Genomic DNA, 225,749 nt, shown 5'->3' with positions numbered 1-225,749 from the left:
ACAGTACGCAGCTGTAATGCCCCCGGAGTCAGCCGAAGGAACGACTCCTGGCAAGACAAGGACTGCAGCTCAGAAATCTGACGCACAGAACATATAGCCACCAGGAACACAGTCTTCAAAGTCAACAACCGTAAGGAAAGGCTATGCAGTGGTCAGAACATAAGGCCCGCCAAAAGCCAAGGAAGTGGAGAACATGCGAGCACGGAGTAAAGTGGCAATCACTGCAGAGGAATAACCACGTTTAACAGGCAAGCCCTCTCAAGGGCCAAAACATAAGACAGAATTGAGTCAGATCCTCTTGAAGAACCGGTCCTTGCTGAAGCAGATGCATGTGCAGTGGAAGACGAAAGGGGACCTTCACCAGGAGTCATTGCAAATCTGCATATCACAGACACCTGGGCCAGTCTGGCACCACCAGGAGTACTAGCCCCCTGTGGCCTTCAATCTTGTGAATTATCCTGCCCAGCAAGGGCCACGAAGGAAAGGCATAAAGCAATCTGTCTTCCAGGCCAGACCTGTATAAGAGCGTCGATTCTCAGGAACCATAGATCTCTCCTGCAACTGTAGAAGTGAGGAACTTTCACATTTTGAGAAGTCGCCAGCAGGTCTAGGAATGGAAGGCCCCAGCGATCCACAATCAGCTGAAACACCTCAGCTGACAACACCCACTCTCCTGGGTCCAGACTCTCCCTGATGAGAAAGTCCGCTCTTATTATTGCCTTTTCTGCAATGTGAGAGGCCGAGATCATCTGCAGATGACCTTCCACTGATTCCATTAGCTGGTCTATTTCTTGTGACACTTGCTGGCTCTTGGTTCCTCGCTGGTGATTGATATAGGCCACCATAGTCACGTTGACCGACATCGCGAACCGCTTGATTCTACAAGCATGCCACCCATACCTCCAGACAATTGATGTTCCTGCGGGACTCTTCGGCATTCCAGCATCCCTGGTCTATTAACTCCAGACAGTGATCCCCCCCCAAACCATGGAGACTCACATCTGTCGTGAGTACCAGCCAGGCTGGAGAGGACAAGGGAACTCCGTTTCTCATATGATCCTCCTGCAATCACCACTGGAGGCAGAAGCAGATTTCCATCAGCAAGTGGAGCCACACTGCATAATCCTGAGACTGCAGGTTCCAATGAGGTAGAAAAGAGTGCTGAAGAGGACGCATATGTGCCCTTGTGCCAATGTTAGGTTCCATATTGTGTGTTCCACTATGACGCCTAGATCTCTTTCTTGGGTTGTAGCACCTAATATGGAACCTAACATTGTGTAACTATAGCATGGGTTATTTTTCCCTATATGCATCACCTTGCACTTATCCACATTAAATTTCATCTGCCATTTCGATGCCCAATTTTCCAGTCTCACAAGGTCTTCCTGCAATTTATCACAATCTGCTTGTGATTTAACTACTCTGAACAATTTTGTATCATCTGCAAATTTGATTACCTCACTCGTCGTATTTCTTTCCAGATCATTTATAAATATATTGAAAAGGGTCCCATAGAAATATTACCATCGACACTCTTATCTGCCACTCCTCTTGGAATTCTTACTCCCATTTCCCCCCTTCTGCAGCATTTCAAGTCTGTCTCATCCCTTGCCTCAGGCAGCAGATTGCATTAAGCTGCCCATGTTTATAGATTTTTCATGCCACCTAAACATTGCTCTTCAATAGCAGGGTGTGAGCCACTCTTCCCGTCATCATTAATCAAGAGAGTAGCTTCAAAGAGTACAGCAAAATAGCAAATGCACAGTCTCTTCCATATAAAGCTCAGGCCGAATATAGGTCATCATGGTAAATGTTGCTATCTTCTGGCTCTGTGTTTTCAGCCCCTTTGCTCTCTATTTCATTGGTCTCTTCCTCCTCTTTCAGCTCTTGTGCTCTCTGCATTTGGCCTAAGTCCCTTTGTGCAGCTTCCGCCTGTCCATGCTCTGCATTTTGCCAGTCTCCCGTTTTCATAGACAGCCCTGCGCTCTGCATTTCATCAGTCTCTCCTGTTTTCATTCTCTGCAATCTCTATGGTGCACTGTAGTCTCCTGCCTTTAGCCCCTGTGCTCTCTGTATATTACTGAGTCACCTTTTATTTTTTGTAATGTAATGTTTATTGATTCCATTTTAACGTAATAGTATTATACATTTGTATGCAGGAAATAAAGCATCTTGACAATCAGCAATACATTAATGTAGGCAATAATGTAAACAGGTTAACAACAGCTAAATACGACTTATGTTGATGCACATAAAAAAAAATTATGTGTCATCATTTCCAGTCTCCTAATAAGGTTGTCATATCTGAGTCACTGACGTGGTGAGAGGTAGACTACTCCTTCAATGTATGTATGGGTGCCATACCTGGTGAAATCTAGGTAGAGTATGATGTTTCTGGGCAGTGATCCTGTACAGGGTACTCATTGTGTCCAATTTTTGAAGCAAAATGTTCATTGCTGGTACTTGCACCTATTTCCATGTTGCCGCCAGTATGCACCTCGCCCCCAGGCAGAATTGATTAATCAACAAATTCTCACTCTGAGGTCCATCAATTGGAACATTTAAAAGTCCCTGTTCCGGAGTCAGCAAGATGGAGTGTCGCAGTACTTGTATAATATCTTACACGTCTTTCCATAACCTCCCCACATTAGGACATTCCCACCACATATGCATAAAAGTCCCGGTTTGACCACACCCTTTCCAACATAAATCATCTGGGGTAAGTTTAGCCCTGTGTAATCTACGTGGAGTAAAATGCCAGCAAAATAATACTTTATATCCATTTTCTGTAAGTGATGCGGAAACAGAGCACCTTTTAGTATGCCGAAATATCTGGTCCCACTCCTCATCAGATAGAGACTTGCCTACGTCTTTCTCCCAAGCTTTAACATATTTAGAACTACCTGGCGAAGCCGTCTGTAAGAGGTTATATATCTTGGAAAGGACTCCCTTAATCCGGTCCGCTATATCACAGCATCACTCAAATTGCGATTTCCCCTGCCTGAGCTCCCCCACTATACCTTCCCTCTTTACAAATTGGCGAGTTTTTTGGTATGGATAATCAGCTGAGGGTGGTAACTGATAGACTTCTTGGAGGCGATCAAAAGGCATCAGTGCAGCCTATCCCCAAATCTGCCCTAAGGTTGATATTCCCTTAATCTTCCATTCCCAAAAAAGAGAAGATTCCCAGCCTGGGGAAAAGTTTTCATTAAAAAACAAATAAGTGTTATGAAAGTATTTCCTCGAACCTATTATTAAGTGTTTCCACTGGGGCATTTAAAATCCGCCCGTCTGTGTATAGGTTTTTTCTGAATCCATATTGAGTTGGAGGTAAGATGTTGTTTGTTTCAAGATAGTCGTCAAGTTGGGTGTGTATGACTTTTTCGATGGTTTTGGCTATGAACGATAGGTTTGAAATGGGGCGATAGTTAGCGAGGATTTCAGGATCTAAATTGTTCTTTTTTAGAATTGGTTTGATAACAGCAGATTTGAAGCATTTGGGGTAATTCAGGGATAAATTCAGTCAGGGATAAATTGACAATTTTGGTGATAGTTCTAGATATGGTGGGTTCAATTGTTTTAAGGGTTGTTATGGGGATGTTGTCTATTGGATGGCTGGAGGGGTTCATTTTATTTATAATAGATTGAATTTCGAGAGTGGAGGCGGTATCAAAGTTTGACCATGATGAAGTTATCTTAGTATTCAGTTTGATGTTTTGGTTGTTGTTGGTTATGTTGGTTTGGATTAGATGAGATATTTTGTTGTTGAAGAAGTCAGCAAAGTCATCGCTTCCATGTTTGGTACATGTCGAATCTTGGGTGGTTTTAGTAAGTTTCTGAACTATTGAGAATAACATTCGGGTTATGATGAAATTTGGAGATTTTGTTGGAAAATAATTCCTTCTTTGAATTGATGATATTTTTATATTGTGCCAAGTGGCTCCGATAAATATTTAGTGTGGTTGTATTTTTGTTTTTTCTCCATTCTCTTTCTTTTTTCCTGAGTATACGTTTGGCAATTCTGATGTTATCATTATACCATTGGTTGTTGTGTTTGGATTGTTGTTTTGTCTTTGTAATAATGGGATTGATGCTGTCTGCAACTTTTTTAGTGATATTTAGCCATGATGTTGTAGCAGCCTCGGAGTTAGATAGATTTATGCTGATTAATTCGGTTTGAAGAGTGTTTTGAAGAAGTTCAGTGTTGAATGGAGGACAGTAAGATATTTTGTTTGGAATGATTTGAGGTGCTTTAAGGTTGACGTTGATAGATAAATTGGCTTGGATTAGGTGGTGGTCAGACCAAGGTATCTCTGTGGTTTGAGTAGTATTTGATTGCCAGACTTCAGTGTTGATAAAGATGAGGTCGATGGTGTGACCTGCTTTATGAGTTGGAGATTGGATTATTTGCTGTAGATTTAGTGTGATAGTGCATCGATGATAGTTTGGCAGGTTTTTGAGTGGATGGGTAAGTTGAAGTCTATGTTGAAGTCACCAAGGATGATGATGGGTTTGTTGAGAGATATGTTATTCATGATATATTCAATTAGTGGGGAGCAGTTTTTTTCGAGAGCTCCTGGAGGACAATAAACGAGGCAGATCTGTAGTTTTGGTGAATCAAATAAAGCAATTTTGAATGGTGGAGATATGTTTGAAGGACAAAATGTCAGTTGAAGGTTTTTTTTTTAGAGATAAGCATTAAACCACCTCCTTTTTTATTTTTTCTGGGAATTGAGGAGGTGTTGTCTTCCTGGTTGGACAGTTGGTTAATTAGTACTGAATCTGTGTTTTTGAGCCAGGTTTCCATTATTGCGATGAAATCTGGTTTGGAGTCAATTAGGAGGTCATTGAATAGAGGAATTTTTTTTATTATTGAACGGGCGTTGACAAGTATGAATGAGAGTAGCATATAGCTTGAGAATTGGATATGTGTGTTGTTTTTGTTGTTTATTGGTTGTTTCAGTTTGTAGAGAGGTTTAGAGGATGTGTGCTTCTTTTGTGCTGAATGGTTATTAGAGAGCGTGGGTTGTTTGTTTGGAGGTGGGATTTTGTTGGTCATATTCTTATCTTCGGTTTGAGCTTCCTTTAGTTTGTAAGGTGATTACCAGTGATATTTGTGAGTAGAGTTGGTAGAGGACAGTAATTGGTTGTATATACTGAGGGTTGATTTCTTTAGCACTGGGAGAGGTAGGGAGAGAAAAATAAAATTAGGAAGGAGGAAACAAACTGGGCTGCGCGAAGGGCAGCCCATTCGGCTGCGCGAAGGGGCCTGCTCCTTTGGACGCGCTCCTTCGGCGCACGGCGCCTGGGGTGAGTGTGTATTTGAAAATCACTCACCCGGCCCCTCCTCTGACGTCAGGTGGCTGTGCAAGCTTCGGATCAGGTGGTTTTCAGCTTGAGAGGCCTTTCCAAGGCCTAGACTTGGGTCCTGTTGCGCCGGGTGCAGGCTTGATGGGGGGGGGGGGGAGGGGGTTCGCCTCATTTGGGCTCCCCGGTTGTCGATGGAGGCAGTCAGCCGGTCGGGTCTTCCTCGGGGCAGGCCCCTGCGGAGTCGGATGTCGTCGGGTGAGAGAAAGGCTCCCGGCAGCGCTGCTGAAGTCCCTGAGATGGTGAGTGAGGGACTTTTGCTTAACGGTTTTCTGCTGTTAGGGGGGGGGGCCACACCTGGGGTGAGGGTGTACTTGAAAATCACTCACCCGGCCCCTCCTCTGACGTCAGGTGGCTGTGCAAGCTTCGGATCAGGTGGATCTGCAAATAGGGTTTCTGCCAGCATTTCAACATTGCCGTGAGAATATGTATCGGCAGTGATTGAAATAGATAATTAAATTTGGGGAGGACATTCATTTTTATTGTTGCTATTCTCCCCCTCCAGACAATGGAGTAATTTGTCCACTCATCCAGATCTCGGAATATATTAGCCACCAGGGGAATAAAATTTAGCTTAAATAAATCTTCCAGTTGGTTGCCTATCAGAACTCCCAGGTACTTTAGTTTTGTCCTAGCCCATTTAAATGGAAATTGATTTTTTAACTGAGTAGTCTGCTCAGAAGGTAGTGAGATGTTTAGTACTTCTGATTTATCAAGATTAAGGCGAAATCCCGACACTGAACTAAATTCCATCAGCTTGTCCACTACTCCCGCCAGGGATTGTTTTGGCTCTGACAGAGTAAATAACACATTGTCCGCAAATAAGGACATTTTATAATCTATGCCCTACCTGTATCCCGATATCGATTCTTCCCCCCTAATTCTGGTGGTAAATGGCTCCAAAAATAGCACAAATAGTAATGGGGATAAGGGGCAGCCCTGCCTCATCCCCCTATGTATAAGGAATGGGTCAGAATAAACCCCGTTCACTTTAACTCTAGCCTTCGGGTTTTCGTATAATTTGATCAACCAATTTAGAAATTTAGAGCTAAAATTCATTTTTCCAAAGTTTTGAACAAGAATGGCCAATGGACCATGTCGAAGGCTTTCTCTGCATCAACAGCTAACAGCACTGCCGGGGTATGACTTTGTTTAGCCCACCACAATAGATCTATGATTTTCCGGACATTGTCCGCAGCCTTCCTCCCTGGTATAAAACCCGCTTGATCAGGATGAGTCAGCTTTGCCATGACCCTATTAAGGAGGTTAGCCAAAATTTTCGCCAGAATTTTCAAGTCGATATTTATCAAAGATATAGGCCGGTAGGGCCCACACTCCAAGGGATCCCGGACTGGCTTAGCCAGTATGGTGATACCGGCCACATTCGCTTCAGAGGGTAACGAGTCCCCCTCCCGAAGAGCATTATACATCTCAATTAAATGGGGGGGATAGTTGTTCTCTGAATTTTTTGTAAAAAAAGACCCATATATCCATCTAGACCCAGGGCCTTATTAACCTTAAGGTCTTTTATATCTTGATGGATTTCCATTGGGGTTATATTATTTTCGAAAAACTGCTTTTCAATCTCTGTTAACTGGGGTAAGTCTATTTTATCAAGATAGGACTCAATCCCGTCCGCCTGGATATTGGGATCAGCTGCATACAGCGTACCATAAAATTGTTGTAATCTCTGCTATATCGCCTCCTGCCCATCCAGTATGGAGCCATTATCAGCCTTAATTCTGGTGATTTGATGCTGGGCTATTTGACATTTTAGTTTACGGGATAACAACCTGCCGGCATTATTGCCCCACTCAAAATGATCTTGTTTCACCATCTGTAGCTGAAAGGCAATATCATTCGCCTGTAATGCTTTTAGAGCATTTCTAGCTTTCTGTAATTTGGCAAAAACATGTGTTGATAATGAGACTTTATGCTCCTCTCTAATAGGGATATTTCAGAGAGCAATGCAGCAAAGTTTGCCTGTTTCACTTTTTTTTGAGAAGAGGCTTGAGAGATGAAGCTCCTCCTAAACACTTTTAAACAGTCCCAAAATATCGATTTAGATTTTGTTGTTTCCCCATTATATTGTTGATATTCCTCTATCGCTGTTCACCCTTTCTGGCAGAAGGAACCGTCCTCCAGCAAAGAATCGTTTAATTTCCAGAACCTTATCCCTGCCATTGATATTGTCAATTGGATTGTTATCCATATAGGGGCATGGTCTGACCATGTGATAGAGCCCATATCCGCCTCTCCAACGCTTAGGCATATTATTTTATCCACCAGAAAGAAATCAATCCTAGAATAGGAATTATGAGGGTGGGAAAAAATGGGTAATCCCGTGTTGTGGGGTTTCTATGCTGCCAAACATCCTGCAAATCCTTCTCTCATAAGCGCCTTAAGGCGGGAGCACCCCAGCTTAGCCCCCAAACCTCCCCCTGAGGAGTTATCAACACGGGGTTGGATGGTAATATTGAAGTCCCCAGCTATAATCAAGTGCCCCTCTTCTATGCTATCCAGCAGGCTCCCCAGACAGTACAGGAATCCCTGTTGGTCAGTATTTGGAGCATGTCATACCTATAAGGGAGCTCTGACTGACGTGCCACGAATGCTCAGTAGAGAGCGGCTCTGACGGACTCTACCGCGCAGGCGAGCATGTCAGTCACAGCTCAATGCGCAGTACAGAGCAGCTCTGACCGATGTGCCGCGCATGCGCGGGCAAGAGAGCACATCAGTCAGAGCTCAAAGATAAATATGTTCCTGGTGGAATAGGAAAACCTCGCCCGTTTTAACAGGCACAACGGCTTGTACATTTAATAAAGTGTATTTCTCTCTGTCTATTTCCAATTGTAATAAGAGGTAACGCCCCATTGGGTCTGCTAGGGATTTTATAACTTGACACTGTAAATCTTTATGTATGAGTATACTCACCCCAGAATAACGCGTCTTCTTAGAAGCCGCAGCATGGTATTGGCGGGGGGAAAGAGTCCAGCTAAGCAATCGTTCATACCTTCTTTTTAAGTGGGTTTCCTGAAGAATCAGGATATCTGCCCTGGAGTTTTGGGCCTCAGTTCTGAGTAATTGTCGCTTCTGTGGGCTATTTAGACCCTTCACATTGAGGGATAATAATTTAATAGACATCATACTGTTGGAAAGAATGCTCTCATTAATCCATCCCCAACCGGAAGCTCCATGCTACAACCTCTATGGCATAGAGTGTGGCCTCCCAAATTATCCATTTTATACCTGTTGCCCTCTGGCGATGACACTTTACATGAGAATTATGATTATTGTTATCCTGCTAACTATATAACATGTTAAACCAACATTTATACCCCACCCTTTCTCCCTTGTTCCCTAAAAGCCCCACAGCCTTGTGCCCATGGCGTATCTGTGCAAGCAAAAGGAGGCGAGATCATTCACGAAGCCTAACCCCCCCGAACCTAACATGCTTTTAAACAGGTAATTTATATAACAAGAAATAAACCTCTGATGAACTTTGAAATGTATCTGTGTCAAGTCCACTCCTTAACGTATACCCTCCAGTTCTTATACTAAGATATTCAGAACATTTTCTGTGCCGTGGGCTTTCAACCCTTTCCTTTATCTTGTTCTGGAATACTATCCCCGAAGTTTCTATGTAGTCTCTTGCCCCCATTGCGAATTCTCTGCCATCTTGGGGTATCCACCGGTGCCGCACTTTTCACTGCATGGCCTGCCTCTTTCAAAATGGCTGCTGCTTTGTCTAGAGTCTTGGCCTTTGTTGTCATGCCTTGGATGGTCATTGCAATACCAAAGGGGAACAGCCAACAGTAGTGAAACCCCTCTCTTCGCAAGACTGTAGTGATATCTTTGAAGTCCAGTCTCCTCCTCAAAGTTAAAGGAGAAATATCTGCAAAAATCTGAATGTTGTGGGACTCCCATTCCCAGGTTGGTAGTTTTCTGGCTGCTAGGTATATTTTTTCTTTCACTGAGTATCTGGAGAAGCATACAATATCCCTAGGTTTGCCATAGATTTTGGGACCCAGTGACCTGTGTGCTCGCTCCAGTTCTCTATCTGATTCAACCACAGGATCAGAAATGTTATTATGCTGCTGCAGAAAAAAAGTGCAAAGTTTTTGGATAGTCGCTCTGCAATCTGCATATGCCTCCGTTTCAGGTATCCCTCGAAAGCGCAAATTATTGGACCTACTGCGATTTTCTAAGTCCTCTAATTTCACCATTATATCATCTGAATAGTTTGTTATTTGGGAGACTGATTTCTGCAGGGTCTCTATTTTTATGGATTGTGCGTCTAAACGCATATCGCAGTCATCCACTCTCCTCCCAATGTCTGCCATTTCCTCTTTTATAGTGTCCATGGATGTGAGAAGTTCCAGTTTATGATCTTTCATTTCTTTCCTCAGGTCGCTTAACCAGCGACGAAATTCGTCCCGCGTGGGAAGGTCTGTAAGGTGCGCCGCGGCTCCCCCCCGATTCGCTCTCTCCCGCACCTGCAAAATCATTCGAGTTCGAGGCTTCACCGTCTCCATCAGGCCCGTCATCGGGGCTGGAGTGTTTCGTATACGAAAACTGTTTGAAGTAGAGTCCTTTCTTTTTCTGGGCCATCTTAAGTGGTTTACTTACTTAGCGTTCGAGGTTGTAGTGCTTTAAAAGGTTTTTGAAGCGCAATATCGCCTTGCTTTTGGTTTGGGGAAGGCAGGAGCTCGCAGTCAAGCAGCCATCTTGCTCCGCAGCGAGAGCGACCCCCTGAGTCACCTCCTTTGTGTCACCCTCCTCTCTCTATCTCACTGGAGTCTCCTGTGCTTTCAGTCCCTGCACAGTCTGCATTTCATCAGTCTCCTTCAGCATCTTTAGCTTTACCTTGTCTGTTGAATTGTTTTTAGTTTTTCAAAACAAGTGCTAAAATGATCATACAGATTTCTAAGGTCAGTCAACTCCTCAACCTCCCACTTGTATAGAGCATGTGACATGCATCAATAGAAAAACAAGGAAACAATATAAAAATGTTAAATCAACTTTTTCCCCTTTTTGCTTAATAACAAACACAGAGATCTGCAAGAACACAGAGACGTGACATAATTCATAGAAGAAAGCGTCAGCATAGAATGGCCCACAAAAGCAAAATTATTGAAAAGGGAGCCTCAGTTTATTCAGCTGTTGCTGGGATCCTACCACCGAAAGCCAATGCTGGGTCCTGACTTCTGCAGTCCAGGGTACTGATACGCAGATATTAGGGAAGAAGCACAGGACTGCTTCTACGGCCAAGTCCGAAAGCAAAGCGTGTTCAAGCAGCATTGTCTGAATTATCAGGCAGGTTGCTCACCACGTAAAAATATTGCTAGTAGTAATTTTGTTATGGGTTTGATAGCTGCTTGGTTTTTATCGTAAATATAACTACCCTCAACAGATGTCTTGGGTGTAGTCTGCACGGAGCGGCAATTACTATCGTAAGATACTTGCTGGTAGACTGGAAAGCCCATTTGGTCTTTTTCTGCCGTTATTACTATGTTACTGTGCTATTTCCCCCTTCCTCGGAGAACAGGGACATGGGGGGTAGCACTACTTTCCTTAATTTTGTCAGCATTTCTGAGCTAAGAACGAGCTTCCCCTTCTGACACTAAACTGTGAGAGTTCCATGCTTACAGAGCCCTTCTTTCCACTATCAGTTTCCTAATTAGACTCCCTAAGTGTGACAGCTCTCTTCTTTTGTTGCTGGGATCCTACCACTGACATCAGGTGCAAGGGTCTTATCCTAAGTGCTCCAGCCACTACCCTGATCCCACTATAACCTCCGCTTCTATGGGTTCCACAGTCACCAGGAAGTTCGATTATTACTGAATCCCAGAGAATGGAATCCTATGAACAGGGGTTTGTATTTTCCTAAGAATGGCCACACTGATGACCCTGTCCAGAGCTTCCTTCCTGGTTTTCAAAGATTATGCCAAAATGCTGCAAAGATTCTTTCAGCTGTCACCAGACAAAATGTCACTTAAATGTTAAAAGAGAGCAAACATAAGGGCCTGAAATATATTCATCATGTCCTCCACCCACCCAGGTACAAACTCAACCTTTTTATTTCATGCACAGTCAGATTCCTCCCATCCCATTCTTCTACCAATATCACTGTCTGGTGCTTGTGACATTATGTATGATTACTATAGGAAAGGCCATGATGTCACAAACACAGCAGAGCGATGGCACTGGAGGAATCAGACTGGTTAGAAACGACAGCAATGTCATAAACCAGGCACTGCAACATCAGCAGTAGACCCCAGAAGTCAGATTACACACAGAAAGTGATTCTGGCCATATCTCTGAAAGCCAAAAATGCTGCTAAAGTTGACAAAAGACCAGAAGAGGTAAAAGGTAGCTTAATAAAACACTTTGTGATGCCAGCCTGACTCCACAAGCCCAATTCAGGATTGATTTCTGTGTATTTCATTTTAACACTTAAAATTAAACAGGTTTTAACTTTTTACTTCTGAAACTTGAAGAGGAAAATGATCTCTAGTAGAGTTACCCTTGGAATGATATTTTCTCTAGCCATATACTTCTGCCCTCGGTTGAGCTGATTCTTTGTTCTGCTTGCTTTTAATTTAATCACTTCTAAATCTCCTTTACAAACAGTCTACTTTTTTCCAAAGGGGTGGATATGTGTACTAATCAGCTCTATCCTGCTACTGCTGTCTCCTTCCCTGAGTTGTCTCCTATTGTCAGTGTCACAGGGTGCTGCTGTCTCTTCCTGAGATATCTCTTCAGCTGTCTGTGCTGCATTCATATTCTGAACGTTTCCCAGGGGCTGCCAATGGGGAGATCTGTTAATAGCACAGTAACACCCCGATTCACCAGTGATACAGTGGGAAATATCTTTAAGACATGCTCCTTTAGGAACAAAACAGAAATGACAGGAAGAATGTAAGGCTGCTTAATTTCTAACTACAAAGTTTATTTTTAAAAAAAACCCTAAATCTGCTGCTTTCCACTGGCAAAACAAGCTCTACATAAAATGTTCCCAGTTTCATTCTCTCGTTTATGCCCTGATTTAACTCCTTCCCCCTTTCCAACACACCTTATTCATTTGTATCCATCTCTTTTAAATTTAAAAACTCAAAACATTTCAATTTTCCAGAACCAGATCAGCATTTGTGGCTCTCTGGTACCTTTCACAATGAGTTCCACCAATCATAGCCCAGAATGAGCTGATGCTAGGAGCTTGGTTCTATCTCTCTCTACAGCCATACCTGGGAATTCTGCATTTGGTCCAGAGACTCTGAATGTTCTAAAGGAATTGCTGGGTCTCTAGGCCAACACCAGAAAACTCTGGATGCTGTGGTAGAAGCAGGCCCGCATAGGTATGAAGAAGGAGGAGCATGTCATGCCGGAAGAAAGAAAAGTGTGCAGCCTGTGCAGCCAAAGAAGCAACTGAAGGAGGTGCACTGGACCTCTAGGGTGAAAGGTGCAGCATCGGTTCTCCCAGGAGGTGCAGGAGGTAAGCAGTCGGCTGCATCAGCATAAAGGAGGAGGCTGCTGCTGGTGGGTTGGGGGAGGGAAAGAGAGAATGGGTACGAGTATGTGTGGATGGGCAGGAGAGAGAAGTGAGCAAGGGGGTGAGAGTGAGTGGGCATGTATGTGTGGGCAGCACAGAAGTGAATGAGCTCATTCACGACACTGTATGTGGGAGAATGAGAGGCGTGAAAGTGAGAATGAGCATGTGAGCGTCAGTGTGTGTGTGTGAGCGTCAGTGTATGTGTGTGTGTGTGTGTGTGTGTGTGTGTGTGTGTGTGTGTGTATGAGAGTAAGTCTGTGTGCCTCTGGTCTTGCTCTGAAGATGATAAGAAATCAAAGTTCCCACATATGTCTACAAATATCTCTCTGATTTTGAGAAAGTCCTGTTGTAGGAGGTGCACTGTTTCTCGCAGAAGAGAGACTGGTTTGGTTGGTCATTTGCAGGTTTTTGAGAGGATGGAGGCAGGAGGTAAGACCCGAATCCTCATCTCCTATCGCACAGTTACCCCCAGCTTCTCCAGGATTCGCACCCCCTTTTCCTGGTATTCTTGCCGGGTCATCCAGAAACTCTCCTTGTCCTTCATGATGTCCGCCAGGACTGCGCCCCCCAGGAATACCATGTGCTTCCGGCGTGGGGGGTCCTCAATGCGAATTTTGAATTTCTGAAAGGGGAAGGAAGAGTGCAAAGCGCCACATCAAAAAACGAGGACGACAGAGAGAGCGGTACTATATAACACAGGGAGGAAAGAGTGAAACTCCTTCGCAGTGCACAAGGTCAATGGTGAAACGCGACTTTGTTGCGGCGCACAAAGTCGATGAACCCAGAAAGGTAGGTGAACATCTATGCTGGTATCATAAATGCCTGCAAATTGACACTTAACATGGCTGCGAGCTTTAAAGCAATTGAAAATACAGGACCCAATCTAATCATCTACCAGCGTAAGTGAAAATTTTTTTTTTAATTTTAATTGTACAATTAAAACCAGAACAGTCTTAAATCCTGACCAGATAAACCCAGAGAGGTAGATTTTAAAAACATACGCGCGTGCGTACTTTTGTTCGTGCCACCGTCGCGAACAAAAGTACACTGGATTTTATAAGATACGCGCGTAGCCATGCGTATCTTATAAAATCCGGGGTCGGCGCACGCAAGGGGGCGCTGAGCTCTGCGCGTGCTGCCCGTTCCCTCCAAGGCCGCTCTGAAATCGGAGCAGCCTCGAAGGGAACTTTCTACCCCCCCGCACATTCCCTTCCCTTACCTAACCCACCCCCCAGCCCTATCTAGAACCCCCCCTACCTTTATCGGAAAAGTTACTACTGCCTCCGGGCAGTAGTAACTTAAGCACGCCGGCGCAGCAGGCCACGCCCCGGACACGCCTCCGCGCCCCCGGCCACGCCCCCGACCACCCCTTTTTGCAAGCCCCGGGACTTACGCACGTCCCGGGGCTTGTGCGTGCCGCCGAGCCTATGCAAAATAGGCTCGGCGCGCGCAGGGGGGGTTTGGGGTAGGTTTTCGGGGGGTACACATGTATCTTACGCGCGTACCCCTTTGAAAATCTACCCCAGAGCATTTATCAGCTTCAGTGAATTAAATACTTAGCTTATCGCCAGTGTGCCCACTGCGCCATGCACATTTGGGTGAGGAGATTAGACAGTGCTTTGTGGAGTCCTGGAAACAGACTGTTCTCTAAGATATTGGATCTGTTTGCAATCCGTTTTCCTTCCGTACCGAAGACTCCACAAGAACTGATGCACTGGCAATAAACTAAGAATTTAATTTACAACAAAGTTGACAAATGGTCAGGATTTAAGATAGTTCTGTTTTTTAATTGCACAATTAAAATTCTAAAAAATTTTCAGACTTAAGCTGCTAGTTGATTAGATCGGGTCCTCGCTTTTCACTTGTTTTGAGGCTCAAAGCCCTTTTTTGAGTGTCAGTTTGCAGGCATTTATGATACCAACATAGTTTTCTTCACCTACCTTTTTGGGGTCCATCACCATTTGTTGGTACGGTGGTTCTGGATATCCATGGGTTTTGTTTTTTTTAGCGGTGCACAAAGCAGACAGTATAAAGACTCACAGAAAGTTTCTCCACATCTCCCTTCAGCACACGCTCCAAGTACAGCTGCTTAATCTCACGCTCCAGGCGGGAAGGCAGCCCTGGATACATGGTGGAGCCTCCGGACAAGACGATGTGCTTGTAGAACTCAGGCCTAAGTAGGGCAAAAAGCAAGGATTAATCTCTATGCAGAAAGAAGGCTCATAATACTGGGGAGAAGAGGGCACCTCCTCTGGGAAGGGCAGCCGTTCCTGAGGGAGGGGTATTTCCTTTAGGTAGATGAGGTCACTTTTTGTGGGGCATTATTTCTTTTTCACAGGTGAACTCCCCATTTTTTGTAAGGGGTGGGAGTGTGTGGGGTGAATTTCCTGTTATTAAGTGTAGTCATTTGCACTGGGAGAGGTAAATACTTCTTTTTCCGTGAACGAGGCCCCTGACAGGTCTCAAACATCACCTGAGGGAGGCATGAGAGATAAAGGGAAGAGCCAGTGAGTGGCTGCCATCCAGCATAGTGTGTGGTGGGCAAAAGCCAACGACAGCATCCACCGTGCTCCAGCCCTGACAGCCTTGTTTTGAACCTAATTCAGTCGTTACCCTTCCCTGTGCTTATCAGCTTATAAGAGCAAAAGCACACCCAAATTCGTTTTCTAAATGCCTCTGTGGGAAAGAGTTATTTCCTATGGGTAGGTGTATTATTTTCTGGGGAGGGGCTACATCATCCTGCATTTTTCCAGCGGGGGCAGGGCTCCCTCATTTCTCCCCCTTGCCCATCTCACCTGGTGTCAATGTCAGCAGCCTGGATGGTGTTAAAGAGCAGCTCTGCCACCCCTACTCCCTCCACGTTGATAAGGTGTGGCTGAAACAGCGCCTCAGGGGCCTCGAAGCGCTCACCCCCCACTTTAATCACCCGGCCATCTGGGAGCTGTGGAGAAAAGGCAGGTGGCTCAGCACCTCTCAAACTGGATGAAGTGAAAAGCAGAAGGGGAGAAGCAGGATCTTGTTCACCATGTGGGGGCACTCTGAGGACAATCACAAAAAAGAGAGATGAAATATGGGGGAATGGAGAGAGAGACGATATGCAGGGCGGAGGAGAGGTATGGGGGTGTGTAAGTAACAGGGATACCATTGACAACATAAGATTTGGGCCTGAGCAAGAAAAAAATATATCAAAGATGTATGTCTGTTCAGGATAGAATCACTGCACAAAATAATAAAAGAGAGGTTACTTCCAATAAGAAAGGTATATCTTCTGTGGAAAGAGTGCAACTTCCTTTGCAAGACACAGTCACTTCCTGCAGTGAAAGGGATGAAGTACAGGGTGGGAGTATGGCTGGTGTTGGATACAGTGGGCCCAGTCAGTACCAGGCTCCCAGCACTGCCTCAGTGACATCACTCAGCTTTGCCAAAGAGGCCCCTTGTGGTGCTGGAGCTATGGGCAATTACTCTCCTCGTACCCCCCCTAAAACCAGCCCTGGGTGGGAGTAGTGAGGAGATACAGGAGGTTAGGAACAGATATTGTTGGAGGGGGTGGTGGATCTCACTGACCATGTAAGACCACCAGATCAATCAGAGGAAAGGAAAGAGATGCTGATGGAAGTGAAGCAGGGGGTTCACTGACCACGTAGGACTCCACCAGCACAGCTGGGGGGGGGGGGGGGGGGGATGAGGAAAGAGATATGGATGGCTGAGGAGTGGAGCGGGGAGAAATCTCACTAACTGTATAAGACTCCACCAGCACAGCAGAGGAAAAAGAAGCAACGCGGATGGTAGTGAGGAGGGGGGTGCTCGTTGATGATATAGGACTCCACCAGCCCAGGCAGACAGAGAGGGAAGAGATGTGGATGGTTGGGGTGGGGAAGGGATCTCACTGACCGTGTAGGACTCCACCAGTACTGTGGTCTCCTGGGCAAGCCTCTGCTCTTGTTCAATGTTGTAACCCACATAGCACAACTTCTCCTTCATCATCCTCACTGTCTCAAAGTCCGCAGAGTGGTTAAAGGCATAGCCCCGTAGTAAGAGGAGCTGGGGAGCAGCCAGGAGGAGAGGGAAACACACACATAGACAAAGAGAGCGGGAGATTAAGAAAAATCAGTTCATAGGCCAAATCCTCAGACGCTACCTCTGTCTTACCCAATAGGGTAGTATTGCATCATTACTGTCGGCCAATTACATTACTCAGAAGCCAATCTTCTTTGCTTATAAGAGGGTCTACAAAGAGGTAGGTCAGCTTACCAGAAAGCAGCTGATTCATTAAATACGCTATTGGAAGCATGAAAGCATTTACCCTCTGTGATATTCCCCTGATGTCTGCCCACAGACCAACAGCCCCTACCCTCCCCATCACCTCTTATAGCCTCTCATACCTTGATGAGGTACCGTGTTATGTCCCGGCCAGCAATGTCCAATCTCCGGGTGAGGTGGGGCAGGGAGAATCCCTCATACACTGGACAGATATGGGTCACCCCATCCCCGGAGTCCACCACAACCCCCGTCAGCAGGCCTGCAGAGGGGAAGGAGATGCAGAAATGTGGTCACAATACCAAGCAAGTGCCAAGTCAATGAGTTAACATGGCCAAAGGATAACGTTCAATGTTTCGTCCAAACCGCAGAGCGACACACGTTGAAGGGCTTTGGAAATGTGAACGCAGTCACCATCAAGGCAGAAGGACTAGCTAAATGTCTTGAGTGACAGGCATTCGATTACAAATTCAATTGCATAGTGTTAATATGCATTTATCTAAAATAGACATTAATAACTTAGGAGGCAATATTCAGCCGCTGATATTTGGAGTTAGTCGGTTAATTTATGCGGTTAACTCTGCTGCCCCCTGAAATGCCTCCCTCCCGCCCTCGAAACACTCCTGATTTATCCAGCTAAATTCTAGCCGAAAAACTCATTATCTGGCTAGAATTTAGCTGGATAAGTCTTTAAATATGCCAGTTTAGCCATTTAGACAGATAACCTTTCAGTTATCTGTCAAAATGGTTTTTAAATATCGACCTCTTAAAATTTAGTAAAAATGTTATGCACTTTTGCAATGTCAAGGTGCACATAACCCAGATTACATGTCGCCATTTCACTATTTGTATCCCGCCTTATGTGAATTTCTTATTTATAAAAGGTGGGTAATGAATCCAACTAATAAATAAAAGGCATAAATAACGCAAAAGATGCAAACTATTTTCAATGAAAAGGAAAAGCTTGAACAAGGGGTCATGGGACAAGGCAGGGGGAGAGTGAATGAGGAGAAAGGGTGATGGCGGGGGCGAAAACAGTAAGAGAATTAAAGAAATCCTGGAATAAGCACAGAAGATACCTCAGCAAGGAGTAAAGACTGAGACAGGCATGATGGGGGATGGAGGGGTAAAGCCTGGCATAAGCTCCGAGGTTCCTCAGCAGTGGGAGAGTGAGGCATAAAGCCTGGGATGGGTACAGAGGATCCTCCACAGTAGGGGGAATGGGGAATAAAGCAAGTTTACTTCCTGTAAACAGTGTTTTACATTGCTAACAGGATGAATTAGCCATTATATGTAGGAGTCATCATCCAGCGGCACCACACTGACTCGTCTCTAAGTTCGTAGAGCTTTGAGTTCTACTGAGCATATGCAGGAGCTGTCTCCTCAGTCAATATCAGGGTTAAATCTAGCTATGTAGTTGACTCTTTAGGAAGGCAGGCAGGCATTGCATGGCTAATTCATCCTGCTGTCTACCGAAAACACTATTTATAGTAAGCAAACTTGTTTTTTTACATCGATAAGCAGGTTCAATTAGACATAACATGTGGGGAGTCCCAAGCTGAGGGGTGCAGCGGAACATTTACTTAACAAGCAGCCCAGCCCCCACTGTGGAGAACAAATTTTGCAAAACTGCTTGCCCAAATCTACTGTCTGTCCTTGAGAGGTTATCAAGATGGTAGTGGGACGTAAAGGCATGAACTAAAGACCAAGTTTCAGCTTTGCAGATATCCTCAATGGATATTTCTCGAAGGTGGGCAATGGAAGTAGCCATGGCTCTCATCTGATTAGTTTTCACAGAGTCTGTGACTTCCAGTCTTGCTAAGGTGAAGCAGTGGTGAATGCACTCAGCCAGCCAGTTAGACAACCTATGCTTGGCAACTGCTACTTCTAGCCTGTTGGGGTTGTATGAGGCGAACAGCTGAGAGGTTTTACAATGTGGCTAAGTTTGTTTCTTGTAATACACCAAGGCCCTTTTGCAGTCCAGAGTATGTAGGGCTTTTTCACTCTAGGAAAGATGGTAGGCAATATGATGAATTGATTAATATGGAAAACAGAGACTAACTTTGGCAGAAATTTTGGATGAGTAAGGAGAACCACCCTGTTGTGGAAGAATTGCATCTACGGAGGATAGTGGACAAGAGCTTGAAGTTCGCTGACTCTTCTAGCTGAAGTCACTGAGACAAGGAACACCACTTTCCATATCAACTACTTTAGAGATGCTGACTCCACTGGCTCAAAGAGAGCCTTCATTAGTTGAAAAAGGATCACACTCACGTCCCACAAACCGATGGTTTTTGTACCAGTTTGACCTGCCATAGGCGTTTCATGAAAACAGATATCAGCCAATGAGTAGATATCTGTTTGTCATCCAGTTATAAATGGTAAGCAGCTATAGTGCTGAGGTGCACTTGTACTGAAGAGGTGGCGAGACCTGAGTGAGGAAGTTGGAGTCAGAATTTCAGCAGATGCTTAGATTCGCAAGAAAATGAATCCAAAGCATTTTGTTGGCACCATTTGGAGTACCTATTCCATTTAAAAGCATAATTTCTTCTTGTTGAAGGCTTCCTAGGTGAGACTAGTATATCTACAATCTCTGTAGGTAAGTCGAGATCCGCAGTCACTGAGCACTCAACATCCATGCTGTGAGGTTCAGGGCTGAAAGGCTGCAATGATACAATATCTCATGTTCCTGAATTAACAATGCAGGATCTGTTCCCAGATATATGGGAGAACTGCTGGAAAGTTGTATGAAATATGAATACCAGATCTGCCTGGGCCATGGAGAAGCTAAAAGGATCAACCAAGCATGGTCCTGAAGAACCTTTTGAACTGTTCTGGCAATAAGCTGTAAAGGTGGAAAAGCACTCATGAGGCTTTGTCCCCAGTTGTGGAGGAAAGTGTCCTGAGCTAGTCTGTGATCGCTTGGCAGAACTCAGCAAAACTGATTTAATTTTGTGTTCTGTTGTTATGCGAATGAGTCCACCAACAGTGGCCCCCATAAGCCGAATAGTTTGTCTGCTACTGATTGCTGTAGAGACCACTCGAGTGATTGAAATATACTGCTCAGTCAATCTGCCAGAGTGTTGGAGATGCCCAGCAGATATGTAGCCTATAGAACAGCTTTATTTCTTTCCTCCCAATTCCAGATTTGTAGGGCATCCTGGCACTGGCCATGTTCCTGCTCCTCCTCCTCCTTGTGTGTTGATGTAAAACATGGCAACTTGGTTGTCTTTTTGAATCAGCATGCTCGTTCCCTGAAGGAGATGTGCGAACACTGCTAGAGCATGCCTGACTGCTCTCAGCTACAGTAGGTTGATCTGACAATGGCTCTCTTGAAGAGATCAGATGCCCTGGGTTCAAATGGTTCAAGCATGTGCTTTCCCAGCCTTCGGTGGAGGTATCCATCACCAGTACTACTTGAAAGAAGAGCGAGCAAAGAGGGGATCCTTTCTGAAGAACTCAGGGGCGAATCCACCACTCTAACTCTGATTTCACTGTTGCTATTATTTTCATCTGAGATTAAAGTGATTGAGTTAGTTGATCTCACTGAATACAGAGAACCCATTGGAGGTAGCAGATATGAAGACAGGTCAGCGGAACCAGATGGTTGGCCACTGCCATATGACCAAGGACAACAAGGAGCCTTCTGACCATCCAGCATGGTAAGGACAGTAGCTTGAACAATGTAATGGTGTATGCCCAGTTGGGAGGCAGTAATGCTCTCTCCTGCAGTGAGTCTATCCAAGCCCCGATGCACTTGAGTCTCTGAATAGGCTCTAGGCTCGACTTCTTGAACTTCACCAGAAAACCTAGCTGTGCAGAAGATATATCTTTGTGCACAGGAAGCAGAGCACTTCTTCCCATGATTTTGCTGTGTGTGAGCCAATTATCCAGATACGAGAAAACTTGTATGCCCTAGTGACACAGATGAGCCACTACTACCTCAAGGCATTTTGTAATTGGATAACATCAAAGTCTGGTGAGTGCTGAACTCTGTATTTAATGGCCATCTTTCTAGTCATAGGAGTGCCCAAAATGGGAGTTTCTTATGTTGTGAACTGGAAGGACAGCCAGTTCAGCTGGAGTATCCGGTATCTCAAAAAGGCCAAGTAGGTCAGAACAGGGGTCTTTGTCTTTGCACATATGAATACCCAGTGCTGTACCCAACTTTTCCACAAATTTAGAATAAGCTAGATCCTCTGAGGGCGAGTATGGTCCGGAGGATATGCTGGCAGAATCTTCATCTGAACCTAAGGGCACTGGCTCACTTATCCAGGACTCGTGGTTCCAGTTAACTTCGAGGAGCAGCGACCTGGTCTTACACCTCTGACCTACTAGACTCTGCTGCTAGACTCTGCTGCAACAGACAATGAAGAACTCCTGATTATGAGTTCTGATGGTGAATTGACCCTTATATGCAAAATCAGGTCTGTGGTATCGCCGTGGTGATGGTGGAAAGGAGAGGCTAGAATGTTCCTTCTGTCTCCTTGGTCAGAGAGGTAGAGAGACTCTTCACCAAATCAGTGATTTGGTTAATTGACTGGTGTGTCCACATTGATGGTGCCGGTGCCAATGCACCACACTTAAGAGTTTTTGTGCTTCTTCCATGCAGGCTGCAATGGCTCTAGCAATTGATGTCGCTTTGTCTTCAATGCAGGGTGGCTAGTCGAATTCAATCCCGCTGTTTCGGCCTGAGCGGACAGGGGAGTTTTTGATGCACTCCTGCTCAACTCTTTTCCTGGGGAAGCAGACGACACTGCACTATGGGATGAGAACCTACTGCAACTCCAGACAGATTTACAGAGTTCCTCGATGTGAAGCACTCTAGAGTGCTGTCAGCGCAGGGACATCCTTTACAGGCATAGCAGTACTTTTGGTCGTGTTTCAGTCTGAGGCAATGATAACACAGCTAATGGCCATGAGTGAGGAACATAATCTTGCCACAGATACAACTTTAGACCTGCTCACCATTATTGACTTTTTCTTCTGGCCAGACATGGAAGGTAGGTCTTTGTTTGTTTGTTTATATCCTTTTTGGGGTTTTTTTGGTGCCACTAAAAGAGTGCTGTTGTGGGGCTGCCAAGGAAGAAAAGCAATAGAGAAAATATTTTGTGGGGTAAATAGCAAAACTGAAAGAATTTTGAGAAAAAATTATGAGAAACAGAGTATGTATCAGTTCTGTGCTCGGACAAAAAATAACTGAGGATGCTCCCATACAAGCTCAGTAGAGCTCAAAGCTCTACCAACTTGGAGAGAAGAGTCCGTTTGGTGCAGCCGGATGACGTCACCCACATGTAATGGCTAATTCAGCATGCTTATCAATGTAAAAAAGCCTGGGACAGGCATGGATCTTCGATGGTGTGAAAGCAAGGGATAAAACTTGGTGTGGACAAAGAGGATCCTTCCATGGTGGGATTGAAAGAGTGGTAAAGCCTGCTATGGGCACAGAAGATCCTCAGCAGTGGAGACGCAAGTAGCCAGGCCAGTGTCTGAGCAAGATCTGCAGTTTGCAGCAGGGAGGGAACGGTCTTGCAACTTTCATCTGCCATCACAATTTGCATTTCTGGCATGCAATGGCCTTTCTTTCAACTTGGCCGAAGGGAAGGCGTTCTTACCCTGCGCATACAACGTCAGCACCGCTTGGATAGCGATGTACACCCCATTGAACTGATAGGTCTCAAACATCATCTGCAGGAGACAGGAGAGATAAAGGAAAGAGCCAGTGAATGACTGCCATCCAACTTGGTGTGGTCGGCAAAAGCCAACGACAGCATCCACTGTGTTCCAGCCCTGACAGCCTTGGTTTGTACATAATTTAGTCTTTACCTTTCCCTGTACTTATCAGCTTTTCCTAAGAGCAAAAGCACACCCAAATTCATTTTCTAAATGCCTGTATGGATGACCATTTTCTCCCTCAAATCCGATGACTGACTACAACACACTTTCTGCCATTTTGCAACAAATTGGTCCTGGATCCATTTATATGTGCTCTTTCCATCAGGTAGTTCTCCACATAAATCTATGCATTCATATGAAAACCAACACCTCCTCTTCACAACCCCCCCAAAAAAAATCTTTTGTTTTTCTATTAAATTAGTAGTTTCTCCTATACAGTTGGTCAAGCTTTGGCCTACAGTTTTCCTAGGTTACCAGAGAATGCAGAAAACAGCATTCACAATTTTTAGACCAAATTTAAGCACCATCTGCATTTCAAATGCTTCTTAAATAGTATAGTAGAAAAATGATGGAAAATATATATAAATACATATATAACACAAGGGAGAAAAGCAGGGTTATCTGTGTTGCTTTAGCAGCAGAAACCTAAATAACCACATCCTGGAAAGTTGGGCTGAAGTCAGACCTTTAAAAAATAAAATATGAGCAAGAGTGAGAGGTGGGGGGAGTGAGATTTGTGGATCATCAGAATACACATTTTATAAATACATATAAAGAGACAAAGTTTCCACTTCCTTCATCCAACTTCCTCATCTCCACAGTCCTCCTTCCCCATGTTTCTGGTTGCCTTCACCTGCACGGTCCCCTCTTCCCTGTGTCACTGTGCCTTCACCTCTATAGTCCTCTGCCCCCCTCCCCCATTGGGTTCTTCACTTCCATCATTCAATGTCCCCTGGGTCCCTCACCTCTATGATCTTCTCCCTGTTCTTGGTGGGGTTCATAGGTGGCTCAGTCAACAGGATCTTGCAGTTGCGAGGGTCTATGTTGAGCTTCTCTGGACCAAAGGTGTAGTCCCACAGATATTTCATATCATCCCAGTTACGCACAATCCCATTCTCCATGGGGTAGTTTACCTCCAGCATGGAACGCAGCTCACTGGCTTCATCCCCAACCATCAGATCCTACAAAATGCACAGCAGCTCATGAGGTCCTCAGGTCTTACCATATAAAACCAGCAGCAGCCAATCAGAACTTTAGATCTCAGAGCAGAAAAAAATGACAGGTTATACAATGCCAGGCACCATTAGCCAATCAGATCCTCAGGTCTCACAAAGCAAAATCCTCAGCAGAAAATGAGAACTTCAGGTGAAACACAAACACACAGCATCCAATCATAGCATCAGATCTCATGGCACAAGAGATACACAGCATCCAATCACAGCCTCAGATCTCACACTGTAAGGGGTAAATCATCCAATGAGAAAACATTATACCACTTATTTTTAATGTATTGATTCTTTTATATATACTGCCACATCAAATTATTGCTCGGGTTGGTGAACAGTAAGTTCCATATACATACAGTATTGATCAATATAGTAATAGTGGTAACATAAAACTACAATAAAGTCAATATAAATAGCAGCATGGATCAATACAATAATGGTAATACAAATAAAAATGTAGAGGGGTTATACTGAGGGTTAGATGGGTGAAGGAGGCTTCTAGGTAGTTTCAATGTTCAAAGCGATTAGATGGGTGGGGGGAAGGGGGCATTTTATGTAATTTCAGTAGATTCTGGGTAGAGACTTTTCAGCTGATTAGCATGAAGGCAAGTTGCTGGAAATTGTGGCATATCCCAGAAAGATGGAACTAAATAGACATGCTTTGAGGTGTTTCAGAAACATTTCTGAGCTGAGCCTAACATCCTGCAGGCTGCAATCATCAGTAACCCACTGGGCTGATTCTGAGGTCCTGCAGGCATCAGTCACCTGCTGGGCTGAGCAGAGCCTGAACTGCAGCAGGCTGTGAGGGTCAATAACTTGCTGGGCTGAGTCTCTCTGATACCAATGCCCAAAACTACTGGCCCTGAGAACACTGATAACTGACTGAGCCCTCAGCACTGAAGGCCACAAACATAGGTCGCTTGTTGGGCTGAGCCCGATGGTGCTGAAGCATAGCAGCACCAGTGACTTGCTGGACTGAACTCAAGACACTGTAGGCTGAATGCTGGGGCTGAGCCTGTCACCAAAGACTAAATTACTGTTGAAAAAGAAAATAAAAGGTCTCAGTTGTAGCTCTGGTTGTTTTCCATTTGGGAAAAAAGGCTCAGTTTGATATCAGATATTTAAAGACCTCTGAATCAGCTCTGACAAAATAACCTGGCACATTGGGACAGACACTCATCCCACCTGTTACTTTGTGTGGACAAAGTGCAGCTCCCAGACTGTGACAGTCCCTTCTTGTTGCCATGGAGATGCCCAAGATGCCATAAGAAAAAAGGGCCTCCCACATCAGCAACTTCTATAGCGTCAGGAGAGAGAGCAATAAAAAACAGAGAGTCTGGCAAAATGCAGAGAGCACAAGGGCTAAAAATACCAAGCAGACGGCTTAATTCACTAAAGCTTTTCTCACATTCTGTGTCTATGGTGAAAGACCTTGATGAATCAGGCCCAGAGACTGGCAAAATGCAGACCTGGCAGGGGCTGAAAATACCAGGCAGAGACCCCAGTGCATTTTGCAAAGCATGCAGGGGGCTGAAAACACATGAAACACTGAAGGCACCGACACAGAGATAATGATGAGACTTGGAATTAGGAAACAATGCCAAGAGCTGAGATACTTCCTCTTTCGCAGATGCAAGCAACACGCTTACATTTCTCCATATAAAGCCTGCATAAGACCATCTTGAATGTTTCACTTCCTGCCCTGAGCCGCAAGAGTCCTCTCAGAGGTCCCAAGTTACAACACAGAGGCTTCTCCCTCAGCTCAGACTCTCAGAGCACGCCGGAATCTCCAGTCAGGTATGTCTGAACACCCAGCCTACTGCAGAGTGAACTGGAAACCAAAGCTCAGGCTGTGTTTGTTCTGTAACCGAGGCCATCGGGAGGCTTTTGGCTGAGGACATCATCAGTGACAGAAAACATTGAGCCTTGTAGGCCTTTATCCCTCTGAGGTATCCAGGCATGCAAACGCAAGCTCGATTTGCCCTATCTAGTCAGAGGTCGGTCACAGGAATCCTAATCCTTCCCTCCCAGTAGGAGACCAGTCGTGATAAAGAAAGCATACCTTGATCTCAATGTTGCCCACTTTGGCTGTGGAGCGAATGATTGGGCGACCCACCAGGGCAGGAAAGATGTGCTCTGGGAAATTGGAGCCAGCATAGCCACATTTCACGAACTGTGAGGGAAAAAAAGACAAAAATAAAAGAAAATCAATTGATTCTACCCTCCACAATGTATTTCTATAGTGGTACTAAATGTACGCAGCACTGTGCAAATGCACAGAAGAGACAGTCCCTTCTCCTTAGAGCCTATGATCTAGTCAAGCTAAAAATACAAAACAAATAAGAGCCTTTGGGAGTTTCATTTATTATGGAAAATAGTTAAAATAACAAGGGTATGAGAATCAGGAGTAAGATTTAAAAAGTCTTTAAAAAAGTGGGTTTTTAGGCTGTCTCTCCTGCAAATACTCCCCAGCCCCTAAATTCACACAGGCATTTACCCTGGGTCCCGTATCTTCCTCTACGCGTGCCAGGGACACCAGTAACTAAAAGTACTAGGGCCATGAGGGGGTTTAAGACTTCCAGTGAGTAACGTTCTCATCTGATCCAGGATTCTCCTGGAGTCTGATGGGCAGCGCAGCCAGAGCCAGGGTTGACAACACAAGAAATAACTTTTTTTTTTTTAACTGACACATTTTACCTTCAGTACAAAAGGTTACAATGGTAAAAATGGCGAATAATAAAGAATTAATGAATAAATAATAAAACGATAAAGGTACCTTCATTATTTAATATTTATATGTTTGCTTTTATTGTGAAGTTTATATATTTTCGCCTTTGAATCCAATTCATCAATAAACGCTTGGGTTTACTAACCCTGATCTCCTCTGTCTATGATCTTATATAATATACCATTTATCTTTTTATTGTTAATTATTATTCATTTGCCATTTTTAACTCTGCTCCCTTTTGTTATGGTTTACAGTTTGCGGTAGGGAACCTCCATTTTTGTTGTCACACATTTTACCTTCACCAGTTGGCCTTACTCTGCTGGGATTTACTCCTTGGTGCACTCAGACACTGAGTCCTGCTGCCTCCCGAGCCTGAGCCCATGAGACATAGGCCTGTCGCTCACCATGTTTCTCACAAACAGGAAATTATTTCTATGGAATGCTTTTTTTGGTTTCTGTTTATGGGTTTGTTTGTTTTTTTGTTTGTTTGTTTTTTTTACAGACAGCAACACTGACCTGGCTGGAAGGAGGAATCCAGATCTGGAGCAGCTTCCACACGCATGGAAATTAATGGTTAAGAACTCCTCAAGCATCAGCAGACAAATGTCAGCCATGGCCCAGCGTGCTCTCCAAACAGAACAAAAACTAGTAGTAAAAGCCCTTCCAAGGAGGGAGAAATATTGTGAAGTGTAGGAAGTGTGTAATTGGGATGTGTGGCAGTAAAATCATAACCATATCACCTCTTTCCCTTACCCTCCCTTCCAAAAGACCCTTTGATCATCTTACTCTCCTTCTTTCACTTCCTCCCTCCACCCAATCCTCTCACTGATCCTGGTTCCTTCCTTCCTCCCACCCCTACAAACCTCTCACTCACCCCAGTTCCCCACGAACCCCTCACTCACTTTGTTCCCTTTCCTCCCCATTCCCCGGTTCATTTGCTTACTCCCCCTGGTTCATTCACTGTCCCCCCATCCCCAGGTAATTTGTTCTTTCCCCAACCCTATGATCACCGGTTCACTCTCTCCCTGTACCCCCGACTCCTGTGTAATTGAAATGTGTGGTAACTCATCCACACCTTGCTCACCTGGCTAAACAGGAGGATCCCCTCACTCACCCTGGTTCCCTCTCCCCCCAAATGTACCCATCACTCACCCTATACTCACAAACCCTTTACTCCCCGACTTCCCCTAGTTCACTCACTGCCACCCCTGCCGTTCATTCTCTTCCGCCACCCCATAATCTCCCGTTCACTCTTTCACCAATGCCTCCACGCCAACCTGGATCCCCTCACTCACTGGCTCCTATTGGCCAAACAGGAGGAGGAGAACATCAGCCTTGCAGTGTCTCCCTTCTCCCCTGCCATGGCCTGATCTTGGCGCTATGAACCAAGTAGTTCAAAGCACAACATTTAGGCCCCAGCAGGACATGCTGGAGGCACTGCAAGGCCACCGTCCTTCTCTTCCTGCTTGACCGATAGCAGTCAGTGAGTAAGGGGGGAGGGGGTTAGATTGCATTGTCACAATGTGTCTCCTCCAGGGTAGGTGGGCGGCAGAAGGAAGAGGGTTAATGTGCCATTCATTTCCACCAATGTTTCTCTTCCAGGGTGATCTCAAGTTCCATACAAAGAAAGATGGGCGGAGTCAGAGAATTCAGGGAGGAGGTAAAACTAAATCTGCATACCAGCGATGCAGGCGCAGGGCAATTCTTCTCTGTTATGTTAGAAAGATGTGCATAGCATCCTGTCCCCCAGAGAAATCCAACAGGAGATTTTTAATGGCATGTCTACTTAACTTCAGCGAGACTTAAGGGTTTACTCAAAACTCCAGCTCTGGAGAGCAGCTTACCAATCTGGTTCACAAACTTCTGAAAACACGTAAATTAGAGCCAATAAAGGTCACGAATAGTCATAGGGGCCAATGCAATATCAGGCGCTCAGGCCAGCGCACCAGTTAACTCTCTATTGGACCCGCGTTTTGGATGCACTAACCTAATGCCCGAAGCATAACTGGATTAACGCGTCCAAAATGCGCATCCAATCGAGTGCGAAACTAATAGCGCTCATCTGTAAATTCGTGTAGATGAAGCTATTAGCCATTACTCCGGGACGCAAAAAAATGACCACGCACCCAACTTGCCCTGTTTAACGTGGAAAATTTAACACCAGCCCCAGAGCTGGCGTTATGTCATTCCACACTTAAGAGCGCAACAAAAAAACCCAAAAAACATGCTTTCTGTGGTTCCTCCTACAAAGTATCATCACGATACTAAGTAGGAGGAACCACAAAAAGGTGCAGGAAGAGCAAAAAAAAAAGGCTCGACTAGGGAAAAACAATTTTCAGGGCGCACAATATACACGGTCCAGGCCGTGTATATTGTGTTGGTAGCGGGAGAAAACGGACGCTCGTATTGAGCATCCCATTTCCGAACCCGAACTTATAGCCACACCTCCTGGGCGCCCATTGCTGAAGCGGTGCTAGGGCTGCACAATTATCCCTAGCACATCCCGGCGGCAGCTCATTTCCCTATTGCATCGCATGCCCAGGAGAGGTGAGCGCCCGTTTTTAGCGTGTCCATATTGCATCAGCCCCATAGAGGGGAATCTGAACCAGACCTTTCAGGGGAACCTTGAGGAATGTCCGTTGAACACCACTAGTGTAAAGTATAAAGATGACCTGCCCTTTCCTTTGGCTGGAATCAGAGGATGTAATATATAAAGAAGAACTTCCGTTATCACCTCCCTTCACTGATAAGACTGACATATAGGTTGCGTTTTTCATGGTTTTAAAAGCACTTTGATGTAAATTCAAATTGTGGTTTGCTGAATAATAAATTACATTACATTCAAAGGAACATTATTTTTTTTTTACTTTCCTACTTTAGTTACTTGCTGCAAGTGGTGGGGAGACCTAAATTCCAGGCATGACTTCTCCCCAGTACATTGAAGGTTTTCTGCCACCACTCAGCAAAGGACTGTTTTTGTGGTCTTGCAATGTTGCCTCAAAGCCTGCAACACTGGCATTCTGATATGACCAGAGTCTGCTAAAATAAAAAAAAACAAAACCATTCATGCAAACACCATCTATGCCTTTTACTAACAATGCACCTCAATCCAGCCCTGGATTAGGACTTTTTCTATTTAGTAACTTGCCTTTTCAAATCTGTGCTCAAGGAAAATTGTTTACCTGCCCCAGAGGGCTTGCAATCTAAGGGCCTTATTTATTAAGGTTTTCTCCCATAGGCACACAATGGGAGAAAACAGTTAGTAAATACGCCCCTAAGTTTGTAACTGAGGCAATGGAAGGAGAAGTGAGGAGCAGCATTGCAAGACGTGGGATTTGAACCCTGCTTGCCCTAGTTCACAGTCTTCTGATTGGCCATCTTGGCCTTTAGTAAAAATTTTGATTAAATTATATTAGCAGAAAAAAATTAGCTGCAGCTAACCAGGGGGGAACACCTATTTTGTACATTTCTAGTCCTTGGGAGCAAGTGCTAATTTGGAGCCCACCCCCCTCCCAGGAACATTAGCCAAGTGAGCACCTGCAGTATGGGCAAGATAGGAAGCACCAGGACCACCAGGTGGGAGTGTGGATAAATCCCATGGTTATAGTGTCCCTGCCCCAGGGAGCATACAGTCAAAGGAAAAGCTTCCTCCCTTTTCAATGTCGCCTGGAAACACCTCCACCCATGCATCAAGCCTGACATTTGATTTCACTGGCTCTAAATTTCATCCATATCCCTTTGTGAAGAGCAGCTCAGAATCATGACTAGGGTCAGACAGAAACAGCGATGCTAGTAGGTACTTTTTCTTACCAGAAATTGCACCGGAAAGGCAAAAAAGGAATGTGTGGGCAGTTGAACTGAATTAGTTCATAGAATAAATTTATTTCCTCATTTTTGCATCCACTAAAATAAATATACAGAATTTCATAATTTTGTTGGAGGGGATGAGGAGGAAGGATAAAGTTAACAAAGTGCATTTCTACTTTGGCCAACAGAAAATTGACCAAACACTGTCCACCCACTCAATTTGCCCAAAAACATCTGGCAGCTAGAGTAGGCAAGGTGTACTTCTATTAGCTGGACACAGACTTGGCCATAGCATTCTTTACTAATGCTAATTTTTTTCCACAGAAATAGCTGAAAAGTATGATTCTCAACTCCTATATGTACAGAACTGGCAACTATAAAAGTTTATCAAAATCCGTTTGGTGGTTTCTCCACTGATAGGCCACAAATAGATGAATACCACTTGCCCGTGTTCTTATGTGTAAAGAATGCTTAAAAATTGAATTCTGCACAACTCCCCTCCCCCACAAAAAAAACTAAAACAACAAAAAAAACCCTTCCCTAATCTGACTGTGACCTGATAACACCCCCCCCCCAATTGTACATATTACTCCATTTTTATTTGTATTTTTAATAGGTATTCAGAGAAAAAATAATCAAGTTAGGGCTGTTTTGGACCACTCCTTGGAAATCAAGATTTCCTACAGGTATTCTGATAGGCTCGCCTGTTGGCTGCAAAAAAACCCAAAACAACAAAAACCCCCCAACAACTGCTGTTTCCTTGCCAGCCAGCAAATAAAATACTGCTCTTCTACACATGCATGCATATACCTAGAAGAGCGCGAGAGTATGCTACACACTACAGCAAACGGGAAGCCGATTTCACTGCAAGCTCTTCAGAGCTTCCCACGCCCAATGCAGCGCTCTTTACTTCCTGATTTTAAGCTGGGAGCGGGGTTTCCTTCACAGGAGCTGGAAGGTCTCACTCAGCTAGACCCCCAGAGATCGGATCAGTTTTCTGTCAGGCTGAATAAAATGAAGCGCATGTGAAGAACAAAGACGGGGCGTCTTGGGAGAGGAAGGAAAGAAAGCGCCGGTTCAGACACCAAAAAAAAAAAAAAAATTTTTTTTTTCAAAGCCACACCAGGAAGGCATCGCGCCGCTTACTAAAATCATCGGATGCTGTGAACCAACGACAAAGAGGAGGCACAGCAGGGCCACTGCCTCGCCGTCTACCAGAGCAGTTGCACAATCCGAGCCCCTCCATCCTTTTACAAATTTGCCCACCAGCACCGTTGGGCAACCTGCCGTTCGCCCATATGTTTGGGCGGCATCGCCCCCTTCCTATTCCGTACTGAACAGATGGGGGGAGCGGATCTCTCCCCCTCTGAGCGGTGAGAAGGCAGAAAAGGTGCCTCCCCCTGTCCACCTACCCCGGTGCCATTGTCGCACACGACCACTGTCCTGCCCTGGCTGTCCATTTTCGGGTCTTTTTCTCTTCTGGCCCTTTACTTCCCCCTCCCTTCCCACCCCTTAATCGTCCCCGTCCTGCCTCTGAGCCTGCCCCCTTCTTACACCAAGGCAAAAAAAAAAAAAAACCTCAGCTCCTGCGAGGCGGAAACGATTCGGGGCTGCAAGCTCGAAAAAGGAGAGAAGCCTGCCCCCGGCCTGGGAGAAACTGGGGCGGGAGGTAACCAGAAACCGCCCCCTGGCTTTATAAAAGTACCACCCGAGGAGGAGACTGTGCGGTTAATGCAGCACCGGGGAAGATTCACAGGACGGACGGGAGGGCAAAGTTTTCAAAGGTGGAATATATTCACGTGGAGAGATTAGGGAAGAGCAAGAAATTCTTTTTTTGCCCTGTGATTCTGATTGTTGATTTTGGAGCAAGGGGATTTTTCAGTGTGGTAGGATGACAAGACTGGTAAAATAATCCTTTATATTAGCAGATATAGCATTCTACAATAACCCCTCTTCCTCTCTCATATTACATAGCAGTGATAAGGAGCATACACTATTGCTGTAATCCTCAACCCGTCCACAAAATAATCCTGTCTCCTTTTTTCTCATATTACATAGCATGCAGGGGAGCACATAAGGCTGAGAATCCTCAGTTTAAAAACAGTAATTCCTCCTTTGCTCTCACATCATACAGCAGCGAAAAGAAGCAAATAGCATTGAGGATCCAGGGTAAGTCCTCCTCCTCCTCCTCTCTCAAATTATATCATTGATTCACCCTGAGCATGGACAGGTAAGACAGGGGCAAGTGGAAGGAAGTGATAAAGAAGGTGGTGAAATGGAGGGAAGATTGAGAGGAAGGAGGAAGGCAGAGGAAGGAGGAGAGACAGTGAGAGAAAAAAGGTGAGAAGAAGTTGAGGCAGGCAGAGGGGGAGGCAAGGCGGTAATGAGACTGGAAGAGAAAAAGGACAGAAGAGAAGGAAATAGGCAGGCAGAAGATAGGAAAAGAGGAAAGGATGAGAGGGAGAGAAGCAGACACAGGACTGGGAAAGAGGAAAGGATGAGAGAGAGAGAATGCAGGCACAGGACAGGAACAGACACAAATCAGAAAAAGCCAAAACATCTCCAACACAAACTCACATTTAACCTAAATACCCAAGAAGAAGAGCAAACCCTAGACTCTGCATATTCTGGCCTGACACATATAAGTGTATCTGGGCACTTTAAATTGGCTATCAAGTCACTATAAGAAAAAGTTCTAAGAGCTCTATATGTACTAAAGAAACCCTTGGCCAGTTTCAATCCTACAGTAAAACTTAAAATTATTGATAGCATAAGAACGACCAAGCTGAATTGGAACTATGGTCCAACTAGTCAAGCGGCCTCTCTCTGACAGTGGCACCAGAGCTGCTAGTAATACCCAACAGACCTAAACCAGAGCTCATCTGTGTGCTTCTTGTAAATATGTAACGATCTGTGCTATCTGGCATGGGGAAGTGAACTTTGATCTATTATTAATTCAAAACTATACAGAATGGGACAGAACCCCAGTAGAATCCCTGGACCTCAAGCTCTGCAACTTTGCAGTCACAGAAATTGCCCCAGCAATGGGCACAGAACAAAACTAGGGAGTTTTTTCAAGCTACTGAAGATTCAAAAATCAACATTCACATTCTGGTGTCATTTCAGTAACAGCAACACAAACTTACTCCACTACCAGGCATTTTATGACATAACACAAAACTCTAAAAAAAACAAAAAACCAACCACACTTGGCATCTATGTAGCAAACCTGCCACACCAAAACAGTGCTAAAGGTATGGGAATAGGGTGAACCACCCAGGCCCTGGCCAATCCAACCTTTCAGCTGAGTGGTCCAGAAATGCACGGTGCTCTGCATCCTCACACATGCTTTATGAGACATTTAGATCAACACAAGAATACAGGCACTCTCATGGCTTAAACTTGCAGAGAGCTGCAGAGGTGCCGGTATTTTCATTCTGATCTGCATATCTCAGAAGACCAGAGCAAGAATGCAGAGAGCCCTGCGGTGCCAGCAGCAGCACTTTCAGAATAGTGAAGGAGAGACTGCAGGATAAGGGACTGATTTGCTGGGGTGATCCGAGGCTGGAGGCAGGCTGGCTGGGGTCTGAGGCTGGAAGCTGGCTGGAGTGGTGGGGTCTGAAGCCGGAAGCTAGCTAGAGTGGTGAGGACTAAGGCTAGAGGGTGTCTGGGGTCTGAGACTGACTGTGGGAAGGGGTTCAAAGCTGGCTTGGGAGGCCCCCAAGGCTTGAGGCTGGCTGGAGAGGTCTGAAGCTGGAGGCTGATTGCGGGTTGAGAGTTTGAAGCTGGGGGTGATCTGAGGCTGACTGAGAGGTTTCTGAAGCTGGCTGGGAGGGCAGGGGGCTGAGGCTGGAGGCTGCTGGCTGGGAGAGAGGCTTGCTGTGGGAGTGGGGTGAAGGCTGGAAAGAGGGTGTGAGGCTGAAGGCTGGCAAGGCGGGGTTGAGGTTGAAAGCTGTCTGGGGCTGGTTGAATCTGACTGGTGATGGTGCTATGCACTGGTTCTGGGCAAAGATGCTGGGCTGGTGGAACCAAATTACCACAAAAGGGGGAACAGTTATTTTTATGGGTGATGGGTGTGAGTTTTATGTAAAAAAAAAAAAAAGACCCTCTATTTTCCATAAAAACAATGATGGAAGCTCGTCAGCTCCAACTTAAGAACATAAGAAATTGCCATGCTGGGTCAGACCAAGGGTCCATCAAGCCCAGCATTCTGTTTCCAACAGAGGCCAAACCAGGCCACAAGAACCTGGCAATTACCCAAACACTAAGAAGATCCCATGTTACTAATGCAATTAATAACAGTGGCTATTCCCTAAGTAAACTTGATTAATAGCCGTTAATGGACTTCTCCTCCAAGAACTTATCCAAACCTTTTTTGAACCCAGCTACACTAACTGCACTAACCACATCCTCTGGCAACAAATTCCAGAGCTTTATTGTGCGTTGAGTGAAAAAGAATTTTCTCCGATTAGTCTTAAATGTGCTACTTACTAACTTCATGGAATGCCCCCCTAGTCCTTCTATTATTCGAAAATGTAAATAACCGATTCACATCTATTCTTTCAAGACCTCTCATGATCCTAGAGACCTCTATCATATCCCCCCTCAGCTGTCTCTTCTCCAAGCTGAACAGCCCTAACCTCTTCAGCCTTTCCTCATAGGGGAGCTGTTCCATCCCCTTTATCATTTTGGTCGCCCTTCTCTGTACCTTCTCCATCGCAATTATATCTTTTTTGAGATGCGGCGACCAGAATTGTACACAGTATTCAAGGTGCGGTCTCACCATGTAGTGATACAGAGGCATTATGACATTTTCCGTTCTATTAACCATTCCCTTCCTAATAATTCCTAACATTCTATTTGCTTTTTTGACTGCTGCAGCACACTGAGCCGACAATTTTAAAGTATTATCCACTATGATGCCTAGATCTTTTTCCTGGGTGTTGGCTCCTAATATAGAACCTAACATTGTGTAACTACAGCAAGGGTTATTTTTCCCTATATGCATCACCTTGCACTTGCACAACGATAATCCTAGGAGATTTCAACCTGCACGTTGATAACCCCACACTCTCAACCAGCTGCGAAACCATTCTTACAGCCATGTCTGCAATGGGATTCAAACAAATAATCAATGAACCCACCCACAAAGCTGGTCACACACTGGACCTAATCTTTGTGAACCCAGGTATTACACATACAGTACAACCCACATGCCAAAAAGTTCCCTGGTCAGACCATTCTTTAATCTCCACCACCTTCTCAATGACCCAAACGAACAATAAACACTCCCCTCAACACTCATTTCTTTACAGAAAAGTATGCCCCTCGGATGAACTCAGCAATCATCTAATCACGGAACTCTCACACATAGATGTCACATCACCTAATACAGCCGTAAATTCCTGGTCCAACATAACAGAATCTGTGGCAAACAAACTGTGTCCATGGATAACAAAAAAAGTCAAACAAGGTGCATCAAAAAGGCAGCCATGGTTTTCTAACGAACTCAAAAGCCTTAAACTTAACCTACGTCAAAAAGAAAGTAAATGGCGGAAAGCTCCTTCTCCCACTACACTTTCTACATACAAACTCGCCCTCCATTCATACAAGAGCTCCACTCTAAAAACAAAAAGGGACTTCTACGCTCAAAAGATTCATAACATTATATTCGACTCTAAAGCGCTATTCACATTTGTCTCCAATCTAACTCATGAAAACCCTTCTGACATACCACCTAACCAAGCTCAAACAAAAGCTGATGAGCTGGCACTCTTCTTCAGTAAGAAAATCACGAACCTGCTATCACAATTAAAGCCTAATACAGGCTCACCAGCTAGCAATTACGTACTCCATAATAAAGACATTTCCCTCCAATCTCTTGAACTCACCACTTCCTCAGAGATCCAAACACTTCTTAAAAAAATGAAACCCTCATCGCATCCATTAGACCAGATCCCGTCAAAATTACTACTGCTAATCCCGGACACCATAACCAAAACCCTAGCAGACATCATAAACTGCTCATTCACCCAGGGTTTCTATCCAGACAACCTCAAACTAGCATCCATCAAACCGCTCCTTAAGAAGCCTAACTTGGACCCCAATGATCCCAACAGCTTCCGTCCAATCTCAAATCTGCCTTTCATTGCCAAGGTGATGGAGAAACTAGTCAACACACAACTATCGGATTACATAGAGGAACACGGAATTCTATTCCCTACTCAATTTGGTTTCAGAAAGGCATCAAGCACCGAATCCCTTCTCATTTCACTGACTGACTACATTATATTGGGCCTAGACAAAGGACAGGCCTTCCTTCTGATTCTATTGGACCTATCTGCAGCGTTCGATACTGTCAACCACGCCATATTACTAAAACAACTGGCGAACATCGGTATTGCAGGATCAGCACTAACATGGTTCAAGACATTCTTAGAAAACAGAGGTTTCAAGGTTAAAATTCACAACAAAGAATCCCCCAGATACCCATCTTCGCAAGGAGTTCCGCAGGGTTCCTCCCTTTCACCGACACTTTTCAACTTATACCTTCTCCCGCTTTGCCAATTGCTAAACAAATTGAACCTTAAACACTTCATATTTGCCGACGATGTCCAGATTCTGATCCCCATTAAAGAATCCATCACTAAAGCTCTAGAACTTTGGGAAAATTGTTCTCATGAAATCAACGATCTCTTATCCAGCTTAAATTTAATTCTAAACCAATCAAAAAGCGAATTCATTCTAATCTCTCCAGACAATTGCAAAATCACTACAAACCCTCCAGCCAACTTGCAAACCTCAAAAGTAAGAGATTTAGGAGTTTCCATAGACAACCGATTAAATTTTAAATCATTTATCAACCAAACAACCAAAGACTGCTTCCACAAACTGCACGTATTAAAAAGGATAAAACCCCTATTTCACTTCCATGACTATAGAACAGTGCTCCAAGCAATAATATTTGCTAAAATTGATTACTGCAACTCGATTCTTCTAGGCCTCCCATCAGCACATACTAAACCTCTCCAATTGATACAGAACACGGCAGCAAGAATACTAACAAACAAAAGGAGAAGAGATCACATTACACCAGTCCTCAAAGACCTTCACTGGTTACCAATCCATTATAGAATAATTCATAAGTCCCTCACCACAATCTACAAGAATATCCATGGGCTGGCTCCACTCGATCTACAAATAGCTCTCAAAAAACACTCCTCCAATAGACCCATCAGAGAAGCTTATAGAGAATATCTACAGGTACCACACAACAATACCACCCAACATATAACATTGAGAGATCGGGCCTTCTCCACAGCAGGTCCCCCACTATGGAACTCAATCCCCTTAGAATTAAGACAGGAACCATGTCTCCTAACCTTCAGAAAGAGACTGAAAACATGGCTGTTCATGAAAGCATTTCCAGACCCTTAAGGATTCACTTCCAGCAATTGCAGCAAAATTTAATACAGCAATACTGAACATTTTCTATCAAATAAAATATTTATTTAAAAGAACAATTACTTAATTGAACATTCCCTTCTAAACGGAATCAATCACTACAAACCAATCACTACAATGTTTTAATTCTTATTAAACTTGTTTATCTTTCCTTTAACTCTAATCCCAGTTAGAATAACCCCTGTTTATTGTAACTTTCTCTTCCGTGCACTTGTTTTATACTACTGTAATGTATACTCTTATGTTTTAGTTATGTATGTTATAATGTATTGATCACCCCTTGTTTTATGTAAACCGACATGATACGTACTCCCGTGAATGCCGGTATAGAAAAACACAAATAAATAAATAAATAAATAAACTTGTCCACATTAAATTTCATCTGCCATTTGGATGCCCGATCTTCCAGTCTTGCAAGGTCCTCCTATAATGTATCACAGTCTGCTTATGATTTAACTACTCTGAATAATTTTGTATCATCTGCAAATTTGATTATCTCACTCGTCGTATTCCTTTCCAGAAAATTTATATATATATTGAAAAGCATTGGTCCACTCCTCCCACTCCCCATAAGAATTATGATGGGAGCTTTGTTTAAGCATAGGAGGAAATGTTTTTCTATTTCTAGTTTTCCAGTTTTGTACTGCACATAGAGTCTGGCTTACTGAAAATTCCATTTCAGTTTCTGTCTGCACATTTGTAATTTATGGTTAACTATTCTTTTTTTCATGAAGGTCTGTCTGAATTCTGCAAGTGTGACCTGGGCAGGTGGAAGCACTAGGAGAACTAGGCAGTGGCCTAGAACACCACCATTCTGAGGGTGGCACAATGACATCTCCTTCTTCCCACCCCCGTGGTCTGGAAGAGGAAGTGATGTATTGTTGGTGGGAAGGAGACATCATTGCCACCACTGCTTTCAGGCGCAGGAGCATGCTGCAGCAATGGCTGTGCAGCAGTGAAGTGCAGTATCAGGTTCCTGCAGCATGAGGTGCAGTATAGGACAGGAGGATGAGTAGTAGGGTCCACATGCCCTCAGAAGCAGGAGGCAGAGCTGTGTGTGCCCCTGTGGCTGGAAGAAAGAGGAAGATTCCCTCAGGCATGGAGACTGAAGGAGGAGGCTTCTCCACTTGCTTGTGTTTCCAGAGGGAGGAACTTTAAGTGAATGAAAGATAATGTATATATGTGTGTGTGTGTGAATGAGTGAGAGTGTGTGTGCAAGTATGTCTGTGAATGAGAGCATGTGTGTGAAAAAAGTGCATGTGTGTGTGCGCACGTGAGTGAAAGTGTGTGAGAGTGTGTGTAAGAGTTTGTGTGTGAGTGAATGTGAGTGTGTGTAAGTGAAAGATTGTGTGATTGAGAGGGCATGGTGAATAAAAAATGTGTGTGTGAGTGAAAAAGTGTAAAAGAGCATGCGTGTGTCCTTATGACACTTGGTCAACTCCTCCAATTCATAATGAATGCGGCTGCCCGCCTGGTAATGAATGCAAGAAAATCTGACCACATAGCATCGAGTCTGAAAACACTACACTGACTCATCACCCTCTACCTCACCAAATTCAAACTTCTAACATTTGCCTACAAAACTCTCAAATATCAAGCATCAGCTTTATCTTTCTCATATCAGCTCTAGCCCTTTACACGCCAACCTGCTCCCTGTGTTCCTCAGCTTGGGCTTGCCTGTCTATTCCTGCCCCCACAATGATGAAACTCACCAAAATAAAAAGAGAAGAGAATCTTCATAGGGTCAGTCATAATACTATAAAACCCCAACCCCAAACATCAGACTGGTCCCAAACCTCTTATCCTTTAGAAGACTGGTGAAACCTGGCTGTTTCTGACTGCTTTCGGCACAAGCCAAGGGACCTGAATCCTACTGAACTTTGAACAAAACTATTGCATACAGTATGAACTATGTATAAAACTTCACTGTACTAACTTAACCAATTTATCTACCCCCTTATTACAACTACCTGCTAAGATGTGCTATGTTAATTCTGGTACCATATTAATGAATTGTTTTCTGGCTCTCACTGTATGCCATATCCAATACGCACCTATTTTTACCCAAACATCCCTGCACACATTGGTACAAAAACCTGTTGTAACATGCTTTGAACTCTCTGTTTGGAAAAGCGTAATATAAATAAATGATGATGAGAAGCAACCGCTCCTTGCTGATCAACTCTTCTATACGTTTAGAGTAGAAATTGGTAATCTATCCTTTTTCTACATACAGCCATGTTTGATTTACCTGTTTTAATGTAACTTTTCGCTTCCCATGTTAACTGGTTTCCCCCTTGTTTATTGTAAACCGGTACGATAAGACCTAGTCTTGAGCATCGATATATTAAAAGAACTTAAATAAATATAAATAAATAAATAAATGATCATGATGAGTGAAAGAGCTTGTGTGTGTGTGAGTGTGTACGAGAGGATAAAGTTTGGGCGCAACAATCCCCACCTTTTCCCCTGCTAATCCAAGACAATTTCTGGGCACCTGGAAATTAAAAGTTCCCAGGTATGGAGCATGGGGAATTTCTTTTATCCTTATTCATTTTATGTTTATTAGTAATATTATTAGGCAGAATACAAATCACAAAACTAGAAGTCAGTTCGGCTGCTGTTGCTCTGAGAATAGCAAGCTTATGAAAATACAAAATGTCCAACAGAGAACAAAACCCAAAAATCCAGAAACCCCACTCCCCAGAATAATATAACTTAAAAGTCCATCAGTTGGCTGCTAAATCATCCCTCTAAGAGTAGTTTCAATACGTATTCAGAACTGTACTTCAAGCACATGGTGGTAAAGACAATGGGGTACATTTTATAAAAAAGCGCGAGCGCGTACTTTTGTTCGCGCACCAGGCGCAAACAAAAGTACGCCGGATTTTATAAGATACGCATGTAGCCGTGCATATCTTATAAAATCCGGGGTCGGCGCACGCAAGGGGGTGCGGCTTCAATTACCATGTATTCGTCTGGAGTCTGCTCCGCACTCAAGTATGGTCCGCGACCAGTCCATGGGCTGTGGGCTGTGTAGGGCGTGCTGTGTTGCAGCCTCAAACCAGTACTTGTTCCTAAAACCTTGATCCTGAGTCTTCATGCTCAAGCTTCTCGTCTGAGTCTTCACATCTCAAGCTTCTCGTCTGAGTCTTCACGCCTCAAGTCTCCTGTCTCAGCCTTCATGTTCCAGAGCCTTCGTCTGCTCTCGTCTCCTGTCCGGCCTGCTGCCATTGCCATTCCCAGCGGCAGGTCCGAAAGGGCTTGGAGTAGTCGGAGGACCACTCAGAGACCAACCAAGGGTGGTTGGTCTCACTGAGGTATGCAGGTCGGCAGGGGCCTGGACTTGGTCTCGACCCAGACACGGATTTGTCTCACCAGCCTCGGTGTTTCCCCGGAGCTCCTGTCTGGGTTTACCGAGGTCCAAGGGCACACATCTCCTATTCTCGCGCAGCAGCTGCTCATGGCATCTCTTGCTACATCTAGCCAAAGCCTGCATGCGCATAACAGAGGGCTAAGTTCTCTCATGGCCCCCTTTTCTATAACAGCACGCCCACAAACTGTGATACAGTGTAGCATCTGTGATCAAACATTTAAAACATTCTGATATATTGGCGATCTTCAACTGATAAGCTTTAACAGGAGACACCACAATCCTATGCAATATTCGATCTGTTTATCTCTCATTGTGGCAGACATTACCGTCTTATTGATAAATACAACACTTGCACTTACATCCTCTTCCTCAAGTTTCTCCTGACAATCGTTCCCCCATTTTTCTACTATGACCGGTAGTAAAGTATAACTGATGTGAATTTGTCCTTGATATTTTACCTGCCCCTCCACATGGAGGCAAATTTTCTAAAGCATTGATCTGCATGGAAAAGAAATGGATTTTTACTCTTAAAACATCAGCTCCAAGTGGTCTAAACTCTGAAATTGAATGGATATCTTTTCTTGATCGATTATATTTAATGAGCATTCACATTTCCTTATTGACATTTGTTGCTGGTAGTCAAACTCCCGGTTTTGTTTCAGTTAAGTTTTAAGTTTGCTGAATTTTTCATATTTGCAGAATGACCAGTGTGATTGGTTTATTCAATTTGTTATATAGGAAGACTGTACCCACATATTGTTTTAAATCTTTGTGTTTTCCAGTATAGACTGTAAGACATTACATGGTATCCGTGTTGCTTGTGAAATAGTCCTCTATGTGGTCAGCACAGTTAAATGCTTTGATATTGATTACAGCATGCTTGACACCTAAAGTTCCCTTTGTGGTCGGAACAATCAAAGAGTTTCTATTCAAATTGACCTCTGTAGTTTTCTTTGTGGTTGTAACCATAGCAGTAAGTTTTTTATGTGCAACCGCGGTATGGATGATCTTTAAAGGTTCCCTTATGCCATCGGAAAATATAAGTCCCCCACCTATACCATAAATTCTTTATTTATTTTGCGATCGGAACAATAATAAAAGTTTTATTCACAAACATGGTACAAGTAAAATTCTCACGTCTTTACACAGTGACGTCAAACCACCTCTTGATTGGCCGACACTGTTTTCCAGTGGTTTTTCCTGATTGGCTGCCTTTTTTTGGCACCATTTCTTTGTGTCTTTAAATGTTCTAAAATATGGTATCGCTGAACAAACTCCCCAATAAATTAAGAAATTGAACGCGCAGTCAAAAGGTATGTTTCTATTTTTCATTGAGCTGTTTTCACCCATATTTTTCTTTATAGTCCTTATATGTTGTTATATATTTCTTTTTAGCTTTCTAAGTTGTGGTCTACTGTCCCTCCTGATGCAGCCTGTGGGGTGAAACATAGTGACCGTGTCGAGGGACATTAACCTGTTATGAGTTGACCAATTTTATTCAAGACCTGTGGAGTTTCTACCATCTAATAAAGATGACAGGAACAGAACAGGCTGGGCAAGAGTAAGGCATGGTAGGAATTCAGGAACAAGGCTGGAGACAAAGGCAGAAGACAAAGAAAGGACTGGAAAGCAGGAACACCAGAACACAAGACAAGCAGGAACACGCAACATGTTCTGACGAGTAAGGTATATCAGGAGATCTGTTGCTGAGGTGAGGAACTACAGCAGGGCCTGCTTATAAATATGCCAGGAGGCAGACATGATCAGGAGGCACCATCCGAGCTCTTTCCGCCACTGTGTGCATATTATGTATGCACATGTGTGCATCTATGGGGAGGCCAGGCGTGGCAGCTTGGTGGCTGGATCAGGTGGCGTTCCTGCCACATTAAGGCCAGGCAGTGCTGCAAATTCTAACAGACATATGATAGACCTGTCCTTATTTCTAGCAAGAAAGCATATTTTTCTTAAGTGGACTGATGAAGAGATACCCACAAAGGGTCTGTGGTTACAATTAATGATTTAAATCTTTCAAATTGAGAAGACAGGGATGTGGTGGAGCACGTCCAAAGATTCCCAGAACTTAATGCACCACTGACAGCCTTTCCTGATGGAAATATAGATGGGAGAATCAGTAACTGTTATATAAAGTATGCTTAACAATGAGAACATAATAGGCTATGTTCTGTTATAAAATGACAAATAATGCATAAGGAAATGTATTCTGATCTTTTTGGTTAGGCTCTGTTACTAGAAAGGAATGAATGAGAATGAGGGAATGGGAGAATGACTGGGGGAAAAAAAAGGAAATGTCACAGGGGGACATTATGTTTGAAATGCTGTTATAATGGAAGCATTGATATGTATTTGCTGTAAGATGTAGATTATATGTATTTGCACTGCTATGAGTACTGTTGTATAAGTGTTAGCCCTGTGTAAATAAAAAAGTATTTTGAAACAAATAAGGTCTGTTTGGGTATTTGCCAGAATAATGTGAATGAACTGGAAGTTACTAACAGCCACTAATATGCAGGGCTGGAGGAACGGGATTGGGCGCCCTAGGCACCTTCAGCCTTGCACCGCCCCCAGCTGCAACCCCGAATCCTCCTCCCTCCCCCCCCCAAAAGAAAACTTACAAAATACCTGGTGGTCCAGGTGGGGGCCCGGGAGTGATCTGCCGCTCCCGGGGCCTCGGCTTCCACTAAGCAAAATGGCGCCGGTGGGCCTTTAGCCCCTACCATGTGGCAGGGGCTACCGGTGCCATTGGTTGGCCCCTGTCACATGGTAGGGGCTAAAGGCCATCGGCGCCATTTTGCTTAGTGGAAGCCGAGGCCCCGGGAGCGGCAGATCGCTCCCAGGCCCTCCGCTGGACCACAAGGGGGGCGTCGGGAGGGTGGCACGGTGAGGCGGGGGCTGGCAGAATTTTGAAAGGGCACTTTTTGCCCTTTCAAATTTTGCCGCCTGCTGCGGCGCCCCCTAAATCGCAGCGCCCAAGGCACAGGCCTAGCTCACCTAGTGGTTCCTCCGGCCCTGCTAATATGGATTTTCTGTGGAAATTTTTTCCTGAGTTTTACAGAACTTTAAGTCCAAGATCCTGCCGGGTGAACAGGAGGAAGAAGTTCAGGCTGTGATTTGAAGAGGGGTACTAACCAGAAAGTGAGGACTTCACTCTGTGGTTAGGACAATTTGAACTGTAAAGATGTGGAAGGGCAAACCTTTGGCCAGACTGGAATTGTCCTGCCACCAGGACAGGGAGTACTTGAGCAATTGTGTGATATGGATGCTGTCTCAGAGATCCTGGGTGGCTTGCAGCCACTGACATCTGAGGGCCTATTGGGCTCCTGATGTAACCACAGTATTTGTCACTCCCTTGGCACATCTCTAGTCATTGTGCCCTTCATTCCAAAGCTGTTCTCCAAGGCCTGCTGGCTCTTCTTGTCCATCTCCTCCTCGAAAATAGCTGATACCCAACACCGATTAGGCGGCAGGGAGGGTGGTCATGTCATGCTCTGAACTGAGAGGTTTAACCGGGGTGAAACTAGGACCTGTGAAGGCAGATGTGAATTCCAGATCTTTTGAGAGGATGAGCACTCCTCTCCATGGGACCTCTGAGAGGGGTTCTCAGCAGCCACCGGACTGTTCCCGCCCCTGGCATTGCGCATCGATGGAAAACGATGCCGTAGCTTCTTCAGCCTCCCTCGATGTGTTAGAATTCCTTAATGCTGATATGGAAAAGGTGAATTTTTCAAACGGGAAGAGTCCCTAGCTTCCCTATTGGCCTTCCGCACAGTAGGAACTGATGGCTTGCTTAATGCTGTTGCCATTTTCCTCACCTCCGAGGCCTTCAATGTTGATGCCATTGCTGGTGGATCGAACTTCTAGTGCCCTACTTGCTTCTCCATCAGTTCCATTAGAGACTGTCACCCTTTTAGGATCATGGTGAGTCACTTGTCACCCCTCTGGACATCATGCAATGCCCACAGGCACAGGACAAATGTAACATGAGGATCAGTGAGTCATGACCTTGGTGCACCAAGGGCATTGGCTGAATCCGCTAGACATATTTGATTGAAAAATAAGGGAAGCAAAATCAAACTTGTTGGAGGTAACGATTGATGCCCATCTGACAGCACAAGAAAAACTTATGAAAGTTCAAAAAACCTACCCAAGGAAACTTGGGTTAGAAGACAGGAACAATACAGGCCTAAAGCAGAAATGAGGCAAACTGCGACCAGAGGCTACTCAGAAAATGAAAGACTGAACGGGTCCCCATGTGATATAATAGCATGCATGGGCATGCTCAGTGAGGCACAAAGTTCTAGAAACTGATATAAAAGTTCAATGTCAGGCTCCATCTGCTGTTGTCACCTATGTGTGAGCACAGCCATCCTGCTTTCCCTTGAAGAAAATAGGGAACTGTTATTTTCCCTTTCAAATAGTACTAGGACTAGAGGACACTGCATGAAAGTAACTGGTAGTGGATTTAAAACAAATCGAAAAAAAGTATCGTTTCCCTCAAGGTACAATCAAGCTGTGGAATATGTTGGTGGTAGATGTGTTGCTGGATTTAAAAAGGGTTTGGACATGTTCTGGGAGGAAACATCCAAATTCTTGGAGGAAATATCAGGTGGACTTGGTGAAGGCCATCACTTATTCCTGGGAATGAGCTAAAAAGAACTGGATCTGCTTTGTAGGATTTTCCACATACTTCCTAGAGCTATCTATATTGCCCACTGAGAGGATGCTGGGCTCAATGGACCCTTATTATGTTCTAACACCAGTATACACTGGCGTGTCACTACTAAAGTCTACTGAATCTGATAGAGTGAAAGGACAAATGCCTGTCACAGGTTTCTCCTGCACACACTTAGGGACAAGTCTCAGAAGAAAGACAGGGCGAGAGGCGAGACAGCAAAAGAAATGGCCAGCGAAGGAAGAAAAAAGACACAACGAGACCACTTTGAACAATATTGCTTCTTTGGTCTCTGTCTAGCGCTCCTAGTCCACGTGTCTTCCATCCCTCAAGCCCTGCATCCTACAAGCAGGGCGCGCTTTCTTCTAGCTTTTTCCATGTGCTACCGCACCTGCATAGCAATAAAAACACATACGAAGGCGTCCTAGCTCCCCGTCTATCCAGCAGATGGAGGAAGGGAGGGAGGGAGAAGCAGTCTGGCAGACCCCTCCTCCGCCCACCGCGCGCAGAACTGACGGTGCCCCCAGCCAATCCCTCCCTGGCCGAGCGCTGCGGAGGACCACTAGGCTGGAGGTGGGGGCGGGCAGAGACGGAGGCGGCGGGCATGCCGTCTGACAGCCCCTGGGGAGCGTACCCCCTTTAGCGCTGACGGATGACACGCACGCGAAGCGAAGAGGTACTGCAGCTCGCCCGCCGCGCGCCCGCTCCGAACCCGGCCGGGAAGGAGGGGGGGCACGCGCCCCCGGGCTGAGCGGCGCAGGGTAAGGAGAGCTGTGGCGGCCCGCTCGCTCATTCTGACATGATTGGCGGAGGAGCAGCGGTCCGGCAGTCAGTGAGGGGGGGAATGGGATCAGATGCTGCGGGTATGGAGATTGGGGGAGGGGGGGGGTGTATGTATGCATATCTGTGCTTGGAGGGGAGCTGGGTATTTGTGTGAAGGAGGCAGCTGATGTGTGTCTGTGAGTGGATGTGGGTTGGGGAAGGGCTGCGTGTATATTTGTGTGTGTGTACGAGGGAGGGGGCTGCATGTATGGTGGGAAGGAGGTTCTCTGTATGTGTCGGAGAAGACGGAATGTGGGTGAATATGGGCTCTGTGTGTTTGTGGGAATATACGTATGTCATGGAAGCGATCGCGTGTGTAAATGTATGGGGAAGGATTGTGTGTTTGTGTATATATGGGGGAGGGATTGTGGGAGAGTGGGGAAGGGGATTATGTGTGTATGTATATGTGTGTATATATATATATAATGTGTGTGTATAAATGTTGTTTATATCTGTATGCATCTTTGTGAAGGGGAGAGGTTATATATGTATGTGTGAGGACAGAAGCCTGTATGTATGTATGTATATGGGGAACAGGTTGTGAGTGTGTATGTATTTCTGTCTCAGTGTATATGTGTATCTATGTCTGTGTATGTTGTGTGTGTTTCTGTTTGTGTCTTATGTCTGTGTGGGTGTATATATATGTGTGTGTATATATAGTTAGTGCTTCTGATCCTAGGGGATTTATGAATTGCAAATGTGAGGGTTTATTTTTCAAACAATTCAATGTATTTCATTGGTACTAAAAATAGGGGTTTATTGGGGTTTTTGCCAGGTGAGTTAAAATTGTTGGCACTTTAGGTGGATTCAATTTATTATGGTGCATCTCAATTTATCTTAAAACATTTACATGCTGTGTGGAGGTGGCTGGGGGTGTGTATGTGGCTAAGAGGAATGGGGGAAAAAGGGGGTGGCTATAGGGAGTGAAAGGGTGTATGTAGATGGAGAAGATAAAGGTGGGGGTGCCAAGGATGTGTGAGGTAGCCAATGGCAGGCTCTTTGTGGGGCTGGTGGCAAGCTGTTAAAGTGTGTGTGTGTGGCTGGCTTCAAGGCAAGTGGTAAGCTGTGTATCTTCTCTCACTGAGAGAAGATACACAGCTTCCTCTCCCGTAGACACACCCATGGTCTCTCACATACTCCCTCTATTTACATACACAGGCTCCTTCTTCCTCCTCATACATGCACACAAGCTCTTACACTCTTTCAAGGTCTTCACCTCTGTTTGGGCTGCATTGGGATGGGGTCCGCTGCGGCTCTGCCAATGCTCACTTTGGGCCACGACAGGATGGGGTCTGCCGTGGCCATGGTGGGGCCCCTTCTTGCCATAGATGGATGGAGTCTGCTGTAGACTTGCCGGGCCTCTTCTTGGGTCCACTCGAGTGACATCATTCGGCCACTGCAGTCATGAAGAGGCATCCTGCAGCAAATGGTTAACGTCAGAGCACTGCCATGGCAGCCTATATTTTGGGTTTTTCTGGTTAAACCCAAAAACCCCAATTTCCCTATTGGAGTGTTTTATCTGGATTTTTCATTTACCCAAAAATCAGAAGCCCATATATATAGATACCTATACATATATATATATATATATATATATATATATATATATGTGTGTGTGTATGTATATAATAACATAAAGAACAAATCTATGTGTGTTTGTATGTGTACATATGTGTCTGTATGTGTGTATATAATAACAAAAAGAACATATCTATATATGTGTTGGTATGTGTACATATGTATGTGTATGTATCTAAGAACATAAAACGTTGCCACTGTTGGAAACTGTATACAAATGGTCCATAAAGCCCAGTTTTCAACTGTGGTCGATCCAGGTCACAAATATCTGTCAGGATCCCAAAAGGTTAATAGTTCCATTTTACTTATCCCAGGGATTATCAGTGGATTTACCCACATCCACCTTAATGATTTATGGACTCTTCTTCCAGGAACTTGTCCAAACCATTTTTAAACCCAGCTACGCTAACAGCTTGTACCACATTTGCTGGCGACTAATTCAGGAGTTGAATTAAATATTGAGTAAAAAAAAAATGTTCTCCTATTTGTCTTAAATATATTATATTAAAACTTCATTGCGTGTCCCCCAGTCTTTGTACTTCTTGAAAGAGTAAAAAACAGATTCTCATTTACCAGTTCCACTCCACTCATTATTTTATAGACTCCTCTTAGCTGTCCCTTCAAGCTGAAGAGCTCTAACCACTTTAGTCTTATCGTTCCATCCACTATATCATTTTGGTCGCCCTTCTCTGTACTCTTCTAATTCTGCTATATTTTTATTGAGATGTGGTGACCAGAATTGCACATTATAATTCAAGGTGTGATTGCACCTTAGAGTGATACAGAGGCATTATGATGATCTCTGTCTTATTCTCCATTCCTTTCCTAATAATTCTTAGCATTCTATTTGCTTTCTTGGCTGCTGCCGCACTCTGAGCGGAGGATTTCAACATATTATCCATGATGATGCCTCAGTCTTTTTCCTGAGTGGTAACTCTCAAGGTGGAACCTTGCATCCTGTAGCTATAATTTGAGTTGCTCTTCCCTACGTGCCTCACTTTGCATTTGGCCCCATTAAATATCATCTGCCATTTGGATGCCCAGCCTCCCAGTCTTGCAAGATCCTCTTGAAATTTCTCACAATCCTTTGGTGATTTAACAACTTTGAATAATTTTGTATCGTCAGCAAATCTATTCACCTCACTCATTGTTTCCATTTCTAGGTCATTTATAAATGTTAAAAAGCACCAGGCCCAGAACAGATCAGATCCCTGGGGCACTCCATTATTCACCTTTTTTTCCATTGAGAAACTTGACCATTTAGCCCTACTCTCTATTTTCTATCTTTTAACCAATTTCTTATTCCAGAATAGAACATTGCCTCCTATACCATGACTTTTTAATTTCTCAAAAGTCTCTCTTGAGGTACTTTGCCAAACATTTTCTGAAAATCCAGATACACTGTGTCAGCTGGCTTACCTTTATCCCTATTTTTATTCATGCCTTTGAAAAAATATAGCAGATTGGTGAAGCTAGTCTTCCCTTAAATCTGTTGGCTTTGTCCCATTAAACCATCATTATCTATGTATTCAGTAATTTTGTTCTTTATAATAGTTTCAACCATTGTTCCTAGCAGTAATGTCTGGCTTACTGTTCTGTAGTTTCCTGGATCACTCCTGGAACCCTTTAAAAAAAACAAACCCCACAAAAAAAACCTGTTGTTATGTTGGCTACCCTCTAGGTACTGTTGTTGATTTTAATGATAGTTTACAGATTACTAATAATATGTCAGCAATTTCATTTTTCAGTTCTTTCAACACTCTGGAATATATATTATCTGGTCCAGGTGATTTGCTACTCTTTTTAGTTTCTCAAGTTGTCCTAGGACATCTTCCAGGTTCACTGAGATTTGTTTTAGTTCCTGTGAATCATCGCCTTTGAATCACTTCTGGCATGGGTTTCTGCCTTTCATCTTCCTCAGTAGAGACGGAAGCAAATAATTGCTATGGCTTTGTCCTTTAGTTCCTTTTTTATCCCTTGATTATTTAATGGTCCAACTAACTCCCTCACAGACTTTTTGCTTCAAATGTACCTGAAAAGGTTTTTTAAATTAATTTTTGCTTTCACAGCAAGCTTCTTTTCAGATTCTGTTTGTCTTCCTTATCAGTGCTTTGCATCTAACTTGCTTATCAGTTGACGGAGATAATTTTGAATCTTTCTGCTCTGTCTGCTCTTTACTTAAAGGCACCTGGACTACTTGAGCATTTATTGCAGCCTCTCTATCAGAATGCCTTAACTTCCCAGGTTTTGTTAGTATCTGTTAAAGATATGTCATTCTGAACCATGTACTTCTGAGTGACTGCGTGTGTGTGTGTGTGTGTGTGTGTGTGCATGTATATGTATATATGTGTGTGTAATATACACATAACCAAAAACAGAAAACACTCAAGTACTGTGAATATATGAAAAACAATCTTTTTTATTAATCCAAAAATCTTAATGTGGATGAAAAGGCACCGGGTCATACCACTACCACTATAGCCATCTTGCAGTCATATCATGTTTTAGCACTGCTATATGTGCAAACTGAGATATTATAATCATCACTGACAAAAAAAAATCCATATAAAACTCTATATGTAAGACAAAAAAACTGATAAAGATGGCATCTGACAACTACTATATGATGTGAGCTTGCTCAAAAATACATAATTTCTGCTGGCTAAAAAAGCTTACATCATTTAACAGATACTGTCTATCAAACTGAAATGAAATCAAAACCTGTTAATATATGAAATCAATAGTAATTTGGAAAAGTAAGGCATATATTTAAAGAAGATGTAAGTTTTAACACGCGCAAACACACACAGCCTTACAGTTCCCATCACTCTCTGAGATCCCATGCTTTCTTGAATTCAGATTGAAGAAAGCATGGGATCTCATGCTTTCTTCCATTGGGAGGCATCTCTGCCACTTCCACTGGGAGGCAGTTCCATACATCTACTATCCTCTCTCTAAAGAAATATTTCCTATGATTACTCCTGAATCTGCCCCCTTTCACCCTCATCCCATGAGCCTCCTTTCCGTTGAAAGAGGTTAGCTTCCTGTGCACGGAAACCTTTAAGATATTTAATTGTCTGTATCAAATTTCCCCTCTCTTGTCTTTCCTCTAGGGTATACATGTTTAGATCTTTAAGTCTATCCCCATATGCTTTAGAGCAAAGACCACTGACCATTTTAGTAGCCACCTTCTGGACAGACTCCATCCTGTTTATATCCTTATGAAGGTTTGGTCTCCAGAATTGTACACAGTATTTCAAATGAGGCTTCACTAGAAACCTATACAGGGGCAATATCACCTCCCTTTTTCTTCTGACTATTCCTCTCCCTATGCAGCCAAACATCATTCTGTCTTTTGCTGTCACTTTATCCCCCTGTTTGGCCACCTTAAGATCATCAGATACAATCATCCCCTTATCTCACTCCTCTTTTGAGCTTAGAAGAATTTCTCCTCCAATACTGTACCTTTTCTTTGGGTTTTTGCAGCCTGAATGCATTACTCTGCATATTTTTTTTTTAGAATTAAATCATATCTGCCAGTCTCTAGACTATTTCTCGAACTTCGCTAGATCCTTCCTCATGTTTTCCACACGTTCCTGGCTGTCTAACCCTCTCTTGGAGCCACACCTAACCAGTCAGCTTTTCAGGATATCCATAAGGAATAGCATGAGATAGATATGCATATATTGGAGACCCAAGGTATCCAAATCTATAGCATGCATAGTGATTGTGGAAATCCTGAAAACCCAACTGGCCAGGTGTGCCTCCAGGAGAGGGTTGGGAATCACAAGTCTGCCCTATTGCAGATTTTGGTATCATTGGCAAAAAGACAAATCTTTCCCAAAAAGCCTTTGTTATGGCACCTATGAAAATGTTAAAAAGAACCGGTCCCAGGACTGATCCCTGAGGCACATCGCTAGTAGTACCTCCTCCTCAGTGTAAACTTGGCCAGTTTCTAACCCAGTCAGTTACTCTAGGTTCCATACCAAGGGGGCTCAAGTTATTTATAAGTCTCTAATGTGGATCTGTCAAAGGCCTTAACTGAAATCCAAGTACACTGGGGCTGGCTGATGTTAAAAAAAAACTGAGCTCATAAATTTAGGTCTCTAAATTAGTTGCTTAAGTTTTCAGCTGAAAATTTGCATAAAGTTAGGGCCTAAATTTAGGACAACTATTTATTTGCCTAGATTTAGGACCCTAAATTAGGTGCCTAGTTTTAAAAATCCATGCTAAATCCCTAACTTTGTTTCCCCCAACCTAATGCTGTCCCTGTAGCCACCCACTTTTTTGGATCCTAAATTTAGGACCCTAATGAAACTGAGAGCCTAAATTTGGGTACTCATCTCTAGTAAATATTCAAAAGGGCCAATTTAGGGGCCTAACTCCAAAGGTTAGGATCCTAAACCCTTTGAAAATTGACCTCACTATGCCCAGCATTCTCCCTTGATCCAACTCTTTTTGGTGATCAAATCAAAGAAATTGATCAGATTAATCTGACAAGATTTACCTTTAGTAAAACCATGCTGCCTCGGACCATGCAATCTATTGGGTTCCAGAAACTGCACCATTCTCTGTTTTAGCAGCGATTCCATTAGTTTGCTCACCACAGGACACAGACTAACAGGCCTGTAGTTGCCAGCCTCTTTCTTACTTCCCTTTTTATGAACAGGAACCACATCTACCTCTCCAGTCCTCCGGAGCTACTCCTGACTCTAAATAAGCACTCTTTATCTCTGGTGCAGTAAACCTTATGGGGAACTAGAAGGAGAATTTAACAGAAAGGGTTCAGAGGAGAATAAGGGTACAAAGAAGGATAGGAGCAAGGGAGGTATAGGCAGGGGAGAGGAAAGGGGATGAAGTTAGAAGAGTTTTTAACTTTTGTTTTTACTATTATTATTTACATTTGAAAGGTTTTTAACTTCTATGTGGAAGTAATATGTATTTTAGTCTATTATTTTTAGCTGAAAAAAATGTAAAATGTTTTAGGGAGAAGTTTGTTATATGGGTATGTTTTTTGAATTTTGCTACTGCAAATTCTATGATTGTTAACCGCCTTGATATTAAATTGAAAGTCGGTATATAAAGTAGAATAAATAAATAAATAAATAAAAGGTCAGCCAGCAGAGCTGCCAGGACATCTCTAAGTTCCTTCAATACCCTATCACCTTATCTACTTTAAAGTTAGTTAGCTCCTCACAAACACACTGTTCTGAAAATCAATTGAGTTTTACCTCACTTCCAATTTTATTTATGTTTTGTTTTATATGGTCCTGCTTCAGGTCCTTCCACAGTGAACACCAAACAGAAATATTTGTTAAGTAAGTTGGCTTTTTCCTCTCATTCACCTCTGAGTCTCACAATACCACTTTTGCACTTCCTTTTATCACTAAGTTATCTCCAAAGAAAGTTTTCTCCCCCTGTTTTACCATATTTGCTATTTCTTCTTTCATGGAATATTTGCATTTCTGACTACTTTCCCAGCTTCTCTTAGCCTTTTCAGATATTGTTGCTGGTCTTTCACTTTCTGTGATCTCTTGTAGTTTATGAACGCTAACTTTTTCTCCTTTATCTTTTCAGCTACTTTAGAAAACCATAGCTGCTTCTTTTCCCTCTTTCCTTTGCTTTCATAACAAAAAGGTTAGCTGCCCTTATAATCTCTCTTTAATTTTGCCCACTGCTCTTCCACTTCCCTTAGATTTTCCCAGCCAGCTAATGATTGCTTGAGGTACTCTCCTATTTTAACATTTAGTTTTCCTGAAGTCTAGGACTCTTGCTTTTGAATGAATCTTCAGCTCCTGTGTTCTAATACTGAACCACACCATCCAGTTGTTAAGCCCGTCGGTCGCAGATGGCTGCGACCGCTGTTGCTCACCTCTTGCTTGGCTACACTGATTCCTCTGGGTCAACTCGCAGCCTCTGCCAGCTATCGCCGGCCTACACGCCCTGGTTCCCAGGCCCCCCTGGACGGCGTGGACGCTGCCAACCGCCATCTTGCCCTCGGAGTCCCTTAGGCACCTGCGCGCGCTACCTGGCCAGTCTTATGCACGTCATGGCGGGAACCTCGGGAGCGTCCCCCTCGGATGACGCCATTGTTCAAGGACTCTTAAGCCGGCTGGCCCTGCCTACCTACGACTTGGCAACGAGTTCCCTCATTGCTGAATCCGCTTCGCTCGATACAAACTCTTGTTCCAGCTCCTGCTTCCGTGGTGTGACACATACTGGGTACCCGCTCCTCGGGGGCCCTTCCTGTCTCTGGCTATCCGCTCCTTAGTGGGCCTTCTGCCTAGGACTTCTGTCTGCTTCGTTCCCCGGGGCCTTCTCTGGAACTTCCACTCTGCTACAGTGAGTATCCCGCTCTGCGGACCATTGCTGTACCATTACTACTGAGGACCCCTCATCGGTGTACCCCGCTCTGCGGACCATTGCTGTACCATTACTACTGAGGACCCCTCATCGGTGTACCCCGCTCTGCGGACCATTGCTGTACCATTATACTGAGGAACCCTCACCGGTGTACCCTGTTCTGCGGACCATTGCCGTACCATTACTACTGAGGAACCCTCATCGGTGTACCCCGCTCTGCGGACCATTGCCGTACCAATACTACTGAGGAACCCTCACCGGTGTATCCCGCTCTGCGGACCATTGCCGTACCATTATACTGAGGAACCCTCACCGGTGTATCCCGCTCTGCGGACCATTGCCGTACCATTATACTGAGGAACCCTCATCGGTGTATCCTGCTGTGCGGACCATTGCCGTACCATTACTACTGAGGAACCCTCATCGGTGTATCCCGCTCTGCGGACCATTGCCGTACCATTATACTGAGGAACCCTCATCGGTGTATCCTGCTGTGCGGACCATTGCCGTACCATTACTACTGAGGAACCCTCATCGGTGTATCCCGCTCTGCGGACCATTGCCGTACCAATACTACTGAGGAACCCTCATCGGTGTACCCCGCTCTGTGGACCATTGCCGTACCAATACTACTGAGGAACCCTCATCGGTGTACCCCGCTCTGCGGACCATTGCCATACCATTACTACTGAGGAACCCTCACCGGTGTACCCCGCCCTGCGGACCATTGCCGTACCAATACTACTGAGGAACCCTCATCGGTGTACCCTGCCCTGCGGACCATTGCCGTATCATCACTACTGAGGAACCCTCACCGGTGTATCCTGCTGTGCGGACCATTGCCGTACCATTACTACTGAGGAACCCTCATCGGTGTACCCCGCTCTGCGGACCATTGCCGTATCATTACTACTGAGGAACCCTCATCGGTGTACCCCGCTCTGCGGACCATTGCCGTACCATTACTACTGAGGAACCCTCATCGGTGTACCCCGCTCTGCGGACCATTGCCGTATCATTACTACACAGGTGTTCTCCGTGGGTATACCCCACTTCACAGACCCTGGGGCTCCCCAGCGCCTTTGTGTTTTTCTGCCACACTCCCCGTTCCGCGGGCAGTGTCACTCTACTTCTCTAATAAAGTTTCAAGGACTCTCAAGCTAGTACTGATGTCAGCTCCCTGCTGAGACCTCGCCTCCCGACGATGAGGCTCACGGGCTCCTCCCCGTGGGCGGTACCATCTCTCAGCTCGGCCCAGGGCCCACACACCCACAAATCCTAATACCAGTGATCACTGGATCCCAGATGGTCATCAGCTATAACATCAGATACAATCCCCATTGGTAAACACTAGGTCCAGAATTGCCCCCTCCATGTGTGTTCTATTGACTTATTTCACAAATTTATATGCCGCCTAACTCCACAGCTCTAGATGAAATACAGAATAAAAGCAATCATACAAACGATATACAAATACTGTACATAACATAGATAATATTTGCAAACCAAACACGACGTCGGATCTCAGTACTGCAAACATAAGTCTACATGATTAGGCTTTATCCTAATTAGGCAGTTACTCATTGGTAGAAGAGTTCTCCTTGCAGAGACCCCAGGATCTCCCTGCTTCTAGAAGACACTGCAGTTGGGATGCCCCAATCAACTTCTGGCAGACTGAAATCCCCTAGCACTAGCACCCCCCCTCCCCTCATAGTAATTTGGTGAATATCCTCCACTAAATAGCTATCCGTTTCTTATGTCAGTGAAGGAGGTCTGTAAAATACACAAATATAAATAGATTTTCCATTCCCTATTTCCAGATTAACCCACGGTGCCTCTACCTTACTTCATAAAGCCTGCAGTTCTGTTGCTTTTAATATTTTTTATATATAATACCACGCCTCCTCCCTTTCTTCCTACAGAGTGTAGCCTGGTATAACTATATCCCAGGCATGGTTTTCTGTGGAGCAAGTCTCCCCGACAGCCGCTACATCTAAATCAGCCTCTAGATCTGGGACTTTATTTCCCATACATTTGGGCCGATGCAGTATTGGCACGCGTAAAACAGGCGCTCATGACTGAGCTGCCCGCTCTTAACGCGGGCCGATCCACCTCTCCCGGGCGCCCGATTCCATATCCAAACGAGCTGTTGCGGTAAAAAAAGTTGGCGCTAGGAGAAATTGTGCGTCCCTGGCGCCTCCTCGGCATTGGGCACCCGGGAAAGGTGGCTGGCACTGCGGGTTAGGAAACGGACGCTCAATAAGAGCTACCGGCACAGTATACACGGCCTGGACCGTGTATTTTGTGGGTGTATATCGGGCACCCAGAGTTGTGTGTTTTGGTTTGGGTTTTTTTCCCCACAAATGTATTTTTTTAAATGATTCCGCTTTCTGTGGTCCCTCCTACATAGTATGTTGATAGTACTAGTAGGAGGAATCGCAGAAAGCCGTAATTTCGTTTTTTTTACAGTGAGCCCTTGAGTGTGGCAGACCTTTACGCCCGCCTTGGGCTGGCATAAAATGTGATGAACGCTATTAGCTACGCACTCGATTGGACGAGCATTTTGGACTCTAATCCTCGTATTGCAGCGGGGGTCATGGACGCACGTCCAAAATGCACATCCACATGCGTTTGAAGTCATATTGCATCGGCCTGTATGTGCATTAGTGCACCTAGCTTTCTCATTCCTGTACAAGTATTTAATGTCCTTACTTACCTTTAGAGTTTTGTTCACCCATCCCCCTACGTTTCTAGTTTAAAGTCCTCCTCATTAGGTTTGCCAGTCTGTGTTTGAAGACGCTGCACCCCTTCTTCAAGAGGTTGACCCCCTCTCTCTGCTCAGCAGTCCTTGAAACATCATCCCATGGTCCAGGAAGCCAAAATGCTCTGATACCATCTAAGCAGCCTTTCATTTATGTCCAGAATGCGAGCTTCCCTGCCTACTTCTGATTCTAGGAGCTTAGAATTGTAAATTTAGGGGGGTTTTTTTCAGGCAAATAGGTTTATTTGGAAGGTATAAAAATAGGTGTTTATCAGGGTTAACATTTTTGGCACATTTTTTAAGTGGATTTAGTTCATTAAGATGCCTATCAATTTACATGCTGTGTTGCATGGTGTGTGTATGTGGCTAGGGTGGGGATAGCAGGGTGTGTGTTTGTTTGTGGCTGAAGGGAATGGGGGTAAGGATATGAGGGTGGCAGGGTATGAGTATGTGTTTAAGCTAGAAGGAGCTGCATGGTGGGTGTGGCTGGAGGGGATGAAGGTGCAGGTGGTAAGGTAGTGTGAGGTAGGGAATGGCAGGCCCTTTGTGGCTAGTGGCAGGCTCTCTGTATGTGTGGCTTCAAGGCTGATGGTAGACTGTGTACTGAATCTCTCTTTCTCACACACACACTTACATATGTTTCTCACACACACACTTACACTCTCTCATAGGCACAGCCATGCTTTCATACACACACACACACTCCCTCTGGCTTTCATACACAGGCTCTCTCTCACTTTCACACACACACAGCCACACATACACACACACACACACCCAGGCTCTCACTGTCTTACACACTCACGTTCTCAGGGCCTCCTCCTCTGTTCGAGATGCAGCAGGATGGGGTCTGCCGCATCTAGTGCAGCTGGGCCTCTCTTGGTCCGCGTCAGGATGGGGTCTGCCATGCCCCGCTGGGCATGCCTTTGTGCCTTGGCAGAATGGAGCCTGCTGTAGCCCCACCCCTTCATGCTTCGGTGGGCTAGGGCCCTTTGCATCCCCCCAGGCCTCTCTTCAGGCCCCTTCCTATGATGTCATCTGGCTGCTGAAGAGGCATCTGGCAGCAGTTGGATGACATCAGAGCATCTCCATGATAGGTCTGTCTTTTGGGTTTGTCCAGCTTCGGTCTCATCACTCCAAATTATTTTGTTCCAGGAGTTTTAAGGCTTCTCTAAGTGCTGTTTGGCATATTGTAAGTGGGCTGTTTGTGGCATTGGTGCAGCAATGGCTTTTTTTTCTGGCAACTGTACTATGCAGCCCATTTTTATTCAAGTATCTCCTTATTATGCATGCTGAAACACCCACACCGCTTTGTTTCAGAGAAATCTGTATTTCAGTAGAAGTTGCTTGTGGGTTTTTCTTTGCATCCTGACAAATTTTCCTGGCAGTTGTCTGAAGTCTTTCTTGGTCTACCTGACCATGGCTTGGCATTAACAGAACCCATAATTTTCCACTTCTTGCTCAGAGTTTGAACAGCACTGATTGGCATTTTCAAATCTTTGGATATCTTTTTGTATCCTGTTCCTGATTTATAAAGTTGAACTACTTTTGCTCACAAATTCTTTTACAGTTCTTTTGCTTTCCCCATGCTTCAGTAACTACCAAAGTCGAGTGCAGCCCTGGATGAAATGCACAAGGGTTTCTCAAGAGCTAAGCAACTCATTGACTATTTATGCAAGACACCAATTACAATCAAACAGGGGACAGGGGGTGGTTACCTCCCCTTCATTGCCATCTCAACCTCTGTGTGTGTCAGCTTGAATGTATATTATCAGCCCAAACACTCAAGAGTATGCAAACTTTTGAACAAGACCATTTTATTATTTTCTTTTATTGCTATGGTTTTGTTTAATGATTGTGCAATTCTGTGATGCATAATAATTTAATTTGAAGCACATTAAAAATAATAGACATGTTTTGGCTGATCACTCATGTTTTCTTAAAATGTTAACAAAAGACACAAAAGGTATCGCCAGATACAATCATTTTATAATTAACACAGTTTGTCTAATCAATAATATTTTTCACAAACGAAAAAAATGAAAAAATATTTTTGAAAAAAGTTTTTTAGGGGAAGACAGGACTGCATCAGCAAGCCATCGTCGACGTGCTCAATGTAACCACATTGAGCCGTCCGGTCTTATCAATCATTTGCAGCCTGTGTGTTGAAATCGCACTCTCTAATGTTGTTTGAATTTATATGTTGATATATGTAACTTGTATGTTCACAGTTTGTTTTTTCAAGAAGCACTAATCTCTAGCAAGATGGATCGTCAAAAACCTTGTAATATCGCAAACTATAGTCCATTTGATATAAATGCCTTAGATGCATACAACTTGTATTCAGTATATATTAGATGCTGACTCGACAGCGGCCGTGTTTCACAGCCTAAGGCTGCTTCTTCAGGATCCATCTTGCTAGAGATTAGTGGTTACATTGAGCATGTCGATGATGTTGTGTCTTTTGTTGACTTTCGACAGGTTCGCAATTTTTTGCTCTTTGCTTTTTTGTTGTTGTTGTTCTTAAAATGTTATACATCTTATAGATTCTGCCAGGGGTGTGAAAACTTATGATCACAACTATAAGCTGCCATGCACAGTTGTTTAAAAGTTATCCTCGTAGGGCGCAGCTGTGACTTTTTTCAGTCAGTCCTGAATTAATGAAACTAGTGCAGGAGAGAGAGATGGAGGGGGAAAGGGTCAATAATGAAGGGGAAGAGAGGAGCAGATGTGGCCTGGGATCAGGTATGACCTGTTATAGTATAATATTAATAGCACTGTGATGGGTGAAAGGAGCAACAGCCGCTGCTCAAGCCCTCACTATGCAGGTTCCCAGTCTCGGCCCCTTCCCATCCTGCAAGGGCAGGGATTCCAAGGGCAGCAACTGGGGAGGAGGCATCTGGCCAAAAGTGTGCGTGAGCGGGAGGGGGCAGCACTGAGGAGTTGGGGGCACTGACCAGAGTGTTGATGTAGTGTATCTGGATCTCCAAAAACATTTGACAAAGTCCCTCATGAGAGACTTCTTAGGAAATTAAAAAGTCCTGGGATAGGGGACAGTGTCCTATTGTGGATTGGGAAATGGTTTCAAGATAGAAAACAGAGAGTAGGGCTAAATGGTAAATTTTCCCAATGGAGAAAGGTGAATAGTGGAGTCCCCCAGGGATCTGTACTGGGACCAATGCTTTTTAATATATTTATAAATGACTTGGAAAGGGGTACAACAAATGAGGTGATCAAATTTGCTAATGACATAAAATTATTCAACGTTGTTAAATCGCAAGAGAATTGTGAGGAATTGCAAGAGGACCTTGCAAAACTGGGAGACTGGGCATGCAAATGGCAAATGAAATTTAATGTGGACAAGTGCAAAGTGATGCATTTAGGGAAGAGTAACCCAAATTATAGCTACAAAATTAGGAGTCACCACTCAGGAAAAAGATCTAGGCACTGTCATGCATAATATGTTGAAATCCTCTGCTCAGTGTGCAGCGGCGGCCAAGAAAGCAAATAGAATGCTAGGGATTATTAGGAAAGAAATGGAGAATAAAATGGAGAATAAGCCTTCACCAGGCAGGGTCCCAGTCCAGTCGCAGTCCCTGCCCTTTACATATACTATGTGTGTGTTGTCACCTGTCGCTGGAGACCCAGGAAGCAGATAGGCTGAATATTTGGCATGTGGGTACAGGGGTACAAGAGGAGGGGGCAAGGGGGAATTTCAGATTCATTCATTAAGGGTGCTCCCTGCCACTCATAGGAACTGCATGGATTCTCTGTATAAATAAAAATAAACACAGTGTAATTATATATATAGTTATTTTAAATTATTATCTCACCTCAACAATGTATGGGAATATCAAAATTTAACTGAACATATGAATGACCATCCTATAGCACTGGGTGGACACAATGAATATGTGCTTCAAACACCCATCTTTATGCTAAACTTTTTTAATCATCAGTCATTCATAGTGGGCAGTGTGTGCTTACATACTTTTTTGAGAATTTTTACTGCATTCAAAAAAATATATTTTAAAGAACTGCATTTATCTGAGTGCCTTGTTGAGCCGGGAAATGTCCAAGATGTTTGTGACCCACCTTATGCTTTGCCCAGTGTGTCTAATCTCCAAGCTGTTTATAGTAACCTTCTGTTTTGTCCGACATTGCAACGTTTCAGAAGGAAACTTCCTTCCTTCCTTCAGGGGTGATTCAAATACATCCCAGTAATTTTAGTAGCGATCCCGGTTTCTAAAATAATAAAAATGCATGAGAACACAATATGATATGCACAACGGTGAATATCCCAACATCATGAGAAAGCACACCGGATCGATAATGAGATTGCTAAGAATGTTGCATCACCAGAGCTAGGAGACTGAAACTAGAGGTAGCATAACTCACTGTTTTGAAGATATTTTTCAGTATTGGCGCTGCAGTGCTACTGTCATCTCAAAAGCGCTGCTCGAATGTCTTGAATTCAGTCGGTGGCTTCAAACCACCATTTTAAAAGCAAAAGGGCGCCAAATGCTGGCTGTCAATCAAAAGTGAAGTTGCTGAAAACTCACATTTTATAAAGCATGCCAATCTATTTTGTCATTTAAACCACATGGAGCCACCGGGTTAAGTTTAAATATCCAAAAGTTCTCTGGGCAAGTACCCCCTCACCTCCCTGTGGTGAGCAAGCAGGTACTTGCTCTAACACAGTCCAAAAGAGATCTTGAAAAGAGTGACCAAACTCCATGCACTGTAATACCATAGCAGCCCATTCATCCCTCATGGAGATGCACCGTCTATGTTCAATTAGGCGAACCCTAAATGAGTGTGTTATTCTACTCTTGTATATTTTGAAACAAGGCCATTACAGAGTATAGACTACGTTTTGCACGGGAAATTAGTGTTACTCTAGCTGTTAACCACTATACCTGAATCAGCAGCAATCCATTGTGTACCCAAAACGGTGGTATCACGTAAATCACAGTTATTACATGGGGTATGTCCTATGATAATATCGGAAGTGACTTGCTGTGCAGGAATGTGTGCTCTGACCAGACACTGTTTAATGTTAAGCCCTCTTGGGTATGAAAATAAAGGAGGTTTGTTGAAAATTTGATGCAGGCTTAAAATGTGCAAATATCCATTAGTAATCGTCTTCATTTTATTAACCATGTTCGAATATCTTAACACACAAACTGCTTCTTCAAAAGCAGGTTTTGCCTTATATTGAAGTACTCGTTTTCTCTCAGAAAACTGTGCTCATGAATGAGCTCTTTTCACAGCCTTGCTGGGATATCCATGCATATGAAATAGATGTTAACTCAGTCGACTGCTCTTGACCCAGGCAGAGACGCTGCCGCCAAATCAGGCCAGGACATTCCTACTACTTTACATCGCAAGAAGACTGACAGAAACAATTTCCTTCGCTTTGAAAGCTTCCACCGGCACTCCTTCAAGTGTGGATTGCCTGTTGGACGGTTCTTCTGCTTGCGGCACCCCTGCTCAGATCAAGAGTAGTTTGAAAAACAGGGAAGGGGGTCAGAGGAGGATGGGGATTCCCTAGAGGACGAATCTAGACCAGAGGAAACCACCTCAGCTGAGTTTGTGCTTCTCATGCACCAGGCCTTTTTTTTGCTGGGAAGGAGGCAGCAGTGAAAAGGCCGGGGCCAAGAGGGCTTCTAGGTTTCCTAAGGTGGCCCCTTTTTTGGGGCGGGGGGGGGGGGGGGGAGGGTGCGCTGGGAACTTGATTCGCACTGTTAAGAGGCAGAGGAGGAGAGCTCCGAGAGATAAGGGGAGGACATAGGTGACTCGTGCAGGACCTTCCAACTGATGAGGATGGGGATGAGAACCTCCTTGAGGTGGGGGAAATCCCAGTGGCGGAAGGTGATGGCCATCTTTTTCACAAGGAGGAATTGTGTCCGATGATTTCACAAGTTCTAAAGGAACTTGAAATTAAAAGAATCTGCAGTGGAGTTGGACCATGGGGAAAAGGAGCCCATTATCGAGGGGCGAGGGGCTCCATGAGGGCTTTTCTTTTCATCATATTATAAAGAAGACTAGCTTAAAAATTGGCAGAGAAATGGCAAAATTGTATCCATTACCCGAAGAGGCCCAGGAACTGCTGAAGTTACCCAAGGTGGATATCTTTGATTCGGCGGTAACCAAGAAAACCACCATCCTGGTGGCACGATGTGCGGCACTGCGTGAGGTGCAGGATCGAAAAATGGAGCTACACCTCAAAAGGATGTTTGAAGTCTCAGCCCTGGGAATTCGGGCGGCTGTGTGCAGTGGTCTTATGGCATAAGCATGTTTATGTTTGCACCAAAGCTGCCAGTAGAAGGGCAGGGCGATGCTCTGTCACTCAAAGATGGAAGCTTATCTGCATATTCCCATTTGGGAAGAGCAACAAAGGTTTCTCAGATTCTCAGTGCTGGGAAAGCATTATAAATTCTGGGCTTCTCCGTTTTTGGAATCGCCACGGCATCTCACACGTTTACCAAGGTGATGGTCATGGCAGTAAACCTCCACAGGAAGGGTATTCTGGTTTACTCTTATCTGGATGACTGGCTCATCCGAGCAAAGTCCAGGGACGTTTTCCAATAGTCGATATAGTGGGTGTAGCAAGTGTTACAATCCCTTGGGTGGATTAGGAATATGACAAAGTCACCTGATTCCATCTGGAATACCTAGGAGCATGTTTTGAGACCAGGGAGGGCAGAGTGTTTCTGTCTTCACAATGGATAGTAAAATTGCAAGCCCAAGTGTGACAATTACTTTTGCATTGGTAGTCCCAGGGTGTGGGACTTCTTGCAGGTCCTTGGCTCCATGGAGTCTGTGCTGGATCTGGTGCCTGGGTGTTCACGCATATGCGCCCATTGCAGAGAACACTGCTGTTGCACTGGAATCCCCAAATCGGAGACTTTCGGACTTTGGTTGCCTCTCCTGGAAAGGCCAGGTTGAGTCTGGTAACTTTCGCAAGACAATTTGGAGAGGGGAGTGGGGCTGGAAATTCCAGATTGGGTATAGTAACAATGGATGCCAGTCTGAAGGGCTGGGGAGCCATTGAAGGAAGCAGCCTGGTCCATCAACCATCTGGAAGCTAGGGCCATCTGGTTAGCCCATTAGTTCGAGGCCACACAGTAAGGGTTCTTTCCGACAACACAACAGCAGTGGCCTACATCAATCAGCAGGGAGATACCAGGGTCGAGGTTTCCTTGGAAGCAAGGTTGCTGTTCCAGTGGGTGGAGCGGCATCTCCTGCTTCTGTCAGCATCTCGTGGTCGGGGTGGAGAGTGTGCAGGTGGATTTCCCTCAGCAGGCACACTCTGGATCCCGAAGAGTGGAAGTTGTCAAGCAAGGTGGGGGGTGCCTCAGCTGGACTGGTGTTGAAGGCAAATGCTAAAGCTTGGCGATTTTTCAGTTGCAGATGAGAAGCAGGAGCGGAGGGGCTCAATGCTCTTTCACAGCCTTGGGAGGGGGGGGGTTCTGCTGTATTGATTTCCCCCTTAGCTGTTGATAGAGTCCTCAGACAAATAGAGGCGCACCCAGGGAAGGTAATTCTGGTGACTCTGGTGTAGCTTCAGACACTGTGGTTTGCAGTTCTAGTAAACTTACTGGTAGATGATCTGTTAAGGTTGGGCCATCTGCCCAAGTTGCTGTATCAAGGTGCTACCTGCCCTGTCCTCCACCTGGCTTTGGACTTTTGTTCTTGCCACTGCTCTAGGGACCCAACTAAGACCTGCCGGCCACCAGAACCCAAGGGCTCAACCTGTGGGCAATGCAGTTGATATAGGCAGAGTTGCAGTCCCTAGAGCAGTGGCAAGAACAAAAGTCCAAAGCCAGGTGAAAGACAGGGCAGGTAGCAGACCAGGGGAGCCAGTAGACAGACCAGAGGTCAGGGCAGGCAGCGGACTAGAGGTCGGGGCAGGCAGGAGACAAGGTGAGGGCAGAGCCAAAGCAAGGATCAGGTCTGGGTAGGAAACGGGAATGGTCAGAATACAGGAAATCAGGCCAGGGAAGGACAAGACAAGGCAAGAAAAGGGCAAGGCTGGGACATTGGAACAAAGCAGGAGAAAGAAATAGGACTGGAATGAGGAACACAGAGCAAGACAATGTAGGAACAAGGTAACACACACACTGATGAGCAAAGCACAACAAGAGACCTATTGCTGAGGCAAGGAAGTACTGCGGGGCCTATGCCAGGAGGCTGACATCATCAAAAGGCGCCACTTGGGGTCTTCCCACCAATGTGTGCATATTACATGCACATGTGCACGCCTATAGGGAGGCCAGTCGCTGCAGCATGGTGTCTCTGTCTGGTGTAGTTCCTTTCATGTTGAGAGTGGGTGAGTGCCGTGAATCCTAACTGTGCTTTCACTATTCTTTCTTTAAAATGTTCTTTAGCAGGCTGTAGTTCTGTCCTGCCACAAGACATTTTCTCTTTTCCATCTGCTTCATTGCCAACAATTTTCTCCATCTTTTTCTCAGTCTTTATCACCTCCTCATCAAGCCTCTTCACAGTGTCTCTGACCAGCTTCTCTGTGCTGCTTCCACCAGGCTTCTCTAAACTGCTTTCCTCAGGCCAGTCTGAAAGGTTCCACCATGAGCTCCCTTACCCTGGATTTTCTGCCCCTGTTCTGTACACCTGCAGTCAAATATCTTACAGAGTTGTTGCACCTCCTCTATTCCCAGGGGATCCAAGCCCATCTCTGGCCTTGCTTCTAAGCTGGAAATCAGGATAAAACACTCTATTCCCATCTTCTTTCTGGTATACGTCTGGGCACCCCGTGACTTCTGTATGTTAGCTTCAGCATCTGTATAGCAAGCCTTTTCAGCTGGGTTCCTCTCTGCAGTGCTGGTTCTGATGCTACCTGGGTCTTCCTCCTTCACAGGCCTGTTTTTTACATTCATCTGCCTCAGAATATCCTGTGTCCTTTCCTGGACTTGCCTCTGATGTTACTGGAGTCCAAGGGATACCCCAGATTCCAGTAGCTTGCATGGCTTCCATACACTGTACCCAGGAAGCTTGTTGCTTTTTCAGGTTTTCTTGCAGAAGTTGCTGCTTGGCTAACCAGTACTGTAGAGTAAATCCAAGCAGCTGCTGACCAGGCTGCTTCTCTCCAGGGACCACACCCACACCCTGCTCAGCTTTGATTTTTATTATTAATTTTTTTTTTTTTAATTGGGGGAAAATCCCTGTTTGCTTAGATGTGCAAGGAGAAATGTTTTTTCCACAAACCAAAATAAAATCCTGCTTGTTTTGGCTTTAACTTATTCACTGGTCAACAGACAGCCTAAGGCAAGGCTAGCCCCTTTGGTCCAATATAAATTTAAATTCTTCAACTTTTTACTGCACCCAAGCCAGGGGAAAGTTCTCTTCTATACACGCATATCAATACCGCCTCTGCACCAGACTGCTTCCCTCTGCAGGAACCATATAATAAAACTTACTTTTTTTTTTCCCTTCTGGGCTCTCCTTGAAGCCAGTCTGCTTTACTCTTTCCAATTCTCTCTGCCCAAGCAGCACTGCTTCTGCACCGGACTGCTTCTCTGTGTAGGAACCACCGAAAAAAAAAAGTTTTCTCTTTTTTTAGTTTGAGCACTGCTCTGTGCTGCTTCACTGCCTATCTGGCCCTGTGCCTTGCTTAGGTCCAGACTCTTGCAAAAAAAAAATTTAACACATTTCCAATCGCTTCTTTTCTCCCTGAGGTGTAGATTTCTGGCTGTGCACCGCTTAGCACAGAAAATCCCACGTCTTACATCATATGTGAGATAGCACAAGCAGTCTGTAACTTCCCAGAGGACAGGCACACGCTCAACTCTGCTTCTTCTTTCGTAAAGCTTTAGTTTCCACAAGAAAACTGTCCAACATATATGGCTTACCTTCAGCCACAGTCACATTCAACACTTATCTTCAGTTTTCACATTCTTGCAGGAGCTGCCTTCTCCTGGAGACCCCAGGATTGTATGTTCCCTGTTAGGCCCAAACTCTGAATCAGAGCCTACCTGTGTGTCTAGTTTTTAAGGTGGACCAGGCTGTTGCCCCTTTTACCCATCACTGTGCTGTCAATATAATACTATACCACGGCATACCTGATCCCAGCCCTCATCTGCTCTTCTCTTCCCCTTCATTACTGACCCCTTCCCCCTCCCTCTCCCTGTGCCTCTTAAGAGGATAATGTTCAAACTGCACGCAGCAGCCTATATGCATGTGTGTGGGCATGTGTAGTTTTACCATAGTTTAATAACATGCCTGTATCGCACACGCACATATTATAAAATACACATATATATAGGCTAATATTTACGTTTTTTACATTTTATTAAATTTCCGAATTGCCCGACACAATAAAGGCCTGGGTGATGAACAAAAGGATACATACATAATCATGTAAATATAAAACCAAAACAAGGACGATCACATAAAATTATAATAGCCAACAAAATTTCACCGTAGAATAAATATTGCAGTAAAAATATAAATGAAAGAAAATGTGCAGACATGCATTGCATTGAACGTCCACACGTTACCCTTCTGTTTTAAAAATATACACTGATGCATTTTACAAGTGAAAGTGAACCAGGACCTGCATGAGTAAATCGGGACGTGCGCAAGTAAATCAGCCAATTTTAAAACCTACGCGCATTGAGGAAGTTAACCCCTTTTACCAATTAGTCCACCATTTCTCCCAGTCCTTCTCTGGGTCCCCAAGACCTTCGTGGTTCTTCAGTCTGAACCCCTCCCCCCCCAGTCTTCCCAGTCAGTACTTCCCAACAGATAAGTTTAATATCCTTTACGGCAGATGATTAGCAGGCATATAAATACGCGAGGAAGTTGGAAAATGGCATGTGTGTCTTTTAAACTAGCAGCCTACATACATGTTGGTCCTGCCCTGGAATACCCCTAGACTGCCCCTTTTTACATGCGTGGACGTGCACGGGAAATTGAAAATACATGCATATTTTCCACATTTGTTAAATACGGACTATGTAAGTTGAGGCTCATTAACGTGCGTATGTGCTAATTTTTACGTGTGTAATGTTTTGAAAATTCACCTTTAATAATCTCTTACTACCCATTACAGGAATTCCTAATTCTTATTTCACTCTTCTGAATTTTCTTGGGGAAGAGGGGGAAAAGAGGAGAGGTAGCTGAAGCCTTGTTTCATCTTTTAAGTTGCACTTTCTTGTTCTTGGAAGAATGAGACTAAGCTGCTCCACATGAGCAAACCTCTGAAGGCTGGACCTGTCTTTTTCACTAGTGTGAAAAAACTTAGATGGGACTATTTAAGAAAACCTTCATGACAGGATGTGTTAAAGGGGCCCGCAGTCTGACAGAATCTCTGTTTCATGGTATATAAGTTACAGCACCTAGACTCCTCCTAATTTCCCTCAAGATTCAATATTCAGTCTCTTTAGATAAGCTAAACTTGTATTTCTTACTTCAAATCATGACTTCGCTCACAAATTTAAATGGAATGAAATGCTGTTGGTCAGTTGCGATTTTTTTTCTATGTGTAGTAAACAATGTCCTGCCTGGGAGATGTCTCAGCTAAGTGGGGAGGAGGAAAGCTGTCCAGAGATATTTAAAACATTCCCCATTCTCCCACCCCCAAAACATTCTATCGTTTTGTTGGTTTGGGTTTTTTTTTTTGCTTGAAAGTGTATTACCAAGGATCTGTCTCTCTGGAGTAAGCACATCTTAGTGTCTCTGAGGTTTCTGCATCTTGTCGGGGGTGATGTAGTGCTTGCTAAAGCAGACTACTGGACATCGGTTCTCTTTCAGTCTGCTGAAAAAAAACACCTGTTCACTTCTAACTGAGGGCTGGAGGTTTAGAACACAATGCTGGAAAGCTTAGAGCCCCCAAATTCCAATCCTACTACTGCCAGCAACATTTCATGATGTGACCCTGTGGTGAGAGCGCAGAGCCCTGGCATAAGCAGACGTTTGAATATTGTGTTGATGCAGCCATTTTGTGCTCATTTCAGGATGCTGCTGGAAGGGAGCACTGCTAATGCAGTGGGGTCCCAGACATTGGATCTACATCGGACCTGTACTAAGGCCTCTCAGATCTTCTCTTCCCCGGGAGAAAACTTCATACAGAATAAGGACACCGTGAAGTATGGTGAACTCATCGTGCTGGGGTAAGGAGCTGCTATGCTTCTGGCTGCAGTTACAGAATTTTGAGGAGCGGGGACTGTCGTAGGAGTGCAGAGCCCCTCAGCTTTTGGGACAGGAGGGCTCAAAGGATGGGTGTAGGGACCCAGAGCTCATTACTTCTAGGAATGACACGTGCAGTAACACATGGTCTGTTGCCTCTAGTTTCCCACTATATGTCGAGCAATATTTGCTTTATTTATACCTCAAATTAATTGTGCGAAAAATGATTTCGGTTCTGAGCGCTGCACAATTGAGATGCAACAAACACAGCAGCAACCTTGAATGGATGTGCTGCCTAGCACAGGCAAACCAGTCAGGAGGCAGTGACAGGCAGCAGGGCAGTAAGAAAAGCCCATGGAGTTTGGAGTGTGAAACTTGGGGGAAAATGAGAACCGCCAATCCCACTCCCAAGAAAAACTTGAATCAGCAGAGCAGGAAGCATTATGTGAGCCAAGGCTGATGCCCAGTGCTGCAGGACAGGGATAGTCCACTAAGGAAGCGTAGACCTGCTTCTCTCTCTCTCTCTTTGTCTCTTGCTCATATCCAGGTACAATGGTTCACTGGCCAATGGGGACAAGGGGAGACGCCGCAGTCGCCTGGCACTGACCAAACGCCTGAAAGCAAATGGTGTGAAGCCAGATGTGATCCACCACATATCAACTCCACTGGTGTCAAAGGCAAGTATTTCTCCCAGAGTCAACTTTTATCATATGCAAGGCCTCTTCCTTTACTCTTTCCAGTCCAACTCTCATCAGGAATTCTCCTCCCCAGGAGACCTCTCTCCTGACTTCTTCCCACTCAGCCCTCAACAAGGATCATCTCCATGAGAGCTCCAGCTCTCATCAGGAATCCTTCTCCTCCCAACTCCAGCACCCAACTCTTTCCTGATTCTTTCCCATGGCTATCATCACTGATTCTTCCTTTAACTGAATCTGAATAACTAAAGACAGCCTTCCTCTTGGAACAGTATGGCTCACTACTGAGGATTTCAGGTTGGCTTCATGTCATTAACCCTGCCTCTTTCTCTTCACGCTCCTCCCGGTAGGCGCTGAGTAACAAAGGACACCACAGTATCTCCTATACCCTGTCCCGTAGTCACTCTGTCATTGTGGAGTACACGCATGATGCCAGCACAGACATGTTCCAGGTACTGATATCTTTGCCTTGTAACTTTGCCTCCTACGTTTGACACCTCCTTTCCTTTTCCTGCAAAATACATGCTGCGAGGTGGGCAAATTTTTTTTTTTTTTTTTTTTTAAATTTAGAAAGAGACTCATCTTCATGCAGCACTGTGCTACAAGAGAGATGGGTTTGAAACCCCCATCTGTCAGGGCTAGGGTTGACACCTCACTCCAAGTCAATTGAAGAGGCTTATCTAGTCCTTGTTTTGCTCCATTGCATGCACGGATTTGTAGTTCTGATTTTCTTAAGGAAGTCAATGGGAAAAATTGGAACTATAAATTGGTGCATGCAGTAGGGCAAAACCAGAACTTGGATTTCTGTTTGGTTAACCTGTGGTCAGGTGGTAACCCTAATCGGCTTTGATCTAGATGGTAATGAGAGGGGGAGGTGACAGCTGCTACTGCATTGATTTCTGTCGGTCACCAAGTGGCACTGAGGGCTCTACTGCAACCTTTGGCCTGGCATAGGTTCCTAGATATGACCCTCAGAGGGAAGTGAAAATGGAGGCTGACCAAGGCAGAGGAAAATTTTATAATATATATTTAAAAGATTATGGGATTAATGGGCCCGTTCCTTCCTCATTCAGCCAGCAATGTTAACACATGTTGTCTGTTGGATCAGAAGCTGGCTGCATTGCTCCCTGCAAAATTATTAGATCATTGTCATCCATCAGACTAGTCCAGATGGATGAGTTTTTCTCCCCTACCAGGAGATGGAGATAGAAAAAAGAAAGCTTTATTGTACTGTTGGTACTTAAGTCACTGTGCCACTTGCAATGTCTCAGTATTCTCTGTCTCCAGCAGATGGTAGGTGTGACCAGTCAGACAATTTGGTGAAGATATTGCTTCCAGTGGTGTTAGATCCTTTTGGGCTATCCTTCTGATAGAATAGGGTTGAGCAGCGGGTAGTGGCCTATAGTTAGCTTGTATCCTTGCATTGAGGAATGTCTGATAGCTCCCTCATTCCCTGCCCTCTTCTTCCCCTCTGACGCAAACTCCAAAGAGAAGAATTGCCTTTTTGTTTCCCCCAAGGGCTGATTGCTTCTGGAGGCCATGTTTCTTTAAAAAAAAAAAAAGAAAGACTTTAACAACGCTCCAATCAAAAGGTGCATTGATGTTTAGTGCGTCGAAAGACCCAAAGCATGGCACATAGGAGCACCCGATGCATGTTACTAAGGAGTGCTCGATGCACAGCTCAACACACATCCCATTGAAGCATGTGTCCAAGTCTACCCCGTCTACGCCAGATCCATTGACACACTTGATAGAATGCCTAGTACTCTAGAAAATCTCAAGGCCCGGTCACCACTATCAGTGTGCTGAGGTGCATCTTCCGCTCACTCCAAGCACACCAAAACTGGAATGCCTTGGGAAGTGCCAGCTCTGTAAGTCCATGTGCATGAGCACTCTGCCCAGATCATTCTGAGGGCCACCTTACCCATCCAGTTGTACACTTATCTCAGATGTGCTGTTAAGGAACATTTACTCTGATTCTTTCCCCCCCCCCCCCCCCCCCCCAATCACCAGGGCTCTCCTGGCTTCCCAACTCCTTTCTCAGGGCTTATGATTGGAATCTCCTGATCCAGTCTACTCCATCATCCCATTGTCAACCAACCAGCTACCATCTTGGTTTCAGAAGAAGATGCCAGCGCAGAAACTATAGCCTTCCATGGAGCAGATTATGGATTTTTTTGCTTCCTTTTCCCATTATTACACACACAACCCATTGCAACATCATCACCATAGAAAGTCATGCCCGCTGCTCCACCTATGCCTACACCCTCTTTAGGAGTGCTAGGATCTCCTGCCTTAGCAGCGACCACCTGTTGATTCCAGATCAGCCGCAGTATCCATCTGTCTCACCACTGACATCTTGCCATTCTGGATCGAGTGCCTTCTCATCAGGGGAGTCCTCAAGCAGCTGCAGGGACACATCTGCTGTGCTGCCCAAGCATATGTCTCCACCGGACAACCTGACATATTCCAAGTTTATAGAGAAAATGGGTCAAGCGCTGAAGTTTGAGATTCACAAGGACCTGGAGTTGCTAAAAATCCTTGATCTCTCCTCGGAACTGTAGCACTAGTGACTCACATCATCTTAGTGCAATTGAAGATGTGGGCAACACCCAGCTTGTGCATCACAGCAGCTTAGAAATTTGACCTGAAATACAAGATGAAGTTGTCTCCAGTGTGTGGGGTATGCAGCTTCTGCACCAGTCTGTAGTCATGAAGTTGGCCCTTATAAAGGCCAAAAAGACACAGCTCCATTCAAACTTTCTCCCTAGGAAGGATCATCAGATCCTGGATATCTTAGGAAAGTATTCTAGGGTACTATGTTGATGCAAGAATTACGCAACATCAAGTTTACAAGGTTTCAGAAGAAGATGCCAGCGCTTGGTCCCATGGCAGGAACCAAAACCTAAGACCATTCATACGTTCTGACTCTGGTGAACCGATCTCTCTAGCCCCTCTGGTTGACTTGGAAGAAGCGATTCATCTCCTTTCTTCACTCAGTTTATGAATTGCTTAACACCACTGTATGAATATCCTCAGCCTCCACTGGGGTGTGGCACTTGGCATGGCTTCGAGCTAGCAGTATCTGAGAAGATATGCATGAAAAACTGGCTGATATGCCTTGCTTGGGAGATAATCTCTTTGGAGAAAAACTACAGAAGACCATATCTCAAAAAAAGGAGCAAAATATGGTGGTCCTGATGCCATTAGCCACAGAGGGGCCACACTGTTCTACCAAGCAGCCATTCTTCTTATACAAGCATCTCTACTATGCATGTTTCTATCAATCTTATCAGTACCAGCTATCTCAGCTGCCCTCTGTGACACCCACACCACATGCTTCTGCAGCACAACTGTCAGAGGGACTGGTACCTGCAATAAGTGCCTCAGCAAATGCAGCCGAAGCCAGGACGGAGTTTTTGATCCAATCGATCTCAACAAATCTTGAGCCAGTGGGGGGCAGAATCCAAGCTTTCCTTTTGACGTGACACCTGATATCAAATGATCTGTGGGTCCTAAAGGTCAAGTATGGATACAGATTACATTTATCCCATCCTCCTATTCTCCCACATTGCTATGTGCTACCATCAGATCCAGCTATCTCAACTCCTTCTGGAGATGCAGAATATGCTTTAGCAGCATGCGATAGAAGTTCTATTTCTGATATTTTTATCTCAAAAACTTCTGGGGGACTCTGGCCAGTTCTGGGCCTAAGGGATCTGAACTAAATCCTTCATTAAGAGAAATTCAGAATAAACTCACTGGTACAATGCTACCTTTCATTCAAAAAGGGGATTGGATGTGCTCTGTGGATCTCAAGGACGCCTATGCAAACATCTCTATTCACCCTTTTTTTTTAATGTTTCCTTTGCTTTCAAGTGGATATGCATTACCAGTATAAGTTTATTCCTTTGGACTCTCAGCAATTCCCCTCTTCCCCTCCCCCCTGAGTTTTCATGAAGTGTCTTGCAGTGGTGGCAGCCCACTTGCGACACCTGGGAATTCGAGTCTTTCCTTTCTCAGATAATTGACTTATAGCAGCTCCCTTGAGACAAGGTGTGAAAAAGGCCCTAGCGACCTTAGTCAACATCCTTCAATAATTAGGATTCCTCATCAACTTTGAGAAGTCCATTCTAGTCCCTGTTCAGCGTCTCCAGTTCATTGGCAGATATGCTCTCTCCTCCAAGGAGAGAACATGTCTGCCCTCTGACATGGCTTTATGACTGATTGTCTAACTCAAAACCTTTTGGAGACCAGATCTTCTACTGCCCACCAGATTCTGGTGCTCCTGGGTCACACAGCAGCAGCAATCCATGTACTCCTGCTAACGCAACTTCATATCCACTGTCTGAGGTGGGAATTGCGTGTTCAATGGAATCAACTTATACAACTACTGACCACATCCCTGTGAATGATGGCAGAAACAAAATAAAGCACCATGGCCTCAGCCTCAGGTGCTTTATGTTCCACCACAAACCTTATTGGGTCATCTTGGTGACTGACCCATACTAGCTGATATCAGACTCAAGGCACATGGTCCCCTCGAGCATCTCCTGCAGATCAATCATCTCGAGTTATGGGCCATAAAGAATGCTCTTTGGACATTTACACTGCCATGATCCTTATTTACCCCAGCATGGCCAAGACAGCATAGTATGCATATCTCATACAACTGTCGTCGCACTCCTCCAATATATCTGGGTGCAGCTCTATGCCTCTTATCTCAGGAGCAAGGCCTGCTTCATCCAGCCCTTCAGTTTCTCAGCCTCATGGCATGCATGTTGAATGTGCAATTGTAGCCAGCCTATCTCTACCTAAACTAATGAAAGATATAGTCCTTTCTGCAGGAAAACAGATTGTTTGTTTGTTTGGCTGGCTGTGCTCTCCTCAGCCGCTGCCACTGGCCTATCTTCGCTGCACAGATGCTGATACTTCCAGTCCGCTTCTCTCCCTTAGGTGAGCGCAGGCCACACCTGTATTTTAAAAGCCCCGTGGCAGGAAAGTACTGGATGGTGCCTAAAGATGACATCTGAGCAGCTGGATACTTAGGCCTTGCCACAATCCCGATCACTGCCTTCGCAACAGTCACCTGCTTTCACAGTATGTGTTACTCTGCTTTCTTGCCTCATCCAGTCTTACTCATCTGACCTTGTCCTCTCCTTGGCCTGATCTCCTGGTATTGACCTCCTAATTTGGACTTGGACCTGACTATGCTTGCCTGTCGCCTAGATCTAACCTTAGCATTGGACCTGACTACGCTTGCCTTTGCCTCAGACCTTACTACATATGCTTGCTGCCTGTCCGACCCTTGGCCTGATCCTGGTATCACCTGTCTGCTCTCTTCTCTGACCTTGGCTTGTTGTTGGACTCCTGCTTACTCATCCACCCTAGGGACCCACCTAATTCCAGCCGGCAGCCAGAACCCAAGGGCTAAACCTGCGGGGGAGGCAGCTGTAATAGGTGAAGCTCCAGTCTGTCCCGCACCAGGGCATGTTTGCCAGCTGTTGGCATAGTTTCACCTACGAGACTATGTCAACTAAGCCAAGCTCTAAGGGCCCACAGTCACTCCACCCATCACACAGACTATGACATGTACTTATTTCTTCACTTGGAAAAGGTTCTTGGCATGGAGTACAGAACATCAGTTGGACCCAGTTTCTGTGAACCCAGACATTTATTGTCCTACCAGCACCACTTTTCAGAATTGGGCCTCCCTTCATCCGCAGTCTGAGTCCACCTTAGCTCCATTGCAGCTTACCATATACCAGTTGACAACAGACCTGTAACAATACACCCACTGGTATCCAAGTTCCAAAAAGGTTTACTAAATGAAACCTTTTGGTCCGAAAACCTCTGGAGCCATAGGATCTCAGTCTTGTCCTCGCTTACTTAACAAAACAGTTTGAGTCTCTGGATATAGTGTATCTGAAACACCTCACCTGGAAAGTGGTATTTCTTGTTGCTGTCACCTTGGCCCATTGAACGAGTGAACTACAAGTATAATTTCATCACCCTTCGTACCTGCAGCTCTTCCATGATAAAGCAGTCTTTGCACTCATCCTAAATTCTTACCAAAAATGGTATCTGCATTTTCACATTAATCAGTCTATTGTTCTTCCAGCTTTCTTTCCTCATGCTTATAATAGTGAGAAGACCCTTCACACCTTGGACTGCAAAAGAGCACTTGCATACTACAAACGTAGGACCCTCTCATAGACAATAGTCACAACTTTTTGTTTTGTACGACCCCAATAGACTGAGAGTGGCAGTTTTCAAAAGAATGTTATCTAACTGGATAATAAACAAACTGCATTCAATACTGCCACACTGCAGCAAGTCTTGAACTTCCGAACACAGGGCTCACCAGGTGTGAGCCATGGCCTCATCCATCACTCATCTTTGTGAAGTACCTCTGGAAGAAATCTATAAAGCTGCCATGTGGTCTCTCTCACTACTATTTAAACAGCTTTGCATCCTCAAACAGTGCAATAGATCGGGCAGAACTGCATCATATAGCATTGTGATTGTCTACTCTCCACAGTAGAGGCCTGGTTGCTTACACAGTAAATACTCTGCTTTATCCCTCAGCTCGGGACTCGCCTAAAATCTTGGCTAATTCAGCCTGCTTATCAATGGAAAAAGCAAGCTTTCTTATCATAAATGGTGTTTTCCATAGAAAGCAGGGTGAATTAGCATTGAGCTGCCTGCCCTCTTCCCTGGAGAGTCAGCCATTCCACTGCTTAGCTTTGACATGGACTGAGGGGATGCCTGAGGCGACACCTGTGTGAGAACTCCTGCATGTGCTCAGTAGATCTCAAAGCTCTACTAGCTTGGAGAGACAAGTCAGGTGCCGCTGGGTGACCTCACCAACAAATCATGGCTAATTCATCCTACTGTCTATGGAAAACACTGATTACGGTAAGCAAACCTTTTTGCCGCGTGATGTTTGCAGTATGGCCTCTCCCATGGAGTGTGAGAAGCAGTATTCAGCATGTGGGGACTGCCATTCTAAAGTTCTTCCCTCTAGATTGTGCAGAGCATGTGTGGGCGGTGGGGAAGGCTGTTCAGGGGACTTTCTTTTTTTTTTTTCTTTACTCATGAAGGCAAAAGAGCTTCCATGAAGAAGCAGTGGCTGGGTACAGATTTAGGTTCTGTTGGGGGGGGGGGATGGGGGGGACTCATAGTAGGAACAGTAGCCATTTTAGCTGCTTCTCCTGCAATTCAGGGAGGCTCTGGAGAGACCTTACCAGACCCACCAATTCTAGCTCCTGTGGTTGGGGGAGCAAGTGCTCGGTGCGAGAAGCAGGGGAAGCCTCTGTTTTGCAAGATTTTGTGGGTGAGGGATTCTGTGGAGTCCTTTTCTCCTGAATTTGCAGTGCTTATGCACAAGGCATTTTTATTAAAGGTGCTGCTTCCAACCATTCTTTCCTGAAGGGGGATTTCTCTGGGGGTCCTGTGGTTCTTTCCCATCCCAAGAGGAGAAGACGAGAGGCCGATCCTGACTTTGAATGAAGAGTTTCAGGAGGAACCTTCTGAGGAACTTCCTGGGGATTGTGACAGAATAAGGATACTCTAAAGGAGGGTAAAATCCCTGTGACTGAGGGGATCATCTGAAGGTGGTCCATCTCTTTAAGAGAGACAAATTGGCTACCATAATAATTCAGGCTGTGGTGGAGCTAGGGATTAAGGAAAGCAGAGCTGAGCTGGGGCAGGAAGGGGATGATCCTGTTTTAGAAGGTTTTAGGGATCCTGCTAAGGGTTTCCCATTTCATATGTCTGTCAAAGCTTTAGTCTTTGTGGAGTGGGATACTCAGAAGTTGGTTTGAAAGAAGACAGAGCCATGACAAAGTTGTATCCCCTTCCGAAAGAAGCCTTGGATCTATTGATACCCAAGGTGGATGTCTTTGTTTTGGAAGTCATTAAGAAGACCACAATCCTGGTAGAAGGCTATGTGGCTCTTAAGAATTTATTGATTTATTCATTTAAGAGAATTTATTTTCTGCACTCATTCATAGTATGTTCGAGGTGGATTACAGAAGGAACATACAAAGAAAAATAATATACCTAACAATAAAAAACCCCCCACTTTTTTATAAAGTTAATAAAATACAATTAATCAGACAGATAAAAAGCCTGCTCTTATATTGTCTATTCACATTGTACTTCAGTTGGTTACTTCATCACAAAAACCCTAAGGGGCGGATTTTAAAAGGCGCGCGAATAGCCTACTTTTGTTTGCGCTCCAGGCGCAAACAAAAGTACGCTGGATTTTAGTAGATACGCGCGGAGCCGCGCGTATCTGCTAAAAACCTGGATCGGCGCGCGCAAGGCTATGGATTTTGTATAGCCGGCGCGCGCCAAGCCACGCAGCCTACCCCCGTTCCCTCCAAGGCCGCTCCGAAATCGGAGCGGCCTCGGAGGGAACTTTCCTTTGCCCTCCCCTCACCTTCCCCTCCCTTCCCCTACCTAACCCACCCGCCCGGCCCTATCTAAACCCCCCCCTTACCTTTGTCGGGGGATTTACGCCTCCCGGAGGGAGGCGTAAATCCCCGCGCGCCAGCGGGCCTCCTGCGTGCCGGGCCGCGACCTGGGGGCGGGTACGGAGGGCGCGGCCACGCCCCCGGACCGCCCCGGGCCATAGCCACGCCCCATACCCGCCCCCAAAACGCTGCCGACACGCCCCCGAAACGCCGCGACGACCGGGCCCGCCCCCGACACGCCCCCCTCGGAGAACCCCGGGACTTACGCGAGTCCCGGGGCTCTGCGCGCGCCGGGAGGCCTATGTAAAATAGGCTTCCCGGCGCGCAGGGCCCTGCTCGCGTAAATCCGCCCGGTTTTGGGCGGATTTACGCGAGCAGGGCTCTGAAAATCCGCCCCTAAGTATATAAATAGGACTTTAGGGCTTTCTCAAAAGATTCTAAACAAGTTGCAGACCACAAATGCTCAGGGAGCATGTTCCAGAGACTTGGACCAGCCACTGAAAAAGCCCTTTCCTTGCTGCATCCAAGTGCGCCAGTTTTGGAGAAGGAGTCTCCAGCAAGCTTCTATGATATGACCTCAGTGTGTTCATGGGCTTAAGTGTGTAATACTGCATTAAACCATGGTATAGACTCATTGTGGAGTAACTTTATATATGTGTCAATATTTTGAATTGAATTTGCCACTGGATTGACAACCAGTGCAAGTATGACAGGATAGAAGTACTGGTTGCTCATCCTAGCACCAGTTAGTGATGGAGTGGCAGAATTCTAAACAGTCTGCATTGCATGGAGAGAATTTAGTTGGAAGACCCATATAAAGAGAGTTAAGAACATAAGAAATGCCATGCTGGGATCTGTTGCATCCTCTCTAGATCTGGTTCCTTGGCTGGCTGCTCATAGGAGACCATTGCAGAAGGCTCTTCTCTTGAGGTGATATCCTCAGTCACAGGATTTCAGAGGGAGGCCAGGGTGAGTCTTTCCTGGTGGCTTTCGCAAGACATTTTATCTAAAGCGTGGAATTGGAGATTCCAGATAGTGTAACAGTAACCACAGATGCCAGTCTTGAGTGGCTGGGGAGCCCTCTGTCGAGGGGCAGCGACAAAGGTGATCAGGAGAGCCTTGCTGTCCTTTTGGTCAGAGGTGAGTCCGTGAGAGTGCTGTTGGTCAATGTGACAGCAATGGCACATGTAAATAAGCAAGGAAGAATCAAAAGCCCAAGAGTTTCCTTGGAAGTGGGAATGTTAATCCGTTAGGTGGGGCAGCATTTAAGAGCTCTTTTGGCTTCACATCGCTGTGCTGGAGAATGTGCAGGCAGATTTGTTTGAACAGGCACAGGCTACAAATAGGGGAAACCTCTGTTGGATTTGATGGTGATAAGACTGAATGCCAAGGCATTGAGGTTCTTCAATTGGAGATGACACAGGGTCAGAGGGCCTGGATGCCTTGTCTCAGATGTGGCCTCAAGATGTTCTTTAGGTGTTCATAATTGTTTAAAATTCCAAAGCAAAATTGCGAATCTAATCGTTGTACCCCTTCTGCTTGAAATCTTTGTAAAAATCTAAATTACCACCCCACACACTGAAACCCCACATGAATGCTGTGAGCAGGAAGCATTTCTCTTGATGCAGGATAATTTCCAAAATGCAGTCTGTGTGTGGGATGATTGCTGTGTAACAAAGAACTGGGACCTCCTGTGTTTTGAAAGATAAGTGTTCTTCCTTTTAAAATGCCTTTATAGTTGACCGTGATACTGTTTTAGATGCATAAAAAATGGATAGAGAAGGACTGATAATAGATTATTTATGTATTTATTTATTTAGTGCCATAATGATATTTAGGTACATAGTGATTTGCATACTTGAGACACCTTGGCCACTTGGATGAAGGTCCTAAAAATTACTTCTTTGTTTCCATCTTGGTCACTGATAGGAAGTGGGTGTAAGGCACATGGGCTTCAAGGCCTAGTGATTCGAGTGGCCAGACAACTGTGGTTTATAGATTTGATAAGTCTCAGCGTAGAAGGACCTCTGCAGCTCAGTTATGTTCTCGGTCTTCTGTATCAAAGTCCGACCTTCTAGTAACAGGAAGATCGATTTTTGTCTCATGGCTTGGCTCTTGACAGGAGATGGTTGAGAGTTAAAGGATGTTTGGAGGTGATTCAGACCTTGCTTCAAGCGTGAAGATTTCCTTGGCATATGTTCAAATCTGGAAGGTGTTTGAGAACTGGTGTTAGGAGTGAGGGTTGTCTCCACTTTAGGCTTTGATTCCTGTGATCCTCTCCTTCTTGCAGGAGGGTTTAACCTTGAATTCTGTTAAGGTACAAAAGATGGCATTGTCCTGTTGCGAATGTGATGAGGGTCTTAAAGGAGTAAAGCATTTGTGACCTCCTGGTTCTGCAATGGAATTTTAATTTAGTCTTGAAAGCCTCCTGCAAGCCTCCTTTTGAGCCTTTAGGAGAGCGTCCTTGAAGGATCTAAATCTGAAAGAGATGTTCTTGGTGGCTGAGTCATATTTCTGAGTTGCAGGCTTTGTCGTGCAGAGATCATTTCCTGCAGTTTTCGCAGTCTGGGGTTTCTTTTCATTCATTTCCATCCTTTTTACCAAATGTGGTTTCTTCCTTTCATCTAACTCGATTGATAGAATAGCCTGCATTGAGGAGATCAGGCTCCTGCTACCGAGCAATTTCAGGAGCTGCATGCTTTGGATATAAGTAGGGCTCTTCTGAAATATTTGAAGGTTGCTAATGAATTTTGGAGGTCACACCATCGTTTTGTTTTATTCAGTGGTCGCAACAATTCAAAAGAGGTTAATTTACCTTTGTTACAGGTTTACTGAGAGACTGCTTGTGGCACAGTAACTTAAGTACCAAGAATACAGTAAACCTTTTGTTTCTGTCTCCATCTGCTGGTAGGAGAGAAAAACCCATCCATTTGTAGTAGTCTGATAGGACTCAAAGAAAGAAAATTAGAATGTAAGAACCAATTTTCCCTTATCATATTGAGTTGTATCATAGATATAGTTTTCTATTAGCACATTTAATTGATAAATAGCATTATATTAGTTCATTTTTAAGTATGGACACAAGAACCTAAGATGTCATACTGAATCAGACCAAAGGTCCATCAAGCCCATTATCCTGTTTCTAACAGTGGCCAATCCAGGTTACAAGTACCTGGTAGGATCCCAAAAGGTTGATAGATTCCATGCTGCTTATCTCTCCTTATCCCTCACCTTCCTATGGTTGTTTATTGATACCTGTTTATTGTTTGTTTTTACGTGACTTTTATTATGTATATTTATTTGTAAACCATTTTGCCTGACTTTTTAGTTGTAAAAGCAGTATATAAACCCTTTTTAAATACATGAATTACTAGTAGATTGAGCTATTGTTTAATTCTTTGCTATTAATGTGTAATCACTTAAAAATTATTTAGCCATCTCATTACTAAGTTAACTGTTTCCTCTGCTTCCCTTGCTCTCCTCATCCCCTAGGGTATGCCTATTACTCCAAATAGCATAGCAATATATAGTGAATAAAGTGAACTAGTTCTGAAGAGGGAGGAGAATAAGGGGCAAGACCCAAAGTGGTACCAGAGAAGCGGTGTAACGGGTGAGTCGATGTAAAGAGGGGTTTAAAGTAAAGCTGTAATCCATGACATACTCCCCTTCTCATTTCTGGCAAGATTGGGCGGTCGACGGAGAGCATGATCGACTTTGTGGTGACAGACACGGCACCTAGTGGTGGAGGCAGCGGCGGGTCCGCACAAAGCACCATCTCTCGCTATGCCTGCAGAGTCATCTGCCAGCGCAGTCCACCCTATACCGCCAGGATCTATGCAGCAGGCTTTGACTCTTCTCGCAACATCTTTCTTGGGGTGAGTGAGGGCATTTGGCCACTACAGTCACCTGCTGTGATGACATAGCTGGGACTGTGGTGTCACGGAGGAGGCAGAGATACAAATCTGTCTTGGGTAAGCCGTAACCAAATAAAAAATGTCTGTTTTGCTCCCTTATCTGACTCTCATCAGGAACCTTCTGCTGTCTGTAAGACATCTCTCCTTACTCTTGTCCAACCAGCTCTCATCAGGGATCCTTCTTCCCACAAGCAGGGATGGACTTACAGATAGGCAGATTATGCAACTGGCAGCTACTATGCCACCAGAAATACATATTATTATATAGCAGGGGTAGGAAACTCTGGTCCTCGAATGCCATAAACAGGTCTGGTTTTCAGGATACCCACAATGAATATACATGATATAATATCTGCATACAATGGAGACCTTGCATGCAAATATATATCATGCATTTTCATTGTGAATATTCTGAAAATCAGACCTGTTTGTGGCACTCGAGGACCAGAGTTGCCTTCTCCTGTTATATAGGAATGGCTGGCTGATTTTTTGTTTAGTTAAAATAATTTGTAACTCATTCTCAGCAGTGTACAAAAACAAAATATAAATAGGAAAACACACAAAAAAGCTTCATTCCGTTTCATCCTTCTACACCAGTACAGATGCATGGGTTTCCTCCCTTTATTAGCAGATGGAAACAGAGGACACACCTTTTTCCGTGACATCATCATTGGTAGTTACTATGATGCAGCTCCAGCAGAAAGCCAGTTTTCTCTTCATCCAGTCAGACCAGTGCATTATATGCTCACCGACCATCAGATGGAGAAAAAGATCAACAGACTCAATGATGTCACTCCTTATATGCATATGTACTACCACCAACCTGCCAGTATTCTGTCACTAGCAGATGGTAGGTAAGCATGCTGTGCTTTGGACTGCAGCCTAGTAGGCTGAAAAGCAAAGACTGGAGGAGCTCTCTGGTTGAGAGACTACCACTCCCTCAGTTGAGTGGGGTCCTTGGTATAGATTTAAAAAAAAAAATTAAAAAATGCTTCAGAGATGAAAGCCTTGCACTGCATCTCCACTGTTGAGCAATTCAGGACCAGGGGGGCTTTTGGATGGGATCTCTCTATTTTTCACACCTCCCCTTCCCCTCCTTATTTCTTCCTGGGTTGAGCCTCCTCTTTCTAGGCTGTCCTATAGTATATGGAATTGTGCCTTTAAATCTTTATGCTGGTTAGGCAGCCCAGCGATTTAAAAAGGAAGATTGGCCTGTGTTGCTTCAGTGGTGTTAGACTTCAGCAGCAGGACAGCAGCTTGTTTGAGCTTTAGGGAGCCTGTCTAAGCTGCAATTTCTATGAGTTCCTGAAATTGGCATTTTTCTGTTGGGACCGCGTGTTTCCTCATGTAGCATGAGTAAGATGAGCCAGCGGCTGAGCCTGGGAGAAAGACCATGCCGGGCATAGCCTGTAATCTTAGGAAGAGACAGGCAGGAAGTGCTTCCAAATTCTGCAAGGAGCGTGCTGCGGCTCAGGGGGAGCTCTGCAGCCGCGATTTTATGTGGGGGTTGTGGAGTTGGTAGCTCTGTAAATCAGAAGTTACCTGCAGGATTTCAGAAGCGCCGGCGGCCATGTTACGGCGAAAGAGGATTGTGGCCCTTAGCCCTGTATGTCCTGCTGTGAGTGCAGTGGCCCCTAGAGCAGCAGCCATTCCTGGTGCAGCTGTTCCTGCTTCTCCTGCGGTGGAGATTTCTTCTTTGCCCTGAGCTTTTATTTCCCAGGTGTTCTTTAAGGGCTTGCAGGCTATGTATGGGGCAGCCTCCACTTCTCCTTTGCCCTTGGGCTCTTCCGCCTCTGGGGGCAGAAAAAGGATGGGGGAACGAGAGGAAAGGAGACTGGAAGAAGATGATTTGTCTGCATCAGGGGACTCCCTTGACGGCATTAATAGGTTGCTTGGAAGAGAGGGAAGGTCCCCCTGAAAGTGAAGATGATGCCTCCGTGCTGAGTCTCTTTTATAAAGAGGAATTGGCAACGTTTGATTTCTCGGTCTCTGTGTATGTTACATATTGCGGAGATAAGAAAGAAGAGAACTTCCCTCTTTCAAGGAAGATTCAACTATGGTCAGCATGATGAACTCTCCTCTCTCTTTGTCAAGAAGCACAAGATTGTAATTGATTTGGAGTAGATGGCTCCTGAGGCTAATTTTAAGGGTGGCCACTCGCTAGCCAAGCTATATCCTTTGGATCCTCTGGTTAAGGAGAAGTTTCTTTTTTCCAGATTTTAATGCCTTAGTTTGCTCGGTAACTAAGAGAACCACTGGTCCTGTTGAAGGTGGAAATTCAGGCCTAGTTTTCCTCATTTCTTTCATTTCACCTCTCAAAGCTAAGAGTTTGCTTCTTTTAACAATAACTCTCTGGGGAGGCAGACGTCACTTTATGTTTATTGAAGCAGGTTCTCCCTCTCTGACACTTTTCCAGAAGCACGAATCCTTGACTCAGTTCCAGCTGCTGACTGCCTTCAGACTGCAGTTTTTCCTACCTTTCTGGAGATTACTCGGGTCAGGTTCCTTGGGTAGGATTCCTTTTTCTCAACCAGGCTTTCTTCCTCATGGCTTGGGTGTAGCAAGGACCTTGCTGGTTTCTTAGCATTTGCTTCAGGAGTACTAGGCTTCTTTTCTTCACCTGCTAGTCATCCAGCTTGTTTTAACCTGCAGGAAAGAAGGCCTGCCTAGTGAGTCAGCAAGTTTGTTTTGTTTTTAAATAGACGCGCCTATTTCCTTGAGTTTGGTTTTTTTTCATAGGCGAGGGTGCCTTTCCTTCCCCTCACATATCCTCCCCCTCAGTTCCACGTTTCATGGGGGAGTACTTGCCTCTCTGGCCCTTTCCCCTTGAGATAGGAATGAGATAGGAACTCTGCACTGGCCTTCTCCCATCCTGGTCAGTTTTCCGACCTGAAAGAGAGAGGTTGTAGGTCTAGAAACCACCTCAAAAAGCATGAGCTGACAATATTTAAGCAGATTACCTCAGTCCACAATGTTTTGATCTAGGAGAATGATCTCTGTCTCAAGCGGCTTTCGATCAGATTATTGCCAGGTGTGGATTTCTGGTGTTGGATCTTTTGGCAAAGTTGCAAAGATTCGCAAGTTTTTCAGAAAGAAGAGGGACCCTCTTTCCTCTGGAATTGACACCTTGGTTCAGGTTTGTCCCACAGGAGGGATCCTGTTTCCTCCTTGGCCTATAGTGGACAGAGTTCTTCAAAAGATTGCGGGTCATCTGGGTGTCGTGACACACAAGGAATTACTACCAAAGATCCTGATTAATTTTTTTATTTATTGCCTATGTATGCTGCCAGTGCGAGTGCCCTAGGCGGTGAACAAAAAAAATACATAGTAACTGCTTCATACAACATCTAAAACCAATAGAAACAAAGAAACGAATGAACAAAACCATCTCTTGCTCTGCCTATCACCCTTCACAACACACAGCAATCAGCTGCTTTCGGCATTAAAAAGGGCTATCCTGATTCAAAACAAAATAAAACAGTGCCCTTAACAGTCCAGGAGAGAACAGAAATTTCCAGGATAGACCACTTATTCAAATGCCAACCTGAAAAGATATGTTTGTCTTGGCCCTTAAGAGGGCTAGTTTAGTTAAGAGAGGATATTCTTCAGCTGTGATGACCACTTTCTTGGCTTAGAGTATATGAGAGGCTGGAGAATGTTTTGAGGATTGGTGCTCAGAACATCACTATTCTGGATTGGACTTCAGTTCCGATGATCCTGGATTTTTTTTGCAGGAAGGAGAGACTATTAGTTTGGCACTTAATACCTTTGTTAGGAGAGCAGCCCTTTCTGATGTCAAGGGCCACTCCATAAGCCCTTTTGGACTGACTATAGGTGGTGTGGACCCCTGTGTGGTACGGTAGCCAAAGGGCCACATGGGAAGACCCTAGGGTCTACCTTGACCATGGGCAGAGAGACTCCAGGTCCATGTACTGAATTCTGCCTGCTTGCTGCCCGCCTCAACCCCGGACTGTGTTGGATCTCGCCTGCCGCCTGTCTGGACCCTGTATCTTCTGTTGGACTCTGCTGCTTGTTGCCTGTTCCAAAGATCCAGGGTCCGGACAGGCAGCAGGCGAGATCCAACACAGTCCGGGGTTGAGGCAGGCAGCAAGCTGGTGGAATCCAGAATGATCCAAGGCCAAGGTGGGCAGCAAGCAGGCAGAATCCAGAACCGTCCAAGGTTGAGGCGGGCAGCAAGTAGGCAGAGGCAGTGTCTAGAACCAGGCACACAGCGAGCAAGGCAGGGGCACCTGTTGCTAAGGCAAGGAGTCCAGGTCCAGGCAGGCTAAGTAGTCTTGAGCGTGTGACATCATCGGGGCGACTACCCGACTTTACCGCCAGAGTGCGAAGAATTGCGCACACAGATGCGCATGCACGCCCTATACTTCCCTTCGCCAGTCCTAGTAATATATGCCTCAGAGCTTGAAATGGCAGCTCCCTGCCATGCTGTGAGTGAACAAAGCAGAGGAATCTGGGAAGGCAGCTGAATTCTTACAACCTTAAAGGTACAAGTTGCCGTTCACACTCACTAGAGGATCAAGATCTCCTAAATCAGGGTCTGATTCTCATGGAGGGCCCAGCTCCATTTATCTTATGACCTGGTTCTTCAAAGGTCACGATTACATAATAAGGGATTATTTCCTCTAGGTGACATCTATCCTGTTGAAGGCCTGGAAGAATGTTTGTTTGAGTCTAGTATCTGTCTGAAGCATTCAACAAAGAGTAGTCTTTATTGTGATCAGATACTTTGTGTTCTGGCCTTCTTTCATGGCGGGTTGCATTCAGTTTCAAGTAACAGATAATTCCACTTTGTTGTGACCGTCGGTCTTCGACGGCTTTGCCCCGCCTACCTCTCACTACTTGCGGCTCCTCCCGCTCACCTCGGACTACTGGCTGCCGCGGCGTCTGTTTGCCGTCCTCTCCGGTATCCCCGGACTGGCTTTGGTGCTGCTTCCCGCCACGCTCCTCCAAGGTACCTTAGGGCACGCGCACGCACACCGCCCTCATCTTTATTTCCACCCACGACCACCGCAATATCTTGGTCCGACCACAACCTCATCCAAACCAAGTTCCAACTTCAACTCCCCCTCATGAAGCCAGACAATCACACCATCAAATTCATCAAACCCTGCTCCAGCGACGACCTCGCTGATCTACCACCCGAAGCATTAAAGACCCTCAACAAGAATGACGCCAACTCTGCCACCAACCCTTGGATATCCATCAACTCTGATATAGCCAAGTCAAAATGCCCCACCATAAGAAAAATAATCAAAACCTCAACAAAGCACAAAACCCCATGGTACACCCCCAAACTAAAAAGCACAAAGCGAACCCTGAGACAAACAGAAAAAAAATGGAGAAGAACCCCAACACCAGAACTGAAAGACAAATACAGAACATTACTTCACATTTACTCAACAGAGCTTAACACAGCAAAATGAAACTTCTATACAAAAAAGATCCACGAATATCAACTCAACCCTAGGACACTTTTCTCCTACGTCACAGACCTAACCAACCCAAACCAGAATGATACAACCCACGACATCCCCACCATCTCCATCGAAAACCTAGCACACGTCTTCAGAGACAGTCACCAACATCATCGCCAAGATCCCCCCAGTCAACCATGACATACCAGAACTACCCTCACACAGCAACACGTGGTCACAATTTGAACCCGTCGCATCCACAGAAATTGAAACCATCATTCAAAAGACTAAACCCGCCTCCCATCCACTAGACCCCATTCCGATCAAAACCTTAAAACTTGTCATCAAGCTCATATCCAAACCCATAACAGATATCATCAACCTATCACTCGAGCAAGGAATCTTCCCCGACAAACTCAAAAATGCAGTAGTCAAACCCATTCTCAAAAAAACCTCACCTCGACAAATCTGATCCAGCAAACTACAGACCAGTCTCCAACCTCCCTTTCATAGCCAAGATCCTCGAAAAAACAGTCAACAATCAACTCACGGATCACCTTGAAAACCAAAACATCCTACTACCTGCACAACATGGTTTCAGGAAACTATTCAGCACTGAAACTCTCCTTCTCACCCTCTCTGACACCATCCTTAGAGGTCTTGACCATGGCCAGTCCTACCTCTTGATACTCCTCGACATATCCACTGCCTTCGACATCATCAATCACAAAACACTTCTAATCAGACTCAAAGAAATTGGACTGCGAGACACTACAATCAAATGGTTTGAATCATATCTCACAAACAGAACATTCAACATAAAGATAAATACTTCAGAATCATCCCAGATACCCCTTACACATGGCATCCTACAGGGATCATCCCTGGCCTCCACCTTATTTAACATATACCTCCTCCCACTTTGCAAATTCCTCTCAGAATCAGACCTCACATACTTTATATACGCCGATGACATACAAATTTTACTCCCCATAAACAAAACCATCTGGAACCAACTCAGCATGAAAATAACTCAACTTCTCTCACAACTATCACTCTGCCTCAACCAAAACAAGACAGACATCCTACATATATCTAACAACCACTCCTCACCCCTCCCCAACAACTATACCCCTAAACACATGGGGTCTCAACTTACACATACTACAAAAAGCCTTGGAGTGACTATTGACAACGAACTCAACTTCAAACATCACATCTCCAACATGATCAAGGACGTATTCTTTAAACTACAAACCCTGAAAAAACTCAAACCCCTTATTCATGTCCAAGACTATCAAACAGTCCTCCAAACAATAATCTTTTCCAAACTCGACTACTGCAATACTATACTCCTTGGCCTCCCCGAAACCACCATCAGACCTCTTCAGGTACTACAAAACGCCGCCGCTAGATCCATCACAAACATCAAAAAATGCGACTACATTGGCTACCAATCAGCCAAAGAATCCAATATAGAATCCATAAAAAAATAAACAATAAGATGAACTGGTTAAACTCTGCCATACTCCCATACACCCCACACAGAAACCTCAGATCTTTGGATTCTGGGCTCCTCACCGTCCCCAACTCCAAAACAGCGCACCTCACCTCTACCCGAAAACGAGCCATATCTGTAGTCGACCCCATGCTATGGAACTCCCTCCCGCCCCTCCTTAGAAATGAACCTTCTACTCAAATCTTCAAAAAACACCTCAAAACCTGGCTCTTCCTAAAAGCCTTCCCGCCAGAAACGTAGCCCCCTCCCCTGCTCTGAAATGAATCTTCCCCAGTCCGCCATCAACCACCCTGTGGTTCTCTTTTTAAAATAACTCTACATATCTAATCCTCTGCTACCCCAGCCCTCCTCTATCTCCTCCAAGTCACATGTTAAATGTTATTTCTCAAAGTTACTATGTTAATTAACCTTCTAAGTTGCTATGTAAATCTATCTTTCTAAATTATTATTTAAGTTACAATGTTACAATGTAAAATAAGCAGCTTCTGCCTTATTTATGTTCAGTTACATTTATTTATTTATTTTTATTTATTTAAATTCTTTTAATATACCGATGCTCAAGACCAGGTCTTATCGTACCGGTTTACAATGAACTAGGGGGAAAAAACCAGTTAACAATAGAAGCAGGAAATTACATTATAACAGGGAATGTGGAACTTGGTAGTTAGAGGAAAGGATAGGTTAAACAATTTCTAACAGGAGAACAAAGCAAATAAACATGTAAACCGATGTGATATTTCAATCGAATGTCGGTATATAAAAACAAACAAATAAATAAATAAATAATAAATTTCCGCGTTGGTGCGAACCGCAGGGGCATGCCCCTGATATGACGTCACGCTGCCCGGATATTTAAGCCTACAGTATTTGCTAGCTCATCGAGTTAGCAACGGAAACTCTACGGATGGGATTCGCTCTCCGTACCGAAGCTGCTCTGCCACTCCAGCGTTATCTGGAACTCTTACACCCTTCGGGGTTGTTAATGGGGTACCCGCTCCTTGGGGGCCTCTTCTGCTTCTTTCAGGTGCTATCAGGAAACCGGTACGCGCTCCTCGAGGGCTCATGTTCCTTGAGTCACTGCCTGCATCTTCAAACCTTGGAAGACTTCACTAACAGTTTCCATCTGTGAGTACAACTACCATCTTTTCCACAGTACTGCTTCACTGGAACCAGGTACTCGCTCCTCGAGGGCCTGCCCTCTGTTCCAGTGCCAGATCTCTTGTCTAGTGGAATCTCTGGTACTGCTACGTGAGTACAATACTACTGAGTCTCTCTGCTCTAAGGGATCAGGTACTCGCTCCTCGAGGGCCTGCTCTCCCTGTCTCGGAGCTTCTCCTAATTCTACCTGGGACTCTGAATGCTTCTTATTGTGTACTCATAACTCTGTCTCTTTCCACTACAGCACAGCCTAGCAGAGGATTCGCTGTTCCAGCGTTCTGGGGGAGACCTGCCCAGCCGGGCTCAACATCCACTACTCACTACTGCCACCTCTGCTGGTTTCCAAAACTGTTTAATAAAAGATTCTGATCTGTGTTTGTGTGTCCAGAGTCTAGCCTGACACTGTGGTCCCTCATGGGACTGCCCCCCATGGGCGTGGTTAGCTGCCACAGTGTCAAAGGATCCACCCAAACATCAATAACCATAATCACTTGTAGAGGAGGATTTCATTGGTTTTTCACCAAGATGTTTTGTCTATTTCCTCCAAGGGGTTTAACATCTTTGACCCTTTAGATCCTTGAATCCTAGGGTGGGATCTTAAATTGGATCCTAGAACTTTAGGGGACTCACCATACAAGCCTCTTAATGTTTTTCTGTAAGTTTTTTTGTTTTTGTTTTGTTTTTTTATCGCTGAAGATGATTTTTTTGGTGTTTTTTTTGTTCAGCTAGAGGCATTTCTGAATTACACCTTGTCTTGCAGAAATCCTTTTCTGGTCTTCTAATCCTTTTCACTGTCTTGTAGATCAGCCCTTTTTATCTGATCCGACTTAAATCAGACACCATCACTACTGGCTATCACGAGAGGGGAGTGTCACTTCAGTACGTAGATACCCGTTGGATTCTTAAGCCTTTCTTCGGAAATTTGATTAATTTTAGAGCTTTGTAAAGGCAACGAACCTTCCAAAGTCCTTAAAGGAAAAAAAAAAGCAATTGATTCAGCTTATTTACTGAAAGCTCAGCAGCTTCTAGAGGTCCTTCAGGGAAACTCGGCGAAAGCTCAAATTTATTCTTGGGTGGTACTGCCGATCTTTCCCTAGAGGATATTTATAAGGCAGTCACTTGGTCTTCCTTTCATTCTCTCACTAAACATTTTAGTCTGGATGTTCATGTAAAGGAGAATGCTGCTTTTGGAGCTGGGATTCTCAGGGAAGTCCTAACTTCCCCTCTCTGAAATTAATTAATTGGGCTTGGAGACTTCCCATATGTCTAGTTTGGTGTAGCAGGATGAAAAAGAAAGAGAAACTTTTAGCCTTGCCTGACAATTTCCTTTTCTTGAATCTTGCTACACCAGCACAAGACCCTCCCAGAAAATTGGGCCTGCGCAGTCTTTGAAGCAATGTACCTCAGTTTACACAAATTGAGGTTACTTTTAGCTTTTCCTTTTACTGCTTCATTTAACCTAGAAAGGTTTTGAAAGAGGATCTTCTAAAGAAATGATCCTTCCAAGTGTTTTAAATTATGTACATATTATTTAAGAATTTGAATTTGTTTTTATTTCCATAACTTTGATTATAATACTGGCTTTTTGCTGGAGCTGCACCATCGTAAGTACCAGTGATGTCCTGGAAAAAGATGTGTCCTCTGTCTCCATCTGCTGGTAGGGGAAGAAAACTCATACTTCTAGACTAGTGTAGCAGTATTCAGAGAGGAAATTATCAGATAAGCCTAAATTTCTCCTTTATGCGTCATTGCTAGAGACCCCACCTTATATCAGCCACAACTTTGGAGAGAGACCATACTGCTCCCCCCAAGCCTAGATATTGGAGGGGGCAGAAAACTGTGCAAATGCCTATGGGCAGCTGAGGGGTTAAAGCTGCTGCTCCTGCTGTCCTGCCCCAGGACAGGAGTAAGGTCCAGTCCTGGGTGGACAGGACCTTACTCCTGTCCACCCAGTTCTTATCAAGGATCCTCACTTCTTCATTACTCCTCCCTATCTCTCTTTCAGCAGGGATCATCCGTTTGTGAATGCTTCACTGTCTACACCTATCCCTGAATATCTAGTGTTTCCCCTGCATATGGTGACTCTTACCTTTGCTTTCCAGGAGCGGGCAGCTAAGTGGCGGACTCCGGATGGACTGATGGATGGGCTGACCACCAATGGAGTCTTGGTCATGCACCCCACAGGAGGGTTCTCTGAAGACTCATCCCCAGGAGTATGGCGGGAGATCTCAGTCTGTGGCAATGTGTATGCACTGCGGGAGTCCCGCTCAGCACAACAGCGGGGCAAGCTGGTAGGTGGGAAGGTTCCACTCCCTTACACTGGCTTCATTCTCCACTCTGGGAAATTTAGATAGAGTTCAACCCTGTCTTTGTGTAGTATTAATCTGCCTGTCTTAGAATCCCATAGATGCAATGGGGGGTCAAAACCAGGACAAGCTTAGCTCAGTCCTTGATGTCGTAGAGCCAGAGCTTTTCCTCTGGGTTGGGGGGGGGGAGAGGAAGGGGGCAGTATTATGCTTTTGGACAGAGAGCGAGCATTGAAGAAGACATCCCAGAATTCCCTAGCAGTAGACATTTCATCTGCTCCTTTCACAAAAGTCCAAAAAAAAAGAAACTGAGGAGTGGGAATGGGGAGGCAAGGTATGGTATAAGGTGCAGGGTACACTCTTATAAACCTTCTGATGACTTTAGGTAACAGCTGAGCCTGCCTGGTGGCAAACAGATGTGAAATCTTTCCTCAGCCACAGTTCTTCTGTTCACCATTAGGTCTGGCATTGTGACTGCAGAGAAGAGAGATTCCACTGCTTCTCATGTGCCTTTCTGTCTCTTTGCAGGTTGAGAATGAGACTAATGTTCTGCAGGATGGCTCACTTATTGACCTGTGCGGTGCCACCCTCTTGTGGCGGACCACAGAGGGCCTGCGGCGCACCCCAACACTGAAACAGCTGGAGGCACTGCGGCAGGAGATCAATGCAGCTCGTCCCCAGTGCCCTGTGGGCTTCAACACTCTGGCCTTCCCCAGCCTGGCCCAGCGGGAGGTGGTTGAGAAGAAGCAGCCCTGGGTCTACTCCAATTGCGGCCATGTCCATGGCTACCATGACTGGGGCTTTCGCAAGGAGAAGGGGGGCGTAGAGCGGGAGTGCCCCATGTGCCGGCGTGTGGGGCCCTATGTACCACTCTGGCTGGGATGCGAGGCTGGCTTGTATCTGGATGCGGGGCGACCCACTCATGCCTTCTGTCCCTGCGGCCACGTTTGCTCAGAGAGGACTGTGAGGTACTGGTCACAGATTCTGCTGCCCCACGGGACCCATGCCTTCCATGCCGCTTGTCCCTTTTGTGGGACATGGCTGACAGGGGGCCATGAACAGATCAAACTCATCTTTCAGGGGCCTGTTGACTGAAAGACATTAAAAAAAAAAAAAAAAAAGAAATGGATGCAAAGAATAAAAAAAAAATAGAAAAAAGAAGGGAAGCAGTTCTGTGTTTATTATAGAGACAAATATGTGGGGTAAAAGCTTCCTTCTCCCCTTTACCCCATCTATCCATCCCATCCATATCAGCTAAATTCAAGATTCTTGAGCAGTGTTGCCTCCTCTATGCTTTTATTGCGTGGTCTCCTTCCTTATTTGCCCTACTATGTTTTGTTACTTTTATTTTCTATCTCCCTCTGGGGCTGATGCAATACAGTGTGCGGAGCCGCGTGTACCCTTTAACCCGCAGTCGAATGCAGTTTGGCGCTCATAAATTAACGCATGCTCTAGGCAGGCATTAATTTCTGAGCACTCACACAAGTTGTACAGAAAAGCAAAAACTACTGCTTTTCTGTACATATGAAATAGGAGAAGGAAAACTTTAAAAAAGTTTAAAAGAAAAAAAAAAAGTTTAAAAAATAATCCCGGCCGCCAGGTTCGTGAAATGGATACTCAGTTAAGAAGCGTCAGTTTCCCCAACCTGTGGCTGTGCACTGATTTAGGAAACCAGATGCTGATAAATTCAGCATGTGTTTTCCTAACTAGCGGGTGGCCACAGACAGCAAACTGGCAGTGCTTGCTGATTAAAATACTCAGTGCGCGCTTTCAGCGGGTTTTTTTGTTTTGTTTTTTTTGCATCTGCCCCTCTGTGTCTTATGCATCTCAATGCAACACCTGAATGGAGCTATGAAGATCTGCTGGTGCTGTATTCATTTTATATTTATCAATGCAATGTCTCAATGGGGGTGGGAGGGAAAGTTCTGATGAGCGCAGTGGAATCCTGATTTAGTTATATTCATAGCAGTAGAAGTGACAAGGCAGGAGGATATTTGAAATTTTTAATAAACACAATTTACAGACAAAAATAATCAGAAGTATGAAAGATCTGGGTGATAGTAGTTGGTCCTATACATTGTATTATCAATATGTTAGTAGTAAAGGTGAGTTAAACTGTGCTGTTACTCATATTGCACGCTGGACTGGCTAGGGGTTTGAGGTTCTAAAATTCTTGTTCTTTCTTTAAAAAACACAACAAAACGTGAAAGCTGATGCCCTATCACATAACTATCCTACCCTACTGCAGCGTGCCTGCATAAGAGTTGTGGAATTTTACACAGCTATAGCATAGAAGGGTGTCTTGAAGTCTACGAAGATGAATGAGAAAGGCAAGAGCTATTTAAGAAGTGGGCCCCAGTATGCTCCATCTACTTGAATGTTCTGTTACAGAGCTGCCAAGGGACCTAAGGAGGAAGATATTAGGCTAGTGCTGAATGTTTGACAATGCTATCCAGATCTATGCTGTTACCTGCAGTGATGCTTTCAAATAGTAAAGAAACAGGGACTACCAATACTATAACAGGTTGTAAATTAAAACAGGACTGGTCAAGTATCTTCTTCCTTGAACTGAGTCACTTTTGGCAGCTCTGATCGCCATAGAATTAAGACACTCCCCTTCCTAGATAAATCAATGTAGCCACAAGCGAGCAAAGCGAAAGCCAGCCTACTGCTGTTTTTTCTAAAAAAAAAAAAAAAAAAAAATCGAATTACAAATCCATAGGACAAATTCAAGAGTGGATCAATCTGGTTGGGTATTCTAGGGTAAGGAAGCAAACGTACTAGCTAGCCCAAGGTATAGCCGTGGTCTTGCTAATGTTGCTACCTGCCCCAGATTAAGCCTGAAAGACTACTGGTTCTAATTCCTCCACCATCATTATCGCATGTTCGTATGAGAAATCTAAACTATATGTCCCATGGGAGGGGTGTGAGGGCACAATGAAATGAAAGTCAGTACTATAAATCCTAGAATGCAATATAGAAGCAGGCCTGAAATCAGTGTCAGACATCCTCTGCCTTCAGTCTGGTTTGTGCTACTTTGCATTTCTCTGCCCTGTTTTCGCCTTATTTTTTTTTTTGGGGGGGGGGGGCGGGGGAGATGAGGGACCAAGTTTTTGGCACACCTCGCGGCTGGCCAAATTTGAAGAAAGGGATACCCCCACTGATTCCCCCTCCCCGGAAGAGGATTAGCAGTGCTTGCGAGCGATTTCGATTCCGACTGCTGGGAGGGATGAGCGTCAATCTCCCAGCGAGAATCCGCGATTGGCTGGTGGGCGTGTCAGACAGGAAGCAGGAAACAGAAAACGATAGAAGCGGCAGGTGAGGAGTGGGTGGGAGAACATGTGAGATTTGGAGTGGGGAAGGGGGCGTTGGCGACTTCAGGAATGAATTAAAATTTTTCTCTTTGGCTACGGGAAGGCTTGGGGTATTGATATTGGTTTTAGTTGGGGGACAGCAAAAGCCAGCAGGGAAGAGAGTTGCTTTGTAGCGAAATCAGAATTTACGGTGTTCGAGGGAGGAAACGGAACTACAAGTCCCAACATGCAAATAGGAGGAAATCCTGAACTGGATCCTCCCATAATTAGCGATCTGGAGGCTTCGGTGGAACGATGTGGAAGTAGCACCTGCTTAGGACGGGGCTTCCCAGACTTATTTTAGAGACCCCTTAATCAGTCCATTTTTTAAGATATCCCGTAATGAATATGCATAAAACCTAGTATACGTAAGCTGGCATATACTAGGTCTTATGCCTTTTCGCTGTCGATATCTTAAAATTCCAACTGGCTGTAGGGTCACAGGAGAGGTTTGGGTTCAAAGGAGCATACGATATGCCAATGAATTTTCGGATAAAAACATAAAATGTGCCAATCTGGGTGAGTCCAGATGTCCATCAAAGCCAACGTTCTAGAGATCCGGATTGGCAGTAGCCAATCCGGATCTCTAGAATATTCCTGGCGGATCCATTTTTTGTTGCTCACTCCCAGGGATAAGTTGGTGACTTTCCGAGACCATCTGGCTAATAATTATTTATAAATTGTAACTTGTCCATACCCCTTTTAAACTCGGCTATGCTAGGTTACTAATTGAACAGATCCTTTGGCAGCAAATTCCACAACTAGAGTGTGGCTTGAGTGAATAATTCGTTTTAAATCTGCCGCCCTTGGTTTCAAGGGGTTCCTTCTAGTCTTTGTACTATCTGCAAAAGTAAATAACTATTCCCTATTTACCTGTTTCCCCTTTCCCCCCATGATTTTATAAACCTCTGTCATATACCCTCTCATCTGTCTCTTCAAGCTGAAGATCCCTCACCTGTTTTTGTCTTTCTTCATAAGGGAGCATTTCAATTTTTCTTGCCCTTCTCTGTACCTTTTTAGTTCCACTGTGTCTTTTTTTGAGATAGGGTGACCAGAATTGCACATCAAAACTACAGAGTGTGGTTGCTCCATAGATCTCTATAGAGATATAATATTGATTGTTTTGTTCCCCATTCTTTTCAGAACAATGCCTAACATAGTATTTGATTTTTTGACTGCCACCACATATTATGATGAGGATTGCAACATTGTCCACAAGACCTCCAGGATCATTTTCCTGGTTGGTTACTCCTAATATAGACCCCAATATTGCATACCTGTAAGATAATTTTGCCATATGTGCAAGGTCCTTCTGCAGTCCCTCAGTCTGTTTGTGTTTTAACTACTTGGAACATTTTTGTGCCATCTGCAGATTTGATCCTTTAACTCAATTTTCCAGATCATTAATGAATGAATGTTATATAACATTGGTCCCAGTACAGATCCCTGGCCCGTATTACCTATCCCTTCTGGGGAAACTGACCATATTCTTTGTCTCCTCTATCCTTTAACCCAGAGCTTTCCAAAGTGTGTGTCGCGACACTTTGGTGTGTCGCCTGAGGTGTGCCGGTGTGTCGCGCAAGCCCGGTGCACGTGACACACCGGCAAGTGGGAGCCAATGCGGCCGCCGGTGGAGCTCATCCCACTGGCGGCTGAGCAGCGAAGAATCGCAGCCGGAAGATCGGTAAGGCTGTGGTGAGTTCACGTCACCACGGCCCGAAGAAAAAGGGCACGTCTAAATGTGCAGGTGCTCCGCCTCCTTCCTGCCCACGCGGCCCCGGAAGAAAAATGTTGCCGGAGCCGCTCGGGCAGGAAGGAGATGAAGCAGCCGCGTGCAGAAGAGGAGCCGCGTTGTTGCAGCGGGCGAGAAGAGGCCCGGTAGCAGGGCCCCCACCGCGGATCGGATCGGCCCGAGAAGATCAGGGCCGCTGCAGAGCCGATCCTGCAGCGACCCGTGAAGAGGAGGCTGAGGGCCCGTAGAGTGCGTGTATTAGCTGAGTTGAGAGATTGGGTGCCTGTATGAGCTGAGCTGAGTTGAGTTGAGAGATTGGGTGCCTGTATGAGCTGAATTGAGAGATTGTGTGCGTGTATGAGATGAGTTGAAAGATTGGGTGCCTGTGTGAGTTGAGAGATTGGGTGTGGGAGTGAGGATCTCAATGTTTGCAGAGACAGCATGTGAGAGCCTGTGTGTGTGTGAGAGAGAGACAGCATGTGACAGTGAGAGCCTGTGCATGAGCAAGACAGCATGTGGGAGTGAGAGAGAGCCTGGGTGTGTGAGAGTCAGACAGCATGTGCAAGAGAGAGACTGTGTATGAATGATTGTATGAGAGAGAGAGCATGTGAGAGTGAGAGCCTGTGTGTGTGTGTGTGAGAGAGAGAGAAAGCATGTGAGAATGAGAACCTGACTGTATGTTTGAGGGAAGAAGATAGATGGAGAGAAAAGAAATAGAAAAAAAGACAATATGAAATGAATTGGCAAAAAAATAAGAAAGGGGTGGTGGAACAAAAAAGCCTGGGAACAACCAATTATAAAACTAAGATCAGACAGCAAAGGTAAAAAAAAAAAGAAATAAATTACTTTTTACTGATTGGCACATGTAATCTTTGTTAATGTCAAGAGTAGCACTTTCTCTATGCGGATCTCACAATGTACGAGATCAACATGGAGGAACTGGAAACCCACAGGGCCTGCACAGAGGAGGCAGCAGAATGGGCTTCAGTGCCAATAGCAGCAATCAGCGCCTCCCCAATAACCATGCGGCATCAGTGGCAGCAGAGGAATGAGAGAGGCTCCGAGGTTGCTGGCAAAAGAAAGAGAGGGGGTCTGCCTTTAGTGTGTGCATGTGTATGAATGGGTGCCTGCCTGGGGGTGTATGTGTGTGAATGGATGGGTGCCTGCCTGGGGGATGGTGAGGGAGTGGTGTGAAAATGAATGGGAGCCTGCCTGGGGGTCAGTTTTAGTGTGTGAGAATGACTGGGAGCTTGTCTGGGTGTATGTGTTTGTGTGTATGTGAGGGAGCCAGAGAGAGTGTGTATGAGAAAATCCAGGGGAGTAAGAGTTTGTGTGTGGGGTGTGTGTGGAGGGGGAGAGAGTGTCTTAGAGCCTGAGAGTGTGTCAGTGTCTGTGAGAGCGAGAGGTTATGGTGGGTATAAGAGCATGAATGTGTATGTATGTGACAGTGTATGTGTGAGAGAGAATGGACATGTGAGTCTGTGTGAGAGAGGATAACCTCTGGGAAATTGTAAAAAAGTATATGATTTTAATTAATAGAAATTCTATTTATCAGTAGTTTTAAAATATTCTTTTATTAGTATGGTTTTACTATTATAACTGATGCTTTATGTTTCTTGATTTTGTTTGTTTTATGAGGAATGGTGGTTCTGTTTTTCCATTGTTAATACACAGAGTCTGGCTTCTTGGAGTTTCCATTTCAGTTTTTGTCTAATTTGTGCTCCTTTATTTTGTATTCTGTATTTGGTGAGGGTCTGCCTCTGCTCTGTGTGTGTGACCATGATGAGAGATTCTGCTAGCATAGGGATCTATAGCAATCAGGTTTGTTTTGTTTCCTCAATAGGTGGTGTATTGGTATTCTAGGACCCAGTGTAATATTTACCCATGCTTTTTCACAGGTAGGGTTATTGTTGTTTGAGTCCTTGGTGTTATTACTGTTATGTTACAATGGGATTGCAGTATAGATTTTGAGTGTCTTTTTTGCGAGGTTTTATTTTAGTTCACAATGTGCCTGGCAGTGGAAGGTGTTTGTGCTGCTGTTACTGTGAGGTGACACCAGCATTTGAAAATATCTTTTAGTATGATGAGCTGTAAGGGAAACATCCAAGCTCCATTGTTTGGGGGGAATTTCAGTGGATGCACAGAGTTACAGAACTGGAGGTGCAGGATTTATATTGACATTCTGTCCCTTCCTATAAATTCCAGATTTCACTCTCATAGCCATATAGAATTAGTTGAATGAGGCTATCAAATAATTATATAGTGTGAAACTGGCCAGCTTTTTAAAATTATGCAGAAGACCCTTTGGACTTTTTTATTAACACCAAATATTCAAAAGCTGTGTTCATCCCATCAAGCTCATATATCTCATTAAAGAGGTAAATTGAATAACACAATAACTTTGTTTTATTATTGTTACTCATAAATTATAACAATAACATTAATCTTGGAATATTATATATTTTTAATATAAACGAAAGGTTTTCACAAGATATGTTGTGTCGTCAAACATTTTATTATGTATATATTTAAGGAAACATACATAAATTGTCGAAATACATTTCGTTCATTTAACCTTTAACCTCCGGTTTGCTTGTAGACTAATTACTGTGTCCCGAAATTATGTTTGTCTAAAAAGTGTGTCACCAACATGAAAAGTTTGGAAAGCTCTGCTTTAACCAGTTGCCAGTCCACAATAGGACTTCTCCTATCCCATGATTTTTTTTCAATTTCTTGAATTGTCTTTCATGTGGGACTTTATTGATTGACTCACCTTTATCCACGTGTTTAATCACATCTTCAGCCTATTCTAATAAGCAGGACCTCCATTTGCTAAATCCATGCTGGCTTTTCCCCATTAAGCCATGTTTATCCATGTGCCCAGTAATATTTGTTCTTAGCAATAGCTTCCAACATTTTACCTAGTACCAAATTCAGGATCAGCTTCCTGTCTCCAACAGTGGCCAATCTAGGTCACTTGGAAATGGCCAGCATATGTTAATGGGGCAATTCAGTCTCTATTGCTCATTCCTAGAAATAAGAGGTGGTAAGTGAATAAGTAACACAGCAGGTCAGAGCAGCAAGCTGAGAAACAGGGAAGTCAGGGTTCAAATCCTTTAACTTTGAGCAAGTCCCTTCACTCTGCATCACTTCGGGTACAAACTTCGAGCCTCCTTTATTAAGCATTTTTCCCATAGAGGCAGAATGGCAGAAAAGCCGTAATAAATTAGGCCCTTATAATGTAAGCCATCTGCAGACAGAGAAATACTTTCTGTACTTGAATGTAACTTGCCTTGAGTTACCAATGAAGAAGTGCAAGCTAAATCTAAAAAAAAAAAGTCTGAATGTAGTTGTTAAACATACATAGAAACATAGAAATGATGGCAGAAGAAGACCAAATGGCTCATCCAGTTTGCCCAGCAAGCTTTCACATTTTTTTTTCTCTTACTTATCTGTTACTCTTGCGAGCCATATTTCTTGAGGGTCTTAACCCACGCATTAAAGACAAGTTGACAGCACGCAAGCTCCCTGAGGCCCTGGACTTGCTTATTGATCTCGCCAGTCGCATAGCCTCAGTTCCTCAATTACCAGAGGATAAGAAACAGGCGCCGCAATCCTTCAGCACAAGAGGTCGTATTAGGGGGGTTCAGATATTTTGGACCCTACAGAGAAGTGGCTTTTCAGAGGATTCGACCTTTGGGTAGATCTCAGTCCTTTCGTCTCAGGCAGCCCAGACAGGGCGCAGGCTCAGGTAGTGGAGCACCCTGAGCTGCCCAATGAAAGTGTGCCGACGCACCTCCGGGATCAGGAGATAAGAGGTCACCTCTCTCTTTTTTTAATCGGAGGTGGGTCGAGATCATGACACACCAGTAGGTGCTGGATGTGATAAGTGATGGCTATGTGCTGGAGTTTCGTAGTGTTCCTTGGGACATGTTCATGGTGTCTTCCTGCAACACGTCACAGAAAAGACAGGCAGTGGTGGTTATGTTGTCAAGACTCCTCAGCCTGTGGGCTGTGGTTCCAGTGCCTACGTCTCAAGTAAATACAGGCTGATTTTCCATTTATTTTGTGGTGCCCAAGAAGGAGGTCTCTTTTTGTCCCATCCTAGATCTCAAAGGAATCAACTGTCATTTGTGTATGACTTGTTTTCACATGGAAACCTTGTGATCAGTGATAATGGCAGTACAGTCGGGGGAGTTCCTAACATCTCTGGATCTGCCTAGGTGTATCTGCATATTCCCATCTGACTACAGCATCAATGATTTCTGCGTTTCATGGTTTTGGGATGTCATTATCAGATTTGAGCACTACCTTTTGATTTGGCCACCGCCCCCAGCAATTTTTCCAAGGTTATGGTGGTGGTAGGTTGGGTCATGAACCTGGCCAAAAGCAATCTTCAACATTCACAGTCGCTAGAGTATCTTGGTGTTCAGTTCAACATGAAACAGGGCAAGGTGTTCCTGCCAGAGGGCCATATTCAGAAGTTGATGTTGCAGGTGCATCTATTGAAGAACACAGTACGCCCGACAGTGTGGTCCTATCTTCAGGTGCTCGGATTGATGGCAGTGACCCTGGAGGTGGTGCTGTGGGTGAGGGCGCATATGCATCCTCTTCAGTGCATTCTGCTGCCTCGGAGTCCACAATCTCAAGACTATTAGATTCGGTTCCACCTGCCTATGGAGGTCTTCTCTCAACTACAGAGGTGGTTAAAAGTGGATAAGCTAAGAACAGGGGGTTTCCCTAAAATCACTAGAGTCGCTAATACAACAGATGTGAGCCTCCAGGATTGGGGAGCTCACTGTCAGGAGCTGATAGTGCAAGAGCGCTGGAGTGCAGAAGAGTCTCTCTGGAACATCAATCTGCTGGAAGCTTGTGCAGTCCGGTTGGCATGCTTGCGATTTGGCGACAGATTGCAGGGTCAAGCGGTCCGGATAATGTCAGACAATACAGCAACAGTGTCTTACATCAATCGGCAAGGAGGAACCAAGAGCCAGCAAGTATCGCAGGAAATAACCCAACTTATGGAATGGGCAGAAGGGCATCTTCAGGAGATCTTAGCCTTGCACATTGCAGGAAATGACAATGTAAGAACAGACTTTCTCAGAAAACAGAGTCTGGATCCAGGAGAATGGGAATTGTCAAACGAGGCATTTCAGCTAATAGTGGATCACTGGGGCCTTCCGTTTCTGGACCTGCTGTCGACTTCTTGCAATGCCAGGGTTCCTCAATTCTTCAGTCACAGGAGAGATCCAAAGTCCTTGGGCATCAGTGCCCTCATGCGGAAGTGGCCAGAGGGCAAACTGCTGCATGCTTTTCCCCTATGGCCCATTTTGGGCAGAATGGTTCAGTGGGTCAAGAGTCACAGGGAAATGGTGCGTCTGGTGGCACCAATTGGTCCAAGAGACCGTGGTATGCAGATCTGCGAAATCTTCTGGTGGATTCTCTCCTCTGGTTTCCAGCACACAGGAATTTGCTATGGTAGGGACCTGTTCTTCACGAAGATCCAAATCTATTTTGTCTTGAGAGGACTCGGTTGCTGAAGTGTGGATATTCTACTGCAGTGATCGCTACCTTGCTAAGAGCGAGAAAATTCTCCACTTCCATAGCCTATGTGCGGGTCTGGTGAGTGTTTGAGGCTTGGTTTGAAGATTGAAGGGTTCTTCCTCATTCAGTTAAGATTCCGCTCATTTTGGAATTTTTGCAGGATGGATTGAGTAAAGGGTTGGCCCTTAATTCCTTAGAGGTACAGGTGGCGGCTCTTGCCTGTTTCTGAGGTCAGGTGCATGGAGGGCCTTGTCGGCTCATCCAGAAGTGGCCCGTTTTTTGAAAGAAGTGAATCATCTTCGTCCTCCCTTGTGGTTACTGGTGCCCTTGTGGAGTCTTAATCTAGTTTTGGATTTTGTGGGCCCTACTTTTCGACCGATATGTAACATTTCCTTGAGGTTACTGACCTTAAAAAAGGTGTTTCTTGTGGCAATTTGTTCTGCGTGTCGATTATCCGAACTACAGGCGTTGTCTTGCCAGGAGCCGTTTCTACTAGTGACTCCAGGGGCAATACAGCTGTTTTACTGTTCCTTCTTTTTTGCCAAAAGTGGTCTCGGATTTTCACTTGAATCACTCTATTTCCCTGCTGTCTCTGGATAGGGCAAGAGATGCAGAGGAATATCGCCTGCTACGGCCCTTGGATGTCAAAAGGCATATCTTGATGTATTTAGAGGTTTCTGAACCTCTCAGAAAAATGGACCAGCTGTTTATTCTCCATGGTGGGAGTAAACAGGATGAGCTGGTGTCGCGGGCTACAATAGCCCACTGGATTAAGGAGGTAGTCACGGCCACATATGTGGATGCTGAGCAGCCGTTGCCTAGTCAGGTTAGGGCTCATTCCACTAGGGCTCAGGCAGTGTCATGGGCGAATGTTAGATTGTTGTCTCCTGTCGACATGTGCCGAGCTGCGACTTGGTCCTCCTTACGCACCTTTTCCAGGCATTATCGCCTGGATGTGCAGGCCCAGGAAGATACAGCCTTTACACGTGCAGTTTTGACTGGACCATGGGTAGTGTCCCGTCATGTTTGAGAGTAGCTTTGGTACATTCCACTGGTTTGAATTCACCTGTCTCTACATTGAGAGAAATTACTATTTACCTGATAATTTCCTTTTCCTTAGTACAGACAGGTGAATCCAACTTCCCACCCTTGGCTGCTGAATGGTTGTGCTATGGTGCTCCTGCATGGCATTGTGTTCCAAGGAGTACTGGTAAATGTCAATCCAGTCCCTAGATTAGTATTATTATACTCTTTGTCTGAACTCAGTGTTTTCCTGTTGGCTAAGAGCTGGGATGGTTATCTGTTAATAGTCATGTTTTGTTAGTTTGTCCAAAGTTGGCTTTTGCAGAAAATACTGGCAGGCTGATATCATTGTAGGGGTGTGTGTGGAGTCGTAGCCCAGTGGTCAGAGCAATGGGCCTTGAACCAGGGAAGTCAAGGTTCAGTTCCCACTCAGGGATTGCTAAGGCAAATTACCTCTCTCTCCAACAACAATACTCTTCCAGGAGGAGGAATAGCCTAGTGGTTAGAGCAGTGGACTATAAATCAGGAGACCAGGGTTCGAGTCCTGCTTTCGCTCCTTGTGACCTTGGGCAAGTCACTTTACCCTCCATTGCCTCAGGTACAAACTTAGATTGTAAGCCCTCTGGGATAGGGAAATACCTACAGTACCTGAATGGTAAACCGATGTGATATCTCAGATTGAATGTCGGTATATAATAAATAAATAATAAATAAATAAACAAAATACTGTGATGTCAGCTTTGCTGTCTGCTGGTAGAGGTGCATAACCCACTGGTTTTGGATTCACCTGTCTGTACTAAGGAAAATGAAATTATCAGGTAAGGAATAATTTCTCCTTTCAAACTCTAGTTGCTTGACTGCACATTCTCCCATTGTTTCACTGACTGTCAAAACACAAGGCACCTATGTACTGATCTTTGAAGATGGGCTTGTATGGCTGTGCCAACCGTTAATGCCATCTGAAAAAATGGTACAAAGCATATGCAGAAGCCTACCTGTAAACAATTTTAACATTACCTATATGCAATAGTTTTCAACCATACCTCCTCAACACCCCCTGCACTTTACATATCTCTTTTCTCTTCAGCTCATTGTCGAAATACACATATACTTTCAGCCAGCGAAAAAGCTACTTAGCTGAGGAGTCACATGATGTGGTGAACTTGGAAAAACGTGCCTCAGAGCTCTGCATACCATCCCCCCCCAAATTTTGTTTTCTCTACTTTTGACTGCACCAAGCTGTAAGGGGCTGACTGTGAGAGGCAAATTGAAAGATATATTCAAAGGTCTCCTGAGGTTACGTCTATGAAAACGGCAAAAAATGAGAAATAATAACTCACAGATACTAAGATGTCTGCCGCAAAGGAAACGCAGCGCTGAGCTTGCTGACAGATTGTCGTTGCAGAGTTAACCATTGTGGTACTAACTTTGAACATATCTCAAAGCACATTGCAGATGTAAAAACTATGATTTCTGATTCTGGTACTTGATGGAAGTGATTAAGGGCTGCGTAAGTGGCTCAGAAGAGGACATTAAAACATTAAAAGAAAGATTTGCCCGTGTTGGAAAAACAAAGCACTGAGTAGGTAGAGAAGTTGGACAACCTAGAAAACAGGTCACGATGAAACAATTTGCATCTTGTAGGTTTACTGGAGTTGATTACAGATCAAAACCTTGTGAACTTACTTGACTTATAGTGACTTACTAGGCCTTGGTGAGTTCCAAGAGAAAATCCCTATTGAGCAGGCACATCAGCTGAGAAGCAAAATGGTGGGCCAAAAAAATCCACAAATAATGATTGTGAAATTGCTTAACTATACTCACAAAATGATGATACTACAAGCCTATAACAAGAAAAGAGAGCTTTCTTATCAAAATCAATGAGTGCTTTTATTTCAAGATTATTCCAACAAGGTTTCAGTTAAGCAATGAGAATTCTTGTCCATTTGCAATTCCCTGGCATAAAAACAAATTAAATTTGCATCACAGTATTCTGCAAAATTGCAGGAGTAGCACAATGGCTGGATGTGTATGTTCGAGTCTCCCAATATGGTGAAAAGGTTTATTGGCAACTTAACAGGAAGGTGGTGTTAGACTGGGCAATAGACCCTCAAGATTGAGCTCGTACACTTTTAATCATGGTATATTTGGAGCAGGACTCTACGTAACACTTTGTCAGTCTTCACCTGTAGTGTTGGAAGATTAATTCCACGGTTGAGGTAATACCTGGGCGACTTGCCAAGCTGAAGAGCGTTTTGTTGTAGATGCTAGAGAATCATGGTCTTCCCAGGAGAGACTGTGAATGCAGCAGCAATTACATTCTTCACAGGGGGGATGATATGCTGTGGAGACTCCAGAGAGCTCTCAGTATCAAAGGAGCGTGATAGGACATAACATAAGAAATTGCCATACCTGGTCAGACCAAGGGTCCATCAAGCCCAGCATCCTGTTTCCAACAGAGGGCAAACCAGGCCACAAGAACCTGACAAGTACCCAAACACTAAGAAGATCCCATGCTACTGATGACAGTAATAGCAGAGGCCATTCCCTAAGTCAACTTGATTAATAGCAGTTAATGGACTACTCCAAGAACTTATCCAAACCTTTTTTGAACCCAGCTACACTAACTGCACTAACCACATCCCCTGGCAACAAATTCCAGAGCTTAATTGTGTGTTGAGTGAAAAAGAATTTTCTATGATTAGTCTTAAATGTGCTATTTGCTAACTTCATGGAGTGCCCCCTAGTCCTTCTATTATCCGAAAGTGTAAATAACCGATTCACATCTATTCATTCAAGACCTCTCATTATTTTAAAGACCTCTATCATATCCCTCCTCAGCCGTCACTTATTTAAGCTGAACAGCCCTAACCTCTTCAGCCTTTCCTCATAGGGCAGCTGTTCCATCCCCTTTATCATTTGGTCGCCCTTCTCTGTACCTTCTCCATTGCAACTATATCTTTTTTGAGATGCGGCGACCAGAATTGTACACAGTATTCAAGATGTGGTCTCACCATGGAGTGATACAGAGGCATTATGACATTTTCCATTTTATTCACCATTCCCTTCCTAATAATTCCTAACATTCTGTTTGCTTTTTTGATTGCTGGAGCATACTAAGCTGACAATTTCAAAGTATTATCCACTATGATGCCTAGATCTTTTTCCTGGGTGGTAGCTCCTAATATGGAACCTAACATTGTGTAACTACAGAAAGGGTTATTTTTCTTTATGTGCAACACCTTGCACTTGTCCACATTAAATTTCATCTGCCATTTGGATGCCCAATCTTCCAGTCTTGCAAGGTCATCCTGCAATGTATCACAATCCGCTTGTGATTTAACTACTCTGAATAATTTTGTATCATCCGCAAATTTGATAACCTCACTCGTCGTATTCCTTTCCAGATCATTTATAAATATATTGAAAAGCACCGCCGGTTCTTCTCTACGGGATGGTTGAAGTCAAACCGATTAAAAAAACAACAGGCAGTGGGCTTGCCGAGGTTAAGCCTCTGTGCTTGTGCTAGATATAATAGATATAATAGGTTATTTGTGATCTGAATAGATGGTTACTGGGTTCTTAGCTCCCTCCAACAAGTGTTACCATTCCTCTAAGGCTAGCTTGAACACTAGCAGCTCACAATTACCAAAGGTTTAGTTCTTCTCTGCCAGAGAGAATTTTTTTGAGAAATAGGAGTAGTTACAAGAGTACCATTATGGTTATGCTGCAGGAGGATAGTTTCAAGGGTAGATGCATCTACCTAAAAAGAAGGCTTGGACAGATCTGGGTGGTGTAGACGTGAATCAAGGGTGAACGCCTCCTTGAGACGCTCAAAAGCTTGGATGGTATCCTTGTTCCAGTTTTTAGTGTCTACACCCTTCTTGGTTAGGGCTGTGAGTGGAGGCACCAAGAAGTAGTAATCATGAATAAATTGTGAACCCCAGGAAGTGCTGCAGCACCTTGAGGCCCATGGACCAGGGTCACTTCAGTATGGCCTTTAATTTGTCTGGGTTCATATGTAGGCCTTGGGAGGAGATAATATTTACCAAGAAGTGAAGTTTTTCCTGTTCAAAGGTACACTTCTCTAATTGGCATAGAGGAGGTGCTCACAGAGTCTCTGAAGGACCTGTTGTACATTATGTTGATACTCTGGCAAAGACTTAGAGAAGACTAGGATATCATCCAAGTAAACTACTACATGGGAGTAAAGAAGGTCTCGAAAGATCTTGTTGACTATAAATTGGAAGACTATGGGGGCATTGTACAACCCGAAGAGTATCACTAGGTATTCATAGTATTCATTACGGGTGTTAAGGGCAGTCTTCCATTCTTTGCCTTCTTGGGTCCTGATCAAGTTGTATGCCCCCCCCCCCCCCCCGCCTCCCATCATCACCAGGGAGGAGAAGATGCCCGGCAGTGCAAGGAAAGACTTATCTACATGCAGTAGTAGGGGAAGGGGGGGAGAAACAGCAACCACACCAGGCTAGCTACGGGCTCCAGGCAGCCAGCATGGGCCCATGTTATACTAACACAGTAGCATATCTTAAAAACTAAAGCCAATCAACAATTTTAAGCATCATTTTTGTTCTTGGTGACCTAGATTTTGACTACATTTATTTTGGAAACATTTTGGCTCTAGACCAGTGTTACTTGTAATTAGTTAGTTACAAAATTGCCTTACTTGTGTATTCTTTCTGTATTGTTTATCTTGAATATTTTTCACTAAAAAATACTGAGAAGGAACCTGAGGCACAAGGAGATAAAATAAGGAAGTCCTTTGAGACAGGGATGTTGTCAGCCTGTGCCTGATTTGATCCCACATTGCGGTGGGCTATAAATAATCTGATATTTGCATGTCTGTTATATTTTAGTTGTGATCGTCTACGGCTTGGGCTGCTTCCCTCTCCTATTCCTCGCCATGGCCAATTCTCAATATATTCTGCCCAACGACATTGGAATCGCTCCATTGGACTGCCGGGAAGCCTTCCAGCTACTCTCCAAGTCTGAGCAGCTGTACGCTCACTACCTCTCACGGGCCTCCTGGTACGGGGGGCTGATTGTGCTGCTTCAGACCTCCCCTGAATCTCCTGCCATTTATGTGCTCCTGACCAAGCTCTTCCGGGCACAGGGGCCCGAGGAACTGAAGAAGGTGGCCATCTCCCTGGGTCTGACAGAGGATGAGTATCAGGTATTCTGAGGTTTTGAGTGTGCCTGCCTGTTTGTGAGCGTGTCTGCTCGCATGTACGTCTGCATACATGTCACCAGCATTTACACATGTTTGAAGGACGAGTATATCTGAGAGTCTAAGTAAAAGCATGATATACATTCTTCTGGTGCTCTTGTACTAGGCACATGTGAGAAGATTAAAACTAGACAAGGAAAAAACTCCCTAACATTTGTGACCCTTTCTTCTTTCCTCAGGCTCTCCTAGTCTACACTGCTGGAATCTTTGCCAACATGGGCAACTATAAATCTTTTGGGGATACCAAATTCATCCCAAATCTGCCCAAGGTAAGTTATCTGCACCATGATGGTATGAGATGGAAAGGATAGGAACTCTGGGGATGATCTTTATTCTCTGCACCATGTGATATGGTGAGGCAGAGGGGATATCTGGAAAAGCTGAGAGAAGCAGGGAAGTAGTCAATGGAAAAGGCGCAAGAAGGAAAGAAAGCCAATGTGGTTAAGCAAGGTAACAATTTTTAAGGTATGTCAGTGAGAGGAGGAAATGCAGAGATGGCCAGATTGTGTCTAAGTCTGAGAGGAGTAAAGGAGAAGTGTGTAGATGTAAACTGTGAGGTTTGGGTGGACCCTTGGACACTGTGGCAGCTGACCACGCCCGTGAGGGGCCACAGGTCAGGCTTAGCTCAGGACATACAAACACAGAGTCTGATCTTTTAATAGACTGTGTAAGGAAGCCAGCAGAGGTGGCAGTAGTGAGCAGCTGGAATAGCCTGGCAGCAGACCCTCGAGGAGTGAGAATCTGAACCCTGAGAGCTGGAAGGCTTGTAGATGATGTACTCACTCAGCGGTTCCACGGAGATGGCACTGGGGCTGGAACAGAGGCAGGCCCTCGAGGAGCGAGTGCCTGGTTCCAGGGAATAGCTCTGAGATGAAGATAGTAGTACTCACTGATGTTGAACATAAGAACATAAGAACATGCCATACTGGGTCAGACCAAGGGTCCATCAAGCCCAGCATCCTGTTTCCAACAGTGGCCAATCCAGGCCATAAGAACCTGGCAAGTACCCAAAAACTAAGTCTATTCCATGTTACCGTTGCTAGTAATAGCAGTGGCTGTTTTCTAAATCAACTTAATTAATAGCAGGTAATGGACTTCTCCTCCAAGAACTTATCCAATCCTTTTTTAAACACAGCTATATTAACTGCACGAACCACATTCTCTGGCAACAAATTCCAGAGTTTAATTGTTCGTTGAGTAAAAAAGAACTTTCTCCGATTAGTTTTAAATGTGCCCCATGCTAACTTCATGGAGTGCCCCCTAGTCTTTCTACTATCCGAAAGAGTAAATAACCGATTCACATCTACCCATTCTAGACCTCTCATGATTTTAAACACCTCTATCATATCCCCCCTCAGTCGTCTCTTCTCCAAGCTGAAAAGTCCTAACCTCTTTAGTCTTTCCTCATAGGGGAGTTGTTCCATTCCCCTTATCATTTTGGTAGCCCTTCTCTGTACCTTCTCCATCGCAATTATATCTTTTTTGAGATGCGGCGACCAGAATTGTACACAGTATTCAAGGTGCGGTCTCACCATGGAGCGATACAGAGGCATTATGACATTTTCCGTTTTATTCATCATTCCTTTTCTAATAATTCCCAACATTCTGTTTGCTTTTTTGACTGCCGCAGCACACTGCACCGACGATTTCAATGTGTTATCCACTATGACACCTAGATCTCTTTCTTGGGTTGTAGCACCTAATATGGAACCCAACATTGTGTAATTATAGCATGGGTTATTTTTCCCTATATGCATCACCTTGCACTTATCCACATTAAATTTCATCTGCCATTTGGATGCCCAAAGATTAGCGAATCCTTCCAGGCAGAAGAGAAGGTAGGAGTAGGCAGCGAGTCAGGGAACATGGGCCCTCGAGGAGCGAGTACCGGTTTCCTGATAGCGACCTGAAAAGTAAGTGAGGCCCCTGAGGAGTGGGTACCCCATTAGCGTTAGAGAGTCCAATAGAGATTGGAGAGGCAGAGCAGCTGGGTACGGAGAGCGAATCCCATCCGTAGGATTCCCGTAGGATTACCCCCTTGCTAACTCAAAGGCTAGCAAACATTGTAGGCTTTAAATATCCGGGCATCATGACGTCATCCCGCGGGATGCCCCTGAGGTTCGTGCCAAGTAGGAAATAAGAAGGGCTGCACGGTGCGCGTGCCCTATGGTACAAGCGGAGCATGGTGGGAGGCAGCACCCAAGCCGGTCTGGGGACGCCGGAGAGGACAGCAGGCAGTGCCGCGGTAGCCAGGCGTCCATCCGCAGCATGAGGAGGAGCAAACAAAGAGGTAGGCAGAGTGAAGCCGTCGGAAAGGGATGGTTGCAACAGTAGAGGATGATAAGGAAAAGGTAGAGGCACTAAAACAAACTTTTGTTTAGTGTTCCCTGAAGAAGGAAGGTGAAGGATTGCAAAGAGAAGGAACGGATACTCATGGTAGTTGTGTAGATGCCACTCCGTTTACAAGCACTTTTAGTTTTGCTTCAGGCTTGGATGGGAGCACAGAGAAGTTCTGGCAGGTCTGCTAATGGATCTGTCCAATCTTTGAGGAAGGGAGTGCTTCCATGGTACTGGAAGAGCGATGTTGACCCTCTTTATGGGCCTGATTTTCAGAAGGATTTATGTGCACAAATCTCTGGTTTCTGTGTGTAAATCGCCATTTGAAAATCAGTGTGGGGCCTATGCTCATAAAAGATGTGCGTGGAACACAAACTCTGAGGTAACTTTATGCGCACAGTAAGTAGCTGTTCCAGGAGAGGAGCTGAGTAGAGGAAAGGATTTACATGCATACTCGATTTTCCAAAGGATCAGGCCAATGCAATATCATCGCATAAAAAATGTGTATCCAAACTGGGCGCACGTTTTGGGAACATGCGCACATCCACCTCTCCTGGGCACTCGATTCAATAGACAAATGAGCTGCAGTGTTAAAAGGGACGCGCAATGGGTAATTTGTGCATCCCTAGCGCTCTGCATCGGGTGCCTGGGAGATGTGGCTGTGCGCCCACAACAGCCTGGCCAGAGCTCCCTCCCCACCCCGGTGAAGGGACCAATCCCCTTTCAGGACAGCCTCTTGAGCAGCTGTAACTTTGTGTGTGTATGCTGTGCCAGGTTCCGCGCACACCTATACATTTTCAAAGCAGATTTATGTGCATAAATTTGATTTGACAATTGAGGATAAAGTATATGGGTAAAAGTACCTGCAGACTTTAGCCCTATGCAGACCGTTGAAAATTACCCTCTGTGAGAGTATTACTAGTAAAGAGATGGGCAATTGTAGACTAGTTTGACTCATGTTAGTGAAGGATCACTTAATGGAGACTCTTCTAAAAGAAAACAAACTTGAATCCAACAGCATGCATATTCTGAGGCAGCATGGTTTTACCAAAGAGAGATTGTGTCAGACAAATCCAGCCAAATTCTTTGATTGAGTGACCAGAGAATTAGATCGGGGGCAGGCATTAGATGTGATATACTTGGATTTCAGCAAAACCTTTGTTAGTATCCAGCATCAGAGGCTTATAGATAATTGAACAGTCTAAGGATGGCACCTAAGGTGGTGGTAAACTGAATTTAGAAACTGGTTGAGTGATAGATAGCAGAAGGCAGTAGTAAATGGAGTTCATATCAAGAAAAGAAGGATGATGAGTGGAGTATCTCAGAGAGCTGGTTCTGTTCAATATCTTTGTGAGTGATATTGAGTGGAGTTAGAAAAGTTTTGCCTTTTTGTAAATGACACTAAGATCTGCAACAGAATGGATACCTGAGAGTGAGTAGACAGAATAAGAAGTGATCTAAGAAAGCACAAACGCTTGGCAGTTAAAATTCAGTGCAAAAAATGCAGAATTATGCATTTGGCGTGCAGAAATCTGAGGGAGTGGTATAAAGTGGGGGGTGAGAATCTGATAAGCACAATCAGAAGAAACCTCAGGGTGATCATGCTTGATGATTTCAAAGTAGTAAAACAGTGAGATAAGGTGGTGATTGGTTTCATAGAGATGCTAGGGTGCAAAGGGAGAGGCATAACTAGTAGAAGAAGGGAAGTGATAATGCTTCTGTACTAGTAATTCTGAGACCTCACCTGGAATATTGTGTCCGGTTCTGGAGGCCATACCTCTAAAAGATTACAGACTGGCCAGAAAAAAGTCACAAAAATGGTATAGGGTCTGTACCAAAAGCTATATTAAATGAAAGGGCTTAATTATGTATACCCTGGGGAAGAGGAGAGCCTGGGCAATAAAATTGCAGATCTACAGGCCCTAATGATGGACGTGGACTTGGATATTGTTGCTATTACAGAAGCTTGGATCACTGAGTCTCATGAATAGGTTATGGCCATATCCAGCTATAAAAATCAACTAGTTGGAAATCTTATTTTGCACCTTGATGAATCTGAATTGTAATTGTTGCTATTTATAATAAAAAAAATTTTATTGCTATTCCACTTTAAAATATTTTTAATTATTTATATAAACAATTTTTTGATAAACAATTTTTTCTAGGTAGGGATAGATCTCAGCACCGGCTCAATGACTCTGTTCATTAACAGAAATACATCCTTATAAGCCGTGTTGGTACAATCACAGATCTATCAACCTATCCAATTTAAATTTATTATTAAAAAGGCTCACTCTCTAGAAAATAATTATACATTGAAGGTTTCAATACTCTAAATTTGTATCAATTATCGAAACATCTTAATTGGTCATGCAGTGTTTCAACAACAAGTACTAAGTTCTTAATTATACTAGTATAGAAAGACTAGGTGATGTACCAATACTATATTGTTATTGATTGACTCAATTTCAAAAAACACCATTACTATATTGGTTTAATTTTTGAAATTGAGTCAATCAACAATATAGTATTGGTACATCACCTAGTCTTTCTATACTAGTATAATTAAGGAGGGGTTCCCCCGGTGTAGTCTCCTTATTAGGTGACTGGCGTCATCAGGTTAGGTAGATGCTGATTGGGTAGGGTGTGTGGCCAGCCTCGGTGCAGATGTTTTCGCGCCTAAACACAGCGTTTAAAGTCCGTAGGTTTTAGACAGCTCGGGTGCACTCCTTTGAAAAAGTTTGCTGTTTTTGACACAGGTATGTTGATAAAATCTATATTCACCTTTGGATAGCATGTGCACTAGCTGCAGTTTGTCTGTATTTTACCCTATGGTTCCTGGTTGTATATTTGTTTTTGTGTATTACAGATTGCCGTTGTTAAAACTATCCCCCCCCCCCAAAGCAGCCGTTCCCTGTACGTACCTGGATCAGTCCAGACAGTGGGTTATGTCCCCAATCCAGCAGATGGAGTCAGCACAAGCTTTGAGGGGGCGTATCCATATATACTACTACCCCCTCTGCAGGAGTTCAGTATCTTCTGACTCCAGCAGATGCGAGTAGGGGAATCAGGCTTCCCCTCCTTTTCCTTCACTTTCTTGCTTGATTATGGCTTGTTGTTGTCTTTTTCTGTGGATCAAGTTTGTATCAAGTTTGTATTAAGTTTAAAAAAAAAAAAAAGGCAGAGTTCTTTCAACTTTTGGGGAGTGGCTTATCTTCCTTGTCTCTTCTCTGCGGCCTTGCTGTTTATTTCTCGTTGCAGCCAGGGGTAAGTTTGTTTTTCCTTTGTAGTTTTTTCCTTTACAGCTCAGCCCCCGGTGCCCGCGAAAGCCGGTGGAGCCGGCCTCTTCGCTCTTTACTCCCTCACCCGCGGCCATTTTACAGCTCCTCATGGGCTGCTGAGCCATTTAGGGAAAGATGTCTGGGGCGGGTCGTGTGGCCAGGAAGGCCCCCCCGCGGCACCCTCCTCTATTTTCAGACAGCGGGCAGTGCGGGCCGACCGGGCCCCCCCGCAGCGGCGCCTTTGTGCGCGTGGCCCCCCCGTGGCTTTTTCTTTTCTCCTGCAGCGATCCCGATGCCGCGGCCGTCCCGCTGTGCGGCCTGCGGAGACCCGGGGTCCCGGATTTCCCGGGAGGGCATCTGTGCACGATGCCTTCCCGGGGGGGAAGGTACCTCACAGTCCCTGACTGATTTCTCTTTTTTGCCCGGGCGGTGCGGGCCGGCCACTCCGCCATTTTTGGCGGGAACGGCGGCCATTTTACATTCTGAGCGCCCTGAGGCGCAGGCCACGAGGGGGAACGGATCCCTGGAGGCCACGAGGGAGAACGGATCCCTGGAGGACTCTACCAGCGGGGGTGTTCCCCCGATTTTGGTGCAGGAACCAAGCACCCAGAGCCAGGGAGCAGGAACCACGCCGCCCCCGAAGCGCACCCGAGCAGGCCGGGGTTCTCTCCGGAGTTTATCCTGCTCATGCATACCGCTTATCTGCAGGGGCTGGAAGCACCTGTGGGACACCCCCCCCCCCCTCCTAAGATCCCTCGGATGTCGCCCACGACGCCGGCCCCCCCCGACCCTCCGGGAGTGGGGGCCTCCCGCCTTCCTACCCGGGTCCGATCCACGCCCGCGGCAGTGGGGGCGGTGCCAGACCCAGCGGGACATGGACTTGACCTCCCGGACGGGGGACAAGGGGACGGCACACAGGAGGGGGATGATCCGCGTACCCTACGCCTCTTCCAGAGGGAAGAGCTGGACGACCTCATCCCGCAGATCATCCAAGAATTAGATTTGGATCCTCCACCAGACCCGCCTGCCCCAGTAGCTCCCGCTGTCATCACTTCTTCAAGGAAGGGAGATCCTGTCCTGGCGGCACTCCGGCCGAGGGCTCGGGCTTTTCCCATTCATGACTCGTTTTTACAACTTCTCACCAGGGAATGGGACACCCCGGAGGCCTCCCTGAAGAGCAGCCGGGCTATGGAAAAGCTGTACCCGCTCCCCGAAGATTTTCTGGACCTCATCAAGGTCCCAAAGGTGGACTCCGCAGTGTCGGCGGTCACGAAGAGGACGACTATCCCAGTGACGGGAGGTGCGGCGTTGCGGGACACACAGGATCGTAAGTTGGAAGTTTTCCTTAAGCGGGTTTTCGAGGTCTCCGCTCTGGGTATGCGGGCGGTGATGTGCAGTTCGCTTGCCCAGCGGGCTAGTCTCCTTTGGGTGCAACAACTCCTCACGTCTCAGAACCTGCCGTCCGATGAGGCTGCCCAGGCAGATCGGCTAGAAGCCGCAGTGGCGTATGGGGCGGACGCCTCGTACGACCTTTTTCGGGTCCTCACAAGATCCATGGTTTCGGTAGTGGCAGCACGACGACTACTGTGGCTACGCAATTGGGCGTCTGATACGTCCTCTAAGTCCAGTCTGGGCTCTCTTCCCTTCAGGGGCAAGTTCCTCTTCGGGGAGGATTTGGACCAGATCATCAAGTCCCTGGGGGAGAACGCTGTTCATCGGCTGCCGGAGGATAGGTTTCGACCATCCAGAGCGTTTTCTTCTTCTCGGACCAGAGCCAGAGCGCAACGGCGCTACAGGGGCTACAGACAGACGGGCTCCCGGCCATCCGCCCCCAGGTCTCAGCCCTGGTTGCGCGCCTTCCGCGGGCATCGGCCCGCACGCACTACTCCCGGAACCGGGAACCCCTATACCAAGTCTTCACAATGATGCCAGTCTCGCCCACTCCCCTGTCCCCAGGATTGGGGACCGACTAACGTATTTCTAAGCGGAGTGGGCACGGATCACCTCGGACCAGTGGGTCCTGGATACCATAAAACACGGCTACGCATTGGAATTTGTCCGCCCCCCGCAGGGAAGGTTCATCTTTTCCCCCTGTGGCTCGGACCTCAAGAGAGGAGCGGTGCAGCTGACTCTGGACAGACTCCGGGAGATAGGCGCTACTGCGCCCGTGCCCTTCGGAGAGGTGGGCTCGGGCCACTATTCCATCTATTTCGTCATACCAAAGAAGGACGGTTCCTTCCGGCCTATCCTAGTCCTCAAGGAAGTCAACAAATCCCTTCGAGTCGTTCGGTTCCGCATGGAAACGCTCCGGTCAGTGATTGCGGCGGTGCATCGGGGGGAGTTCCTCGCCTCCCTGGACTTAACGGAGGCCTACCTGCACATTCCCATCCGCCCGGACCACCACAGTTTCCTTCGTTTCAAAATTCTGGACCAGCATTTTCAGTTCACGGCTCTCGCGTTTGGATTGGCGCCGGCGCTGCACACCTTCACCAAGATCATGGTAGTTGTGGCGGCAGCTCTCCGGAAGGAGGGCATCCTGGTTCATCCTTATCTGGACGATTGGCTCCTCCGGGCGAAGTCATTCAATCATGGACGCTCAGCGGTGACTCGAGTAGTACGGTTTCTACATTCCCTGGGATGGGTAGTGAACTTCTCCAAGAGCTCCCTCATGCCCTCGCAACGCTTGGGTTTTTTTTGGGGGCAACTTTCGACACCCTACTGGGCAAAGTTTTTCTGCGCCAGGACAAAGCTCAATCCTTGCGGGATCACACGACGGTTCTCTGCGTTACCAGAGCCCACCTCCTGGGACTACCTGCAACTCCTGGGAGTGATGGGGTCCACCATCGACCTTGTACCTTGGGCTTTCGCGCACCTCAGGACCTTACAGTGGGCGCTCTTCTCCCGTTGGAAACCAGTATTGCAGGACTATCAGATGATTCTCCCGCTCCCACAGAATGCTAGGGACAGTCTGGGCTGGTGGTTGGATCCGCCGAACCTGGCCCGTGGCATGTCCCTCGATCTGCCAAATTGGGTGGTGGTGACCACCTATGCCAGTCTAGCAGGCTGGGGTGCAGTCTGCGATCGAAGCGCCACGCAGGGGACGTGGTCCACGGTGGAGGCGAAGTGGTCAATCAACCGTCTGGAAACCAGAGCGGTCCGGCTAGCTCTGCGACATTTCCTCCCGCTTCTTCGGAACCGAGAAGTCAGAATCCTATCGGACAACGCTACCACCGTGGTCTACATCAACCGACAAGGAGGCACGCGCAGCCCGCAGGTCGCGCTCGAGGCGGCGCTGCTGATGCAATGGGCGGAGCGTCATCTCGTCCGGCTAGCGGCCTCGCACGTCGCCGGTGTGGACAACGTCCAGGCGGACTTCCTCAGTCGTCAACTGCTGGACCAGGAGAGTGGTCTCTCTCCGACAAAGCAATGCAACTTCTCGTCCATCGGTGGGGGGCCCCCCACTTGGATCTGATGGCGTCCGCTCTCAACGCCAAGGCTCCACGCTTCTTCAGTCGCCGGAGAGAGCGCGGAGGGAGTGGATGCCCTGGTCCTCCCGTGGCCGCCATATCTTTCTTTTCCACCATGGCCCCTGGTGGGCAGGATGCTCCGCAGAATAGAAAGCCATCAGGGGACCGTGGTTTTCGTCACCCCAGAATGGCCCAGGCGACCCTGGTTTGCGGACCTGCTACAGCTGGTGATCGACAGGCCAATCAGGCTGGGGCACCTCCCCCAGCTCCTACATCAGGGCCCGGTATTTTTCGAGCAGGCAGAATTCTTCTGTCTTGCAGCCTGGCTTTTGAGAGGCGCCGCCTCCGGCGTCGGGGCTACCTGGAGGCGGTAGTATCCACGCTATTGCGGGCACGAAAGACATCGGCCTATGTTCGAGTCTGGAAGGTGTTCGAGCTGTGGTGTACCAGCCAGGCCATGAGACCCGCTAAGGCTTCTGTACCTCAGATCCTTCAGTTTCTACAGGCGGGGGTGGAAAAAGGGCTCACCTATAATTCACTACGGGTTCAGGTGGCCGCCCTTGGTTCGCTGTTGAGCGATGGGGGCTCTCTTCTACAGCATCCTGACATTGCTCGTTTTCTCAAGGGTGTCAAGCATATGCGTCCTCCGTTACGGGACCCTTGTCCCTCCTGGAGTCTTAACCTTGTGCTTTGCTCCCTGTCGGGACCACCGTTCGAGCCGCTGCGCAGCGCAACGATAAAGGATCTCACTCTCAAGACTGTATTTCTTGTGACCATCTGTTCCGCTCGACGCATCTCGGAGATGCAGGCTCTGTTGTGTAGAGAGCCCTATCTCCGTTTCTCCGACTCTGGAGTTTCGCTTCGCACCGTTCCCTCCTTCCTTCCGAAGGTGGTTTCTGCATTCCATGTGAACCAGACGGTGGAGTTGCTGTCCTTCTCTTCCTCAGAGCCGAAGTCTCTCCGTCTCTTGAATGTCAAGCGCACTCTGCGCCTCTATCTGGAGGCTACAAATGAGTTCCGAACCTCTGACCATCTCTTTGTACTCTGGGCCGGTCCTAAGAAGGGGTCTCAGGCCTCGAAGACTACCATTGCCAGATGGCTGAAGGCCGGCATTGCTGCTTCTTACATTGGGGCGGGTCGGACTCCCCCACCCGGAATCGTAGCGCATTCTACACGTTCTCAGGCGGCTTCCTGGGCGGAGGTTCGCTCGGTATCCTCGCAGGAAATTTGTAGGGCAGCCACCTGGAAATCGTTACACACGTTCTCGAGGCACTATCGTCTGCACCTCGCCTCTTCGGTCTCTGGACACTTTGGCGAGCAGGTTCTCCGAGCAGGCCTCGCAGGACCCCACCCGATTTAGGGAAGCTTGGGTACATCCCACTGTCTGGACTGATCCAGGTACGTACAGGGAAAAGAAAATTATTATTTACCTGCTAATTTTCGTTCCTGTAGTACCATGGATCAGTCCAGACGCCCACCGCGTTTGGGTTCTTGATCCTGCTCAGCTCTGCGCTGCTTCTTGCTCGCAGTGTTCTGTGTCTTCACAGTTGTTTCTTTTCGCTGTTTTTCACAGCTCCCTACAAGTTGGTAGGATGTTTGCAGTTACTTGTTGCGGTTACAATTGTTTTCATTATCTGTTTCCACAAACTTGATCCTTCGGGGGTTTCTACTCGGGCTTTGATATACTCAATACTGAACTCCTGCAGAGGGGGTAGTAGTATATATGGATACGCCCCCTCAAAGCTTGTGCTGACTCCATCTGCTGGATTGGGGACATAACCCACTGTCTGGACTGATCCATGGTACTACAGGAACGAAAATTAGCAGGTAAATAATAATTTTCTTATTTATACTACATTCAAAATTGGATAGGTGGAGTGACTGCAGAACAGGTGTAATATGGTCATGTATGCTTTAACCAGTGAGGAGCCATGCACTGGAGCTCTGCACTAACTGCCAGGATCTGAGGGTATATTGGAAGCCCTGTGTATAAGGAGTTGCAGAAGTTGAGGGTTAGTTAAGATTAGTGCCTGTAAGACTATCTGCAGTTCAATAGGTTACAAGATCCGAGGCAATATGGGTTTACCAGAGGAAGGTCCTGTCAAACAAATCTGACTGATTTTTTTTGATTGGGTGGCTAGAGAATTGGACCAAGGAAGCATGCTTGATGTGGCTTACTTGGATTTCAGCATCCACGACAAGTGCAAGAATAATTTCAGTTCCTGGTCAGGTTTTCTACTGTAACCATTATGCTTTTATTCTGGCAACTCCTCAATTTTAGTACAGTATTTTACAAGCAGACCCCCAACACGGACCTGTGTTTCGCCAGTCTGGCTGCTTCGGGTGGGGGGGGGGGGAATAGTTTTAACAACGGCAATCTGTAATACACAAAAACAAATATACAACCAGGAACCATAGGGTAAAATACAGACAAATTGCAGCTAGTGCACATGCTATCCAAAGGTGAATATAGATTTTATCAACATACCTGTGTCAAAAACAGCAAACTTTTTCAAAGGAGTGCACCCGAGCTGTCTAAACCTACGGACTTTAAACGCTGTGTTTAGGCGCGAAAACATCCGCACCGAGGCTGGCCACACACCCTACCCAATCAGCATCTACCTAACCTGATGACGCCAGTCACCTAATAAGGAGACTACACCGGGGGAACCCCTCCTCGCGTCTAAAAGATTTCAAACACGCTACAATCACACGATTTACACATCCCAGTACCAAACGCATATACACATTACATGGAACCTCTGACTGTGACTCATCTGGGGTCATATATGTTATCATTTGCCCCTGCAATAAGCTATACATGGGTAAAACATTGCGCAACATTAAAACCAGAATCATTGAACACAGATCCAGTATTAATACTGGGAGAGAGAGTGCACCACTAGTTTCACACTGGTTGGAAATGTCTCATTCTGTGGCCTACCTTTATTTCTTTGTGATGGATGTTATTGACCCCCCAACAAGAGGAGGGGATTTTCCCTCGCTCCTCTTGAGGCGGGAGCAAAAATGGATTTTTCGTTTAAACGCTGTTTCCCCGCATGGGCTCAATACTGAGCTCGAGTAGAGTCATTTTTTGTAATCGATACAGTGATCTAGTCCCTGGTGGTTTACTGATGTCGGTTTTCAGCCCCCCTTGCGGGTCTTTTACCAGCAATAGACAGGAATTTGTTATGCATTATAGCGTGTTGGAGGCGAGTTGGGGTTCCCCCAGTGGTGTCTCCGTATTGGGTCTTTGACGTCATCATTGACAGAATGATGCTGTCAATGATCGGGCGTTTAGCCAGTCAGTGGTTCGAAACTCCACGCCATATCACAGTTACAGTGGAGTAGTCCTCACTGGTTACCTGATGAGGTTCCCTACCTCTCCTGTGGATCTGAAAATAGTTAGATAGATAGGAGTCAGTTATGGGTTGTAGCGCATTTGAAATCTTTTAGACGCGAGGAGGGGTTCCCCCGGTGTAGTCTCCTTATTAGGTGACTGGCGTCATCAGGTTAGGTTGATGCTGATTGGGTAGGGTGTGTGGCCAGCCTCGGTGCGGATGTTTTCGTGCCTAAACACAGTGTTTAAAGTCCGTAGGTTTAGACAGCCCGGGTGCACTCCTTTGAAAAAGTTTGCTGTTTTTGACACAGGTATGTTGATAAAATCTATATTCACCTTTGGATAGCATGTGCACTAGCTGCAGTTTGTCTGTATTTTACCCTATGGTTCCTGGTTGTATATTTGTTTTTGTGTATTACAGATTGCAGTTGTTAAAACTATCCCCCCTGAAGCAGCTGGACTGGCGAAACACGGGTCCGTGTTGGGGGTCTGCTTGTAAAATACTGTACTAAAATTGAGGAGTTGCTGGAATAAAAGCATAATTGTTACAGTAGAAAACCTGACCAGGAACTGAAATTATTCTTGCACTTGTCGTGGATGCTGGATATATTTTGAGTGCAAGCAGAGCTCCTAGTGTTTTTACTTGGATTTCTGCAAGGTTTTTGATATGGTCCTGCATAGGAGGCTCATAAATAAAATGAGAAGCCTGGGAGTGGATCCCAAGGTGGTGGAATGAATTACAAACTGACTGACAGACATCAGTGAATAGTGGTAAATGGAACCTATTCTGAAGAAAGAAGCGTTATAAGTGACTTTGCTCAGGGATCAGTTCTAGGACCAGTTCTGTTCAATATCTTTGTGAGCGATATTGAAGAGAGATTCGAAGGTAGAATATGTCTTTTTGCAGATCACACTAAGATCTGCAACTGAGTGCACATACCTGAATGAGTGGAGTGAATGAAAAGTGACTTAGAAAAACTGGAGGCATGGTAAAAAATTTGGCAGTTTGGATTCAGTGCCAACAAGTACAGAGTCATGCATTTGGGGTATGGCAATCCAAAGGAGTTATAACTAGATTAGAGCAATTATGGGATGGTCAGGGTTTAATGTCTTTTGAGAAAATGCAACAGATCTAACAGCTGTCACAGAATGACTGCTTTTCCTACAATCAGCTAGCCCAATATTTTTGTGCAGAAAAGAGAGGTTCTGAACTTAAGAAGGATAAAACACTTTTTGTAGGTTTTTGTGACCAAGCGGGCAGGATTAAACGGCCTATCTCTCGGATTTATGCGATTTTGAATGGGAAACCTATCCTGAAACTATATTTTCAATGAGCTTGGGAGTCAGATTTGGGAGAAACCTTGGGGGATTGGGACTGGGATCAATGTTTTCTGGCTACAAGTAAGAGTTCAGTTCAGCTCTAATAAAAGAAAATGGATATAAGTTGCTATATAGGTGGTATCTGACACCAGTTAGACTGAGCAAGATGTTCCTTACTATAAATGACAAGTGCTGGAAGGGATGTGGCTTAGGGGGTTCATTCTTCCATATATAGTGGGAGTGTGCGGAGGTGAGTAAAATGTGGGATGGGGTTTTATGGTTGGTGCAAGATGTGATTGGGATCTATATTCCTAAAGACCCCAAAGTGTGCCTGTTGAACATTCCAGTTGAGGTCGGGAATGATACTCAACAGCGTCTGATGATGCAAATCTTTAATGCAACCAGGTGTGAAATTGCTTATGGGTGGCGTAAGCATACAATGCCAACTATAGTAGAAGTTTCCACTAGGTTTGAGAGGGGTATATTATATGAGAAAACTTACGGCCATACAAAGTGACATGCTACACAACTTTAAGAAGATTTGGAAACCATACATACAGTGGAAGGGTAGCTAGTAGGTGCTCAGCTTGGGGGGGTGGAAAGGGGGAGTTTGAATCATACCAGGAGTTTTAGGAAGAGTTTTATGCTGGGGGTTTGGTTGGGGGTTGGGTTGAAAGATTTCTTCTTTTTTTTTTTAATTCTTTATTTTCAATTTTCAAATCTTTAGCTCACTGTCTCAGGTCGCCATGAAGTACTACTCATAACAACTTTTTTCTTAAACATCTGTATTATTTACTCTCCACCAGGATGTTTACAATCTGATTTATCAAGTTTCATTGAGCTTATAGCCTCTCTTCCAGTCGATTTAAGCAAAACCATTATAGTAGGCGATTTTAATTTACATATTACACGCCCTTCTCTCATAGTAAATGCTTTTCTGGACGCCATGTCAGGCCTGGGCTGGGAACAACTTATCCAATCCTCTACACATACAAAAGGTCAAACCTTAGACCTGGTTTTTATCAATTCCAGTTTTTTCTCCAATATCCCGGAAAAAACCAAGATTACTGCAATACCATGGTCAGACCATTATTTAATCAATTTTTCCCTTAATATCACTCATACAAAAACATTAAACAAGAAGGATTCACAATCCATAGTCAAACGAAAGTTCACTACCATAGACACCTTCCTCGATACAGTAGTACCCAATTTACCAACTACACTTGCTCCTAACATTCAGGAAACCATTGATAAATGGAATTCTGCTATTTCTTCTTCATTAAACTCAATTGCTCCTTTAAAAACAATAAAAATACAAGCAAACAAAAAAAAACAAAACAAATGCTCCCTGGTATACAAAAGCTTTGCATTCATTAAAAACTTCACTTAGAAAACTAGAACGCAAATGGAGGAAGAATAAAACCCCTGAAACAAAAAATGCATATTATTCCTTACTACGTCAATATAATAAAAACATTAATTTAGCAAAAAAATCTTACTATGCAAATCAAATTGCCAAAGCTAATGGAAACCCTAACATACTATTCAATATAGTAAAAACTCTAACAACCACCCAAAAAGAATGTTCTACCTTTTTTGACACGGCTCTATGTAATAAAATTGCTAATCATTTCAAATCAAAAGTCACAGACATTTCAAATCAACTCTCCAAGCTACCATTTCCCTCTTACAATAACCTTGAATCTACTTATACATGGTCTGAATTTACACCAGTTTCTGAAAACACTATTCAAACCATTATCAGAAAACAAAACCCCTCTAACTCACCCAAAAATCCGTGTTCTTGTACCTTTTTCAAAGCCTTAGGTCCTCACGCTAGCAATTTTTTAGCACTATTAGTAAATCAATCTCTGGAAAATGGTTTCTTTCCATCTTCCCTCAAAAAAACCTCCATACTTCAAATTTTAAAAAATAAATCAAAGGATGATTTTGATCTTAACAATTTCAGACCCATTGCTACATTAACATCCCTAGCTAAGCTGATTGAATCAGTAGTGTTATCTCAATTATCAAATTATCTGTCAGAAAATGACATACTACACACAAACCAACATGGATTTCGCAAGGGTCACTCCACTGAAACTCTTCTGTTGACTTCATTTGACACTATATTTCGGGCTTTTGATTCTTACACAGATCACATCATTGTTTTCTTAGATATTTCCGCGGCTTTTGATACTGTTAATCACCAAATTCTCATCTCCATTCTCAAATCTATAGGTATTTCGGGTGCTGTATTACAATGGTTTATTTCATTTTTGTCTGATCGCATTCAGCAAGTCAATATAAACAATCACTCTTCTGAACCATACTCTATTGCATCGGGTGTTCCACAAGGTTCTTCTCTATCCCCTATTCTCTTCAACATCTATCTACTGCCTCTTTGCCGCATCTTAGCCTCACTAAACATACAATTCAAAATCTACGCCGATGACATACAGTTTATGGTACCATACAACACCTCTTGGACTCACACATTATCCTTAGTATCTTTATACCTCACGACTATTGACACATGGCTCTCTCACAATAGACTAAAACTAAATCCAAAAAAACCAGAAATAGTCCACCTCTCATCAATTACAGATTCATCCATAGGTCCCCCCCCTCAATTAGTATTTAACGGTATCACTATCCCCATTTCCAAATCTGCAAAAAATTTAGGTATAACCATTAATTCAGATCTTTTATTAAAACAACACATATCCATAATTACCAGAAATTCATTTTATAAGCTTCAACTCTTGAAACGGCTTCGTCCTCTACTTTTCTTTCACGATTTTCGGACTATACTTCAATCACTCATCTTTTCGGGGCTTGACTACTGTAATTCTCTTTATATAGGTCTCCCAGATAACACACTTCACTCACTTCAACTGATCCAAAATGCAGCAGCACGTATCTTAACAAACTCTTCCATAAAAAATCACATCACTCCGATACTTCAATCATTACATTGGTTACCAATTAAATACAGAATACAATTCAAGATCCTGTCCATTATACACTCTCTCATCTACACTCCTAATTCAATTACCTTATGTTCCATTCTCCGGATTTACAAACCCACCAAACATCTAAGATCACTGGACAAAAACCTCTTAGACATCCCATCACTACGACAGGCCCGTCTTGACATCACCAGAAAAAGATCATTCTCTGTCATTGGACCAATCTTATGGAACGCATTACCAGACTCTTTAAGATCCATATCCAACTCCAAACACTTCAAAAAATCCCTAAAAACACATTTATTTCAATCTGCTTTCCATATATCACACACTAAATAACATAACTACTTCTCCATCACACAGGGCACAACATTATTATATATCGATTTATTTTTTATGTAAACTATACATTGTTTTAGATTTTTATTTTTATTATATATTTTTGTAATTTTGAGCTTTTATAATTTTATAATCTTTATGTTCTTTTAAATTTAAATCTTTATTTACATTTGTTTTTTTTTTTTATTTAGTTATGTAAACCGTTTTGATTAAACACTGTTTGTAAAGACGGTATACAAACACTTTTAAATAAATAAAATAAATAAATAAACAAAAATTTGACATTCATGCAATATTGAACATATTTTCTTCTTCTCAACATAATGGAGCAATATATGAGATGTAACTGGCATGTTACCAGCTAATATTGCTAATTCTTGACTGGCTGATCTATGTTATTGTGGTGTACACACCATAAAGGATTTGATTGTTATGTTTGAGCTTTTCAGTACACACAATCCAGAGCAAAAAGTGCACTTTACTTCGTAAATTATACAGTCAACAAAGCGCACATCAACTTGATTTGGTCGTTGTTAAACAATAACTTCATTTATTTCATGAAGTTATTGTTTAACAACGACCAAATCAAGTTGATGTGCGCTTTGTTGACTGTATAATATGTTTGAGCATTTGCCATGTTTCTGATTACATATTCTAAACTTTTGATGTCACTACTTTACTGCTAATAAAGATTTAATTGTATAAAAAAAAAAAAGGATAAAGACAGAACAGAAGCAGTCCAGAGAAAGGTGACCAAAATGATGAGGGATCTGTATGGAAAGCCAGATGAGATGAGGCTGAAAGACCTTAATATTTATACCCTGGAAGAGAAAAGAGACAGGGGAGATATGATACAGAGCTTCAAATACCCGAAAGGAATTTATCTGCAAAAAACAAATCTTTTCCGCTAGAAAGGAAGCTGCAAAACTAGGGGTCATGATGTGAAACTCCAAGGAGGAAGGCTCAAGAATGATGTCAGGAAATAGTTCTTCATGGAAAGGGTGGTGGATGCATAGAATGCCCTCCCAGAAGAAGTCATGAAGAGGAGAACAGTAGTGGAATTCAAAAGGGCATGAGACAAACATAGATGATCCCTGCTGGCTAGAGAATGGAAATGGTCAAATAGGGTAACTTTACTGTTACCCATAATATTTACATTTCTGTTTGGGGCGGCCTGCATGGAGCAACAATTGCTACTACTATTAACAGAAGGCTTGGAGGTAGCATGCACGGAGTAGTAGTTGCTATTATCCTTAAAAAAAAAAAAAAAATAATAATAATAATAAATAAAAATTTTCTGGGCAGCCTAGATGGGCCATTTTGGTCTTTATCTTCTATCATTCACTATGTTACTATGTTAATGCATAAGAAGCAAACCTTTATCAGAGAGATATTTGCATGCACACTGCCTCAGCTGCATGCAGATCTATTTCATGCATATTCATTAGGGTTATCCTAAGAACCAGATAGGTCTGTGACCCTCGAAACATAGAAACATGATGGCAAAAAAAGACCATATGCCCATCCAGTCTGCCCACCCCTGCTCTAAAACAAGATATCATGGTTTAAGACTCCAAAGGGGTAGACTCAGGAGCAAATCAGAAAATATTTTTTCACGGATACATGGAACAGCATTCCAGAACAGAGATGGTGGAAAGAAAAACGGTAACAGAATTCAAAAAAGCATAGGAAAGCACAGAGGATACCTATTTGCAATGAAACAAGGAAAGACCAAAAAAAGCAATTGTGATCTATGGCAGTACAGCAAGAATTAAATTGCAGCTTAGATGAGCTTAATGGTTATTATTTGCTGTCAGATTCTGTGTTTCTATGGGGATGGTCTTTATTCTGTGCAGTATGATATAATACTTATTAATCTTTGCTTGATCTCTTTTCCATGTAGGAGAAGCTGAAGACCCTGCTGTGGAAGAGTGAAGCATTTCGGCAGCACCCAGAGGAGATGGAGTCTCTTTGGAAAAACTGTGGAGAGCTCATGTACTCTCTGATTCCTAGGCAGAAGCAGCTGGGAATTGGAGACAAGGTGAGGTTGTTGGTCTCTGAGTTATACAAAATATCATAATCTACATCACCTCCTTTTATTACAGTACTGAGACCCCCACACACAGTCCTGCCAATGCATCTCCTTCCTGTCCTACAGATTCTCCTGGTAGTACAGTACTGAAATTCTCCATACACGGCTCTGCCAAGGCACTTCACTCTTGCCCTGCAGCCGATTATAACACTGAAACACACACACACACACACACACACACACACACACACACACACATATAGCTCTGCCAGTGCATCTCATGCCTGTCTTGCAGCACCCTCAGTTAGCACAGTACTGAGATGTCCCCATGCACAAGTGACCACAGTCCACACAGGAGACTGTAAACTCATTCCCTTTGAAAGGTTCATAGGAATTGACCACCAAGAGAGCTTCTCCCTTATGGCTATTGGAACGGGCAGATAAATTTCATAGTCCTGTAACTGCGGGGGTCTAATGAGACAGAAGCCAAGTCTGCAAGGGCCACATATAAGCCTGGCCCACAGAACAAAGTCCAAAGTGGCTGCCAGGAGTTCAGAAGCTGGAGATAATCCTATGCTCTAGATGCTCTCAGAGAGAGAAAAACCTATACCTGAGTCACAGTTTTGCTCATCTTTTCCAGTGTCAAACAAACTCAAATGAAACTGGCATTGAAGTGAGCTCCCAGATATTCCAGAGACTGGAAAGGAACCAACTTCCTCTTTGCAAAATTCACTACCGAGCCCAAGTCTTCTAAAACCTGCACTATAGTGGATGCAGACTGGCATTTCTTTAAAAATGTGGCTCTTATCAGCCAGCCATCTAGGTATGGATGTACCATGATACCCTCTTTTTGCAAGAACGCTGTGACTACTTCGTTGCCTTGGTAAAGGTCCTCGGAGCAGTGGTGAGGCCGAAGGGGAAAAGCTCTGAACTAGAAATGGCTTCCCAGAATGCAAAAGCAAAGAAACCTCTGGTGTTCTTTCCTGATAGGAATGTGAAAATAAGCCTCTGAAATATCTAGAGGAACTTTCCCTGTCTCACCGTCACAATCACGGAACAAAGGGTCTCTATACAAAAAGGTGGAATATGAAGGCATTTGTTGACTACTTTCAGATTGAGGATGGGCCTGAAATTCCCTTCAGTCATCTTAAGGGCTGGCCACAGCTATCTAGCCCAGTCCTCAAGGATCAGCCCCACAAGGGATTGTGGGTGAAGGGAGGCTCCCTTCAGCATACTATAAGCACTCAGAAGGTTTAGATGGGGAAAAGGCAGGAACCCAGTTTATGCGAAGACCTGCTATGTGTAATGTCCGAGTGCTACCAATTCTGTAAGGAAAGCTACATTTGTTTTCAGTTTTGTTTTCTCACTGTAAATTAATTTGTTCCTAAGGAAACAGCCAAAGTCTGTCTCCTTATTCCTCTGGTTTGTTTCCTAAGCCTCAACTAGCCATGTTACCACATATGGTGGAAGCAGTGGGATCTTATTGCCTAAACGAGAAGCACAGGCAGAAGCCCACAGCCGCAGTAGAAGAAAAAAGAAACCCTGCAAAATGTTTCCTTCTTTTTTCCCAGATCCTCACGGTTCCACTTGCCTAGCCTAGTAACAACAGGGCAAGGGGGCTAGCCCCACCTGTGCAGTCAGGGTTCAAACAGTAAGTAAGAGTCAGAAAGGCCAGAGGGATATTTTTGTTTTGGATTTTTCTCTCCTTCCCGTAGAGATACACTGTTTGGAGTGCACTTGGAAAGCATGGAAGATGGAGCAACTGATACAGGTAGCACGGTCGTACATACCATTATGACCAATCCACCTCCCTTGTTACCAGTCGAACTTGGGATGGCCTCGGGAAAAGACCTGGATTGTTTCCAGAGGGACTTTTAACGGACTGCTTGTTTGGCAGGATGGCCAGAAGATAGATGGCCTACGTATCTGGGGAACCTCCTTACAGGGAACAGTCAAGCTGCCTTCCAAAATGTAAACCCTGTGGAAAGGGCTACATATTCCGAAGTCAAAACAGCCTTCCTAAAGAGGGGGGAACTTACCTCGATTCCTACAGACAGCTATTTCTGCAAGGACTTCTTCAGCCAGAGGAAAAGGATGTGGCTGCGCCCGGAAGAGAAGAGTGGGGTGGAGCTAGCCAATGCAGTTTTGATGAAACAGTTCCTAGATAGCCTAGAATGCCCTATGCCGCAATGGGTGTGCCGACATCCGAACCTTATGCTAGATATGGTGTTGGAGATGGTGGAGGCCTATTACCAAGCTCAATCCATTCCTGAATCACCACAAACTCAGGGGAGACCTCCCAACCCGGGTAGAGGACACCAGAGTCCTAAGGACAGGAGACCCCGACAGTAGGTGGAGCCAAACAGGCTGGATTTTTCAACTCAGCCACAAAAACCCGCAGGACTACTATGTTTTAGCTGCAGTGAGAGGGGCCATTTTACATGAGACTTTCCCCACAGGAAAGTGAACCAATGGACATAAATGACGTGGCCTTCACTAGCTGGGTTTGTGATTGTTGTTGAGCTAGATGGCATTATGGCAGTGTGGATTCTGAAAGTGTGAAAACACTCATCTGAAGATTGATAGTAAAGCAAGTCTAGATTGACTGTGGCATAAATCCCCAGGGACCAACAGTAGTATCCAGCAAGCCCGATACAACTGAACACCCCAGTCATCCAATACAAAATAAAGGTGGGAGTTCTTCCTTGGCTACCCTATCCCGTGATGATTGAGCGGGACTATCTAAACTTTGAGAGTCTATGGAACTAGCTCACAATGGGTTCGTCTAGCCACAATGAAGAATTGGAGTGGGTTTAGTGTAGCTGTGTTTAAAAAAGGATTGGATAAGTTCTTTGAGGAGAAGCCCATTAACTGCTATTAATCAAGCTGACTTAGGGAATAGCCACTGCTATTACTGGCATCAGTAGCATGGGAGCTACTTAGTGTTTGGATACTTGCCAGGTACCTGTAGCCTGGATTGGACACTGTTGGAAACAGGATGCTGGGCTTGACGGACCCTTGGTCTGACCCAGAATGGCAAGTTCTTATGGAGTTTCCAGAATTCTTTCACTAAGAAGACCCAGACCTGTATCATAAAGACTCTAAAGGGTCCTTATTCAGCTGCTGAGCAGCTAGATAAGTTAGCCAGATACATCTATCTGACTAACTTAACTGGGACATTCAGTGGCATGGCTGCACCGCTGAATATACCTGGGTATCTTAAAAGTTAGACAGATAGGTATACCCGGCTGACTTTAGACCTGCATGCAGCACGGCCAGAGTTAAACAGCTAACTCTGCTTCTCCCCGGAATGCCTACTGCCAGCCCCAGGGATGCACCTGACATATCCGGCTAAATTTTAGCCAGATATAGAGTTACATGCTAGAATTTAGCCAGATAAGTCACCGAATATTGTGGCTAAGCCATTTAAATGGAAGACGTTTTAGTTATCTGTCTAAATGGCTTTTGATATCGTCTCCTAAGTCGCGGAGGCAACACCAACAGGACAAATATAGCTATGCTGTGAATTTAGAGGCAACCAAGGAGGAAGAGTCAGCGTCAGGGGAAGAGCACCAACTCACTCAGAATGTCATACCTAGCCCCTTCGAATGGGAAAAAGGGAGTAACTCGGTAGGCTTAAGGGGAGGATGAGTCCTTTAAATGGGCCTGGGAGCATGTATAGAGGGTGGATGGAAATTGAGTCCCTGCAGGGCAGGTTACAGACCCTAGCCTTTCTTATTTTGTAATGAAACAAGACCTAACTTACCGAGTCACAAAGGGAAGTGTGGAAGAGGAATTAAGAGAACAACTCCTAGTTCACAAACCATATTGTCAGAGGGTCATAAAACTAGTGCACAGTCACCTTCTAGGGGGTCACCTGGGGGAGGAAAAGACCTGAAAGAAAATATTCGCATAGTTCTATTAGCTGGGCCTACATAAACAGGTCCATTTATATTGCTGGTCCTGCCCTATCTGCCAACTCACAAAGCCTGCCGGAGTCCTGGCAGCACCTCTGATACCAGTGCCCATAATTGAGACCCCTTTTGAAATGGTGGTCATGGACCTGGTGGGGCCACTTGAGAGATCTACTGAAGGATATAATTACATCCTCGTCATTCTGGATTATGCCACAAGAGATCCAGAGGCAGTACTGCTATGGAACATAAAGACCCCGATGGTGGTGTCCGCCGTATTGGAAGTTTGTTCACTACTTAGGCTGCCCAAGGAGATCCTGCTGGATCAGGGAATCCCATTCGTATCTAAGGTAATAAAATAACTCTGCACCTTGCTTAAGGTAAAGACTCTACGTACATCGGTGTATCACCCGCAGACCAATATCTTAGCTGAGTGCGTCAACCAGACACTCAAACAAATGTTGAGGAAATTTATGGATGAAGATGGCAAGAACTGGGACTGCTTGCTGCCCTTTGTGCTGTTTGCAATCTGCGAAGTGCCCCAGAGCTTTTCCCCTTTTGAATTACTGTATGGGAGGAGGCTGAATAGAATCTTGGACATAGCTTGGGAAACTTGGGAAGATGAAGGGAACCCCGGGTAGAACCTCATGGATTATGTTCTGCAAGTGCAGGATTGCCTAAATAAAGCTGGGGAGATAGCCCACCTATGCCTAGAGAAGGTTCAGGCTACCCAAGCCTGAGCTCACAATCATCCCATGGTTCAAAAAGTATTCCAGCCGGGGGACTGTGTCCTTGTCCTCCTCCCCTTTCCAGAAAGCAAGCTGTTAGCCCGTTGCCAAGGACTCTATGAATTTTTGGAGAATACAGGACCCCTGGATTAGAAAATAGCCCAGCCAGATAAACAAAAGAAAACTCAAATCTGCTATGTAAACCTCCTGAAGAAGTGGGTTCCACAGGTGTGTGGCGTGGTACAAGAAGAAGAGTTTGGTTCAGAGGTTGGACCTGAAATGGACTAAATCCTGATTCCTTTCAGAGAGCAGCTCCTCACTGTACAGACAGCTGACTTAAAGCAGCTGGTGAAGCAAAACAAGGAGATCTTTATTTATTTATTTATTTATTTATTTTATTTATTTATTTATTTATTTATTTAAAAGGTTTTATATACCGACATTCATCAAAGATATCACATCGGTTCACAGCGTCACATCGGTCACAGAGATCTTTTTGAACCTACCAGGATGTACCCACCTGGAATAGCATGGCATCATTATGCCTCCTGGAGTTTTTGTGCGGTAATGACCTAATCGGATTCCCAAGGCCAGACACCTCGTCATTGAGACCGAAGTGAAGGAGATGTTCTAGTTTGGAGTTATAGAGGAGTCTAACTGTGATTGGTCCTCACCTGTAGTGTTGGTGCCAAAGCCAGATGGGAGCATAAGTTTTTGCATTGCCTTTAAAAAGGTCAACAAAGTCTCAAAGCTTGATGCATACCCGATGCCTTGAGTGAATGTGTTGATTGAGCATCTGGGATCAACCCAGTTCATCTCTACCCTGGACCTTTCAAAAGGCTATTGGCAGGTGACTTTCATGCCAGTAGCAAAGGAGAAGACTGTGTTGTCGATGCCACAGGGACTTTACATTTCACTGTCTTTTGGATTTCATGGTGCTCCCCGCAACATTTCAGCACTTGGTCAACTGCCTGCTCTGCCTACATCAAAGGTACATAGCTGCCTACATGGATGATATCGTGATGTACAACCTAGATTAGAAGGTCCCAAAAAACAACACAGAAGATGGTCTGTTAAAGCCAGGAAGGAAATGACACAAAACGTAGACCAGTCATCTTAGTTGCAAAGATTGTTAGGGGAACAGAAGTATTTGTGTATTTGTTTTAATACAATTTTATTATATTTCTTTCTTGTAGCCCCTGATGCAGCCCTAATCTTTGGCGAAACTCAGCCAGAGTCGGGCTTTTTGGGCATTTTATGCCTTACTCTGTGCTACTTCTTTTCTCCTAATAATAAAGACATCTTTGCATCTAAGACAACTGTTCTACATTTTGTTTCATCTGCAATCCAGATTGGAAGACACATCTAAGCCAACTCTAGGTTATGCTAATTAGTCTGAGGAAAGTAAGACCGATGGCCAACCATAAGAAGTGCTTGCTGGGTGGGCAAGAAATCCAGTATCTTGGTTATACCCTGGGAAAGGACAAGGTTCATCCGCAGACCCGGAAGATTGAGATGATCACCCGGATGGCAGTCCCACAAACAAAAGTGAAAGTAAGAGCATTCCTAGGACTCACGGGGTATTACAAAAGATTTATCCCCAATTACTCAGAGAAGGTGGAGCCTTTCAGAAGGCTGTTGTTGAAAAAAACATCAGAGAAGGTCCAGTGGTCAGCTGAAGCAGAGGAGGTCTTCCAAGCTCTGAAAGAATCATTATGCTCTGAACCAGTCCTGATAAGTCTGGACTTCACCAAACCCTTCACTATGCAGACCGATGCTTCAGAAGCAGGCTTAGGAGCAGACTTAGTCCAAGAGAAACACAGCCAAGAACATTCTGTGGCATACATTAGCTGGATGCTGATGCCACCGGAAAGATGTTACCCAGCAGTTCAGAAGGAGGCCTTGGTAGTCAAGTGGACCTTAGAAACCTTGTGGTACTACCTGCTGGGACGGAGTTCACACTTGTAACAAATCACCAACCGCTCCTATGTATAAATAGAAATAAGAAGTTCAACGTGAGGGTGATGAGATGGTTCCTGGCCCTACAGCTTTTCATCTATAAAATATGATGTAGGGAAGGCAGGGAAAACACCAGGGTCTGCCTTAAGGATCAGTCCCACAAGAGATTCTGGGTGAAGGGAGGCTCCCTTCACCATTCTATAAGGAACCAGGGCCCAGAAGAGTTAGACAAGCTCTGGGGAGCAGGCAGGAACACTGTATATGTGAAGACCTGCTATGTGTAATTTCTAAGTGGTATCAAATCTGCAAGGTGAACTGCATTTGTTTTCTATTTTGTTTTCTCAATGTAATAAATTTGCATTTAAGAAAACAGCCAGAGTCTGCCTCCTTATTCCTCTGGGCTGTTTCCTAAGCCACGACTGGCCATGTTACACATTATCACAAAGTAGATGGAGTACCAGCTTTGACCCTGAATTTTGTGCAGCACCAGAACTATAACCTGCAAAATCTGGAGTCATTTTCTTGAGTGGACTTCACTGCAAGTCTTTTGACATGGGTCCCGCATGGAGAAACTATAAATACATTGTTAATGAGAGTGATGAATTCTAGGAAATAACCATTCTGCACCACATCCAGAACCCACAGGATCAAAGTGATGTGGGACCACTTCTAGTAGTATAGCTGAAGACGACCACCTATGGGAACTACTATGGTGGGAACCTGCCGCTTCTCATTGGATGGAACAAGCAAGTTCTGAGGAACTGACATTTTCATTCCATGGCTTTCTGGCTCCACAGGAAAACTGCTTTCTTCCTCTAAACGTACTTGATTGGGAGTAGGACTACGGTACTTTCCCGGTCTACATCTCCTCAACTCACTGAAATGTCCATGGCTCCTATTGACTTGGTATGTAGAATGAGCCCTGTCTTTTGGGAGCTTCTGAGATTTAGCCTCCTATAGATCTTTGACCATTTTCTCCAGTTCCTCTTCAAACAACTTCCCCCTAAAGCTTGCTAAGACAGCCCTTGGATTCTGTATTTGCTGCCCCATAAAGCAGCCATAGTAGAATGCTGTTTGCAACAGCAGAATCTAGAAAAAAATCCTAACAACGTTATGCAAAGCATCTGCTAAAAAGGTGGCCCTCGACTCTAGCTTCCCAGTTCAACATGACTCTACAAATGAAGATTTGAACTGCCAAGGCTGTTTCAAGAGAGACTCAGTTGTAATAATCTGAGGATCCTTGAGTACCATGCCTCTTTCCACGAGAATAGTAGTCTTGTGAGTGACAACCATGACAAAGGACATCAACCCTCAGGATTCGAAAAAGACACTCTATGACCTCATCTGGTAGTGGATACAGCTTGTTCATCATCTTGAAGGCTATGAGCCTCCCTTCACAGGATTCCCATTCTGCCAGGACCATGTTCTATAGACCTTATGGAGAGGGAAAGCCCTTGAAAGTCTGTGGACTCCCTGGAGGATGGTATCTCCTACAGGTGCCTTCGTTACCTTGGAATCCAACCTTCAGAGAAATGAAACTATATGGGAAAGGAGAAAACCACCTCCTCTTTGTGGAATAAACAGATGATGGATGAATTTTCTTTCTTGGAGGACAATTATCCTTCCTCCAAGGAACCTGAAGGACTGTATCCTTCCAGCACCTCCTCTGCGCTTGAAGCGAAGCAAGGGAGACCTCTGAAAGAAGCACTTCCCCAAATGTAATGCATCCCTTGTGAGCTTAGGACGCTTGCCTGATGAGGCTCCACAGGAAGGAATAACAGGGAATGCCCCTTGGGCCTCAGTTCCTGGGATCCCTCCCCCAATAGGCCTCTGCATAGCAGAGAAGACCTGGTGCAGAAGCATAAAGAATTTGAGAGAAAAGATCCCTTGAGGGAGGGCAGGCACCCCATCTCAACTCTCCCTTTAGGGACAATACCAGGGGCCCCAGAAGACCAATGTCAGCACCAACAGAAAGCCTCGCTGGTGAGAATGGACTGTAAGGAGAATTCAAAATGCGACCATCCACCCTAGCAGAGGGACAGGAAGCTGAAGTGCTTGTTCCCACTTGTGCATCAGAAGCTGCCAACTTGTCAGCTGTGGGGGAGCCGGTTGCTCCCTTCGATACCTCCCCTGCCAAAGCCTTGGATCCTCCCTAGCATGCGGGGGCAGTAGGAGCTGGCCGTGCTGCAGTCATGCCAGCTCCCACTGCCCCTGCACCAGTTGCCCATGTCCACGAGCCTGCTGGATTTGAGGGAAAACTGCCAAAAAAAAAAAAAAAAAAATACTATCGCCGAGAATCCTGCACACCTGCTGGGCAAGGCCTCGCACACAATCATTCGAGAAACGTGAGACCAGTGGCCCAAAAAAGACATTTTAAGTAAGGCGCCAAACAGCCAGATTCAGACTCCTGCGCCTGGCCAACTGCCGCTTCTCCCCTCCTACCTGCTGCCTCTCCAGTTGCAGCCATCTCTTGCACTTAAACTGTCTCAGTACTTTTTTTTTTTTTTTTTTAACAGTAATTTTACCTGAGCCTAGAAGAGAAAGAGACCACTGTGAATGACAGTAGGGGGGAAACCTCTCGGAAGAGGTTTTCTTGCTCAAAAGATCCACTCCTAAACTAGCCCACTACCCCCCTGAACTCACCAGGTCCTGCAGGGACTTAGGAACTGGCTAAGAGGCTTGCTCCATCAGGCACTAAGGACCTAAGAGCCTGGATATTCCTGCACTGATACCTCCACCCCAGTCTCTCACAGCTCTGCCAATACATTTCAGTCCTGCCTTGCAGCAACCTCTGCTATTTCTGTATTGATGCCTTCCTTGCACAGCTGTACCAGTGCACCTCGCTCCTGCCCTGCAGTACCCACTGTTATTCCTGTGCCGATACCCACACCCCTCTCTCATTAAAGCTCTGCCAGTGCACATCACTCCTGCCTTCAGGCCCCCTCCTGTTTCTGTACTAATTCCCCACAAGACACACACAGCTCTGCCAATGAATCTCACCCCTGCTATTCCATTGCTCACGTGCATGGAGACGCTTCTGATACTGTTGTTCTGTGATTTATTGGAGTCCCAGTATGTTCACAGTTTATTTCCGACCTTTAATTTTATTCTTCCGTCTGTCTCTGGTAGGGCACAAGCACCTACTTCTCTGAGAACTGTACAATAGAAGATGCAGAACTTGCTCAGAAGTTCCTGGACTCTAAGGTACCAAAGATTTCTTTTCCAGTCTGCTCACTCTTCCATCCGACCTCCATCCTTAATTCTGTGAGGCTTCCCTCCTTACTCCCTCCTGTCTGGCTCTCATTAAAGATCTTTCCCTTATGAGGTCTTTCTCCTCCCTCCCTCCCTCCTATCCAACTCTAATCACAAATCCCTCCCCTGCAAGGCCTCTTTCCTTATTCCTGCCTATCTGGTTCTCATTAGAGATTCTCTCCTGTGAGGTCTCTTCCTTACTCTCTTCTCTCTAGCTTTCATCACAAATCTCTCCCACGCAAGGCCTCTCTCCTCTCTATCTGGCTCTCATCAGGGATGTACCCCTTCAAGGCCTCTCTTCTTACTCCCTCCTGTCTGGCTGACATTAGGATTCCTCCCCTGCAAGGCCTATCACCTTACTTTCTCCTCTCTGGCTCTCATTGGGGATCTTCCTCTGCAAGGCCTCTCTTCTTACTCCCTCCTGTCCGGCTGTCATTAGGATTCCTCCCCTGCAAGGCCTCTCTCCATACTTCTTCCTGTCTGCTTCCTCTTAAGGATCCTTGAATGTTGGACCTTCAATTAGAGACCTCTGACAGAGGCCCCCCCCCTCCCCCTTCTCTTTCAGACCATTAGTGCCTACAATACACGTCTCTTTAAGAACAAGGCCAGGGATGGGCCTTTCTGCTTTGAGGTCCGGCTTGCCTCAGCAGCTTCAAACGGTGAGTATTATTATTATTTAATTATAATTAATAAACCACAAATCAGCATGTTATCCCTAAAGTGGTTCACAATGAAAATAAAATGGAGCAAAACTTAGTTCATAATATTGGAGGGGGGGAGCTCAAGGAGCACATCGATGCTGTAGACCCGAGAATAGATGAGCTGGAAAATCGGGTCTGAGCAATAGGGGATTGGGAATCCTCAGTGGCAAACTCACTGCTGGTGCTCAAGGAGCAAGTGAAAAACCTAGAAGAAAAGATAACCAATTTAGAAGACCGGTCTCGCCGAGCTAATGTAAGGATTGTGGGAGTGCCAGAGAAAATGGAGGGACAGAGGGTGAGACAATTCATAGAGCAGCTCCTGCGAGAAGTGCTGCAACCAGAAGCGGGGGACCCCCAAAATTGACATTGATCGGGGGCATCAGGTTGCGGGGTATCAGAGATCTGGAAACAACAACTCTCTGGCATTCATTGTAAAATCTCATCGCTATCAGACTAAGGCATAGGTTACTGAGGAACGCGTGGAAGCTCGACTCCTTCTCTTTCCGGCAAAGTCACGTGGCTGTCTACCCTGACTACAGGCGCCGCAACTCAGAAGACAAGGTCAGAATGTGCACGAGTCAAAAAAAAACTCCTGCATGAGAAAAAAAATGAAATTCAGGCTCATGCACCCCTGTTAAGCTAATGCTACTTGTCAATGGAGCCTGGAAGGGGTTCGACACGCCACATGAATCAATGGCATTTGTAATGGCATATAATAAAGAAAACATCTAGCAGGGCGATTGGAGGCACAGCCTGGTGAAAGAAGATGGTGAGAAGGGGGGGTTTAAGCCCTCGGGTCAACAGCCGAGTCAGTCTAGGTAGGCAAATCCCTCACCTGCAAGACACCAGTGAGTGGCAGTGCATGCAGCACATGGATCAGGGGATTCGGAGCAAGGGCGAGAACAGGACCAGACAGGATCACCAAGGCCAGACTGATTGATGCGCCATGTGAGGCCAGAATAGCCGCTGTGAGACAGAGTAATGGTGGAGTCATCCTCACCAGCTTAGGAGATGCCTGATATTCTTTCTAATTATTTTCACTGTACACATAAACATATCTTAGGACCTCCTGCGGGAGTACTAGCGAGAGGATGGGGGATGGGGAGTTAAGAGGTTTATCATAAGGATTAGGATGTTGAAGGGGAATGACTCTGGGAGGGGTTAGAGAAGGAGAAAACAGGAAGAAGTGGATTAGTTCTCGGGGGGAGAAGGGGGGGCTGCCAGTAATCAAAATGGCGTCGATGGCCCTTTGCCCTTACTATGTCACAGGGGCTACCGCCGCCATTGGTCGACCCCAGTGACATAGTGAGGGCAAAGGGCCGTCGGTGCCATTTTGACTACTGGCAGCCGACAGCCCAAGTCCAGGAGATCGCTCCCGGACCCCCGCTGGACCACCAGGACTTTTGGCAGGTCTTTTGGCAGGTCTTGGGGGGGTCAGGAGGGTGGGGGGGTTGTAGTAAATTAATTTTTGAGGTCTTGGGGGGGCGTCAGGAGGGTGGGGGGTTTTGTTAGATTTTAACTTTTTTATTAAAGATTTGTCTGCGAGCCCTGGACCCCCGCTGGATCACCAGGGACTTTTGGCAGGTCTTTGGGGGGGGGGGGTTAGGAGGATGGGGGGTTGTAGTAAATTAATTTGGCAGGTCTTGGGGGCGTCAGGAGAGTAGGGGGTTGTAGTAAATTAATTTGGTAGATCTTGGGGGAGTCAGGAGGATGGGGGGTTGTAGTTAATATGGCTCTCACGGAATTACATTTTAAAATATGTGGCGATCATGGCTCTCTCAGCCAAAAAGGTTCCTGACCCCTGCATTAGAGTAACGAAGTAGGACATTGGAAATTCAGCATAAGGCAAGTTGCTCCCACCGAGTTTATAAGCTCTTGCAGAAGGCAAGAGATGAACTCCAGCAGCTTCAAATTGAGGATATAGAGAGGGTGTTAAAATTCTTCCAGCTAAAGGTTTCCAAACACAGGAATAAGACTGGAGCATTGCTGGCTAGAATGATAAGAAAGAGGAGAGCTCAGTCATCAATTATTGCAGTAGCACAAAATTGGGTGAGATTGCCCATGATATTAAGGGGATTAATGATATTTTGTAAGATACTATGAAGAGCTGTATACAAATCAAGGTGCAGGCCAGCAACCGTATATGGAGGCATATTTACATGAGGCAAAAATGCCTCAGGTGATGGAGAGACAGGCGGCCAGGCTACCTACATCTGTGACAGTGCAAGAAATCTGCAAGGTGATAATGGGTTTCCTGTTGGGCAAGAAGACCAGGGCCCAATGGATACGATATAGATTTTTATAAACTATTTCTCCACAGATTGATGCCACTTTTCAGGAAGGTGTATGAGCACCTTAGAGAATTCCTAAGCAAACTATGATTGATGTGATAATAGCAGTATTGCATAAGCCGGATAGGAACAGCTTGGAACCAAGCTCATATAGACCGATTTCTCTCCTGAATGTGGACATCAAAATGCTAAAGTCCTACAATTGTGGTTAGAGACAATAATACCTTATCTGGTAGAAGAACAAACAGGATTTATTAAGGGGCGTTCATCGGCCACTAATACCAGGAGGCTGATGGATATTACAGCATTAGCCAGGCAAGAGAAGAGGGAGGGTCTAGTAATGGTCCTAGACGTCGAAAAGGTTTTTGATAGACTTAGTTGGCCTTTTTTCTTTAAAGTGCTCATAAAGGTGGAACTCCCATAGGAGTCCTGGAAGGGGGCCCTTTATTTGCACCCTAGAACATGAATATGAACTACAAGGGTGTACGAGAGTCCCAGTTACAGTGTATCAGACAGGGATGCCCCTAGCCTCTGTTGCTTTCTGATCTGGCCATCGAAGTTTTAGCAGACAAGATAAGATCATGCCCAGCTATTGCTGGATTTAAGGTGGGAGGAGCAGAGCACATCATTTCTTTGTATGTGGATGGTGTTCTGTTTTTGACAAACACAAAAAGAACAGGCCCACAGTTGTTGGCAGTCTCTAACAGCTTACAGTAAAATCTCCGGATATAAGATTAATTATACAAAATCTGAAGTGTTTCCTACTGGGGCCTTAACTGCAGAGGATAATCCCCCCCATGCTTTTCAAATTTGTAGATGGCGAGAGATGGGATTAAGTATCTGGGAATTTGGGTACCTAAGAAACCCATGGACTTGTATAAGTACAACTATGCAGCAGTGATCCGTTGCATACAAAGAGATTTACAGACATGGGATGATAAATTCCTCTCGTGGTCAGGGATAATAAACGTCTTTCAAATGAATATACTTCCCAGATTAATATACTTGTTTCAGGACATTCTCTGTTACTTACCGGAGGGTTTTTTCACTTCTCAGCAAGGGACACTTGTGAAATTTATAGCAAGAATTGAGTTCAGAACTCTCTTCCATGAAAAGGAGTTGGCTCACCTTAAAGCTGAATTAATACAATAAAAAAAGTATTAACAACCATCAAGGAATCCCCACCCACTTTACAGTATTGAGGAATCATTTCTCCATTCCCTGTACGTACCCGGATCAGTCCAGACCTTGGGTTGAGCCTCCTTTCCAGCAGGTGGAGACAGACTAAAACTGCAGAGGTGCCCTATATGAGGACAGGGCCCATCCTGTAACCCTTCAGTATTTGTCTGTCTCCCAGCAGGTGTTATCAGCTCACCCTTCGGTCTTCTGATCTCGGCTTCTCAGTCGGCTATTTTTATTTCCTTGGATCAAGCAAGTACTTAGCTCCTAGCTATTTTTCTTTTCCTTTCTGGAAATAATACATTTTAATCTGTTAGGATTCTCTTTTTTCATACAGCCATACGAGCCATACTTTTTTGCCATGACTTTTTTGCCATGACTTTTGTGTCATGGTTGTGGTTGTCAGTGTGATCTGGCCAGGAAAAGGATCTCCATAAATTGACAGGATGATCAAGAGCGATGTCCTGTGGATGGTGGGAATTCGTAGTTGGTCCATGAGTTCCTTCATAATGAAATTCCCTCCAGATCCTGAGTCCACAAGAGCTTGGGTAGGAGAGCTTGGGGAGCCCATCTTTTAGATCACCGGGAGCAGTAGTTGAGAAGCTGGTATAGTGAAGCCTAGGATCTCACTGAATCTTAGTCTGTGGGGTTTATCAGTTTCAGCAGGTATTGGGCCAGTAAATGAACCTTGCCTGCACAGTATAGGCACAAGCCTAATTGCCTGCGGTAGAATCTCTCCTCGGGTGCTAAGCGACTGTGACCCAGCTGCATAGGTTCTTTGGATGAACAGATGGTGGCAGGAGGCTGAGGTGAAAGTGAACACTGGAACTGGAACACTGGAACCTTTGGCCATTGCTGAAGGTGGCAGTCAATCTTGCCCATCATATCAATAAGTCCTTCCAAGGTCGTAGGAAGATCTCTAACTGCTAGTTCAGTTTTAATCCTGGGGGACACACCCTCACAGAAAATAGTGTGAAGACAGTCCTTCCCCCCAGTTAAGCTCCATCGCCAGGGTCTGGAACTCAGTGGCATATTCTGCTAGGGTTCCAGTGCCCTGGCACAGGTGAAGAAGCTCTGATCCCATGGTAGCCAACCGGCCTGGTTCTTCAAAGACCGTATTGAAAATGGCAATAAACTGCTGCAGGTTGTGTAGCAAAGGATCTGAACACTCCTAAAGGGGAGACGCCCAAACCAGGGCCTTGCTGTCCAGCACGCGAGCGCGGGCTGCACATTCTGGCTCGCGGGTCCTGTGCTAACTTATATTACTAATGCTGCTGCCAGTTGCACTTGTTACCTCAGCTGAAGGTTTTGTCACCCTATTTGGGGGTCTGACTCTCGGTTTGGGAAGCCCTGAGTTAAATCAAGTAAGAACTACAATAAAATCCTGTGGAATACCAAATAAAGGTTTAAAAGAAGATTCAGTTTGATTCCAAAGACCTTAAAATACGGTTAGTTAAATAAAAATGAAACCTTGAGTATCCTCTGAACAGGACACAGTAGATATATGTAGCTGCTCCAACAATACCCATACCTTCTAACCTTGTTAAAATTTCTCTGGCTTTCACAATGCCGAAGGTGTAGCACAAAGCTGTTAACAGCAAGGGACAAGATAGTATTTCAATTAATAAGAACATAAGAAATTGCCATACTGGGTCAGACCAAGGGTTCATCAAGCACAACATCCTGTTTCCAACAGTGGCCAATCCAGGCTACAAGTACCTGGCAAGTACCCAAAAACTAAGTAGATCCCATGCTACTGATGTTAGTAATAGCAGTGGCTATTCCCTAAGTCCACTTGATTAATAGCAGTTAATGGTCTTCTTCTCCAAGAACTTATCCAAACCTTTTTTAAACCCAGCTACACTAACTGCAGTAATCACATCCTCTGGTAACAAATTCCAGAGCTTAATTGTGCGGTGAGTGAAAAAGAATTTTCTCCGATTAGTTTTAAATGTGCTACTTGCTAACTTCATGGAGTGCTGAAACTCTATATGTAATCAGGTACCTTATTGAGCCTACTGATGATTTCCTCTATTAATTACTTCCTCCTGCTCCTATCCCTCTTTCCCCATCCCTGATGTATATTTATCTCACTTTTACAGACTCTGACCTGGACACAGATTTGTCGGAGAAGCTGAAGTGTTTCGAATTCAGTGGAGCTCGGTTTGAGGTGACCCGGGGTGACTATGCCCCCCTCATGAGAAAAGTAGTGGAAAACTTACAGAAGGCCAGGGTAAAGACCCATCACTGCCCCTTTTCGGCCCATGGGTTGGGGATGGAAGGAGGTCATGCTTGTCGCTACATGGATGATGATTTGCGGGACCATGGTTTCCCTGCTCTTAAGAATTTATACTGGAGTGTGGGGAGGTTAAGCAATATTTGGAAGGTCACACCCTAAGTGTGAGGGTTTGGAATTGAGAGAGTAAGGACAGGGGTCAAAGTTAAGCATTGGGACTATGTTTGGCCCTTCTCCTCAGAGAGATATATTCAAATGCTGCTTAATCGGTTAAGTAGAACTAAGTGGCTGCTGAATATTCCATGTAAGTTAGCCACATAAGCCTTATCTGGCTAACTGACTTACAGGCCGATACAGTAAGGAGCGGTAGGAAGAGCTGCGTTAGTGCCCGGCGCACCCGCGTTTGCCACACGCACAGTCCGCTCGATACTGTATTAAAATCGCATGCAAATGCAAGCCGCGTCCAAGAAGCGTCCGTGAAGCGTTAGGCCCGCACAACCCATTTTACTTTATAGGTGCTTTATACAGCGCCTATACAGTATCCTGGGTGCGCTGGTGCCTGTCATTTCAAATGACAGGCACCAGGAAGTGGATCCCAACTTTAACCAAAGAAAACCTAAAACCCCCTCCTCCCGAAGCGACTCGACATGTAAAATATGTGAATAAGTGTAACCAACTTACTTTTTGTTTCTTTTTCAGCCCTTTCAGCCTTCTCTGCCGTCCTCGCCAGCGGGGGCCGCTGGAAGCCGCTTTCGCCGCCGGCTGCCCCCGCCGGCGAAGACGGACGAACACATGCCCGTAGTGCACGGGCGCTCAAGCCAATGAAAGCACATGAACGTGCGTGCGTGACGTACGCCGTGATGTCACGCACGCGCGTTCATGTGCTTTCATTGGCTTGAGCGCCCGTCAATTTGGGCGCTCTAGCCAGCGAAGCGCATGACGTCACGGCGTATGCTTCACTGACTAGAGCCAGCCCTTTCAGCCTTCTCTGCCATCCTCCGGCGGGGGCAGCCAGCGGCGAAAGCAGCTTCCAGCGGCCCCCGCCGGCGAAGACGGACGAACGCACGCGTGATGTCACGGCGTACGTCACGCACGCCCGTCCATGTGCTTTCATTGGCTTGAGCGCCCGTGCACTACGGGCGTTCGTTCGTCCGTCTTCGCCGGCGGGGGCCATTGGAAGCCGCTTTCGCCGCCGGCTGCCCCCTCTGGAGGACGGCAGAGAAGGCTGAAAGGGCTGAAAAAGAAACAAAAAGTAAGTTGGTTACACTTATTCACATATTTTACATGTCGAGTCGCTTCGGGAGGAGGGGATTTTAGGTTTTACATATTTTACATGTCGAGTCGCTTCGGGAGGAGGGGATTTTAGGATTTTAAGTTTTCTTTTGGGGGAAAGTTTGCCGTCTACCCTTATCCCTGCCTCTAACGCAGGGGTAGGGGTAGGCAGTAAATTAGCAGGTTAAATGTGCGGCTAAACTGCAGGTTAAAAAGGAGAGAGTCGGGGCGCGTGCTACTGAATGGGGGGGAATAGCTAATCCGATCGTTTACATCTCATATACATGCCGCGGGCGGAAGGGGTTACCCGTTGATTTAAAGAGGCGGTAAGGATGGGTTAAAGGGGATAGTGAATCGCGAGTTGGACTAACGCGGCCAAATTGTGAGTAGAAGGCAGGTTAGAAGCAGGGTAACGCGGCCGCACTTTACTGTATTGACCTGTTAGCCAGCTATGTCTGAATATTGTCCTCAGTTTGTCTTTCTGTTGAGTGAAGTTCTTCTCTTTCATTCTTTTCTGTCATTTTTAGCCTCGGCTCAATAAATCAGAGAAATTTATTAGATGGTAAAATGTCTGTAGGTGTTGCAATATATGTGTTGCAATATATGTTTTTATGAGTCCGTGTCCCCCTAATAACTTTAGAACGACTAGACCTAGCAGCATCAAACTTTGTGTGAAAGTATGTCCTTAGGGGAACATCTGACTTTTCCACTTTTTAAAGTTGGATAGTGATTCGGAAGGCACAGAATGGGAGCAAAAGAAATGCATAGGGAGTTGAACCGAGGCTATATAGAATGTCATATTTTCTGTTTAATTGTCTCATCTCCCTCCCTTCCTTTCTCTTCCCATGTCTTTTCTTCCTCACTTTCCTCTCGTGATTCCTCCCCTTCCCATTCCTCTCCTCCCTGACTCTCCTTTCCACTTTCTCCCTTCACCAACTCTCTTCTTTACCCTCCTTATCACGTGTTCTCTCTCTCTCCGTCTGTCTTGTGTCTCCTGTCCTCTTCTCTACTCCCCATCTCCTCTCTCTTCTGTCTGCTTTCTCCCACTGGCTCCTTCCCTCCTCCCCCTCGCTCCTACAGGCTTACACCGTTAACACCCATCAGGACCAGATGCTGGAATTTTACATAAAAAGTTTCTTCTCTGGATCCATCGAGGCTCACAAAGAAGGATCACGTCACTGGATTCGGGACAAGGGGCCAATTGTAGAGAGGTGCCCGGCACTGGCTTATTTTTCTATAGCACTGACAGCATGTGCAGTACTGGATTTTATCATGTGTTTATATATTGCTGAGCATGTGATGTTTCTGTCTCCTGTAGCTACATTGGATTCATTGAGAGCTATCGAGACCCTTATGGATCCCGTGGCGAGTTTGAAGGTAATTCAGTTTTGGTCTACCATAGTAACATTAATAGGCTTCAGCACATAAGGACCAAGTGTCCCATCTAGCGTGCCCAGTTGTCCCATGCCTACTTTTCTCTAGCTAAGGATATCTCTCAGCTGTCAGCTGTACAAACCTGACCACCTGCAGGGGATCAGTCTTTATCCAAGTTGGTTTTGTCCCTTTCACCTCTTGACTCTCTGACCTTCCAGCTAGTTAGTTTCTGTCCCTCAACCAAATATCTTGGTCCTGAATCTGTGGGAGCTTCAGAAATCACCTCAATCATTTCTTGGCTCAATACCTGCCGATACTGGTCTATTTATCCCGCAACTATATGCTACTTCTTATGCCCTTTTGCTTTTTTTTAAAATAAAATGTATTAACATAGTTAATAACAGAAGAAATAGATCTACTGGCCCACCCAGCCTGACCAGTTATTCCTGTCCACACTGCTAAGGATTTTTCGGCAGCTGCCAGCTATAGAGCATGACCATAGTAAGATCTTTCGCCTTATCCAGGACAGTTATTGCCATCTTCTCATTTGTATGTTGCCATCATAGGCAGATGAGCATACAAGAGCTCCCATTTTTTTGTTCACGTTCAGCATCTCTCCCTTCCCATATCTATCCACACAGCCTTGTAATGATATAAATAGCTACCAATACCAGCATAGCCACTACATGAACATTTATTTATTTATTTATTTATTTAACGGTTTTATATACCGACATTCATCAATGATATCACATCCATCCATCCGCCTAGGTCCCTTGTGTAACCTGCCAGACAGAGCAGGCTGCATGAACACCTACATGTCTGCTAGGGCTTTTAGTCATTACTGTACTTGCAGCCTGCAGAGAGACCCAGTTGTATGGTTCCCTAATCTAAATAGCTACCAATACCAGTGTGGTTGTTGTTTGAATCTAGTAGATGACCAGGGAATCTGAAATTCTTCCAGGATGTTCTCACTAGGGACAAAATGTACTCGCCTTTTACGCTCACCTTCTGTGCCTTTCCCCCTCCCCAAAATAACAGTTCTCTCACGTTCTTAGTAACATAATAAATGAAGGCAGATAAAAACCAAAAGATCCATCTAGTCTGCCAAGCAGTGATTTTATGTGCATTTACCAAAGTAGATCAAATTCCCACATGGAACATAACCCCCAATCCTGTTGTGTCCCCTATAAAGTTACAACTGCCGCTCCATGCAGGTTTCCTAATGCCACCCAGGAGGCACAGTGAAGCCATATCACAACTGCCCTGGGCTCCAACCGTCGCTCAGTGAAGTCTGTGAAGTCTGTGAAGTCCTTTCATTACCATTCTTTTGCCACCAGGGATCCTCTGTGTTTATCCATTGTCTTCTTGAAATCTGCTACTGTCCTTGTGATTTCTACATCCTCCAGGTGGGCATTCCAGGCATTGATCACCCTCATCATGGAAAAATACCTCCTGACATTGTTCCAGAATTTATCCACTTGGAGTTTCATATTGTGACCCCTACTTCTACAGCTTCCTTTCCATTGAAAGGCCTTGACTTTTGTGCACTAATACCTTTCAGATATCTAAAAGTCTGTATCATATCCCCTTGACTCGGGTCTCTTAGAGCATACATATTAAGTTCTTTCAGTTTCCTGTCATAGAGCTTCCCATATAAACCCTGCACCATTTTGGTTGCCCTACTCTGGACTGTCTCCGGCCTTTCTATATCCTTTCTGAGATATGGCCTCCAGACCTAAACACAGTAGTCTATGTTCGGCCTCACCAAAGATCTGTAAAGAGGTATAATTACTTCTTTTCTTCTGCTGTTTGTAAGTATTCTCCCGGCTTTGGCCACCAACTTCAGGGGTGGATTGTGGGAAAATAGTGGCCCGGGGGATTTTTCTCCATACTGGCCCATGGGTACCCAATTACATATACAATTTGGTGAGTCACCAAATACAGAATAAAGGGACCATAAAATATGCACAGACAAACTGAACTGGAAATCACAACAAGTTAGACTGTATATAATGCAGCAATGGAAAAAAAGAAAATACCATCATTCTTCATAAAACATCAAACAAAATCAAGAACTATAAAATATCACAATAGGAAAATCATACTAAAAATATATATTTCAAAACTGCTGATGAATAGAACCTCTAGTAATTTAACTCGGGGAAATTTTCAAAAATTTGTATATAACACCAATAAAATATTTCAAAAAGAGCAGACATCAAATAATATTCAATAATTAAAACTAATAAGGATTTTAAAAAGCCCCTGCTGTCCCCTTCTGTGGGAGCTCTTGATTTCCAGACAGCCTGATATAGTCGAGGATTAGGAGGTTATCCTTTCTCTTTCACACATACTCACATGTCCATTCTCTCTCACACATACACTGTCACATACATACACATTCATGCTCTTATACCCACCATAACCTCTCGCTCTCACAGACACTGACACACTCTCAAGCTCTAAGACACTCTCTCTCCCTCCACACACACCCCACACACAAACTCTTACCCCCCTGGATTTTCTCATACACACTCATGTTCTCACACTCACTGGCTCCCTCACATACACACACACCCAGGCAAACTCCCAGTCATTCTCTCACACACACACTGACCCCCAGGCAGGCTCCCATTCATTTTCACACCACTCCTTCCCCATCCCCCAGGCATGCACACATTCATTCTCACACACACAGACCCCCAGGCAGGCACCCATGCATTCACACACATATACCCCCAGCAGAGTCCCATTCATACACATGCACACACTAAAGGCAGACCCCCCTCTCTTTTGCCAGCAACCTCGGAACCTCTCTCATTCCTCTGCTGCCACTGTCACTGCTGCCACATGGCTATTGGGGAGGTGCCGATTGCTGCTACTGACACTGAAACCCATTCTGCTGCCTCCTTTGTGCAAGCCCTGTGGGCTTCCACTTTCTCCATGCTGATCTCGTATATTGTGAGATCCGCATAGAGAAAGTGCTATTTTTGCACATTCCCAAAGATTACATGTGCCAATCACTAAAAAGTAATTTATTTTTTTTTAACTTTGCTGTCTGATCTTAGTTTTCTAATTGGTTGGTCACAGGCTTTTTTTTTTCCAACTTCCCTTTCTTATTTTTTTTGCCAATTCCTTTTATATTGTCTTTTTTTCTGTTTCTTTTCTCTCCATCTTCTTCCCTCAAACACACAGTCAGGTTCTCATTCTCACATGCTTTCTCTCTCTCTCTCTCTCACACACACACACAGGCTCTCATTGTCACATGCTCTCTCATATAAAATCATTCATACACACAGTCTCTCACTGACACATGCTGTCTGACTCTCACACACACAGGCTCTCTCTCACTCCCACATGCTGTCTTGCTCAAGCACAGGCTCTCACTGTCACATGCTGTCTCTCATACAATCATTCATACACACACACAGGCTCTCACTGTCACATGCTGTCTCTCTCACACACACAGGCTCTCACATGCTGTCTCTGCAAACATTCAGGTCCTCACTCTCACACACAATCTCTCAACTCATCTCATACACGCACGCACACTCTACAGACCCTCAGCCTCTCTCTCACCTCTGGGCCTCCTCTTCGCGGGTCGCCGCAGGATGGGCTCTGCAGCGGCCCTGCTACTGGGCCTCTTCCTCTTCTCGGGCCGTTGCGGCGGCCCGTAAGCGCTGCTCCTCTTCTGCACACGCTGATGCCCCTCCTCCTTCCTGCCCCCGCGGCTCTGGCAACGTTTATTTCTGGGGCCGCACAGGCAGGAAGGAGGAGGAGCATCAGCGCGTTTAAACGCGATCTTTTTCTTCGGTCCGTGGTGACGTGAGCCTCACCACGGCCCTGCCCATCTGCCTGTCGCAGCACCGCATGAGCCTCCCTGCGTCCGGGGCATTGGCTCCCCTCGGGATACCACTGCTCGCGGCGCCCCAGGCCCAGGCCTAGTGCTTCCACTGGCCCTGCCCGCAGGTTTCTCTTCGGGCCGCAGCGCCCGCAGACCCTCTTCTTGTCTTTGGCCGGGAAGTTTAAAAAAAAAAAAAAAAAAATCACGTGATGGGAGCGACCGGCCCACCGGGGGAAGCCCGATCCCCCGATAGGCCAATCCGCCTCTGACCAACTTATCACACTGTTTCACTACCTTAAGATCATCTGACACTAACACACCAAGGGCCCTTTCCTGGTCAATGCATATCAGCTCCTCACCACCTATCATATAACACTCCCATTGATTCCTGCGCCCCAAGTGCACGACTCTGCAATTTTTGGCATTTAATCTTAACTGCCAAGTATTAGACCGCTCCTCAAGCTTTCTTAGATCACTTTTCATTCTGTCTACTTCAGGCAAACTTTTTCCTCTAACTCCTTCACAATATCACTAACAAAGATATAGAACAAAATTGGCCCTAGACCTTCCACTCCACATTGCTTACCTCCCCCCATTCTAGTTAGGAGTCCTCTCTTTCCTCCTCCAGTCCCCCCTGCACCTGCCACCCATTCTCTCCCTTTTCCCTCACTCTTTTTTCTTCTCCCCCTCTTTATGCCCCATCTTTGCCCTTCAGTTTTCCTTCTCTTATCCCTTCCTTCTCACTCTTCTCTTTTCCCTCCTCCCAGAAGTCCTTTTGTTCTCTCTTTTCCTCTCTTCCCCATCCCCACATCCCTCTCTCCACTCTTCCCCCTTCTCTCTCACTTTCTGTCATCCTCTTCTTTCTGTCCATTCCTGAAAGATACTTCAGCTACTTTCTTCTACACCTGGAAACCACTTCTGCTGCTTCCTCCCTCTCAGGGCTCCCAGGGCAGAAACTAAGGCATGAGCCAGATACCTTGAAGGCATGCCTCAGTGACATCACTCATCTTTGTTGAGGAAGCCCAGGCAATTGCCTGTTTGATCCTCCCCCCCTGCCAAAACTGGCCTTGTTTATGCATCGTTTGCCTGGGACCCAAATGGGGCAAAAGTTGCCCCCATCAGCAACCCCAGCTCTCAGGCCTGCTAGTATTTAATATTTGGTATTTCCCTGTGTACGTACCTGGATCAGTCCAGACAGTGGGTTGTGTCCCTCTTCCAGCAGATGGAGTCAGAGCAAAAACTGAAAAGACGGCCCTTTACAGGTTGGAGCGCCCTCTGTGTCCCTTCAGTATTTTCTCTGACTCCAGCAGATGGCATGGGACACCTACGGCTCCCCAGCATTCTTTACTACATTCTATATTTCTTACTTTTATGGTATGGACAACTTTAAAAAAAAAATATATATATATATATATTTAAATTACAAGACTAAATTTCTCACTTCTCCCAATCATTCCTGGATTTGCAGGCAGAACTTGATAGGGACAGTTTCTTATGGCTCCTTCCCTGTCTGTTTTGGGGGTGAGTGTTGTTTTCTGTACTTTCCTTTTTTCAGCGTCTTGCACAGCTGTTTTCTGGGTGAATGTTGGTGGCTCCAACCTCTTCCCCCCTCAGCAGCCCACCCTGAGACGTCGCTTCCTCGGGCCGTGTAGACAGGCGCCATTCCTCTGTTCAGCTCTTGTACATATTGCTGCTGAAAGCCTCCAGGAGAGCTATTTTTCACTCTCCCATGCCGCGTTCGATGCGATGTACAGCCTTCGGGGAGTCTGGGCGACTCTCCTGCGAGGGCCTCTGCTCGAGCTGCCTCCCCGGCGAGGAGGGATCGTCTAGATCGGGGGGCTGTCCGATTTCGCATGCTTCTGCGCACCCGTCCTCGGGGAGGCCGGCTCCGTCCCGTTCTGAAGAAGGAACGACGGCCATTTTGATTTCGGAGCTGCCTGCTCCTGCGTCTCCCGATTTACTTGATGACTCTGGTTCCTCGCCCCCCCCCCCCCCCAGCAATTCTGACGCCAACGAGCCCTGCTCCTCATAATTCCATCGTGGGACAGGTTAATAGGGTCCCTCCCGCTGCCCCCCCGGGGCCGTTTTGAACAGAATTTATTTTGCTCATGCATAGTGCATACTTGGCAAGGCTCTCCCAGGATTCAGCAGCTCCCCCTCCCCCAAAAATTCCTAGATTCCAAGGGAATGGGGATGTACCAGATCTTGCTCAGATACCTAATCCTCCGGCTCCCCCAGGGACAGGCACCACAGGGGGCTCACAACCTCCGAGAATTCCTTGCCCTTCTTGGGTGCGAGTGGCCCCCCAACCGGCTAACCCCGACCCCCTCCTCCCCCAACATCCGGACCCAGACTTGGATGACCCGGTACCGCTACTGGAAGGGGATGACCCACGAGTTTTAAGACTCTTTCAGAGGGATGAATTGGACCCGCTCATTCCGCAAGTCCTTGAAGAACTAGACATTGAAGCCCCACAGGAGCCTGCGGGGCCCAGTGAGACTGGGAGAAAGGGGGACCCTCTCTTGGTGGGCCTTCGGCCCCCCGCGAAAACTTTTCTTTTTTATCACAGGCTACTTCAGTTGTTGTCAAGAGAATGGGAATTTCCTGATGGCTCCCTCCGGGTCGGTAGGGCAATGGACAAACTTTACCCATTTCCCTAGGACTCTTTGGATCTCCTCAAGGTGCCCAGCGTTGATGCTTCAGTGTCCGCAGTCACAAAAAGGACAACTATCCCGGTCACAGGTGGCACCGCGCTAAAAGACACCCAAGATCACAAGCTTGAGATATATTTGAAGAGGATCTTCGAAGTTTCGGCTCTGGGGGTCCGTGTGGCAGTCTGCAGCTCTCTCATGCAACGAGCAGGGCTCTGTTGGATGCAACAATTACTTGGTGCTCAAGAGCTTCCTCCTGAAGAAGCAAGACAAGCGGACCGCCTGGAGGCAGTAGTGGCATATGGGGCAGGTGCTATGATCTCCGAGTCCTGGCCAGAACTATGGCCTCTGCCGTCTCCGCTCGACACCTGCTTTGGCTCCGCAATTGGGCAGCGGATTCTTCTTCCAAAGCTAGACTGGGCTCTTTGCCTTTTAAAGGAAAATTGCTTTTTGGGGACGAGCTGGAACAACTCATAAGGTCCCTTGGGGAGAATAAGGTGCATAAGTTACCTGAAGACCGGCCTCGGGGCTTCAGCTCCTTCGGCTCCACGCGTTACCGTTTCAGAGGTCAGCGTCGTTTTCGTCAGTCCAGACCAGCTCCACAGAGAAATGCCTCATCCCGGTCACAGTCCTGGTCTTATTCCTTTTGTGGCCGCAGACAGTCCAGGGACAGCCCTTCCCAAGGGGCTGCCAAGTCCACACAATGAAATCTTGCTGGCCCACTCCTCCACCCCCAGGATAGGCGGACGGCTGTCCCATTTCTACAAGGAGTGGGTCAAGGTCACCTCACACCAGTGGGTCCTGGATATCTTCAAACATGGCTACACGTTAGAATTTGCTCAATGCCTAAGAGACCGATTTGTCTTCTCCCCCTGTGGTCCGGTGAAAAAGCAAGATATAGTGAGGCGCACACTGGTCCGGCTCCTGGGCTTTGGGGCCATCATCCAGGTAGACCTGTCGGAACAAGGGTCAGGCCACTATTCCATCTACTTTGTGGTTCCCAAGAAAGAAGGAGACTTCCGTCCTATCCTCGACCTCAAGATGGTCAACAGGGCCCTCAAAATTCCACACTTCAGGATGGAAACCTTATGCTCCGTGATCTCGGCGGTTCACAAAGGAGAGTTTCTAGCTTCCCTAGACTTAAGGGAAGCTTATCTACATATTCCTATCCTCCAGTCACATCAGCGCTTCCTTCGCTTCAAGATTCTGAGACAGCATTTCCAATTCCAGGATCTGCCGTTCGGACTAGCAACAGCTCCACGGACGTTGAACAAGGTGATGGTGGTGGTAGCTGTTGCTCTCCGAAAGGAAGGGATCCTAGTTCATCCTTACCTAGACGACTGGCTCATCCGGGCGAAGTCCCGGAGTCTGTGCCAACAAGCCATCCAGCGGGTGCTACATCTCCTATGCTCCCTAGGCTGGGTCATCAACCTTCCCAAGAGTCACCTCACCCCTTCACAAACAATAGATTTCCTAGGCGCACACTTCAACACCAGACAGGGGAAAGTCTTCCTCCATCAGGATCGAGCGGACTCCCTCATTTCTCAACTGCAACGCTTCAGGGTTCTCTCTCCACCCACTGCCTGGGACTACCTCCAACTGCTGGGCTCTATGGCGTCAACCATAGACTTAGTGCTATGGGCTTTTGCCCACATGCGTCTGCTCCAGCAGGCGTTACTCTCTCATTGAAAACCTGTGTCACGGGAGTTCCATACCCCTCTTCCACTTGCGGAGTCAACCAGACACAGCCTGCTCTAGTGGCTCAGCCTGGATCACCTATTACAAGGAGTGGACCTGGAAATCCCTCAGTGGATAATAGTCACCACGGACGCCAGCCTCTCCGGCTGGGGAGCAGTATGTGGGTCACAGTCGATACAGGGGCAATCGTCACCCACCCAGGCGACCTGGCCTATCAATCGTCTGGAGACCAGGGTGGTCTGTCTGGCACTCAAACATTTCCTTCCCTTACTCCAAGGGCGTGCGGTGCGAATTCTCTCAGACAACGCGATGACGGTGGTATACATCAACCGCCAAGGCGGCATGAGAAGTCGGCACGTCTCCCAAGAGACTGACAAGTTGATGGTATGGGTGGAGTCTCATCTCTCCTGACTGGTGGCCTCTCACATCACAGGGGTGGACAATGTTCAAGCAGACTTCTTAAGTCAACAGCGCTTAGATCCGGGAGAGTGGGAACTCTCTGAAGAAGCAATGCAACTTCTGGTGCAAAGATGGGGAATGCCCCACCTAGATCTGATGGCAACACAATGGAATACGAAGGCCGCGCGCTTCTTCAGTCACAGGAGAGAGCACGGCGCAGAAGGCATAGATGCCCTGGTCTTTCCATGGCCTCGGAATCTCTTGCTCTACGTGTTCCCACCATGGCCTCTGGTGGGAAAGATCCTCCGGAGGATAGAACTCCATCAGGGTCCAGTAATCCTGGTAGCTCCGGAATGGGCTCGCAGGCCGTGGTTCGCGGATCATATCAACTTGGAAGTGGATGGCCCTCTACGGCTGGGACATCTTCCGAACCTCCTCCGTCAAGGACCAGTATTTTTTAAACGGGTAGATCGCTTTTGTCTTGCGGCATGGCTTTTGAACGGCGCCGGTTGAGACGGCGGGGATACTCGGACGAGGTTATTTCCACCCTACTTCAGGCTCGAAAACCATCTACGTCCATTGCTTATGCTCGTGAATGGAAAGTGTTTGAAACGTGGTGTTTCACCCTGCATGTTTCTCCACACCATGCTTCCATCTCCAACATTCTCGCCTTCCTGTAGCAAGGTTTGGAGAAGGGGCTGGCCTACAACTCCTTAAAGGTCCAGGTAGCGGCTCTTGGGGTCCTCGTGTCTCAATCTCATGGACTTCGTCTCTCGGCACACCCTGACATTGTCCAGTTTTTGCAAGGGGTGAAACATGTCCGGCCTCCGCTTCACTTGTCATGTCTGTCCTGGAATCTCAATTTGGTCCTCCAGATCCTGGATGGCCCGCCGTTTGAACCTCTTCGCAGCGCCACCCTCAAGGACCTCACTCTCAAGTCGGTGTTCCTCGTGGCCATCTGTTCCGCTCGCCGCATATCGGAATTACAGGCCTTGTCATGTAGGGAGCCCTCCCTCCGTTTCACAGATTCGGGGGTTTCTTTACGCACGGTCCCAGCTTTCTTACCCAAGGTGGTTTCTGCTTTTCATCTGAATCAGTCGGTAGAGCTCCCATCCTTCCCAGCTGATTGTCCTCAAGAGCTCAAGCGCCTTGACGTGAAAAGGGTCCTCATGCGCTATATGGATGTGACTAATCTGTTTCGCTTTACTGACCATCTCTTTGTGCTATGGAGCGGACCCAAGAAAGGATATAAGGCTTCCAAGACCACCATTGCACGGTGGTTAAAAGATGCAATTTCTTCCGCCTACATCGGGGCTGGGTGTCCGCCTCCGGAAGGCATTAAGGCTCATTCTCTTCGCTCCCAATCTACCTCCTGGGCGGAGAGCTATTCTGTTTCTGCTCAGGAGATCTGTAGAGCAGCTACCTGGAAATCTTTGCACACCTTCGCGCGCCACTATCGCCTACATGTTCCCTCTTCGCAGTTTGGATCATTTGGTGCGCAAGTTCTTCATGCTGGGCTATCCAGGGCCCACCCTACTTAGGGAAGCTTTGGTATATCCCACTGTCTGGACTGATCCGGGTACGTAGAGGGAAAAGAAAATTATTCCTCACCTGCTAATTTTCGTTCCTGTAGTACCACGGATCAGTCCAGACGCCCTCCCTTTTTCTTTCTGGATTGAGCCCAGCTCCACTTCTTCTCTATCAGTCTGTATGTCAGTTCTTTTTGCAAGTTCTAAGCGTTACAGGTTCACGTTTCAAGTTCATGTTTTCTGTTTACGTTTTCAAGTTGATCCATACCATGGGCTTTCTGGCTCTGATATTCTAGATACTGAAGGGACACAGAGGGAGCTCCAACCTGTAAGGGGCCGTCCTTTCAGTTTTTGCTCTGACTCCATCTGCTGGAAGGGGGACACAACCCACACTCTGGACTGATCCGTGGTACTACAGGAACGAAAATTAGCAGGTGAGGAATAATTTTCTTTTATTAAAATTTATTATCAGCCAGATCAGCTGCTTTCGACACGGTAAACCACAACACTCTTATTACCCGTCTATCTGAAATAGGTATCTCGGGATCAGCTTTACTATGGTTTCAGTCATTCCTGAGCAATAGAACATACAGCGTTAGATGTGGACGAAGTGAATCCAAGCCAAGAAACCTCTCTCAAGGAGTCCCCCAAGGATCTTCTCTCTCCTCCACATTGTTCAATGTTTACCTTACACCGCTATGCCGGTTACTCTCTAAATTGGGTCTTCAACACTTCATCTACGCAGATGATGTTCAAATACTCATACCTATAACCAGCACAATCACAAATGCACTGAGTACCTGGAAGGTAGCTTTATTAGAAATTAAAACAATCCTCACAGACAACCAATTGGCTATAAATACCAATAAAACTGAACTTATAATTTCACCTCCAAAAAATACAATACTGATCAACTCTGATATTGCTCAAAACAACTCCACTATTTCACAACAAGTACGCAGCCTTGGTATCATCATTGACAGCAATCTCACGTTTAAAAAATTCATCGCGGATACGGTAAAAAATGGTTTCTTTAAGCTATTCACGCTTAAACGTATTAAATCTCTATTATACCAATATGATTTCCGCACAGTTTTACAAGCAACTATTTTATCAAAGATTGATTACTGCAATGCTCTGTTACTGGGTCTACCCAAAGCCACCATTCAACCTTTGCAAATGCTGCAAAATGCAGCTGCCCGCATTATCACCGACACAAGCCGCCATGATCACATCACTCCAGCTCTTCAGTCTTTGCACTGGCTACCTGTGGCTTACAGGATAATTTATAAATCTATGTCGCTAATACACAAAGCCATTCAAAACAGAGAAATGCTCTGGTTTACAGATCAACTACAATTCAGAACATCTTCTCGCCCAACGAGATTCCAGAATTTAGCCAAACTAAATATTCCAGCACCCAATCTGACTAAACTCTCTAGTACAAAAGAACGATCTTTCATCATTGCTGGATCAACAATATGGAACACCATGCCCTCTGAATTACGCCAGGAACTCTGTCACAAAAAATTTAAACAAAACCTTAAAACCTGGCTATTTAAAAAAGCCTACTATCAATGATCTGAATCCTCAACTACTCTTCCTAACTGCCACAATCTCTCATATATTGCTTATATTCTATTAATACAAAGTTATATACTGTATTGTTTTTGTTTAGTTACCTTGTTATATTGTAAAGCGCAATGCTGAATTACTGTTTGAATGTAAACCGAGGTGATGTTATTTACGTACCCCGGTATAGAAAAATCTATAAATAAATAAATAATAAATAAAATCACATATAATAGATCGTGGTAGATTACAGAAGGAGTCATATACATAATAAAAATACAAACAGCATTAAATAGAAACATAGACTAACAATAAAAAAACAATCAACTAAAAAGATAATACTGACATTTGAGTACTTTATAGCACGGAGTACTGAATAGATGTCTTTCCCTGTATGTACCAGGATAAGTCCAGACTGCTGAGTTATGCCTCCCTTCCAGCAGATGGAGTCAGAGAAAAGCTGAAAAGCACCCCTTGGATAACCTGGTGTACTACCTACGATCCTTCAGTATATCTCTGACTCCAGCAGATGAAAGAGAGCATAACCTATGGTCCTGATCCTTGTGAAATTATTCGCTACCTGGGTTAACAGGTTTGATTTTTGGGATATTCCTTTGGCTAGATCAATCTGATTTCAAAAAGAAAAAAAAAGTTAAAAAGGTTAAAAAGTTAAAAAATCCTGTCAGCAACTTGTGAGCGACCTAAAGGGCAGGCAAGGCAGGGCAGTGCCTTAATGCCATTCTTTCCCAGAGATAGTGTTACTGCCCGGTGAGTTGGGGGGAGTATTAATCGGTGGGCCGGTCACTCTCCCCCCCTTCATCCCAGAGACGATACCTTTCCTCTGGAGGGTGCTGTTTTCATTCAGGGAAATTTTTTTCTTTGCCCCTGTTGGCTGGCGTGTTTAAAAAAACAAAAAAAACCCAGATAGCAACGATAAATAAACCAGCCCTTACTTTTACAAGCTGTTCTTCAGCACTAGCCTGCCATCTCTCCCGGGCCTCCGGTCACCAAGCTGCCTTCTCTTATTTCGCACGCTCGAAATGCCGCATGGTTTGTGCTGCGGGGATTGTGGGGAGCCGGTGTCTCGGCTCTCATGCGAAGGTCTGTGCTCCCGGTGTATTCCCGGGGGCGAGGGACCTTCGCGGAGGCCAATTTCAGAGAGGGAGGCTCCCTGCCGCGATCGTGCAGCTCGGGGAGCGATTCGGCGGCTCGCAGGCAGAGGCCTGCCTCCTCCCCGCGCAGCTCGGGAGCGGTGGCCATCTTGCCTGCTCCGATTTCAGATGCTGTGCCAGGCTCAGAGGGAGAAGATCTCCCTCCTCTATTCCCGCCGGCTTTGAGCCCTCAACGGCCCCGCGATCGGCAGCCAGACACAGACCCTCCCTCCACTTTACCTCCGGGGGAGCCTTAAAGCAACAGCACCCATTTTCATCCCAATTTGTGTTACTCCTCCATAGGGTGTATCTGGAAGCGGAGGTTGACTGGGACATGCAGTATCCGGCCCCAGCAAAGAAATTTAAACCGGCTGCGGACCCAGGGGGTGCTGGACCTCGGCTTCCTCCCTCAGTTCTGTTTGGGGGGTTTCCTGGACCCTCCATTCCATTAAATCCAGCGCTGCAGGACCCCCTCCATGTTAGACTTAGGCAATGTTGTGGATAGTGCCGCCCCGCTGAAGGGAGATGATCCACAGGTGCTCCGCCTGTTCCGTAAGGAGGAACTGGATCAGTTAATCCCACGTGTTCTTCAGGAGCTGGAGAACCCGGCTCCGCAGGCAGTATCTGATTCTTCTCCGGGGGATTCAGTGTTATTGGGACTTCACGATCCACCTCAAACTTTTCCTTTTCATTCAAAGCTTTTCCAAATTCTGTCCTGGGAATGGGATGCGCCTTAAGCCACCTTGCGAGTCAGCAGGGCCATGGAAAAGCTTTATCTGCTACCAGGTGAGACCTTGGATCTTCTTAAGGTTCCGAAGGTGGACTCGGTTGTCACGGCCATAGCTAAGCATACCATGAATTCCCGTCACGGGAGGAGCGGCTCTTAAGGATCTTCAAGATCGAAAGCTGGAAATTTTGCTCAAGCGGATTTTTGAGGTGTCCGCACTAGGGGTGCGGGCCGCCGTCTGTAGCAGCCTTATACAGAGGGCTACCCTCCGCTGGATTCAGCAGCTGCTCACATCCCAGGAACTCCTTCCAGGGGAGACGGAGCAGACGAACTGCATGGAATCAGTGGTTGCCTATATGGCGGATGCGTTATACGATCTTCTCCATACCTCTGCACTTACCGTGTCTTCGGCGGTTTCCGCGAGGAGGCTGCTGTGGCTCCATAATTGGTCGACTGATGCCTCGTCTAAGTCTCAGTTAGGTTCCTTTCCTTTCAAGGGGAACAACAAGGTTTACAAACTACCTGAGGACAAGCCCAGATCGTCTCGGCCCTTCGGCGCCTCTCGAGGTCATTTCCGAGGTCAACGTCGCTTCTGTTCTGGCAGGGGTGCTTCCTTTGCCCCTCGGCAAACATCAGTACGGTCGCAGGCATGGGCGCATTCCTTTCGTGGCAGGCAGCCTCCATGTAGTGGTTCCTCTCAAGGTTTCGCCACTAACAAAGCTCCCCAATGAAGGTGCGCTGGCCTGTTCCTCTGTGCTGAGGATAGGGGGACATCTCTCCCTGTTTCGCGAGGAATGGATCAAAATCACGTCGGACCAATGGGTACTAGATGTTAAAAATCGAGGTTACGCTTTGGATTTTGCTCGGCTTCTTCGGGATCTGTTTCTTGTGTCTCCCGGTGGGGCGCCAGCAAAACGTCAGGTGATTCTTCAAACCCTGTCTCAGTTGAAGGACTTGGGAGCGATTGTCCCAGTTCCGCCAGACGAATGTCGGACTGGTCGGTACTCCATTTACTTCGTAGTCCCCAAAAAGGAGGGCTTATTCTGTCCTATCTTGGATTTAAAGAAGGTCAACAAAGTGTTGCGAGTCCCTTGGTTTCGAATGGAGACGTTGAGATCCGTCATTGCGGCCGTGCGAATTTTTGGCCTCTTTGGATCTGACGGAAGCTTACCTTCACATAGGTATTCAAACGTACCATCAGAGGTTCCTGAGGTTCATGGTTCTGGGGGAGCACTACCAGTTTTGCGCTCTTCCGTTCGGACTGGTGACGGCTCCCGGAGTCTTCACCAAGGTGATGGTAGTAGTCGCAGCCTGCCGTTGCCGCGAGGGGATACTAGTGCATCCATATCTGGATGACTGGCTCATTCGAGCAAAATCAGCGGAGCTTTGCAAGGTGGCGGTTCAGTCTGTCTTACACCATCTGCATTCACTAGGCTGGGTAGTCAATTGCGCCAAGAGCCAGCTAGTCCCATCTCAAATATTGGAGTTTCTGGGAGCTCGTTTCGACACATCTGCGGGCAAGGTTTCCCTGCCTCTGTTGAGGATGGAGAAGCTCATGGCTCAAGTTCGCCGTCTATTGGCCCTTCCTTTGCCCACGGCGTGGGATTATTTACAAGTTCTTGGTTCTATGGCATCTACCCTAGAGATGATTCTTTGGGCCTTTGCTCATATGAGACCATTGCAGAGGGCATTGCTTTCCCGTTGGGATCCCAAGTCGGAGGAGTTCCACCTACCCTTGCCGTTACAGGAGCCCGCCCAGGCCAGCCTGGATTGGTGGTTGGTATCGGATCACTTGCTTCGGGGAGTGGACCTGGAAAATCCACAGTTGCTAATCGTGACAACGGATGCCACCTCTCCGGGTGGGGGGCAGTCTGTCAATCGCGAGCGGCACAGGGTCAGTGGACACCTCTGCAGACCAAGTGGTCCATCAACCAGTTGGAAACCAGAGCAATTCGTTTAGCGCTACGCCAGTTTCTTCCGATAGTTCGGCAGCGGACGGTACAGATCCTCTCCGACAACGTGACCACTGTGGCTTACATAAACCGGCAAGGAGGAACAAGGAGTCGGCCGGTAGCCTCCGAGGCAGACAAGCTAATGTCCTGGGCGGAACGTCACCTGGCCCGCATAGCAGCATCTCACATAGCCAAAGTGGACAACGTCCAGGCGGATTTTCTCAGTTGTCAACGACTAGATCCCGGCAAATGGGAACTGTCCGAGGAGGCGATGCAGCTAGTGATGCGCCATTGGGGGACTCCTCGGTTGGATTTGATGGCGACTCGTCTGAACACAAAAGTGGCTCATTTTTTCAGCTGCAGATGGGAGCACAGGTCGGAAGGGATGGATGCCCTGGTCCTTCCTTGGCCCCCCGACATTCTCTTATATGTGTTCCCTCCTTGGCCGTTGGTGGGAAAGATTTTAAGGTGAATAGAGTCCCACCGGGGGCCGGTCATCCTTGCGGCTCTGAAGTGGCCACGGAGGCCATGGTTCGCAGACCTGATCAACCTCGCGATCGAGGGCCCCTTACGTCTGGGTCATCTACCAAATTTACTGAGACAGGGTCCCGTATTTTTCGATCAGGCAGCTCGCTTTTGTCTCGCTGCTTGGCTTATGAGAGGAAGCAATTGAGAAAGAAAGGCTATCCGGAGGCAGTGATTACCACTCTACTTTGTGCGCAAAAGACTTCTACTTCCATTACCTATGTTCGGGTTTGGAAAGTGTTTGATTCTTGGTGCAGCGGGTTGAAGGCGTCCCCGCGGCAGGCCTCTATCGTCCACATTCTTGCCTTTTTGCAGGAAGGCTTAAAGAAAGGTTTGGCGTACAGCTCGCTCCGGGTCCAGGTGTCAGCGTTAGGCTGTTTGAGAGGTAAGATTGATGGTTCTTCTATAGGAGGATATCCGGATGTAGTCCATTTTTTGAAGGGGGCCAAACACTCTCACCCGCCAGTATGCGTGAAATGTCCCTCATGGAGTTTGAATTTGGTTCTCCCTGGGCTTTGCGGTTCTCCGTTTAGCCTCTCAAATGGGCTACATTGAAAGATTTAACACTCAAGGTGGTTTTTCTCATGGCTATTTGTTCGGCTAGACGAGTTTCCGAACTTCAAGCGTTGTCATATAGAGAGCCGTTCTTGCGAATTTCAGACTCGGGGGTTTCGCTTCGGATGGTACCCTCCTTTTTGCCAAAGGTGGTTTCGACCTTTCATGTCAACCAGACAGTTGAGTTGCCGGCCTTTCCAGATATGGATCGGAATTCTCCTCAGGCCTGGGATCTGAGGAGATTGGATGTTTGCCGGATTCTTTTGAGGTACTTGGAGGTGACTAATCCTTTTCGATTATTCGACCATCTGTTTGTCTTATGGAGCGGTCCTAAGAAGGGATGTAAGGCTTCTAAGGCTACTATTGCCCGCTGGTTGAAAGAGGCTATTGCCTCGGCTTACATATGTCACGGGCGGCAAGTACCAGATGGTCTTAAAACGTATTCCATCAGGTCGCAAGCAGCTTCCTGGGCAGAAAGCCAATGTGTGTCACCTCAAGAGATTTGCAGGGCAGCCACTTGGAAATCTTTGCACACCTTTGCTAAGCATTACCATTTGGATGTCCGGGATCCACAAGTGGATACTTTTGGCAGCAGTGAATTCGAGCGGGCCTCTCCGGGTCCCACCCCTCTTAGAGCAGCTTGGGTACATCCCATCAGTCTGGACTGATCCTGGTACGTACAAGGAAAGGAAAATTGGTTCTTACCTGCTAATTTTCGTTCCTGTAGTACCAAGGATCAGTCCAGATGCCCACCCATGGGTATGTATGGAGAGTCCGCTCAGCTAATTGTATTTTTCTCTTTGCAGAATTTTTCGAAGATGGTGCACCTATACTACGACACGACGATGTGGTTGGTTTTTTTCACATGTTCTGGTTTTTTAGAGGTTAAGGTTTGCATTGATCTAGTCATTGGTTGTTAAATTTACTTCATTCTGCTTTAATAGTGATTATACTGAAGGATCGTAGGTAGCACACCAGGTTATCTAGGGCTTTTCAGCTTTTCTCTGACTCCATCTGCTGGAAGGGAGGCATAACCCAGCAGTCTGGACTGATACTTGGAACTACAGGAACGAAAATTAGCAGGTAAGAACCAATTTTCCTATTATAATGATGGCCCAGATACCTCCTGACTATAAACCTGCCTAAAATATAGGTTTTCGAGGCCTTTCTGTAGGATATATGAGTTTCTGCCATCCTAACCTGGTAGTTGAGAATGTGTTCTTGTCCCATGTGAGTAAGCAAGTGTGTTTTTGAAACCCTGTATATGACAGAATGTGCGAGGTGGCCGTGGGAGGTGTATTATGTTATCGAACACACATTAACAAATATTGCAAAACCAAAACCTAGTTTACTAAATGTTGTAAATATATGGATAATCAGCTAAGATAAGTAATATCAAAAACGAATACAGTATCATAGTAAACCATACATAAATCAATATAGGTAAATAGGAAACAGCAGAAATATTATACAAAGAACACTTCCCTTATATGTCTTCCTTGTATAAGTGTCCTTGAAAAACCTGGAAAACTGCGAGCTTGGGGACCCCAAATAGAACCATCTGTTTCGCTCTTTGCTCGAGAATGGGCAAATTCAATTCCTTATATAACCCTTTGCAAGTTAGGTGTTTCAATTTGCACTTTAACAAAAGATTTACAACTAGGAAGGTATTTCAGTACTAGTCTTTGATCTTCCCATTTGTTAAGAGACACCAGATGTCTTTTGAGGTTTTCTTAACTCATTATCAGCTCATTGGTATCAGTACTAGTCTTTAGTCTTTGATCTTCCCAAGTATTGAGAGACACAAGATGTTTTTTGGGGTTATCTTAACTCTTTATCAGCTCATTGTTGCCAGGAAATCTTCAGGAGTGAGGGGAACAAAGACGGCAATAGTGTTATGCCTTTATACAATCCTTGTACTTAAATTAAATGCAATATATCGATCCACAATCATCAATCATTAGAGCCTGTTCTGATCCATAGTTCTCTCTTTGCGATACAAAGTCTTCCCGGGATCTAGCTAGCTTCTTAAAATTATCTTCTTACACAGCAGAGAAAGACCAATTGATCTATCCAGTCAGTCCTGTTATTTTCAGTTGACAGCCTTAGAGTGTGACTGGTTATAAGATCTTTCTCCTTATCCAATTTTAGTTACCTTGCTCATTTGCATTCTACCATCTTTGGAAGCTGAGCGTATCAGAGCTCCCACTTAGTTCATACTCAGCACCCCTCCCTTTCCATGTCTTACCACAGACCCAGCTGCAGGATTGCCTGTGTTTTTTTTCAATGGCTTTTAATGTTTCATAATACATGCTTTACTCTTCACTCTGGCAACCCCAAAACTACTTGTTGAATTGTTCTAGTAGAGCATGTTAAACACTTAAGGGCCAATAAGCAAACTTTATACACAGATAAACTTGTGTTTACCTGGGTAAAACCATAGTTTTATTATTTTTCCCCTTTTACTGTTGCTGAAAGTGGGCAGGGTTAAATCAGTAAGAGAAAGTATGTGTGATTGATTGCATTTTCAAATCAGTGTACATACTTTCTGGTCTTGCTCTAGTATGTGCTTGCAGTAGTATGTGCTTTATATCCATGGTGTGAGCACAGGCCCTCATTTTCAGAGGGAAACGCCACAAAGTTTGGAAATGAGCCTACAGGCCCCCAGGTACAAAGTACGCACAGTTTTGTGAACTCTGTGTGGACTCTGAAAATTGCCCTCCCCAAAAGATGCGCACTGTTTATTATTTTCTCACCTCATTATTAAAACACTCCTGTCCTGGGTTTGGGGGGAGGAGGGGAAATTGCGCTTCATATGGTTAGAAAGATCCATGGCTGTTATGAGGATAACTGTTCTAGCTGCATGCTGCCGGCCCTACTACCTTCTTCTGCTGTTCACTTGTCCACATCCTCATGCCCTCTCTGTCTTGTCTCCTTCCAGGGTTCGTGGCCATCGTAAATAAAGCCATGAGTGCCAAGTTTGCTCATCTGGTGGCCTCAGCTGAGGAGCTGCTGCAGGAGCTGCCCTGGCCCAAGGCCTTCGAGAAGGATTCCTTCCTGAAGCCAGACTTTACCTCCCTGGACGTCCTGACCTTCGCTGGCAGCGGCATCCCTGCTGGGATCAACATCCCCAACTGTAAGGGAAGGTTTAAAACCCGCTGCAGCTTCCTTTCATTCTCTGAGGTTCCACAAGTTGAATACTGAAGCTTTCCCACTTCCCTTTTCCATCAATGCTTTCTAGTACCCGATTCCATATAGAGAGGGGTCCGATGCTGAAAGCGAGCTAGATAGTGGGCAGATCAGGGTGGCGATACTTAGCTGGATAACTTATCCAGCTACGTAGCAATATTTAGCCTTAGCCAGATAAGTTGTGCGGGTAAGTTATACCTGCCAACAAGCAGGTTTAACTTAGACAGATATAACTTATCCGGCTAAGTAGCAGCCTTTAGGCGGATATTCAGCGGCATGGCTTGTAACGTAGCTGGATAAGTCATATCTGGTTAAGTAACTTAAATGGCCAGCTTTCAGTTTGGAGTCCAAGATGATTATATTTGCAGATGACACAAAAATATTCCAAGTGGTTAAAACATAGCAGACTAAGGAACTCCAGAAAGACTTTGCCAGACTGAAGACCTGGGCATCTGAACGGCAGATGAAATGTAATGCGGACAAGTGCAGAGTGATGCACATAGGGAAAATAATCCTCTAAGTACACAATGCTGGCTTCCATATTAGGAGTCACTACCCATAGAGTTATTGTGGACAATACTTTTAAATCCTTGACCCGGTGTGTGGCAATGGGCAAAAAAGCAAATACTATAAAAGGTGAGGAATTAATTGGAACTGTATATCCTATTGCCTCTGTATCAATCCATGGTGCGACTGCATCTTTAGTATTGTGTGCAGTTCTGGACATCCCATCTCAAGAAAGACATAGTGGAACTAAAAAAGATGTACATATCAAATATTTGTAAATAAATAATACATAACAAAAATGATAAAGGGGCTGGAATGGCTCCCTTGTGAAGAAAGGCTAAACAGGTTAGAGCTTTTCAGCTTGGAAAAGAGGCAACTGAGAGGTGACATGCTAAAGGTTTATAAAATCATAAGTGGGGTGGAAGAGGTAAATAGAGAATGGTTATTAACCCTTTCAAATGATACTAAGACTAGTGGACACTCCATGAAACTAATTGATAGAGTATTTCAAATAAATTGGAGAAAGTATTTTTTCACTCAACGCACAATTGAGCTGTGATCATAGCTGAGTTGAAAAAGGAGTTGGATACGTTTCTGGAAGAAAAGTCCAAAACAATTATTAACCACTACTTATCCCTGGGTATGAGGAATGAGGAATAAGGAATGGATCTACTCTTTCAGATCTGCCGGGAACTTCCTAGAGATCTGGATTGGTCACTGTGGGAGACAGGATGCTGGCACATCTTATTTATGTATGTGTGTATTTAAAATTCTTATATTCTGTCTTATTCACCACTCTTTCAAGGCAGATTATAATGATGCATAAATACACACAACAAACATACAAAAATTCAAAATAAAATACTTATTCTAAAAAATGTGTTATCAAAACCTATCAAAGATGCCTTAGCTCATGTTATGTCCTTAGGTCACAGCCTGGCCTGGGGCCTCTGTCCTGAAACATTTTTTAAGAAATTGCTATTGCTAGATTTTGTTTTTGCTGGTATTGTTGTTGCTCCTGCTGCTGCTTTTGTTTCTAATTATTTCCCTGGGGGGGTGGTTGCCTTCTGCAGATGATGATATCCGGCAAACAGAGGGCTTTAAGAATGTTTCACTTGGGAACATACTGGCTGTGGCATATTCAACTCAGAAGGAGAAGCTCACTTTTCTTCTCGAGGAGGACAAGGTTAGTGACAAGAAGCCAAGGTCGGAGAGGGGAGAAACAGAGCAGGGACAGGGAGGAATAGAGCAAGTGCACAGAGGAGCAGGGTTTGGAATAGGGAAGTAGCACAGAGGGGCAGTGAAGAAAAGAACTGGGAAAGGGAGGAACAAGGCAGTGGCACAGAAGAGCAGGAAGGAATAGTATGGTGGCATGGAGAACAGAGCAGGGTATAGAGGAGCAGAACTGGGACATGGAGGAACAAGGCAGGGACACACAACTGGGTTACAGCTATGAAGGGGAGTCTGTGTGTCTCTTTTGGGACTCAACAAAGAGGATGCGTGAGATGTGCCTGTGGCTCGAAGTGGAAGGGCCTGGAATAATGGGAGCCAAACCCTTTTCTCTGAGGGCAAGCAGGATGGCAGTCTTCACATGTGGTGACATTATCTGATGGAGCCTGGCCTAGAAAACATATGTCAAAGTTTCTAGAATGTTGATTGTGCCTCACTGAGCATGCCTACGCGTGCCATTATGCCATGTGTCCACATGCAGGCCCCTCAGTCTTTCTTTTTCCACAAAGCCCTCAGGTCATGTTTTTTTTGCCTATCTCCTTCTACTCCTAGGCCTTCGGGGGTTTTTCTGGCAGCTGAATCATTCATCACAGGGCCTCTCAAGTTCTTACCTGATAGTTTCCTAGGTAGTTTTTTTGCGCATTTCTGTAAGTTTTCATTCTTTTCTCAATTATACAGTGGAGCGCTGTTGATGCCTAGTAAGTATCATTCCGCCACCGCCATTGAGTTTGATTTTGCTTCAATTCTTTTTTGGTCAAATATGACTACTGAGCTCTAGCAATACCCCCAGTGTGGCAGGACTCTTGACTATCATGGTTTCCCATGATAGATGTATCCTGTGGCTGAGGGCATCACATAATGTCCATGAGTGTTGCAAATGTGCGACCATGACCCAGAGGGGCAACCGGTCTCAACTGGAATTGATGGAGAAACACTTTGGGCACCGGAAGACCGATCCACTGGCATTGGCATTGGCATTGGAATCATCGGCATCGAGGGATCTCAGAGCTGCAGCAATAGAAGTAGCATCAGTGGCATCGGAGGGACTGTCAGTTCCCTCGGTGCTGATGGCCATCAGGGAACCCAGAGCCAGGCCATTTTCTGGCTCCTCCCACTTGAAGAAAGCAAGGTGTTCTACCTCTTCAACACCGGCATCGAGGGAAGCCAAAGAAACATCTGTCTCCATCGATGCCTGATGCTGGGACGGTCTGGCACATGCCGAGAACCCCTCCCCCCAAGCAGCAATGTGGCAAGGAGAGCTCAGCTTTTCTAAAGTCCTGTGGTTTGTAACAGTCTCTTGTGGTCCTGCTATCAATCTCTGGTACCTCTCTCGGTGCCAAGGAAGGCTTGGCCACCCCTTCTTCCTCCCAGTCGATGTTGGCATCAGCTATCTTTGAGAATGAGTTGGATAAGAAGATCCATCAGGCCTTGGAGAAAGTGCTGCAGGGCCTCAGAGCCTAAGCACCAACTCTTTTCTAGCTGCTGCTCAATTCCCTTTGGTTGCCCAGTAGTGAGGTACCAGTATTGGTACTGGTGCTGGGGCCAATGTTGATTCCCAAAGAGGAATCTGAGTCAGAGAATGCTGCCCTGCTGTTGATCTCCAGCTCCGTGGGGGAGGAAGCTTTCATGGGCCATCAAGAATACATTCCCAAACAGCCAAAAGCATTTCCCTCAGAACTTTGGCTGAGAATCAGGAACCTCAAGAATCCTCGCCTCTGGAAGACCAGAGAGAATCAGACTCTGAGTACTCATGGAGATACAGCTGTGACTCCGGTAACCCCTCTGAAATAGAGGAGCCAACGGGTCTCTCCTCTGACCCCCCCCCCCCCCCCTCCTCCACCAGAGAGAAGGAAGTCCCCTTCTGAGGATCTCTCTTTCACAGGTTTTGTCAAAATGGCAGAGTCCATTCCATTTACTTTACAGACTGAGGATGTGACCAGAAACAAGATGCTGGACAACCTTTAGTTCATGGAACCCCGTAAGGAGGTTGTGGCAGTCCCAGTCCACAAAGTCCTTCAGGTTATACAAATGAATGTGGGAGAACTCCCTCTCTGTGGCTCCCATCAACAAGAAGGCCAAACCGATTTATCTTGTCCAGAAGACTCTCGGATTTGAGAAGAGACAGCTGCTGTACCAATCTGTGGTGGTTGAATCTGCTCTCAAGAATGCCAAGAGGGCACACTCTTCAGTGCCCCAGGGGAAGGAGTCCAGGACCCTGCAGACTCTTGGTAGGAAGATATTCAAAGAGCAATTCTCAATGCCTGCATAGCCTCCTACCAGCTCTTCATGGACTAATACATACAAGAATGTTGAAGCAAATGCATGGGGTGGAAGAGCAGCTTCCTCAAAAGCAGCAAGATACCCTCTAGTTACTGGTAGCAAGGGTCTGAAGTGTGGAAAACATATCGGACGTTTGACATTCAATTTTTTCGAGACAGCTTCAAAAATCTCTGCTGTGGGGATTGGTGCCTGTAGACTAGGCCTGCCTGCAGGGCCCATATTTCCAGAGGTCCAGGAATGACTCAGTAACATGCCGTATATAGGAAAGAGTCTTGTCAGAGACAGAGTTAAGGAGGCGGTCGCACAGATCCATGAACATTGTGCAACAATGCAACAGCTCTCTGCTGGCACTCCAGACCCAGCCTCCTCATCCAAGAGGTACCCAATAGTTCAGGAGAAGAGACAGCAGCATGCCCCATATGCCCGTCCACAGCAACAGTGGACCCCTAAGTCCCAGACAGCAACCCACTCAACACCTGGGATGGGATTTTGACTGTATCGCAGAGAGCATAGGCAAGATCCCAGTAGCAGTGCCGAGGACCTTCCTGAGGGAGGCAGACTGCGGCTGTACATGAACTGGTGGTCCAATGTAACTTTGGAAGCATGGGTCCTCAGCATTGTCAGAAGAGGATACGGATTAAATCTGTTGAAAATTTTTGCCACATCAACTTACCAGACCTCAGTTGAGGTCACTCATCTCATCAGGAACTGCTGCGAAAGGAGCTCTCCTCCCTCTTACAGCTGCATCCATTCCACCAGGGGAAAAATGGTGGGGATTCTACTCCCAAGTACTTCCTTGTTCTGAAAAAAAGCAGGGAGACTCCATTCCATTCTAGACCTAAAGGCCTTGAACATGTTTATCAAGAGAGAAAAGTTCAGGATGGTTTCCTTGGGCCCTTATTCCCCTTTCTAAAAAAAACGGGACTGGCTATGCTCTCGATATAAAGGATGCTTACACCCACATCACTGTTCCTTTTAAGCTGCATGCACAAAGGCGTGAACCCTGCACACTTAGCAAAACATAGCGCACACAAGAATATCAATAGTTCCATTATACTGGCTCACAGCACACAAATTTGAACTTGGTTTACAAAAAGTTGCACAAAAAGAACATTTTTGTGCACATAGTCTTTCAAAATTTTAAGGGAAAATTGACCACATAGAGATATTCCATTGTCACAGGAAATATCTCAGTTTTGTCGTGGGAGGGCTTCACCTCCAAAAATGTGTGCTGTCGTTTGGCCAAAATCAGCCCCCCCATGTCTTCACCAAATGCCTTGCCATAGTGGCAGTATACGACCCTATTCTGCAAGGAATTCCTCTTTATTCAGAAATGCAGGGTTTGCTCCTAATGGAGTAGGAATCCCCAGAGAATAGTTCACAGGTGTCTAGGTTTCACCAAGCTGTATTCTTTTGCCACCAGATGCCAAACAGTGCCTTTTTTCAGATACTGCTGGGGGATTCCCTGGTTTTGGTGGATGGTAATAGATAGCACACCTCTTAAAAATCATTAGGTTATAAAGATTTAGGTTCTATTGAAACATGCTGTTGCGGCCTTGGTCGCGAGTCTCGTGACCGAGCCTTTACCTGCGCCGCCAAGGCTTCGTCTGCGGGGTCCAGGGTTCGAGCGTGCCTTTCCTATTCCGGCGCACCGGCAAGCACCGCTGCTGTTTGGGCCTGCTCGGCCTGCCTCGCGGCGGTATCTCCAAGAGGGAGACGCCGCCGAGCCTCGAGACTTGGTCCCTCCCCTCCTAGACGCACGAGCGTAAGGAGGGGTAGTTTTAACTGCTTTTCTCGCTGGACTACGGCCCGCCCCCGGGAGTGACATCAGACGTCGGTAGATATTTAAACCTGGCATCTGACTGTTTCAAGTTGCTTGGCAACAAGGTTTCTGCTTGGCGCTTGTTGCTGTGTTTAGACTCTGCTTAGCCAGGATCTTCTGTAGGTACATTTTACTGAATTTGTTCAGCTCCAGCTTCAGATCTTCAGTCTCAGTTCCAGTTCTGGATTTCCAGCTTGTTTTCCTGGTTCCTGTCTACGGTCTGTTTCTGATTCTTCACACTTGTCACCAGTCTCGACCAAGGTTAGTCTCATCCATCTTTCTCTCTCTGATCTCCTATGTCCCAGCGGTCCGGGACCTCACGGGCTCCTCCCGGAGGGTCTTCGGGCTTCCAGGGTGAAGACGTCTCTTCAATTCTTTCTGATCACCTAAGTCCCAGCGGTCCGAGACCTCAAGGGCTCCTCCCGGGGGGTTTTAGGGCTTCCAGGGTGAAGACTTCAGCTCTACGTTAAGCTTGGCACGACCTCCCGGCCTACGTCTTCACAACGGAGTGTTCTTCCTCTCTCACCATCTCACTCCGTTAGGCTGGCCCAAGGGTCCACCGCTTCGCTTGCAACACATGTCTTTTCATCCATGACTTTATTGGTGAAGATCACTATCTGTGAAGTCTGTGTAGCTCAGGCACTTGCACTGGATATAGCAGCTCACTGAAAGGCAGGAGATGGCTTGGTTTCTGGTAATGCTTTCCTGAAAGACGCCTTAAATGACCTTACTAGGATCTCTTCTAGATCTGTATTCTCGTCGGTTGCAGCATGAAGGCTATTGTGGCAACAGCATTGGGTGGCAGATATTTCCTCCAAAGCCCATCTAAGGAAGCTTATTTTCAAGTGAGATACTGTTTTTTGGTGAGGACTCATACAAACTCATAAAGGACCTAGGGGAAGCAAAATCGCAGAGAAGTGGTCAACTTCCCAGTTATTCAGTTTCAGAAGAAGAAATTGGTCCTTTCAAGTGGCCATAAGGCCAAGAGAAGAATCATCTGGCTCCACTGTGTCCAGCTGTTCCACCTAATGAAGGTCGGTGATTCTTCTCCTTGGGAGTGCTTATAGACATTTGCCTTCAGCAGTTTTACCAGGATTAGTTTCAAATATCTTCACGGTTACACCCTAGTTTTTCCACTTCAGTTACCAATGCCTATATAATCTCTCCATACATTTCACCCACCAGAAGGAAGGCTGTTCTTAATTGAGTATATTCTGCATTTGCAAGCAGCAATTCCAGTTCTATGTGAAGTGCAGGGGCATGATCTATTTATTTTGTAGTCCTAAAGAAGGATGGTTCCTACAAGACCCATCCTTGATTTGAAAGGAGTAAATGGCAGTCTTCGCATTTCCCATTTCAGTATGAAAACCCTCCGGTCTGTCTTAGTGACTGTGCGGCAGAGCGAGTTTCTCTCCCCTTGTAATCTTTCCATGGCTTACTTCCATATTCCCATCTGGGAAGATTATTATAGCTTCTTCCATTTTTGTAACCTGAAAAAGCATTTCAGTTCAGGGCACTCCCATTTTGATCTTGCCATGGCTCCAAGAGCCTTTCCAAAGTAATGGTAGTGGTGGCAGCTTTCTTACAAAAAGAATGGATTGTGGTTCATCCACACTTCAGTGATTTCTTAAAAGACAGATCCTAGGTATTACGGAGACTGGGAAGAAGCAGCAAAGTTGATTCCCCAGCCCAAGCAACCTAATCTTGTACATCTCTGTTGGACACCATAAGGTTTTCCTGTTGGGACTTAGCCCTACCTTATGGTGTTCAACAGAGTTGTGCAAGATTAGGAAGCCTAGGCTGGGGAATCAACTTTTCTGTTTCTTCCCAGTCTCCGTAATACCTGGAATCTGTCTTTTTATGCAAAAGCAGGCCAAACCTATCTGACTCAAGAAAGAGTGGTTCCATTTGTGAGTCAGGTAGAGAAATTTCTTGCTCAGAGGGCTCCTATCTGTAGCCGTGGGCTTCATGGCAACCTCTTTAATGTCCAGATATGTCCTCTTCAATTTTTTCATCTGTCTCACTGATCTCCTCAATCTCAGGGCTATCCCTCCCAGGGTCAGAAGGGAAAACTTCTTTTCTTGAACAACGCCACTAAACGTGCTGAGGAGAATGAGTCTAGAACTCCTCAGTGGGTGCTCCTCAAAACAGATGCAAGATTGTTGGGGTGAAGAGCCCACTCCTAGGACCAGATTGCTCAGGGGGGGTTCATGGCCCATCAACAGGCTAGAAACTTGGGCCTTCAGATTTATTTTTCTGCATTTCCTCCTCTGCTTCTCTTGTCCTTGGTGAAGAAAACAGCTGTCCTCTTTCTCTCTGACAGTGCCACAGTATTAGCTTATGTGAACAAACAGACACCTAGAGTCTATTTATTTATTATATTTTTATATACCAACATTCGATCTGAGATATCACATTGGTACTGTAGGTATTTCCCTATCCCCAGAGGGGCTTACAATCTAAGTTTGTACCTGAGGCAATGGAGGGTAAAGTGACTTGCCCAAGGTCACAAGGAGCGACAGCGGGACTCAAACCCTGGTCTCCTGGTTCATAGCCCACTGCTCTAACCACTAGGCTATTCCTCCTCCCTAGTCTAGGGAACAAACTTTCTATTTTTCAATGGGCAGAGCAAAATCTTCCTCAATTTCTATGGCATATATTGCAGGGCTGCAGAATGTCCAGTCTATCTCTCTCTCCAGAGATGTGTTGGTTCCCAGAAAGTAGGAGCTCAGTTTGGAGACTTTTAAGAAAATAGTGGATCAATGGTATCCTCCATACATGGGCCTAACATCTACTCATAAGAATGCCAAGGCCCTCTGGTTCTTCAGTTATCACTGGAAATATGGCTCCAAAAGGATAGACATTCTGGTCCAGCCATGGTTAGAGAGATACAGCTGTTGTGTGGGTTTCTTCCCTGACTTTTGAGAATGAGGATCTTAGAAAGATAATGAAACAATCTTTGAGGGTTATTCTAATCGCTCTGGGTTAGCTAAGTTGTTCTTGGCATGCAGATCTTGTGAGACTACATGTTGATGCTCTGATATGATTCCTAGGTAATCAAGGTCTAAATAAAGGGTCTGATTTTCATGGCGGGTCCAGCTCCATTTATCTTACAGCCTGGTTCTCATAATAAGGGATATTTCCTTTCTGTATCACTTGCCCTGTTGAAGCCCGTAAGAATACCATTTCGCTTGCTTATGTTTGAGTCTAATTCTGTTTGAAGCATGATGCAGAAAGTGATCTGTATCACTGTGGCGATCAAATACTTTCAACATTTTGGCCTTTTTTCAGAGAGGGTTGTATTCAGGTTTGATCCCAAATTTCTCTGAAGTTTTAAGTGGCTGCTTTCTCCTGTTATAGAGAGTTTCATCATTTTCACCCAAATTCTTTTCTCATTTTTTTCCAAGGGTGTAAAATCTTTGACCTAGGTCCTTGGTTTTTCAGTGGGATCTTAATTTTGGTTCATCTGTCTTTAGTGGGCTTATGCATAAGCCTCTTAGCAGTGTTTTTCTTTTTTTGTAAATGATGTTTTATTGAAACAAATATTAGCATGATAACATTACAGCATGTAAACATGAATATAACTCCACAATTGCAAGATAATCGATCATGTATACAGTCTAATAAAAACAGTCTCTCATTTAATACCCAGATGAATGTCCTTGTGTGTTCCTTTCGAGGTCTCAGGTGAGTAGCCCATTGACAAGATTTAACAGGAAACCGTCCTGTCCCCGAACTAGGGCTCTGAAAACTGAGCGTCCATTGAATGTAGTCTATGTTCATTCACTTAGGTTACAGGGAGCGAGGTAGCCCTCCATTGTAGATATGGGTTCCATATCTGTTTCTATGTATACCTGCTTAAACCTGGGAAGTGCATGATGCTTACGAGCAGTTATCCGATACAACGCACTCATCTTATCTAACTTCAATAGTACCATCTCCAAGAAGGGCACCACGGGCTGCTTCCACGCAGCAGCTAATATGCATCTAGCTCCCAAACAAATTTGATGCACCAACAGCCCCTCACTCCTTGAACAATCAACAGAGGCATTCAATAACACCCTTTCAGGTGTGAGCTGTATAGGTTGTTGCATGATTTGTTGAATAAGATCAGATACTTCATTCCACAGCCGGCTCACATTGAGGCATTCCCACCACATATGTATAAAAGTCCCCCGTTGGCCACATCCCTTCCAACATAGATCATCTTTACAGAGACGAGCCCTATAAAGCCTATAGGGAGTGTAGTGCCAACGAAATAATACTTTATAACTATTTTCCGTTAGCAATGCTGAGCTGAGCTCCGTTTAGTAAACATGAATATTTGATCCCATTCATCCTCCGATAAGATCCTGCCTAAATCCTTTTCCCAGGCCAGGATGTATGCAGGTTTATGATCAGGATCCCTCTGAAGAAGACCATGAATCTTGGAGAGTCCCCCTCTGACACGATCTGCCAGCTCACACCAACCTGCAAACTGCGATTTCCCCAGCGCAAGGTCCCCCCTATTGCTTCCCGTTTGATAAAGTGATGTAATTGTAAATAGGGGTATATGGCAATGGGCCCAAGACGAAACATGGCGTTAAGTTGATCAGATGGCAGTAGACTCTCCGGACCCCATACTTTTCCCAGGGAAATTATCCCCTTAGATTTCCATTCCTCGAAAAGGGACGAGTCCCATCCTGGACTGAACCTCATATTATGAAACAAAAGGGTATTGGCAAAGTACCTTCGCTGACCCACTAAGAGATGTCTCCACTGTTTCCATATGAGGAGTGTGGTTTGGAAGGGCAAGGGGACATCGCCCTGAACCCTCCATGTCTCCCGAGGTTTCCAAATTAGAGCTTGAATTGGCATATCACCCAATGTCATTTATTCAATGGTCACCCACCTCGGGCTCTCGCCTCGCTTATGCCAAGAAAAGATGGCACTACACTGAGCAGCTACATAGTACCATCGAAGCTGGGGCACTCCCAATCCACCGCTTAACTTATGTCTATACATAATATTGCTTGCTACCCTTGATGGTCTCGTCATCCAAATAAATGCAAACAATCTTTTTTGCCAGCATTTCAGTACTACTGTTGGAATATGTATCGGCAGGGATTGAAAAAGGTAGTTGAATTTTGGAATGACATTCATTTTTATCAAGGCTATTCTTTCCGTCCATGCTATCGGGAAATGGGCCCAAGTGTCTAAGTCCCGAAATATCTTAGTAACCAAGGGGGTATAATTTAGGATAAAAAGGTCTTCCTTTAAAGGGATATTGCTGTTTCAAAGGGGGTTACCTGATCTGGTGGTAATGAGATGTTTAACACCTCTGACTTAATCAAATTAAAGCGAAATCCAGATACAGAGCTAAATTCTTTTAACATCTCCACCACACCCAGCAAGGATTGCTGAGGCTGCAACAATGTAAATAGGATGTCATCCACGAAGAGGACCTTGTCACATGACGTCTATTTAATAACCCTACACGGGCGATACAAGAACGTACCCGAAAGGAACTTTTTTCCCGGCAATAGTACAACGCGGCACTCATCACAGAGAAGTGACATCTCGGTCAACGTTTATAAGCTAAGTATCTCACTAGCTTATAAGCTAAATATATATTCCTAGCTTAATAAGAGACTTTACATTCCAAAGCAACTGATGATTAAGCTCATAACATGAAGAAGCTCTTAAGCTCTAACGGGTTACCAGGCTCAATTCCAGGAACCCTGTGCAGTATGATGGTTGCTGGATAAATACAGTAATTTTTTCCATAAGTCCACCATTTAGTGAGCAATGTGAGTATATTTTTTGTAATTTAGTTTTCCTCACAGTTATAGGTTCTTTTTATATAGTATCCACGAAGAGTGACATTTTATAATCCATTCCCCCTACTTTTATACCAGAGATTGTGGACTGGCTTCTGATTCTAATGGTTAGGGGTTCTAAAAACAGCGCGAAGAGTAGCGGGGATAAAGGCAGCCCTGTCTGGTCCCCCTCTGGATTGGGAAAGGAGCTGAGTAAACACCATTGACTTTAACTCGGGCTATCATTAATTTGTATAATTTGTGTAACCAGTTCCTAAATAGAGGGCCAAAATTCATTCTCTCCAGGGTTTTAAACAGGAACGGCCAATGTACCATGTCGAAGGTTTTCTCCGCATCTATGGATAGTAGCACAGGGAATTGCTGATGTTTAGCCCACCAGAGCAAGTCCAAAATCTTTCTTACATTGTCTGCAGCCTTCCTCCCCGGGATGAAGCCCGCCTGATCAGAATGTATCATCTTTGCCATTACTCTATTAAAGCGATTAGCCATTATTTTAACCAGTATCTTCAAGTCAATATTGATCAAAGATATTGGCCTGTATGATCCACACTCCAGGGGTCTCGTCCTGGTTTGGCCAAAATTGTAATCCCAGCAACATTAGATCCCAGGAACAACGAACTCCCATTATGGAATTCATTAAACATCTCAGATAAATGGGGGGATACGTAATCTATGAATTTCTTACAGAAAAGACCTGTGTACCCATCTAGTCCTGGTGATTTATTAATCTTAAGCTCTTTTATTACCTGCCTAATTTCCATTTGGGAAATTTCTTTTTCAAAGAATTGTTTTTCTTCATCCATTAACTGTGGCAACTCTACCTTATTGAAATAAGATATGATCTCTTCCTCCTGAATACTTGATTAAGCTTTGTACAGACTTCCATAAAATTGTTGGAATCTCTGTTGAATTTCTTCAGGTAGGGCTAAAAGAGATCCATCCTCAGCTCTGAGCCTGGTGATTTGATTCTGAGCTATTTGCTTTTTCAGTTTCCGGGCTAACAACCTACCAGCCTTGTTGCCCCATTCAAAATATTCTTGTTTCACCATCTGTAGTTGTAATGATATAGCATCTAATTGCAATGCATTAAATGCTTGTCTGGCCCTTTGTAGTTTTACATAAACAGACTGGGATTGGGATATTTTATGCTGGGTTGCGAGCTGGGCAATTTCTACTTTTAATAGGGCTGAGCGGGCTTGTCTATCCTTCTTCTTGTAGGAGGCTTGAGAGATAAATTTCCCCCATAGAACCGCTTTTAAGCATTCCTAAAATAGAGATTTAGTTACCGTGGGATCCCCATTGTGCTGTTGGTATTCCTCTATTGTCTTTTTCACGGTTAAGCAAAAGGATTCATCTTCTAATAGAGTGTCATTTAATTTCCAGAAGCATGTCCTTGGATTAATATCATGCAATTGAATGCTTATTCATGTGGGGGCATGGTCTGACCACGTGATTTGTCCTATGTCTGTCTCCCATACTCTCAGGCTCACAATTTTGTCCACTAGAAAATAATCAATCCTAGAGAAGGAGTTATGGGGATGCGAAAAGAATGTATAGTCCCTCTTCTCGGGATTTCTATGTCTCCAGATATCCATCAGCTCCTTCCCCTGGATAAAGTGTTTAAGGCGAATGCGTCCAGATTTAGCTCCCAGCCCTCCCCTGGATGAATTGTCTATGTGTGGTTGGATGGTGAGATTGAAATCCCCTCCTAAAATCAGGGTTCCCTCCCCTAAATTATCTAGGAGATTCCCCACACTGGCTATAGAGCTCTGTTGATCTGTATTAGGAGCATAAACATTTAGCAGTGTATACACCTCCCTGCCCAATTCCAATTGTACAAGTAAAAAACGCCCCATCAGGTCTTCCTGACACTTCAGGACCTGACACTGTAGATCTTTGTGTATCAATATGCTCACCCCTGAGTAGTGCGCCAGCTTAGAGGCCGCAGCATGAAATTGGCGGGGTGCAGTGTTTTTCTATAGGCTTCATTGTTGAAGACGATGATTTTTATGGTGGCCATTGGTTCAGCTAGAGGCATTTCTGAATGTCAAGTCTTGTCTTGCAGAAATCCTTTTCCGGTCTTCCCATTGTTATTGATTTCTCATAGACCAGTCCTTTTTACCTGAAGTGGTTTCTGTGTTTCATTTAAATCAGACACCATTTCCACTGGTGTTCCAGAGAGGGGACTGTCATGGTAAAGAGAAGCCACTCTGGTTATTGGGTGTCTATTGGGTTCTTATTAGATTTTTAGTAGTCTATAGTCCTTTTTCGCAAATATGACAAATTGTTTTAATTGTAGGGCATCATAAGGGCAACACAGCTTCTAAAGCATCTTTGGCTAAATGGATTAAAATAAAATTAAAAAAGAAGCAATTCAGGTCGGTTGCCTCCAGAGGTCCTTTAGACATATTCAAAGAAAGCTCAAAATGTTTTCTTGGGCAGAGCTTCTACTTTTGCCCTGAAGGATATTTGTAAGGCAATAACTTGGTCTTCCTTATATTCTTTCACAAAACATTTCAATCTGGATGTTCATGCAAAAGAGGATGCAGCCTTTGAAGCTGATGTTTTCAGGGCAGCCCTAACTTCACCCCTCCCAGATTAATTGGGTTTGGGTACATCCTACATGTCTGGACCGGTGTAACAGGATAATAAGAAAGGAGAAATTTAGTTTTATCTAATAATTTCCTTTCCTTGAATCCTGCTATACCAGTCAAGGACTAGTCCCCCCACTCCCCGGGAAGTTGGACCATTGCAGTCTTTGAAGCAGTGTACCTCAGTTTATAGAGAAAATGTATTTATTTATAGATTTATATGTCAGAGGTTTACTTTTTGCATCTTCTTTTCCTTTTTCTTCCTCTTCCTCTTCATTTATCCAATAAAAGTTTGGAAGGATCATTTCTTTGGGGGATCCTTTAAGTGTTTCAGATTATGTACATGTTATTTAAGAGTTGAAATCTGCTGTTAATTTTTTCTTCCATGGCGTTGACATAAGAATACTTGTCTAATCGATCAGAGGTTTCTGTACTTGGTGCACAGTTTATACTGAGATACCCAGGTATAGGTGTAGTGAAACATCAAAATATCAATTATGTATATTTTGAACCTTCTTAGCTGAGATGTTTCTTGGACTCTCACGCTTAGCTCTTTATGGTAATTCGGCTCTTGGAATATGGTGGTGTTATGTCTGCCAGTTTTCACTTTCTTATTCCTAATTGCAATGTAATTTCATTCTCTGTCTTTCTTGGTTTCCCCCCTTTTTTATTATTATATTGAAGTATGTGTATGGGGTACCATATTGCATCTAAAGTGTTTTCTTTTGGCTATATTGTATTACAAATTATTCCTCTTTTTTTTCTGTTACAAGGATGCTTGTGTTAAATTTATAAATTCCATCAAAATTAAAAAAACAAAATACTACAGAAAAGATCAACTTAGTAAGAGTTCACCTTAGTGCAGTTGGCGCCAACCATCAAACAGAAACATAGAAATGACGGCAGAAAGGGACCAAATGGTCCATCCAGTCTGCCCAGTAAGCTTATGGTAGTATCTACTGCACAGTGTAGGTTACCATGTAGAAGGAAAACCCATCTCTGTACAGTCTTTAGTTGTCCAGTTGATGCGGGGCCTGCTTCATCTGAAGCTTCCCATTAGGCCTCCCGCCATATCTTGAGACTTCAGTGTGGTTCTATCCCAGCTGATAAAAGCTCCCTTTGAGCCACAGCACACCTTTGACCTGAAGACCTGGAAGGTTGTATTTTTGGTGGTGGTCACTTGAGCATAGTCATTGAGCTTCAGGCTCTAGTAACTTATCCACCTTATCCAAGTTTTTTCATGATAGGTTGGTATTACACAACCATCTGAAGTTCTTGTCTAAGGTAGTGTCAGAATTGCATCTTAACCAGCTGAGGCAACATGCCTGCGTTTGGTCCTCAAAGGGGTGCTGTCGTTGACTGGATTCTATACGAGAGACTTAGGACAACTAGTTGGTTTGGCAGTGTAGAGGTATATGAGGGCTGTCAGTCAGTCATACCCTGAGCTATTTCCTTTTCTAAAGCCCTGAAATATACTTTCAGTATTGGCTTCCTCTCTGGTCACCTATCTTCCCAGCAACCAGTTTCACCCCCCTAAAGCTTAAAGGGGTGAAGCTTGAAACACTATAATTCTAAACCCTTTATTAATCACGGATTGTTTTCTACAGCCCTCAAATATATTAGAACACAACTTTATTTCCTTGTCCTTTAGTTACACAACAGGGTTAAGAATTCATCCCAACACATCACAGAGTTTAGGGATTCCAATTATCTTCAATGCAGGATTTGCTACCTGTTAGAGTAGGAGACCAGGTTAACAGCTGAAAGACATATTTGAGATTGTTACAAACAACTTCCATTAATGATTAACTGCCTTTACAGTTTAAGGTTTCACAAACCCATCCCCCCCGTGGGTTTATTCCAATGTGTTTCTTTAACCAGAACTGCAATGTCTTCTAATAACCATTTAGTTAACAACTCTGTGTAAACTGCAAACCTTCTAAACCCTACACACAGACCTCCTTATAACCATGTTGCAGCGCAATACTGTAAAGTGCGGCCGCGGTTCCCTGCTCCTAACCTGCTTTCTACTCGCTTTCCGGCCACGTTAGCCCTTCCTGCGATACACAATCCCCTTTAACTGATTCTTACCGCCTCTTTAAATCCCCGGGTAACCCCTTCCACACGCGGCATGTATATCAGATGTAAACGAGCGAATTAGCTATTCCCTTCCATACAGTAACGCGCGCCCCGACTATCGCTGTTTTACCCTGCCATTTTGCCCCGCGTTTAACCTGCTAAATTACCGCCTACCCCTGCGTTAGAGGCAAGGGTTAAGGGTAGACGGCAAACTTTCCCACAAAAGAAAACCTAAAAATGGGTATAAATACCTTGGATGTCACTTTCCGAATCCCCCATCTCCACGCGGGCGGGCGTGCGTGCGGTCATCGAGGCGGGAGCCGGCGGGCGCGCGTTTATCCAGGCGGCGGCGGGAGCCAGCGGGGGCGCGTTCATCTGACGGGCTGTCATCGAGGCGGGAACCGGCGGGCGGGCGTGCTGTCATCAAGGCGGGAGCCGGCGGGCGGGTGGCCGCGCGTTCATCCAGGCGGCGGTGGCGGGAGCCGGCGGGCGTGCGTTTATCCAGGCACGGCGGTAGGAGCCGGCGGGCGCGCATTCATCCAGCGGGCTGTCATCGAGGCAGAGCTGGCGGGCGGGTGTGCTGTCATCGAGGTGGGAGCCAGCAGGCGGGAGGGCGCGCGTTCATCCAGGCGGCGGTGGGAGCCGGCGGGCTCGCGTTTATCCAGGCGGCGGCGGTGGGAGCCGGCGGGTGCGCGCGGTGGGAACCAGTGGGCGCGTGTTTGTCCAGGCGGCGGCGGTGGGAGCCGGCGGGCGCGCGTTCATCCAGGCGGCGGTGGCGGGAGCCGGCGGGCGCGCGTTCATCCAGGCTGCAGCGGCGGGAGCCGACGGGCGGGCGTGCGTTCATCCAGGCAGAGGGAGCCGGCGGCGAAAGCGGCCTCCAGCAACCCCCGCCGGCAGTGAATGAATGCACGCCTGTGTACGCCCGTGCAATTTTGGCGCTCAAGGCAGGGCATTAGAGAACGCCGACGTCACGTGCCGTGCCGTCAAACGGCGTGACATCACGCCTTGAGCGCCGAAATTGCACGGGCGTACACAGGCGTGCATTCATTCACTGCCGGCGGGGGTTGCTGGAGGCCGCTTTCGCCACCGGCTCCCTCCACCTGGATGAACGCACGCCCGCCCGCCGGCTCCCGCCGCCGCCGCCTGGACAAACGCGCGCCCGCCAGCTCCCACCGCCGCCGCCTGGATGAACGCCCGCCCACCCGCCCGCTGGCTCCTGCCGCCGCCGCCTGGATGAACGCCCGCCCGCCGGCTCCCGCCGCCGCCGCCTGGATGAACGCGCTCCCGCCGCGCCTGGATGAACGCGCGCCCGCCGGCTCCCGCCTCGATGACAGCACGCCCGCCCGCCAGCTCCCGCCTCGATGACAGCCCGCCGGCTACCGCCTCGATGAACTCGCTCCCGCCTCGAACGTGCGCCCGCCGGCTCCCGCCAGTAAGTTTACTTTTTTTACACTTTATTCCCGTTTTAATTTTCGTCCTGCGCCTTGCTTCGGGAGGGGGGGAACCATCCACTTCCTGGTACCTGTCATTTCAAATGTCAGTTGAAATGACATTTGAAATGACAGGTACCAGCGCACCCAGGATACTGTATAGGCGCTGTATTAAGCGCCTATACAGTAAAATGGGTTGCGCGGGCCTAACCCTTCACCTAACGCTTCGCAGACGCGGCTTGCATTTGCAAGCAATTTAAATAGAGTATCGAGCGGTATGTGAGCAGGACTGTGCGTGCGGGGAACGAGGGTGCGCCCGGCACTACCGCACTCTTTCTAACGTGGCCTTACTGTATCGACCTGTTGGTTAGAATTCCTATTCAACAGTAGCTTTAAGGCATTAGCAATTGCTCTTAATAGATCATCAAGGAAGCTCCATTAGGTGCAGGCACTCTAATTAGTATACTCCAGCCTCCCCTTAAGATGCAGCAAACTGCAACCTCAGTGCCCTTGGACTAAACATACAGGGCCTGATATAGAAAGCGCATTTCACGCTGGATAGTAGGACTTATCCGGCTATCTAGTGGTCCACTGAAAATCAGTGGTCACTAAATAGCCAGATAAGTCACTTACCTGGCTATCCTTTAGCTGGCCAATTTGTGGGCCAGCAGTGGGCGGATCTGGGCGCTGCTACTTATCCAGTTAACTTAACTGGATAAGTAGCAATATTCATTCTTATCCGATTACGTTAATCGGATAAGTTAGATCAGTCATAGAGCTGATCTTAGGCCTAGATTCATCAAATTGCTATAATTTCCCCTGGAAATATGGTGCGTTGTTCAGCTGCAATAAAAATGGGGCAGGGTTAGGCACATTTCTTAAATCCCGGATTGCATAGGTAAATTTCACAACCCATGATAGAATCGAGTGTCACAGGACAAAGTATAGCGGTGTGCGAAGCATTGCGCATCCAAACCAGGAGATACGTGCAAATCTCTGGCCAGCACGCCTCAAGTGGGTTTTAAAGGCCGACAGAGTACACACATATCTCCCGCTATGTGCACATGTGAAAAAGTATAGAAAAAGGGGCAGGGCCTAGGCATGTAGGGGGAAGCCAGTTGATGTGCGCATATATATACTTACGCAAACAGGTGCCTGCCGGGGTCCCCTGCCTCGTAACTTTACTACTGCCATGGATGGCATGTAAGTCATAAAAGAAAAAAATCTAGGATAGTCAGTGGGATATTATGGGTTGGGGATAATATGAGGAAAGAAAGACCTATAAACTAGGGGGCTAGGAAGTCCTATCCCTCGCCTGGGCAAACTGGAAACAAACTGGTGAAACTGGCAATGACGACGGCGTGTGTCCCTTTTAGTTTAGCGCTTTAACTAAAGTAACCACATACACAAACCTTCAGAGTGCAGTGTCTCTTATGCACTCCAAAGGCTTTTCTGGAAAACAAGCAAACATTTTCAGTTATCACCTTATTATTTATGGTAATCTCAAACCCATCTTCCCCTTGCAGCCCAGAACGCCATCCACGTGAACCTGTATCCCATCCTTAAAATATCCCCACTTACGTGGTGGAAGCTGGATTTGCACGCACATAAGCGCATCCATTTCAAACAGGGCGCACATGTACTCGCTTCCAGCATATGTTATACCATGCGCACATGTGTGCGCTTATGTAATACAATGGCCACAACTATTATAACATAGGCGCATATATGCATGCATGGTATAACATAGGCTGGAAATGCGTACAAGTGTGTCCTATTTGAAATGGACGCACACATGTACATGCAAATCCCACTTCCATCATGTAAGTGGGCCAGTGAAGCAGCCACTATTCTACTACTAGTACACTTCCCCCTAACATCAAAGATGTAGGAAGAGAGGGCAGGTAAGGGGTTTTTTTTTGGCCCAGCAGGGTTGTGTAGGTGTGTGTCAGAAAAACCCTTGTTTTATCGCTCATGATAATAGCTGCAATAACAGCCGCTATGGCACAATATAAACTGTTTTTTCCCTCTACCGCACAAAAAAGGTGTAGTTAAATGCAACATTAAATCCCCGCATTAGTGTGCATCATTTTTCTGTGAAGTGCGGTAGGAGTCCCTCGTTTGCATAATTTTCTAACTTTTGCATACTCATATTGCAGGCAAATATGCAACGCGATAAGGATTGCATGTTTATCGCATATTAGACCCCTTTTATCACGCCATAACGCCTTAACGCGGTTTGATGAATGACCCTGTTAGCCACTTTTAACTTATTCGGCTATGTAGCGCCTTGTAGCTTAGGTACAGTCCCTTTTCTATGCAGGAACTACTACCAAATTATCACACCAACCCATCATTCTTCCAACATTCTTTCCCAGGCCACGTGTCCACCAAAGTGAACAAGCACTGCATAGTTTGGACTGCAGTAGAGCCTTGGCCTTCTACCTGGAGCGGACTAAAGCCCATTGAAAGTCCATCCATCTTTTTTTTTTTTTAATATCAACAAATTGGAGATAGCTGTTGCCTACAGATTTTATCTAATTGGCTAGTAATCTGCATCTATTTCTGTTATGCCCAAGCAGACTTGATTCTGCTAGGCTCACTCTTGGTGGCTCACCTGTGATCAGCCCCTTTGGAGGAGATCTGCAGGGTTGCAATGTGGAGATCTCTCTTCACATTCACATCTCACTATTGTTTGGACAGAGATGCCCAATACAAAAGTAGGTTCGGCCAGTCTATGCTGCATGATTTGTTTGAGATGTAGACGCCACCTCTTTTCTCTCCTAGGGCCTATTTTTGATCCAGCTTTCCCTCATAGGTTAAGTATAAAATGGAAAAAAAAAATTACCAGCAAAAATATTGTTGTGCACATTGGCATTTGTTATTGTTGTTCCCCCTTTTCTTTCGTTGGGGACAGCCTGTAACTAGAGATTCCTCATGTGTGAGGACGGCCATCCTGCTTGTCCTCAGAGAAAGCAGATATCAGTCCGCACAAAACCTGCTCACTTCCCCATGGAGATGGTTTCTCTGTTTTTCTGTTAAAATGCAAGACTGAGAGCCCACTCCCCCATGGATGCATGGCCTAATGGCATTCTGGGCATGCTCAGTAAGGACAGTCAAAGTTCTAGAAACTTTGACATAAGCTTTCCAAACTGGACTCCATCAGATGATGTCACCAACAAGTGAGAACTGACATTCTGCTGTCCTCAGAGAACAGCCGTTATAGGTAAGCAGCTTCGCTTTCTTTCCCAGGTGCTGCGTCAGTTTGAGATGAGATAATGTTTAGAATAAATAATGAATAACCTGAGACTGACAGGAAATCCGCACTCTATTTTACACTCTCACTCTCCCCACTTCTGTCATCCTCGCTCCTCCAACTCTCATCCTTTCTCCTTCACCCCTCTCTCTGTCTCATACTCTCACTCCCCCCACTTATCACCATCTGTCGCCCCACTACTCTGCCTCTCACCTTCTCCCCACTACCTCTGTCACTCTCACACATTCTCATCTCCTCCATCTTTCCTTTTCTGTTTTCCTTTTAATTGCAATGCAGGACCTGTATATTAAGTGGAAGAGCCCTTCCTTCGAAGTACAGGTGGGCTTACATGAATTGCTGGGACATGGAAGCGGAAAACTCTTCCTACAGGTAGGTTCCTTCCATCCCCCCTGGATCAAGGGCATATTCAGCCCCTGAATCTCTCTGTATTTTGCTAGCGTCTTCTCCCACGTATTTAGCTTCTGTGCTGTCCGCAATTCGCCAGTTTTCTCCCATGTATTTAACCCCTGTGCTCTCTGCATTTTGGTGCAGTCTCCTCTGGTATTTTTAGCCCCTCTATTCTCTGCATTTATTTTTATTTATTTATTTATTTATTTATTTATTTATTTATTTAGAGTTTTTCTATACCGGCATTCGTGATTAGAAACCACATCATGCCGGTTTACATACAACAAGGGGGTGTGAACAAAAAACGGAACATAAACAAGTGCAAAGAGATCAAAAGTTACATTACAACAAGGGTCTTGTAACTGGGGAGAGAATTAGAATAAGAAAACCGAGAAGTTAGGATTAAATTATTTACATTATATTTATTATTTTATTTTTATTTATTAACTTTTATTTACCGACATTCGTGAAGCACATCATGCCGGTTTACAAAGAACTCAGGTGGGAGATACAGTGAAACAATATAACAATATAATATAATATAACAATGAAACATTATAACAAAGTGAAGTCTCTTATATTATATTGTGAAGTCTCTTATAAAATTTGCTATCTCATATAAAAGTTGCTATCATTCAATTCGGATCTGGGAAGGCTTGTCTAAATAGCCAAGTCTTAAGCCCTTTTTTAAAAGTAGGTAGGCATGGTTCTTGTCTCAAATCCAGAGGATTTGAGACAAGAACCAAGAGGACTCTGGCAAAATGCAGAGACAGCCTATGCTGTCTCTTTTTTTTTGCCAGAGTCCTCTCTGGTATTTTCACCCCCTGCACTCTGCATTTTGCTGGAGTCTCTTCTAGGATTTACAGTCCTTGCATTATCTGCAGTTTGTTTTAGTCTCTTCTGGTATTTTCAGCCCCTGCGCTCTCTGCATTTTGCCAGAGTCTCTTCCGATATTTTGAGATCCTGCACTTTCTGCATTTTGCTTGAGTCTCCTCTGGCATTTTTAGCTTCTGCATTTTGTTGGAGTCTTTGTTGCTATTTTTCAGCCTCTGCTCTTTCTGCATTTTGTTGGAGTCTGTTCCAGCATTTTCAGCCCCTATACATTCTGCACTTTCCCAGAGTCTCTTTGGGTATTTTCAGCCTATGCTGTCTCTGCATTTATAGAAGCGTAAGCCAGTATTTTCAGCTTTTGTGCTCTCTGTATTTCTCTGGAGTCTTCTCCAACATTTTCACATCTCTGGTTCCTTCCATTGCAGGATGAGAAAGGCATCTTTAACTTTGATAAGTCAGTGGTAACCAACCCAGAAACTGGTGAGCAGGTGAGCATGGGTTGTAGTTTTGCATGTACAAATTCCAGGATAGACTGGATTCCAGGAATCATGTGTGTATGTCCATCAAATGACCATGTTCTATATATGCACTGAGGATAAAGCCAAGCCTGGCTGACCCCACACTTTCTATCCTTCTGCAGATCCAGAGCTGGTATAAGGGCAGTGAGACCTGGGACAGCAAGTTCTCCACCATTGCTTCCACTTATGAAGAGTGTCGGGCAGAGTGTGTGGGGCTGTATCTCTGCCTGAAGAAAGAGGTTCTCAAGTAAGATAGATCAGAGGACTGGGGATACAGTCTCTTCTTTACTTGAGATCTCTTGTCAGCTATTCATACTATATTCTTTAGATGTCTCAAGGTGCTGCTGCACCCTCCCCCCCCCCCCCCCCCCCCCCCCCCCCACGAGGTCTCTCTTCACTTGTCTCAGGCTTTCTGGATGCAGGGTACAGCACCCCTGATGCTGTACAGGATGTCAATGCAAGGTACTGGCCTAAATAAGGGCCGTTCCCGGATCAGTCCAGACCATGGGTTATGTCCCCCTTCCAACATATGGAGTCAGAGCAAAAACTGTAAGGATGGCCTCTAATAGGATGGAGCGCCCTCTGCGTCCCTTCAGTATTACTCTGACTCCAGCAGATGAACATGGCACCTGCGGTTCCCCAGTAGTTTTGAACAGAGAATATTTCTGTTTTCTCTTACTTCCTATTTACTTATTTCTTTGGTATGGATCAATTTGGGAAAAAAAAAAAGAGTTTTTGTTGAGGCTTGCAGACAGAACTTTGTCAGGGACTGTTTCTCTTCTGCTTCTGTGTCTACTTGTTTGGGGTAAGTCCTCTAATTTTTAATTTCAGGTTAATTTTTCATACTTACTGTCCTTTTGCTGTCTGGGTGCACGTTGGTGGTCCAACCTCTCCCCCTTCAGCAGCAGCAGGCTGCCCCGAGACGCCGTTTCCTCAGGGCAGCAGGGTCAGAGAGGCGCCATTCCTCTGACAAGCAGGTTTACCTGCCCTTCTGCTGCTGACTGTGTTCGGGAGACTTTATCTCTCCCATGCCGCGCTCGTCGCAATGCTTGGCCTGTGGAGAGCCCGGGTTGTGGCTCTCCAGGGACGACCTATGCATGAGGTGCCTCCCCAACGGGGGGATCCTCGAGGCCAGCAGGACGCCTAAGTTCATGCTCTCAAGTGCACCCGCCTTCAGGAGAGCCGGCCCTGTTCCCTTCCGAAGCGGGAACGGCGGCCATTTTGTTTTCGCAGCTTCCAGCTCCTGCGCCTCCCGATACCGATTCGGACCCCGGAGTTTCGCCATCTCTGCCGATCCTGACCCCGGCGACCACCCCCCTCCCCCTGATATGGGTCTCTCTTCAGGGCAGCTGGATACAGTTCCTACTCCTGCCCCTCCCCCGGGTCCGTTTTCGACGGATTTTTTCTGCTGCTTCACAGTGCTTATTTAGCATGGCTTGCACAGCAGCAGGACCCAGCTCCAGCTCCCCCTCCCCCTAAGGTCAGTAGGATTGAGGGGTCTGGGGATTTTTTCATCCACCCCCTGGGAGCAGGACCCCCTCTGGCTCAGGATTCGATGTCCCACCAGGTGCAGGACCTCAGGTCCCACAAGGGTCCACTGGAGCTGGGGTTCCTCCAATTTCAGGAGTTCCACAGGGGTCCTTTAGGGTCCGGGTACTTTCCCATCCCCTCAATCCAGCCCCCCCCCCCCCTCAGGATCCATTTCAGGACCCGGACCTGGATGACCCAGCTCCATGCCCCCAAATGGAAGGAGACGATTCCCGGGTCTTGAGGCTCTTCCAGAGCAATGAGCTCGATCCACTTATTCCCCATGTCCTGGAAGAACTGGATATCGAGGTCCCACAGGAATCCGTGGGGGCCAACACGACATGGAGGAAGGGGGATCCGGTTTTGGCGGGCCTCCGCCCACCAGCGAAGACTTTTCCTTTTCACCGTATGCTCCTCCAGTTGTTGTCAAGAGAGTGGGATGCTCCTGAAGCCTCCCTCAGGGTTGGTAGAGCGATGGACAAGTTGTACCCACTCCCTGAAGATTCTCTGTACTTCCTGAAGGTTCCAAAAATTGATGCCTCAGTATCCGTGGTTACGAAGAGAACAACTATCCCGGTCACAGGGGGTACAGCTTTGAGAGATATTCAGGATCGTAAGCTCGAGATTTACTAGAATCTTTGAAGTCTCTGCCTTGGGGGTCAGAGCGGCTGTTTGTAAGTCCCTCATGCAACAAGCAGGTCTTTGCTGGATGCAACAACTGCTCAGTGCACAGGAGTTACCTCCAGAGGAGGCACAGCAAGTGGACCGCCTGGAAGCTGTTATCGCTTACAGTGCGGATGCTCTGTATGATCTACTCCGCGTTCTAGCCAGGTCCATGGTCTCCGCTGTTTCGGCTCGACGTTTGCTTTGGCTCCGGATTCTTCTTCCAAAGCTTGCCTAGGCTCCCTGCCTTTCAAAGGAAAAGTTTCTTTTTGGAGAGGAACTGGACCAGCTCATCCAGTCACTTGGTGAGAAGAAGGTTCATAAATTACCCGAAGATCATCCTCGAGTTTCCAGGACTTTCAATCCGACTCGCTTCCGTTTCCGGGGTCAGCATCGCTTCCGGCAGACAAGACTGGTCTCGCAAAGGCCGGCTTCCTCCCGCTCGCAGTCCTGGTCTCATTCCTTTTGAGGCCGATGAACCACCAAGGATAACCCCCCCCCCAAGGGGCTTCCAAGTCCTCTCAATGAAGTATTGCTGACCGACTCTTCCACCCCCAAGATAGGGGGACGGCTGTCTCTCTTCTATGAGGAGTGGGTCAAGATCACCTCAGACCAGTGGGTTCTGGATATTCTAAAACATGGCTACGAGTTAGAATTTGCTCAGCCCCTAAGAGACAGGTTTATCTTCTCCCCCTGCGGACTGATGACGAAGCAAATCATAGTGCGTCAAACACTCGATTGTCTCCGGAACTTAGGGGCCATCATCCCTGTCCCTCGGGCGGAACAAGGTCTAGGTCATTATTCCATCTACTTCGTGGTCCCCAAGAAGAAGGGTTCCTTCCATCCAATCCTCGATCTCAAGATGGTCAACAGGTCTCTCAAGATTCCACATGTCAGGATGGAAACCTTGCGTTCCGTGATTTCAGCCGTACACCAAGGTGATTTCAGCCGTACACCAAGGTGATTTCAGCCGTACACCAAGGGGATGTGCAGGTAGGCCTCACAGAGGCCTACCTGCACATCCCCATCCTCCCAGCGCACGAGTGCTTCCTCCGCTTCAAAATTCTCGGGCTCCATTATCAATTTCAGGCGCTGCCCTTTGGGCTGGCGACTGCACCGTGGACGTTCACCAAGGTGATTGGGGTTGTGGCGGCCACCCTGCGGAAGGAGGGGATTCTAGTGCACCCTTACTTGGACGACTGGCTCATCAGAACGAAGTCCCGAGCCCTCTGCCAACTAGCGGTCAACAGGGTGCTTTGTCTCCTCCACTCCCTAGAATGGATCGTCAATCTCGCCAAGAGCAGTCTTGCTCCATCGCAGACGCTCAACTTCCTAGGGGCACACTCAATACCAATCGAGGGAAGGTTTTTCTTCGTTACGATCGGGCTCAAGTTCTCCTCCTTCAAGTACAACGCTTCAGGGATCTCTCCCTTCCTACGGCCTGGGACTACCTCCAAGTGCTGGGATCCATGGCCTCGACTATAGATTTAGTGCTGTGGGCCTTTGCTCATATGCGTCCCTTACAGCGGACGTTGCTTTCTCGCTGGAAACCAGAGTCAAGGGATTTTCAGGCCACCCTCCCTCTGTCGGACTCGATCAGGGACAGTCTGCTCTGGTGGCTCAGTCTGGATCACTTGTTACAGGGAGTGGACCTAGACATCCCACAGTGGGTGGTCGTCACTACGGATGCCAGTCTCTCAGGCTGGGGAGCAGTGTGCGGCACGCAGTCTTCCCAGGGGAAGTGGTCGCCCGAACATGTGACATGGCCTATCAATCGTCTGGAGACCAGAGTGGTTCATCTCGCGCTGAAGCGTTTCCTCTCCCTAGTCCAAGGAAGAGCAGTGAGAATCCTCTCCGACAACGTGACCACAGTAGCGTATGTCAACCACCAAGGAGGCACGAGAAGCTGTCAAGTCTCCCTAGAGGCGGACATGTTGATGGCATGGGCAGAGCTCCATCTGTCCAGGCTAGCGGCATCCCACATAGCGGGAGTAGACAACGTTCAAGCGGACTTCCTAAGCCGTCAACGCCTGGCCCCAGGGGAGTGGGAGATCTCCGGAGCAGCGATGGAACTGCTTGTCCAACGATGGGGTTTTCCCCACCTAGACCTTATGGTGACGTTCCGGAATGCAAAGGCCCCGTGCTTCTTCAGTCGCAGGAGAGAACACGGCGCAGTAGGAGTGGATGCCCTGGTTCTTCCCTGGCCACAAAACGTGCTCCTCTATGTGTTCCCACCATGGCCTCTGGTAAGGAAGGTACTTCGGAGGATAGAACACCACCACGGTCCGGTAATCCTTGTGGCACCGGAATGGCCTCGACGACCATGGTTCGCAGACTTGGTCAACCTGACAGTGGACGGACCTCTTCAACTGGGCCAGCTGCCGAACCTGCTACGGCAGGGACCAGTATTTTTTGACCGGGCAGATCGCTTCTCTCTTGCGGCCTGGCTTTTGAACGACACAGATTGAGAAGACACGGTTACCCGTAGGTGGTTATTTCCACCCTCCTGTGGTCAAGGAAAACCTCTACGTCCATTGCGTATGTCTGGGTCTGGAAAGTGTTTGAAGCGTGGTGTACCTCTATGCATGTGTCTCCCCCGTCACGCTTCCATCACCCACATTCTCTCCTTCCTGCGAGGGTTAGAGAAAGACTTGGCCTACAACTCGCTGAGGGTTCAGGTGGCGGTCCTTGGGGCCCGGGTATGTCCTCTTGATGGAGTTCTCCTTTCCTCCCATTCAGATATAATTCGGTTTCTACAGGGTGTAAAACATGTCAAACCTCCGGTTCACTCCTTGTGTCCCTCTTGGAGTCTCAATTTGGTCCTCCGGATCCTCTGTGGGTCTCCGTTTGAACCTCTTGCCAATGCTTCTCTTAAGGATCTCACCCTCAAGACGGTCTTCCTGGTATCCCTTTGTTTGGCTCGTAGGATCTCCGAATTCCACGCTCTCTCATGGCAGGAGCCCTATCTCCACTTCACAGATTCAGGAGTTTCCTTACACACAGTACCCTCCTTCCTTCCCAAGGTGGTCTCCGCCTTCCATTTGAATCAGTCGGTGGAACTGCCCTCTTTCCCGGATGACAGTCCCAGGTAGCTTTGACGACTCGATGTAAAGCGGGTCCTTATCCGATATTTGGAAGCAATGAATGATTTTTGCGTCACGGACCACCTTTTTGTTCTCTGGGGCGGACCCAAGAAGGGATGCAAGGCTTCCAAGACCACTATTGCCCGCTGGTTGAAGGAAGCGATCTCTGCTGCATACATCGGCGCTGGTCGTTCTCCTCTGGAAGGCATCAAAGATCATTCCCTTCGCGCACAAGCTGTCTCCTGGGTTGAGAGCCGGGCGGTCTCTCCACAAGAGATTTGCAGAGCGGCTACCTGGAAGTCGCTGCACACCTTTGCCAGACACTATCACTTGAATGTCCAGGCTCCGGGTTTCGACTCGTTCGGAGCTCAAGTCATTTCAGCTGGGCTATCAGGGGCCCACCCTATGTAGGGAAGCTTTGGTACATCCCACGGTCTGGACTGATCCGGGTATGTACAGGGAAAAGAAAATTATTTCCTTACCTGCTAATTTTCGTTCCTGTAGTACTACGGATCAGTCCAGACGCCCTCCCTAAGTCTGTTCTGGGATAAGGTTTTGGGATCAGCTCGACTGCTTCTTTCTGTGTCTGTCTGGCAGTTCTTCTTACAAGTTCTTTCTACAAGTACGTATGCAGAGCTCATTCTGCAAGTTTTCTAAAAGTTACGTGTTCTCAGTTACGTGTTCACAGTTTTCAAATTTGTGTTTATCCATACAAAGTGCTTTTTCTAGCTTTGTTATTCATAATACTGAAAGGACACAGAGGGCGCTCCAACCTATTAGGGGCCATCCTTACAGTTTTTGCTCTGACTCCATCTGCAGGAAGGGGGACATAACCCATGGTCAGGACTGATCCGTGGTACTACAAGAACGAAAATTAGCAGGTAAGGAAATAATTTTCTTGTCTTCAACCTAGCCATCCTCCCGCACAGGTTGAGCCCTTGGGATCTGGGTGCTGATAGGTCTCTGCAGCGGCAGTACATGATGGTGAGTCTAGCTGGACAAAAAGGGCAGGCTACAGCAAGGCTTGGGCAGGCTGGATGAGGCAAGACTTGAGACAGGCTCGACGAGGCAAGGCTTGGTACAGGCTGAATGAGGCAAGGCTTGGTTCTGGGAACAGGGCAGGACAAGAACAGGACTGGTCAAGGACTAAACTAGGCAAACAAGTGCAGGACTAGACAAGGCAGATAAAGATAGGAGCAAACCAGGACAACATGGAAAAAAGAACATAGAAGCCTGAAGGCAACAAGGCTGGAGGCCAGTAGGCCATTAAGCTACAGGAAGGCTTGGATAGGCCACAAGGCAAGGTACAAGGCTAGAATGGCCAGGTCAGAGAGCCAAGGGTGATGCCATCAAAAGGCAAGAATACAATGGGAGGGCTGTGTTACATAGGTCAGGAGTTTGGGTGTGCAGCAAGCAGTAAAGGGGAATTCGGCAGGGCTGGAGGCCAAGCTCACTGAGGAATCCTGGTGGAGCAGAGGCTGCAAGACAGGCTGTCAGGAGACCATTGAGGAGATGGCTCGGATAGCTCTGAACAGAGCTCACTAGAGGCCTCTGCAGGTAGGGAGGTGTCATAGTAGTCAGAATCAGGGTACGATGAAGCTACACAGCAGACAAAATCATAACAAACTGTTTGTGCTGTATCACACTTTGGGTATTTCAAGGTGCTACTTTCTATTCCACTCTCCATGCTTGCTTCATACTGTGAATGTCGCAGTGCAGCTGTCTTTTCCTTTGAGATCCCTCTTCAGCTGTTCAAGAGGTATTCATATTTTGGATATCTTGAGGTGCTGCTTTTTCCTCTCCTGAAACCAAGAATGGTCTCTCCACAGGATCTTTGGTCATGAAGGTACCGAGGCAGAGGATGTGATATATGTGAACTGGTTGAACATGGTGCGTGCCGGGGTGCTGAGTCTTGAATTCTACACCACAGAGACCAAGCAGTGGAGACAGGTGCGTTGGCTTAAGGGCAGAGGTGGGGGGAGGCAAGGGGCTGAGAGTTTGTCCTTAGAAGTTGGAGGGAGGGATCAAGGCTTGGAGAGTGGATTTGCTCGTACAGGAATGCATGAAGCACATATACAAAATACACACACATTATAACCTCATCTGTTCCCTATCCTCTTCACATAACCACAAACAGACACATGCGAACACTCTGCACATTTCAAATTGTGACACTTTCAAATGACTAGTTATATAACAAGCTATTTCCGAGTGTCTGTGCTTGTGTGCGTGTGCCTGTGTCAGTCTGTGTCCCTGTGTATGAATGCATGTGTCCATCTGTTCTTATGTGTCTGTGTATTATTATTATTATTATTATTTGTTTCCATTGCATATTCCACTTTTTCAAGGGAAGGCACAAGGTGGATTACAGAAAAAGATAGGAACAGTAGTACATAGGTCTGGGAACAGGGGCGGGGACATAGGAACATAAACAACGAAACACAGGAACTGAACTATGAAAAACTATATACGAGGCAGTACAGGGTGTACACTAATATAGGGAGGATACCTAGCAAAAAGATAAACAAATATGATGCATAAAAGTAGAATACTGTTTTCATAATTAAGGGAGGATACCTAGCAGTAATATTATCGTAAGATGGGTGGTAATGCAGAGTTCAGGTGAAGGCTTGGCTGACATAGCCAGGTTTTGATTCTTTTTCAAAAGGAAGAGTAACACTTTTCCCTGGGGCCACATTACATTTTGTCATTCACAGGGCCAGGGGAGGACGGAGGTCCCTCTTGGAGCTCCTCAAATGGAGGTGTGGGGGGGGGGGGTCCCCTTGGAGTTTATCATTAAAAACACAACTATAATAAAATAGCAATAAGAGCAGTTGCAGAGCAAAACTAGGACAATTGACATTGCAACCCAGCGTGCAAAAAAAAATATATATATATATTCAAATTCTGGTGTCACCTCAGCAGAACAAAATCCCTCCACTGCTAAACACTTTCAGGCCAATTTTAAAACAAGCACGCATGCACCCATACCCATGCATAGCGGCGTGTGAGCAGAGATTCGCTGGAATTTTAAATCATGCACACACTTGCTCCTAATTTTAAAAGGTTACTTGAGCAAACCTATCTCGCATATCTTCCGTATGATTTTACCGGCTTTAATGCCTGTGTGTAAGCGGATTCTAAAACATGCTTGTGTGAGGGACGTTCCCAGTTTTTCCAATGAATCCACCAGTTTGCCCGATCAGTATCAAGGTCTTCCAGATCCCTCTGGTTCTTCATCCTGCATGGCCCCCAGTTGACCCGGAACCCTCACCCTGTCCTGTAAGCCCTAAAACTGGAGCTCCTCATCGGGGCAGCGGTAAAGTTGCGCGGATAAGAAGCCAACACACACTGAGGCCTCCGGTTTTAAAATACGGAGTTATGCATGTAAATATTGGCCCCACCCCGGAAAGCCCATTGCCTCGATCCTTTTCTGCCTCCTTATTTTTACTGAGTGCCACAAGTACATACACACGTAAATCGCAGTTTTGAAAATCCGCATTGCTCATGTGCAGCCCACATATGTGGATATTTTTGCACAAGCAACGCTTTTAAAATCGACCTCTTTAGAAGTAATGCAAACCCCTACAAAAAAAAACCACACCTAGAACCTTGCCAAACCAAGCTATAACAGCATTCATTTTCAGGTTTCGAACATCAACCTTATCTATGGAAAGGCAACAATGCAAATATTACACTACCTATTGGGGTAAAAGAACAAGCTGGACTTCCATAAATCCCTACAGAGAAACTACTTGTTAGCAGAAATACTGCATCTCAGTCATACATGTAGAACACAGACCAACCCTTCCCTAATACAGAAATTCTACTATTCCTATTGCAAATCATGCTCGTAACCTTGGAGTGATCTTAGACTTGAATCTATCCATGTCCAATAATATTTCTATAGTAGTGAAAAAATCTTTCTACAAAATACATATGTAAAAAAATTAAAACCTTTGCTATATGCCACAGATTTCCGTACAGTTCTGCAAGCTTTGATCTTAACTGGACTAGACTATTGCAACTCACTTTACCTAGGACTCCTTGATGTTACACTTCGCCCTCTTCAATTAGTTCAAAACACTTCTGCTTGCCTCATTTCTAATTCAAATCGCAGAGATCATATCACCCCTATACTTCAAACCTTACACTGGCTTCCAATTAAACAACTTATTCAATTCAAAGTTTTGTCAATTATTCATAACTTGATTTACAACCCATCCACTGTATGGCTCTGTTCCTCACTAAGATTATATCAACCACCACGGCAATTGCGTTCACTAGACAAATGTCTTTTAGAAATTCCTACAGTTAAAATGGCTAGACTCGATTTAATGAGAAAACATGCCTTCTCAGTGGCGGGCCCCTTATTATGGAACTCACTTTCTGATTCCCTCAGACTACTATCAAATATAAAAGAGTTAAAAAATGCGCTAAAAACACACTTATGTTCCTTCATTTTTAACAATATTCACACAAACATTACAAAGGTAATTGACAAGAGTAAAGCATATGGGTCTTCTCCAAGAAATCTAAGAGTTGGAAGTAAACAACTTTTTCTATGAGTTTGGACAAGAAAGGGAGACTGGACACGCTGGATGATAGTTATTTACGTTTTTGGGTCCAAGCCTGTTTTTATGATGATGGGTTTGATTACAATATACTCTTAACCTAGCTTGATGCACTCTCTACCTAGCTGCTATCAAACTAGGTCGAGAGTACAATGTACAAATCTCATCTTTGAGTACCTTTCCTCATTCCAAATCACATAAAATCTTCACTGAGATCTAATGTGTTGTTCGTACTTCTGACTGTGCATGTAAAACTGCCCACCAAAACCTCATCCTGAGTTACTAGTTGCCCCTCTTACAGTAGTATAAATAGTTTACTTATATGAGAGCCCTCTCTCTCTCTAGCCAGCAGCAGCCCCAAAATGCCAAAGAAGCCAGTCTGGGCATTTTCAGCCTGCAATGTGAAAATATTTGTGGGTGTGATAAATTTAATGCACATTGTGGTAAAATATCTATGCAGTGCAGTGTCAGAAAAATTACCCTAACCGTTCCTCTTTTTTATCACAGGTGCTATATTTTGCAATTTTATAGCAAAATGATGAATCTAGGCCTAAGTTAGAAACTGCTCTGTAGTAATCATCTCCTCTTGTTGATACCTTTCATTGATTCAAATAATAGAAATTCATCAGTCATCAAATTTGCTGTTAATTCCTTTAACTGTATATGTAAAACCACCCACCCCACCCTCCAAACTCACCCCAAATTGAAAGTGTCCCCTCTTACAGTGGTATATATATGTATAGCATGTCACATTGACTCTATACAGAGGCTCTCTTTCTGGACTTTGTCTGAATATGGACCTCATTGATTTTTTTTCTCTGCAAGTACACTTCCCAAAATGGTCCCAAAAATTTTTTTTTCTAAAGCTCTTAATGCATGTTGTTAAGCTCGTTGTTCTGGAAGCGTGTTGTAACAAATTAGTGCAGCAACGAACAGTGCTTTATCATGATGTAGGGATCCTGTCAGCTCCCTACTAGGATAAACAGGCTGGTGCAATAAAGTACACATAAAAAACTTGCAAACATTCACCTTTCTTGGTTGCCCAGTGCAATAGGCAAATGAACCACAGCGCTAAAATGGACGCGCTAGGGATAAATTATACGTCGTTAGCACGTCCATAGCATCGGGAGTCAAGGAGACATGGTTGTGCATGGGTTAGGAAAATGGAAGCTTAGTTTGATGAGAGTCTGTTTTCCTAACCTGTGCACAGCCAGTATTGACCGTCGTCAATACTTTTTTTTTTCATGTTGCTGCTTTCTGTGATTCCTCCTACTTAGTATTTAAAGGATATTAAGTCGGAGTAACCACAGAAAAGTAGTATTTTCTGCTTTTCTGTTTAGGGCTTGGGGTGTTGGGGCTGCCATTAATTTTTGTGGGTTAAAACGTGCGCGTTGGGTGCACAGTGGTTTTTTACACCAGGGGCACTAGCTAATAGCCTCATCAACATAGCATTTAATTGTGATGAGTGCTATTAGCTACATGCTGGTTTGAGTGTGAATTTTGGACACACTGATCCCCTTATTGCATCAGGGATTATGGACGTTCGTCCAACCGCAGGTTAACCTGTGCGCTAGCCTGAGCACATGATATGGCATCAGCCTGTTAGCAGACTATCCCATTAGTGTGGGGATGAGACATAATAGTAATCTTGTGGATGTATAGCTCCCACATTTGGAAGCAGTAAATGGTAAGCTCCTCTGGTATTTAGAGCATTGCCACTTTCTTAACTATGTGGATTCCCTGTGTTGTTGGGTTTTTTTTAGAGGTAGCATATCTTATTCTATTCCCTGATTTTTTTCTGTTGCTTAATACCTCCATGGAGCCTTTTTATTTGGATGGGTGTTTCTTTCCACCCTCTCAGTCCCTTTTACATTTGTAAATTGATTTATTTATGTTGGAGTACCCATTACATAGGGACTCAATTAAGTTAATTTATTTACTAAGAATATAAGAAGTTGCCTCACTAGCGGGCCGATTCATTAAAGTCCGCGGGAGAGCGGACGAATGCCTGCTCTCGCGGCGCGCGCACAGGCCACTCGCCTGTGCGTGCGATGCAGTATTTAAATTAGGTGGTGCGGTAGAAACGGGCAAAAGGAGGCGCTAGGGACACTAGCGCGTCCCTAGCACCTCCTTTTAGCCCGGAGAGGCGGCTGTCAGCGGGTTTGACAGCCAACGCTCAATTTTGCCGGCGTCGGTTCTCGAGCCCACTGACAGCCACGGGCTCGGAAACCGGACGCCGGCAAAATTGAGCGTCCGGTTTTCGGCCCGACAGCCACCGGCCCATTTAAATTTTTTTTTTTCAACTTTTTTTACTCTTTGGGACCTCCGACTTAATATCGCCATGATATTAAGTTGGAGGGTGCACAGAAATGCAGTTTTTACTGCTTTTCTGTGCACTTTCCCGGTGCCAGCAGAAACTAGCGCCTACCTTTGGGTAGGCGCTAATTTCTTAAAGTAAAATGTGCAGCTTGGCTGCACATTTTACTTACTATATCGCGTGGGCATACCTAATAGGGCCATCAACATGCATTTGCACGTTGAGGGCGCTATTAGGTGCCGCAGGTTGGACGCGCGTTTTCCTCCCCTTACTGAATAAGGGGTAAGGGAAAACACGCGTCCAAGGGCAGGTTAACAGTGCGCTCCGTCGGAGCACACTGTACTGTATCGGCCTGTTTGTTAGACCAAGGGTTCATCAAGCCCAGTATCCTCTTTCCAACAGTATCCAATCCAGGTTACAAATACCTGGCAAGAACCCAAATATTAAATAGATCCCATGCTATTGATGCTGGTAATAAGCAGTGGCTATTCCCTAAGTCAACATGATTAATAGCAGTTTATGGACTTCTCCCCCAGGAGCTTATCCAAAACTTTTTTAAACCTAGCTATACTGACCACCTTAACCACATCCTCTGGCAATGAATTCCAGAGCTTAATTATGCATTGAGTGAAATAATTTTGTTTTAAATGTGCTGTTTGCCAACTTCATGGCGTTCCCCCTAGTCCCTGTATTATCTGAAAGGGTAAATAACTGATTCAAATGTATCTGCTCTAGTCCTCTCATGATTTTAAAGACCTCTATCATATCCCCCCTCAGCCATCTCTTCCCCAAGCTGAACAGCCCTAACCTCTTTAGCCTTTCTTCTTACCATTATATGGGAGAGGTTCCCATAATGAAAGAGGAACCTTAGATCATCAAAATCCAAGGAGAAGGATGACTTACAGCCATCCTGGTGAGAAGGGGAGACTGGGAGTTGGAATGGACCCACAGAAGGGCCCAGGAACATCTACTGGAGATTTGGAAAAGAGGAGCAAGAGAAGGATTGGTGCCATGCAGGTACTGTGAGGAAAATAAGGAGTGTGAGGAGATAGCATAGAGAAGGAAGGAGATAAATGATTGTATAATGTGAAATCCATCTTTGATACTTCACCTACATTGTGAGGGAAGCAATCCACTTGCTGTACACCTGTGGAAGGGAAGAAATCATCAACCTAAACTCTAAATCAATCAGCTTTAACATTTTAAACATAAACAAGACTGAGACGTCAACAAATGTATTTGGAAGCACTGTACCATCTACAGTGAATCAATCACTTTAAAGAACTTTGTTTCTTCTTATTCATGCTGTGGCCAACACTGCTGTGTACAAGAACTGTGAACTGAGAATTAAGAGTTGCAATGTGAAGGGCCTTGAAAGTAATCTTTTTCCCCCACCACTCAGAGAACCCTGCAGTAATGTTTGATACAGTCTGAAAGTGAACTGCTTGAACTGTAATTTGAGTTATGGCCTCTGGAATTATTATCCAGGTTCAGCCATCACAGGGGTTACAATGAGTTTCTGTGAGATGTGCAGAGGGTACATCAGTTAAGCTAGATTGTGACAATCTTAAAGCACGAGGGGGGTTATAGACTCTGAGCATTACACTAATCCACGGCAAGGCAATTTTTGCCAGTAATTTATGAATCAACCTGATTGTTTTATACTTAATTCTGTGGAGTCTCATTAGTATGGGAGTGATGTGTTCGCTAATTCCTGTAGCAAATAAAACACGAGCAGCTGCATTCTGATCAAATCTACCCTGTTCGATCCTCATCCCATGATCCTTTGTCCCGGTGCCTCTCTTCCATTAAAGAGGCCCACCACCTGGGTACTGATACCTTGGAGGTATTTAAATGTTACTAACATATCTCCCCTATCCCACCTTTCCTACAGAGCATACATGTTTAAGTTTATCTCCATATGCTTGATAACAAAGACTATTGGCCATTTTAGTGGTGTCCCTCTGGATTGACTCCAAATGAGGTCTCACTAGGGACCTTTACAGAGGCAGTATCACCTCCTTTTTTCTGCTGATCATTCCTCTTCCTATGTACCCAAGCATCTTTCTGGCTTGTGCTGTTGCTTTATTCACCTTTTTGGCCACCTTAAGGTCATCAGATATAATTACCCTCAGTTTCCACTTTTGTTTCATGTATAAAGGAATGTCACCTCCTATAATGTAGTGCTTCCTTGGAATTTTGCAGCCCAAATGCACGACTCTGCAATTTTTAGCATGAAATCTTAGTTGCCAAATTCTAGATCATTTCTCAATATTTTCTAAATCCCTCCTTATGTTTTCCACACCTACCTGGATGGTCTACCCTGTTGCAGATTTTGGCAAACCCTTCCTGATAGTCCTTCTGCAATATTTACAAAAACGTTGAAAATAACTGGTCCAAAGACCAGTCCCTATGGCACAAGAGTAATAATGTCCCTCCTTGGAATGATTTCACTCAACCAGTTTCTAACCCAGTCAATCACTTTAGGGTCCATATCAAGGAGACTCAGTTTCTAAGTCACCTAGGTGGAACTGTGTTATATATGTCTTTACCTTTGCCCCGGGCATACATCTGTACTCATGCAAGTATATCTTTGTCTGTGTATTCTCTGTATGCATGTGTGTACTTCTTTAGGTTTGTGTGTGAGTTTATGTCAGTCTGTCTATACATAAGGCAGATGACAATGTAGACCCTATTGAACAAGGGAGTAATTTAAAGCTGCTTTGTTGAAGTAGTTTTGGCCAGTCCTGGTTTTACATATAGCCTGATTGGTTTCACGTTTCCAATCTGACAGAGTCACAGCTTTGTGCTTCTCACCTCCCTAGCTAGTAGAGCTCATATCGAAACCCAGAACTGATCAGACCACTGCATCGGGATTCTTAAATTATTCCTTGCCTTGCTATCTCAGATGCTGTTCCCCACATGCTCTATCATGGTTTCTTTGTCTCCCACCACGTGTAGGCACATATGCAAGCAAGGTTCGTCATCTTGCGAGTGCTGCTGGAAGCTGGAGAGGGGCTGGTGTCTGTCCAACACACAGTTGGTGAGGATGGAAGGCCCGATGCACTTATCACTCTGGACAGGAGCAAGATACTCTCCGTGGGGAGACCAGCAATAGAGAGGTTCCTCCGGCGGCTGCAGGTAGGACAGAGGTGGTTTTGAAATGGTGTTTCAGGAATGCTTCCAGATTTCCCATGGAAGGGAATTTCATAGTACGATCTTCCCTACTCTGTTGCTGGCGTTTCCCTCTCACCATTAAATATATATTCTTCTCAGACTCTGATGCTGTCTTGCATGGGCAATGCTTCTACTTTTAAATTATTTTGGGTGGTTGCAGTTATCGGTAGGGCTTGCAAAGAGGGAACTGGGGTGGACTTCAAGGGCACCTGACAAAAAAATGTAGATAAAATTGTTCAATTTCATTTTCCTTATCATCCTGCTTGATCAGTCCAGACTCACGGGTTTTTAGCACCCTATAGCAGACAGTGACAAAGGTCACAGCTCTTTTTAGTAACATTATTGTCCCTATTAGAAGTGGTGTAGATCAGGCTTTTGCCAGTATTCTCTGTCTCTAGCAGATGGTGGCATGTGCTGGACTGGTGAAGTAGAATTTTTGCTGGGCTCCCAGGTTTTTGGGCCTTGGCCTGGTAGAACAGGTTCTGGTACCACTCCCAGGGCAGCAGTCTTTGGGCTGCTTCCCTTGTTAAGCAGGTCCTTCAGCTCCTAGGACAACAGTTTATAATAATTGTTGTCCTAGTTGAACAGGTACCAGGTCTGGCCCTGAGTGTTCCCCTGCAGGCTCTAGCTAGCAGGCCTAGGTATTTATTTATTTTATTTATTCGTTTTTATATACCGACGTTCATAGCAAACATCACATCGGTTTACAGTAAAATGTCAAATACACAATTAAAATACATTTGAATTACAGAATTATAATCATAAAATCATAAAATACATAGAATTCTTAATAAAACATCTAAAAACCAATAAGAAAAAATAAATTATTAAATCATCTAACTTGAACTATAGAGTTAAGAGAATGCTTGTTGACAGAGCCAGGTTTTTACTCCTTTCTTAAATGTTCTAGTATTTGGTTCAAGTCTTAAGTTTTGTGGTAAGGAGTTCCATAATTGTGGCCCAGCGATGGATAGAGCTCTTTCTCTAATAGAGTTAAGAAGTGCTGATTTAGGGGATGGAATGGGTAATGTCCCATTACTTGCTGATCTTGTGGTTCTTTGAGGGGTATGAACATGAAGGCAGCAGTGAGCCATTCAACTTTGTCATTATAAAGGGTCTTATGGATTAATGATAGGGTTTTAAACTGGATACGATGTGTGATAGGAAGCCAATGTAATTCTTTTAGAATAGGGGCTATATGTTCAGTTTTCCTAGTATAGGTTAGAATTCTGGCAGCTGAGTTCTGCAGAAGTTGGAGCGGTCTGGTGGAAGAAGCAGGTAGGCCTAATAATAATGCATTGCAGTAGGGGTTTTTTGAGAAAAGGTAGGTGGCTCCCAGAGTTCATTTGAACCAAAAAGGGTTTCAGGACCCCCACCTCTGGCCTTCCTTCCTTTTTCTTCTCATCTTGGATCTGTCAATGTTAAATAAAGTACGTGAAAAAAAAATTAGAAAGGCAAGGGGAACAAGTTCAGCCGTGGTTTTTCCGTGGCTGTAAAGGCCTATGCTGCTTGGAGCTGCCAGCTACACTAAGGACATGCAGCTCACTGGGCAGGCTCCAGGTGTTTTTTTGGGAAGAACAGCTCTGGTGCCTCCCGTAGCTGCAGAGGCCATCATAGCTTGCAGCCACTAGCTGCACAGAGGTTGTGTGGTCCTGCTATAAGGTTCCTGTTGTGTTCATGGACCCTTGGGCTGAGGCAAGATTGACTCTAGCAGGGGGGAGCCCTGCAGGTTCTCACCGTCAGCAGGCAGAGCCAGGTGAAGCAGGGACCTGTCAGGAGTTTCACCTTTACCAGCCCACGTTCCCCTCGAGTCTTTGGGTGCCGGAGCTGGCAGGACTTAGGCAAGGGTTTTTGCTGATGACTGGAGAGGTGGTCCAAGGCCAGGCTAAGGTCCCATCAGGTAAGATCATCAGAGGCTTCTGTGGTTTTGCATGTTAAGAATTAGCCAGTTCAGAGCTCTTGCCTTCGGACTTGCCATGGCGCCAAGAAACTTTTCCAAGGAGATGAGAGGGTATTATGGTTCATCCCTACCTAGATGACTGGCTAATATGTTCCAAGTCCTGCAGGAGAGCCAGTCAGCCTCGGCAAGATGCTCAAGTACTAATTGAACTGGTTTTGGTAGTGAATTATGTGAACAGTAATCTGATTCCTTCCTAGTCGCTGGAGTATCTAGGGGTTCGCTTCAATACTAGAGTGGGCTGAGACTTCTTAACACAGGAAAGAGTAACCAAGATGTTGGCTCAGGTGCAAGACTTTCTTTTGTGGAGAATTCCCTGGGTTTGGGATTATCTACAACTTCAGGGATGCGTGTCAACCATCTTAGACTTGGTCCCTCTTGGGGAGAGGAGAAGGTAGTTCCTGAACTGCTAAAATAATTACTGCTTGAGAATATTACCTCTGGAATTTGGAGAGAATTGGTGTTGCCCCGATCCTGAGGCGCCGAGTCGGAGGCGGGCTGATGACATCATCTTAAGGCCCCAGAAGAACTATAAAAGATGCCCCTCCTGCAATTAATCCTCCGGGAGAGGAGAAGGTAGTTCCTGAACTGCTAAAATAATTACTGCTTGAAAATATTACCTCTGGAATTTGGAGAGAGTTGGTGTTGCCCCGACCCTGAGGCGCCAAGTTGGAGGCGGGCTGATGACATCATCTTAGGGCCTCGGAAGAACTATAAAAGACGCCCCTCCTGCAATTAATCCTCCGGGAGAGGAGAAGGTAGTTCCTGAACTGCTAAAATAATTACTGCTTGAAAATATTACCTCTGGAATTTGGAGAGAGTTGGCGTTGCCCCAACCCTGAGGTGCTGAGTTGGAGCGGGCTGATGACATCATCTTAAGGCCCGGAAGAACTATAAAAGACGCCCCTCCGGCGCACGCAGGAGCCGTCGGCGCGTGGCTTAGTTTGAACTTTTGCCATTTCGGGTCTGGAAGTCTTTTCCAAATTGTGAAGGTATTGCAAGTAAATATACCTTATATTACTTTCTCCTCAAGCCCCCACTATTCAGGCATTTGGGAATAAATTCAGAGATACATGAAAAAAGGGGATTTGGAATTATTCTTTGTTAAGTTATGCCTCATACGAAAAGAAAGGCTCGGTTAAGGGAGAATCAAACTTCAACTCCCATAACCATCCCAGCCACAAATTTCCTCTTTTTTTCATGGCAACAACTGATAAGCCAATGGAAGGAGCTGCAGTAGACGGAGCTTTAGAGCGAGAAGCAAGCCTACAGGCACAAGACATCTCTCTAAGTCCTGGCGCTCCTATGACTCCCTCCCCACCTGGAATAAATATAGAATATCTTACTGGCTCTCTCGAGTTGGATGAGGGCGTTGTAGATTTAAGTAAAAATATGGAAGAACTTTTAAGGAGTGGAGATCCTCCCATAGGGGGGAAAGGAAGAAACCAGGAAAGAGTTGGAGATTATTTTACATCCAAAATCTTCAGAGGTCACCATGGACACGTTATGGACTGCGATTAAGTCTTTGGAGCAGGCAATAATAAAATAAACTTTGAATACTAATAATTTCCAACAGAAAGTATTAAGTATAGAGAATTCTGTTTCTATTTGTAACAATAAAGTGGCCATAGTTGAAGATAGGGTGGGGAAAATGGAAAAGTTACAAGAAACAATAGTAAAATCAGAAGTGGTTATTGAAAAGAAATTAGAATTTCTTGAAAATTCATTGAGATATTCAAATCTTAGGGTATTTCTCAGGCATCGTCTTGAGAGGTTTCACAGACAACAGGAAATTAAAAAAAAAAAAAAAAAGAAAGACTTGGTCCCTCTTACCAGAGCTCATATGCAGTTCCATCTGAGTTCCTTTTTGTCATGCTGGTCTCAAAAATCTCAGGACTACAAAATTTGTTTCCCCCTTCTAGGTCTATTCCCATGAATCTTTCAAAGGGAATGATTTTGGAGCTCCCTGATCAGACTGTATTTACTTTGGATGTGAGCCTAATGGACTGGGTGGGACACTGTCTCAACTAGGTAGCGCAGGGAATCTGGTCCAAAGAGGAGGACTGTTGAGCCATACAGGCTGGAAACCAGGGCCAGCTGGTTCAGTCTGCTGCATTTCCTACCTTTGGTGAAGAGAGCAGCAGCCTGGGTGCTTTCAGACAATGCCATGGCAGTAGCTTTGTGTAAATGGCCAGGAAGCAAGTCTGCTATTCTAGTGGGCAAAATGGAACCTCCTGCAACTTTCAGCAGCTCACATTATAGGGGTAGAAAATGTCCATGCCAATTTCCTCAGTAGGAATATAGTGGACCCCGAAGACTGGGAGCTCAGCCAGGAAGCTTTCCAAAAGATAATAGACCAATGGGGCATCCCTCACATAGACCTGATGACAACTCGCAAGAACTACAAAGCCAACAGATTCTTCACTTGCTGGAAGGAAAGGGGTTCCAGTGGAATCAATGTCTTAATTCAGATACGGCTGAAGAGCAAACTTCTTTACATTTTTTCCTCCTTGGCCTCTCATAGGCAGGACTCTAAGAAGAATAGTGGCTCATCTGTCAACAGTCATTCTAATGGCTCCATACTGGCCATAAAGACAGGTGCAGCTGTAGACCAGTGTGTACCTCGCCAGCTCCCCGGCTGCTGCTGCATCAAGGTCCAGTTCTGATGGAGGATCCAGCACTGTTTTTAGACTTACAGCCTAGTCCTTGAAAGGACTTGTGCAAGAAAGAGTATTCTATAGCAATGATCTCCACCTTGCTGAGGGCCCATATGATCTCTACTTCGTTGGCTTCTATTTGGGTTTTTGTCTCTTTGAAGTGAGTTGCAATATTCTGTCTGTTTTGCCCTAGTGAGTAGACATCCCAACCATTTTGACCTTCCTGAAAAGAGATTTTGACAAGGACTTAGCCCTTATTTCTCTCATGGTTCAAGTTGCGACTACCTTTTGTTATAAGGGTTGCATTCAAGGGGTCTCAGTGGCTTCCCATCCAGATGTCTCCTGTTTTCTTCACCTGGTAAACATATTTGTCCCCACTTTAGGGCCTTATTCCAAGACGGGACCTTAATCTGCTTCTTTATGTTCTGGTGGGATCTCCCTTCAAGACTACCAGACAGGTATCTTGAAAGGATCTTTCCTTGAAGAGGGTATTTCTAGTAATCATATGTTCAGCTAGATATATTTCTTAATTATAGGCTTTCTCTTGCAGAGATCCCTCCTTGAGTTTTCAGCTGAGTCAGTCACTTTTCATTCAGTGCCGTCCTTCTTATCCAAGATCGCATCGCCTTTCATCTTAGCCATACAACAACCTCTCTCCTAGCATTCCCGAGGGGAGAATGGCTTGCTCAGAATAGATTTCTCTGCCTCTTGGATGTTCATTGAATCCTCTTCATATATCTAAAGCTGACTAATTCCTTTAGGAGGACTGATACGCTGTCTGGCAGACTGCGCAAGGAAGCGGTAACTTCAAAATTGTATTGGACTAGGTGGATCAAAAAGAAGATCTCCTCAGCATATTTGCTGAAGGGCTGCCAGGTTCTGGAGATTCTTCATGTACATTCTACAAGGACTTGGGCTTTCTCTGGTGCTGAGTCAACAACAGCTGCTCCAGAGAACATTTATAAGGCATGGTCTTCTTTACATTTGTTCACTAAACATTACCAGTTAGATGTGCAAGCCTTAAAGCATGGCTTCCCAAACCTGTCCTGTCCTGAGGACCCCAGGATAACCACAATGAATATTCATGAAATAAATGTGCATATACTGAGTCTCCATGATATGCAAATTTATCTCATGCATAATCATTGTGGATATCCTAAAAACCTGATTGGCAGTGGGGTCCCCAGGACAGGTTTGGGAAGCCCCACCTTAAAGGCATGGCTGTTCGCTCAAGCATTTGGTTAATTTGGTAGTTGACTGAGTGGTAATGGAGGGCTATTTTAGTTTTGGTTTAATAAGAATGTTATGCTTTGTATGTTGCACTTTGGTTCTGTGCAGCATTTGGGACAGGTGTTCTCAGGGTAGTCCTGGCTTCTTCCCACCTGATTTAGAATGGGCTTGGGTACTTCCCATGCACCTGGACTAGTCTAGCAGGATGATAAGGAAGGAGAAATTAAGTTTTACCTACTAATTTGCTTTCCTTGAATCTTGCTAGACCATTCCAGAACCCTCTTGGGAAGTCAGTGGCTTTGATTTGCTTATCCATGGCTGAGAATTTTCAGGTCTTCAGAAGGTTTACAGTCTCTCTCTTGGAGAGAATCCAAGGGTTCGCTATTCATCCTTTCTGGCTGTTCTTCTTCTCCCCTTCTAATTCTTACTGGAATTCCATGAGGGGAGATATGTTGGAGGTGTCTCTTCTGTTTCTAAGGTGCTTCATAGTTTATTGCAGTTCTTTCCACTCAGTTGCTTTGACATAAATATAGTGGCATTCCTAATAGTGGCAATGATATCACTAAAATTAGTTGTGTCCTCTATCTCCATCTGCTGGCAGAGTGATATAAACTCCTCATCTGGACTGATCTGGTAGGATTCAGGAAATGAATAAGTAAGACTTAACTTTTTCATTAATCTTTGTTTCCTGTTTCTTCCTGCTAAAGCAATCGTAGCCCTGCATATAGGACATAGCACTATCTGTAACACTGTATATTCTGGGCCGGATTTTAAAAGCCCTGCGCGCCGGCAGCTTATTTTGCATAGGCTGCCGGCGCGCACACAGCCCCCGGATGCGTGTAAGTCCCAGGGCTTCGTAAAAGGGGCGTGTCCGGGGTCAGGGGGTGGTTCAGGGCGGGACCGTGGGGCATGGCACCGGCCTGGGGGCATGGTCGAGGCCTCCGGACCAGCCTCCGGGTCAGGTGATGGCGCGCCAGCAACCGCTGGTGCGCGCAGATTTACGCCTGCTTTCAGCAGGCGTAAATCTGCTAACAAAGGTAGGGGGGGGGGGTTTAGATAGGGCCGGGGGGGGTGGGTTAGGTAGGGGAAGGTGCGGGGGGGTGGAAAGAAAGTTCCCTCCGAGGCCGCTCCGATTTCAGAGCGGCCTCGGAGGGAACAGGCAGTGCGCGCAAGTTGCACAAATGTGCACCCCCTTGCGCGCGCCGACCACGGATTTTATAAGATACGCGCGACTACGCGTGTATCTTATAAAATCCAGCGTACTTTTGTTCGCGCCTGCGCAAATTTATAAAATCTACCCCATTGTTTTTCATTTTTTGTGTCCCTTGTTTATACCCATCTGTTTCTTGCAGTTTGGGGGAGGGTACAAGTGTAGGTTTGCTTAAAATTGTGACTCCTTATAAATTAATTTTGTGAATTTTTAAGGGAGCGTTGTCAGCAACCTCGGATGATATTGAACTCCCATCATTGGTCCCTGTTGGAAACAATGTCACACACACACACACACTCACTCACTCACTCACTCACTGCTCAACCAGTGGAGGCTGTGTCGTCACTGGTTGCATATAACCCCAGATGAAAAGTCTGTGGCGGCAAAGGCTGCTATAGGAGGACCTGAAAGAGGACGGTGGGATGGGTGAGAATTATTGAAAGATGCACTAACCAAGACATTCCTCCACCCTGCACTGTGTTTCAGGTATTTAAGTCAACAGCGGATGTGGAAGGGGGACGGGCAATGTACGAGTATTACTCTGCTGTTTTGGATGATGAGCCATACCGGTTCCTGGCACTGAGAGAGACTGTGTTACTGCGGAAAGAGGCCCGCAAGATGTTTGTGCAGGCCAACACACACGTGACAGGTGAGGAACCGTATCCCCAAACCCTCCTGTATCCCCAAACTACAGGCAGACACGCAGGTGACAAATGAGAGACCGTATTCCAAACCTCTACTGTAATACGGAAAGGCTGTACAGAAACAGTCCCTTCGCAGTAGATCTTACAAATTAATCAAGACAGACATACAGAGACGGAATCTCATTTATTAAGAAAATGGTTAAACTCAATAAGGCTGTAAGTGGAATTACCAGAGGTTAAGACTTAAAAGCAGCCTCAATAAGATGAATGGATTGGACTGGATTTGTCTGAGGCAAGAGAGGGAGCATGAAGCACCATTCCCTCAGGAAATCTATTCTAAGCATAAAGTGATATGATATGTTGGCTGGTTGTATTGTTTGTTTTGTTTTACAGTATGTTACTTGTGATTGTGTATGTTTTATTTTTGTATGCTGCTTAGAATTGTAGTATAGACAGCCTGTAAATGCTTTTAAACAAAAAAATTATATAACTATTTCCCTGTATTTCAGTTTACCCCATAGGTTAGGCACATCCTCTTTAGAGACTTCCCAGATGTGGCTGCATCTCTCATTTCATTGCACCCCTGTTAGGGTGGTTGGCACCACATAACACCACATTATTATTAAATAAATAGAGCAGCGAACCAGATCTGAGTCTCCTTTGTCTCCCACTCACCTCCCATAGGCAAAGATGACCCCCCACAGTTGGTGGAGTACGAGGGCAGTGCAGCAGGTCTGATTCATTCCTTCGTTGATCGTTTCCCCGAAGATGCAGAGGAGATAGAGCACCACCTCCTGGAACTACAGCAGTCCAACGCCCACTTCTGGGGTGCCACAGCTCTACAGTGCCAAGGGTGAATGCAAGAGAAAATGGGACTGTTGCGCTATAAATAAAGTGACCTGTTGATCAAAGCACCCAAGTGCAGTTGGTTTTTTGGTTTTTTTTGCCAAGTTATTGCAGAATGCACATGGCATCCGAAGCCCGCACTGCATTCAGTTACATCTGATACCACCAGACCACATGGCATCAACGAAAAGGTTGGGGGGTGGGATAGGATGGGAAGAAACAAACATTTGGAGGTCCATATTTAGACACAGCAATGTTAGCCAGATAAACGTATCCAGCTAACTTTGGAGGGTTATTCAGTAGTGCAGCCGCACTATTCTTAAAGTTATCTGGCTAACTTTAGAGGGTTATTCAGTAGTGCAGCCACTCTATTCTTAAAGTTAGCCGGCTAACTGTAGCTGGCAACTTTAAGACAATTCTTTGGCTCAACCAGACTTAGCCTGTTAAATCATCCAACTAACTGTGAATATCGGAGTTAGCCGGTTAACTTAGCTCTTCCAAGTTATGCCCCTGGAATGCCCTTAAATTATCCAGCTAAGTTCTAGCCACCTAACTTATTAGCCGGCTAGAATTTAGCTGGATATGTGCCCAAATATTCATTTAGCCTGCTAAATTCTGTGTTAGCCGGCTAAATGCTTTTTAATGTGGACCTCAGACTGTCTAGTTTCATGCTACAGGAGCTCTGCACAGAGAAATAAAAAAAATGTTGTTGCAACCAACAAAAAACTGAGTGTGGGTTAGAAGAAAGCCATGTACCAGTCACCCCAGTGTTTTTATTTTTTTTTTTTTATTTATACTTTATTAATTTTTCAATTATTATGACATAACATGTCAAAACAGAATGCGGGTAATATTATCTCATTATACACAAAGTACGCAAAAAGTTTTAAATAATATTGGAACCTAAATTCAATAAGTTCCCATATCACTTTACATAAAAATCCAAGATATTATACCCATGTTACTATGAAATTTTTAGCAGTAAACAATCTATATCATATAGAGCTCTTCTTTAAATATATTTAAGGAAAAAAGAAAGTACAGCACCCTATTTTTTCCATTTTACGTCAAATTCTCAGCCATTATTATTCCCTAAATTTTTTGCCTCCAAGAAGATTTTTAAATCCGGAGGCTCAAAATACACATATTTAACTTCATTGAGTTTTAATAAACATTTACATGGGTATCGCAATGTCATTTGGGCACCAATCTGCTCAACTAATTGTCTCAATTCCAAAAATTCTTTCCTTTTTCGTTGCGTTGTTTTAGCAATATCCGGGTATATCCATATTTGATAGTTATAGAATTTCACAGATCTATTACGTAAAAATAACTTTAGAACTGTGTCTCTATCCGATGGGAACACAAATCTTACTAAAACAGTTCCACTCTTTTCCACCGGGTCATTGTCAGATGATTCTAATAACTCAGACACATTTAATGGAGATGATTGATTTTCTTTCACATTTTTAAATGAAGTATAATAGATCTTTGCCAGCGGTGGTATGGCTTCTGTTGGAATTTTTAAGATTTCGTTCAGATATTTTTTAAATTGTTCATGTAATGACATATATTTACTTTGAGGAAAATTAATGACTCTAAGATTCAAGAATCTTGAATCATTTTCCAGTCTTTCAAGATTTTTCATCTGGCTCCTCTCTCCTTGCAATAACCCCACTTGAACTTTCTGAATTTGTGTAACTTTCAACTCAAGTTCTTCAATATGTGAATTTTGTTTTCCGATCTGTTGCTCTGATTTTACAATTCTTTCATTCATTTCCATCGTAACTTCAGTCAGCTTAGAAATAGCTTTTTCCAAAGTTACAATTGCCATCCATACTGAATCTAGTGTAATAACAGATGGTTTCTCCAGTTTATTTAAGGGAGTTCTAATGGCTTTTCCTATCCCTCCAATATCCAGCACCTCCTGGTGCTCTTTGGTGGGTCCCTCCTCCATTCCCCTAATAGAGCTTCCACCAATATTCCCTCGAATATGGTTTTCTCCCGTATCCTCAGGAATTTCTTTTTCCCTTTCAGATGATACAAATGTTGAAAATTTCTTTTCAAAAGGAACATTTTCTAGATGGCTCTCCAAAAAGGGGGGAGAAGGGGTTGACGGTGCTCCCGGGCTTAGTGTAACATCTGAAGCAGGTGAACCCGGCTTTAGCTCTGAAGCTGGATTCACAGCGCTTCCCTCAGGAGTAGTCCAAGGGACTGAACTGAAAAAACTCTCAATTTTAGATTGATTGGGATTCGCTGGGGAAGATGTTACTGCAGATTCCCTCAGCTTTCCCTTCCTTTTAGTGTGGGGCATATTAATATGCAACACACAATAAAACTTGAAAAAGAAAGTCTTATACTAAACTCTTGAGAGCTATCAGTTAACTTCCTTAACTAGTTGATTGTTACTGCTATTGAAGGCGAGGAAAAGGAGTTAAACAAAACTTACTTTTAAGGTGAAGGAGATATAGGAGTCGCCAAAAGCAAAGCCGCGCGCCCCTTAGGCGCGCGCGGCTTGGGCGACGCGCGCGCCCTCGGCAGCTGCGCGCCTAGAGTGGGCCGATTTTATGGGCCCCCGATGACGTCAGCAACCGGAAGTGCTTGCTTCCACCGGGGCAAAACTCCTTTCACCCCGGAGCAGGTAAAAGTCCAAGAAGTAAATTCTTTAATTTTTACCGGTTGCTGGGACCTTTCCTCCTTTCTCCTTCACCTCCACCCCAGTGTTTTTATGAAGGGTATGTTAACAACTATTTCATGCCTAGCAACTTTGAAGAGATACCACATAGTTGATGACAAAGCTGACTGGCTTTTTGCTCCCCATATTGTTAGCCTTCAAAGGATAAAAGCCCATAATAAATCAGAAAATGTACAAGAGAAGAAAGAAAAAACCACCAAAGTAGTTAACAGGAAAATCAGAAGGGAATGAAAAGAAAAACAAGAGAGGGAAAAGGAGAATCATCTTGAAGAGTCAGGCATATCAGTGCTCAGTCTTGTCAACTAAATCACAGAACTGGGGGCTGTCATGGTAGAGATGAATTTGGATATAGTTGCAATCACCAAGTCTTACTTTTTCTGACTTGGCAGTTACCTGTTGCTGTTTTGGGCTTCCAGCTCAGGTAAAACCAGGGCTGGGATCTGGCGCAATGCACCTTCATTCCCCTATTTTATATCTGCCCCTTCCCTCAATATAGCCAGCCTCGTCATTGCAGCAAAAGTCATGGGTTAGAGGCCAGGCACCAAGATTTCTTTTGGAATCCTGAAATTATGGGCCCTGAATCCAGCCACTAGGTGTCTACCTTGAGTGATAACCTGATTCCACCCCCTTTTCCTAGGGCCTGTGAATGCTGCCTTCTTGGCATCTCTACCCTCAGCTGACTCAGGGAGCAGAAGACCAAATTGGGGACCTTCACCATGGAGCCATGGAGCTTTAACTGCCCAGCCATTACAAATGTAATGGCTGGGCAGTTAAAGGCCGCAAGGTGGCGTTATTTATTTTTGTAATTCCCACACAGACATTCTGCATACATAAGATATTGGAAAAGCAAAATTTATTTTGATTTCACTACTATAAATATATAATAAAAGCAAACAATGTTAACACTATGTAATGAGTATCAGAGCAAAAAACATATAATAAAAAAAAAAAAAGTAATAATAATATTAAGCACAAGGTAATAATAAATTGTAAAGTAAATATATGTGAGCACATGCATATGTATGTGTGTGTGTGTATATATATATATATATATATATATATATATATATATATGTATCTATATGTATGTATCTATATATTCAACAAAAAACAATTAGCAGAAACAAATACTCTAAATGTTCCTAAAAATATAGTAGATATATAAAACTGAATATAGGAGCAGCAGAAACTTAAAATATACAACAAATGTATTAAATATTTATTAATTTTTTAATTTTTAACAAAGTAAAGCCCTAAAACATCATTATCCAACTAAAATGAAATGCAAATGAGATAACAGAACACCACATTTGACAGTTATTTTCTTATTTGAAAAAACAATAAAAATGGCTCTTAAGAAATTAAGTATCCTGAATGTTTCAATATCCAAAGGCGCTATTATTACCCCTTATACAATAGGGTAATAGCACGTGGAAAACACACGGCCAACCCCCCCAAAACTAATAGTGCTCATCACATGCAAATGCATGTTGATGAGCCTATTAGGTAGTCACCCGCAATACAGAAAGCAAAATGTGCGGCCAAAGACAGGAGTTAATTTCAGATGGCACCGGGCAAGTGTACAGAAAAGCAGAAGAAACTGCTTTTCTGTACACCCTCTGACTTAATATCATAGTGATATTAAGTTGGAGGCCCCAAAAATAAAAACAAATAAAAAATGTTCTTAAAAAAAAAAAAAAAAATCTGCCCGCGGGTTGGAAAATGGACGCTCAATTTTGCCAGCGCCCATGTTCCGAACCCGTGGCTGTCAGCGGGTTCGACAACCGAAACCGGTAAAATTAAGCGTCGGCTGTCAGACCCGCTGACAGCTGCCGCTTCCACCAATAAGGAGGCGCCAGGGACGCACAAGTGTCCCTAGCGCCTCCTTATTAGTGCGGCTCTCCCGCGGAGTTTACTGTATTGGCCTGTAAGATATTGAACAGAACCGGTCCCAACACCGATCCCTGTGGCACTCCACCTAACACAGCTCTCTCTTCAGAGTAGTTTCTATTTATCTTTACACGCTGTTTCCTATCAGTCAACCAGTTTGTCATCCACTTCACCACCTTGGTGCTCACTCCGAAGCTTTTCATTTTGTTCACAAGCCTCCTATGTGGAACGGTATCAAAAGCTTTCCTGAAATCCAAATAGATGACATCAAGTGCTCTTCCAGCTTCCCTCTTTCAGGTTACCGCTTTTCTTGGACTTCTTTTGTGCCTTATTCAGCTGACTTTTGTTATCTCCTTCACACATTTCTTTGAGATATGGGGGGTGACATTCCAATTTCCATCTGCCACCCCCATCCTCTAGTCTAAATGCCTTATGGCATAGGATTTGAATATATCGTTTAGGATCTTTGTTCCTGCCACAGACAGACGTAAGCCATCTTTGACATAGAGCCTTTTACTGTTCCACACATGGCCCCAACCCTCAATATATCCAAAACTTTGTTCCTTACACTAAGTTTTGAGCCATGCATTGAAGTTATCTAGATGGCTTAGCCTCTCTTTCCCCTTTCCGTGAACAGGTAATACTTCTGAAAAAGCAATAGTCTTCGCCTTGTGACTAATCTGCTTCACCAGAGTCTGGAAATCTCAACATAGAGTCCTTACTTTCTTCTTTGATTGCATTGACTATCTGAAGAGCATTTCTATCAGCCGATGATCCTGGAAGGCTCATTCCCTCGAAAAGAGTTCCCAAACTAGTGCCTCTGATGACTGAGAGCTTTTTCTTATGGTTTTTGGATGTATTACTACATTTCTGTGTGCATTGGGTTTCTTCTTTCTTTTCAGATACCACTTCTATCTCTACCGTTAGAGCTTCTTCATTATCCAATTCAGAGAAGGCATTTTGTTCTTGTGTCACTTGAGAGAGTGGGCATCTCCTCATCGCAGGTCTTATTCTACCAGTGCCCACTGTAATCCATTTGTTCTTGAGTTCCTGTATGCTCTGTGTAAGTGGTGGGGGACACATCGACTGAATAATTGTGAAGAATGGGTGTCTTTAGGTCACAGGTCTTATCCTACATGAGCCCACTGTAAAACACTTTTTTCTGGGTTTTTGAATTTTCTGTGGTAATGGGGAAACAATTCCTGAATCCTGTAAAGTGGGTGAGGATTTCTTGGTGGTTGCTAATACTTTCTTTATTGCAACTAATACAGCTTTAAGGTGAGCCAACTTGTTTTTCATGGAAAAAAGTTCTGACTTTTCCTCCAAGAACTTGTCCAACCTATTTTAAATCTAGCTACACTAAGGGGCGGATTTTAAGAGCCCTGCTCGCCTAAATCCGCCCAAATCCAGGCGGATTTAGGCGAGCAGGGCCCTGCGCACCGGTGCGCCTATGTTCAATAGGCCTACCAGCGCGTGCAGACCCCGGGACTCGCGTAAGTCCCGGGGTTTGGTGAGGGGGGCATGTTGGGGGCGGGCCCGAGCCGTGCTGTGTTTAGGGGCGTGTCGGCAGCGTTTTGGGGGCGGGCCCGGGGGCGTGGTTACGGCCCGGGGCGGTCCGGGGGCGTGGTCGCGCCCTCCGGACCTGCCCCCAGGTCGCGTCCCAGCGCGCTAGCGGCCTGCTGGCGCGCGGGGATTTACGCTTCCCAGAGGGAGGCGTAAATCCCCCGACAAAGGTAAGGAGGGGGTTTAGACAGGGCTGGGCAGGTGGGTTAGGTAGAGGAAGGTGAGGGGAGGGCATTAGAGGATTCCCTCCGAGGCCGCTCCGATTTCGGAGCGGCCTCGGAGGGAACGGGGGTAGGCTGCGCGGCTCGGCGCGCACCGGCTATACAGAATCGATAGCCTTGCGCGCGCCGATCCAGGATTTTAGCGGATACGCGCGGCTACGCACGTATCTACTAAAATCCTGCGTACTTTTGCTTGCGCCTGATGCGCCAGCAAAAGTACGCCTATTCGCGCGGTCTGAAAATCTACCCCTAACTGCACTAACCACATCCCCTAGCAACAAATTCCAGAGTTTAATTGTGCGTTGAGTGAAAAATAACTTTCTCCGATTAGTTTTAAATGTGCCACAATCTAACTTCATGGAGTGCCCCCTAGTCCTTCTATTATCCGAAAGAGAGTAAATAACCGATTCACAGTTACCCATTCTAGATCTCTCATGATTTTAAACACCTCTATCATATCCCCCCTCAGCTGTCTCTTCTCCAAGTTGAACAGCCCTAACCTCTTCAGCCTTTCCTCACAGGGGAGCTGTTCCATCGCCTTTATCATTTTGGTCGCCCTTCTCTGTACCTTCTGCATCGCAACTATATCTTTTTTGAGATGCGGCGACCAAAATTGTACACAGTATTCAAGGTGCGGTCTCACCATGGGGCGATACAGAAGCATTATGACATTTTCCATTTTATTCACCATTCCCTTTCTAATAATTTCCAACATTCTGTTTGCTTTTTTGACTGCCGCAGCACACTGAACCGATGATTTCAATGTGTTATCCACTATGACGCCTAGATCTCTTTCTTGGGTGGTAGCTCCTAATATAGAACCTAACATCGTGTAACTATAGCATGGATTATTTTTCCCTATATGCATCACCTTGCACTTATCCACATTAAATTTCATCTGCCATTTGGATGCCGAATCTTACAGTCTTGCAAGGTCCTCCTGTAATGTATCACAATCCGCTTGTGATTTAACTGCTTTGAATAATTTTGTATCATCTGCAAATTTGATTACCTCACTCATCGTATTTCTTTCCAGATCATTTATAAATATATTGAAAAGTACGGGTCCCAATACATAAGAACATAAGAAATTGCCATGCTGGGTTAGACCAAGGGTCCATCAATTCCAGCATCCTGTTTCCAACAGAGGCCAAACCAGGCCACAAGAACCTGGCAATTACTAAACACTAAGAAGATCCCATGCTACTGATGCAATTAATAGCAGTGGCTATTCCCTAAGTAAACTTGATTAATAGCCGTTAATGGACTTCTCCTCCAAGAACTTATCCAAACCGTTTTTGAACCCAGCTACATTAACTGCACTAACCACATCCTCTGGCAACAAATTCCAGAGCTTTATTATGCGTTGAGTGAAAAAGAATTTTCTCTGATTAGTCTTAAATGTGCTACTTGCTAACTTCATGGAATGCCCCCTAGTCCTTCTATTATTCGAAAGTGTAAATAACCGATTCACATCTACTCGTTCAAGACCTCTCATGATCTTAAAGACCTCTATCATATCCCCCCTCAGCCATCTCTTCTCCAAGCTGAACAACCCTAACCTCTTCAGCCTTTCCTCATAGGGGAGTTGTTCCATCCCCTTTATCATTTTGGTTGCCCTTTTCTGCACCTTCTCCATCGCAACTATATCTTTTTTGAGATGCAGTGACCAGAATTGTACACAGTATTCAAGGTGTGGTCTCACCGTGGAGCGATATAGAGGCATTATGACATTTTCCATTTTATTAACCATTCCCTTCCTAATAATTCCTAACATTCTGTTTGCTTTTTTGACTGCTGCAGCACACTGAGCCGCTGATTTTTAAAGTATTATCCACTATGATGCCTAGATCTTTTTCCTGGGTGGTAGCTCCTATATGCAACACCTTGCACTTCCACATTAAATTTCATCTGCCATTTGGATGCCCAATCTTCCAGTCTTGCAAGGACCTCCTGTAATGTATCACAATCCACTTGTGATTTAACTACTCTGAATAATTTTCTATCATCCACAAATTTGATAACCTCACTCGTCGCATTCCTTTCCAGATCATTTATATATATATATTGAAAAGCACCAGTCCAAGTACAGATCCCTGAGACACTCCACTGTTTACACTTTTCCACTGAGAAAATTGATCATTTAATCCTACTCTCTGTTTCCTGTCTTTTAACCAGTTTGTAATCCACGAAAGGACATCGCCTCCTATCCCATGACTTTTTAGTGGTCTTAGAAGCCTCTCATGAGGGACTTTGTCAAACGCCTTCTGAAAATCCAAATACACTACATCTACCAGTTCACCTTTATCCACATGTTTATTAACCCCTTCAAAAAAATGAAGCAGATTTGTTAGGCAAGACTTCCCTGTGGCACTCCACTGCCCACTCCCTTCCACTGAGAAAATTATCCATTTAATCCTACTCTCTGTTTCCTGTCTTTTAACTAGTTTGTAATCCACGAAAGGACATCGCCACCTATCCCATGATTTTTTAGTTTTCTTAGAAGCCTCTCATGAGCGACTTTGTCAGACGCCTTCTGAAAGTCCAAATACACTACATCTACCAGTTCACCTTTATCTACATGCTCAATTAATAAGTATTAAAAAATCCCCCACTCTCTTTTCCTGGGCACGTGATGTAATAGGGAAATGAGCTCTTGTGTTAAAAAGAAGGCGCTAGGAGAAATTGTGCATCCCCTAGCACCACCTCAGCAACAGGGAACTGTCAGGATTTCACCCTGAGACTCAGGGAATTTGCATCATTGCAGGGTCTCAGGGGAAACGCTAGCAGGCTGATGTAATATTGGTTGCTCAGGCCAGCGCACTGGTTAACTCTCTATTGGAAGTGCGTTTTGACGTGCTAAGCTAACGCCTGATGCATTAATGGGATTAGTACGTCCAAAACACACGTCCAATCGAGCGCATAGCTAATAGTTCTCATCACATGTAAATTCATGAAGATGAGGTTATTAGCCATTACCCCTGGATGCAAAAAATGACTATGCGCCCAACTTGTCCTGTTTAACGTGGAAAATTTAATGCCAGCTCCAGGGCTGGCGTTAAGTCATTTCGTGCCTAAGGGCTCAACAAAAAAAAACAAAACATTCTTTCTGTAGTTCCTCTTACAAAGTATCATCATGATACTAAGTAAGAGGAGCCACAGAAAGCTGTATGAAGACAAAAAAAAAAGCTTGACCAGGAAAAAAAAATTTTCAGGGCGCACAATATATAAAGTTTAGGCCATGTATATTGTGCGTGTATATTGTGCAGGTAGTGGGAGAAAATGGACGCTCATATTGAGCGTCCATTTTCCTAGCCCGCACTTTCAGCCACCTCTCCCGGGTGCCTGTTGCTGAGGAGGTGCTAGGGGATGCACAATTTCTCCTAGCGCCTTCTTTTTAACACAAGAGCTCATTTCCCTATTACATCACGTGCCCAGGAAAGGTGGATGGGCCCATGTTAGGAAAACGGGCGCTCATATTGAGTGCCCATTTTTAGAGTGCCCATATTGCATCGGCTCCTAGAAATCTCAGGGTCTTTCTGATTACAACTCAGTCACTCCCTTTTCTAAGTAAGCCTGCAGAAAACTGGAGACATGGGGTAAGTCTGGAGCAGACACTGCAAGCAGCATGTGGGGAGAAACTGGAGAGAGACTGCAAAACACAAAATTCAGTCTACAGCTGTGATTCCAGGACATGGGTCTCCCTCAGTCAAAGTTAGAGTGAGGATACATAAGTCATGGAGATGTGATTTATAGTGGATGGGAGCAAAGAGAATGCTGGGGTCAGGGAGAGAGTAAGGGGAAGTATGCTGGAATCATTTCTGGAACAGAGATAGGTGATGGTGGTGCATGGAAGAAAGAAACTGTGGGGGTGGGGGAGAAGAAGAGAGAAAGCTGTGGGAGGGGTAGAAGAGAGAAAGCTGATTCATATTATTCCATTCCTTCCCTGTCCTCCTCATCTGCTAATCAACAGCAATCTCAGGGTGGCCACAACTCAAAAGTTCCCAGGTATGTTGAGAGCCACAAACAGGCCAGGTTTTCAGGATATCTACAATGAATATGCATGAGATACATTTGCATGCATTGCTTCCATTGTATAGAAATCTATCTCATGCATATTGATTGTGGATATCCTGAAACCGTTGCCTGTTTGAGGCACTCAAGGACCAGAGTCGGCCACCTCTGGGCTAGATTATAGAAATGATGAAACAGAGTAACTTGTGTTAAACCGATGTGAAGGTTAGGTCCGTAGACCGGTATAGAAAAAATTGTTAAATAAATAAATTGTTAAATAAACTTTAGGGGGCAGATTTTCAAAGGCTACACGCGTAACCAGAGAAAATTTGCTCCTGCACGTGCCGAGCCTATTTTGCATAGGCTCGGCGGGGTGCGCAAGCCCGGGGCCGCACGTATGTCACGGGGCTTGCAAAAAGGGGCAGTCTGGTGCCGGTCCAGGGGCGTGGCTGTGGTCCGGGGGCAGGGTCGAGAGCTCCTGCACAGCAGCCTGTGCCGGGTCATGGCGCGCCGGCGCGTGCAAGTTACGCCTGCTTCGGACTGGGTTGCGCGAACAAATCTACTCCCGCGCATAAGTTTTAAAATGTGGCCCATGGCGTAACAATTCTGTAGGAAGCAGCAGTTACATCTCTAAACAATTTGCTGGGCAGAATGAATATATATGACATAAATTTGCATATACTGAGTCTCCATGATA

General features: G+C 45.3%; 3 protein-coding genes across 5 annotated transcripts; 2 read left to right on the top strand and 1 right to left on the bottom strand.

The window, feature by feature from the left end:
• Nucleotides 1-12,289: 12,289 nt before the first annotated feature.
• On the bottom strand, nucleotides 12,290-32,151 carry LOC115097227 (actin-related protein 2-like). 2 transcript variants are annotated; one of them, XM_029612850.1, is made up of 9 exons: nucleotides 32,026-32,151; nucleotides 26,141-26,251; nucleotides 23,818-24,033; nucleotides 22,792-22,864; nucleotides 17,302-17,438; nucleotides 16,811-16,960; nucleotides 15,715-15,860; nucleotides 14,960-15,092; nucleotides 12,290-13,541 (listed from the first exon to the last, which is right to left on the bottom strand). In XM_029612850.1, the coding sequence occupies exons 1-9, from the start codon at nucleotides 32,071-32,073 to the stop codon at nucleotides 13,371-13,373; spliced, it is 1,185 nt and encodes a 394-aa protein (XP_029468710.1). In that variant the 5' UTR covers nucleotides 32,074-32,151; the 3' UTR covers nucleotides 12,290-13,370. The 2 variants fall into 2 exon arrangements, with proteins under 2 accessions (XP_029468710.1, XP_029468711.1); XM_029612851.1 differs by lacking the exon at nucleotides 32,026-32,151 and adding an exon at nucleotides 27,323-27,616.
• Nucleotides 32,152-46,604: 14,453 nt separating this feature from the next.
• Nucleotides 46,605-94,445, top strand: PELI3 (pellino E3 ubiquitin protein ligase family member 3). 2 transcript variants are annotated; one of them, XM_029613236.1, is made up of 7 exons: nucleotides 46,605-46,819; nucleotides 69,646-69,801; nucleotides 70,365-70,494; nucleotides 70,863-70,964; nucleotides 82,676-82,867; nucleotides 93,121-93,309; nucleotides 93,853-94,445. In XM_029613236.1, the coding sequence occupies exons 2-7, from the start codon at nucleotides 69,647-69,649 to the stop codon at nucleotides 94,417-94,419; spliced, it is 1,335 nt and encodes a 444-aa protein (XP_029469096.1). In that variant the 5' UTR covers nucleotides 46,605-46,819; nucleotide 69,646; the 3' UTR covers nucleotides 94,420-94,445. The 2 variants fall into 2 exon arrangements, with proteins under 2 accessions (XP_029469096.1, XP_029469095.1); XM_029613235.1 differs by having other exon boundaries at nucleotides 46,605-46,904.
• A 2,061-nt stretch (nucleotides 94,446-96,506) lies between these two features.
• Nucleotides 96,507-214,737, top strand: DPP3 (dipeptidyl peptidase 3). The gene is made up of 18 exons (XM_029613091.1): nucleotides 96,507-96,642; nucleotides 109,851-110,167; nucleotides 110,401-110,490; nucleotides 129,184-129,321; nucleotides 139,043-139,117; nucleotides 139,731-139,824; nucleotides 145,439-145,569; nucleotides 147,925-148,055; nucleotides 148,163-148,221; nucleotides 167,766-167,960; nucleotides 169,594-169,706; nucleotides 189,325-189,417; nucleotides 190,692-190,754; nucleotides 190,907-191,031; nucleotides 197,887-198,007; nucleotides 205,910-206,089; nucleotides 213,666-213,828; nucleotides 214,508-214,737. The coding sequence occupies exons 2-18, from the start codon at nucleotides 109,898-109,900 to the stop codon at nucleotides 214,678-214,680; spliced, it is 2,214 nt and encodes a 737-aa protein (XP_029468951.1). The 5' UTR covers nucleotides 96,507-96,642; nucleotides 109,851-109,897; the 3' UTR covers nucleotides 214,681-214,737.
• Nucleotides 214,738-225,749: the final 11,012 nt, after the last annotated feature.

Source organism: Rhinatrema bivittatum, chromosome 8, assembly GCF_901001135.1.
Source record: "Rhinatrema bivittatum chromosome 8, aRhiBiv1.1, whole genome shotgun sequence".
Taxonomy (NCBI): domain Eukaryota; kingdom Metazoa; phylum Chordata; class Amphibia; order Gymnophiona; family Rhinatrematidae; genus Rhinatrema; species Rhinatrema bivittatum.
This window is presented reverse-complemented; position numbering and strand designations above follow the sequence as displayed.

Excerpts from the sequence above, each read along its gene's own strand:
- LOC115097227 (XM_029612850.1), bottom strand. The coding sequence starts at position 32,073 with ATGGACAGCCAGGGCAGGACAGTGGTCGTGTGCGACAATGGCACCGGG. Across the intron at positions 26,252-32,025 it reads TGTGCGACAATGGCACCGGG|TTCGTGAAATGTGGCTATGC; the intron begins GTAGGTGGACAG and ends TTTCCCTCACAG. Across the intron at positions 15,861-16,810 it reads TACTGGTGGAGTCCTACACG|CTCCCAGATGGCCGGGTGAT; the intron begins GTCAGTGAGATC and ends TTTTCTCCACAG.
- PELI3 (XM_029613236.1), top strand. The coding sequence starts at position 69,647 with ATGCTGCTGGAAGGGAGCACTGCTAATGCAGTGGGGTCCCAGACATTG. Across the intron at positions 70,495-70,862 it reads CAACTCCACTGGTGTCAAAG|GCGCTGAGTAACAAAGGACA; the intron begins GCAAGTATTTCT and ends TCCTCCCGGTAG. Across the intron at positions 70,965-82,675 it reads CCAGCACAGACATGTTCCAG|ATTGGGCGGTCGACGGAGAG; the intron begins GTACTGATATCT and ends ATTTCTGGCAAG.
- DPP3 (XM_029613091.1), top strand. The coding sequence starts at position 109,898 with ATGGCCAATTCTCAATATATTCTGCCCAACGACATTGGAATCGCTCCA. Across the intron at positions 148,222-167,765 it reads ATCCCGTGGCGAGTTTGAAG|GGTTCGTGGCCATCGTAAAT; the intron begins GTAATTCAGTTT and ends GTCTCCTTCCAG. Across the intron at positions 213,829-214,507 it reads GGCCAACACACACGTGACAG|GCAAAGATGACCCCCCACAG; the intron begins GTGAGGAACCGT and ends CACCTCCCATAG.